Raw genomic sequence first — 288358 nt, 5'->3', positions numbered from 1 at the left:
TCGACAGATGAATGGATGAAGAAGATGTGGCGTATGTATACACTGGAATATTACTCAGCCACTGAAAAGAATGAAATCTTGCCCTTTGCAATGACATGGATGGAACGAGAAGGTATTATGCTAAGCGAAATAAGTCAGTCAGAGAAGGACAAATACCATATGACTTCACTCATACGTAGATTTTAAGAAATGAAACAGATGAACATAGAGGAAGACAAGGAAGAATAAAATAAGATGAAAAGAGAGGAAGGTAAACCATAAGAAACACTTAACTCCAGGGAACAAACTGAGGGCTGCTGGGGGGGAGCTGGCAGGGGGGACGGGGTAACTGGGGGACGGGCATTAAGGAGGGCCGGTGATGTGATGAGCACTGGGTGTTGCATGCAACTGATGAATCATTCAATTCTATCCTTGAAACTAAGAAGAAGGAGAGGAAGAAGGAGGAGGAGGAGGAGAAGAAAGAAGAAAAAAATAGACAGGGCTCCCAGCAAAAGGGCAACAGTTTTGACTTGACGGGAGGCTTTCTCACACTTCCTCTCATCTGGTCCCAGTGGCAACCCAGGGAGGCACTTGTCATCTGCGTGGCACAGATGAGAAAAACAAAGGTCCCAAGAGATTACTGATTACCTCAGGGCCACATAACTGCTTGACAGATTATTAATTAAGCTCTGGTCCTTGAAAGGACCAATCATTCTTTGCTCTCTCTAAGAGTAATTTTTTTTTTTAAGTACCTGAGCTCTAGTTATTTAGTAAACATTTATTGAACATGAACTATACGCAAAATGCTGCTCCCAGGGCTGGGAGATGAATGAAAATGATAAAAGTGGGCCCCTACTTCAAGGAAGGAGTGAGGCCAGTCAGGGAGTAATCCTCTGACGGATACAACTCTGTCGACTTCAACAACACTCCATGGCGCCTGTGAGTCTGACTCAGAGGAACCAGACAGCAGCCCCACCCCGAAGGGTCCCCTTCATTGTCTTACATCATTCTTTCATTTATTTCTTTAGACCCTTTCTTCATTTTACCCTACTGCTTCCACCTCATTTCTCTTCTTTTCATAGCAAAATCCTCATAGCAAAATATACACCTTATTTTTTTATAAGTACTTTTTTAGTAACATGCATATAAATTATACAAGTCAGGTCTCAGCTCACAAGTCCTTTACCCAGATTGCCTGCGGCCAACTATTCTAATATTCCTTCTTCTGAACCCGAAATTCTCTCCACGCTGATAACCATTTTATTTTCTTTAGAGTACTCACCCCCTCTGAAATTACGTAATTGTTCTGTTTGTCAATTACTTGCCTGCCTCCCCTTCTACAAGGACTGGTTTTGTTTCTTGTTGTAAACTTGGGGCCTAGAATGTCAGCTGGAGTGTAGATGATGAAGAGACACTTGTTGAATGAATGAATGAATGAATGAACATATGTCCTCACTTCACACACCCATCGATTACTTTGCCCAGTCTTATCCATATTACTTTATTCAAACTCATCAGAGAATTCCATCACTAATTCTACGTCCAGTCTGTACATTGCTTAAGGCTTACTGATAACATGTGTAAATGATCAAACCTAGGGTAGGACGCATGGCAGGCACAAAACAAAAGCCACCCATTACATGATAATGATTTAGGGGACATGCAGTATTTCTATCCTCCAAAGAATTTAGTGCTATTCTGACCTCTGAAATATAATTAACAAATGGAATTAAATTGCTTATTGATGACAAACTATTATACTCAGTATTGGGGTGAGAGATCTTAACAATGACAAACCTTTATTCTCTGTGTAATGACCCGCGTGGGTTAAAAATCACAGGAAACTTAAATGACACTGTGTTGAATAATTCAGGATGCACTTGCTCAGGAACACAACCTAATAAGAATTGTTATATAACTGTTATAACTAACATGGACGGAACTCTAGTTATGTAAACGTGCTTTCTACCTGGGGTCTTACGTAACTCTCACACCACCCTAGGTCTTCGAGAGGTCACAGAGATAGTAGGTGGAGGAATCTTCCTTCAAACCCAACCCCATCTGCCCAGAGAGCTCATTCTTCCAGTCACTACGGAATGCTAATGTGAAAAGTGCTCATCGTTGTGAATTGATAATTTTGAACATGTTGAATAAACCATACAAGACACGGTGCTGATTTTTCCATTTCAGAGGCAGCAAACTGAACCACTGTGGGCTGCACCAGGGGGAGCATAGAGCAGACTGATGCAGGAAAGCAGCGCCACAGGAGCAGCTCCAGGGGCGTGTTTAGAGGAAGGAGCAAGGAGCTCCTATTATGGAACGAACTCCAGCTGTCTTACTAGAGTAGTAACAGTGCTGATCACTCTCCAGGGCAATGAAAGTCAGTTGCATGCTTTAGAGCTGTGATGCAGGGAAATGAGATACCCCACCACACACACACACAAGCGGTCAAGATCAAATGGGCTGACAAGACCAAGCGTCGGCCAGGATGAGGAGAACTGAAACTCATAAGTGGCTTGTGGAAACATATATGACACGGCCACTTTAGAAAACCATTGGCCAGTTTTTTAAAAAACTGAGACATGCACTTAGCGCATGACCCTAATTCTATTCCTAGATACCTGCCAAGAGAAATGAAAACATGTGTTCACATGAAGACGTGTACACAGGTGTTCACACACGGTGCTGTTTATAACAGTCAAAAACGGGGAACAACCCAAGTGCCCATCAACTGAAAAGGATTAACAAATGTGCTTTATTCATACAATGGATTATTTTTCAGAAAAAAAAAAAAAAAAAAGGAACAAAGTGATGCCCCCTGCTGCATCATGGCCAAACCTCAAAAACATGATGCTGAGTGAAAACCAGATGTAAAAGACTGAATATTGTATGAATCTATTTACATGACATGTCCAGAAAAGGCTATCCCTAGAGCAGAAAGTGGATCAAAGGTCGCCAGAGACTGTGAGTGAGAATTGACTACATACAAGCCCAAGGGAACTTGGAAGTCTTCTAAACCTAGGTTATGCTGATTATTACGTGAATATATTATTAAAAACTCATCAAACTATACACCTAAAATGGTAGATTTCATGGCTTAAGAATTATAGTTTGGTAAATCTATTTTATCTATCTATCTATTATTTTTTCGTTAGCTTTTTTAGACTTCCTTAAAATATCAGTATAATTAACATACAGTGTGTGTTAGTTTCAGGTGTACAACAAGTGATTCAACAATTCTCCACGCTTAGAATGATAAGTGTATTCTTAATCCCCTTCTATTTCCCCCAGCCCCTCACCCTCCTCCCCTATGGCAACCACCTGTTTGTTCTCTATAGTTAATAATCTGTTTTTTGGTTTGTCTCTTATTTTTCTTTTGTTTTTGTTTCTTAAATTCCACATATGAATGAAATCCTATGTTATTTGTCTTCCTCTGACTGATTCATTCCATTTACCATTCTATCCCCTAGATCCCTCTGTATTGTTGCAGAAGACAAGATCTCATTCTTTGTTGTGACTGAGTAATATTCCGTTGTACGGATATGCCATTTCCTCTTTATCCATTCATCTGTTGATGGACGCTTGGGTTGCTTCCTTAATTTGGGCTATTTAAACAACGCTGCAATAAACATACAGGTGCATGTATGCCTTTGAATTACGGTTTTGTATTCTTTGGGTAAATAGTAGTGCGTTTACAGGGTCGTATTGTAATTCTATTTTTAATTTTTAGAGGAAACTCCATACTGTTTTCCACATTGGCTGCAGCAGTTTGCATTCCCACCAACAGTGCAAGAGGGTTCCTTTGCCTCCAAATCTTGGTCAATACTTGTTATTTCTTGTGTTTTTGATTTTAGCCATTCTAACAGGTGTGAGGTGATATCTCATTGTGGTTTTGATTTGCATTTCCTGAAGATGAGCGATGTTGAGCATCTTTTCATATGTCTGTTGGCCATCTGGATGTCTTCTTTGGAAAAACATCCGTTCATGTCTTCTGATCATTTTTAATCAGATTACTTATTTTTTTGGCGTTGAGTTGTATAAGTTCTTTACAGATTTTGGATACTAACCCTTCATCAGATATGTCTTTTGAAAATATCTTCTCCCATTCATTAGGTTGCTTTTTAGTTTTATTATTTTATTGCATTTATTTTATTGATTGATTGACCTTACTATGCAGAAGCTCTTTATTTTGGTGTAGTCCCAATAGTTTATTATGGCTTTTATTTCCCTGGCCTCAGAAGACATATCTAGAAAGACGTTGCTACCACCAATGTCAGAGAAATTACTGCTTGTGCTCTCTTCCAGGATTTTTATCTTTTTAAGTCTCACATTTAACTTAAATCCAGTTTGAGTTTATTTTTGTATATGGTGTAAGAAAGTGGTCCAGTTTCACTCTTTCATGTAGTAGTTGTCCAGATTTCCCTGTGACATTTGTTAATGAACTTCTTCCCATTATATACTCTTGCCTACTTTGTCGAAGATTAATTGACCATATAACCATAAGTTTATTTATGGGATTTCTATTCTGTTCTGTTGATCTACAAGTTGATTTTTGTGCCAGGAACATACTGTTTAGATTACTACAGCTTTGCAGTATACCTTGAAATCTGGGATTGTGATACTTCTAGTATTGCTCTGCTTTTTCAAGAGTGCTTTGGCTTCTCAAGGTCTTTTGTATTTCCATAGAAATTTTAGGATTATTTGTTCTAGTTCTGTGAAAAATGCTTTTGGTTTTTTTAATAAGGACTGCATTAAATCTACTGATTGCTGTAGGTAGTTCAGACATTTTAACAATATTTGTTCTTCCATTCCATGAGCATAGAATATCTTTCCATTTGCTTGTGTCAACTTTGATTTCTTCTATTAATGTTTTATAGTTTTCAGAGTACAGGTCTTTCACCTCTTTAAGTTGATTCCTAAGTATTTTATTATTTTGGGTATAATTGTAAATAGATTGTTTTCTTAATTTCTCTTTCTGCTACTTCATTAATAGTGTATAGAAATGCAAAGGATTTCTGTATATTGATTTTATATCCTATGATCTTACTGAATTCATTTATCAGTTGTAGTAGTTTTTTTGGTGGAATCTTTAGGGTTTTCTAAATATAGTATTATATCATCTGCAAATAGTGAAAGCTTCACTTCTTCCTTACCAATTTGGATGTCCTTTATTTCTTTTTCTTGTTTGATTGCTGTGACTAAGACTTCCAGTAGTATGTCAAATAAAAATGGTAAGAGTGGACATTCTTATACTGTTTCTGATCTTAGGGGAAAATCTCTTGGTTTTTCCCCATTGAATATGATGTTTATTGTGGGTTTTTCATATATGGCCTTTATTATGTTGTAAACCTACTTGGTTGAAGATTTTTTATCATGAGTGGATGTTGTGCTTTGTCAAATTCTTTTTCTACATCTATTGAAATAATCATATGATTTTTATCTTTTCTCTTGCTGATGTAATGTATAATTGATTTGTGAATATAGAACCACCCTTGCATCTCAGAAATAAATCCCACCTGATTGTGGTGAATGATTTTTTTAATTTTTTATTTTTTATAAACATTTATTTTTATCCCCAGGGGTACAGGTCTGTGAATTGCCAGGTTTACACACTTCACAGCACTCACCATAGCACATACCCTCCCCAAAGTCCATAACCCTACCCCCCTTCTTCCAACCCCTCTCCCCCCAGCAACCCTCAGTTTGTTTTGAATGATTTTTTAATGTATTTTTTGTTTGGCTTGCTAATATTCTGTTGAGAATTTTTGCATCTATGCTTGTTAAGGATATTGGCCTGTAGGTCTCTTTTTTCATTGTGGCTTTATCTGGTTTTAGTATCAGAATAATGCTGGCCTCAGAGAATGAATTTGGAAGATTTCTTTTCTTTTCCATTTTTTGGAATAGTTAGAGAAGAATAGGTCTTAACTCTTCTTTAAATGTTTGGTCAAATTCACCCTGAAGCTGTCTGGTCCTGGAGTTTTGTTTGTGGGGAGTGTTTTGGTTACTGATTTAATTTCATTGCTGGTAATTGATCTGTTCAAATTTTCTATTTCTTCCTAATTCAGTTTAGGAATATATTCATTAATTCAGTCTAGGAATATATCCATTTCTTCTAGATTGTCCAATTTGTTGGAATGTAATTTTTTTTACATATAATTTTTTGTATTTCTGTAGTGTCAGTTGTTTCCTCTCTTTCATTTCTAATTTTGCTTATTTGAATTCTCTCTCTCTCTCTCTCTTTTCTTCTTGAACGTGGCTAAATGTTTATCACTTTTGTTAATATTTTTAAAGAACCAGATCCTGGTTTCATCGATCTGTTCTAGTGTGGTTTTTTGTTTGTTTTACTTTTTATTTCATTTCTTTCTGCTCTAATTTTTATTCTTTCCTTCCAGAATGTGTAGATATGGTGGGGGGTGGGGGTTTGGAAGGGCAGCATTTTAAATCCTAGGGATGCTGGTCTAGTAAGTGTTACATTTTATTTTAAGAGCAGAGAGGCTTAGATACCTTTGGAAGCCTTTACCCATTAGGGATGTAATCAACCTCTTCCTTTTTTTAGCTTCTTCCCTGAAGTAACTGAAGCTCCTTCTCATAGTTACATGAGTCCAAAAGGACAATATCTCAGGGAGAGAAATCTCTGCTCATGAACCAGTTATTCTTAGCCATTTCTAGCAATGACTGAGTTTGAACAGAGGCTAGTCTTCCCTGTGTTTTGACGAAGACTAGCTTTCTAAAAGGGTATCCTTCTAATACTTTTTTGTTTAAGGAAAACCCAATATCTGAGTTGCTTTCTCAGGAGCTATGATGGGGTTGATCTTTCATGAACCTTTGAACAAAAGTAGTCTGAACTACAACTTCTGAACTGTTAAGAAGCATTTCCTTAACAACACATTGGAAATAGTTGAAGAAATTCAATGTAAAACAACTTGGCATTGTTTGTAAATAAATAGCTGACCTATCACCAAGAGTTTCAAGAAAAATGGATTATATATAGGACATATTTTCATATTAATATCCCCAATTATGAAAAATAGCACTACATATTAGTTCCTTTATTACTGGCTTATTTCATGCAATCATTGAAGTCATACATACTTTATAATTACTTTATATCCTGGCCAAAAAAAAGGAAAAAAAAACCTTGAATTTATAGCTAGAAGACAGAAAAAGTTTGGTGCTTGTCTCATCATCCAAACTCATTTTTTGAGCAAGGATATGTGTCTTGTTTAGGTGAAAATACCCATTAATTTTTCTGAGATGTCAGAATGCTATGGAACACAATCATAGTAGGCAGTGAATTCCTGTCTTGTCCTTGTCTGGAAGGATCCAGGCTCTTCACCCCTCCTACTAATGAGTAACCAAGATAAAGGGATACCAGTGCAGCTGTATTTTTTAGTTTGTCATATCTAAATTTTGGCTCAAGCCATTTATTAGGAATTCAGCGACGACAATCTTGTGGTCTTACAATTCCTGGATGATCCCTGTAAGGTAAATTTGGAACGATCCCTGCCATCTTCACTCATTGTCTTATCAGGTGACCAGTTTCAAAGTCTCAAGAGGTAATTGTTACTCCTTGACAGTGTCCTTTTTCTAAACAATTGATAAACTACCTTCATACCTAGAGAGAAAAAATATTACAAAATGGAAGTTGTCCTCACCATCCCACTTCTTTTCCCTTCATAAAGCCATGGAAAAGTCACGACTCTTCTTGATTTCTTCAAAAAACACGAGAAGTGTTTTAACCAGTTTAATAAGCAGGTCACCAAGGTGAATAGAATCTGATACCTTAAAAAAAGGTGCATTTAAAAATGTCTTTGAATATGTTGTCTCTCAGGTGACAAGAAAGCCCAATAGACATGAAACCTTAAAATTAACCAATTCAAATTACAAAATGATTATTTTCTTTAAGATTTTTTTTTTTAATATTTATTTGACAGAGAGAGAGAGAGCAAGCACAAGCAGGGGCAGAGGGAGAGGGAGAAGCAGACTTCTCACTGAGCCAGGAGCCTGACGGGGGACTCGATCCCAGGATCCTGAGATCATGACCTGAGCCGAAGGCAGACACTCAACCCACTGAGCCACCCAGGCGCCCCCCAAAATGATTCTTTCCCTTAAATGGAAAGCTTCCAATAGATATTTGCCATTGAAAGTTACTTGAGTGAGGGGCTGGTTCCAAGGAAGCAGAGAAGGTTAGAGCCAAGATGAACAGAAGACAAGACATCTCTGCTCATTGAAGGTCAATTTGAAACAACGATGTGTTGCTTCTGAAACTAGACCCTAAACCATTAAGGGGGAAAACAGATCTGATTAATACAAACTGGTTTTGCTGTCACTATTTTATAAGAGGAGGCACATCCAAAACTTCTTCCTTTTTGTAATAGTATCTGCTACATTGCCTGTTGCCTCTCCCCCAACAACTGTTAATAGCTTGGTCCCAGGAAAAGCAATCCTATATTTCTAGCTTGTGTGGTGGGACCGGTTGCCTAGCATTGCAGTAAATTTTACAAAACAGTTGGCAGAAGGATCAGACTAGCTCGGCTAAATGAATTAAGCAATCACGTAGGACTGCAGGGCCGAGTAGGAGGAATGTCCAAATTATAGCACTTGATATCCCCTCCTCACAGCCCGGCTTCCCCCGGCATATGCTTTGGCTGAGCAGGCGGTAATTTGATATTAAACAAGGTTCTTATTAAGTAGATACAGTGAAATAATGCTGCGTTTTTGTTGCATTAGTGGAGTTAAATGCATTTTATTAGCGCTCATTAGAAGGAGGGGAAACTTGGAGGTAAGGATTCATTAGCCAAAAGTGGCCCCTGGAAGGAAGATGGATTAAACTGGTGAGGCCTGGAGGGAATCCAGGCCACCCAGGCACATTCTCAAAGCGCGTCCTCTCTCCACCAGGACTGAAATGTCTGAGAACAGCTTGGGGAAGAAATGTTAGGTCCAACGGTAGGTCAGCTGAAAATATGTGTTTCTTTCGAAAGCTGTTAATTTGACAAAAGGCAGAAGCCTCAGAAAGAGTGCACAGTTACAGTATAGGCTTCAGATTTAAAAGGAAGTCATTTACTTTAGGGATTTTTGGAGGGGAAATTTTACCAGTTATCCAAATTTGAAGGACATATCACAAACTCTGCTTTAGTTCTATTTTGTTGTTAGGAAAAACTAAACATACTCCATGCACATGCACACGCATGGACACACACTTATGCACACACATGCACACAGCAAGCACACACAGATTGGGTAGAAACATCTGTACATACACTAAACTTTATTTCTTGAGCTTCCCATTAGGAATTCCCATCACATAAGAAGAAAATCTTGACAGGTTAGCCTATCTGAGGCTCACTCAACTCAACCATGCCTGAGGTGTCTGTTCTAAATGATTTCACACATAGGATCTTACACAGTTGGCCCTTGGACAATATGGAATTCAGGGCATTGACCACCTGGGCAGTCAAAAATATGCATATAACTCTTGACTCCCCTCCAGCTTAACTACTAATAGCCCACTGTTGACCAGATGCCTGACCGATAGCATAAATAGTTAATGAACACATATTTTGTATGCTGTATGTATTATACACTGTACTCTTACAATAAAGGAAGCGAAAGAAAAGAAATGGCATTCAGAAAATTGTAAGGAAGAGGAAATACATTTAGAGCACTTTACATGCATTTGTTGAAAAAAAAAAAATCTGTGTTTAAGCAGACCTGCTCAGTCCAAACTTAAATTATTCGGAGGTCAACTGTACTTTCTTCTGTTTTCAGTAATACTGGGTTTAGGGCTGGATCCTAGGGGAGTTCAGTGTGATGTTGGCACACACACACACACACACACACACACACACACACACACATCATTGCTCTGAAGTAAAAGTTTCCCCAAAGTATAATGAATATGATGAAACTGTTCTTGATTAAACTTCACCAAACATAATTTTGAGCTAAAGGACTAAGTAACAGTACATCTTAAATACTCCTGGAACTCCAGAATTGGGGATTTTCTTCCTTCTGTGAGGTCTTTGTGATGCAGATTTATGGAGTGGCCATTTTTTGATGCACATTCAGCTTCTAGCCTCTTATTAACTCTTACTACTTCTCTGCCCCCCAATTTCTGTCTCCTGGGTTCTAGCCTCCCATTTCCCACCATCTGCTGGAGGTTGACCACTGGCTGTTCTGTGAAACTAGTATGTTCCAAACCAAATCCATTATCAGTCCTCCAAAGGTCGTCCTAGTCTTCCATTGTTCCTCAGTCAATGGCGCCCACCATCTCTGCAGTCATTCAGGGTTGCACCTCAGCCTCGTATTTTTTCTTACATTTCACATTCAGTCCGCCTGCTAGTCCTCTAGACTGGACCTCTGCAGCCCACTGACATTTATCCTCTCTTCTCCATTCTAGTTTTACATGTCAGATTTTCATCAGTTGCCATTTAGACTATCATCATGGCCTTGACAATGGAGAAGTCTCCATTTCCACCACTCCTCCATTACACCCCACCTTGTACACAGACGCCAGATTAATCTTCTGGGAGCACAGCTCCAAACAGACAGGTTTTCTTGCCTAAAACCTTCAGTGGGTTTCTGTTGTCTCAACCTGTAAAATGAGCATGCTGTGATCTATCACAGAGTTGCAGAGTTCAAGCATGATAATATGTCAAGTCCTCCACCCAGTGGTTATCACACAGTGAGAGCTCAGTAAGAGTGGCTGTTGTCTGTCCCTTTCAGTTTGGCCAAACTGAACTGTTTACTGCTTGCCATAGATGCAACCATGATTTACTGTTCTTTTCCTGTTCTCATTCAGTTCCCTTGGCCTGGAGTACACTGCCCTCACCTACCCAAATTTAAATTCTATTCATGCTCTGAGACTGAAATGCAGTTAAGCTTTAGTTATCCTTTTGGATGGAAAGGATTCCTCTCTACACTCAACAAGGATAGCACTTTGGTGATAGTTCCTTAATTATTTTTGTCATTTTCTTATCAGTTTGCTAAATGCTGAAATTTAAGGACAGGATTTACATCTAATTGATTTTGATATCTCTTCTCTCATGACTTCTAACTGTACTACAGAACCCCGCCCCCTCCAGGAATCTGTACTTGCCTCTGCTCTCCCCCTGCATGCTATGTCTGTGCAGGCACAGAGCAGTGAAACCTGAAATGAAATAGTTTGTATTTGACAGAGTGGCACTTCATGCTCAGACGCTCATGCTAATGTGCACAAGTCAAGTGTACATTTTCTTCCTTTTCTATCAACTTATCTTAGCAGTTCAATATCAACAGCCAAGTTTCCCTTGTATTATTGTAAAAAGTATATTTTGGTTCCTGCTTTCTTATTCTAGTCCTTGTCCTTGACCTTCTTTTTCTCCTCCTCCTCCTGTTCTTCTTCTCCTTCTCCTTCTCCCCCTCCTCTTCCTCCTTCTTCTTCTCCTCCTCTTCCTCCTCCTCCTTCTTCTTCTTCTTCATACATGAAGAGATAGTTCTAAAAGTCAATGTGTTTTTCACATCCACTTTTGTCCCCATTAAGTCCCTTGAACTTGGGCAGGGACTAGCCATATCCTCTGTGCCTGCTACATATAACTCAGGCACCTCATATAGCCCCTTACTCATGGAGGTGTTCAGACCATGTTTATTGAATAATAAACATAATTTTTTTCAATCACGATCTTTAATCTTATAAATCTTGATCCTGTAAGTTTACTTTTGCTATTTTAGTTTAAGAATACAATGACTGATTTGTACTAATAAAATAGTTATAAAACAGAAGGAGATGACTTGAAAATGGAACATTGGGAATGGTTACATAAACTCTAGGAGAAGCAGAAGTGATGGAAATGGAAGGAACACCAAGAAGCTATATGCCCTGAGTGGTGACTATGGCAGGGGCCCTGCTTCTGATTTTTTTTTTTTTAAGATTTTATTTATTTGACAGACAGAGATCACAAGCAGACAGAGAGGCAGGCAGAGAGAGAGAGGAGGAAGCAGGCTCCCTGAGAAGCAGAGAGCCCGATGCGGGGCTCGATCCCAGAACCCTGGGATCATGACCTGAGCTGAAGGCAGAGGCTTTAACCCACTGAGCCACCCAGGCACCCCCCTGCTTCTGATTTTAATGAACCTCCAAAGTGTCTGCAATAAGTCTGCCTGTTACACAGCCAAGAAAACTAAAGTTTGAGAGTTTAAATCATTTGAGAAGGAAATAAACTCATTTCAATGATAAAGGAATTAACATGTGGCTAATATGATAATGCCAGAAGACTAATACCTTGTGCAGATCACTAGTGCCTTTTGTCAGATGATAGGATTTTGAGCTACTTAGTTTTTAATTATTACTATTATTGCTGCTGTTGTTATTACCATATTATCACTGTTGCTATCATGACTATTGTTATCATGACTGTCAATATTATTGTTGTTGCCTGATTATTTGCTTTGTTATATTTCTAAATTTGTATGAGATTTGTGTTCTCATTTTGAAAAAAGAAAAATAGAGCACTTTTGGATTTGTCATTATGGGTGCTTTTAATTAAAGAAAACGAAAAAGTAAGGAACATTGATGCATTTTTGGTGTCTTCCTGAGTCACTAGAAGCCAGAAGTTTGGTTGAGCTGGGAAAAGGGTCAAAACAGTTCTGGGCCTAAGGCTGACTCTTCTCTAGAACAGCCCAGGGTTGTGCCTGCAGGATGTGTCTTTCTGTGACTTTCTGCACAGTAGTTTCTGGCCAGAGCACTGACAGCTTCCCTGCCCACAGCCCCAGGGCTCTCAGAGCTGGTGCAGAGTTCTGCCCACTCTTTCCAGGCAGCTGACAGGTCAGAAGACATTCCCTCACCTTCCTCAGGGCTCCTTAAGCTCTTCCTCCTGACAAGGCAGCCGTAACCTGCATCCCTTGTGGAGAACAATGTTATACCAGACTGAGGTATAGCAGCCCTGAGAATGATCAGGTTAGACAGCTCAGAGCCTGTTCCAAAATTCAGAGTCAGGTCCCATGATAAGTCAGGGGGAGGGGTAGGGAGGTTGGTGGGAAAGGACCATCAGCTATAATCTTTCAGGGAGGAGTGGAATTTGCTATGTACCTCAAAGAAACCTGGAGACCATAGGGACAAGGCTTAGTGGCTGTAACAAACTGCGACATCTTTCACTACTATTTGTTTCAAATGCACAACTTAGAAGAAAATAAGTTCTACAAGTCCTCAGGGGGAAGTTCCCACACTGAAAAAGAATAAACCAAAGACTGAGTAGTGAAAAACTCTGCGGGTCAACTTATAAAGCCCTCAAGCCTTATCCCTTCCACATAGACACCAATGATGGGTTTTTCCAGAGGACTTGAAAAATAAAGAGCTTAGGACACTAAGAAGATCTTCCTGAAATTTGAGCATTTTGAAGAGCACAGAAATGAAGCCTGGTCAGGTTTCTCACTTGGAGAAAGTTGCATCTTCAAGTCACTTCAAGCACAGGATTCTAAGAAAGATGCTGTAGATGTCTCCCTTTCCCAGGACTGGAGAAAAATTCTATAAAATGGGGCAAACAAACAATCTGAACATAAAATTATTCCACTTAAAATAGCATCAAAAAGAATAAAATACGTAGGGGTAAACTTAACTAAGGAAGTGGAAGACTTGTACAATCCTGAAAACTACAAAATAATGATAAAATAAATCAAAGGCACAAACAAATGAAGACATCTTGTGCTCATGGATTGGAAGACTTAATGTTGTTAAATGTCCACACTACCCAAAGCTACCTAGGGATTCAAAATATAACCCTTTTCAAAATCCCAATGGCATTTGTTAGCAGAAGAAAAGGAAATGATCCTAAAATTCATATGATACCACAAAGGACCTCTTGGAGCTGAAACAGTCTTGAGAAAGAACAAAGCTGGAAATCTCATACTTTCTGACTTCATAGCACATTGCAGAGCTAGAAAAATTAAAACAGTATGGTATTGGTATAAAAACAGACAGGTAGACCAATGGAGCAGAATAGAGAACACAGAAATAAATCCATACATATATGGTCAAGTGATCTTTGATAATGATACCAAGAATACATAATGGAAAAAGGATAGTCTCCAAAAATGCTGCCAGGAAAACTGGATATCCTCAAGCAAAAGGCTGAAATCAGAGCTTATCTTACACCGTACACAGACATCAAAATGGGTTTAAAGACTTCAACGTAAGACCTATAAAACCCCTAAAAGAAAATGTAAGGGAAAAATATTCTTAACATTGGTCTTGGCAATTATTTCTTGAATGTGACGTCAAAAGCACAGAGCAGGAAAAAAGCAAAACAATAGACAAGGGGAACTATATCAAACTAAAGCCTTCTGCACACCAACGGAAAGAATCAACAGTGTAAAAAGACAACCTACAGAGTGGGAAGAAATACTTGTAAACCATACATCTGATATGGGCTCGATACTCGAAATACAACTCAATAGAAAAAAAAAAAAACAAAACAAAAATAAAACAAAAACCAATAACTTGATTTATTATTATTTTTAAAGATTTTACTTATTTATTTGACAGAGAGAGAGAGAGAGAGCACACAAGCAGGAGGAGTGGGAGAGGGAGAAGCAGACCCTTCACTAAGCAGGGAGCTCGATGTGGGACTCAATCCAGGACCCTGGGATCATGACCCAAGCCAAAGGCAGACGCTTAATGACTGAGTCACCCAGGCGCCCCAAATAAGTTGATTTAAACAAATGGGCAAGGGGCACCTTGGTGACTCAGTCGGTTAAGTGTCCAACTCTTGGTTTTGGCTCAGGTCATGATCTCAGGGTCGTGGGATCGAACCTCAACTCAGTCTTCATGCTCAGTGTGGAGTCTGCTTGTCCCTCCCCCTCTGCTCCTCCCCTGGTCATGCTCTCTCTCTCTCTCTCTCCGTCTAAAATAAATAAATAAAATTTTTAAAACAACAAGTGGGCAAAGGACTTGAGTAGACATTTTATCAAACATATACAAATGGCTAATAGGTATATGAAAAATGTTAAACATCACAAATCATCAGGAAATGCAAGTCAAAACACAATGAAATATCATCACCTCATACCTGTTAGGAAAGGCATTAGAAAAACAAAACAAAGCAAAGAAAAACCAAACATTAAAAAAAAACTGAAAATAACAAGTATTCATGAAGATATGGGGAAATTAGAACTCTAATGCAAGATCAGTAGAACTGTAAATGCAACCACTGTGGAAAACAATTTGGAGGTTCCTCAAAAAACTAAAAATAGAACTACCATATAACCCAGCAATTCCACTTCTGGGTATTTACCCCAAAGAATAAAGAGATAGTTGAGCCCATGTTCATTGCAGCATTATTCACAAAAGTGAAGAGGTGGAAACAATCAAATGGATACTTGTGTTGGAATATTATTCAGCCATAAAAAAGAGGGAACCTCAGTCACATGTTACAATGTGGATAAAACGGGAGGACATCATGTTAAGTGAAATAAGCCAGTCACAGAAGGGCATGATTTCACTTACATAAGATTTCTGAAAGAGCAAAATTCATCAAAGCACAAAGTGGAGTGGTGGTTGTGGAGGCAAGGGACAGGGGGAAATGGGGAATATAGTTCAATGGGTACAGAGTTTCGATTGTCATGCAAGATGAAAAAGTTCTATGTATCTACTTTAAGACAATGTGCATATAGTTAACTATACTGGGCACTTAATATTTTTAAGAAGGTAAATTTCATGTTTTAGATTTTTTACTCCCCCTCCCCACCCCCCACCCCCAAAAAAGGCAGAGGACCACCTGCCTGCAGCCATGAGTGTGACATTCAATTTTTCAGGTGTTCAAGAAATGCAACTCTGGCAACATTTCCTATAATTATACCAAATTTGTCTTTTCATTTCCTATCTGCCCAGGAACAGAAGGATGATCTCAGCCAATTCAGAAGTTGTCTTCACTCCTGAAGTAGTAGCCACATAACCGAGCTGTCAAGGAAGAGGAGGTGTGCATAGAGTGTGGAGTACTTATTAGTTATATCGTATATTAGCACTTACTTTAAAATAGATCATTATCAGCATTTCTGTGGGAGAAGTAACAGTGGGATTATGATCTAGCTTTCTTTCAGTCTCTGCCAGCATGTCGCCTTTCCTCTGCCAAAGACAAGTTGCTTGTTTCCTCGACCTCTGAGCAAACCAGCCTGGGACATCTGGCTCCTCCTGCTGTTGGCTGTTGTCTTAGATTTTTGGCTGGAGAGATTTCACATTGTTACATGAAGACTGCTGTGTCTAAAAAAAAAAAAAAAAAAAAAAAAAAAAAACAGATTCCATAATCTGTATGATCTAGGAGGAAGGAGGAAGGTGATTAGGTCATGGGGAACTCTTTTCTGAAGGAGCAGTACTTTTAAGATGTGAACTTACTTCAGACCTTGAAGCTGCATGGTTTATATACTGACATGCTTTACTGGACTCCGATCTACTTCTTCCCCTCGTAGAGCCACCCATGGGGTTTACATGGAATGGACCCCACTTCCAGAACCATAAACTCTGACTGGCCTATGGGGTAAGCGCTGGTTACTCTAATTAGTTCAGGAGCAGGCATGAAACCTAAATTGGTTCATGGCCTAAATGAAGACCAGGCTTTCGGTTTAGTAGTGGAGAAAAGGGAGGTCTTCTATCCTCATGTATATGAACAGGGATGTAGGGAAACCTGGTTTGCTAGAGGCAGACATATGCTAAGCACAAATAAACTTGACCTTCTTTTGTAAATTTCAGAATTTGCTAACTCCATGCAACCAGAGCTATGAAAGAAATGCTGTGACCTTGGTGACGGGAGTGAAGCCCCAAGTCAAACCTCACCTGAAACACTCTTTGCACTGGACCTCTGTTTATAAGAGCCAGTAAATGACCATTAATTCTTAAGTCTGGTTGAGTTAAGTTATCTGTCACCTCCACAAAGAAGCATTAAAGCAGATAGAGAACCTGTGTTGATCCCCTACTTTAATGATCTCTCTTCTTCCCCAAACTCTTGAAGCCCTGGCAGAAAGGCGTTTTTCTTCCAGGAAAATTTGCATCTGATTCAGTTGGATCCCTGGCGGCACTGCTAGCCCTGGGCCACTTTCAATTTTATAGATTGAGGATCTTGGGGTCTTCCCAGTGATCTGGGCTTCTGGGCTGAAAATCCACAGGACAGAGGAACTTCTAGTTCACATTCAGCCCCGGAACTCCAGTGGAGCATGGAACCATCTACTTAGACATGATTTGTATGGAGAGGCCATCAAAAACAATTTCAACGTTCCTCCCCCTCTAGCTTCTTCAAGATGTCAGCAAAAGGTTTCCTGTCTTTCTGGTAGATGCACAGAACTGGTGACTGCTTTAAAGGACTCCAGGGGATTTCATGTTCAATGGGTCCTCTGCCAAGCTGCAAACCGGGATGTGAAGCAAGAGTTGATGGAGGAGAAAAAGGGCAATCGGGGAGTACATTTGACCCTTGAACCACACAGGTGTTAGAGGTGCTGACCCCTGTGCAATTGCAAATCTATATATAACTTTTGATTCCCTCAACACTTGACTAATAATAACCTCCTGCTGAGCAGAAGCATTACTGGTAACAAAAACCGTTGATTAACACGTATTCTGTATGCTATATGTATTGTATATTACATTCTTGCAAAAAAGCAACTTAGAGGACAGAAAACAGTATTAGCATCATGAGAAAAAGAAGATATATCACAGTACTACACTGTATTTATTGAAAACGACACATTCGCTCAGTGGACTTGCACAGATCAGCTAGATCCAGATTAACAATATCCAGCCTGTAACAGGTTGCCATATAATCAATTCAATTAATTAATTAATTAATTAATCTTGCCTCCTTTTGGTTACATCATTCGCTGGTTGGGGATTTCCTAATAATTAAAAACACAATCAGGACACTGTTACACATTAGAAGGGAGTTTAAAGATCATCTAAGTCAGTAGTTCTAATTCTATGTTCTTTTCCTTAGGGGTGAAGCCCTGTCCTGGAGCAGTTGTTCCATGGAAACTCAATGTAGGGAATGGAGCAGAAGTCCATGAGGGAGGGAGAGCAAGGGACCCTGCTGCCACTCACCCAGTCCGACCCATTTCCGTGACATTACCAGACTCCTTTGCTACCCACATATCTCCCCTCGGTCCCTCCTCTTTCAGTACACACCCTCCTCCCTGACAGCTTCTGGTATGTGTATGTCTTTTCCTGAGGGCTTCCCCTGGTTGCTGAAACCTACTCTGTCTAGGGCACAGTGGGCAAGCTGTGTTGGGGACCCCAGACACTTCTGGAAAGCAGCCCTCAACCTATAAATTTCCAGCTAGATCACCCCTCTGAAGGGAGAATTCTGATGCTTACGTACTCCAAGTGTGGCCCATGGTTGTCTGAGGACACCCTCAGGAAACCACTGTCATCATCATTTAAGAGTGTTACTTGCCTTTTTCACTGGATTGACCTTTGCACTCATAGTATAAGAACCACCAATGGTGGGAAATATGCCTTAACATGAATCAGGCGGTGGCACCTGTTAAAACAGTGTTCTTTTTCACCATCTTCTACTGATGAGGGAAGAAAGCCAGTTTCACTTAAAATGTCCTGGGGGCACCTGGGAGGCTCAGTCAGTTAAGTGTCCGACTCTTAGTTTCAGCTCAGGTCACCATCTAAGGGTCATGACTTTGAGCTATGCATCAGGCTCTGTGCTGGAGATTTTCTCCTTGTCCCTCCCCAAACTCATGCTCACTCTCTCTCTCGAAATAACTACATAGACCTTTAAAAAATAAATTAAATGTCCTGGATGAAGCAGTAGAAAAAAAATAATAATAATAACTACATTTTATTAAATACTGACCCTCAAAAGTAAGTCCTTTTAATATCTATATAAAAAAGTGAAAACTACATAAATGGCAATTGTGCTTGGTCCTGAAGTATGGCGGTTACTTCAACAAGAAGGACTGCATTGAAAGAAGGAACTACTCTTTTCAGACTTAGGTACTTGGCAGACATTTTCTGAAAATGAATGAAATAAGCTGTGACTTCAAAGAAAGCACTGACAGTATTTGTTGGCAATAATAAAATCTGAGGTTTCAGGAGAAAATTCAAGTTTTTGAAGGCTTATATCCACCGCTGTGAGCTTGATGACTTCCCAATGCTTAACTGCTTTTCTGATGATACAAATGGAGATTAGAGAGTGTGCGAATTTTTGAAGTTGTATAATGAAATATGTTAGCGTTGAGAATGACTAACTCAGTGAATCACTAATTTTCATATGACCAAAACATGATCAAAATCAAGTATGAGTAAAGGATTTGTTCAAAGTGCAGGATTAAAAAATAGATTTCAATTAAATAGAGTACAAAAAGTTCACAGATGTGATTTCAAATTTCTCATTGAAACCAACTTTAAAGAAATGATCAATTATCTAGATTTCATGTAATGTCAAAAAAGAATGCATGTAATTATCTGAGAATATAGATAATTATAGACATACTTAAAATATTCTTTCCAATGATATATCTTCTTAAGGAGGCAGAAGTACTCCAAAAACATACAGATGGAATGTAGAAGCACATATGAGAATCTGCTTGTTCTCTATTAAACCAGCTATTGAAGAGATTTGTAAAAATTATGTAATATAATCTCATCCTTCCTACATCATGTTTTTGCATTGAAAAATATAATGGCTTTTGATAAAATATTTGCCATTTAATTAACATGTAATGGTTTACTTTTTTAAAAAATTAACAAATAAGTATCTAAGCTTTTTCTCAGTTTTTATTGCTAATATAATAAATACTTTCAGATATAACCCATGTAAGGAATAGTCCCTCGGGGTCCTCAATAATTACTATGTCAGTAATGCTGTCCTGTGGTTAAAATGTTTGAAAACTACTGTTGCTTACTGTTTCTGAGATTCCCAGGGACATTTATCTCAAACTGCTCACGGAGGTAATTTTCCTGATAACACACATTTTCTGGACTTAATTCACTTCCCTGTCTCACTTCTCTATTCCCAGGCCACAGTTCCTGGGATCACCTTCCAAATAAACACCTTATGTGCAAATTCTTATCTTAGGGTCCATTTCTGGGGAAATCAAATGAAAAGTCCCTTCCTTAGAATCCTTGGGGGTTTTTTTGGACATCCTTTCACAGCAAAGGAGTTTTAACTCTTTTACTCCACAAAGGGGACACTGAATATGGGAGATAAAATATATTGTAACAATCAAGGAAACACCAAAGAGTTTATCTGAGTCTACAGTTCCTATCATTTTCATCACCCATTGCCTTCTGAGAGTTCCTCGTCCTACATATCTGCTCATTATTTTCATGCCACGGGTACTGGTTTTCGTATTTGTCTCTGTATTTGAAGTGTCTTTTACCATTGTATCCTTGGGATACAATGTATCATTGTATCCTTCCTTCTGCTTACAACCCTTGTTTTATCATTGATTCTGAGGGCTGAGCACTCTGGTAGCTGGGAGGGGTCAGAGGACACAGAGATGGCTAAAAGATCCCCTCACCTTTCAAAGAGCTAAATGTCTTATATTCATTCTGTCACACAAAATGCCTGTGGTACTAGGTTCTTAGGTGAATTTCATCATTGGATTCTTTGTTTTTCCCTATTGACTGAAACCTGCTTCCAGGTAGATTTTTGAGGATCACTCCAAGGGACTCTGTGGACCAGGGGAACAGAGAAAACCATAGCCAACCTCGGTTTTCTTTGTTTCTTGGGATTTTCTGCATTGCTCCTTGTGGACACCTTACAGCGAATGCGGGCTAATCTCTGGTTCTATGTCAGTGTGTGTCCTTCAGACACTTTGCAAGGGTGGAGCTCGGATTCTCGCCAAGGGCTCTGACTCCAGAGACCAGGCTGCTGTCCTTTCGCTGGGAGAATTAGCCAGAGTCACGAGCCTCGCCCCATCACGTTTATTCTTAGAGTCTGAGCAACAAAACTGATACTTTTGTCAGGTGTTGGAGAAATGTTGCTCTCTATGTCTGAGTAGTTTGACAGCTCAGTTCAAATGGGCAGGTTAGATCTGATTGGAAGATTTTTTATAAAGCCAAATATTTATGCACTGGAATTATTCACTACTAATAAGACAGCACTATAATACTTGTGTCAACTGTACGAAGAGGAAAAATTGCTCTTTAATTAAAAAAAATGTGAACCCTGTCAACTTTCTTTGGAATCAGTATTTTAAAACTGATCTGGGACACAAAATTTTGTGTAGCATTAATGTGTTGGAAACAAATGCAGTCTCTTTTTTTGAGACTCTTCTTGGAAGCCAAAAATTTTATGTGTTCGGGGAAGGTTTATATTATACTCGGGGGTTCACAATGGGCTTCATTGACACGCCAACCCCAGTGGTAGACCTCTTTTTTTTTTTTTTTCCCTTAGGAGTTCAGATTTTATATTGAGGAAATAATGTACAATAATTACAAACTTCTGAGATTCTTGTTTGAAACCTATGGATGGACACTAATTCTAAAGAATCAGAGCATTTTATTTCCAAAAAAATGTCTTAGGACAAGTTTTTTTGTTTTTTTTTTTTTGTTTTGTTGTTTTGTTTTCCTGGTGAAAAAACCAACCAGGTCAGCACAACCCTTTGAGCATCTCCCTGTGACATGCTGTGCTGAGTGTAGTTAGAGCTACTAATGGGAACATTCGTGAATAGACAACATGACCTGAGAACCGAGTTGCCTTGGGAATGGGGACATACCGCAAACACGATGCTAGGATTGAGATTATGTGGTATTCATTGTTTGGTTTAAATGGCAATACTTCAGGTTTGGTTTGGACAAAATCCTCAAAATGACAATTCTGGTTCCAAGTTTAACTGAGGACTTAATTTATTTTAATTATTTCCTAGCACCCTATTTATTTTTTTTCCTTCTGATTGCAGGTTAAATACTCATTCAATCAGTCTTTTTATAGTTTTAGTAACTTTCAGGTGCCAAGCATGAGTGAACTGTGGGAATACTAATCGGTGCATGACAAGGTCCTTGCATCAAAATATTTCCAAATTTACTTATAAATTTAGTGAATGCGGGCTTGTGGGAAAAAATATTAGATTTTAAAAAACCAAACAAAGGAAGCTTTTAAAAATAATCTTGTCTCAAGTACCTTTTATTGCATAATATGTCATCCTGCTAGGACCACTGAGAGGTCACCCATAGAGCTGGACTATTGGTTCTGGCTCATAGAAGTTTAGCTGGGCTTATGGGTCAAAGGCCTCAGTTATTCTCCACGTGGGTCTCTCCAAGGACTATGGTGCTTCCTCACAGCATAGAAGCTAGTTTCTACAAGGCAGGAAATTGACACTGACAGTTAAGATTTGGATCCAGAGGTCCCCAAATATTATTTCTGTAACATTCTGATGGTCAAAGCCAATCACGAATCTGGCTCAGAATTCAAAGGCCTGTGTATACACAAAAGAGAAGAATTGCTAGGAGACACCTTTATAGGCTAGAAGCTACACAACCATTACATTAAGGAGTGGGATGTGTGCTGGACTTCAAACCCTCCACATCTGTAAGGACTCTTACGATTATGTTGGATTCACTAGGATAATTGAGGGATCCACCTGTCTCTGGGTCCCTAGTGTTAATCAGGTCCGTAAAGTCCCTTTTGCTATGACAGGTAACATATCAGCAGGTTCTGGAATTAGTCTGTGGGGATCTTTGGGGAAGCTGGTATTCTAACACTGGCCATTACATTAGTATACTTCCCTTAAAATAGCATCGACCAAATTTATAGATGTGGCTCATATATACAATCTATACAATACCCAGTTTCAGAAAGTATCAATACCTACGATTAACATTGACATGGATGGAACTGGAGGGGATTTTGCTCTGTGAAATAAGTCAAGTGGAGAAAGACAATTATATTGTTTCACTTACATGTGGAGCATAAGGAATAGTGTGGAGGATATAGGGGTGGGGGGAACTGAATGGGAAGAAATCAGAAAGGGAGACAACACATATGACATTTTTGACTCTGGGAAACAAACTGAGGGTTGTGGAAAGGCAGGTGGCAGTGGGGTGGGTTAAGTCTTTATGGTCATTAAAGAGGGCACATGATATGATGAGCACTGGGTGATACACTCAACTAATGAATCTTTGAGCATTATAACAAAAACTAATGATGTACTTAACCTTGCCTAATTGAATTTAAAAAATATTTACTTATTTGAGAGAGATAGGGAGAGAGAAAGCATGAGCAGGAGGTAGAAGGAGAAGCAGACTTCCCACTGAGCAGAGAGCCTGACGTGGGGCTCGATCCCAGGGAACATGACCTGGGTCATGGCAGATACCTGAAGGCAGATACCTAACCAACTGAGCAACCCAGGTGCCCCTAAAGTGTATTATCTTAAATGAAGTTGTGAACCTTAAATATATATGATTTTTGTCAGTTATGCCCAAATAAATCTGGAAAAAAAAATACACAAGATTTATTTTTCCATGATTTTCCATAATGTTTGCCTAAGGCTCTTCCTGTTTCTTGCAATTATACAAATCTATGCATCTCAATTCTATTCTGTTTCAAGGTACAAACGACATCTGATTTCCTCCATGATGCTTCCCTCAAGCATTTTATCCTTCTTGGATCTTTTTCTTACTGAAACCACTTTCATACTCCGTCAGATTTGTCCTGTAATGGCCACTTCCGTTTCCCTGGGTCATTCTCTCTTTCCCCGGATTTGTCAGCCGCTGAAAGACGGGAACGTGTGCCCCACACAGCACTCCATGCTGGCTCTTCTTCCTTCAGGTCTTGACTTAGTGAAAGCTTCTTTATGTTGGCTAATTGAACATTAACAAGTAAATATGTAAACTTTAAAAAAGCTTCTTTATTATATTCGTATTTAAGTCTGTTCTACAACATCAGTCTGTGTATTTTATTTATTATTATTATTATTATTATTATTATTTTGGAGATAGTGTGTGTGTGAAAGTGGGGTTGAGGGGCAGAGGGAGAGAGAGAGAGAGAATCTCAAGCAGGCTCTCAGTGATCTCATGACCCTGAGATTATGTCCTAAGCCCAAATCAAGAGTCAGAGGTTTTACTGACTGAGCCATCCAAGGGCCCTTGAAAGTGCTTTCTAAAATGTCTCTTAATTGTGTCACATTTCCATCCCAAACTTTGAACAATGTGTCCAATTAAAGACAAAACTCTGCTTTGGGTCCAGTACCCACCCTTCCTGTGGCTATAAGTTTGCTCCGGTAACTTGTAACATTGTCAGTGCCCTAAATAACCTTCCGAAGGACACATTTTCTTTTGTACTCAAAAAAGACAGATGCATTTGTACGCTTTCCCCATCCTTTATTTACCTGAATCTTAGTCTTTTAGAACAAGCATCCATCTGATTAAGTATTAAGAATAAATATTTCTGTATGGCCCTCATTAATAAATAAGCCTTTAAAAACCTCACCAAACTCTCCTGTGAAGGACTTTACGTAAAGTCACAGAAAATCCAAAGGATTTTTATAGATTTGATGTTTTGTTTCAGCTTTTATTTAAATTTTTGAGGACAATATCAAGAGATAAGCTCTCACCAGCATTTCAGAAGTGGTTTTGTGCCTTTGTGCCTTGTGCTATTTAATCAATTTTGGTCTTTGTTTGGGAAAATAATGCCAATGATGCTCTGTAAAAATAATAAATGCTAATTATGAAAGCTCAAGAAATGTTGAAAAGTACAAAGATGAAACATCTCGCCACCCCAAAACTACCATCATTAACAATGTTTGAATAGCATTCCAGGTACAGGTGGACAGATGTTACAAAGATAGATGATAGATAGAAAGAAGGAAATATAAATCATTTCATTAAAATGGTATCAAAAATAACTATATTTAAGTCACCTTTATGAGGTATAATTATATATAATACAATTCACCAATTTCAAGTATTTTCAATGCTGTCTTTTCCTGATTTAATCAATAAAAATTTCTTTAATATCACAGAACTCTAGTTATTTCATTTATTTAGGTTTCGGTTCACACTGGAAGGGAGCACACTGTGCTGAAAGGACATAGGGCCAAGAGGCTGAAGTTTTAGTTCTAAAAGCCGAGTGGCTTTGAGCAAGGCGTCAAATTGCATGGACCCTCAGGTCCTCAGTCATAAAATGCGGGCATTGGGCCAGGCGGTCACTGCTGTCCCCATCAGCTTCAGAGTCCACTCTACAGCCAATGAATGCGGGACAGAACAGGTGCGGCAGCAGCGGAAGTTACCCGGCCCCACAGGTAGATGGGGACTGGCCCTCCGGGGGCGGGGTAAGCACCTCCTGGTTTCTATCCAGTATTTCATTAACCAAGTCTTGCTTGGTTCCTTTATCTCTTCAGCAATTCCTTTCCCCATTTGTAAAATGAGGAACTTGGATTAAGTAAATAATACTCGCTATGCCGCTACCAAAATCTGCTTGGTTTTGAATTCGTGTTTTGAAAGATTCTACATATCCTCAGATTACATTTATTGAATAAGAATTACATCACTTTCCCACTTTAAAATAATTCCTGACCAACGTGGATATGTAAATCTTTTATCCTGGCTCTCACATATGTGCTAAGACCTCAATGTTCAGGGCCTTTGGGGACAAGGGCAGAGGCGGGACTGGGCACCTGAAGGTGAGCCTAAGGGGTCCTGGAAAAATGCACTGTTGTTTCTCATACTCCCCCTACAGGTGGTGGGAGGAGCTACGTCTCTGATAAAAATAATGTAAAAAAACGTTTTTTTTTTCAAGAAATTATGTTTTCCAATTGTCGTGTGCACACTGCCAATTATGATCACTTTTGTTTTATTCCAATAATAAAAAGTAAATCCTGCCCGTGTAGGAAAGTGCCAAAATAACCACCACTCAGGTTGGCAACCTACAGAGATGAAGCAGGTGGGTCCTAAGAGAACAAACATGGAGAGTGTTGAAGGGAAAGAAGGTCTGGCCAAAGGGAAATCGCCACATGTCCCATTTGTTCTTGGCCACCAGTTTGTAATTTCTCCATTAAAACCACGTTTTCAGCCACGGACAACTACTGTTCTTCTCCCCCTGGTAACCCTCAGTTTGTTTTGTGAGATTAAGTGTCTCTTATGGTTTGTCTCCCTCCCAATCCCATCTTGTTTCAGTTTTTCCTTCCCCTCCCCCTACACCCCCCACCCTGCCTCTCACATTCCTCATATCAGAGAGATCATATGATAATTGTCTTTCTCTGATTGACATATTTCACTCAGCATAATACCCTCTAGTTCCACCCATGTTATTGCAAATGGCAAGATTTCAGGGATTTTGATGGCTGCATAGTATTCCTCTGTGTGTGTGTGTGTGTGTGTGTGTATAACACATCTTTATCCATTCATCTGCTGATGGACATCTAGGTTCTTTTCATAGTTTGGTTGTTGTAGACATTGCTGCTATAAACATTCGGGTGCACGTGCCCCTTCGGATCACTACATTTGTATCTTTAGGGTAAATGCCCAGTAGTTGGATTGCTGGGTCATAGGGTAGCTCTATTTCCAACTTTTTGAAGAACTTCCATGCTGTTTTCTAGAGTGACTGCACCAGCTTGCATTCCCACCAACAGTGTAGGAGGGTTCCCCTTTCTCCCTATCCTCTCCAACATCTGTTGCTTCCTGACTTGTTCATTTTAGCCATTCTGACTGGTGTGAGGTAGTATCTCATTGTGGTTTTGATTTGGATTTCCCTGGTGCGAGTGATGTGGAGCACTTTGTCCTGTGTCTGTTGGGGAAATGGCATGGTCTCTGGCAGGCAGGTACCCGCAGGTGACAGCGGGCACTTACTCTCTGTTGATGCAGATGTGTGGGTCAGGATGGAGGAAACCACATCACATTCATGTTGTGTCACCAAACACAACGCTCTTGCCTAAATATTTTTTAAAAACTTAGAATTGCCACAGGATGGAATGTCGCACTGATTTATGTCTTACCTGAGGGCTTCTTGAGAGAACGCTGAATGTATTTCAAGTATAATGAAAACACACTGACAGCACCCAAGTGCCCCTCTTGGTTTCTGTTCACTTGGCAGAACAGCTGCAGCAACCTGAGGCTCTTTGACTTTTCTCCCCTGCTCCTACTCTGCTCTTCATTGTTCTGAAAACAATTCCAGATCATGTCAGTCTTTTGCTCCCTGACCATCTGTGGCTCCCGATGACTATTTACAGACTCATGCTCATCCTCCAGAGCTAGGCACTCAAAGCCCTTTATTTGAGGCTCCAATTGCCTATTCAGTCATATTCTCTAGCTCTCCATAAATTGTTGGCCATAGGCAAACTGACATGCTGTGACTGTCACTATGGTCTGCTACCTGCCTGCTGCATACCAGATGAGTTCCATACAGTGCCTTCAATACCTGCACAGACCTTGCAGAGTGTACCTGTCATTTTTGTGGCTGAGGCAACACACCGGAGCGTATAGAAGAGGATTTGAATCAATACCCTTTTTGCTTCTGCTTCACTCCTCAGGACTTTCTCATTGGCCATTGGCTTTTCCGCTTCTGAGCTTTTCCTTCTGCTCCTTGGCCTACATACTCAGTCCTGCTTTGGTCTTCTACTTGTTGAAATCCTGTTGGTTCTGCTCTCTGTACCCAGCCCCAGGCCCTAGAGACAGGAGGTGCTCAGTAACTAATGAATAGTTAGATGAAAATTTCCTACATCTCTGCTAAAACATCTTAAGATCGTAGGAGGCAGAGATGATGTCTTATTCCCCACAGTGCCCCCACACAGTAGAGAGTGGAGAAAGAATTTATTAAATAAACAAAGTCTGCATATCTCCTGGAGCAAAAGGTATACAGGGCCATGTACCTCATGGGGTTTCCAAGACCTCATGTCAGACATGTATGTTTAGGCAGTAGGAACACACGTGAGGCGGGAGAATATGAAAGTACACTGGAACACTTTGCCAGTTGGGTCAACTCCAATTTGGCAAACACAAGCCTACTGCTTTTTCTCTAGGGTTCCTTCTCCAGGCATCACTTATTAATGCTAATTAGTCAAGGGTGTGCTGTGATGCAGAACACTTGTGACCCGTAAGAATTAGAGAGGCTGTCGTTTCTCAGAAGACCCATGGGAGGCAGCAAGAGTAAGCTACAGGGAAGGATGGTGGGGGTGGGAGCAGAGAAACTCCTCTCCAAAGACTTGCACTGAAATAAGCACACGTAAAAATAAATCCACATATAAAACAACTGTACAAATGTTAACAGTATTTGCACAGCTGGGATTCTTTGCCTAAAATACTTAGCACTTACTTTAGCAAGCTCTCTTCTGAACAGGAATGGTCTGACTGATCACAGAAGCTGAACCCTGGTAGAACTCTGACTTTGAACTTCACTTCTGCCCAGATGTGAAGAAAAACACGACTTCCTATAAGCAAGGACCTCACTTGTCACGAACGTACAGCAGGCTCTAGCGAGTGACCTTTAACTCACAGATGAAGACACTGAGGTAGGGCTTAGTTTAGGAAACTGGACTCATAACATTCAGTGTATTTATATCTAGATTAGGACTCTGGATTTAGAACCCTGGAATACACCAACATTGTCTGTTGCCATGGCAGCACAAACACGCCTCTTGACTGAGTGCCCAGTCACTTATCATAGCGGGATTAGTGGTCTTCTAAAAGGATCGACATTCACACTGTTGGTATTTATTTCCTTTAGGTATTTAGAGGGTATGCAACGGTCTTTGGTTTCAAAGACCAATGCCATAGGACATGACTAATCATTCTGACTCACTTTTAGGGACTTTCCCCTTGGAAATACCTCCCAATGGCATGAGGATGGGCTGTGCACCCATTAGTGAAAATACATGCTTCATCTCCAAATGGCCATGAGCAAAGCTATGCTGATGAATATGCTCGCTAAATAAAGAACAATATCGTAAAGGTTTACAGTGATTAAAGCGTCAGCTGATGTCATCTTTCATTCTTTTATTTAATAAATATTTCATGATTGATGGGACTTCTAGTTACTAGACTACACCTGTGGAATTAGATACAGTCCATGTTTCAATAAGCCTGCTATCTAGCAGACACTATTCCTAGCAACAAATGGGATATCTCTTCACTTAACAACTTTTTGGTTAAAACAAAGGAGTCTTCAAAATTACCAAAAAAAATATACTTGGTAAAAAAAATAAAATGAAACAGTCAACACAACAATTATTCCTTCTTGGTCAAATTAAGAGGGCATTCTTTATGCTTACAGTTCCTGGGTGATCATGACCTTGAATTTGTTGGCGTAAGTCACTGACATCTCTTTTCTCCTTTCTGTCTCATTTCTTTGCCCAGGTTGTGAGCCCTGAGGGTCGGGGCCTCTGCCTGACTCATCTCTGTAATGGTTGTGCCCCCTGGTCGTATAGGCAGTGGTGGCTGAAGGAGGGTGTCATTAATTAAGTAAAGGTCAAGTTGACCACAAATTGGGAACACAAAATTCAAATGTGAGTGTATTGGCTTTGATTAGGATTTTGTTCTCTCTCTTTTTTTAAATTATTGGATACTAATAATGACTTTCCTTCTGTGGTGTTTGGTCATATGAATTTTAACCTACTTATAGGTTTGTAAATCTATACACTTATAAACTACCACCACCGCAATAAGGATACAGAATGGTACCATTACCACCCCTCCACAAAATCTTCCATCATTCTGTCCCTTGGTTTTCACAACCTCCCTCCACCAGCCCTGCACGTCCTGTGTCCATTGCTATACTATTGTCTCTTAAGTCTGGCTTCTTTCACTCAGCATAATGTCTAAGACTCAGTCAAGTTCACACGTGTAACAACATGTCAAGTGGTATACCACAGGCAGTTTATCCTTTCACCCTTGGAAGGACATTTAAGCTCTACAGTAAGTCTGACTATGAACATTCGTACACTAGTTTTCATGTAAACATAAGTTCTCAACCATCTAGTGAAAAAAACAAGGAATAGGTTTGCTGGGTCACATGGTAGGGCCATATTTAACTTTATAAGTAGTTGCCAAACCATTCTCCACAGTAGCTGTACCATTTCTCAGTCCCACCAGCAATAAACATAAGTTTAAGTTACTCCACATCCTAGCCAACACTTGATACTGTCAGTACTTTTCTTTTAGACATTCTAATAAATCAGTAGTAGAAACTGATTGAGGTTTAAATTTGTCTTACCCTAATGGCTTCTGGTGTTAAACACCTTTCTCTAGGTGTTTCTTTGCCATCTTAATATCTTCTTTTTAATTTTAAATTATTTTTTAAAAATTTTTAAATTAAAATTTTAATTTTTTAATTTAAATTATTTTTTATTTTTAATTAATTTTAATTAAATAAATAATAAATTAATAATTTTAATTTTAATTAATTTTTAAAAATTTTTAATTTTAATGTCTGTTTAATTTTTTTCTCCATATCTAACTGAGTTGTTTGATTCCCTATTGCTGAGTTTAAAGAGTTCTTTATATATTCTGGTTGTAAGCCTTCTGCTGGAGATGTGATTTGAAAATATCTTCTCCTGGTCAGTGGACTTTCTCTTTTATTCTCTTGACAATGATTTGGCAAAGCTTCACTCTTGATAAAGACCAATTTTGTTTTTATGAATGGTTCTCTTGTGGTTATTTTTTTTTAAGATTTTATTTATTTATTTGACAGAGAGAGATCACAAGTAGGCAGAGAAGCAGGCAGAGAGAGAGGGGGAAGCAGACTCCCAGCTGAGCAGAGAGCCCAATGTGGGGCTCAATCCCAGGACCCTGGGATCATGACCTGAGCAGAAAGCAGAGGTCTTAACCCTCTGAGCCACCCAGGCGCCCCTCTTGGTGTTATTTTTAACACTTTATCTGAACATCAGATCATGAAGATTTTCTCTTATGTTCACTTTTTTTTTTTTTTTCTTAAGTAAGCTCCACACACAACGAGCAGCCCCTTGTGGGGCTCAAACTCACAATCCCAAGATTAAGACCTGAGCTGAGATGGAGAGTTGGCTCTTAACTGACTGAACCACCCAGGAACTCCTCCTACGTTTACCTCCCAAATTTTCATGGGTTTATGAGGAATACATTGACTTCTGATAAACAAAGGAAATGAGTTACTTGATAACGGATTTTCTTCTTACTGCTGTATTTGCTCTTCTTGATTCGAGGGCATTACAAGAACCTTCTGGACACAATCCCATGTATGTAGTTGGCTCTTTCATCACATACAGGACCACAACAATAGCAATTTAGAATTACTATTTAAAAATTTTAAAAAATCCTATAAGCAAATTTTTTCATGTAGGTAAGATTCATTTAGTGACCATGCCTGATCTGAACCAATACGAGGCTATTTTTAGTCTTTATTTATCCTTCTTAATGGGAGCACTATATATTCCATTCCGGAGCTACTCATGAGTTAATTATGGGGTCCTACTGCCATCCCTGATTGAATGCAGTATTTAATGTATGGGCTCTACTGCCATCTGAAAAATTGTGATCCTGAAGCACGTTTAACTCATAAGGATCTCAGACAGAGGATTGTGTACCTGAAATTTAAATGACTCTTGCCACTTGATCATCTTGCAATGGCTACAGGAAAGCCATTCAGGATCCCCTTAATTCTCACCCAAACTTCTCACCTCGGTGAGTGAGGATGGGCAAAGGGGGACATTACTTATACACCTCATTCAACCTAAATGAATATGTTTTCTTTTGCAACAAAGGAAAATGTATCCCTCTTCCTGTTGTTCTTGTGGTCATAAATAAAAATACTGACCAGTCAGACCCTGAACGTCAGAGAAGGCCTCCATTTTCCCATTATGGCCGGTATGTGTGTGCACGGGTGTGAGGTACAAAGAGGAGGGTGTACACGGGTGAGGCTCCAGCACAGACGTCCTGCCCTCCATCTGCCGGGACTGGGACACGGTTGTCCCTCAGGGCCAGCTCTGAGACCTGGCAAGACAGGGCCTGGCACATAGCAAAGGTCCAATAAAAGTTAGGCAAAGGCCATCCCTACCATAGGAACTTGTCGCTTCAGGTGGAGCGGTGCCTGGAATTGCTTCTGGAAGTCAACCCATTCAACGGAGTATGCCTGCTCATGAGGGAGCTTGAGGAGAAATCAGGAAATGGCCACGCTGATGAGCCTGGGAGACACACTGTGTCCTTCTGACACGTCTTTCCTCCTCATTTACCGCTGTGGAGCTTATAACGACTTGATTCCATTCTCTGTCCGATACCAAGGGTACCCTAAGGAAGCTTGGGAACTCCTCCTGCTATAGGCTTTCCAAAGCTTATCTCCCAACAGAAATGGCAGAGAACAAAACTAGGGATCAGCAGCAACAAGAAAGGGAATTTTGCTTCCTGTTTCTTTCAGTGACATATTTTTGTCTTGGCGGAGGTCACTTTGGAGAAAGCAGTTAGAGGTCGGTTCAGGGCCAAGGCCATGGTTAGAAGCTCAAAATGCTCGTTGTTGTGATGTCAGAGGACACTTCTTCATTCTCCCCCAAAGAACACAACAGCTCATTATTCTGACGCAGGAAATCCAGAAGTTTTTAGGTGGAGATTAAATCTTACTCTCGCACACCGAGACTCCTGTTCAGCTTCTTAGTGAAGAGATTTTAGTAGCTTTTTAAAAAATGGTTCGTATGCTACGTTGGTCAGCTTTCTAAATAATTTAGAGAACTTGTGACCTGGAGCTCTCATGGCGTTGATGTAACTGTTCTGGAAATCTCTTGACTTGAACTTGAGACTCACTTTCCTACAGCTGTAGTTTGTCCACTGTCAACAGCCCTCTCTACCCAGAAGTCAGGAGGGGAAGGGGTGCAGGGAGACGTCAAAAAATTTTTTCTTTCCTGGACTGCAGTTCCAGACTTTGGCCACCAGGTGTCTGTCTTCACACAAGCAGTCTTGCTTGTGTCACGGAATCCTATTTGGCTGCCAGAGCAGTTTTTAAAACGAAAGCAAATTTCTAGATGTCGGTACAAGTAGATATAAAGGTGTCCGTGTAAGGTGAACTTTCAGAGTCAAACTAAATAATTTTCCACTCATCATCTAAGTAGGAGGAACCGATTGGACCTTGTGTTTATACTTTAATGTTGTTTGGGAGAACGAATTGGCATAGTAAGTGACCCATGCACTTGGAAAATGGTGAAAAAAAAAAAAAAAATGGGTCCTCTTCCAAAAATCTCATTTGGTGTTTGTAAAATTCAAGGTTTTTAGCATGCAAACAGGTGTATGCTCCCAGGCACAGTTCTTTTCGTAAAAATAGACAAGTTCTATTCTGGGCTAGTTTCTGAACTCTAGAGCTAAATTTGATGGTTCAGTTTTTACCTAAGTTTGTTTTCCAGTTTCAGTCCTTGGCCCTGATAGAGGTGAAAATATCCCTGCCAGGAAGTTCAAGAATGAGATTTAATTTCTTTCTTCCCAGAACTGAGAGTGACATTGTAAGAAGTACCTAATTAGATCACTCCACTAAGGTCTAGAACATACAACTGAGGCACTTGAGTCCATCGTAGGGAGGAAGAGAGGGTCTTGTGGTCTGCAAAGAACAGTCACCAGATTAAGCAGTTTCAAGGATATATCTTTATATCTCCCCATCTCCTTTTATTATTGTTTTTCAGTTATCCAAAAGGTAGTCTCCACCAGTTTGGCAACCCCCATGTTTCATACTTGCTTGCCAAAACATGGAAGTTTCTGAGAGCCCTAGGTGTTATTACTATGCTCTCATTCAGTTACACACAGACACGACTTAAAAAAAAAAAATTAGCTAGTACAGGAGATGTGCTTGATGAGAAACCACTGGAATATTCTGTACAACCATTTTGGTGAGATCTTAGAAGGAAGAGGAGAGTCAGATGTATATCAAAGCACCGGGCTGAACCTGCAAACCTCCCTTTTTGTTGTTGCTGTTGCTACTTTTTGCTTGGTGTCGTTTATTACTTTTAATATCTTTAAGACATTAAAATCAGTCTGTCCAGACACTATACCCATGGAGCTATTTGCAGAGGGAGCAAAACACGCCCTTGGGGTTTTACTTTAACCAGTGTTGATCTGTCATTTCTGCTTCTTCACGTATTTATAGACATATTTATTAAAGCTCGGTTTCCTCCCAAATTTCATGTTCCTTAACAACATTTCTTTTTTTAAAAAATATTTTATTTATTTATTTGACAGAGAGAGAGAGAGAGAGAGATCACAAGTAGGCAGAGAGGCAGGCAGAGAGAGATGGGGAAGCAAGGTCCCTGCTGAGCAGAGAGCCCGATGTGGGGCGCCATCCCAGGACCCTGAGATCATGACCTAGGCCAAAGGCAGAGGCTTAACCCACTGAGCCACCCAGGCACCCCTTAACACCATTTCTTATCTCCTTTATTCATCAATCTGACCCATGTTCTTTTACTACTTACTGTGAACTTCATGCTGTCTGTAAAATAAAAATGACTAAGCCCCAGTCCACTCTCTCACAGAACTACTAAACCAGCAAGTAGAATTCTATAATTTATTTCCTAGATACACTTCTAGATTGTATGGAATAAAGTGTAACTATTTAAGGCTACTAGTATTTGTAGTGTAGAACAAACTTTTGTTTTTCATTCATGTAACATTCTTTTAAATAATAGAGAGAACAGTGTTCTTCAAATACACAGAGGTAGGACACAGTGATCTACGTGTTTACATAAAGTGACCATGGACATGATTTCTCCGATATTATTTCATTAACCCAATGGATGCAAGCAGAGAGGCTAGGGTTGCTATACACATTCTATAAAAAGGAAAATAGAAATTCACTTTGTAAAATCATTTTCACTTGGCTTCAGTTGTCTGGATGTAATTATTTTACTTTTATTATTATATTGAAATCATTACATCTGTTTCCAAAATGTTCGGGAGTAGAAGAATTAACAGGAAGCAAGTTTTGCAACCGAAACCCCTTGCTCTCCAAGCATAGCATCCATGGTGATGAATGAGCACGGGGGAAAAAAATAAAACCTGCACAAAACCAGAAGGAAAACCTCTAAATGCTCAGGTGCCTTGGCAAGCACAAGAGGGTCCATCTCTCCATCTCCTCTGAAAACCACTCTTGAAAATCCCAGAGTACCTGTTTCAGCAATAGTCAAAGGCCAAGTGAACGTTTTTTTCACTTGGTAAAATTGTGGAGAGAAGTTCGTATTTTTTGAGGATGTCAAATCGGGGAGAGTTGCTTCGATCTGAAAAGAAACCAAGCAGAGCCACATTACTTTGTAAAACTGAAAAGAAAGTTCAGTTAAACAGAAAAGGCCCCTGTAAAGTCTGTAGAAGATAAATTCGGGGTCAAAGACGTTCTCCATACTCTTTCATTTACTTGCTGATCTCTGACTCATTTGCCAGCCAGAAACTTTTGCATTCATCTTGTTGTTTTCCACTTAAGGAGGTCATTCATGAATTCATTCACTTAACATTTATTGAATGTCAGGGAGCATTGTGTAATGGTGATGTACATGAACAGAGGTGCGGCTCACCATCCAGAGGCTCCCTGTCTGGAGGAGTAGCAAACGGATCCCTTAACTCACCAAAAGTATCACATTATGGATTTATAATGATATGACCACAGCTCCAGCAGTTTAGGGAGCTGATTCTGACTATCACACACCAGGGAGTATTTGACCTTGGCCTTAGTCACTAGCTTTTGGTCTGCCATAAGCTAAGGAAGGTGTTTTAGGGGAAAATGAACAATAATATGAAAATACAGACAGAATCGAATTATATACTTGGGAGAAAAGTACAGAAGAGTGTGGCTAAAGCCTGCGTGCATGGGAAAAAAGTAGTAAGAGATTATGATTAACAAGGTAAATTAAATATAATGACTTTCCTTGATACCATAGAAGCCTAGAATTTATTGCGTAATAGCAACATTTAGATGATGTTTTACATTTACAAAAACAACAGCAACACTGCATCATGATCTTATCTCTAAGGACTCTTTACGTTGTAAGTAACAGAATACTCAGTGTAAATGGTTCAGGCAGAAAGAGATCTTATTTTTTTTTTTAAGATTTTATTTATTTATTTGACAGAGAGAGATCACAAGTAGGCAGAGAGGCAGGCAGAGAGAGAGAGAGAGGAGGAAGCAGGCTCCCTGCTGAGCAGAGAGCCCAATGTGGGACTCAATCCCAGGACCCTGAGATCATGACCTGAGCCGAAGGCAGCAGCTTAAGCCACTGAGCCACCCAGGCACCCGAGATCTTATTTTTGACTTGCATAAATGAAGAAGCCCATAGAGAGACTTCAGGCACCACTTAAATTTGATGGCCAGGCAACATCACCAGGATCCATGTCTGTTAGTTCCAGGCGGACTCCATTCTTTGGCTCGTGGGAGTAATGTCTTACTCACTCTGTTGCCATGAACTCAGAGACCTGTTATCAAACACCCAGTTGGAAGAGCCAGTCTGCTGGAGGCTTAAATGACAATGTTGGCATTGGGTCCCTGACTTGATCACATGCCAAGTTCTGAAATGAGCACTGTGCCAGACAATGGGAAGCACTCATCGGTTTTTCAACTGAAGACATAGACTTGACCCCAGGAGCCAGGGCTCTGTCAGAAGTCATGAAAGCACAGTGGTCAAAAGTAAAAGGAGCTATGTCGAGCACAAGACAAATGGCCAAAGTGAGTTCTGGAGAGAAGCTTGCTGCTAAGTCTCTCCCTAGCCCCTCACTGTTGTACTCCATCATTTTAGAATAACCTTAAACACTGACCACTAAAGACTTTTGTGAGGGAGCGATACATGCAGGTCAAGTTTCAAGAGGGTGGTTTGTGGCCATAGGAAAGACAGGCAAAAGGCAAGAGACACTGAGGGCAAGATGACAAGTTAAGGAGAGTCCCTCGTCTGAGGTAGGACAAGGGCAGAGGGGCTGACAGGGAGCAGACAGGCAAGGGCATTTCAAAGGTAGGATCAGGTAAGCTTAAGCACATTCAAAGAGAAGACAAGGGAGAGGTCCTTGCTTCTCACCCCAAAAGGTGCATTAAAGATCAGTTTCATCAAGAACTGGATGTCTCTTCAATTCCTTTCATGTAAGCTAGTCTTTCGTTTACCAAGCCATCCAACAAAGAACTACTCAGAGAAAATGTGTCTGACACCCTGCCAGGTAGTCAGAGAAAACTCGACTAACGGGGACCTACTCTTCCATTAGGAAGCCATCATCAAGAGACTCTGGCATAAGAAATGAGGTATGACGATGGCATTGCAAAGGCCGAAACACAGGAAAAAGAACAAAGTCACAGGAAGAAGAAATAATAGAGGCAAAGAAAGGGGCTCCACTGCCTAAGACTGAGGCAACCATCCTTCCACCATAGTTGGGAGTGTTTATGGCTCACAGCTCTCAGCTTTACTGCTAGGAATTGCCCTCAACTGAAGGGAGTGACCTCATTCCAGGCACAGCCCTGGGAGAGATGGAAGTCAACACCGTAACTGCGGTCTACATGCTCAGCCTCCTCATCTCAAGCAAGAAAGCTCTGAGGGGCCATCCAGCCGCAGACCTTCTACTGGGACCAGCTGGGGCCACTGGTGTGTGTCATGTTCAACCCTTCCTTCTGCCTAATCACAGATACTTCATTCCCCTGTTGGTTTTGATCCCAAGAGTTTCCCCCAGTAAACTTCTTGTGTGCATACACCTTCTTCTCCGGTTGCCTGATCAAAGACAGTGGACTGATTATGGTCAGTTGAGATGCCTTCAAGAAGTCTACGTAGGGGGCGCCTGGGTGGCTCAGTGGGTTGGGCCACTGCCTTCGGCTCGGGTCGTGATCTCAGGGTCCTGGGATTGAATCCCGTATTGGGCTCTCTGCTCAGCATGGAGCTTGCTTCCCTCTATCTCTCTCTGCCTGACTCTCTGTCTGCTTGTGATCTCTCTCTGTCAAATAAATAAATACAATCTTTATTTAAAAAAAAAAAAAAAGAAGTCTACGTAGATGCCAAGCAGGCAGGCACCCCTCAGATCTGGAGGTCACGTCGTAGCTAAGGATCCAGACTCACGAGTCAACAGCAATTAGGTGATGGTGAAGCTTCTCTCCTTCCAAAGTCATAGAGATTTTCCTGCATTTGACCTAAAGATTTTAAAATGTTGTCTTTCACAGTGAAATTCTTAACCCATTTGAAATCTGGTTTTTACTCAGTATGAAGCAAGTACCATGTCAATCATTCCCACATCAATAGCCAGTTTTTCATACCAGTGATTATTCACCCACGGGCAATAATACATTTGCCTTATAAACTTTAGCATCAGTTTTTCAAGTCCTATGGAACATGCTGTTGGATCACTGGTAGGAATAGCACTAAATCAATTAAACTTATGGAGAACTGACATGATTATAATATTAGATATTGTTAACCATAAACATAGCCCACATCCCAGTTCTGTTGGATATTTCAAGTCATTCAATAAATTCTTATAAAGGTTTTACTTTATTTTGTTATCTTTATTAATGCTTGCTGTCTTTAATTGGTGCTCTAAATAACATCCCCTCATTGTATTTCCTAACTGTGGCTGGCATATACAGAAAACTTGTTTAACTTTCTCCTACATCTAAAGTCAAGTGTCTGGAGATTGTTCTGGGATTTTTACATTGAATAAAACATCTGAAAATAATAAAATTCTTTTTTTCCAACAGTTAATTCTATTTTTATTTTGATCATTATGTTGGACAGAACTTCTGAAAAATGATGAATGAAACTGGTGATAGTGGGAAGATACTAAGGAATTTTTAAGGACAAAGGATGGATGTTGAACATTATTTCATGCCCTTTCTGTATATATATTCTGTATATATTGAAGCAATTATATAAATTTTTTTGTTTGATTTGTTCATGTGGTGACTCCCATTAATAGATTTTCTAAGATTAAACCAATCTTGTATTCTTGGAATATACTCAACTTAGTCATCATGTATTTCTTTTATGCAATAAAGGATTCTGTTTGCTTAAACTTCTTCCTCAGCGTTTTGCATCTTTGCTTTTGAATGAGTGCTTGTCCGGTTTCCCTGTCAAGATGTCCTTATCTTTTGTTTGTTATGCAGATTATATGAGTCTCATAAACTTCGCTGGGAGTAAGTAGCCCCCTTTTCTATTCTTTGGAAGAGTTGGTGTGGGAAGAGAGTTATCTGTTCCTTAAACATTGGAATCTTTCATCTCTAAAATTAGTTTATGTCTCAGGGTCTTCTAGAATCAGTTTGTGTAATTTGTATTTTTTAGGGAACCTATCAATTTCATGTAGGTTTCAAGATATGTGCACATAAAGTTTTCATAATGCTTTACCTTTAAAAAAAAATCTCTGCTGCATCTGTGGTTATGCCTTTGTTTCATTTCTAATACTGTTTGTATGAGCCTCTCCTTTTTATCCTGAGCAACCTTGCCAAGTCGGTCTTTTCAGAGTCAGCTTTCGTCTGTGTTTATCCATTCTTATATCATTGCTTTCTATTTCAGTAATTCCTGTTCATACCCTCATTATTTCCTTCTTCTAAGTTACTGTGATTTGTTATGCTTATCTTTTTCTAGCTTTATAAGAAAACCATTACTATGGTTTTCTAGCTTTTTTCTAGCTTCGTAAGTTCTGTTTTGAACTGTCTTCTTTTCTAGGATAAACATTTGAGGCTTTACACTTTAATTACTGCTTTAGTTCAATGCACAAACTTTGAAATGTGGTTATTTTCAAATTATTCTATTCCAAGTACTATCTAATTTCCACTAAGAATTTTGTAATTTTGTAAGCTTTTCATACAATTTTTATTTTATTTCCAAACATACAGATTTTTTTTTAAAAAAATGTTTATTTCAGACTAGATTTCAATTTATAGGAAAGTTGCAAGGATTGTACAGAGAATTCAGAGTTTCCATATATCTCACACCCAGTTTCCCCTATTATAACATCTAATGTTTTCATGGTACTTTTGTAAAAACTGATGCACCAACACTGATACAGTAATACTAACTAAAGTCCATACTCTATTCATATTTTCTTAGCTTTTACCAATTATTTTTTCTGTTCCAGGTTCCCATCCAGGATATCATATTATATTTAGTTGTATCTAGAGTTTCTTCTCTAACCACATTCTTAATTAAGATAGAAACAAACAGTTAATAAGTAGTAAAAATAGAGTTTTTAAAACTTTAAAAATTAATCTTTAAAATAATTTTGGACTCCCTGTCTTTGTGACAATTTGTTAGATTTTCTTTGTTTCGATGACTTTGACCATTCTGAAAAATACCAGTACTTTGTAGAACGTTCTTCCATTTGAACTTGTCTCATGCTTTTCTCATGATTAGTCTAGGGTTGTGGGGTTTTGAAAGAAGAAAGTGCAATCTGCATTACATCCTATCAGAGATTTGTGCTGGGGGCATTTCTTAATATTAATGATGTCTGCGTTGATCACCTGCTCAAAGTGGCATTTGTCACTCTCCTCCACCGTGGAGGTACTCTTTTTGCCGCACTGCACACTGTGCCCTTCAGAAGGCGGCCACTCTGTGCAGCCCGCATGTATGGGTTGGGGGGTTAGGCACCTTCTCCCAGGGGGACACTGACATAACCACGTGCTGCTCTTCTGGAGTCAGCTGCCTCTTCCCTCTTATTTTTTGTGTGTCAATAATTAATTTATATCAGTATGGATTTGTAGATGCTTGTTTCTACTTTTGGTGATAATATCAACTATGTCATTCATTGTGTTCAAATTGTTTCATCTTTGACTTTTTATGGATTTTTCAAGATTAATTTTTTAAGGTTTAAAAAGGTTTTACTGTTTATTAACTATTTGTTTCTATCTTAATTAAGATGGTGGTTAGAGAAGAAATCATAGGACACTGATTCTTTGAAATTTATTAGAATTGCTTTATATTCTAGTAGATATTAAGCTTTATAAATATGTTTTATATATATATAGATAGATAGATAGACAGATATGTAGATATATATGTCTACATATCTCCAGAAATAAGTGTAAAATGTCCCCATTACTGTGAGGGTAAATTTTCAAGTTCTTCTTATATATTTGCTATTTTTTATTTATATATTTTGCAATCACATTATTAGGAAACTGCCGGGTTAGATTTATTTTATTTTCTCGATGGGTTAAAACTAAAATTTATGTAATAGCCCTCTTCATCTTTTTTTTTTAATAATTCTCTTTTTTTAAGATTTTATTTATGTATTTGAGAGAGACAGAGCACACACAGGGTCAGTGGCAGAGGGAGAGAGAGAAGCAGTCTCCCCTCTGAGCTGGGAGGCAGACGCTTCATGGACTCAGCCACCCGTGAGCCCCCTCCCTCTTCACCTTTAATGATTTTTTTTTTTTTATTGTAGACTTATCTTTCTGACAGAATTAAGTTGCATATGTTTTCTTCTGATCAGTGCATGCTTAGTCATGCTTTTTTTTTTTCATTAATTTGCTATAATCCTCTCTGTGTCCTTATGGTTTATAGGTGCCTGTTGCAAATACCAGATATCTGGATTTAAAAAGATATGCTATTCAGCTTTACAATCTTTATCTTTGAACAGAAAATTTTAATTTATGTTTCTTGTGAGAATTTCCTATGTAGATGCATTTCTACCTCATTTTAAGCTTTCTGTTCTTTTTTTGTATGTTTTGTTTGCACCCTTTTCTACTTATTTTGAATGCTTGATTTTTTTTTAAAACCCTCTTTTTTTTTTTTTTTTTTTTTTTTAAAGTTTTTATTTATTTATTGGACACAGAGAGAGAGAGACCGCAAGTAGGGAGAGAGGCAGGCAGAGAGAGAGAAGGGGGAAGCAGGCTCCCCGCTGAGCAGAGAGCCTGATGCGGGGCTCGATCCCAGGACCCTGAGATCATGACCTGAGCCGAAGGCAGAGGCTTAACCCCCTGAGCCACCCAGGCGCCCCTAAAACCCTCTTTTTAAGAAGGTATACATTCTGGGTTTTTAGTAGTTACCCTTGAAATTTAATATGTATATACAACTTATCAATACTAACTGATATTTTTATCCTATTCCAGATTAATAGAAGGAACTTTGAAAATCCTAGATTATCCTTTTCTTGTTTTATGTCACTATTGAATAATGTATTCAATGTGCTTTAAACCCAATGCATTAGGCTCAAATACACATTTTTATTTTTTTAAGTACGATTTATTCTTCCTTTTAAAACTTTTTTTTTTTTTTTTTTTGCTTGGTATTGTTTTAAATGATATTTGCTCCCCATATTGCTAGAAATGAAACTCCTGCCCTAGGTTTTTAATTTCCCAGAGCGGTCCTTAAAATATCTACAGCTTGGATTTCACAGTTCCTGTCACATAATTGTGACACGTCTGTGTTAATTCTCTCTTTCTTTGACAAGAGTCTCTTGGCAAGTGTAAAATGTTGCTTTGCAGTAGGACTAACTCAAGTTTTCTGAAGCCTGATTTTCTTTGCTTGATTTAAGACCGTAATTGTTTTTCTCTTGTTCAACATGAAAGTAATATTTCTTTTTACAGAATGAAGCCCCTCTACCAACTATCTCCTTCACCTGAAAGAATGGATTCTAATAATGCATTTGAACAATCTGTCTTGTTATACACCAATCCCATTTAAAGTCTGTGTTTTGTGGTTGAAAAGAATCAAAGCGTAGCCCTCCCCCCACCCCCTGCCTTAGAAAGGCATGGAACATCTGAATATTATCTGTAACAGGCACATCTGGTACCTAAAAGAGCGTGGCGAAGTCAGAATGTACCTGTAACCATTACCAAGATTATGTCTAAGCACAGAGCATGTACAAGCTGATGGAGAAATCTCTCTGGTATGAGACTCCACTTGTGAAATATGGAACTTATTACTGAGTTTCAGTTATTAATGAGTATACCAAAGGGTCCTGTGACTCTGTGGCACAGAGAGGTTTTATTCTTGGCTGAATACAATCTGTCAACATACCCATTCTGAGTCGAATGTCCTCAAAACCCAGACTCTCAGCCAATTTTTTTCTGGTGCCTTGAAGAGCTCGTAACATCTTCCTCTTAACATCTTCATTTTAAATATGACCGTAGCCAGAAGTGACAGAGCTTCTGGAACACTCAAGTGGCAGGGAAGAAGGAAGGCCTGGGACATAGCTGTCACCCTTGCACGTGACCATCGCACTCATACTCGTCTCTGCCCAGGGGAGGATGCCTAGTGGCTTTGATTATAGGATCCGATGCTGGGGACCAAAGCCAAGTTCCACTCACATGTAGGAAGCACACCTTCAGCTGTTTTTATGAGAAATTGAGGGTATTAATATCATAAATCTCCATGATTGCTGAGACAGTCCTGCATGCTGGGGCCCCACTGCTGGTTTGTACTTTACTCAGACCTTGCCCTAACACCAGGCTCCTTTCAAATTATTTTGGCAGGTGTGTAGCTGTTCGGCAGTAATTAGGAAGAAGAATGAGGGAAACAGAGATCAGCCTCTCTCTTCCTTCTTGTTCCGCAGGCTTCTCTGTGCCCCGGGCTACATACCAGCTAGGGAGGGCTGCCCTTGGCATCTGGGCCTGAGGGGATGTGGAAACAGAAATCAGAAAAAGACTTGAGGATAACCATATCTCCCCATCAGAGCTGACCTGAAACTGTCCCCCATACATTCTTCATCATTATAATATTCATTTCCTGAAATAGTCTTGATTGAAAATACTCCATTCGTTGTTCCTAATAGGACATTTATACTTAGGAGATCATGGGTCCCAAATCTGTGTTTGGAAATTGTTTTCAAAATGTCTTCATTCCGCTGTGGTCTCAGCAGATAATGTCTACTGTCATTGTCCTTATTCAAGTTGAAATTAGTGACAAAATCGAGTACCAGTATGCACACACTCTGGCTTTCCTGTACCTGAATGGTCTTCCTTCTGATACTGACTTTCCAAGACATGATTTGGGGTTGTAAGCCTCCACTTACAGAAACCAAGTTGAGTGAAGAAACAAAAGAGATAGGTCCCCATGCTGTCCATAAATTAGTCTTTTTCTCACTGAGAGCCCTCTCCCTCAGCCAAATAAGAGCCAAAAATGGGCTTTGACAAAAATGCACAGTATCTCCCCCAGAGAATTCCTTGTTGTGCCTGGCCGTCCTGGGATTGTGCAAGGCAGGGTACTCTAGCTTCCAAGTATTAGAGGCCAGGAGCACCCCACCCAGTGGTGACAGCCAAAAATGTCCCCAGATTTATCGAATGTCCCTGAGGGAGGCAAAATCACTCCATTTTGAACCACTAATCTAATATGAATGATTATTATATCCTTTTCCTGAAATTTGTTCTTCTGGTAACAGGAGAACCCTTGTCAATGATTCCTTTGAAAATTGACCTCTTTGAATTACTTTACTGCCCTTTTTTTTTTTTTTTGATTAAGTGTGTGTCAACTTATCATTAGTGTGTGAGAGAGATATGATCTTGTTGTTTTCCTCCCAGTATTAGACAAACAAGCTATAATGACTCATTCATTGTGGGCACAAGAAACTTCAGCCTTCAGGTGCTCCGGGAATGTTCATTATAAATCATAATTATCTCAATTGTTTGGAGCTACCATTATAGGGCAGGGAACAATGACTTAGAATTTTTTTAAGTGAGGGAAGTTCCTTTCTAATTATTTGCTTTATTCCTGCAGTAACCACACATACACAGGAACTGTTTCATTCTTTATTGCACGCTTTTATCTTAGCATTCTGAACCTTCACAGGAGTGATAATCCAGGACAAAGAAATCAGCCAGGATTGGAAAAAGTTTTAGGGCTCTGGTAGGTTTGCTTTAAGGCTATCACTCTGACCTTGGACAGTTCAGGGAGCTCTAGGATCCTGGGCAGTCCAACTGTTACAAACTAAAGGAAATTCTCCCCAAATGTCATATAGGGATTAAGTATCTTCAGTCAGGCATACTGTTGTTTCGTCTCTTTCCAGCAGTTCCTTTTTTCTACACCACCAGGAAGTACAGAGGGTTATGAAGGTCCATAAGATTTACAGAATTGTTTTTGCTTGTTTGTTTGTGTGATTGGTTGGGATTTGTGGCGAACAGTAATCTGAGACTTGGTTTTGTCATAACTTGTTGGTGAGGTCAGAAGGAAGCAACTAACCTCCCCACCCCCAGCAATTTGATGGCAACTGAGATCTACTTAAAAGAACATAATTATTGCCTGCAATAAAGTAGCTCAGGCCAACTCACAACTCAAGTAAAACTTTTTCTCTTGGCAACAATCTCAAAAGCATTTGTTCATTCAATTCTTTATTTAACCAGAATGTTCAAACCTGAGCACACACATTGTGCTAGGATATGATAATAAAGAGAAAAAACAGAACAAAACAAAACAACTCCCTGTCTTCATAGAGCTTAAGATCTGGTGGATTAAAGAGGCATGAATTATGCACTTTCCTAAATCACTGCTCCACATCCTGAAAGAGACTTACTTGGTCCTCTATGAGATCTGTACGTGGGACAGCAGGGAAGTCTTTCCTGAGGAACTGATACTTGCACAGAGATATGAAGAGCTATCAAATCTTGAGTTGGTGAAATAGGGAGAGAACAGCCTTTTGAGAAGCAACCCAGCATGCAAAGATCTTTGGTAGGAGAGGGAAAATGTGATACTGAGGAACAGAAAGCAGACCAACGTGACAGATGTGAAGACAGTTAATGGAGAGAGCAATGCAACATTCCCTTGAGAGGTGGGCAAAGGTTAGACCGTTCAGTTTAAAACAAGTTCTGCCCAAATCTTACTAGCAATGAGAAGACCAAAAAGTTTAAAGAGAGAAGTCCATAAAGCCAGTGTTATTTAAGGAAGAATTTGAAAAAAAATTATGTTTGGAAATTACTCTAGCTGAGTTTAAGGAATGAGTGTGAGAGGGGCCAAAGGAGAGGCTGGCAAGTATTTTAGGAGAGCGTCTAACTGGGCCACGCAATAGGATACAGCAGCTTGCATTAGAGAGGCAGTGACAGCAGGGGTGAGGGTGGAGAAAAATGAGAAAAATCCCAAAGATATTTATAGAGTAATATCAATTGGAATATGTGTATGTATTGACAGATGGGTGGGGATGACAGGAGGGAGAGATGATAAGAAAGACCCTGGGGAAATTGAATTCCTAAGGTGAACATTACTTCGAATTTTAGATGTGGCTCAGATAATTAAACTAACTTTACCTGAGTTCAGAGAAACTGCCCATGACACAGCCAGAGGGGAACCCATGTTTGTGCAATGGCAGAGCAACTTATACGTGGCTGACACCATTCTTCCATGCTTTGTAAGAGCATAAATTTGACCCAGGAAATGAGACACTTACAAAAGGACTGGTGGTAAAAACGAGAGGCCTGGTACTTGTATTTTAATGAAATATAAAATGCATCTCCTGCCGTGGACTTCTTGCACTTTTGCTACATTCATATTTTATTTGGCTTGTGACTTACCCTTAACTTCTAGAAAACCAATTAAAATGTGATTCGGGGGGGTGGGGGTCAAGGTATCAGATGCATTGTGTTCCAACCTTTTCAAATCCCAAAGTGAAAAAAAAAAAGTAGAATACCTAGACAGTGAAACCAAAACTATAGGGAAGATATTTAAAAATAAGACCAGATGACAAGTCCCAGAGTCCCCAATCAGGATGAGTAAAAACTACCAGCAGTCACAAGACCTGCATGGCATGGGTGTTTGAATCAAGTGAATGCTTGAAGAGAGGAGAATTCAAAATAGTGTAGTAGGAAGTGTCATGGGCCAATTTTAGATTGACAGCGGAAAGCTAGAGAGATTTTTCCCAACACCATAGTGAATTAATGAAAGGACATTATGGTAAGTACTAAAAAGGCTGGAGTCATAAGTGCACAGTAAATACTCAAAACTGACCCACCAACTCTCCATCACAGGTAGACCTATTCATAAAGAAGAAGCTCCTGGGAGTTTAATAAAAATTTATAAGGATAGGGACAATGTGGATAAAGTAATAGGAGGGCCAGATAATAGTGGTGAAAGGGAAATGAACCAGGAAAGATCAGTAAGCAAACCACTATATTTTTTTTAACTCTGTGAGAAAACAATAGAGAAGTAGGAAAAAGCTTCCCTGAACCATACTTCTTTTTAGAAGCTGGGAAAAATTAATTTCACATGGAAATGAACACAGAAAAGATATGAGGTTAATTCTATACAAAATTATAATCAGAAAAAAAGATAATAAGGAATAACATTCTTAAAGGCAATGAAATTGTGCCAGAAAGATATGTCCAGAACAGAATAAACTATTAACTTCGAATTCAAACAACAAGAGAATCAAATTTTAAAAAAGCAAAACATAACTCAGCCTTAGAAAAACTCACAGATTTATTTATAGAATTCAGTAAAGAATTAGAAATAAAATACAAATTTTTTTCTGAAATGAAAACTAAACTGAGAAAAAACACAAGAGCTGCTGAATAAAACAGATAATGCCTTAAGGAAAAGAGATAATGCATTAGTGAAAAAGATGAAGAAAAGTAAGAAAGATCCAATGCAGGTAGAATAGGAGACATTTAGGGTAGAAACCAAAGCAAGAGAGTAAAATAAATACTAAGTACTGTACTTTAAGAAAATATCCTGGGGGTGCCTGGGTGGCTCAGTGGGTTAAGCCTCTGCCTTTGGCTCAGGTCATAATCCTGGGGTCCTGGGATTGAGCCCCGCATCAGGCTCTCTGCTTAGCAGGGAGCCTGCTTCCCTTCCTCTCTCTCCCTGCCTCTCTGCCTACTTGTGATCCCTCTCTGTCAAATAAATAAATAAAAATCTAAAAAAAAAAAAAAACTGAAATAAGAATAGACTGAAACAACAAAGTAAAAGAGAAAAAGAGTGAATGACCAATATCTAGACAAGTTTTAGAAAAATTACTGAGCCTAAAGATTTTATTTTATTTTGAAAAATATTCCTAACTGCTAGAGATTTGTTGTTTGACAGATCTCATTCTTAGCTACTTCTTCAGCAAGTTACTTGGCTGAGGAAAGCCACCGTACCCAAGGTCCCAGACCCTCTCTGAGACATCCCATATACCTTGGACAACTCTGGGATTAAAAATTCTTGTTTCCTTTCCCCAGCTTGAGACAACTTCCAGGCACAGAACTCCTTGCCGGTTGTGACCACTACAGCCCAGCTTCCCTCTCTACCCTCTTCTTCCAACTGGTGTTAATCCTGAAAACATTCCCTCAGACATTCCCTCAAAACATTCCCTCAAAACATCTTTTGAGCTCACTGTCACAGCTGTGTGGGCATCTTACCCAAACTGAGATAAGCATTTAGGCAAAAAAAGCACGAGCCTTCCAAGGGAAAGAAAATAGTTCATCAACAGGCTATTTGACCACAGTGGAGAAAACAGAGTCACATGTTTCAGATACTGAAGAGAAGAAAATGTGAACAGAAGCATAGATATGTGAACAGAAGATAACAAATTATCATCAATCTGAATGAACTCACGAAATATTGCTCCTGGTAGATCCTCCCTAAAGACCTTAGCAACAAATGAGCCTCAGACAACCAGAAGACTAGAGACACACACACTGGAGAAGAGAATTTAATGTGTAGACACTTGCAGAATAAGATTAAAGGTTAACAGAATGAAGGGTTATAGGCACAGATGATGTAGACAGACTGTAACTCTAAACAAGGGAGAGAGAATCAGTAGTACCTTTGAAAAACCTATTTTTAATTCTTCTTAGCAAGTGTACAGGTGGTAGTAATATTACATTATTCCAAGACTGTTGAATGTGAAATAAGTAAATGAACAGTGGTGAAATATTCTAATCTTGATTTTACCTACGTCCTTGCAAGCCAGGACTTCCAATGTGGAGTAGGGGTCGACAGTTATGACTCATGAGCCTCCTACCTTTATTGGTGTAAATGACTTCTTATTCTATTCAAGCCATACCCATCACTTTACATGTTGTTTATGGCTCCTTTTGTGCCACAAGGGCAGAACTGAGTAATTGCAATGGAGACCATAGGACCTGCAGAATAAAACCATTACCATCTGATCTCTTACTTTAAAGGTGTATGACCTCCTAAAATAGAAGAATGGAGCTGCAGAAATAATACAGAAGCTGTTGGGTAAGAACCAGGTCATCCTGATTTTGAATCAGAGGTATTAGCATATCAGTATGAACTTGTGATGTGTGTTTGTGTGTGTACACACTAGAGAAAAAGAGAATTTATTTCTTGGCTCTGTCTATTTACGAAGTTTAGAAACAACAACCAAACAAATAGAGTGAACATCTTTATTGATCATATTGTAATCTTGAAACACATTGGTCTACTAAAAGAATACAAAGGAACCATACAAAAGTATCTGACTTAATATTGAGAAAGCTATGAAAGGGTTCAGGAATCAATTTAGAGAGGTTCACATTGTCCAAAGAACATTTTGGGCTTCAAGAATGATAATGATTGCAGTGGCTTAACACCTATTAGGTATGTTTAAATCCATAACTTCATGCTGTTATTAAAACACGAACCATTTGCCCAGCCTTATCAGTGTAGAATGTTCTAGTAGGTCACCAAAGAGTAGATGAGGGAGGAGTTTCTTTTATAAAAGTTTCTTATCTAATAAATGTTAAATTAAGAATGACAGGACAGGTAATCCCTCAACATATCAAAGGAACTAGTCATGAAGCATCAATGACGGCTCACCTCCCAAAAGTGAGACAACCACCCATCCAATGCCTTCCATTGTAAACACGCACCATCGCCTACAGTCCGACCAGATGAATAGAACCTGCATGTGATCACGATTGTCTCATCAGATCCACTGTGCAGCAAATACCATGGGTAGAAGAACATGCTAACCTGGGCCTTGTATTGGCAATCGCCAAAAATAGATTGTGAGACAAATATCCAGGTCACGTATGTATGCTTTACTCTGCAGATAAATTGTAAAGAAAAGTATGGTATAAGGAGAAAACTTGTAGGTTTAATGACATGTGTGTGTGGGATTAGGATGGCTTCTGAGGTGGCAGCAAATTTTATTTCTTGACCTGAGTAAGGGTTATAAGGATGTTCATTCATCTTATAACTCATTAACCCTTACACCTGCTTTGTCTGGTTTCCTGTTTCCTTATTTCGTTTTCCAATACAAAGAAAAAAAAAAGGAAATGTAACTTATTTGGATAAGCCCCAGTTTATTCTAAAAAATAAAGTAAAGTACTAAACATATGGTTATGCTTCCTAAATATGCAGCTGTTTCCACTGAGAATTAAGATAGAAAAATAATTCACAAACACAATCGATAGCTTTACTTGTATCCAACTGAATTAAGTGACATAGAATTATGTCTGAAATTTACCTAATCTACGTACATCATCTGTCCTCAAGACTCTCTCGTTGTAATAAAATCACTGCACCCCCAAATGGCTAGTGTGCCTAGATAATCAACAAAGCGAACAATATTCCAAGAACTACCTTCCACATAAGGCTGAGAAAGGGGAAAGGCTGTGGTTGATTCATGGGGCACAGACTTTGAATCAGAAATGTTACTTGATTTCCCAGGTTATGTCAGCAGAAATTTCCCAGAGCAAGGAACAAAAGGACAGCGAATGTTTAGGGGCTGCCTTGGCTGTCCACAAGATGTTTGGTTCATTATTATGATGTTTCCACAGCTGTCTGCTTGTAGAAAGAGAGGCAGGAAATATGTCATCCTTCCCAAAAACAAGCAAGGACCACTAAAGCTCCATTATTGGCCCAAAGCAGGAAATACAACAAAGCCCAACATAATACAGTTCTGCTGAAAGGAACCTAACTGAGGAAAGAGTGGTGGGTTTTTCTTAGGATTGCTAGTGTAAACTGTTCCCAGACCAGTCATGATTAAAAGATATGCTTATTTAATGACCAACAGTTTATGACAAATTGGGAAGGCTATCAAAAGGAGAAGGAAGCCTGTGCATCAAGATGTAATCCTTTTCTAATGCACCAGGAAATATTACCCACTGATGGCAAAGTAACCTAAAACAAAGACTGTTGTTGACATGCCATTTTTGGATGCATGCCAGCACCGTTATTGCCCATGGAGACAGGGAGGCCCCGCGGAGTTGCCCATAAGAGCCATTACATTGGCTTTGTGCTGGCCTGTCCACCAAGCCACTTGGTCATGAGCTAAGGGAAAGCATTTAGCTGCAAAAGAGAGGTTTCTTTTCTAGAGGGAAAAAAAAAAAAAAAAGATTTGGTTAGTAGTATCCTTGTGATATTCATTAGCTGGGTCGTTAGTCAAAATCAGCAGGCCACCTTTCAGAGGAAGTCCTGTATATTCTAAGAGGTATATGGGAACTCTAATGATACTGCTTTAAAGAAAATGTGTGCATTGTCCCTGTGCCAAGTATAAAACATTACTAGATAGCAATGGACAATAACACTGTGGAGTCTCAACTTTTATCTAAAAATAGATCCCTACCGTTTAGCTAGTGGTTTTCTTCAGAGAGATTTAAAATGATTTATTCATTAGTTCCTTCTTTTACCCAAATAAACATTTTGCAAAATCGATAGTTATCCTGTATCTCTCAGTCTGCTCTGGAGCCACTCAGTTGTATCAGCTTCCTTCTATGAGGAGACTTGAAGCCACCCAGGCCTTGAGCCTCTGAGAACCAGGTTTCTTGTTATATTGAACCTTGATCTTACATATAGAACCTAGGTAGTCTATGAGCATTGCACCACAACCCCATTCTTCCTTCCATGGCATGTGCCCATTTTGCCTTACAAAATTGGCCTCTGTGTGCATCCCTAGCTCAGCCTTTTATCCAGGCCAGTCCCAAATAGATCTTTCCTTATTTCCTTTCTTCTTTCTCTCATTCATTCTTTCCCCTTTTCCTTTAAAACAATTATTATTCAAGGTGTGTGTGTGTGTGTGTGTGTGTGTGTGTGTGTGCGCACACGCACGCATCCTGGATGGTGTGGAAGATACAGAAATGAATTTTTATTTATCAATCTCTGCTCTTAAACAGTTTTTAGTCTGGTAGAAGAAGTATGTAGAAAATCAGCAATAATACGGATTTAAGCAAACTCTGTAAAATCAAAGAAGTAGAAGCAAAGAGCTGTGAGAGTGTTTCCCATTTATCCTAATGTCCTGCTTACATTTCATAGCCCTGAGTATGCAAGTCTAACACATGATTACAGGTGTCTTATACATTCTTCATAATTTGTCTTCTTGGACAGACAACAGACTTCTTGGGGTCTGGGCATGCATCTTCATCTTAGGCATTGAAATGTCATTTCTATGACATTGCTAAATGCTCCACACAATATTAGACACAAATTCGATGGCAATAATAATAATAATAGCAAATACCGAGTCTTTGCTACATGTGAGACAAATTATAAGCACTTAACATAATGAACTAACATAATCATTGTCACAAATCCTCACTTCAGAGACAAGGATATATGCACAGAGAGACTAAGTTACTTATACAATATTGAAATTTGAAATTTGTGAGGGCACCCAATGGATAACATTGTTCTTCTCAATCTAGTTGTGGGTTCTGAATTAATTTAGAAATAAGTCAAGAATAAGCTAGACAGAATTGAAACATCACTTTTTTTTTATTAACTCATTAACCCTGAGTATAAAAAGTAGCCTAAAGAAAAAGATAGTGGTACTGAACTCCAGAACTGGAGAAGCTTACCCAAGTCATGGCAGTGCTGGATTGAGGAAGTCCAGTTCACCTGTGTTCTGTAAACAAATCATGCCCAACAGGGTGAAGTGAATGACAGGGTTGAGACTACCTAGGTTATTCTTTTCAAATTTACCAATCTGATATATTTCTACATCTTTCTTGGGGTAAAGTGAATAAAGGGGACAGAGCCAGGCCAGAGTGTTCGTGATTAATCTCCTTCCACACGGAGGAAATAACAGCCTTTGAGAAAACGTGTTCCCCTCCAATATTTTCTAGATTTTGTTCTCTTAATATGTTAGACTTAACCATTAAGAATGGTTTCTCCAAGAGGTGTGACAATTCTATAATGATCAGCGTGTGTGTCCCCAGTTCCACAGGGTATCTTCCTGACTTTACTGGTGGAGAGTTTTGATTTTGTTCTGAGATTATGAAATAGGTCAGAATACTATGCAGACCAATCAACTGTAGTCAACTCCATACCAACACAGCATAACAAAAGTTTGGCAATGAGGTTAATTGAAAACATTAAGATATCCAAACACTAAAATGTTGAATAACACGGTAAATATAAAAAAAAAAAAAAACCAAAGTTGAACCCCAAACTTCTCCCATGATAACCTTCCCAGAGAGACACTAATGTTTTATAACTAGATTATTTTCAAGCTAACATCCAAACACATTCAAGACTGAGAGAATGAAATTCAAACTATAATCTCTCTTCCACATACAAATCCAGGGAGAAATAAGAATTTGGAGATTAGATCTCAACACCTAGAATCCGTAAAAGAAATAAAATATGAGTCAACAGTCATAGGAAGTTTAAGTTCCCCACAACATCTTCAGTCTCAGTCAGAAGGGTTCTGACTCCCTAAGTAGCATAAGGTTCCGGTGACTAAGGTAGCCTGAGCTGTATGTCACCAGAATGACTAACTGCAGCTCAGTCAGGCTCAGGACTGCACAATAGTTTAACTCTGAGTATCTGACATGCCTTACTTTTTTAAGAGTCTCAAGAGTGAACAGAACGTACATGATTATCTAGCACTGATCCGACACCTACCAAATTTGGAAAACAAACTCTCTCCAGCTCTAGAGCAGTATCCTAGGGAAAATTTTATTTTTAGAACCCCAAGCTGTATACTGATTCATGATCCTTCATCCACATATTCAAAATTCAAGAAGCATTTGGTGACACATATTTACCTCAACTGACTGATATGATTTATAATTTTTATATTTCATACCGAATATGAATATTCATGTATTTTGTTACAAAAATATGAACTTTAGATTATGGGGTGGTTCTGAAGACTATTTAAAGTAGTACGTGATATTTAGTATAGTTTGAATAACTCTGAGTTCAGAAACACATCCAGCCCCAAGTGTTTTAGAGAAGGAATTATGGGCCTGTATTGCTGAAGAGTACCACAAAGTGAATGGAATTAAGACAGATGGAGATTTAATTTCTTCTGCCACATCAAGTTGCAAGTCAATCACTGTCAGAACTCAGAGCTAGGAACTTAAAGTCAACTGTAAGAATTTTCATAAGAAAGATTAACTTCGGCACAATGCATTTATCAAACCTGGGGAAGAAATATTAATATGAGTTCTGTCCTTTCTCTCTCTCTCTAAATGGCATTTAAGACATTGCTATCCTCTTGCGAACTAGGAAGTTTATAACAATGGCAATCGCCGTCACCAGTTCTTTTGTGAAGTGCCTTTCTTTTCCACAGCATCAAATCACTCCCAAGAGCTACAGAAGAAAACAGGTCCAACATGGAGGTGTTTTTCTAGCCTCAGCACCACGTTTGCTCATATCTCATTATCCAAAGCAAGCATATGGTCATGTCCAAGTCAGAGTAGAAGAGCATTCCAAGTTACATGGCAAGAGGCATCCTCACAGGGAGGGGAACAAATGTGTGGCTGTTTCCGTAAACTATCATGAATTTCCTCCACATAAAAGCCAACATGGTGGTGGTGGGTAGGAGACAGGTCTTTTTGTTGACATTCTCTGTTACACAGCTGGAAAGTGTTGAAGACAGGATTTAAGCTGATTTTAGATTTACTCTTCACCCCATCTACGAACCTTTCCCTTCCATTGTTTTCTGACTGACTGACTCCCAAGTCCTGTCCAGGAGAAATGGAGTCTATTCGCCAGGACAGACTCTACTAGGATTAAAAGTCCAAGTGCAAGAAGAGGCTGACAGACAGCTGATCTATCTCCCGATGCAGAGTTGGGTGCACGGAAGACAGACATGGGAAGATGTGGATCACTCTCATGCTAGCATATACTATAACTCCTGCTTGCACCTGAGAGAAGATTCTCTCTCTTCATCTCACAGCAGTCTCCAGGTATTTTGACACAAATACCACAGACGTACAAGACTTAAGGGTGAAGCAAAAAGACTGAGGTCGAACATTTGGATCTACTCTCTGCCTTCGCCATGTCACTCCCAGGAAAACCACTTCATGACAGTTTTCAAGTAATTCCTGTGACTTGGGAGCTCAAAATAGAAAATTTCCTGGAATTTAAGGCTAAATAAATAAAATTGAATAAAAAATACATAAAATTTGACTGCTTCCAAATAAAACATATTTTTATTTTTAAAGAAAAAAATTTTCCCTGAGCTATTTTATTGCCTTTTTTTTTCCTTCTTTATCCTGTGACTTTTCTTATCTTAAAATGTAAGATGACTATGAATGCAGAGTTCTTTGAATGAGGTTGATCATCACATTAAAGGCTTTGCTTTGGCTACTGAAAATCAGCTATAATGTGATTCTGTATCAGCTAGTTTTCTTTGTATTTCAAATAATAAGCAGTGTAAGATACAGAATTTAGGAAGAAATCCGGGAGTTTGTAGGGTCATAATATCAAAACAGTGAAGGAGGAGAGCATTCCAGAAGGGAGAGATGAAGGTGAGGCTTTGGAAGTGATATGAGAAGTTATGTGGCTTGATTGTCTTTGCTAGAAAGTGGGATCAGATGGTAAGGCCAAGGATTTAAATCATCTAGCAGCACACTTAGACATGCCTTAATCCTATTGCAGAATGCCCATATTTTAAGGAGGTGAGAAAAAAAGTGCAACAACGTGTACAGGAAATACACACAAAGAGAAAGAAAGCTGTAGGTGCCAAGAGGAGAAATATTGGTGACAGATGTTTTTGGGTTATTGGAGGTGCCCTGCTCCAGACAGCGTCTTCATCATCTCTCTGACATTACCTCTTCCCCCCAGTATGTGACAGGCACCGTAATGGCTTTTACAAGTGTGCTTGACAAAAGGATGCTGTGAAATAGCAGCATCCCGTTCACCTGCACCTTTACAGCAGCCTTGTAAATAACTTTCCTTAATCTAGCTACCCAGCAGGACATAACACTCTTGAAAAAGAAAATCTAGATCACAAGAAAGGTTCTCAGAAGAAATGCTCAGAAGAAGACTAGCAATTATACCTATTGTGGCTGACAGATATCACTACTAGCTGGCCCTGCCAATCAGAGAGACAATATACCAAATATTTTATGTTCTGTGTGTTACATTGACAAGTAGGCCAACTGACACATATGTTTGGGGATAAATAGATGGATAGATGATAGATGTTTCCATTTATGTATCATTGGTTCATTTAAACTGCTGAATTAATAAGCTCTGGGGAGCATCACCAATTCCTGAATCTATGGGGAGTTTGAATGCTCCAAAGAGGTCTTTTTCTAGCTCAGAGGAGCAAGATTGATGTTACAAAATGTCTGGAACAAGATGGAGGAAGGCAATGAGCAAACCAGATGGTACAACTAAGAGGATGAGAAGAGAAAGCAAAACAAATCATGTGTTTTGGGGTGCATTCAGTTCAGTCCGTATCCTGGGTGACCAGCACCTACCAAGTGATTACTCACATCCACTTTCCAGCGGATTTCTGTTTCTCAAATGGAATAATAGGGATTGGATTTATCCTTCCACTTGATAAAAGCCTAACCAAAAAAGTTAATCAATGGCAAAATATATAAAATAACAGCATTCAGTCCTCAGACATTGGCAAAAAAAAGGACAATGATCTCTAAGAAATGCTAAACAGAAGAGGTGAGTCCTATGATGACCTGTGATTACTGGATGGATAGGATTTCCTGGCTGTGGTCCCAGGAGTTGGAAGCCTGGGCAGACCCAGTGGTTACACTAAGGATATTGAACCTGTAAATCCAGGGAGAACAAAGCAACTGGAGTTCACAGGCCAAGTACCATAAAGGAGAGCACTGGGCAGAGAGAGAGTCCCCACAAGTCTTCAGGTGAGTACCGCTCAGTATAAATGTGACAGGAAAATACCTGTGGTGTGTGGACCACTCAGGATTCCAGTGAACCATCCTGGAGATAACACAGGGGTAGGAGTGGATTATGCTCCCTCCAGCCAGAGTAGGAAACCTCACAATCCCTAGGCCATGGGAGATAATACCCAGAATGACTTTCCTCAAGAATAGTATAAAATTGTCCCCGAACTGAAAATTCATCTTTCTTGGCTAACCAGGCTTAAAAGCAAGATCCAAAAGGGTGACACCGCTTGCAAGTTTCTTATCTACATAAGCGAACAGAGGTCGAAAATATCTGTAGTGATACAAAAATATCCAGTACCCAGTAAGACCAAATTTGCGATGAATATATCTGAAAAAAGAAAAAAAATTTACAGGGCATCCTAAGAAGCAGGAAAATATGATCCATAATAAGGAGAAAAATCAGCTACCTGAAACTGATCTGGAAATGGAAAAGAAAATAGAATAGATGGAATTAGTAGACAGAAAATTAAAATAGAAATTACTACATTCCACATGCTCGAATGTTAGGCAAAAACGTGAATAGTTGTGTTTTGTTTTGTTTTGTTTTGTTTTTCCAGAGATGAAAACAACAATATTGGAGATGGAATTCACAACATACAAGACATGGCAGAAGCAATGGGTTAGTGAACATGAAGGTACTCATCAACAGAAATTATCCAACATGAAAAGAGAGGAATGTTAATGAGAAGAGCATCAGTGAGCAAAAAGACAACTTCAAATGGCCTAATAAATTCGAGTCCCTGGCAGAGGAGAGTGTGGGAGGGGAAAGAAACAAATATTTGAAGAAACAACTAACGGTTGAATTTTTTTCAAACTTGATGAAAGCTATATACCCACTGATGCACGAAGTTCAGTGAGCCCCAGGCAAAAGAAACATGGAGAAAACTAAACCAAGGCACATCATAATCAAAATGCTCCAAATCAGTGGTAAAGAACATCTTAAAAACATCCAGAGCAATAAAAACATATATATATATATATGACAGGCACCGTATATATATGTGTGTGTGTGTGTGTGTGTGTGTGTGTGTGTGTGTGTGTATAATATACAGAGGAATAAAGCTAAGGATGGCGTGAGAAACAATGTAAGCAAGAGAAATGTGGAACATCTTTAAAACATGGAAAGAAAAAAATACCTAACAAATTTGAACTCTGTGTCCAACAAAGAGATCTTTTGAAAACTAAAACAAAATAAAGGTTCTTGCAGACATATAAAAACAGAATTCATCACTGGCAGGCTGTTAGTACAAGACATTTTAATAGGATGTCCTTGTGGGGGGCTGGGGGAGATACCAAATGGGTCTATGTGTATCCTCAAAGGATGAAGAGCACTGGGAATGGAAATTATACATTTTTCTTGTGATTTAAGATAAAACTTTTTTTTTTTTTAAGATTTTATTTATTTGTCAGAGAGAGAGCACAATCAGAGGGAACGGAAGGGAAAGGGAGAAGCAGACTCCCCACTGAGCAGAGCCCCACGCAGACTCAATCCCAGGACTTTGTGATCATGACCTGAGCTGAAGGCAGAAGCTTAACCTACCGAGCCACCCAGGCATCCCTAAGAAAAGACTTTAAAGATAATCAACCATTTAAAGGAAATACACTGTAGTATATATAAGATAAAGTATAAAATGTAATATGATAAAATACATTGTAATAAAAATATACTCAATACCAAAGAAGGCCTCAAATAAGAAAACATAATAAACCGATGAGACATGTAGAAAACAATTAGGAAGACAGCAGATTTCAACTCAACTTTAATCACTCTAAATGCAAATTACCTAAATATTTTAATTAAAAGCCAGAGATTGTCAGTTAAAATATGAAAAGCAAGATCCAACACTATGCTGTTTATAAGAAATCTGCTCTAAAGGTAACAAATAGGTTAAAAGAAAGGAAAGTCAAAAGGAAGCTGGAGTCACTAAATTAATAGTTGACAAAGTAGGTTTCAGAGGAAAAACTATTACTACGAATAAAAGGTTCTTTTTTCATTAATAAAGGACAATTCATCAAGAGGATGTAACATTTCCAAATGTTAATACACAGAACCTTAAAATCCATGAGGCAAAATTTGATAAAAATAGCAGAATTGAAAGAATAGATGAATCCACAATTATAGTAGGTATCCCAACAGTCCTCTCTCAATAACTTGTGGCATAAATAGAAAATCCATAAGGATGCAGTAAACTTGTGAAGTTGACCTGACATTCACAGAATGTCTCATCCAGCAAAAACAGAATAAAAATTCTTTTCAAGTGCGCGTGAAACATGTACTAAGATAGGCCATATTTTGTGCCATAATGCAAGTCTTAATAAATTAAAAGGATTTAAATCATACAAAAAATGTTCTGTAACTGCAATGGAATTAAATTATAAATCAGTAACAGAAAGATAGATGGAAACATCTCTAAATATTTGGAAATTACGTAACAGACTTGTAATAACCCATAGGGCAAAGAAGTAATCAAGAGGAGAAATAGAAAACTTGAACTGAATGAAAATGAAAGCGTAACACATTAAAATGCATGGGATGCCAAGGAAGCTGTATTTAGAGAGGGAATTTAGAGCATTTAATACTGTTATTAGAAAAGAAGTGTCATCTTACTAAATTTAAAATATCAACATGTGAAATAAAGAAATACAAATCATTTTTTTCTTTCTGCTGACAATCAAAATTACAGAGCAAGATAAGCCCTTAAGTGATAGCCATTTAGGTTTCAAGGCTTTATTATCAAGAGTGCTTAAATGCCGTACTAGTAGTGAAATCATTAAATTATTTTTGACATAAATGAAATGTTGCCACATTCAGAAGATGATGGGTGGGGAAATTTTAATCCAGTGGAGAGATATTACAAAAGGGAGTAATACAGGATTAGAATTTTATATGTATTATATCACAAATGTAAAATACAGCAACGGTCAGGAGCTAAAGACAAGTGGCAAAAAAGGTACCATCTGTTCCCAAGAGGTTTGTCGGTGTTATCTCATACCCCAAACCGAAGCTTTTTGTATCTTACCAAAATTTAGGCAATGCAAAAGAAATCAGATAAACAACTCAGAAAGAAAACTGTAGTATAATTATGGCCAAAAGCTTCAAACTTAAAACTTGGTATTTACTTGTACACAAGCTGCAGGAAAGTTATATTTTACTTGAAACAATGTGTACCTCCGCTGCCTTGTACTGTATTATAAATTCCCCTAAATAATCAGGCAAACATTGTAACTTTTCAAGGCATCAGATAGCAATTTCACAATTGTGATCAATGTATTATTTCTAATTTATTTTCCCAATAAAATAATTTCCCATGCAGTCAGGAATGTAGGCTAAACAGTTTCAGAAAGAGAAATTCCTTTTGGAACACCTAGAAACTATTATTTTGTATATAATATGCCTTAGAAGGTTTGGGCTTATCACCATAAATATCCTACTTTATATGAAACTGTCCTCATACACAAGTAAAATAAGAGAGAGAAAGGTGTAGTGGAAAGTGGACTGATTATTAAAAGACTCAAGGGTAGTTTCAAGTTTTCACACTAATTAGATGTGTTAATTTATCTCAGGCCAGAAAAATAAAAGCTATTGATTTTGCTGGTTTGTAAAGGTTTCTCAGTTTTAAAACCTATTACTGTAAAGCCTATCTCTGTGTTCTGGAAAATACACTAAAAAAAAACTTCTAGAGATATTGGAAACTTGTTAATGTACTGGTAATCTATTAACAGAAAAAAATGGAATTTAAACTACAACTACAATTGTCTCTAGGCACCTTTACCTCCTATGATTATGCCATAATACAGCTTTTGTTCAGTAAAATACATTTATAGGCCATTTTGAGTGGAGAGTCCTGTAAGAACAAATCTGAATTAAAAATATTTAATTCTCCCCAGCTCAAAAAGGGAAAGAAATTCTCCTCTTTTCCTGAAGCATTTATTTTAGAAAACCTGCAGTTGTGAATTCTTTTCTGCTCCTTTGAAATGTATGTAAAACTTTTCACAAGCTAAATAAGCTTCTGACCGGCTTTACAACCTAACAATGTCTTTCTTAAGGACGTAGGAGTCATCATTTTGAAATGTAAACATCAAGGAAGACAGCACCCTTTGCCCCCTTTCTGTGGAGAGGTAGTAGCATAAGGTCAGGTTGTTCCTGGCTCCAAGTTGCAAATCTACTGCTTTATGAACATAGGATAAATTTATTTTTGCTTTGGATAAGGCAGTTAGCAAATATAGATGGTTGTCCAAATTACCAGGCGAATTTAGGGTGAACTCTGTGACAAATGATGCTATAGTCTTCCTTGAGGACTATTGTTTATCTTGGGAAAACATGTGTAATGTGTCCTAACTGTTCGGCAATAGAAGAGTGTGATTTCTTTTGTCTTTGCCATTTCTTTCATGGATTGCTTGGAGTGCACATCGCATTCTAACGTACTGTGAATTTGATAATAAAACATATTTTGCTCTTGAAAGAAAGAAAGAAAGAGAGAGAGAGAGAGAGAGATAGAAGTGTCTCGCATCAATGATCTCAGCTTTCACCTTGAACATAACCACACAGAAGAGCAGATTAAACCCAAGTTCAGCAGGAAAAGAAGTGAATAAATAAAGATGACAGCAGAAATCAATGAAATTCATTTTCCATGCCACAAAAGACCAGAGATCAAAATCCATGTAATTCTGTGGAATATATTTCTTGACATCTCAACCATTTGTGAAGGGTTTTTTAACCAACATTTTACAAGGGAAATGACTCAAAATGTGGGCCACTTGACTATGGGAATGCAGATACCATGAGCAGAAAAGAGGGAACCAAATGTTCCTGCCAGTTACCAGCCCAACAGACTCTGCTTCTTTTACTTGATGGGGAAGAGCAGAGGATGCGGCGGAGAGAAGTGCAGTCTGGAAAAAGAATGCATTCTCTGCAACCACTATTTGGGTTCAGAGTTTGTGTAACCTGACAGCTAAAATTCTTCCCTGTTCTTCTACGTTCTTTGATCCTATTGCATCGGTCAAAGGAGAACCGTAGACACACTGCTCATTTCAATAGCCCTTAGTGGGTGTGAGTTCTCTTGGCTTTTCATCTTTGTAGATGACTTATCAAATTCTGTTATCCTTTCTTATTCCCCATGCCCCTCTGCCTCCCAGATTAGAACCTCAAAAATGAAAACACACCAAGACAGCAACCATTCCCCCATGTCTTACTCCTAGGAAGAACTCATGAAGGTAAATGACATGAATGTGACCAAATTGCTGGTAACAAGGTTGGAAAACAATCCCGTGTTCAACCTCGTTGGAAAAGAGAAAAGAACAGCCATTTTTTGCTCTAATTCTCTGGAACAAGAATTCAGACAGAACACAGCAGGCACGGCTTGTCTCTGCTCCACAGTATCTGAATATCCAATGAATGACTTGACCAGTGGGAGAGGGCTGAGACAATTGACAGGAGTCATTTGCCTGATGCCTGAGTTCTCATTGTTGTTTGGGTTCCTTGTCTTTTGTGGCCTTTCCATGAGCCAGACTGGGATTCCATACAAGATGATAGTCTTGAGGGGGCTGCGCTTACATGTCAACTGGCTTTCTCAGAGGGGGAATGTGATGGCTGCCGGTCCTGTAGATTTGGGCTGAGAAGTCTTAGTCACTTCTGCTTCATAGAGAATCGTAAGAGGGAAGGAAAGCAGCTCCATCTCTTGAAAGTATACATGGGCAGGAAGGGAAGGAATCAATGATAGCCCCAGAGGGACAGCAATGGCCCAGGGGAAGGAGCGCCTGAGTGGAGTTTTGAAAAGTCACTAGGAGATATCTGAGTCAAAAACAAAAGGTGATTCCAGAAGGCAGAGGAGGCATGGGCCGTGATTACCGTAAAATGAAAGCCCATAGGTGAGAGGTAACATGATATGATTGGCAACCGCAAGAAATTCAGAATGGCTAACAGGTGAGATTCTAATCCTGAGTGAAATACTAGCTCACGCTGCAGAGTTCATAAGAGTCCAACCACCGAGAACGGTGTACACTCTGCGAAGGGCCCTGGCCCTCCCTGAGGATTTGGGGCAGAGGCACAGTCAGATGTGTGTTGTTGGTGAGTTCACTTTGGTGAGCTCTACTCCGCAAGACAGATGACAGTGATCTGGATGAAAAGAAATGATCAGACTCGAGAGAGGTAAAGCACCAGGCTCTGGAAAGAGGAGCACATGTAAGGGGCAGGCTTTTTGTGGGGGGAAATTAAGTTTAGAAGAAGTTAGTTTTCTGATACTCTTTAGAAGTCCAGAGTAAATAGTGTAAATGCATCTTAGAAACAGAGGGAAAGGTCTGGGGTGGTAAAATCACACTTGGAGCTCATCAACAAGCAGTAGTCAAGGCAATGAAAATACAGGAAGTCATCCAGAGAAAGTGCAAAAAGAAATAAGAGAAAAGGACCGAGCAGAGAACCTGGGGAGAGCAGCAACATTAAGGTTTCAATCTGCAAGGCTAGCTGTTTTGGAAGACCTTTGAGAAAACAGACTATTCAGAGCCAAGAAAGTATCTTGTGACCTGATTAATCCATAGTGAAGACCCATTCAGTACATACATGGTCATAAGAACAGAATCAGAAATTTTGCTCCCCAGAGTAAAGATGGCAAAACTTCCTCAAGTGTATACTCAATACTAGGGCCTTTCTGCCTACTAGGGAAGGAATGTGGAAAATGTTTAGACCTCTCTGATTACAAGGGAGGAGTGCCCTGTGATGGGAATCAGGGAGCAGATTTCTTCCCAGGTTGCATCCAGGCAGACAAGCATACAGTCTTAAACTTCTCACTCTTTAGTGGTTGCAAAGCACATTTTGCTCTCCTTTGTGAGCCCGGGACCACTGATAACTCTCACTCTGGTGCTGGGGAGTTCAGACGTTCCAAGATGGTGGCTCCAAAAATCTGGTGTGTGCTTTATACCACTGCAGCCTTTCTCCCATGGAAGGCATTCCTTCAAAATTCATGGACAGAACAAGGGTTCCACTATGGAAAACCTACTTGAGAAGTTCCCATTGTTCTCTTCAAATGTCCAAGCTGTCCCTACAGGGCTCAGACAGCCGCCAGCCAGGATGGGGGACAGGAGCTCACTAGGTGGGGGTGTTTCCCCCCTCACATTTAGTTTATTGGACATAACAAAGGATGGAACCAGCTGGTGTGTGGTGGAGAGTAAGGTGCTCAGAAAGCTCTCTCTCTTGGTCTATTATGCGATTCTGAGAAAGGAAGCCCAGGCAAGATCAATACATCCTCTGTGTAGACGTCAAACTGCTTGTGACGTGGGTTCTTCGGGGCTGTTTTTAGTGAGGATATTCCAGTCTTATGAATTTGACAGGACTTTGGCTTGGTGCCCTGACAGAACGCAATGTAGGCATAATTCGATCTTCCTGTAATTGTCTATTTAACTTGGCAATCCAGACTAATTTTTTCCTGTGAAGTGAGCCCAGGACGTCACCAGGACAGTGATTGGGTTAATTAATGAGGCATAATAATGTGCATAATAAAAGCTTATGATCTGATTCTCTTCCTGCTGTTTTCCTCTCTCCTTCCCATAGAGAACTGCTGGTCTCACCAGAATCTGTGAGTCACGTTTTGTTAGAGGAGTCTCTTCTTCTTGTAAACAACATCAAGGGGAAAATAAGAACTCCAGAACCATCTGTTTGATTGAGTCCTTGACTTCTTTTTTTTTTTCATTTCCCTCCATTGCATGTTAAAGGAAGTAAATAGGGAAAAAATTCTAATTATATTGCTGTTTACTGATTGCAGGATAACTTTTATTGTGTTTGCTTTAAATATATTCTGATCCACACCCAATGCTTTTATCATCTTTCTGCTCTTTCCCGCTCCCTCTTATTTTTCTCTTTTATATGTAGCTAATTATACTTCAGCCTATTCTCAAGGATGTTTAAATTTTCGCAGCACAGTGACTCTAGCTTGCTTTCTTTGGTCTCAACAGTTAGAGACACTCTTTCTTAATGTGAAAAAATGGAGATTCAACAACTTCAATTGTATAAGTTGTTATTAAATAGGAACTATGTATGCAGCAGGTACTGAACTAAACCTGGTCAGAGTAATAACATCAGCCTTGCCCATCGCAGGGATCATTATCAGCATCAAGTGAGATAAAGTGCATTAAAGTTCTCTGTAAATTACCAAGGACCGCCCAAGTCTGAGATTTACTGAGATTTTTATTACAGTAAATCATCTGATAGTTGAGTCAGCTCTTCCATGACCCCTGGGCCGACTGACTACGTTATTGTTCGGGGCTGGCAGGGAAAGAACAGTGCCCTAGGAAAAGCATGGCTTTAATATTTCTGTGCCTATCTTTCCTCAGAGAGAAGAATCCTTGCCTCCGTATCAGGATCACTAGTTGATGCCATTTTGTTGCTGTCATTTCATTATTTCTTCCCATTGAAAATTCCTTGATTTCACAACTCCAATTTTTTTTTTTCTAAAACTTGCCACCATTCTTGATCAAAGTCAAAATTTTGGGTCCAGAGCAACTTTTGCTAAAAAGAGAGCATAAACATTCTGATGCCTGGTACATGGTTCTATGCCCGCATTTGGTTTTGGTCACTGTCAAGAATCTGGAAGTTGCAATCTTACTGGAAAATAAGCGTTGGACAGAGAGGGTGCATTCCATGTGAGTCACAGGTAATGAAGTCATCCTTCGTCTCGACAGCTAGGCACATCAGAAACAACAGTGGCTGTTGGTTGTACTCATCAAAGGAAAGATTTACTCTTCCCTGCTGCTGAATCTCATTGAATCACTTTTGCACAGGTGGATAGTAACATTGTCAGCTCTGCTATCCTTTCTTTAGTCTAACTCCCTCCTTTGGGAAGTGGTGACAAATGTTTGCATCGTTTCCCAACAACCCCTTAAAAAGATTCTCTGGCACCTATTATTTTATTTAAAAGATTTTATTTATTTATTTCACACAGAGGAGATACCACAAGCAGGGGGAATGGCAAGCAGAGGGAGGGGAGAGGGAGAAGCAGGCTCCCCATTGAGCAGGGAGCCTGATGAGGGGCTCCATCCCAGGACCCTGGGATCACGACCTGAGCTGAAGGAAGATGCTTAACTGACTGAGCTACCCAGGCACCCCTGACACCTAGTACTTTAAGGTTAAAGTTAATTGAAAATTACTTTAGGGATTTTATCATTAAGGTATGGTTTCCAGAGAAGAAAAGTGAATTACCATTAAAATTACCTTCCTGATGCTCCAGAATGACAGCCTCATGCTTCTGGTCTAAAATGGGGGATAGAGTTAGAAATGACATGCGGTGTCTATCTAAATGTCTACAATTTTAGACAAGAGCAATCTATATAAACATATGGAAAAACCCAAGATTAAGATAACAGAACTTAAAATTTCAGGAGAAAAAGTGGTCATGGTGTATGACAGAAAGAGCAAGAGAAAGAAATATTTGGAATTAAGAACTATTTTGAGAAATTACAATTTGGAACCCAGAAGGAGTCAGGAATGTATCAACTTACAATTACTCAAAAATTGCAGATGGCATTTGAAGCACGATTTTATTGTCTGCCTTTTCTTTTATGGGATTGGTCTCACAAAATTAAGGGAAAAAAACCATCCTGTTGAAGGAAAGCTCAGTTTACAATTAGTTGTCTAAGTACTGAACACAAGTTATTCAAAACTCAAGCCAGTGATCACTAAATGCCGTATAAATAGCACGCTGGAGTAATTTGGGAATTTCAAGGAAGTAGAATTTGATAGAAGCCTGGGATTTATTTTCTGAGCTAATAAATGTTTCTACTCTTTCAAATTTTGTTATTCCTTAATCAATTGCTACAAACAAAGTCCCAGTCATGCTTCCAGGCAAGGATTCGGTCTTTGCAATAGAGCTGGCTTATTTGTTTGTGACCTTGCTGAGGGTCAGCCCAAAGGCTTCAGGTGCAGCCAACTGGCTCCTGCTCCCCCAAATTGCTCAGATCCTTCTGCATCTCTTGCATCACAGCCACATTCCCTACTCTTGTCTTCTTGGCCCTTTGATGTTCTGGCTTCTCACCCCAAATTCTGCTCCTAGTCCATAGTCAGTGATCATCAGCCCTAGTCTGTCCTCGTACCTACCCCCACCAGATCTTCACCATTAAACTCCTTTGTCTTATGGATTCCCTTTGCTAAGAGGCTTTCCTGCCACTAGCATATTCCCAAAGGATCCAAATAAAGTGAGCTTTCCTCAGCCACACACTTACAGCCAGGACGGATCCTTATGGGATATACATGTGATCCTCCTGCCGCTGGATAATTATTACTTCAGCACCCATTATTTATTAGTTCTGTTTTAACAAGTTAACCACAATACAGATAAGTTGACATCTTGATGTAAAAAATTCTTGCTGCATTGCAGATTATTTCTTTGGGATAGATTTCCAAAGTTAGAATTATCTGGTCAAAATGTACAAATGCAATAAGCCTCCTAATAATACAGTCTTAAAATGCTTTCCAAGAAGATGATACAAATCTACATTCCCACCAAACTGTAGAATGTTCCCAGTAAGGCTGCATTTTATAGCTTTGAAGACTTAGAAAAGAGCTGGAAGATTCTGAAGAGAGTCTCCCTTGGTTTTTAATCTTCTCCAAGCCCAGTCCTGAAACACCACTCAGAGAGGTTTCATCTGGAGATCTTGGATCTAAGCGAGAGAAGAGAGGGCAGCAAAACGCAATGGGGAGAATCAAAGAAAGGGCAGAGTCCATTCCCATAGCTGGTCTGCACATGGAGAAGAGCATGGGCCTCTGAAATTTGGAGGAATAGGTATATCCTAGAAGAAACCAAACAGAAAGTGCGAATAGGTAAGCGATGGTCAACACAACTACTAAAAATAAGTCCTTGGATTATAGCTAGATCCCCTCAAGTCATTTATGTTATCTCAGGAAGCTTTACTTCATTCCATCAATCAGCCTTTGTGGCTTTCCTTCAATAAGTCAGTCTTTCACTAAATGTGCTTCTTCTCTGAGCCCTGGACCAGAGGAGCAGAAATGAAGCAGTAGGATGAGGATGATCTTGGGCCTGGAGGCCTTGAGTCACTGCTAAACATTTTCTTCAATGTGCTAATGCCCTACAGATCCGGCAAGATTTAGAAAGGACTAGAAATATAGAGTTCTCTTCACTGAAACAAACATCTTTACTTATTTTTCCCTTGGCAGCAAAACAAGTATATTTAACAGCTACATAATTTATTATCAATTTTGAGATTAAGGACACCTGTAAACATCTCTTTTGCTTCTTCTTTGAATTAGCCAAGGGCAAATCAAGGACCTTGCCAAACAAGGCAATGGAAAAAAAAAAAAAAAAAAAAAAAAAAAAACCTCTACTGGAAAATAATAAGGTTATGGATGAATCAAATTAAAACCATTCCACTGTCCTCCTAAATGATTTAGAAAATGAAATAAAATAGTTACCGCAGTTTTGAGCCATGACAAGTTCTCAGAAAATTCAGAAGGCAAAATGCCAAAACCTTCATCAGTCACCAGGGGAAGAAGCAGAGAGTGCTGGAGGAAAATTCAGAACCCCTGACCCTAGAGAGAAGCAGAAAATCACGCACAGGGAGGTGAGGAAGAGCATGGCATTTTCTACCCATACCTTGGACTCCAGGAAGAGCCAAATTCTCCAAGAAATAGAGTTCCCAGCTGTTGCTGGCTGCTACATCATCACCCTGGCAATCTCTACCATAAGAGGAGAGCTCTTTCTCAAGATCAGGAACAGTGAAGGAGCCATTTCTGAGGGGGGACTGTAGACCCATTGTCTCCTAGGCGGCTACATGCCTTGAGTTGAACTGGACAAACTGATATTTTAATGTTCACTCTAGTGAAAACATAAAAATAGGTCATGTAAATGTTATTTTTTAATATGACTTTTTAAATGTTCCCATTTCATGGCTAGGCTCTGTGAGGTTAGACCTCAACATTTCTAAAACTTTAATGACGAGTGGTAAGGACAAAAGGGCTATTTAGAAATTTCCAGGAAAATTCATCCTCCTTTGGCTGTGAAGGTAGAAACAGGCCTTCTCTGTAGGGCAGCCTCTTTAGCTGCTTCAGGGAGCCCTCTCAATCAATTAAGTTCTCATTATCCTTGGTATTACCACTGGGCTTCAATAAAGTAATCCAGATGCAAGTTTTCCCTCTGACGATGTGTTCTGTTTAATAATGTGCTGTGGGGGATGGGGTTCTATAGAAAATTCACCCCACAGGCCTAGCTGGAGGTCTGGTATTTCAGTGGAGCACATCTGGGAACCCTCGTCCCCAAAATGGTCTTAAGAAGATCTGAGGAGAGGAGCCGAACTGGAAGTCAGTGTTGAGAGAGAGGTGGAGGGATGAGAAGTTTGAACGCGCCCAGAGAGCTAGCTGTCTCATGGATCAAACAAAACAAGTCAGAGAAAATAGAAGCTATCTCTGACAGCTTGGGATATTTGATGTTGTGGTTTCTGTGGACTTTATCCTTTTTAATTGAATTAGATTTTCATCTGGGGCAATTTGTGGAAAAATGGTAATATCTACCCAAATTCAGATGCTGCCATCTCAGAATGATAGTTGAAGGCCCAAGGAATGTTCAAAGGTAGCACTTGGGAAACCCTCAGGATTTCTTCTGTGTCTAATTGGAATACCATCTAAAACCGTAGCTCCTTTAGAAAGAATTGCTTGAGAAATCAAGAATTGTTTCCATAAGCTCTCATATATTTCAGGCAACATCATTTATTATGAACAGTAACTTTATTCTCTTATTCTAGAATCTATTTATAACTCACCTAATGGCTATTAACCGAAAGAAATACCCAACTTATTTTAAAACTTTGTAGTAAACAGACTTTCCGTTAAATCACACCATTCCGCTCCAAGCTGTCACCTCCATCTCCCTGGGAGAACACAGTTACAATTTCAGAACACCCTGAATCTTCTTTTAAGATTGTGGATTATCTTTTTGCTTTCAATCTTTAATTGCTACACTTCATGAAAACTACTAATATTGCCTGAGAAAATTTGGGCCTTCTTACTAACTTCACTCCCAAAGAAAAATGTTCAGATTGCCTCAGATGCTTCTTCCAAAGCCTGTAGTGCAGATGGTGAATAGTGGCAGATTGGGAATCTGACAGGTCTGCGTTCCAATCTCAGGTCTGTCATTGACCAGGTGACCTTGTCACCTGTCATTGACCAGGAGACCAGTGACCTTGGTGACTTCAGCAACATCTCTGGGCCTCAGTTTCCACATCTCAGAGCAAACAGTACGGATCTCATAGACTTGTTGGGAAGAATGAATGAGAAAGCTGGTGTCACGTACATAGCCAATGCCTGGCACCAATTCAGTCCTACCGCCCCAAAACTTTATTAATTCATTTGGGATCCTCCACTAGGATATTGTCCTGGCCAGTACTTTGAATTCAGTGTTTCAGCCACAAAATGCTGATTCACCATGATCTCCTCAGCTTTCTGGTCTCTGAAGGACATAACCCAGATCTTTTTAATGTTGTTGGTGGGTCTTGCTTTTCTGATTGGCCTCTTGTGCTTGGGCAGTTCATGCCTGACCTCTGTTTCCATCCTGAATTCTTTTTTTGTTTGCTTGTTTTTTAAGTTTTTATTTTATCTATTTGACAGAAAGAGAAAGGTCACAAGTAGGCAGAGAGGCAGACAGAGAGAGATGAAGAAGCAGGTACCCTGCTGGGCAGAAAGCCTGACGTGGGGCTTGATCTCAAGACCCTGAGATCATGTCCTGAGCCAAAGGCAGATGCTTAACTCGCTGAGCCACCCAGGTGCCCCATCCGCCCTGAATTCTATATGGGATCTAGCCAGGGTAGCAAAACAGGAGGACTGGCTCATGGCACAGAAGCAACAGCTGTGGCTTGATGAAAGTCAGAGGAAGGAGGCTGCCTGCTCCCTTTTCCTCTCCTTAGCTTCTTGAGCCTCAGGTTTTCCGCTGAAACACAGATTGCAGCACATACATCTAAGGGTTGTTAATGATAAAATTCATGTGAGAGTATAAAATGCTATGAAGATATAGGTGTTTATTATAACCTACATGCAATACCCTTATTTATGAACCATAGCAGCATTTTGCTGGTTCTGTTGTATAATAATAATGTAATTTTGTAATAATATGTTCCACATTTAGCTTATTATATGTCAGACTCAGAAATCTGTTTGTCACATGTGCCCACAGTCAATTATTCCTCTGTGCTGATGCAGTCCCCTTGATTCTGTCCCCATTCACCACATGTGGACAAATTGGTCTCAACAGTGTAGTGCACAATTATCTCTCCCCAAATTCCCACCACAACTCACAGGGCAAGACTGGCTACACGGCTTCCTACTTGACAGCGTTTGTTTTTCTTCCCCTGGACCACATCTTCTAGTCTTTGTTTATCATTCCAGTTGCCCAGCACAATAATGTTTTAAGTACTCCTTTCAATTTCGGTAAGTCATTTGTTACTTCTACGTTAAGAGGAGTCCCATTCTGACTTCTCATGGTTGGAGTTATTACTCAAACAAGGAGTCCTACTGAGTCAGCCCAATCCCCATGCATCTGGTTTTCCTGCATTTGCCTTCATTCATATCCCTTAACTTGCATGTTTCAATATCTCTTCCGAGGGGCATGGCTGATGTTCCTCTTGAGACTGCACATGGGTCACCTGACACCAAGAAAGATCCATCTCCAAAGACAACTCAACCAGTGAGCTGCTCTCCTCCTATCACACAGGACGGCAAGACTTTGCCAGGAAAAATTGTGAAAGGCTTTGGAATGGACCAAAAAATTAATGGAGTACCTTCTCAGCAGAAAACTAGGTAATGCCGAGCATTCTCCCCCAGGTTATAGGATTCCATTAACTCTACACTTGTCATTGTCTTTGAGCTATTTTTAAAAGCTGTTAGTTTTAGAATACTGATATTAATGCACATTAAATTTATTTGTGGAAATACAAGCGAGTTTTGTCCCGTGGAGGTGAAACTGATATAACTTTTTCCAGTGGCATGAGCCAACTTTTCATGTATCTCATATATTAATTGCAGAGTCCAGATGACCTAAATATGTGTCTGCTCCTCGGATTCTCCCTTGGGTAAGTTTTTAAACACCTCATGTGATTCCTCATTAATTAACAAGTTACATAAAATCTCCGACACTTGTTCGTTTTGTGTTCATATGAAAGTCATGACTTACTTTTTTCCCCCACAAGTAAATTATTATTTAATAACCATATTTAGCCATTGGCCCTACGAGAAATCACAGGACTTCCAGCTCTTCTCCAGAGAGCACACTTTAGACTCATTGAAGTCTCTTTATGTGGCCCTCAAGTTTTGTACTCAGTTGGCTTAACTCTAAAGGAGACGTGAGAAAGCCCCATAGGAGGAACTTCCTTTCCTTCTCTCATCTTAGAACGTTTTTTTTTTTTTTTTTTTTTTTAATTTGAGGATAGTTGCTCCACAATGTTACTTTAGTCTGAGGAGTACAGCATAGTGATTCAACATCTGTGTATGTTCTGCTGTGCTCAGCCCAAGTGTAGCTCCCATCTGTCACCACACAACACTGTCACAACACCATCCACCATATTCCCTGTGCAGTGCCTTTCATTCCTGTGACTTCTTCCTTCCATAACTGGAAGCCTGTACCTCCCACTCCCCTTCTCCCATTCTTCCCCTATCCCCAGCCCAACCCCCAGCAAGCCTCAGATTGTTCTCTATATTCCTAGGTCTGATTCTGCTTTTTGTACTTTAAACAGCCATAAAAAGGATGAGATCTTTCCTTTGCAACAACATGGTTGGACCTAGAAGGTATTATGCTAAGGGAAATAAATCAGACTGAGAATGACAAATACCTCATGAGTTCACTTGTATGTGAAATCTAAAAAAACAAACAAACAAATGAATAAGCGAACAAAGCAGCAGAATTAGTCCTTGCCCTTCCTGAGTCCATCTCCTCTGAGCTGAATTCTCAAGTGGTCATCTTTGAGTTTTCGTTTTTGCCAACCTGATATACCCAGATAAGCACACTTATAGCTTCTCCCAGTCTCTTATCATCAGCATTCATATTATAGATGGATTAATTGATACATCTAGAAAAGCCCAGAGCATTCAGTTTTATGAGAAGGAGTCAGAGACTGGACTAGGGTGAGGAAGAGAATTCCAGTGAGAGGGGCAGTGGAGGGAGGAGGAAACCAAGAGAGGGGTGGTCTGGAGTGCTTGCCCACTTGCACACTTGATCCCAGGGAGCTGGAGATAGACAGGAAGGACTTCTGTTTTCCCACCTGGCTTTCCAGATGGTATGTTAAGATCTGGGTGAGGAGAAACCAAGGATTGGAGCATAATAAGTGCTCAGTAAATACATGTTAACAAATGAATAAGCAAAAGAATGGAAGCAATGAATCAAAGAAAACAGATCATGGGACAACTGGGAAGATCAATATCTTGGAAAATCCAAAGGTTGATGCTAGCCCTGCGATCTGAGCGTTTCTTGACTCTACCACTTCCTGGCTCTGTAACTTGGACAAGTCATTCTTGTGACCATTCATGACTTTGCCCGGAGATGGGTGTCCTGGAGAAGTGGAGTGTCATTAGACACTATGGGATGACGAGTTCCTGACATGGGTGATGGGGGTGAGAGGAGAATCATCAGGGGCTGAGGTGTAAGAAAGAAGTTCAGAGAGCCAGAGTATCATTCATCAGGCATGAGTAAAGGTTCTCAGGAAGGTTCACACAGCTGACCAGCCCGACTGATTGAATTAACAAAGTGATTCTGGTACATGAACAGGGTAGAAGTTGCTCCTGGAGTAAGAAGTTCATTTTGAGATAGGTGCTCACAATTTTCCACCTATTCTTGCACAGTCTTAAAAAAAGATGTTTCTGCCCATACTTGGCTGATGTTTTAACCAGCCTGGATACTTTCACCTGACATCCACCACCTTTTATAATGTTGGCATCAAATTAGTTAAGTTAACAAGTATAATTTCATCACTTCCAACTCTCCTACATGTATGCTATGATTTAATCAAATGGGGCGTCTTCCTGTTCTCAACCCTGACGGGAATTTCCCCCCTCCTATGCTCTTATTCAGGTTGTGCCTTTGCCTAGAAGCCCTCTCACACTTTCTGACCTTTTCAGTTAACCTCTGTATATATAAAACCACTGATTGGAACCTATACATACTCTTCAGCTATAAAACAAACATTTTTTATGAAGTCTGCCATTAGACTGGTTCCCAAAATACACCATTGCTCACCTTTCCATTTCTGGATCTGATGTAACTTATGATGTTTATCTCCATGTATCACTTTTTGCCATTATGTACTTAGGGGTCCTCCTCTCCCAAACACATGCTAAGGTGTTTGGGGACCAGGATTCTCTTACCCCTCTGTTCCTTCAAGTGCTGAGACCATTTTCTCTTGCATAGGAGACTTTCAATAAAACCGTCTTGAATTAATGAATGAATACATGAACAAATGGACATATCCATAGCATTCGCTGTTGTAATTATCTTCACCAGATGTTGAGAAGCAAATTTAGACCATTACTAGAATTTCACAGATTGAAACAAACTTCAAAGTCCCTCTCTGAGGAAATTTATGCTCAAGATCCAGACTCACTTGGTCCTGGGAGTTTAGCCATCTAGAGCTTCTTTAACATTTCCATTTTTCTTTGTTTTACTGCTGCTAGTAAACATGCAAATCTTCAAAGACCTTGCATAGGGTCTTCAACAGATGTGCTGTTGAAAGGAGCATGCTCCCCATTATTGACCTTTACCAGTGAGGCTGCTGTACAGAGAATGTTCCAAATACGTTGCACGCTCTGGTAACACCAGCCCCACATGTTCTGCACTGACGGATGATGGGTTATAAAGTGCTGTAAGGAATTTTGGAGGGGTAATATTAGAATGTGAAGGACAAATTTTGTTTTTCAGACTACATGATGAATTAATGGGCTTATCTATTAAGAAGTTTATTTCTTTTCAATAAGGTTGTTTTAACGAATTTGAGTATTTGAAATAAAGACAACTAGCTCTTTGCAGCTCCCTCTCCAAATAAAGGTTGCTTGCCCAGCTCCTTTTAGGCATAGTTGTACTAGATCTTGGGGAAAGAGTATATGTCCCCTGGACACCCTGGAACTGTCTTACCATGCTAACTCCGGAGGCTAATAAAGCGGAGAAATCCTCCCCTGATTGCTACACATCAGGGATCCTACACCTCCCATTTCATTAGACCCTCTTTTCTCACTGGCCTACAGATGAAATCATCTACACCACAAGAGAGCCATTTGCTGGTATGCTTACTTGGTGTGCTTGGAATTGTGGCCAGAGCCACACTGCCTCATAAGCGGCTAGATTTGACAGAGCTACCACTTTAGGAGAATATAAGACACAAAGAAGTTTGGAAGTACAGGTGACATCAATGGCTGCCAAAGCCCACTTAGAAAGGCCATCGACCTTCTTATGCAGGAGTCTGACCTCCACGGCAGCCCCTCTCAGCTATCCTCTTCCTTCCTTGTTCCAGCCGGGCAAATGTGTTGGCCCTCTGGCTGTTCAGGGAGCCAAGCCATGCAAGAAATACCCAACAAGTGGGCTGCTGCCAGCTGTCTTCCTGATTTAGAAGACTCAGGGGGGGAAACAAAAGCCACCTATAAAGGCCTTTTAATTTTTAACATAAGCTTCGGCTTGAATTGTAAAGTGCATCTCATTGGTCATCTCAGTCTGAAGTGCCTCCCATTCCCTAAATCCATCAGCGTACAAGTGCCACAGCTGCCGAAACTCTGGCACCTGCAGGGCATCCCCGAGAGAGACACGGAGCACGGACAACTTTATAGGCATGGAACCTAATAGCACAAATCTCAAGATTTGCTTTTCAAAGAAGTGCAAGTGAGTGAAGACAAAACAGGGGGGGAAAAAAAAACCCAAAAAACAAAAAATGAAAAAATCTCCAATGTCACTGAACCAGAGACCATTTCAGTGGTGAAAAAGGAGAAGGCTCCTTTTTTACCATTGAAATGGTCTCTGGCTCAGTGACATTGGAGAGAAATCTATCATCCAGTCTCTGATTTAGAAACATAAAGAGAAACAGATTGACCCAGAAAAGAAAAGAGAGAGGACAATCTTTAACGAGTGTCATACCTGGGTTCTAATCAAGGCCTCGTTCCAGCTGAAATGTTTGTTTCTAATGAAGAAGCATTTCTTAATTTAGAGGCTAATCCTCAGAGATTGCTTTGGAGGCCAGAACATTTCTCAGGTTTGGGTGGCATGTCTGCTCACGTTGCTGTCAGTCTCAGAGGGTTATAAGGTCAAGGGAGGGTAAGACTGGATTAGAGCAGAGCTGAACTCTAAACAGCATTCTGCCAGGACATTGCTCCTAGGTCCTCAGTCTCTACTTCGTGGGGCAGTTGTCACTTGGGTTGGCAATGGGATTATGGGTTGATGGAGGAACAGAGCAGGTGCTGAGATCTGGGTTCTGTAGAGACGGGCGTCCCATCATGGCTGACCTCACATAAGAAAGAGGGAACAGGAGGAGTACCCTCCCCTGGGCCAGACACAGCGTCTCAGGCCACCCAACCCACACAGCCATCACTGGCAGCACACAGGATTCTCAGGGTAGTTTCCAGTCACTACTGTGACTAAAAGGTCACTATATTCTTTTCTTTCTACTCGACCCGAATACAAATGGTTGCTTCTCTCACATACAGAGACCCCTGAGGAGAGGTTTTGGTGGTGGGGGGCGGGGGGGAATCAACATTATTCTAAACTTTTTCTCCATTTAAACATTTGTATGTATAAAAAGTCAAGAGACATTGTCGAGTCAAATAAAAAATTTAGCTGAATGTCAGTGACACAAAAGGATAATTCAAAGACTTTTCCATCTTACTCACTAGGCTTTAGACCTGGATGCGAATCTAGGTTTCTCAGCTGGCTAAGTTCCAGCTAGATGTCAAATTAGCACATATTAGCATTTCTAAACTCTTCACTGCATTCTTAGTACCGATCTATATTTATATCTTTAATAAGGGAAAGATGGAGTAAACCACATACCATGGAAATGCATTATTATGTCCTTTTTAGTTGGAGACCACGAAGCATGGTGGAGAAAATCAGTGATAAACCACAAGAAAATGGGGAGGATGGTCTCTGCTCTGCCCCAGCAGCCAGATCACTCCGGGCAAGTCTTTTAAACCCCTTTGGCCTCAGTTTGTTTCATCTATAAAATGGCTGTACTGTCCTATTTACCTCAGAGGTCAAGAAGAGAAGATCTAGTTAAAACCACATTTTACATCCTATGCAGAATTCTATAATGTATGAGTATCGTTCATACTCAGAATCCCTCAGAAGAAAAAATAAATGTTTTGGTGGAATATTGGTTACATGATGGAATCTTGATGATTTTTATGGCAGAAAAATGGACACAGAACCATTCATTGATAAACTCCTCAGACACATTTGTTGACACCCAACCTCTAGGTTATAAGCTTTTAGTGAGGGTATCATCATGATTGGCCTAATACTTTTCTAAGGCAAAATCCCCCTCTCCTGGGAAGTCCTTCTTCCTTCCAATCTTCCCCAGCCCCACAGGGGACCCCTTCCCTGGGCCGGCCATCCCTCAAGAGGCACAGGTGAGGTGCTTCCTCAAACCCCCCTTATACACCCTGTGATGGGCACAGTGATTGGTATTCCTGTGGACTAGCTCATGGCAGCCTAAAGTCAAGTCTAAGAGTCCTTCAAGGACCGTATTTTGTCACTGAAATGCCAACAATAATTTTTCCATTTGACTCCATATAGATCATGATTTCTTAAAACAAAACCTTCCAAATTTCAGAGCAATTTTTGAGCAATACTGATTTTTTCAACAAAACGAATCACATTTATGCTGTAACTACCTCCATCTTCTCTCCATCCCCATATCCCCCTAACCTGAGATTATATTTCTTAAGAATTAATTCCCAAAATTATCTCTCCCTGGGGACCTAGCAGTTTAATAAAAACTTTTAAGGCCAAAATTCTAGAAGGCGGTACAATTAGAAAAGGGAGCCAGCCGCCTGTGTAGGGAAAGCCCTGTCAATGACCCCAAACTTCCTCCAACTGCCGGATCAGGATCTCCGGGCAGCTCAGCTCATGGACTCAATCTTACCACCTTCTTGAGGGGATAGGAAGCTGTCCCTGTTCTCCCGCCCATGAGGAAAAGGGTCACCCAGAACACGGCATTCTGTCTCTGACATGTGGCCATCCTATGAGAAATCTGCTGCTGGTCCAGCCCTGCTCACAGGTGAGGTTCATCAATGGAGCCCCAGTGTGGCCCAACTAATTCCTCTCTTCATCAAATATGCTATAGAGCAGCAGAGGGCAAGATTGAAAGTGCTAGGGGCTCAGCCCTGCCCAGCACCATGGAAGAAAAGGAGAGCCCAGTGTCCAGCTGATGAGGGCTCACTAGTAATGTCCTCACATACAGAAACGACACACGTGCAGAGTGAAGGCAGGCCTCCATCTCCCTCTGCGCTATTGCAGACGGTGTGTGCCTGCACAATCCATCTCCGGGGCATGTGTGAGGGAGGTGGGGCAGGGTGGGTAATGGGAAACATTAAAAAGTACAGCTGAAACAGAGAGTTGCAATTGCAAATGGCCCTTAACCAACACCAGGCCTCATCTGCTGTTAGTGTTTGAAGTCTGTAGACAGAGGCCTATGCCATTCCCCTCCAATTTCTCACGCTGGAGCTCATCAGCAGTGGAATGCAGAGAGACGAAGCCTCTGGCTAGGGTCTGCTGTCAGGAACCAAAACCAGGTCCACGGAGTGGGGCCTTGCTTGCCCGACCCAGCTGTCTTCGAGGGGTGAGAGGTTCACGAGGGGATGGGCAGTGATGCCCAGCCAGGCAAGGGCTGCGACAGGTCTCTCTATCAGATAGAAGAAATGCAAGTCAGACTGTGGAGAGGGAAAACAAGGATCTAGTGCAGCAACTTCTCAGAGATGTCCTCAGAGGTCCAGCCTTCAGAAGGGAAGGCGAGCTCTTTGGGTCCACTAAAAGAAATACGTTAACTTGGCAATTGATGGTACATTCTTGGCTTCCACTGGGGTACTGTCTTGGGAATGTTGGTCACTTTGAACGCTGTCTTCTGTGGGTCAGGTAACATCCCTTTCTTTGCCTTTCTATATTATAGAACATCAGGAGCTCCAAATGCTTAACAATTATAATCTCAGTCACTTAACATTATTTGTAATTAATTAATTAGTTAATTAAGGGCTTGGATCAAGCCCTTGAGCTGTACCAATCCACCAAATCACAGATGTTCCCAATCCTTTCTGCATGAACTCTGAGTATCTCTGGATCTACCTTTTTTTACTCCTTTTTCAAGATTTCTAGTTCCTAGTATAATGACAAGACACATTCTATTTTTTTAATGTGTTAATTATAGATTTATAGATGATTCTTCCATGTCCAGAATCAGGAAAATAAATCACTGAGCAAACTCAACAAAAATGTATGACATATTCCAAATCCCCTAGCCCTTACTTAACCAACTGAATTATCTAATGAAATTGGGGGAGAGACTCTAATTTTCCTTTTTTTTTTTTTTTTAAAGACTTTATATATTTAGAGAGACCATGAGTGACAGGTAAAGGCAGAGGTAGAGGGAGAAGCAGGATCACCCCTGAGCAAGGAGCCCAAGTCAGGGTTGGATCCCAGGATCCTTGGGATCATGACCTGTTCCAAATGTAGATGCTTAACTGACTGAGCCACCCAGGCATCCTGAGTCTCTAATTTTCATCTGTTATTTCACTCATGCAACAAGTATTTATTGAGACCAACTATGTGTCAGCTCTGCTCTAGCTAAAGATGAAAGGCCTGCTTAAAAGCAGATTTATGAGGAATGGTGTGGTTTTTAACAACCAGAACTTCAGCTCATTTGCTATAAGCAGTTCTCGACAAATAATTTGGGAATTTATGTGTTCTTGCCAACTATTCACCTCAAAAAAAAAAAAAAACTGTTCAACAAATAATCTACTTGTTTTTAGTCATTCCATTTATAACATACACTAGGGACTTCTGGCCCAGAAAAAATGGTATAGAATTGTTTCAGTCAGTATAAACTGATAAGGATTTAAAAATAGCCACCCTAAAAAGCCTTCAGTGTAAAATTACAAATTCTTTTGGAACAAATGGGGAAAAAAAAAAAAAACAGAAAATCTCATGAAATAAATAGAAGTTGTTTAAAAAGAACTAAATGGAAACTATAGAACTGAAAAAATAAAATAACAGAAATTTTAAAACTTGCTGGATATGCTTAATAGTACAGTTGAGATATCAAAGGATAGAACTGGTGAACTAGAATACAGATCAGTAGAACTTACCTGATCTGAGCAACAGAAATAAAACAGATTGAAAAAAAAAAATGAACAGTGCCCCAGGTACCTGTGGAAAAATACCATTGGATCACAGAAGGAGCGGGGAAACAGACTTGGGCAGAAAGAGTAATGTGATGGAAGACATGCATCTATTGACTCAAGAATCTGAGCAAACTCAAAATAAGATAGAATCAAAGAAATCTGGACCAAGACACATCATAATTAAACTTCCAAAAATGAAAAACAAGTAAATAGTCTTGGGAGCATTTAAAGAGAAATAACGTATTACTTATAGGGAAAAAATTCAAATGACAACATACTTTTCATCTGAAATAATGGAAGCTATTTTTGAAATGGTGAAGGAAAAGAACTGTCTGTCACAAATTCTCTATCCAAGGAAATTATCCTTTATAAATGAAAAAGGAATAAATGCATTCTCAGGTGGCAGAAATTAAAAGAATTTGTTACTAGCAGACCTCTCCTTAGAGAATGGCTAAAGGAAGTTCTAAAAGAAAGAAGGAAATCTTAGAGCAGCCAGAAGGAAGGAAAAAAAAAATAGAAAAAGCAGAAATATGGATATATACAAGAGTCAATCCTTTTCATCTTGAGTTTTATGAGGCATATTTGATTGATACAAAAATTGTAACACCTGATACTCAAGGCAATGATATTTAAAAGTGGTAAAGGTAAAAAACATGAATGGAAGTAAGGTCCACACTTCAGTCAAAGTAGAAGAATGTTTGGGATGCCTTGCTGGCTTGGTCATTAAGCATCTGACTTCAGCTCAGGTCATGATCCCAGGATCCTGGGATTGAGCCCCACATCGGGCTCCTTACTCGGTGGGAAACCTGCTTCTCCTTCTCCCACCCCATCTACTTCTGTCCCCTTTCTCACTGTGTCTCTCTCTGCCAAATAAATAAATAAAATCTTGGGGGAAAAAAATAGAAAAATGTTGTTTTTCAGTAGGCTGTGAGAAGTCACTTATGTATATTGTAATGCCCATAGCACTAAAAGAACTATAGATGTAGAAACACAAAAATGCTGTAAACAATTAAGATGGAATCCTAGAAAATGTTTAAGTAACCTGTCCTAGAAAATGTTCAAGTAACCAACAGGAAGGTGAGAAAAGAAAAATAGAAGAAAAAGCAACCAGCTCCCATTCTCATTTTCTAACCTCTGGGCTCATTGTGCTCCCCTACAAGGTGCTAAAGCAGGGAAAACAATCACTCCCCATGAGTTTCTGGAAAAAATTTTTTTGTTGTCCATGTAGCTCCAAGTACTTCAAGAACAGCAAAAAGAGTGAAAAGAGTCAACAGATTTCATCCATTGTTTCAGACTAAATGGAATCCAGAGCCAACATCAGTCAGACCAGACCCAATAGATCCTACAGAACTACACCATCCCAAGACTCGGACAGCCAGTAACAGCAAAGTAAACACCAGAGACCTCAGAACTACCTGCTGCATCTCTAGAAGCCTGGTTCTGGAGAAATGGCCAACTGCATAGCAGCAGACTCAGGCCCCAACACTGAACACAGATAATGACAATTAAAATAACATCAATAAGGTGCAAGAAGCCTCTTAAAAATAATAAAATGTGACACTCTGCACGGAAACAGATCATGTTGCCCTAACTCTTGAGATGGATCCCAAAAATTAGAGTGAGAATCACAGAGACAGGCTCAACACCTTCTCTGAAAAGTAGTTCCTGGTCTTCCCATATCCATCTGAGAGAATGTGTGCGCAGCCAACCAAGGCTGGAAGAGTATCCTTCTTAGCACACAAGTCCTCACTGATGACAGAACAATTGAGTGATTTCTTTACTTTGTACTCAGCATCTTTAAATATGAGTAAAATCAGCAGAACACGACAGTGCCCACTCTGCCTTTAGTAGGGTTGAAGGCCAGGCTGCCCAGGGAAAAGGGAAAAAGCAAAGACCTCCAGGGAGGCTGTGGCCATTATCAGTATTGGACTGTGCACGGCTAAGCAGCTCCAATCAATTGAGAGTAACTCATGGCTCCCAAGTCTCCCTGGTTCCCTGATGCTCTGGTGAGTCAATATGAAGGTTAGAGCCAAGAAGATGGTCAAATACTCCTCTTAGCCAAGTTCTGCCTGGAGCTGCTCAGCTTATGCTCTCCATCAAGTGCTCCTCCCTTAAAAATCCCATAATGGAGCTCTCACCCAAAGTCAAGTCCTACCTGAGGCAGAAATAGTCAGAATCTATGTATATATTAGAATGGAGTTCCTCAACATTTATTTAAACAATGTTGTTAAAGTAGGCACCTGACACACAGTTTTAAGTTTATGTCCATAATTATTATTATAAGTGTAAACATTTACAAAATATATAATTCCTACTTTATTGTAAGTATTAATATTCTAAATATATTCTGAGAACCATGAATTTACAAATAAGGGCATCCTCTCTTTTCACTAATAATAACGAGAAAGAATTTGATGTACATTCTCACTGACCTGAATCTCTATCTTGTTTGTATATTCTGCATGATTTCAAGGGTGGTGAAAAGTCCCATATTCATGTCTCATGGACCTCCATGATGTCTTCATGTAAAGGTTTCATTATATTAAGACAATGTTTTATATTTTCATGAACATTTATTAAATTATATAGAGACAATATTTTCATTGTTTTTTTTTATATTTTTAGAAATATTGGATATTCCAACTAGAAGGGAAAGAGGAAGGAAGGAATGGGGAGTCATTTTTTAATGGGTACAATTTCAGTTTCCAATGAGGAAAAAGTTCTGGAACCAGACGGTGGGGATGGTTGCACAACCCTATGACTGTACTTAATGCCACTGAACTATACATCTAAAAATGGTTAAAAGAGTAAGTTTTATATTATGTACCTTTTGCCACAACTTAAAAAGAAAAATCACCACAGTGAACTATATACCCACTAAAATGGCAAAAATGTATGTAACTAAAAATAGCAAATGTTGGAAAAGACATAGAGTAAGTGAATATGTTCATGATGTGTAAGATAGTATAACTGTGTAAAAGAGTTGGACAGTATCTTACAAAGACAAATATACACTTCTCCCTTTATGGCATTTAATGAGGAGAAACAAAAACACGCATTCACACAAAGATTTTAAAAGAATGTTTGTAAGGGTGCCTGGGTGGCTCAGTCTAATAAGAGTCCAACCCTCGGTTTCCACTCAAGTCATGATGTCCTAGTCCTGGGATCAAGCCCTGTGGCAAGACTCCAATGGAGCCTGCTCAAGATTCTCTCTCCCTGTCCCTCTGCCTCTACCCCACTTACCTGCTCTCTCCCTCTCTCTCTCTCAAATAAATAATTCTTTAAAAAAAAAAGACTGTTTATAGCAGTATTATTCATAACTAGTCCCAAATGAGAACCACCCAAATGTCCATCAATTGAGGAAAAGATATACATTCATTCATGGAATGTCACATAGCAAGAAAAAGGTACCAAATCCTGATCCATGCTACAACATGGGGAATCCTAAAATAATTACCCTTAGTGAAGAATCCAGATTTTAAGAACAATATATACACTTTAATTCCATTTATATGTAATTCTAAACAAATAAGCAAACAAATAAAAGTCAGGCAAGAGGTTGCTTGGGGCTGGGAATCAGGGTAGGTATGGAATGGGACAATGGGAAACTTGTTGATAGGATGGACCTGTTCTATAAGTGGATTGTAGTGAAGCTATACAACTGTATAAAACTACAAGTTGAAATTCATTTGACCTCATACTTTAAGATAAAGAAACAAAATATTTTTTTAAAAAAATCATTCATCTTTCTCCTGGACCACAGTAAGCACCCTGGTCTCTAGCATTCCCTGCTTCCATTCCCACAGAGCTGTAGGGAAGCCAGTGACAATGTATGTATGGGCTTGCCCTTTGCTCTCCTCAAACGTTCTAGCCCCTATGGTCTTCTCTAACTGCTGGTAGCATTTCCATGAGTTTTTACTTACAACAAAAGATATTAATAAGAAATATATCCACTTATTTTTGACCTTGAGTTCTCCTGCCGTCCACTCTCTCATCCCACACTCAACTACAACATCTTCAGAAACCCCTAGAACAAGGCCCACCACCCTGCCCACAGCTGAGTCTTGACTCCAGAGCCATCATGTCATTTCTGTCATCAGACAGTGTTCAACTAAGTTATGAACACATCCCTCAGCCACGCTTAACAACAAATGGAAAAGGGACTTTTAATTCCTTTGTATTGAGCTTGTGCTGCAAAGAGTGAGTTAGGGGCTAAGGGAAGAGTCGAAAAGCTGGAGGAAGGAACAAAGGAAAGTTCATAATGCGAAATTATATGAAGCAATATATTATCCACTGTAGCATGAGTCCTAATATTTCTTCAGAGTATAGCCATAATAAACAACACTCCTTGAAGAGCTGCAACACCTGCTACTGATTTTTTTTCTCCCCTCAAATTGGAACTCATGGGTAGAATTCTACAAACAGAAGAGGACTCTGGCTGTTGCTTTTGGACAGCTGGAAAATGTGCTTTCAAGATGTCCATGAGCACTCAGATGGCAGCCTGAACATGGAGATGGAAAGGGGAGGAAGACGAGGACAGCCAGACGAAAACAGACAGAGGGACAGTGAGAGGGTGACCTAGAAAGATGGAGGAATGGAGAGAGCATAAAACTCAGATTCCATCTCTCGTGGCAACCTGTGCTGTTTGTTTAACCTGCTGATCTAACCCCTGCTCCCATATTTAGGATTTAATAAAGCCCCAGTAAGCCTTGTACCCCAAGCACTCTTTGTGCTTAATTGTTAAACTCTATGCAATTGGAAGAAAATATAATCCATATGTTTCCGCTCATTTACACTTAAATCATCTGAATATGGTGTTTTAACCTCAATTTGTCATTCACAGAAACTTTGGAGACTTAAATAAATCTCTGGAGGCCTGTCCAAATCTTTCTTCCACCCCTTTGTGGCTCTGAAGTAAACACATATACTTGTATTCAAGAGTTTGAGGGTAAGTACAGAGAATTGCAGGAACTTTCAAATGACGTTTTCCTCCCTTTGCTAGCTCCCCTCCAACTCGCAGTGAACAGTCTTTGTCAGATCTCTTTGCCAGCTTCTCCTCTGCACTCAAGAACTCTTACAGTTGGATGCCCCAGGGCTCAGTTGTTGCTATTTCATTCTTCCTTAGAGCTGCTGTCTCCCTCAGACATTCCCTTTGGTCTGGTGACTTTAAGCACAATCCATGTTAATATCAAATTTATATCTCCCCTGAGTTTCCATTTGATATTTGATATTTGATATTTCCCTTAGAAGTCATATAAAAAGCTCAAATTTAATTTTCAAAGTGATATTTGTGGTTCTATTTTTAAAGCCTCTTGTGAATCCCTAAGTATTTCAAAATAAAAAGTTTAAAAACTTATGCTGTGAAGAATGAAATTCCTACATGCCTGAAACACATTCTTTCCCCCAATATTATTCATTTCAGTAAAAAGCACACAATTACCCTACTGCATTAAAAAAAAAAAGATTATTCTGGTTTCCTTCCTTTTTCTCACTATCCTCATCCAGCCCTTCAGAAAATTCCACTGGCTCTATTTTGCATGTGTCTACTTCCCTCCCGTACCACTGGCAATATCTTAGTCTATGGCATCATTAACTCTTGTCTAGATGTATTCATTTTCCTACTTATGCTTAACAAATTAGCACAAAGTTAGCAGTTTTAAACAACTCAAGCCTATCATCTCAGTTTCTATTAGTCAGAAGTCCAGGCATGTTGTGGTTGGATTCTCTCCTCAGAATCTCACCAGACTGAAAGTAAGAATCAGTCAGAGTTGGGTTTTCATTGGTACTTTATAGTCCTCTCCCAGGTTTCTTAGGTTATTAGCAGAATTCAGTACCTTCAGCCTATAGGACTGATATCCCCCATTTTCTTGCCAATTATTAGCTGAAGAATGATTTCAGACTGACCTCAGGTCTTAGCAACATAATCCCTTTACAGGCATTTTCATACTTCCAATTTCTGATTTCAGAAAGGGCTCAATTCCTAATAAGGACTCACCTGATTAAGTCAGGCCCACCCGGATGCTGTCTCTGATTATTAAGTAAAAGTTAACTCATTAGTAATGTAATCAGAAGGGTAATATCCCACCATATGCATTTCTAGGAAGGAAATTACACAGGTATGCCCAATAAAGTCTAGAAGTCTTGGGCAGCCACCTTAGAATTCTGCCTACTGCACTGGACTGATATGAAGCTTCCTAGTTGGCCTCTCGACACCCATCTTCCCCTTCTATTATTATCCCTTATACAAGTGCAAACGTGTATTATACACTTTTTTCTTCATCGCTGCTTAACACCTTCTGGTGTTCTCCTATTTCACTTAGAATGAAGTCCAAATACTTGGGAATAAATTTGACCAAGGAGGTGAAAGATTTGACACTAAGAACTATAAGACATTGATGAACAAAATTAAAGAAGACAAAAATAAATGGTGAGGTAGCTCATGTTTGTCGATCACAATAAATATTATTAAAATGTCCTTAATACCCGAAGCCATCCATAGATTCAATGCAATCATTATCAAAATTTCAATGGGGTTTTCCCCAGAAATAGAAAACTATCCTAAAATTTATGTGGAATCACCAAAGATCCCAAATAGCCAAAACAGTCTTAAGAAAGAAGAATAAATCTGGAGGCATCATTTTTCCTGATTTCAAACTACATTACAAAGCTATAGTAACCAAAATAATATGATACTTGCATAAAAACAGAAACATAAACTAATCGAATAGAATCAAGAGCCCAGAAGTAAACCCATGCCTATACAACCAGCTAATATTTGACAAGGGAGCCAAGAATACTCAGTGGGGGAAAAGACAGTCTTTTCAATAAATGGTGCCGGAAAAACCCAATATTCACAGGAAAAGAATGAAATTAGACCCTTATTTTCACCACTCACAAAAAAAATGAATTTGAAATGGATTAAAGACTTAAATGTAAGACCTGAAACTGTAAAGCTCTTAAAAGAAAATATAGGGTGTAGGGAAAGGACCAGGAAAATGTTCTCGTTCTGCGTGTAAGAAGGTAGTTGCCCATTTGCAAGTTTCAGTCATGTGTGTAAAGCAGAAATATAAGGTACCAAACCTGTTAGGAAATAAACCCAAACAAAGAAGTGGGTTTGACTTTAATTCCTGTGTACTTGAGGTTGGCTTTGGATATGGATTTTCTAAAAAGTGATGTTTTATTGTTTATCATCTAATGGCTGTAAACTGTAGTACTAGAATAAAAAAAAAATTGGAAAATCAAAAAAAAAAAAAAAGAAAATATAGGGGAAAAGTCCCTGACATCGGTCTCGGCGATGATTTTTGACAGGACGCCACAAGCACAAGCATCACGAACAAACGGACTGCATCAAAGTAAAAAGCTTCGGCACAGCACAAGGACCAATCAAAAGAAATAGAAAGGAAAACTATGGAATGAGAGAAAATATTTGCAAGGGATTCATACTTAAAATATAAAAAGAGCTCATACAATTCAATAGCAAAAAAAGAGAGAAAGAGAAAGGAAGGAAACAAAAGGAGCAAGCAATCCAATTAAACTATGACCAGAGGACCTGAATAGATATTTTCCCAAAAAAAGATGGACTAATGGCTCACAGGAATATGAAAAAATGCTCAACATCAAAATTATCAGAAGAATACAAGTCAAACCCACAATGAGATGTTGCACCCATGCTGGGTGAATGGAAGGTAATATTGGCAGAAGCATGATCCAAGGAGGTTGGCCCTCTGGCTTCCACACTCTCCAAACAATACAGTTTTGGCCAAGGAGCAGAAGTATAAAAGAGCAACAGAGATTATACAAATAAATGAAGCCCTGAACATTCCCTCTTTCCATCCTCACCTTACTCTCCTGTCTTCTTCATACTTTAGCAAACATTTTTCCTTCTGTCCTGCATCCTTAGATCATTAAACTTTCTCTGGTTTCTTTCCACCCACTTGTACCTTCAACCAATCAGGTCTCCAACATCTGAAGGGCAGACACTGAAAAACTGGACATAATTCACTCCTCTTAGAATTTTGTCTTTGGAAGACTCTGATTATATCATCAATTATAAGGCAACTATTTAATATGTGTATAATAATATATGTGAAATCATACAGAGATTGTAGAAAAGTTTCTGTAATAAAAAGAAAACACATCTTTTTAAAAGGCACTTGTTAAAACCTTTGTTGTTCCTTTGACCCCTGTTTGTCTTCTGGCAGAGGAGGTAAACTAAAGCTACATTTTTTTAATTAATTTTCCCTGTTCATTTTTCTCCCTAAAACTAGGAAGTTAGAGAGAATGAGGCTCACAGAAAATATGGCCGAAGGTTAGTTTTGGATAGGGTACATGAAATCTGCATGTCTCCTTTGGCAAGCCCTTGCTTTGAGTGCGCTGGATGTGGAAGATTTACTCCTTTGTTTCATATGTATATATATGTATATATAAAATCAATGCCTCATGTTCCTTTGAGGAAGTTTTCTGTATGCTGTGTATTTAACAACCCATTCCACTAGTAAATTGTCCAAGGCAGATTTTAAGTCCTCCTGGATTTGTTTTTCTCAGTTAAATAATCATTTTTACCACCAATGCCTCCTGGCAGAGAACCCTCCAAAGCATCCTGCTTAGTTAATAAAAGTGGTACATAAACAATGAATCTTGGGACACTGAAAAAATTAAATTAAATTAAAAAAAGAATTTAGGGAAAGGATGCATAAAAAATACAAATACAAACATAAATACGAATTTTAAAAAAAAAGAAAGAAAGTGTTTTTTTCTTATGCCGGTGCCTTTTTTTTTTTAAAGATTTATTTATTTATTTATTTGACGGAGAGAGATCACAAGCAGGCAGAGAGGAAGGCAGAAAGAGAGAGAGAGGGAGAAGCAGGCTCCCTGATGCAGGGCTCGATTCCAGGACCCTGAGATCATGACCTGAGCCGAAGGCAGAGGCTTAACCTACTGAGGCACCCAGGCTCCCTTGCTGGTGTCTTTTTAAATCAGATTCTCTCCCTACATGCTCTGAAGCTCCCACCTAATCCTGGCCTGATGCCACATTTTACTTTATCACTGAAGCAGAAGACATATCAGGATAAAAGTTCATTTGTTCCAAATCTTTGTATCCCCAGCCCTTTGCATGCTGTCCCACAGAGGCATGAGCACAGAGAGATTCTCAATCATGCTTGTTAAATAATGAGCAATTTCTGCAAAAAAAAAAAAAAAAAAAAAAATGCTGGCTTTCCTCCTTTGGCCCCCCGGGCCAATGCACGGTGCCAATGCAAGGCGCCATGGTACTTTTGAATGCTAGAAATTCCTTAACATTAACGATGAATGGTTGTTAAGAAGAATTAGCCAAGTTAGGCAATACACATTGAGGATTTTACATTTGGAAACTTTCTGTCAATTGCAAACACTCTTGCTAGAAAATAATCGATTTTAGGGGCACCTGGGTGGCTCAGATGGTTGAAAGTCTGCCTTCAGCTCAGGTCATGATCTCCAGGTCCTGGGATGAAGCCCTGCACTGGACTCCCGGCTGAGTGGGAAACCTGCATCTTCTGGGCCCTCTGCCTCTCCCCCTGCTCATGGTCTCTCTCTGTATCTTTCTATCTCAAATGAATAAATAAATCTTTTTTACAAAAAGAAAATAATAGATCTTATAAAGGCCCCACTTGTCTAATTCGATTTGCAGTAGGAGATAAGACGAGAGCAGATTTCGCTCAGTCATCCAATCATCATTCACTAAATTCCCATTCAATTCAAATTCCCGAGTCACGTTAGTTCCTGAGATGGCCCTACAGGTTCCATCCTACCCTTCTGGGTTGGGACAGTTAGGGCAGTGCCGGGACAGAGGAGCCCACAATAATCCCTGCATCCGCATCCGTGTGCACTGGGCTTCTCAGTCAGGCTGCAGAAGGCTGTGCTCTTGTTTCTACATGGACTGGATTCTAAATAAAGCCTTTCGAAGCTGGACTTAACCAAAGTTTGCTCATATCCTGACAAAGGCTAGTTAAAGGTGGGCCCTGCTTTATGAACTCACATAGCTCATGTAGGTGATTCAGAGTAAGGAAGGAAAACCCTTGTGTGGGATTCTACGTTCCCTGTCCCTTCGGAACAGGGCAGGGAATCCGGGAGGGACTCCCAGCAGTCTCCTGCACAGGCTCAATGAGGATTGTCTGTACAGCTCACACGGTTGATAAAAACCCCTAATTATGGTTATTAGAGTGAATGAGCAGATACGGACATGGACAGAGGATATCTGCTAGTAAATCCGATCTTGTTGTTTACAAGATGAGATCACATTCCATCACTCACATTTTCCCGTCCGGCTCTACAATGCATCTTTCACCAGACATTTTTAAGGCACGCAGCATTAGGTTTTTATTTTCAAAACAATATGTTAAAAGTTTCAAAGGACCACAGTAAAATTCTCTATAGGAGACCTCTTGTTTACTAAAGGGATCCAATGGTCCATTGTCAGATTATGTGAGTCCAATTTGGGTCATAACCGAAATGGGATAATAATAGTAGTACATTTGCTATACCTTCCGCTTGACAACTTTAACCCCCAAGCATGTTGGTCTGGTATGCTTTAAATCATCTTTTGTTTTCCAGTTTAGGTATTTTTGTGTTCTTTATCATCCAATTGGTCCTTCTGCTTAACACTATGATTTATATTACCTTATGGGGTTAGAATCAGTGTAATAATTTCCTTATATGTCTGCCCCTCTTCTTCTACTTCTTATTCCTTGAGGGCAGAGAGTGTGCTCTTTACCAATTTGTCTTCAACCCCTAGCAGAGCTCTGGGCAGAAAACTGACTGGAGCTAATTTTTTTAAAAATTTGTAAAGCACTTTTATGCTTGCTGTGTCATTTCTTAACATAACAATACTCATAACAATCCTGTAAAATAGGCATTATTGTCCCCATGTAAGGGTTGAGGAAATTAAGGCTTAGGGAGATTAAATGATTGGGACAAGGGTGTACAGTTAATAAATGCTATAAATTTTACTCTACCTAAGCTCTCCTAAATACCAAAACCTGTATTCTTTTCAGTATGCCACAGTTGCCTATTGAGATGCTGTTTCTCTCCCAACTGAGGAAATGACCATTACCATCATTTTTGCAGGTCAAGAAAAGCAGATGCTGAAACTCTGCCAGGTAATTCAGTTCTCTGACAGCAGTGGGAACTAAGAATAGGAAACTAGCATTACTATTCTGCCTCAGAGCCAATTCGTTTGCATGTAATTAACATCACGTGTCCCTTGATCAAACGAGCCTACAAATAAGATGGACATGGACCAACATACCAGGCGGAATCCTCGCGGTTGGCAGAATTTAGTACCATACTGGACATAGAAGAAGGGCTTATAAGATATGTTACTTCCTTTTTCTTTTTACCTAACATACTTAGAAAAATATTAGTCAGTGCTTATGATGGCATTTCATCCAATGATCTATGCTTTCTCCTCTCCTCATGCCTGCCAGCTCCACTTCCCATTCTTTTCGCCCTGCCCAAGTGGGTATGAGGAACCCCATCCTGAATTCTAAACCTGCTGAAACTAGCTTCTCAAATCCTTCCGTTGGGGTTTAAAAATGGGGTTTACAAAAAGAGCAAGTCTATTCTATCCAGTTTCTCCATGGGGGAGATTCCCAAAGGGGATACTCAGGAATCCTGAAATACTCCGGGCATGGTGAGCTTTTTGTTTCTAACTAAACGACCTGAGTGGCGCCTGGGTGGTTCAGCTGGTTAAACACCTGCCTTCAGCTCAGGTCATGATCCCAGGGTCCTGGGATTGAAGCCCACATTGGGCTTCCCACTTGGCCAGGAGTCTGCTTCTTCCCCCTCCCTCTGCCCCTCTCTCCACTCATGCTCCCTCTCTTTCTGTCTCTCTCACATAAATCAATAAAATCTTAAAAAAAAAAAAAAAAAAAAAAGAGAGAAGCTACCTGAGATTCTTCCAAGTAAGTCTGAGTTCCCTGGGATCCTCCAGAGCCCCAGGACCCATCTGAGTCTAGTCTCAGCTCCACTTCCTCGGGCTTTTGGCAATTTCTGGCACCTGATCCCTACAGCTCAGTGATGTGAGGGCTTATCCGGTTTGACTTACACCATAGTCCAAAGGGCTCAACCCCGGCCACTGCTATGACGGTTGGCAAGAAACAACGAAGCCAGATGATTTCACTAAAATTCCATGCTAACGCAAGAAATGGTCCCACATGCATGTCTCTTTGGCTCCCATTTTGGAAACTAACATTGACTCACCTCTAATTCTAAAGAATCTGCTTAGCTTTAGGATCAGAAAATTGCCAATAAAACTTGAGATGTGGTTTTCAACATATAAAAGCCCTGAGTTATTGGTTAACATTTTACAGTAAGAATGTAATGAAAATTGGCAAAGATTAGCCAGAATCTGGTAATAAAAAAAAGAAAGAGCTAAGGAATAATAAGATGCCCAAACTTAAGAAAGAATAAGAGGTCATCCTGACCGTGATGCTATGTTTGACCAAAGACATCTAGAGAATAGACTTCATTGAAGGAATCACAGAATCCACTAGAAGTTTAAGAATTCAAAAAAAAAAAAAAAACAAAAACAAAAACAGAAAGATTTGAGAATTGACCAAGAATGTGAATAATGGATAAAGATGGAAGAAAGTCAACAGTGTCTGGGAACTTTGCACCAAAACAGCTCAAAGGTAATGTAATTCAGAATCAAATTACAATACTTCGAAAAGGATAAGTATAATTTATCATACCTTGTATACAGGGACTTCTTATCATTCCACCTTGGCTCATCTTGTTAAGTGATGGGCCAGTGCCCTGTACAGCAAAGATATAATGCTCTCACTGGTCTGTTACACAGAAAAGGCTCATTGTGATCACTGCTCCTAAATGGTCCTTAACTCCAGGAACAGAACTGGGAAGAGTTTCACTAAAAAAAGTTAAAGAATACGTGTTGAATACTAAAGGATTTATCAGATTTCTCTTCGAATTTTGTAAACACTCGACAAATGTTAACTGAAGAAATAAAGAATCGAATGAGAAATCCTGAACCCACTAATAAGAGAGAGTTCTTCTCTAGCTGGAGAGGAAGAATTTAACTAGCTATTACTTGAATGCTGATCATCACTAGGCTTCGTACCTAATTTTAGTACTGCCTGGGTTACTTTTTCTTATCTTCACACACAAACATTTGTTCCACATGCCGGACAGCAAATATATTGAATCTACTCAGTACAATATTCACCAAGCACCTCCTTTGTATCAGACACTGTGCTAGTCTCCAGCGATACAAAAAATGTTATCACTATACTCATTACATTTTAGAGAGTAAATCACCATCATAAAGGCAAGCTCTGTAATAACAGTGGGAACACATTGCAAACCAAAAGAGAACCACTGAGTCCCTTACTTTATTCAGTGTTGCATCTCCCATGCCTAGCACAGAAGTTAATACATTTCTCATAAATAAATGAATAGATTAAATGAATAAGTGTTCGATTTAAACAAAACACATGGTTACAGAAATATGCCTAAGACAGTCTTTTTCAGAGAATTCTGGGACTCCCATTGGAGAGGAGATCAATTAGAGGCCTCTCCTGCCATACTAGTTCACAGGCAATATTTCTGTTGTCTCCCAAGACCCCATGGTGCCAAGGTCCTTGAAGCTTTGTCTGATACTTCCCTCTCCAGTGAAGAAATCAAAGCTGAATCTGTCCTGGAGACTTTCCTGCCCTTCAGAACTCTCTTGATGGCACAAGAAGAACAGTCATTTCCCAGAAGCTCTATGCATATGGGCCAGGCCTTGGCAAAAATCATCCAATGGGAACCACCAGAAAAGTAAAGAGTCCAACAGAAATAAGTGTGGAGTTCTGGAGTCTGACTCAGATAAATACACCACTTTCAGCATCTCTTAACTAGGGAATGGAGGGCAGGAGTCAGATCAGTGTAACGAAGTTTAGCATATATCCTGGGAGTAGAGCCAAACTCACCCTCTCTTCGTTTTCTGAAATTGTAAAAGCAATGTCACATCAATACTACGATGCGAGACTATCAGTGAATAAAGTCACTGATTTCTAAGAATCAGTCCTATCCCTGAAACTATATTATGACCCAGGCAACTAAGCTAGCTCAAGGCAACTGTCCTGGACCACTCCCTTCTTGTGCTCAACCTGTTGTCCTTCATGGCCTATTCTTCTATCCATTCCCCATCTTTATACATCTTCTAGCCTCCTTAACTTGGACAGCGACACATTCCTCTCTGGGTCTGTGACCTTCTGCTTCCACCTCCAATTTTATCGCTGCTTATTCCTACAGTTTGGATAAGCTTTCCCTCCTCCATTCTTGCCCAAACTCTGCCTCACCCCAAAGCTAAGAGAAGGGGTCTGGAGCCCCAGGAACCACATAAATGCTTCCATAGCAATCTATTGGTAGAACTCAGAACCACAGGCCCTCAGAAGTAGTCATGGTCTAGCAGAAGCAACACATACATACTCTGAGACAAAAGGCCTGGGTTTAAATGCTGACTGAATAAGTAGCTGTGTGACCTTGGGCAAACTCCATTTCTTTGAGATGCAGTATCTTTGTGTATAAGGTGCAACGATGTAATAATACTTAGTCTAGACCTCTCTAACGCACAAAAGAATAAGACATATGAAAATGCCTGTCACCATTATTCAGTCTTTGGTACTCGGACCAGCTTGAAACGGAGCTTGTGAACACAAAAATCTGGTCTTGGAAGGGAAAAGCAGGGACTAAGATGCTCCTCTGCTGATATTTGGTGAATTAAGGTAAGCAAGCTGGGCAGAAGAACTATACTACATTGAAATATCACTTCTACGGAGCACATTAAAAGGAATTTTATTGGAAAGAATAAGAGAGGAGAAGGGCACCTGGGTGGCTCAGTTGGCTCAGTATTCGACTCCTGATTTTGGCTCAGGTCTTGACCTCAGGCTGGTGAGAATGAGCCCCACCTCAGGCTCTCTGCTCAGTGGAGATTCTGCTTCAGATTCTCTCTCTCCCTTTCCCTCTGCCTCTCCCCCCTACTTGTGTGCATGTACATTCTCTCTCTCTTTCTCAAATAAATACATCTTTTGAAAAAAGAGAACTAGAGAGAAAGGAACAAAACTATGCAAAAGATTTGTATCAACCTCCAAGGAAAGGAACAGTGTTGCAAACCATGATTAGACAATTGCAGACTCATCTTCTGGCTGGAAAAAGGCATCGCCTGCTCCTTGATCTCCTTACACCCATATACAGAGTAGAGACCCCACTACTGAGATACCCAAGGGCAAGAGCTCTGTGATGGTGTGAGAGTGAGCTCTGAGCAACAGGAGCGACCTGTGTACACCAGAGAGCTTAGGTTGCATGGGCTGGGTTCAGGGGGGCCAACTTCCAAACCACCACCTGTGCTCATCACGCCTGTCTGCATCCCGGACTCTCAATCATCCATTTTGAGAAGTCTAGCCTCACCATCAACTTGGGAAAAGCATTAACATGGTGATGTTGCCCCTGATGAAAATACACTGGCAGGTTTGAACGATTTCTTCTAAATTTGCCTCTATTAAATTCACATGTGCGGCAAGGCAGTTGGTGCCCCATATCAGTTACAACATATGGATTTTGGAAAGTGAGAGCATGGCAAAAAAGGGGGGGGTGTAATTGTAAATGTTCTTTATAGGCAGTCCTAAATCATCAAGGAGAATTATTTCCCCATTGGGAACGTGTACATGGGTGCACACACATGCATACACACACACACCTTAAAACATGTAAATTCTCTTTGCTCCCCCATCGCTTTAAAAAAATGCATTCTGGTCTCTCTCTTCAGAAGGAATATATCACAGCAATATTTTTTCCCAACTGCCTACTTGGTTCAAAGTCGCAAAGTAGTAAGTGGGAGCAGTGAGGGAATCTAAGCACAAAATGAAATGTTCTATTTTCCCAAAAGTTATATACCAACTACACTAAAGTTCACATGGTTAAAAAAAACACCCATTAATTCACTCTGTAGTTTTGCTTATGACTTTTCCCCAGACCTTGTCCCCCAGAAAACCATTCTGGGTAACTGGCATTATTTTCATTAAGGCTAGAAACATCTATTTATCTCACAGTAAAGAAGACAGCCTAATTTGATATTTGACAATAAGAATAATTGATTGCCTCTCCCCAAAAGATCAAATGGTTTCCATGTTATCAGAATAAGAATTAAATTCGTTGACGAAACTCCTGACAACGTGGGTAGAATCATATCCATATAGCTGTAAAGTAAGACACACACACACAAAAACTCTAAATTTGATTATGATGAGGAGTAAATTTCTTAGGCCCTCACCCTCAGACTAAAAAGAAAATACATTATCTTCTAGGTCAGAACACCTTCTCAGTATACAGCTCTGTAAATGAAATGCTTTCACATAATCACAAAATATCAGTATTATTAATAATAAAAGCACCTATTATTTTGAATGTTTAGAATTAGGCACAATGCCATGGCTATAATTTTACAAACATTATCTCTCTGAATTGTCACACTTAACCATGAAGGAGAGGCAATTTTCAACATCTTACAAATGAGAGAAATGAGGCTCAGTTAAAACACTCCTGTGCTGCTGCAGCTAGCAAACAGATAAAATATGACTCCACAAATGTCTGACTTCAAAGCCTTTGCTCTTAAATACTACACAGTTCCACCTATAAATACACTCATCAGTGACTTGTGCTTGAGCATATATAACCCATAAACAATAGTCAACACTAGAAAAGTGCGAAGGCCCAAGCTGTAGCTGTGGCTAGGGGAGCGTGAGCCTTTTATCTCCATGGTTACATGGGGGCGGCCAGCCAGCCCCCACCCCCTCACCCCAACCCCCACCCCCGTGCAGGAAAGAGTGTCTCTTACTCCTAAGTTTCTGAGCATGAAGCCCTGGGAAGGGTATTGGTCAGAGGTGCAAAAGGCAATGACTCCAATTGGACAAGAACATTCTGGAACCATACACTTTATGTTGACTTCGTTTTTTTTCTTCCGGGAAGGCATCTCCTGGTTTGGGGTGACTCCTTCTGAGTAATGGGCTCACACTCGGGTATGCTTAGCTCAGATGCCAGAATAACCACTGTCTGCTCCCATGTATTGGCCCCAATGAGTCAGTTACCCAAGGAATAAAAGCTTTGACCTCCCTGACATTCCTCCCAAGAGACTGGATGCTTTGATGTGGACTGAAAATGCAGGCATTTCATAACGGACAAAGGCAAAAGAGTGATGAAAGAATATGGAGGCTAAACACGAACATTTAAATATCCAGAGTCTGTATTTATAACAAAGATGGTATCAGCTCATGGTCTGTGTGTATGCTGCGGGGGTGGGGGAGGTCAGTGCCTTTCCTTAGTAGGACAAGATTTGAATAGTGCTATCATTATTCTGTGACCTGAGGCAACAAGTATTCATCGGAGAAATATTAAGACACAGGCAAGGGAGAGGCTGAAGAAAGAAATGGATATAACCAGTCGGTGCCAACCCCCAATTCCCCAGCTTGTTGATGGAAAAATCAGTCAAATGACTCTCTGTTGACCTCGTATTTGAGAGGGAGGTATTAGGTGGTAGTTATTCCTGAAAAGAGGTCACTATTAAAGACGACGAAAGGCAGCTGCTTGAGTCATTAACTACTGTGGTTTCAAAGCCTTGGTATTAATATAAAGCCTGGTGCTTCTTTCAAATGTAACCCAGCGTTCTAGAAAAGACAAAACAGTCTCTGTAGACATAAGAAGGTCCTGGTTGAAGAGACACGTAATCACAAATAAAGGGGATAGCATTTACCTATTACAACTGTCAGCCAAGAAGCTCATAGACTATGTTTCCAAATCATTTTCCTTGAGCACTTGGAGCAGTTGACAGCGGACATGTCTGATTATTACTCAGTGGCAGAGAGAAACTTGTAGACCATACCTCTAAAATAACTGTCTCTGGACTTCCCTGTGACAAAAGGATGCTTCTGGAGGTGGACACTATATGATACACTAGGGCCTGTGGCATCTATGAGAAGCGATCTTGATTTTGAACATGAAGATAACTTAAAGGAAAATGTGTTCTTTTGCAGAACATGCAGTAATCTTTGAACTCATTTTATATGTTGTACAGCCCCTGAGAGATACTTCCAGGGAAGGAGCCGAATGGGACAGACTTGTTACAGACACACTTTGTTACATACAGTCCCCCAGTTCTCCAGCACTGACCATACCAAGCACCAGCAGATCTTAGCTTTTTCCCCAGATTCCTGATAATCAGTAATATCATAAGGGGAACGTACATCAAGATCAGTAAATAAGAAGGAAAGGAAATTAGTGACTTCTGGGTCTGGAAAGGACACCCATGTGTTCATGAAGAGGAAGAGACCAAGAGAAGGGAGCCGTCAGTCCCTGTAGTTCATTAATGACAGACACAGTGGCCCTGTTTGCTGATGGCTCTGTTGGCTGCTCCCCCAGCCAAAACGGTCTCCAACTTCCCCTCTGTTGGTTGCTTCTGAAGCTTTTCTAGGGAAGAAAATCCATGCAGGGACCCAAGATGCATCCTGCCTGGGTGGCAGGACATTACTGTCTCCACACCCCCTCGGGTCTCAGCCTGTGAACAAACAATTTTCATTTCTCTGTCTACCCCGCCTCAAACCACCAGATCGGATTCTGGCTACAAGTGGAGCAGTTCCTTGTGCCTGGCCTGAGAGCTCCGGGTTCTCCCAGAAGCCTCTCCAGGCCCCCCGGGAGGGACATGGCCGCGGGAGGCAGTGCGGAAGGCACATCTCCCGGGAGCGCCTGTGGACTCAAGGTTTACAACTTGTTTTCTCTGTTTGTTTGGTTTTTTTTTTTTATTGTTGCTGTTTCAAAGTCCTAACTCTTAGGCCACTGGCTCACTGAGGGATCCTTGCTGGGCAGTGCTTGCCAAAACACAGTCCCTGTGGCCAGAAAGGGAGGGGCTGCCCAAAGTGGAATGTTGGAGGTTTTTAACATTTTATCTCTTCCCTCTCTGCTGTCATCTCCATCGAACCACAAAAATGCAGCAGCTTTGATCCTCTGATGCTATCTTTCTCCATCTTTCTCACTCTTTCTCAAAGGAGCCATTAGTTCCCCAGACTGTAAACTGGCTGGTTTCGGGACCTTTCTGCTCCGCACAAACACCCTGAAGCTGAGACCGGGTTCAAAGGATTTCTACACCCAGTCACCACAGCTTGTAAGGCAATGGTGATTCCAGTAAGAACCTGAGCTCCCTAACACAGGTGCACTGAGCTCCCTGCACATGTGCAGGAACACACCTGCACGCGCACACACCACACACGTGCACGCCCATGCACACACACACACACAAACACACACACACCCTAGTTTCCACCAAAGGGCTCTTTGTTGTGCAGGTCAGTGGTCCACCACGGTGACAGTTTCTGCCTCCCTACATGGAGACATTGTGAGACATCCGCATTTCTCTTTCCAGGAAGACAAACACAAAGAAAAAGCATGTTCAGTAGCCCATCCCCACTCAGTCACCTGCTTCCCTAACTAGCCTCAGAGTTGGCCCCCTTTTGTTACCATGCTAGTTCAGGTTCAGTTTCCCCTAGGAAGGATGCCCAACAGGCTCCTTGACTAGCTACCTCGGGTGAAAGGGGTACCTTAGAAATAAGGCTACAGAGGCTCTGGGTCCTCACAGCCTCCTGAATTCTACTAAAGGGGTATTTTCTCTGATGGGGAAAAGAAATGCTTTTTTCTTTTTCTTTCTTTCTTTCTTCTTTATTTTTTAAATATTTGCTACAAGCCGGTCGCTCACAATTCTGATCAAGTATTAAAGAAAACCTCCCCCATCCCAGGAACGTTCATCCTCAAATCTTAGATGTTTGTTCAAATACTTGACATCAACTTCCTCTTGGAATGTACTCTATCTCAAAGAGAAGGAAAAAATAAACCAAACAGTGTGTTGCTTATAAGTTGGTAGGAAAAGGCCTTCACATGATAAGCCTGGACTTCTATTTTAGGGCTTTATTTTTCCAAATAAATCCATATAAACAACGGTTTTGGAACCTAAACTAGTCTCTGAAAAACTACCCTTCATGGGCTGGCTGCAGCCAAGGCTGGGGTTCCCTGGGTGGGATTTTGACAAGACAGACTTTAAATTGAAGTGAAAAGGGGGAAAAAAAAAGCAAAAAACAAAAAGCAAAATAAAATGTTCTCTCTATATATCCTCCTCCTGGAATCTTCCCCTATAGCTGACGGAAGGAACTGGATAAGCAAGAAGAGAGGGTGTCCAAGATCTTTTTGTCTTTATGGTTGCTGCATGGGGGGGGGGGGGGGCGGGGATGATGCTATCTCTCAGGACAAAGGGGTGATGGGAAAGGATGAAATGTGGGTTTCCACGAAGCCATCAGTGGGGCATTCGATCCAAGTATGTTTGTATAATGGAACAGTATTCATGCTCATATATCTCTTTCAGTTCTGCCCTTCCTGGTAAAGAAGCTCATCCTCTCCCTTCCATCCTGAGGGAGGAACTGGGGATTGGGTGGCTTTCTCCTGACTGCACCATGCTGTGCTAGGGAAGGGCTGGGGCAGGGATACGCAAAACACCCCAGTTTTGTCCACCATCTTGAATGTGGTTTTTGTTGTTGTTAAGCGTTTTTTGTTTTTTGGTTTTGGGTTTTTTTTTTTTTTTATTTTGGTTGCTGCAGATTCTTCACTGATTTCTAGAGCCCCCACAAAACTACTGCAGTCTGTTTGTTGCCATTTACTCGGCGTATCCACAAGGAAGCAAGGACCTAGAGCTTCCCAGTCTGCCATCTTGCTGACATCACTCCTACACCCATTTATTTTTTTAACTCTACCGTGTTGCTTCCCACCTGAAGATAGGTCAGACATACACAAAACAGAGGCACCTAAGCTCTTGAGTGATTAAGTAGAAAATCATGAGGCAGTAGAGATCAAGGATAGAGGGATATGATTAGAGAGAACAGTACGTGTAAACCTCATGGAAGAAGAAGGAATTGGTCTCACACACTCACAAGCACACACACATACACACACGTAGAAATGCACAGCACTGGACAGATTTTCATTGCTGAGGGTCTTCCCTAGAGAAAGAAAACCTGGGTCTTCAGATCTTTCTAAAAGAATGCTGCAGCTTGAGTCCAAAGATGAGGAATGCATTTATTTTCAAAATAAAGGGCGGGACCAATTTGCTCGTTGTTCCATTTTGTTGTCCTAGACTGACAACGGGCATGGAGAAGGAAGTGTTAGGGTCCTTAGCACACTGCAGGGGGAAACACACTTTAAGAAAACCTACAGCTCCTGGGCATATTTCTTCAGCAAGAACCAACTGCCTGGAACAAGGCTAAGTTGACATTTGCAGTGTGACATGGGGCTATGGTTTAACAGCCAGTTGGAAAGGCTTGTGTTTTACTTCATATTGTTTTAAATTGTTCCATTTCCCAGATATTTATTCCTAGATCATTTCCCACAAAAGTAGGGGAACTTCATTTGAAAACCTGGATGGCTCAGATCCCTTTGGGCCAAAGGTTTTAGACTAAACTAAATAAAACTGGGAGGGAAACCGTGCTTGCAATGTGTTTGAAGATTCTCAAGAAATCCTCTCTACAAAAACAACAAAGGCGGGACCAGGAAACAAAGTATTAATTTCATGTTCCCCCATTAGCTTACCACCTGTTCTTTCTGATCGTTACTCAGCAAGGAGAGGGGAAAAGGCTAATCTGTAGCACATTTATATCAACAAACTTGCACAAAACTCTCCCTAATTATCCCCTTGAACCTGTGTCCTCTCAATGGAAGGCAGTTTCCCGACCTGGCTGGGAGCCAACTGCAGCAAGCTGGTCTCCATAAGCCCGGCTAACGACAGCCCACTTTCACGCCAGGAGCTCCATAATTGCTCAGAGCAGTTTACAGATCCATTATTTTATGGCCATATTTCAGAAGGAGGGGTCGGAGGTTGGCAGAGTGGGATTCCTGCTAGTGCAATGTATTAGACCAGCTTCACTTTGGAGCCCAGATCATTTCCTGGTAAAAACCTCATAAGCCTCCTCTCTAGTATAGCTGCTTTCCTCACAAAAAAACCTATCAAGCAACCATCGGAATGGGGAGATAGTGTGGGGAATAAAAGGAGCACTGGACAGAGAGTCAGAACCGCTTTTTCAACCACTCACCAACCCTACATCCTGAGCAAGCCCCCAAATCACAGAGCTCAGAAGCCCATTTTCTTCCAGACTTGGACTTTTATTGGATACCATCCTCCTGAGTTAGGGACTTACTGAGTATATAAAAAAAAATAAAAAATAAAAAATAAATTGTGTGTGTGAAGCCCTTTATGTGCCATGGACTGATCTCAATACCCAGACTACCCCTTTAGATAAAACAGATAAAATCCTTGCCCCTCACAAAGCATACAATCTCATAACAGACAATAAATAAACATATACATGACACGATGTCGAGCAAAATTAGTGATGTGAAAAAATAAAGACGAGGAAGGACAAGCTACAGAGAGGTGGGTGCTGTTTTATGCATGACTCTGAGGGAACATCTCTCAAGCTGCTATCTGAAGGACAGAAAAAGAACTAGGAGTAGATAAAGCAGGAGTGTCTGCTGCGCATGTCCTCAGAACAGCCAGAGAATTGGTGTGGTTGGGGCACAGTAATCAAGGTAAGAGAACAAAGGGACACTGCTATAATATGTAGGGTCTTCTAGGACATGTTCAGAACTTTTGATTTACCCTGAGATGGGGTCCCTGAATGACCTGGAAAAGTTAAGAAACCCACAATCGCATCTTAGATGTGAAGTTTGACTCCCATTGCTCTGCATGCACAGATCACAAAGGCAGGAGTGGAAGACAGAGACCAGGAAGGTCTAGTTCTGCTAGGAGTCCCCACAATATGTGATAGGGCTTGGACTATGGCCGTAACCTTGGAGGCAGTTAAAAAGCACGTGAAGCAAAGAAACAATGTCTAAAGCCACCAGAAATCGCTTAATATGCCACTCAGCCTGGCTTTCTCTAACACTTTGTCCTTTGCTTAGATTCAGAAACATTCAAGCACTGTAAAAAGTATGTCATTTGGCTATCTCTTAGAAAATGCATGCTTTGTCTTTTCTTCTTAGCTTTTTTTTTAAAGATATTATTTATTTGAGAGAGAGTGTGTGTGTACACATGAGTGGGGGCACAGGCAGAGGAAGAGAGAGAAGCAGGCTTCCCACTGAGCAGGGAATCCAATGTGAAACTCAATCCCAGGACCCTAAGATCATGACCTGAGATCCCAGGACCCTGAAATCATGACCTGAGCTGATGGCAGATGCTTAACTGGCTGAGCCCACCCAGGCATCCCTCCTCTTAGGTTTAATTCAGTCATTGACTGAATTATCACACTTCCATGGTCCTTCTTCCCTGCGGTGATGGTCAACTGCATCTCTGGTTTCTCCCTAGGTGCTGCTGAGCCACTCAGAGGAGGATGGCCAGTAACACAGTGATTACAAGTCTCAAACCTAGAGTCCAAGAGCCCGAGTTCAAGTCCCAGCTCTGACATTACTGGGCCATCTAGGACAAGTTATTCAATCTCTGTGTCTCAATTTCTTCATCTATAAATTGGAGATTATAATAGTATCTCCTCCTGGGCTTTTCTTGTGAGGATTACAAAAAATCATATAAGTAATAGTCTTAGAAGAGTGTCCAGAACATTGTAAGTCTCTGATATACTACTAGACTAATAAAGTTAATGATTTCCCCCCATAAAGAGGACATCCAATCTTAGTGAGTCACAAAAGAACAAACCCAGTAAATAATGCTTCTGGATATAGCCTTACAGTTTACAGAATATAACACACCAATATCTTGATTTCCCCCGGTACCCATTAGAAATCCATCCTTCACTAATAAATATGGGTTAGCTTTTCTCAAAGTAAGTTTAACATTCTGTAGGTTGTTAGTAAGAGTTTGGGCAAAAGACATTTTTTTGATAAAATAAGTGTGCGACACTGAGAGTTAAACAAGTTTCTTTTCCATAAGATTTCTCAGCATCTCTAATACTATAACATATATTGTAACTACCCAAGGGGCAAGTACATATATGGCTTTTTCTTAATTTGTAGAACACTGAAAACAATTTTTTCCTTATTTTAATAACATCAGACTAATACTGTTGGAACACATTAAGTAAGATGATAATATCAAGTACATCAAACATTTTATTTTCATTCTGTGTCACTCTAAGGATATAATTAATTCCAACAGCCAATTGTGCTTACTCTGTTAGGAAACCAAATGAAACAAACAAAGCAAACATAAATGAGATAATGTATAAAAGCATTTAGTAATTGTAAAGTATACTTACTGTTATTATCCATTCCCTCAAATTTTAATAGATATCTCCTAATTCTATTCCCTGAATAAATATAATGGAAGCTATTTGCATTAACTCTATCCAAATGCTTTATCCCCCATCATATTTTGTCTTCCCCAATAGGCATATCTGGTCTTTTAATTTTGTGTCCTGAGCAACATTTCCCCAAATCCTTCCCATACCTGTGCTAATGAGACTTGTCTTGCTTGAGACTTTCCTCCGTTTTCCTCTCTGTCCTAAAGTAGTGGTGATCACAGTGCCCTCTTGTGATGCCCTCTTGTGATGTCCTGTCCACTCACAATGGTGCCCTTCTCGAGGAGATATTTTGTGGGACCTTTGACTGAAGTCCCTAATGAGCTCATTTCCACAAGAATGACTTAATTTCCTTAGGTCACTTTTAATCCATCTCAACCTGTGTCCAGAGAAGAGATACAGGATGTGTAGGTTCAGGCAATGGTTATCCCAATGGTTGAGGCAAACACTACCACTCTTAGTCATTGTAACTTTGTCGCCCATCTCCTAAAGATATCAACCCTCTGAGAACAACCCACGTAAGAATAAGATGTGATAGTCTCAGCTCTTAAAGCACGCACATTCCCATGGAAAAATAAGCACCTACGAAATTGGTAAGACCCAGTATCAGTGGGTAAAATTCAATGAAATCCAAAATACCAGGATGGGGTATGAGGTCCTCGGAGACAGAGTCCACGCCTTGTTCTCTGGCCTCATTTATGTCATTCCCTTGTTATAGCCTGCTGTGAGAGGCTGCTGAGAGGTGGGAAGAGGGGCCAAAATAAGTGGAAGACCAGATCTTTGTCTCATGGAGTTTGTGCTTGAGTTTCAAGGATTGGTCTAAAAAAGAGATCCCCAAAATTTCAGCTTGCATGGTGGTCTGAAAAACAAATCAAAATTTTGGACTATCAGCTCCATGGTTCCAAAACGCAGCCAGATAAGACAAGCAAAAGTGATATTTATTTTCATATAAAGTCTCTCCTCCTTAGGTCAGTGTGGGTAACGTTGATCACTGCTTCTGTCTCTCAGGAAACAGACTCGGTTTCAAACATGTTATTTGCCTCTGGTGAACCCAAGTCTCAAGTCAAACCAAAAGCAAACCTCTCCTTGTAGCATATTGGTGATAACTTGATAATTTTTCTGGCTGTTGGCTAGTCAAGTTAGATTTCAAGTCAAGTTAACCTAGTTTTAACTGAGCGCTCTCAAGAATAACACTGAGTCAAATGACAGCAAACTGTCTTTTTTTCTAAACCACATCAGACACTCGAATGCCAAAATCATAAGCTTAAATATACCGTTGAGCATAGGAGAGTCTGCAAAATCCATCAAGATCCCGAAAGTCTTCCAAGATATTTTCTCTCCTTCCTGATATGTGTAGCCAATGTTTCTACAAGGAGTTTGCAGTAGTGCAAAGGGTGTCACTTTTCTGTACAGCCCATCTTTTTCCTTCGACTTCATTCCACACTGATTCTGGGGAAATCGTAGTAATTTTACTGGGAAAATGCTTCAGCATTTTAAGGATCCATTTGGGGCTGTATCATAGGAGACACCTCCTTAAGGAATTGGGAGGTGAAATATTATTTTCAGTGATGATGTATTCAACTTTCCTCAAAAGTCAGGTTGCTTAGTGAAAATAAATGCTTCCAACGAACATGTCTTTGGTTCTTGGTATTTCAAAATATTCATCCATGAAAAGATCTCTTTTGCCTCTCCCAAAGATGCTGGGATTATAGTTATTGTAGTAAATCTCCAGGGGTTATATACTATACATAATAAAACTGATAGTTTATTAAGTTCAATAATAAAACTATGTGTAAAACGAAGCCTAACATATTAGGAAGGTAAACCGTGCTGACCCGGACTACACATTTATAGATTTTTAGCATCTGTAGGTCGTTATGTAGGATTTTACTATCTCCAGTTCAATATAGTCTTCTGATTAAAAACCTACTTACTACTTATCTAGTTATTTTTTTACTAGCTTGCAGTCAGCGTGCATCACAAAATGTAATTTAGTCAGACACCTTGTCTTGGAGCAGATGTAATGAATGCTTTGAAAAAAGGAGCAGTTATCCATTAAAAAATAAAGAAAGCTGAGAAGCCAAGGGGAACCATCATCCTCTGAGAACTTTGGCTCTAGGAGAACTCAGTCCCTGGAGTAGAGGATCTGCCCCCTGCAGCATGAACAAGGTTCCACTGGGGCTAAGAAGAGAGATGTGGCTGGTGCCGAGGAATGGCGGAGCTGAAGACGGTGAATGTTGTATTCTGGAATCTGGTTGGATGTGCCCCAGTGTCTCCACACCTGTCCTTCCTGCCGGTGTTCTCTGCCGCACACTCAGGAGAGAAATGAGGGAGACCCTGGGGTCTGGTGGAAAAGGCACTGAACTATGACTAGACCTATGGGTAATAGAGAAATGGGGGTCTATGTCAAGGTAGCCTTCATGGGAAAGAGCAAATAGGCTGGTCGGTTCAAAGGCCTTCTGTAACAGGCCTGCAGATTTTTACATGATGTGGATAAGAAGGAAGGAGATCTCCGTAGGGAAAAGGGGAAGCAGCTGGAGTGAAAAGAGCCTTGTATCCCTTGTTCTATTTTCAGTGCTTTTTTAAAAGAAACATTGAATTGAACAAGACCCCCAAAAGGTAATAATTGCTTATCTCCCCAATTCTGGGAGTGTTGACAGTGGACTAGGTTGGCACAGTAGCAAGATAGTGTTACCAAATCTTTCCATGAATAATGCTGGAATTTTTAGCATTTTGAGACGAGTTGTTTGCAAGTAGCTGTTACATTAATACACTTAAAGAAAAGAACCAGTTTTCATTTATCAGTTGTACCTAAAACATCGTTTTGAGCTTATATACAATTACACGAGTCCTTTGAAAGGTGAGTAAATATTGAGCCAAGTTCTTTCCATCCACTTTAACTGAAGTATTTTAGACGTAGGTGAATAAGTGAGTCATGACTCCTGTAGAGCCTTGAGAGACATTATGTTTCTGCTCTTGCTGAAGGAAAGGGAGAGATTTCATAGATATAGAAATGATTTAAATTCATTTGCATAGTACCTGTATTAGTCAGAGTCCCTCCAGAGAAACAGAATCAATAGTAGAAATATGCATATATTCATATTCATATTCATATTCACATACAAACAGAAAGAGAGGGATAGAGAAAGGGGGTTCTTTGGAGGAAGTGGCTCATACAATTATGGATGCTAAGAAGCCCCATGATCTGCCCTCTGCAAGCTACAGACCGAAGAAGGCCAGTAATGTAATATAATATAATATAATATAATATAATATAATATAACTATACTGTAATATAATAGTCCAAAGGCCTGAGATCCAGGGGAGCAAATAGCATAAATCTCAGTTCACCACAGAAGAAAACCAGTGTCTGAGCTCAAACAGGCAGGCATGAAGACAATGAGGCGAATTCTTCCCTCCTCTGCCTTTTTGTTCTATTCAGGCCTTCAATAGATTGAATGATGCTCATCCACACAGAGAAACAAAATCTAATTTCTGATTCTAATTCAGATTTAGATTTTAATCTAAAGTCTGATCCAAATGCTAATCTTATCCAGAATCCCTCTCGCAGACACACACCTAGGGGAGGTTAAGCTAGACACCCTCTGGCTGGGTAGGTTGACATGTAAAATCCATTACCACGGGCTTTAAATCACTTTTCCATCTATTATCAAACACGCACATCACCCCTTAAAGCTGAATATTCGTCTCATTTTACGGTTCAAAACTGAGCTTCAGGTGAGTTACATATGCATACACAGAGTTATTTTTATCAAATCGTAGCATTTTTAGAAATTATCTACCTCAACGTCCTGCATTTACATGCAGACTAAGCCTCTGCCCCGACCCCAGCCAGAGTTTAAAAGTTTATGGTCCGAGGGTCTGTGCTCCTGCAATGACCCAGTGACTGATTCAGAATGGAGTCCAGACACCTGGACACTTGTCCAGGGACCCTGCCCATGGCCAGCCAACATTGTGATGAGCCAGCGTGGGCTCACGCATGCTCCCGTTGTCCTGGGCAGAGGAGTAGTAGAGGCTTAAGCAGGAGACATCAGACAAGATGGCAGTGGTGAGGGAACCATTCCAAATTTCCTACCTGCCACCTGGTCAGAAACAGCCCTACCCCACAGACACAAAAATTATAGTACCTGGGGCTGGCTATATGGCTGTGCAGGTCCAGTTCCCTGAGAGGGTGACTCTCCGTGGGATCCATACACCAGCAGGAGAAGGGAAGGCAGCAGGCCCGGGCAGAGGGAGAAATCAGACAGCAACGTAGTCACTAGTCATGACATCCCACAACCTACTCCACAGGGGTCCTGCTGGAGCAGGGGTGGCCCTGCTGGGTGGCCCCAGGTTGGGGAGGGACGGGGTTGCAGGCTTTTGTATCCCAACATCGCCTGTCTAGTCATCGGATGTAAGTTCCCCGTGGGCGCAGCAGATCTCCTGAGCTGAGGTCAGTTCACAGGGAGGGCTATGACAGGGTTGTCAGCCAGCTGTTCTCCCATCCCCTGAGGAGCACCCCTGCCTCCTGAAGGCAGAGGGGACGAGGCACCACAAGCTCCAGTACAAGGGGAGACACAAACCCTGAGCAGGAGCCGATGCGGTAGACCCAGTGTATCTTTCATGAGCCTGACTTCAGATGCTGAGAAGCTTTGAAAACTGTCTTTGTTGGGGCACCCAGGTGGCTCTGTGGGTTAAGTGTCCAAATTTTGATTTTGCCTCAGGTCGTGATCTCAGAGTCCTGAGATCGAGCCCTGCATGGGGCTACGTGCTTAGTGGGGAGTCTGCTTCAGATTCTCTCTTTCCTTCTCCCTCTGGCCCTCCCCCACACACTTTCTCTCTAAAATAAATAAATAAACAAACACAAATGTAGTGATCCAAAGGGGCACATGCACCCGAATGTTTATAGCAGCAATGTCCACAATAGCCAAACTATGGAAAGAACCTAGATGTCCATCCACAGATGAATGGATCCAAACACATTTTTTTTTTTTAAAGAAAACTCTCTTTGCTGATTACATGGCATGGTTAACATGGTACCTAGTAAGTACAGAGATATGTTACTTCCACATTGTAAACTTTCGTTAAAATATTATTATTATGGATATTATTATTTTTATTATTATATGCCTTCTTAAAACTGCATGCCAAGTCAAAAGAGGCACATGGAACTCCCTGACAATCTGTTCTCTCAATCCCAGACCCCCAGACCGGTGCGTGAGAGCTCACATGCGTCTGATCATAAGCTAACATGGCAGCACCCCACAGTACCGAGAGTCCCTATTTCCTTTGAATGGAGGTGGGGGGTGTGGTCACTGTGCTTTTATTTTGTGGGAAACTCAGATTAGTGGAGATAAATTAATTCATTCTATGCAGCTCCAGGCAAATACGTGCCAGGAAAAGCACACATGCCCACATTCATTATAAATTCCAAAATCCCCTTTATTACCAGGAAAGCATTTGTTTCTGACTAAAGGTCAGCAAACACTTGGCACAGGAGGCCATGCACTGGGGTTTAAAAACCTGTACAGGACACGTGTTGTTTCTGGCCACCCACCATTCACTCCCCATTCATTCACTCCCCAGACTTTCCTCCCAAAACAAACCTTCCTGCCATTCCTTATCATCCAGTCCACCCCAGAGAGGGTCCCTTACCCCAGCTAAGGGCGAGGCAAGAGCTCCAAGCCAGGCTAGACCATGCCAGCCCCCCTCTTTCTCTCCAGGGGTTTAATCTAGAGATGAATGAGACAAAGGCAGAAAAGACTTTAAGCTGATGCATCCTATTGGTGGTTGCCCAAATAAACATTCCATTAGTTCCTACCATCTCCGTATTTGGTTCCTGACCTTTCCAAAGCCTAGTTCTCATTGATTCTGTGAGAGACCCTGTACCCTTCCAGTGAATTCCTTTTCTTTCTTAAGTCAAATAACGTTAATATGGATGGTATCCACCCAAGACACCAAAGGCCTTAACTGATAAGGACTAGATTTTTTAAAGTAACCCAGTTTTGTTTTGTTTTGTTTTGTTTTTAGATTTGACTTATTTGACAGAGAGAGAAAGAGGGGGGGGGCACGAGCAGGGAGAGTGGCAGAGGGAGTACCAGACTCCCCAGTGAGCAGAGAGCCCGAGGCGGGGCTGGATCCCAAGGCCCTGGGACCATAGCCTGAACCGAACCGAAGGCAGACATTTAACTGACTGAGCCACCCAAGCACCCTAACCAAGTTCTTTTCTAATATCCTAACCTTGGAAAGTAAACTTTCTTTCAATAAAGTTAAAGAACATAAAACCTTACCTTACGCTTGGTTTCTTCATCTGGAAGATTTTCCGAGTAAAGTTGAAAGGAGACCCTGAGAATGCAGGATACCACCATAAAACCCTTGAATGAATGCATGTTTTAACATGTTTTAAATATATTTTACTTTAAACAAGTCAGAATTTTTTTCCTTTACCCATGTATTAAAAAAAAATGGATCAACTGAAATTTCATCAAAAAGGCCAACACTGTCTACCAACAGTGCAACATTTAGTGAATTAATCTGTAAATGTACCTAAGCTGGTCTCTTGGGCTGAAATCCTAAAGTCTAGATTTACCCATCAGAGAGAGCATCTTTTTCTAAACTGTCCTTTGCTTAAATGTTTGCTTGTATCCTACTATGAATTATTTAATATATTAAGAAACACATGATCTCAGACAAGATATGATGTAGAGGAAAGTCCCAACAACAAAATGACATTTCAAACCCCCTAATTTACAATGAAATTAATTTAGTAATCCTTTATCGAACATCTACTGGGTGTAATTTGCTAAACTAACTCTTTTAGGTGGTTTCTAAAGTGAATAAGACAACATCCTACCCTAAAAAGTTTGCAAGATGCTTATGAAAAGTCAGGATTATAAGGAAATATGACAGGTCAGTCAGCATGGGCTTCATGAAAGAAAGAGCATGTGATCTAGGACTTGACAGACAAGTGGGACATCAGCAGATAGAGAAAAAGAATTGGAGTTTCCAGAAATAGGGAATAACATAAAGAATTACATGGTGAGAGGGAAAAAAATCAACTTCTCTGGATTATCTGGTATATTCAAGAAGTAATAATGAATTAAAGTGCAAGAGTTGACATGTACATTTCTGAAGAGGGTCATAAATGACTCAGTGATGCGCTGTGATGCATTTCTTCTTTGAGTAACACAAGGGCCTAGGCTGTCCACAAGATTTCACTAGAACAATTGGTTCCAGTTGCTCTGGAGGTAGAAGTTAGACTAGGGGAAGGAGCCTCTCTGTCTATCGTCACATACAAAAATTGACCTGAGATACAACATAGTCCTACATGTAAAAGGTAAACCTCATAAAGCTTCTAGAACAAGAAAAGAAGGCAATGATTTTTTAGACAAGACACAAAGAGACTGCCCATAAAAACACTGAGCAATTCAACTTTATTGCAATCAAAAACTACTAATCAAAGGCACCATTAAAAATAGCAAAGCAAAGCAGGGCGCCTGGGTGGCTCAGTGGGTTAAAGCCTCTGCCTTGGGCTCTGGTCATGATCCCGGGGTCCTGGGATTGAGCCCCGCATCGGGACTCTGCTCCGCGAGCAGCTTATTTCCTCCTCTCTCTCTGCTTCTTGTGATCTCTGCCAAATAGATAAATAAAATCTTTAAAAAAAAAAATAACAAAGCAAAGGAATGCCTGAGTGGCTCATTTGGTTAAGCATCTGTCTTTGGCTCAGGTCATGATCCCAGGTCCCGCAATCGAGCCCCTCATTGGGCTCCGTCCTCAGCAGGAAGCCTGTTTCTCCCACTCCCACTCCCCCTGTTTGTGTTCCCTCTCTTGCTGTGTCTCCCTGTCAAATAAATAAATAAAATCTTTAAAAAAAATAATAAAGGAAAAACAAAAAGATTTAGAGAAAATATTTGCAATACCTATCTCTAAAACCTGACATTTATCCGGATAATATAAATAATCCCTATGATGAGATAACATAAAGACAAACAGCAATAAAACATGACTTGAAATCCTTGACTGAACACAAAAGAAATTGTATGAATGGCCAATTGGTATGTGAAAAATTACTTTTATTCATTGGGGAAAGACAAATCAAATTCACAAAGAAATGATAGTACAAGGCTATCTGAATGGCTTCAATTAGAAAGACTGACAACATTGAAAGTTGGGAAGGATGTGGAGGAACTGGACCTTTTATCTGGGCTGGTGGGCTGTAGACCATATGACCACTGTGGAAAATAACATGGCAGCCTATATCAAAAACACACTGACCTTGTGACTTGTCAATCGCACCCCTAAATGTTTATTCAATACAAATGAAAACATAGGTTCCTAAAAAGACATATACAAAAATGTTCATAGCATCTGTATACATAATAGCCTCAAACCAGAATAGGTTCCCCAAACTGGGATCCAACAGAGAATGTATAAACAAATTGCCGTATATGCCTTGAAAAGCTACTTGTTAATAAAAAAAGAATGAGCTCCTACAGTAATGAGCAAATCAACAGTAGAGGGAAAAAATACAACGATGGGCACATAGTGGGAAGCAGAGGTGCATTCGGTATCTTGAAATCCTCAAAATAAGCCAGATGGGTGGGTGGCAGAGGCAAGAAAGAGAAGAAAACAAACTGGACAAATAAAATCACAGAATAATATGGTAGAAATTACATCATTGGCACACAGTAAATAGGGTAAATCCATATCATTTCTTAACCCAATACTACATTCATTCGTATGAACTTGGACATGCCACTTAATTTCCCTTTGTAAAACAGAGTTTGAATAAACTGCTCTCGGAGTTTTTTCCAGTCAACTTTGAGCCTAATGCAGGATAAATTCTTACTTAAAAGGGACAAAAAATCTCAACGTAGATAAATAATAACCCTAGTTTACATTGTAATATTCATCCATTTGGGGGGTCAAAATGCCTCTTTTTTTTTTTTTTTTTTTTTTAATAAGTGTAAACTCTGAAGCCCTCGGCTTATTTGAGATTCCACATCTTAGCGTGAAAGATTTGGCTTGAAAGTGCTTTCCACCCAAATGAGAGACCCTCACACTAACACTCCTTTACGAACCAGATAAATAAATCCTCCATTTCCTTCAGTTCATTCAGTTTCTGGATTTGCACACAGCCCTCCTCCCTTACCCTCTTTCCTAGTGTTTGGCTCATTAACAGATTCATTTGATACTTTCCCAGGGAACTTGCCACCTTCCCTGGGTGACTTGGGACAAACAGCTTGTAAGAGTCCTGCCTCCTTTCTGGATGGTACTGGACCGAGTTAGTGAGAAGCGCAGCTCCCTTGAGGACCCTGATCGGCCCCTAATTAGTGGTAACGGAAAGACTGGAAACACTCCCAGATGGTATCAGGAAGTCAAATGAGCCCTTCTAACCGCTTACCTTTCAAGGCATAGGGGGAAGAGAACTGCGTCCCTAGAGGCAATTCAAAGAAGAAAGCACACAAGTGTTTGCTAAGAGCACTATGAATTTTTTTTTGGATGCTTCTTCTTGGTTATTTCTTTATTACAAAGAAAACGCATCCATGTCAGGGAGTCACAGTGCAATGCTACCTGAAGGGATCAGACCTTCCATCCTTTTTATTTGTCTTTCTGGGAAAACATGGATCTGTCTTTCATGCATGTTTCCCTACAGAGAAAGATTTATAATTGGGGTTGCTCAGGGAGTCCCCGGGGGTCGTTATTCTCAGAGAGAACTCCAGAAACACTGCTGATTACCTGTGCAAGTCTCCTCCTCTGGGTGGTCAACAACCCGGCCTCCAGGAGGATTAATCTTCTAAATTCTATTCTAACCCATTTATTTGACATATCCCATTGAGTTAGAAACTAGCACCGCCTAATCAGTATCCTATTGATAGGGAAGGCAGTCAATCCTATTCACTCTGGAAAGAGGCTTGGTGGGGACTCGTTAGGGCCAGGTGGTCCAGAAATCTTTCCTCCCCCCAAAGTAACCTCCTAAGCAGAAAGGCTTAAGTGTCAATATTTTCAACAATAGTGGGATATCTTACACTCAGCTCTGAGTACAATATGTAATGACAATTAACAGGTACTTGGTTGTTGTTTTGTTTTTAGCTTCTTGCAAGCACTATATTCACAGACATCCAAAAGTCAAACTGTATTACAAACTCCATAAAAAAACGTCTGCTTCAGGGCCTCAGACCATTCTGCAGCCAGCAAATTAATTTAAAGAATATAGAGACACCATTGAGGGAGTGGGTGTGTGTTGGTGGGGGAGGGGGAGGCTGCTCCTAAAATACCAGTTTGGGGAGGAAGGGGTTAAAAGGTCGAGGTTCTAAAGTACCTTTATTCACTCAGCCAGGACCACAGGGTCTGGTCAGCTTTCAGATTCCGGTCCAAAAGGGACTCCCGGGTATTTTTCCTTCTTTCTTGTTTTGCCGTCAAGGAGCAATTTCACAAAAGCCAGAGGACATACATAGGGTAATGGCTCAAGCCTGTTATGCGAGGTAGCAAGAAGAAAGTACTGGGCAAGCAGATGGTTTCCAGATCTGAGCCAGGCCAGGCCGTTTGGCTCCGCCCCAAAGCGCACCCCGCACTCCTCAGCCCTTACTGCCTGGTTCCTTGGCCTCACCCTTCCCCAACCCCATGCCTCACCCCCACCCCCGCCCTGTGGGCCAAGCACATTTTGAGGCTAATGAACGATGCCGACTAAACCCAGTTTCTGTCTGAATCATACATCGAGGAGCACCTGAACACACTGAAAAGAGTATTTTTTCTTTCTTTCTTTCTTTCTTTCTTTCTTTCTTTCTTTCTTTCTTTCTTTCTTTCTTTCTTTCTTTCCTTCCTTCCTTCCTTCCTTCCTTCCTTCCTTCCTTCCTTCCTTCCTTCTTTCTTTCTGTAGGCCACATGGGGCTTTTTTTCTCACTGCGTATTACCTCATTGAACAAACAGTATTCCAAATGGGAAGAACGGCCAAACATTCTGCCAAATACACTTTCACTGGAGGAGACATTACTGTCAGAAACAAAACATCGTCTCTTTCCTTGGAAGCCTTTGTCTCCCTTCATCCCGCATTCCACTCTATGACCCGTTCCCCTATTTGTATAGGCCCACAAGGCACTGAAGGTGCAATGACGAATAGATCCCTGTCCAAACGTATTCCTTTCTATTCACATCTTCTTCCTCCCATACACCTCCAAGGGTGTCTTTCTACCCGCTGATTAATTTTGTGATTTTTAGCACTACGGTGCCGTAGAAAGCTGCTTAAACCAATGATGGATTTGTCTACCCTCAAGCTCACACGGGCCATAGTTATCAAGGCAATGAGAAGAAATCGGAACGTGACAGCAATTCTCAAAACCCACCTCGCACGCTTACACGCGTCTGGCTGATTCTGCGTCCGATAGGAGGTATTGCCATCAGACCGTGAAAAACTAGTGGGAAAATTCTTCCCAAGAGGTGAAGATATGTTCGGGCACTGATTCTGTTCTCCAGAAAATAGAACCGACCAACTGCACCTCAAAGAGAATTTATAGTTACCTCAAATCTCTGAGCCCAGTGGTCGTCATGGAAACACAGATAACATATGGGCCAATGCTCAGGAGGAGTAGAGGAACAGGACTTCCCGTCCCTTTGTGACTGTCCTAACACAGTCACGGTTTTGGTTTTCCATATCGTGTAGTTAAGCTCATGAGGTTTCACACACGGAGTTACTTCCAGTAGAAGGCATCACTGCGTCATGGAGATAGTATCATTCACATCCGGACATTACCTCTGCTTCCCTCTTTGGTGCTCAAATTGCTTTCACTTACGATTCCTCGTTTACTTCTGATAACAAGGCCAGAAGGTGGTTATTATACCCATTTCACTGATGAGAGAGGAGGACAGAATGTTCAAGTGATCTGCCTTGTGCATCTTCCCATGCGCACCACTTGGGACTCCAACCTGTGAAATCGTCTTTAAGCTGCACCAGTGATTCCATTAAGGTTTATCAAGCAGGGTAAGTGGCAGACACCCTACGAGGTATTCCCAACAGGGCAGATCTCAAGTCTTTGCAACCCAGAGTGGGCTGGTGACCCCCTCCCGAAGACCTCAGAGTGCTTTTTATGTAACACTTAACAGATTCTACTCAACTATTTTCATGTCATTCTCCCAGGACCTTGTATTTTACTCAAAATCAGGCACCCTGTCTTATTCAACTTTGTCTTCAGCATCTAGCCCAGTGCCTGGAACCCAGGAGGTTAAAAGCTATGCCAAATAAAGGAACACCACGGCTAATAAAATGTAGTCAAATACATATAGTGCAAGGACAGAAGCAACAGCAAGGTATTATGGCAACAGCAAGGGATGAGGGGATTCAGTCTGCCTGGAAACTCCAGAAGGCTCCCCGAGGAAGGTGGCATTTGAGCCAAGACCTCATCTAATAGAGAGGGAAGGGAAAGGCATTCCAGATGTGGGAACTTCACGAACTCATCAGTCTTATCCAGCGTGGCCCTGCACGGCCTGACTCAGAAGCCAGGGCCTGAGGGGGAGTCACAGAAGATCAGCACAGAAAACTACAGTAAAGAGATTATTTTATTCAACAAGTGAAATTTTAATTCACTTAAAGTCATTAAAATAATCTAAACAGATTGACTACTTTGAACAACTTGAACGGTTTTAATTCAAATTGGTGATCATTAATGCATTAGAGTAAAAAAACAAAAACAAAAAACAAAAAACAAAAAACTCTGGTTCCTAAGAATATTGTCTGAAGCCAGTCATTAAATAAGGCCCCGGGCAGAGGGGAAGATCCACAGGCCGAAGGCTGAAGCGGGCGGCCCCGGGCACGGTCGCCCCGCCTCCCCGGCCCGGGGCTCCGCCCCTTCGTGGCCCGGGAGGAGTGCGCTCCGCAGGACCGCCGCACCTGGCGCGCATTCCCGGGCCTGCGGCCCCACCTCGGGGACGGGGACCGACGGGCGTCTGAGCTGCAGCACCTTTAGGGATCCCCGAGGCCCTCTCAATCAATAATCCCCGGGGTTTTTTATGAGGGTTGGATTATGAGGATTTGGAAAGGGGACGATTAAGCAGTACTTCAAAGAGGAGCCGCAGCTGCACCTGCAGCATTTATGAAGATCTATTAATAGAAAGCACACGATCTAGCAGTAATCCCTAATTCATAGAAAATCGATGATTTATGCTTTGGGGCCCAAGAGGCACTGAGGACTTTAGTTCATGGGCTGCCTGGAGGCAGGGGGTGCGCGCTCCACATCTGGACAAGACTGACATGGGTCACGGGAGGTTTGCATGGGACACTTTCGGTCCTTCTAGTACATGGGAAACAAGCTTGCAGAACCATGGTCAGTCCCTGGAGGACCTGATCTCTTTTTTCTTCTTTCCGAGGATGTCAACTGCTTTGGTGCAGATTCTAGATGAACAGCCAGGTTCTGGTGTTAATAGGTACAAGGCCAATTTGCTGGGAACTCAAAGGCAGAGCAGGGGTCTGTTCCTAGCTAAGCTGCTCCCTTCTTCCTCCTCCTCAGCCGGATCTCCCTTTTGTCATCTGGAGAATGGTGACAGTCACACCAGCGATCATCAGAACGGCTTGTGGGTGGCTTGGGAATTCGAGAATCCGTCTGGGTCCTATTTGATCCTAAAGGTTTATGTACGTGAATTTCTCATGAAAAGAGCCATGGAACAGATCCATTAATTAATGCCTTAGTTCACCTCAGAGAGCCAAAAGCCAGCTGCCTTCTGGGGATAGTTTTGCTGAATATAACAAAAAGACAAAAACATGTTTCAGTTCAGAGGGAAGGATTCATATCATATAACACTAAAGAGAAAACTCCGCAAATAGTAAAGATAGTAAAATAATCTTTCGTCAGGAAAGGAACATTCAGTAGAAGACGAGGGGCAGGGACAGACCCAAAGATGTATTTCCCTGATGATCTATTGAACTGTTTATGAATGAACAAGCGTCGGCAGAACATCTCTCTGATGTAAAGACTTCATATTCTTTTTCATTGTTGTTGTTCCTGGCTCACACACAAAAATATTCTCGACCTGTTATTATTTATGTCCACTTCTTTGCTTACATCACCATGCTTATCTTACTTAGTTTCAGCCCCCAGGTAACACCTCTGCCTTGTGAACAGAAATCTGAGACACAAAACCAAAACTTCAAAGCACCGTAATTTAAGAGGTGATTAACCTTGCTGCAAAGAAGTCTCCAGCACCCCAGAGTTCACCACAGGGCTCCTTTCTGTGGACAGACATAAGTCGGTAGAGAGCTCGCATGGAATAGGGAAGACAATGGATGGACGAAAGGAGGACCAGGAGGGCCAGGAGAACCCCCTCCCCGTGGTGAAGAGCAGCCAGCAGCAGACACAGCGACCCCAGGGAAAAAATGCCCTTCATGGAAAAGATGTCAAGATTCAACTGGATCATTTCCCTGTACAGTGAATTTTTTTCTCTATCGTAAATACATTGTCTTGGGTTCTGTGTCTGTTTTTGTTTTAGAAAAGGGGCAAACCTGTAAGTCTAAAGAAGAAAATACATATTGCCATTCATCTCATTGTCTGGAACTAACCACTGCAACTATTTTAGTGGATTTCTTTCTATTATTTCTGTTCTATGCCTCTCTCTTCAGAGATAGACCATATGGATACAGGTACAAGTTTTTTGTTGTTAAGCAAAGCAGAGGTCACACCCTGTGTTATTTTATGTTGTCCTTTTTCATTTGATACCACCTCATAGAGACTCTCTTGCCCTATTAGATATTATTCTAAAACATAAATTTTCATGACTCTAAAACTTTGGTTATAAGTTAATTTACGTAAGCATGTCCCCCTTTTGCTGAAAGTGTTACGGACTTTTCACCATTTTAAATAACACAAGTACAAGCGTCCTTGTTTAGCTCAGGGAAGTAGTAAGATGGAGTGTAGGACAACACACTCCAGAGCCAGTGTGAGTCCCACCACGAGCTGTGTGTCTTTGGGCAAATGACATCAGTTCTCTGCACCTCAGTGTTCTCACCTGTAGAACACTGTAGAACACTATTAGAGCACCCCCACCTCCAACCCAGAAGCTATTCTTGGGTGTTAATGATTGAGTATATGTAATGTCCTTAGAATTGTAAGGTAATACCTGATACATCATAAGAACAATACAATTATTGGTTGTTGTTATTATAATGAAGAAAGCTTGCTCAGTTTTCTCTGATTGTCCAGGACTCATCCCAGCCCTGCACTCAGGTTGGTGTTTTAGAGTACTTGTCCTTTCTCATCCTCCATACTGGGTTCAGCTGTGGGTCCGGTCCTGGAGAGGTGACAGTCATGGGGTTCGCCAGCCTAAACTCCCTCCTTGTCATCTGTTCTGTGTTTAGTGACCTCACAATCCAAAATAGCATCTCTGAAGACACAGTCTTTTCTGTCTGTCTTTCCTCTCCCCACTCTCTGTCTCCCACATCCACACCCTCACTCCTTCAGGCACAGGCCGTTCTCTTCCCATCAGGCACAAACATAAATCCTTAACCCTACGTACATCAAGAGGAAGTGGGGCAACGCGGAATCCACAAGATCTATCTTTGGAGTAATTTCTAACCATAACCTTCGAGGGGTTTTGCTTCTTTTTCTGTGCTTCTTTTGTTCTCAGGACTGTGACTTATGCTTTAGGCCGTATCAATGTGGAGGACATCTTTCCTCCTTTGTTGAAGGGATTTCAGGGAGAAGAGAAAAAATGGACTGTGTGTATCTACAGGAAATGAAGAGTTTTTTCTCTCTCTCTCTCACTCCCTCCCCTTTCTTTCTCCTTCTGAGAGCCACGGTTTGGCAAACACCTCACCTCAGAATTTCTGACATTAATGAGGTAGTGGGGAGTGGAGAGCTGTCTGCTGAGAGACAAACTTCAGGAAGATTGTTCAGAGCATCTTGCTCAGCAGAACTGATAAGCTGAAACCAACCGTAACCCAGTAAACAAACCACATAGGAAAGACCAGAACTATTTTACAGTTTCGCTCCAAGAAATGGAACTCTGGTGTTCTGTGTGCTGGATGAACTGAGTTATGTGGAGAGGACTAGGTCAGAAAGCAAACCAAGGGGATGTTTTCCTGTTTAAAAATCTGCAGGCTGGGGTTAGCTTTTATAATCTTGTGGAATAAAACTTACAGGAAAGGAGATTCCTAAAATAGTACTTGTTGAGATCACTCTTTCCTGATGGCTCGCTCGCTCTCGTCTCTTTCCTTCCTTTGCCTTCCACTGAGTTCCCTACACCTCTCCATCGGCCTGACACTAAATTTCCAGCTGGCCATCATCCAGGCAGATATTTTTACAGGGTAATTCCGCACGCTGCATGTTCTTTTCTGTCTAAATGAATCATCAAGCCTTTTCCAATTTTTTATTTGCTTGCTGATAAGGAAGGCCATGTTCTTTCTCAAAGAGAATGTGCTGATATCTGTGGAGTGGCAGAAAAACTTGTATTCCAGTACAGTTCCTGCCCACTGTCAATGATGCGGTGAGCGCAAGTCACCAACTTTGGACTTACTCATCTGTAAAATGGGAATCCCGCCAGTCTGGCCTACAGCCTATGATTATTATAAGGAAGAAAAGGGATAGTGTTAAAAAAATAAAATGAGGGGCGCCTGGGTGGCTCAGTGGGTTAAAGCCTCTGCCTTCAGCTCAGGTCATGATCCCAGGGTCGTGGGATCGAGCCCCGCATCGGGCTCTCTGCTCAGCGGGGAGCCTGCTTCCCCTCTCTCTCTGCCTGCCTCTCTGTCTACTTGTGATTTCTGTCTCAAATAAATAAATAAAAATCTAAAAAAATAATAAATAAATAAATAAATAAAATGAAAGAGATAATGTTTGTATGAAGTGCTTCATAAATTAAAAGGGGTTCTCTCACATAACATACCAACTGTTCCCAAACCCAGCTAAGTCTTCTGGGGTAAGTCAGTCCTATGGAAGAATTTAAATCACATTTCACTCCGAGCCAGATGACATGCCTGAGTCACTTGCCCAGTCGCAGTCTTAATTGGATGGCTCTGTAGGTTAGGTTTCTTCCTTTTGTTCCTAAAATGTTTGTTTTGTCTCTTTTCACAGAATTCTTTCTTTGCTTCTAATGAAAATTTTAAAGTCATCAGAAACCAGTTAGGTCTATGTTAGCTCTAAATGTCAAATTTGCTGGTCTGTTGACTTCAAAAGACAATATATCTGCATACCTGGGAAGAAAAGCTAGAAGAAACGGTGACTAGCTGTGAGAGATTAATTTTTGGAGAGGCTTATAACTTTCTCTTGCCTGGGGCAGTAATTAGATGCCTAAGCCCATAAAAATTAGCAATAACAGCCCTGGTCACTTGTCAAGGTACTATCAGGGGAGTAAAAAGAGTATGGGGGGGGGCGCCTGGGTGGCTTAGTGGGTTAAAGCCTCTGCCTTTGGCTCAGGTTGCGATCCCAGGGTCCTGGGATCAAGCCCCACATCGGGCTCTCTGCTCTGTGGGGAGCCTGCTTCCTCCTCTCTCTCTCTGCCTGCCTCTCTGCCTACTTGTGATGTCTGTCAAATAAATAAATAAAATCTTAAAAAAACAAACAAACAAACAAACAACCTCTGTGGGGTGATAAGCTGATGAAAACCAGGAGATGCCTGACTACCCAACCTTGAGTATCACTTCTACACCTCTTTCCCACCTGACACCCCCACATCCAACCCTAATAAATTATGAAGTCACTTGATGAATGACTAAAGTTAAATCCAGGATCAGAAGGCTTGCTTGGTGGAGTGGAAGCAATGGATGTGGTTGCGTATGTTTTCCTAGTGCCAACGGCTCTCCAGACTGGACCTCATCATCTTCCCTCCCTTTTAATTTGCAGGGAACGAGAGACACACCAGGACTTAACCTTTAGCCCATCGCTGGAGAATGCCACCTGACTGTGTAGGTGGCACATCCTGGGGAACGTGAACTTTCAGACTGCTACAGTTATTTACCTGAGGAATGGATCTACTACAGAATAAAACCACCAACCAAAGAAAATGTATCTCCTGAAACAGCATAACTGGGATGGACACATCAATAATGTAAAACAAACACAATAAACAATGCCAAGAGACAAAGATATTTGTAAGTTCAATCAAGAGCAAGAGATCCTAAAAAAAAACCAAGTAGATTTGCTAAGTATAAACAAACATAATAGCAGAAGTAAGGAACCCAATAGATGGTATAAATGACAGAAGAGGTAAAGCTGTGAAATTAGACACTGGGTAAGCAGACACTAAGAAAAGATTCCTTTCTTTTATACAAAATACACAAGAAAAGCTAAAAGATATGGAAGGTATAAGTAGAAGTTTCAGTGTGCAGATAATGAAGCTGCCACAATAAAAGAAATGAATACAAAAGGAAGACATTTAAAAAATCATGATTAAACCTTCCAGTTTAACAAGAGATGAGCTTTTCATTAACAACAGATGAAAAAGTTTAGATTTAAAAAGCTTATAGTATGCCTAAATGTGTTATAATGAGACCTAAGAGAAATCAAAGACAAAGAAATTATTTAAAATGCTTCCAAAAGTAAGAAAAAAATAATTTATATGGGAAAAAATCAAATTTCTATCAATTTAGTTGGCAGCAACTCAGAGGCAGGAAGTAGAAGAATTTTTTCAAAGGATAATAACTTAGGATCTTAAATTTCATATTAAAGGGTATTGTCACTTACATATGAGGATGTAACAAAAAATATTCTCAAACATATGGGCTTCAGATTATTTTTCCTTATTTATCCTCACTTCGAGGGAAATTACTTAAGAAAATATACAAATAAAAATAAAAGGATAAGTAGATCAGAAACATCTATAAGATGCTAAGAATTGAAAGTGATCAAATAGTTCTTCTAAGTAGGAAAATTTTTAAAAAGAAGGAGAAAGAGAAAGAAGCATTACACCTGTAAAAAGCAAAACTATTATTTTTGTTGTTGTTGTTGTTTTAATTTTTATTTATTTTCTAATTTCTTTTCAGTGTTCCAGAATTCATTGTTTATGCACCACACCCAGTGCTCCATGAAATACGTGCCCTTCAGACAAATTGATATAATGGAGTAAGGATGGGTGAAACATGCTAACAGACTTGCTTTATTAGAGTTAGATATGGATATTGATGTTCTTAAGGAATCTATGGCAAAAACAAACATGGGAATGGATCTTGAGTTAAAAACAACTACTTTGTTGTTGTTGTTTTTACAAAAGAAAAGAATATGTAACTTTTAGTCAGAAAGAATAAAACTCAATAGATCTAATGGAAACAGGAAATAAGTTTTTAAAGAAATTTAAAGATATAAAAGGAAAGCATAATAAATGGAAAATATGAACTTAGATGGCAGAGATATGTTTTGCCTTAATAATAACCATAAGGAATATGGTTATATTGGTTAAAATCAAGCATGAGCTAACCATGTGTGGCTAAAAGAGACATAGTTTAAACAAAGGGAGACCAAAATAGTGAAAATAAAAGAGCAGAAAAAATGTACTAGCCACAAATAAACCAAAAATGAATGCGATAGTCTTCATATTTGATCAAATAAAATGTAAGACAATAACATTATAAGGCATCCAGACAAATGTGATAGTCAGAAAAAAAAAAAAAACAATAGAGCAGGATGATACAATAATATAAACCTGTGTGTTCCAAATCACATGGTGCAAACATGTCAGTAGTAACAACTATCTGTATTGAAACTAGAGACTTGAGCATGTACCCCTCAGAAACTGATGATTCAAACAGATGAGAATAAGATGAAATAAGAATAAGATAAAAATAAAAAGATACAGAGCAGACCTGAAAAATGCAAATAATAACTTTGAACTACAATTGCTTATAATATACATATATATATTCAAATCACAAAGTACTATATATATAATGTATGTTACATATATAACTCTACTTGCAAAAGGCAGAGACTATATATTTTCATAGCACACATGGGATATTTACAAAAATGTACTGTGTTCTAAAACATAAAAGAATACTCAATATTGTACCAAAGAAAGGAATCATACAAACTGTATTTTTTTTTAATTTTTTATTTTTTATAAACATATATTTTTATCCCCAGGGGTATAGTTCTGTGAATCGCCAAGTTTACACAAACTGTATTTTAAGACCTTTATATGATAAAATAAAGGATAACACTTTTAAAAACCCATATTTCAAGCAAGTATATAACATATTACTGAATAACACTTTCGGGCAAAAAGAAAATCATAAACTATTTCATTCAGAATAAACTAGGTTATGCTGAGATAATGAGAAATTGCCAAATTTCGGTGGCCCAGAACAGCAAAGGTTTGATTTTTCCTCATGTTAGAACATACCCACCATGGGTTGGCAAGAGTCCCTTCTCTAAATGATCCTCATGCAAGAATCCAGATTGAGAGAAATTTAATCTTTGCCTCTCTTCAATTGCTATGGCAGAGTAAAGAAATCATAGTGACATAGAACCTCGTTCTTAATATTTCTGCCCAGAAATGAGGTTAATTCTGCTCACAGTTCACATGCTCAAAGCAAATCACATGGTTATATGTAACTTCAAAAGAATTGGAGAAATGCGGTTCTACCATAAACTCAAAAGGAAGAGATCCAGAAATATGTGATGGAAAGCACTAATAATTGCTATATTATATTATACTAGAACTAATCAACAATAGAAACATAATAAAATGTGTGAAATGCTGATACAGCTTTGAAAGATAAGTTTATAGCTTTACACACAATTATCAAGAAATTTTTTAAAAATTGAAAATGTATTAATTAGACATTCAATCCACATAAATAAAAAAGAATTTAAGAAAGATAAATGCAAATGTTAATTAAAATGAGCCAGTTAAAGAATGGGAAAAAGGCAACAGATTACTAAAAGTAAGGGTTTTTTAAAAAAGAATTAATAAAATAAAACTCTATGAAAGTTAATAGAAAAAAAAAGAGAAAATGTACAAAAAAGGGAGAGAAATGGAACTAGAAAACCAATAGTGTCAAAATAACACTAAAAAGTATTATATATGAATATAATACTTAATATAATTTCTAGAAAAATATGATTTGGCAAAGTTGAGGAAAGAAAAGTGAAGAACACAGTCTTCATATGCATGAAGGAAAACTGAAGACTTCTCCAAAACACCCTGAGACTCAGATATCTCTACAGATGGGCTCTAACAAACTCTTGAATTGAATGACTTATTCTGTATTAATGGAAGATTTTTCCAGAAGTTGGGAATAAAGGCAAAACTTGCGCAGCTCATTTTATGAAGTTAGTCTTGGTTCTAACAACTGAATAAGGAAAATCAGAGAAAAAGTTCTATTTCATAGTCACATTTCAGTTTAAACATAGCTATAAGAAATCTTAAAGTATTGGGGCGCCTAGGTGGTCAGTCAGTTAAGCATCTGATTCTCCATCTCAGCTCAGATCTTGATCTTGGGGTGGTTAGTTTAAGCCCTGCATTGGGCTCCATGCTGGATGTGGAGGCTACTTGAATTGAAAAAAAACAAAACCTTAATTATTAACTAACTAAATCCAAGAGTGTACTTTTTTAATTACCTCAAGACTAAATAAAATTTATCTCACGGAGACAAGAATGGTTTAACAACAACAAGAAAAAGAAAAATCAATGAATGCAATTTGCCATATTAAAGACCAAGGAGAAAATTCATATACTGAGGTCAATTGGTCTGGGAAAAGTATTGAATAAATTTCAACATATATTTATGATTTTAAAAAAAAACCATTTGGAACAGAAAGAAATTACCTTAATGACTCTTAATCTCACAAAACAAACTGAGGCGTGCTGGGGGGAGGGGGGTCGGATAGGGGGTGGGGTTATGGACATTGGGGAGGTATGTGCTATGGTGAGTGCTGTGAAGTGTGTAAACCTGGCGATTCACAGATCTGTACCCCTGGGGATAAAAATACATTATATGTTTATAAAAAATAATAGTAATAAATAAATAAATTTTAAAAAAAGAAATGACTTTAAATGTTAAAAGCTTATGTAGCAGAAATACAGCAAAAATGTTCTTTTATAACAGAAATTTTAGACACAGTGATCAGTAGCAAGAATAGAATGCCAAATATTGCTACTATTATCGAACATCTGTAACTCATTAGCTATCTACTGCTTTCACTGGCAAATTGTGATAAAACTAGAAAGAAGTGAGGGGGGAAGGAGAGAAGGGGAGAAATGTAATAGTCATTACTTGCAGAAGAGTTTACATCATGGGCGAGCCAACTTTGCAGTGGCCCAGGGCTCTGAGCACAAAGGGCGCCACGCCTGGTTTAGTGCTCACTCAAAATTCTTAATAATCTTGTTTTTGACCTTTTGTAAATGAAATCTAATGGGACCGTGAAGCATGCATGGGATCAGAGGGAAAGAGGCAGTTCACTCTTCTTGCCACTCCATTTGCACACATGAAGTCTCGGAAGCATGGAATTCTGGTGGGCCCAGAATGCCCAGGGGTTCAGCAACACTCACCGCACATATAAGGAAAAGTATGTTACACCATGACTGAGTAACAGGGGTTGTGACAGCAGGGACAGGACATGCTTTCAGCTCAAACCAGAACTTACTTCAAATGAAGAAAGAAGGCAGTGGCGTTCTCAGAAACATGAATGGCCAAGGAAACCTATGGATAGGGTTAGGATAGGATACTACAGGATATCCTCTCTTACTAATAATGTTCCTTCCCTGTGCTAACTAACAATTTCTGCTAAAGATAATGACACAGAAGAAAAGGGAAAGATAGGGCCACCTGTAGTCCCTTGTCTGTTGATGAGGGTAAAATGCATCTAAAATAATTCCTTTCAATTAATTCAAAAAATTAAAAATTTAATTTAAAAGCTTAAATTTAAAAATTTAAAGTTAAATTTAAAAATTTAGTTTACTTGGTTTAGAGCAACATTCAAGGACAAAAATAAGATGCCATGACAAGACAAAAGAGACATTGCTGGAATAAAACTTCAAATTTAGTACCTTTAGCAGCCATTTTTTCCCTGCTTTTTAAAGAAGGAGTCTGAATTTGAATTTTCTTTTTTTTTTTAAAGATTTTATTTATTTATTTATTTATTTATTTATTTAAGAAAGCACACATGAGAGAGAGGGAGAGAGAATGCATTAGCAGGGGATAGGGGCAGAGGGAGAGATGGGGGCTTGATCCCAGGACCCTGAGATCATAACCTGAGCCTAAGGCAGATGCTTAACCAACTAAGACACCCAGGCATCCTGAATTTGCATTTCATGGTGGGCTCTGCAAATTATATAGCAGACCTTATTTGCAGATGATAGGATCATTTACATAGAGTTTTTTTAAAAAGGAATAACCAAATTTTTAGAAGTCATAAAAGGATTTGGAATACAAGATCAGTTTTTTCTAATTAATATGCTTTCTTCAAACTATCAATAATCAATTAGAAAATATAAAATATTTCTATTTTATAAAAAAACACAAGGCAATACTCATAAAACCAATAAAATATCCAAGATCTAACTTAACCTAAAGTACACAAGGCCTCTAGAAAAAATGTCAGCACTCTTATAAAGGATTTAAAAGAAAATCTAATCAGATAGTCCACATTCTGGGGTGGATGAAAAAATATTACAAAGGTACCAATTCTCTCTTTAATTCATCTACAAATTTAGCATAGTCCTTATTACAATCCCTGATAGATTTTTTTAAAGGTACTTGAGAAACTTACTCTAAAATTGTATATGAGAAATAAATGCCCATGAATTGCAAAGGCAAATTAGATAAAAGTGAGAACTAGCCAAAGTAATGAAAACAAAAACAAAACAATACAAACTACTAATCAGTGGAACTGAACAGAAAGTCCAGAGTGCGACCCACACAGAACCCAATATGTGAGAAGGATGGCCCCCCTGGAATAGTAAGGGCGGAAGAGGCTCATTTTAGTGGATAACTCGGGGGGAAATGACTCACCTTATGGAGGAACAAAGGCATTAAACCCCTATTTACCACCTTATACAACTGTATACTCTAGAAAGATTTAAACCTTAAATCTGAAAAGCAAAATAGTTGTATTCATAAATGGTACCGGAACACAGCTGGCTTCATGGGTATCTGGTGTACATCAGGGCCAACACTCAGAAGAGCCCAGCACTTGATTGAATGCTCTACTGCTGCCATCTTGAAATTCTTAATTTTACAAAGGGTCCCCCACTTTCATTTTGCAGTGGGCTGGCAATTTATGTGACTTAGAAACAGTGAAGGACTTCTTATAAAAAGCCCAAGTTAGAAGGAAACATTATTTTTGCCGCATAAAGAACAGCATGGATAAAGTAATCAGACATCACCACAGATGGAGAAGTTCTTTGGGAGGTCCCAAACTGGCGACATTTAATACCTAAATGATATAAGATACAACATCGCCAGCTACCTTAATTCTTTCCAAACTTTCAGCTTAGTTTTCATAGAAACAATAATTTTGTCTTATATTATTGTTTGTAACTGGTTTACATTCTGTTTTAATTACCTATTTTCAATAAAAAGTACAGGTGACATAAACAGGCGAGCAGATAAATACAGTCGCCTTTTGGAAAGCTTTGGTCTCCATTGGTCAGAGCAACCCACCTCCTAGAAGTTCAGAGCAGCTCAGGCTTCAGAATTAGATTTGACAGAGAGACTAGAGTGTCAGTTAATCCCATGAGTCAGCTAAGTAGAAGTCATTTAATTAACTGCTTCAATTATAGGTGAAAAAAAAATTCTTAGATTTCTAAAAGCTTGTGCTGGTTCCCAAAATTTCCCTTTGGAGACACTGACTTGTTAATTTTAAGAGTGTGTTGACTTCCAATATGGCTGCATTAGACTCGAAGATCAATGGTCACTGTCAATTGTCAATTGCGTGGCTCTCATAGAGTATAAGAACCCACAGAAACATCTGGTGATGCATTTAAAGTGTTTTCCTGCAAGAATACATGTACTTAAAGCCAAGTATTAATTTATTCACTGAGTATCACTCCTGTCCTATGAGCTATGCTCTGTAGGAATGTGTTTAGGAATGTGTTTAGCAAATTATAATTATGGGGAAAAAAAATGAGAGAAAGAGAGAATTACCTAAAAATAGCTGTCCTTCCTTAGAAGGGAGCATTTTTAGCAATAAAAAAAAAAAAAAAACAGATAATTACTTTGGTTAAAAAGTATGCGCAAGTCTCTTCTGGAAGATGGGCATGAAAGAAGAATGTTTTGTGGAAATACTGGCTAACTCCAGACTTTTTCTCCAATCAGCAAGTTATCTCCTGACAAATGTCATTTGGGGGTCTCTCACACATTATCCTGCTCTACTGCCAATGGGAAAGTTTCTGAAGTTCCAGTGTGTCATTTGATGTTTACAGCGTTGCCTGGTAAATAGCCTTTATCAAACTAACGATGATCTCTTTCTACTCTTATTAGAAATTTTTATCAGAATGTCTGAGAGGTGCAGTCGGTTAAGTGTCTAAATCTTGATTCGGGCTCATGCCAGGATCTCAGGGTCTTGAGATCAAGCCCCAGTCAGGCTCTGCAGTCAGCAGAGAGTCTGTCCTGTCCCCCACTCACCTGTGTGTGCTCTCTCTCTCAACTAAATACATAAATCTTGTAAAAACAATTTTTTTTATTAGGTAGGGTTGTTGGGGTCTCTATTAAGATTGTCATGTAGTTTGGTTTCTTTTAATCTGCAACCGTAAAACATTGCATTAATAGATTTCCTATGTTGAACTGTTCTTGCACGCCATATTACTTTTTTTGCAAGCTGCCAGGTTTTACTTGCATGTGTTTATTCATGATTGTTACATCTGTACCCATGAGTGAGATTCATCTATAGCTTTTTGCTCCTCTCCTCCAGTTTTAGTGTCAGAATTATGCCAGCCTTGAAAAGGGGCTTGGAAAATATTCATATTTTTTAATGCTCCAAAATGGTTTAAATAACGGAGAAATGACATGGTTCTGGGAGCTTAATGAAACATGCCAGGAAAACCACTTTAAGCTTTTCTATAAAGATAGACCAGTCTTTTATAATTACTTCAGCTTCTTTTATGATTATTGTTCTTTTCAGGTTTTACATATCTCCTGAAGTAAGTATTCTTACTTTGTATTTTTCTAGAAAGTCATCGATTTCATCTACATTCTGAATTCAATGATATAAAAGTATTATATTACTTATAATATTATAATATTATTAATATAAGTATTATATTATCTTAATACTATAAGTATATTCCCTACTTTTGAATTCATATTGTGTTTTGTTATTTTTCTTTTGATTTATAAGGTAATTTTTTTAGCTTTAAGTAGCTAAATACTCTTTGTTATGGACTTTTTTTAAAAAAGCTTTTTGTTTAATTTGAGGTTGTGTTATTTGTGTTAATTTCATAGTTTTATGTTTCACCAATTTCTGCTTTATGTTTATTAATGTCTTTTGTTTATTTTTATAGGTTTGTTTTATATTTTTAATCAAATGCATAATTATTTTATTTTCATTCTTTCCTGTTTTCTAAAAAATTCACTTAAAATAATATGCAGTCACTTGAGTACTGTTTTACATTTGCATACTGTCATATTTTAATACAGAATTCCATTCTCATATATTCTAAATGTTCTGTAATTCTATATCAAGTTTTATCACATGTTAGAGAATATGCTCTTCTTTGTATTATAGAACTTGTAACAGGGCCAATTCTTTAAAAAAAAATCTATTTGAGAAAAATGTATTTTCCTGGTTGTGGCTAGTAAGTTATATATATGTATATTTAACCTATGTATTAATTCAATTTTTAAATTTGTAACTTTTAGCTATGACTATTTAACAATTCCTGAAAGGCCAAGTTAAAACAACTCACCATTTTATTTCTGGATTTTTCCTTGTATTCCTAGCAGTTTTTGCTTCATCTATTTCAAAGCTGTTTGGGGGGACTGTTCTTGACTCAGAACCTCTGCTAGAGTGTATGTATGCCTTGTGTACTGAGATTACATGATGCCCTTTACTCTACTAGGAAACAGTTTCCCTCCCACTGCACCCCTCCACCAGTCACATGACTTGCTCATTCCAGAAAGGCCACTTTCTCAGAAAGGCATTCCTGACCATCCTGACAAAGTAAAAAAGTCCCATCACGCTCAATGTCTAGACCCCCATATGTGTATTCATAGCCTTAATCACTACCAACTATATGTATACATCCATAATTTTTTTAATCTTCTGTCAATAGAATGTAAGATGGCTGAACGGTAGAATGTAAGATGGCTGAATGCAGCAAACGTATCTGCCTTGAGAGTGTTAGTTTCCCGGGGCTTTGACAATGGCCAGCACATTGCAGATGCTCAAGAAATACATTCATGTGTTCATTAACAAATCAGTGAGTGGATGTACACATTTCCCATAAGATTTCTGCTTAACTCATATAATGATTTTTATTTTATCTGCTATTAATAGTTTAAAAATTTTGTCCCTATTCAAGATTTTGGTAACATTTTTGTTTCAGGTAAATTTCTTGTGAGCAACCTGTAATCTGGTTTTTACATCTTTACTCACTTCACAACTCCATGTTTTAACATGGAAGAGTAACCCATTCATCTTCTTTCTTTTTTTTTAAGATTTTATGTATTTATTTGACAGCAAGAGAGGGAACACAAGTAGAGAGAGTGGGAGATGGAGAAACATGCTCCCGGCTGAGCAGGGAGTCCAATGTGGGGCTGGATCCCAGGACTCTGGGATCATGACCCAAGCCCAAGGGAGACACTCAACCAACTGAGCTACCCAGGAGCCCAACCTATTCATTCGTCTTTACTGTGATCGCTAATATGTTTGGCCTTACTGCTTTCACTTAAATTATCTGTTTCTATTTATCCCACATTTGCAGTCTTAATTAATAGCTGACATACAGGAATATCTTACAATGCACAGATTCGTATTCCAAGTACTTGTTGGCGGTCATCTCATTTAATGTTCAAAATAACCCAAGGCTTAGGAATATTCTGTAACTTGTCCAAGATTCCACAACTGCTTCTGATAAACCAGGACTTAGACATCAGCGATCTCTTGAGGCTAGGATCTTAACCTCCAGGTTATGCTGCTTCTCTTACCTGAATTTTCTTCACCTTTTTCTGTCTTTCTCACAAATTATTTAGACATCTCATTATCTAATGATAATATGCAAATTCTAATTAACCATATTTCAACATATTTTTTTTAAAATGGATAATTATTTGGCATCTATAAACACATTCCTTCCCAAAAATGCAAGATCAGTAGGCTTCCATTACTTCCATTACATTCAGTTTATACTGAAAGGTTTATTGACATACTTAGAATTTTTTATTCTAGGTTGCCCTATTGTTATAAGCTTTATTTTTCATTATGTTTCTTCAAGTTTTTGGCCAATAATTTCTGTTTCATATTCTGGAAAGTTTCTTCCACTTACTTTCTATATAACTAATATATCCTTCATCCATGCCCATTCTATTACTTGGCTCCTTTCAGTTAATTTTGGGGAGCTCATCACAAGACCATCAATGTTCTAACTTCTTGGGTTTTTTTGTTTGTTTGTTTTGTTTTGTTTTGTTTTGGTCTTCTCTGTCATAGCATTCTGTTCTCAGTTTGAATGAAATAAACTCTTAAATTTTCCTAAAGTTATTTGGTAGAATTTTTTTTTCTGATGAATTCTCCTTTTCTTGTACACTATTTCTATTTTTTTCCCAATGTCTGGTCTTTCTTTATCATATCTTTCTTATATGATATATATTGTCCTGAGGTAATTCTTATAGTCCATTCCAATTTACAACTAAGGTGATTAGCACCGGTGGCTACTATGCGTTTCTTAGCCTTGTGGAAGTCTGTTTCACCAACCTGTACCGGGAAGGATGACTTTAGCTTTTGTGTGCATGGCCAGGCATGCTAATAAGCAGGTTTCCCTTTAGGTGCATGAACATGTAGCAGGAAATCCTCAATTGCCAAAATGAAAAACACTTTCCTTGAGGAGCATAATATTTTATGGAATAATTCACTTTTGAATATAATCGAGTTTACTTTTGTCACCCACTGTAATTTTATTTATTTATTTATTTAGATTTCTAAAGTTAGCCCAGGTCCTGCTTCACTTTTTCTTGAGTCCCCTCAACATGGGTGTACCAGGATCTCCTCAGATGATATATGCTATTAATCATCATGGAAATAACTTTTATCAAGTATTTTCCCTAGAGTATATGTTAAGTGTTCTGCTTGAATCATCTCCCGTTAGTCTCTAGACCATTTTATGAAGTTGGTACTTTTATTACCCATGTTTTGCAGATAATGGGACCAAGGCTAAGGATATTAATGAAGCCCATGATGATTAAATATCTTGTCCAAGGTTACACACCTAGTAAAGGATGGAGTCAGGATGTGGATCCAGACAGGCTAGCTTAAACACAGGTCCACACTCCCTCTCTCTGATATGTTACCACTTTTCTCTAATGTAGTGTGGGATATGGAATCCTCTTTAACCCTTGATGGGGTCAGAGATCTTGAAGGGAAATTCCAGGAAAAAAAAAAAAGTCTGGATGAGACAGAAGGATGGATTTTAGGAAGGTGTGCCTTATGCATTGAGGCATGGAATTCTTATATCTGAGAAGGCAGACTTCTCATAATGGCTTACCCAGGCCACACTTTGGAGATTTAAGGGTCTGTGATAGCTCAGTTTCAGGCTTCTGTTGCTATGATTTATAGCCAGGATTCTGCCCTGCGCCTAGCAGTCATGTGCCATGCCTTTAAGACGCTAGTGCTCAAAAGTTTGCCCCCTGTCATTTCAGCCCCAGTTCAACAGGAAACACAAGCCACCCTTGAGATGACAGACCTATCTCCTAGCCATTGACTGGATGTTCGACTCCTTGCCCCAGCAGAACCTGAGCTTTCTATTTTTAGTTTGGTGTGACTGAAGATATGCTGGGTAAGCCTTGTTTAGGGCCGCCTGCCAGACTCAGCTTACCACGCAAACCAGGCAAAGAGGCAACACAGCAGGCCAATTAGCCAGCAGCTGTCTGTGAACTGAATAAACGAGGTGAGTGGACAGCAAGGGGCTGTCTTTGCCACAGACAGTAAGCAGAACACAAGGATTAACTTTCTTGGTCAGAGCTCTGCCGGGAAGCCTGCCATTTGCTCTGTCTGTATGGTGAGACTCCTTGTTTTCTTCAGAAGAACTAAACCAAACTACCTTTTGGCAGAAGTAAATGGATCTCCTCTTAATGGTTCACAGAGAAAATATCTGTTTTCCAGGTTACCAAAATAAATGTTAACATGAACCTGCTATCACAATTCTGGTTTTGAGAAATGATTTTTATCAAAAGATGTCTTAAAGTTGTATAATATTATGGAACAAAATGCTTTAAAATATGGACTCCACAGTCTGTGCGGGTGGGCTGGTGGTACTTCAGCTGCCTTCTTCCTAGCTCTGTGGTTTTGGACAGGTGGTCTTACCTCTCTGGTCTTAGTTTCCTAGTTGGTAGATGGGAATAACAGTACCCACATAATGGACTTGCTTTGAGAATTAAATCAGGTAATCCATGTAAAGTGTTTTGAATAGTCCTGGCATAGAAAATGAGTTGAATGGATATTGATTACTATTACTGAATATTCTCAGTTTTAGCTCAGCTATTAAAACCAAAGAGTGAGTATTCTCAGTTTTTACAAATGATCAGACAAAAGAAGAGGAAGTACCAGGATTGAGTTCATACATTTTGTGCTGAACTGAAACTGAATTCAATCCTCAGCTGTTCGATTATAAAGTCTTGGAATCTTCTGTGAGATACACTGAAATTTTCTCTTTATAGAACAGCTTTTACTGACTTGTTCTTTTTCTTTTCTTTTTTTTTTTTTTTTAACTGACTTGTTCTTTGGCACTATGCCAACCTCCCGCAGGAAAGGATGTGATGAGACAGACTCATTACGTCAGTGACTGGGGTCCTGGAAGGGGTCGTGTTAGGACCACTGTCTGCCACATCACACATCACACAGTGGTTTCTGCATTCAGGGGAGAAATTCCCTGGAAATCAGTTTTCGATAAAACTGTGCTCCTTCTGAGCAAGAGGTTTGTTTTATTTTTCTTCTGGAGAACTGTGACTAATCAGGATCATTTTTTGTTTTGACTGAAGAAGCTTAGAGTCAAATTCATTACCTTTCTCTAGTACTTCTGTGTACTAATCTTATTCCGAATTTAGGATAATCTTTTTCTTATTTCCCCTTTACTCTTGGTCCCTTGATAATATATTTTATGCCACTGAATTGTGTATATACACTCCTACAATGTCTTTTTGGGATAAAACAAGAATACAAGTATAAAATAATCTAAATATATAACTCACTTCATGTTTCTCTTTTTTCTTGGGATTGGTCTTTGCCAGTTCTGTTGGATCAGATGCCATTATTTTCCCAGGATTGGATAAGTCCTACTGGAACATATGAATGCATTACTCAGAGCTTCATGATATCTAGTATGTAAATAATAGGCAGAGGCTAGGCTGATTTAAGCAACAGAAATTTATGAAGAAAACATTTAATAACCAACCATATGCTGATTTTTTTTCATACACAGCTAATTGGCTCTTAGAGGAATGGAAAATCAGGGATAAGGGACCAGAAGAGGAAGCAATTACATTGACTTATGGACAACCTCCTCAGAAAGCCCTCTGTGTTCATTCAAGTCTCATTCAGGTTCCCCTTCACTGTGCTTTCTGTTATCTTTGTACTTTTTACATTCAATGTAATAAGGATTATTTCTTAACTTTTTATTACTTTTCTGATGCTCAGGATAGTGCTACAAAGGTAGATAGATAGATAGACAGACAGACAGATGGGTAGATAATACTGACCCAATATGTGTTTTTTGAATGAATCAATCAAGGGTGCAGAGGAAGGGCACTCAACAGAGTGGGGTAGGTGGAAGACTTGGAGGATTTCTGGGGAAGTAACATGTATGTTGTATCTATTAAATAAAAACGCGTAAGCCTGACAGAGAAGAGGAAGGAACTTCTAAGCAAAGGAAACAGTTTGTGTGCAAAGTTACAAAAATTTTAGAAAGCAAGACCTGCTTAGGGAATTACAAATATTTCAATTTGTCTCCAGTCTGGATTAAGAGGGAAGAGGAGAGATGAACTTGGAATGTGAATTTTATCTTGAGCCCTATAGAGAGGCACTGATGAATTTTAGGTAGGGGAAGGGGCAGGTTATGAGATGAAGGCAGATGTGTTTTAGAGAGATTACTTTGACTCCAGTGAGGCCGTGGATTGATGGTAGACATTTAGGAGACTATTACATCAATCCAGGAGAAAAATGATGATGCTTTTAATTAATTAGGTAGTGGGAGTGTGATGGAGAGGAGGGGTACACTTGGTGCTGGAAGCAACAAACAGTGATTTTTTTTTTTTACGCTTTTGTTTTTTGGGGTTTTTTTTTGTTTTTTTTTTTTAATTTTTTATTTTTTATAAACATATATTTTTATCCCCAGGGGTACAGGTCCTGATATGAGGAAGTGGTGATGCAAATAGTGATTTTTGATTGCATGGGGAAGATGTGGGAGAGAGAGGGGTCTGTAATGCTTCCCACATTTCTATATTGGTTAACGGGATGGATGTTGATGTCATTTCCCAAACAAAAAGTAAAAGAAGAAGGTAAAAGGAGGGTTATTAAGTCAACTTTGAATATATGTGCTTATTATGCTAGGGGTACAGCCAAATAAAACAGGCCTGTAGATACAAGGATCCAGAGCTCCAAAGACAGATTCGCCTAGACACTGCATAATTTGGGAGGCATGAGTGTATCATTGGTAACTCAAGGCATGAGTAAGATGTGTTTTCTAAGCAGATGAGAAGAGGGTGAAGGATAGAACATTATGAAACATTGAACTTTGGGAGATGAGCAGAAACAGAGGCTCCAGTGAAGAAAGCTAAGAAAGATGGCTAGAGGACAGGGAAAAATTAGTGAGGTCTCAAACCCAGGAAGAAAAAAAAAATCAGGAAATCAGAAGAATCTTGCATTTCCAGCAATTTGACAGACTAGATATCCTGAAGAAATCTCCCTCTTGTTTTAAGTTTAGAGTCCTCTGAGTTTATTTATAGGCTAAGGCCAGTTGACTGGGAATCGTTGAAAATGGAAAAAGAAAGATAATTGAAGAAGAGGATAGGTGAGAAAGGTGACATCCCTCCACTAAAACACGATAGAAGGAGAGCAAAGACTCAAGTAAATAAAATCAGAAGTGAATGAGGAGATGTTACAAATGCAATACAAAAGATTACAGTACACTACAACAATAAATAATTATATACCAATAAATTAGACAACCTGGAAGAAATGGATACATTTCTAGGAATATACTTTTCAATGCTAAAACATGAAGAAATAGGAAACCTGAACAATCTAATTATAGGTAAGATCATTGAATCATTCACCCAAAACCTCCCAACAAACAAAAGTCTAGGACCAGGGGCACCTGGGTGACTCAGTGGGTTAAGCCTCTGCCTTCGGCTTCAGTCATGGTCTCAGGGTCCTGGGATGGAGCCCCGCATCGGGCTCTCTGCTCAGCGGGGAGCCTGCTTTCCCCTCTCTCTCTGCCTGCCTCTCTGCCTACTTGTGATCTCTCTCTCTCTCTCTCTCTGTTAAATAAATAAAATCTTAAAAAAAAAAAAAAAGTCTAAGACCAAACAACTTTATGGTTGAGTTCTAACAAACATTCAAAGAATTAATACTGATCCTCAAGCTCTTCCAAAAAAACAAAAGAGAGAACACTTCCAAACTCATCTTATGATGTTAGCCTTACCTGATACCAAAATGAGATAAGGAGGCCATTTGAAAATAACAGGGTAATATCGCTAGTGAGTATATATATTCAGAAATCTTCAACAAAGTATCAGCAAACCAAATTAAATAATACATTAAAAATATTATACACCATGATCAAGTGGGATTTATTCCAAGGATGCAAGAATGGTTCAACATATTCATATCAGTCTGTGTGATACCTCGTATTAACAAAAGGAAGGATAAAAACCATGATAATCTTAACATATGCAGAAAAGACACTTAACAACATTCATCACCCATTTATGATAAAAACTCTCGGCCAAATTGGTATAGAGGGAATATGCCTCAGCGTAACAAAGACTGTATGTGACAAGCCCGCAGCTAACATCATATTTAATGGGAAAAAGCTGAAAGTTTTTCCTTTAAAATCAGGAACAAGATAAGGATACCCCATCTCAACACTTCTGGTATTGAAGTCCTATCCAGGGCCATTAGAAAAGAAAAAGGAATAGAAGGCATCCATATTGGAAAGAAAGAATTAGAACTGTCACTATTTGCAGATGACCTTATATATATATAAAGGTCATGACCTTTATATTACATGACCTTATATATATATAAAGCCCTGAAGATTCTACCAAAAAAATTTTAAAAACTGTTAAAACTGATTAAAGAATTAAGTTTGCAGGGTACAAATCAATATAAAAAATCTGTTGCATTTTTATATACTAACAATGAACTATCAGGAGAAATTTTTTTAAATCCCATTTGCAATTGCATCAAAAAGAATAAAATTCCTGGAAATAAATTTAACCTAGGAAGAAGAAGACCTATACACAGAATACAACATAAGTAAAAGAAATTAAGGACACAAATAAATGGAAAGACTGCCCATGTTACTTGATTGGAAGAATTAGCATTGTTAATATGTCCATAATACCCAAAGCAATCTACAGATTCAATGCGATCCTTATCAGAATTCGAATCGTATTTTTCACAGAAATAGAGCAAACAATCCTAAAATGTATACCGAAGTGCAAAGTAACCTTGAGGAAAAAGAACAAAGTTGGAGGTATCACACTTTCTGATTTCAAGCTACATTACAAAGCTGTAGTCAATAAACAGTATGGTATTGGTATAAAAACAAACACATATATCACTGCACAGATCAGAGAGCCTAGAAATAAATCCACACATCAATGGCCTATTAACAAATACGCCAAGAATATACAATGAAGAAAGGAGGGTCTCTACAGTAAATGGAGCTGGGAAAACGGGATGGTCACCTGCAAAAGGATGAATCATCCACTATCTTACACCATATGCAAAAAGTAACTTAAAATTAAAGACTTGAACATAAGACTTGAAATCATAAAACTCTTAATAAGAAAACAAGGAAAGCTCCTTGACATAAGTGTCAGGATGATTTTTTTGAATCTGATGCCAAAAGCAAAACAAAAATAAAAAAAGCAAAAATAAACAGGTGGTACCACACCAAACTAAAAAGCTCCTGCTCAGCAAAGCAAACCATCAACAAAATGAAAAGACAACTTACTGATTGGGAGAAAATATTTACAAATTGTATGTCTGATAAGGGGTTAATATCTTAAAGAAAAAAAAAAAAGAACTCATATTACTGAATAGTAAAAAAAAAAAAAAAAAAGGCAAACAATCCTATTTAAAAATGGACAGAAGATCCAAATATAAATTTTCCAAAGAAGATACAAAGATGACCAAGATTCTCAAATCACTTATCATTAGGGAAATGCATATAAAAACCACAATGAGATATCATCTCACACCCACTGGAATGGCTATGATAAAAAAAACAGGAAATAACAAGTGTTAGCAAGGAATCAGAGGACAGGGAACCCTGTGCATTGTGGTAGGAATGTTAATTGGTGTTGCTATTGTGGAAAACATTATGAAGGTTCTTCAAAAAATTACAGAGATAAGGTGCGTAGGTGGCTAAGTCTGTTAAGTATCTGACTCTTGATCTTAGCTCAGGTCTTGATCTCAGGGTTGTGACTTCGGGCCCTGAATTGGGCTCCATGCTGCGTATGAATTTTTTTTTTATTTAAAATTTTAATTTAATTTAAAAAATTAAAAATAGAACTATCATATGTCAGTAATTTTGCTTTTGGATATTAAACTGAAGAAAACAAAAACACTAACTCAAAAAGGTATATTCATTCCTTGTTCATTGTGACATTACTTATAAAAACTAAGATATGGAAAATGTAAGTATCTATCAATGGATGAATGCATAAAGAAAATGGGATTTATCTACTTCTATCTATCTCTGTATATAATACTCAATTGTTAATATTATTATTGAAACATTATTAAGCCATAGCAAAAAATGAAATCTTGCCATTTGCAACAACATGGATAGATCTTAAGGTTATTATGCTAAATAAAACAAGTCAGAGAAAGACAAATACTATATTATCTTACTTATATAGGGAATCTAAAAAAATAACAACAACAAAACAAAATTCGTAGATACAGGGAACAGATTGCTAGCTGCCAGAAGAGTGGTTATGGGGAAGGGAGAAATGGGTAAAGGAAGTCAAAATTGGAAAACATCCAGGTATAAAACAAATAAGTCATGAGGATGTAATGGACAGCCTGGTGACTATAGTTAACAATACTGTATCACAAATTTGAAAGCTGCTAAGAGAGTAGATCTTTAAAAAAAGGATACATGGTAACAATAGGTATAGATAATTACAAATATATATAATTATATGTTAAATATATAGTTTTATATTATGTTATTGTATGTAAATATATATAATCAGTATATTATATTATATATTAATTTTATAAGGATATTAAAATGAGAAAGAGTGAAAGCAGTCAAAGATAAGTATTTAAGAACAGTGAGGAATGTTCAGAACAGCTGTTTAGGAAAGTGAAGATGGAACTAATTCAAGACTTGTAGAATCATGGGGCATGATTCACAGCCTAACTGGGCTTCAAAATGCCAGATTTGCAGGGAAAATGTCATGCATACTAGTATGATTTTTCTCCAGCAGTGCTCAGCAGGATATTAATGGAGGAAATAGAAGTTTGAATTCAGAGTTGGGATTTTGCTCAGTTTGGGGTCAGAAGTACAAGAAGTTGAGTAGGAATAGAAGGGCATTAATGGTGAAACAAAGAGATTTAAGCGGACAGCCTCTGACGTGTGTAGCTGGGAGGGCCAAGCAGAGTGCTCACGTGTTCACAAGGCTTCTTCAGTTTTACAAAAGTGAAGTATTGAAATGGTTCAAGCCACCTTCTTTTTCCACTCTACCTGCCACACTTCTCTTGTCGGGTCACCAGCATTTTTGTGATCAAGCTTAAGGGAAGCTGAGTGAAGTGTTGGGTTTAGCAAAATACGTTTATGTGATTTCCAGACATTTTCAGGTACAGTTCAGTTACTGTTATATAATTAATTCCAAGGTAGGATTCGCTTCCAGAATGTTTCCACTGCTCCTCATCACCTGACACTGTGAGATAGATTCAGAGCCAAGAGTCTCCCTGGGGTATTTGTGGGTCTTAGGGGGCCTGGTACCTAAAGGTTGTAGGGAGTAGCTAATGAGTGTGGACAGTTTGTGGAGCACCGAAGATTAGCCATTGCACAAGAAAACCTGAATAGCCAGGAAATCTTAATGCTCACAAATAAAAGAAGTTTAAAGAAAACTTCCCCAAACTGGACCATAATCTTAAAATTGACATGACATTACCATAACAAGTTGTAAAGCTGGAGGAATATTTTCTAAGTAATCAGTTTAATCCACTCAACTAGGTGTCAGCCGGCAGGGGTAGTCATTCACAGTGATTCAACCTGCTGGCCACTGACTCTTGTCTCTTCCAGCATACTTGGGCCAGCATATTTATGCATTGACATTATTTTAGTATAAACATTTCCCTTGGGGTTCCTGGCTGCCTCAGTTGGTAGAGCATGCAACTCTTGATCTTAGGGTTATAGGTTCGAGCCCCAAGTTGGGTGAAGGTCTACTTAAAAATAAAATCTTGGAGCGCTTGGATGGCTGCATGGGTTAAACCTCCACCTTTAGCTCAGGTTAGGGTCTCAGGGTCCTGGGATCAAGTCCCACATCGGGCTACCTGCTCAACAGGGAGCCTCCTTCCCCCTCTCTCTCTGCCTGCCTCTCTGCCTATTTGTGATCTCTCTCTCTCTCTCTCTGTCAAATAAATAAATAAAATCTTTTTTTTAAGATTTTATTTATTTATTTCACAGACAGAGATCACAAGTAGGCAGAGAAGCAGGCAGAGAGAGAGGGGGAAGCAGGCTCCCCGCCGAGCTGAGATCCCGATGTGGGGCTCCATCCCAGAACCCTGGGATCATGACCTGAGCAGAGGGCAGAGGCTTTAACCCACTGAGTCACCCAGGTGCCCCAATAAATAAAATCTTTTTAAAAATTACTAAAAATAAAATCTTAAAACAAGATAAAATAAATGTTTCCTTTTTATTATAGTTATAGCATTATATTGATTTTTTAAAATTATGCATTGAGATAAATCACATTATTTATGATGATTGATAATGAAAAGGATGGGGATGATGAAAAGGTTCTTATACAATATTTGCTTTAAAAAGAGGCGTTAATTCTGGTCTGGTTGAGAACCAGTTATCCAGGCCAACTAGGCAGGTAGACCTCAGATTCCTTCGTCAGGATTCTGCTCTGTGTCTTTCACCTCTCTAGATACCTTCTTCAGTTCATGACCTCCCTGCTGGCTTTGAGGACGCAAGAGCTGTGTAGCTGGCCACACTTGTCCCTCGTTTCAATAGACATAAATCCATCTCTAACCACTATTCTCTCACTCCTCCTGGCTTTCTGTTCCTCAAAGACATCAATTTGTTCCTGCCCAAGGACTTTTGCACACTCTCCTCCTTAGGTCTTTGTGCAGGTAATATCTTATTTTCAGGCCTCCGCTCAAATATGATCCCTGAAAACCCTTTTGTTCATTCCTTTACGTCTTTAGTGACCTTCCCCTCTATTTGGTCACATTTAGGGTGACCAAAATGTAAACCCTATGACAGCAGGGACCAGGGTTCTTCTTCACTCTGTATTTGCTGCCCTTTAAACAATATCTGGCACCTAGTGAATGTTCAACAAATAGCTGTTGAGTGAATTAATGAACCCATGTGTATTCGTCTGCTTGGAGGCCATAACAAAATACCACAGACTGGGTGGCTGAAACAACAGACATTTATTTTCTCCTAGTTTAGGAAGCTGAAAGTCCAAGGTCAAGGTGTCTGTGCCATTGGTTTCCCTTGAGACCTCCCTGGTTGACGTGCAGATGGCTGCCCTCTGGATGCCTCTTCACATGATCAATCCTCTGTTCACAGGCATCTGTAGAATCTCCATCTGTGTCCTAATTTCGCCTTCTCATCAGGACACCAGTCAGTTTGGATGAAGGCCTCACCCAAACCTTAGTGGCCTCATTCAAACGTCAGCTCTTCAAACTTTGCCTCCAATACCATTACATTTGAGGTGTGAGGGGTTGGGATTTTAACATGTGAACTTGGAGGGTAATTCATCCCATAGCCTCATCGCTGGGAACCGGCTCCATCCCTACACTTAAAGCACTTTCAGGATTGAAGGCAGGAATGACTCCAGTCTCAGGAAGCCTTTGGGAAACAGCCGGGGCCAAGTAGTCATCAAGTCTCCCCAAGTACCTAGAATGAGGACAGGGGATGCCTTTGTTGGTTACAAATGCACCTGAAGCACACAGAAGGGGTTTTCTAGAGATGGTCCTAAAGCACAAAGAGGAACATCACCATCGCTCCTATCCAGCAGTTGTCTCCTGGGCTGGAATCTATAATGTTTGCCCCTGGGTGGCTCTCTGCGTGCTTGTCCATGTCTAAAACAGATGGGGCCAGCTTGCCAGGCCGTAAGAAGTTGTGAGGGGCCACCCACTGCAGAAAGCAGCCAGAAGAGGGGAGGTCTGGTGGGCAGGATACAATCAGCCTGAGCCATCTGCAGCTGTCTGAGGATCGGGTTTCCAGATCACCTGCTCTGGCCCAGGCTGCAGGAACTGAGCTGTCAGACAGAGACTGGTAATTACCCCAGACTCATCTACACCTTCTCTGTCTATGTCCTAATTGAGGTTTAATGGCTTTGGTCACAGGAGCGGTCTTTTCCTGCCTTTCCAGCCATAGATTCTTTCATCTGAGCATCAAGCCAATTAGTTTTAGCATCTGGGGTAATTTAGCATCTGACTGCACAGAATTCCCAGAATGTTGTTGGTGGTGGTGGTGATGTGTGTGAATGTGTGTGTGTGTGTGTGTTTTCAATGTTATTTGGATACAATTTACAAGATGGAGACTGAGGTGGACATGAAGAAGTTCAAGCATATGAGGCACCTATGATTGAAGTCACACATGAATTTTATTGACACTTTCTTTTTTTTAAGATTGGTTGATTGATTGAGGCAAAAAGTGAGAGAGAGAGAGAGCAGGAGAGAGAGAGTTCACAAGCAGGAGGGGCAGTGGCATGGGAGAGAGAATCTTGAGCAGACTCTCCATAGAGCCTAACGCAGGGCTCAATCTCAAGACCCTCTCAGATCACAACCTGAGCTGAAATTAAGAGTCCCTCAACCAACTGTGCCACCCAGGTGCCCCATATTTATACTTTCTATCTTAAATGTTTCTTCTACCCGGTAGGCAATAGATTTACCATATAAGATTGAGAATGAAGACTCATTTGAGTCTCCTGAGACCTTATCCTTTTAGCACGGTTTATGATCTATTTAGGTATAGATTTGGAAACTTGATTACCCACCAAGTGGGCTTTCTTCTTGCAATTACTTAGTTTCATCATTCTAACCCATTTCCTTTCCCTTTCGCCCCTCTCCCCTCTGCTGCCTGGTCACCCACTCCAGCAAAGGCAGTTCCACTAAACAGATTCCTTGAAATTAGATGGTCTGACCAAGGACTAAGCAGCACCAAACTCTAACGAAACAGCCTGGAGACAGAGACTGTTTCTTCTTGGTTTTCTTAACTGCCAACCAAGGACACCTGTAGAAACACTTGGCCTCCTAGAACCTTTGGAAACCATGTGATAAATGGAAATGTGGTCTCAGGGGTTGACAAGCACATGTTAGGGGTTCAGGCCAGTCTTCTGGGCCCCCTTTGTATAGACTGGATTGACTTCACCCCAGAGGCAAGCAATAGCTAGGGAGATGAATTACTGGCAGAGAGATGCCCTATAGCCAGAAACTGATGGGATTTTAGCTCTGCTGTGGACTCTGGAACCTAAACCATGGCTTTACACAAACCCTAAAATAGTCTCACCAAGAGTGAGATGATTATCACCATTAGAACTTGGCTGTGGAGCAGCTGGTTAGCTCAGATTTTCCTTAAAGTGTGAAATAGAAGATTATAACCTTTTAAGAAGGGGGAGGTGAGCATGCTTATTGAGTTATTAGGTGATGTTCTAGTACTGAATGGAAAAAGGAAGTGGTGAGTGGACTTTGGAAAGCCTGTGAATGATCATGTCTTCTGCTGATCTGTATATTTCAACTCTGAGCCCAAGGTGACCTTCTCCTAAGTCATATTATGGGTGGAAAGTAACAGACATACACAGGACATTTTTTTAGACATTCAGACACACCTGAGTGGAAAACTTATGGGGGTCATATATAGTTCATTCTTGAAAAGATTATTCCAATCAATCAACCTATAAGTACTTCTTAAGCTCTTCAAATACAATTGAGGTGTTGCAGAGCATACAAAGGATCACATACACGCCCGCCCTCGACTTGTTTACAACATCGTGGAGGTGAGAGAAAAAGTGCAATTGAAAAAATAGCAAAAAATTACAGAACCAGCCAAGGCCCAATTAAATGTTGGATTAGAGTTTATAGCAAAAGTACTCTTAGAAGCTCAGAAGGAAGAGAGAGGTAAAGATAATCTCTGATATTTATTGAGCACTTACTATGTGTCAAGCACTTTGTAAGTACTCGCTAGGCATCAACTTAATTACCAATTCTCACAACTCTATAAGGGGGTGTTATTTTCATTTCATTTTACAAATGGGGTACTGGTGCTTAAAGAAGTTAAATAACTTGAGTGAGGTACACACTTAATAAGTGACATACTATTTTTCTTCAGTCAAATAATTCAGCCAGACAAAAACAGAAAAAACAATTATGTTTAAAAAAAAAAACAAACAAAAATCCCTGTATATGACCATCACCCAGCTTGAGAAATAGCTGTTGCCAATTGCTCTGTGAACTCCCTTCCCCAATCATATATCTTCCTCTCCCTAGAGCTAACCTCTTTTAACTTCTTTAAACCATATCCCAAAGAAAAAAAAAAAGAACGCTAGCTATCAGAAAGATTTCATGAGGCAGCTCCCTTGAATGGTGATTGGGATTTGGATTTGCAAGGAGAAGGGCTCTGAGTTAGGGAGAACGACCCTCAGGCTGGCTTAGAGGAAGGAGATTGGGTACAAGCCTTGACCAGAGGAGAGGAGACACATTGGTGAATGTTAGGAAAAAGATACCACCAAGACAAAGTCAGATCACAAATGGCCTTGATCAAAGCCTATGTGTGATATAGAAACTATGATAGAGTAAAATGAGAGAGCCATGAATAAAGCTGCACCAGTGATTCACTCTTGTTTAGCATTACATGGAGGGACTAGCCCAGGGCCTGATACATAGAAGATGTTCAACAAATGTTCGTTCAGTGAAAAACCACTCAATAAACTTCTAGAAAGTCGGTGTGCCCTCTGGTTCATCAGAGATGCCAGATGTGTGTAAGAGAGAAAATGGAGAGGTGAGCAGAGCACAAGACAGAAGACTGGCTTTAGCAGACATGAGAAACTGTACTGGATGGTCAGAGAAGTTTGCTTCGAGGCAGAGGCAGTAAACACAGACCACATCACAAGGAATATCAGCACATCCCAAGCACAAATCTGAAAGAGATGAATCTTTGGTTCCATTGATGAGAATGCCTTGACAGCCATTGGTATCACATTGGGGACAGCCATTCTCCTGAAGAACCAAGCCACTTTGCTTCCTAGAAAGACCTAAAGAGGGAATGCAGCCATTCCTCCAAGGGGCTCCCCGTCCAGAGAGTTCCAGTCCGGTTTGGTTGCTTGTACTTTTCCTAATATTATATTCTGTTATCAGATTTTCTAACAGGAGCTTTAGTCAATACCTCCTCTTCATGACTTTCCATTGTTTACGGACTAAAGTCCAAAAGTCCTAGCACGACATGTAGGGAAGCATTTCTTTCTTTCTTTCTTTTCTTTCTTTATTTCTTTTTTAAAAGATCTTATTTACTTATTTGACAAAGACAGTGGGAGAGGGAACACAAACAGGGGTGTGGGAGAGGGAGAAGCAGGCTCCCCACCGAGCAGGGAGCCTGATGCGGGGCTCTATTCCAGACCCTGGGATCATGACCTGAGCCAAAGGCAGATACTTAACAACTGAGCCACCCAGGCACCCCTAGGGAAGCATTTCTATACTTTAGCCAGTGTTTACCTTTCCAGCCTCACTGGCCGTCCCTACCTTTACGCCACACCAGGGACTCTCGCTCTTCCCCAAGTAGACTAGATACTTTCCTACCTTCAGATGTTCCCACATATGATTTTCTCTAGCCCATATGCTCCCCATTTCCTTGACCATCTACAGCAATCCTACATCTTTCCTAAGGTACAAATCCACACCCTCTATGACATCTCCCTCAAAGTTAAATTCATTTCTTCCTCCTCTAGATACATATTTCTATCATAGCATATATTCCATTGTGTGGTAATTATGGTCTATGTATTTTCACAGCTAGACTATAAATTCCTAAGAGCAGAGACCATATCTCTGAAACACCAGTGACTCTCAGAATATAAAACTTTACACACTATTTCTAATTATGTATCTTTATTTAGTTAAGTGCAGTATTGAAGAAGTTTAGATATACATTCAATGTCAGTTTTTACTCACTTGGTCAACCTTCAGTCTAATCCAAGATGGTACCAGCTTTGGAAAAATATCACCATGGTCTGGGACAGGGTGCACCTGTGCATTTGTATCAGAAAGTTAATGTGCACACTACCACTGCCCCCATCAGGCACAAAGAGAGTCGAGACTGTCCTCTCCCTGAGTCATTACAGGATGAGGGACTTATGTTCCAGAGTACTATTCATGATTCAGACATGATTCCGAGTCTCTGGAAGATTCACGAAGTCCTGGAATTTGGTTATGATCAAACAAATGCCAACAAACTACACAGTCCATTTGTTCCCCAAATGCAATATTGAAGTAACAAATTTTTAAAATAATCTGTATATGAAGCCAGACAAATTGTGTTGTGCATCCCCCACCCCAAGAATACATCTCTATATCCATTTCTTGGAGGCTCTAGATATGGCCATAAATTCTTAAATTTTTGTAAGGACAAAGTTTTTCAATTACAAACACATAAGATCTTCATGGAGGCAATTAGATAACAAGCTGTATACAGTAGTCCCCCTTTATATGCAGGGGATACATTCCAAGACCCCTGGTAGATGCCTGAAACCATGGATGGTACTAAACCTTATATATAGTATGTTTTTTCCAAGCGGATATATCTATGATAAGGTTTAATGTATAGATGAAGCACAGTTAAAGAATAACAATAACTAAGAGTAAAATGCAACAATTTTAGCAGTACACTGTAATAAAGATACTTAAGTGTGGCCTTTTTCTCTCACAAAACATTGTTGTATTTACTCACCCTTCTTGCTGTGGTGATGTAAGACGACAAAATGCCTCTGAGGTGAGAAGACGTGATATGAATCATGCAAGCATTGTGACGCAGCCTTAGGCCACTATAGACCTTCTGTCTTCACAAGGAGGATCATCTGCTTCCAGACCACAGCAGACCACAGGTCACTGAAACCATGGAAAGAAAACCTCAGATGAAGGGGTTGTATTGTTTTTTCAGGGTTCTTTAAGGGGCCATATTGTAATGAGAAGTACGAGGTCTATAGAATGCTGATCACTTCCGATTTCCTGATGACCTTAGCAAACATAATAGAAGCCATGAAACTCTCTGTTTGTTCTCTCCGCCTTTGCCCCCAGTTCTGTGCAGCTACCCATCCCCCACCTCCTCTTCACTATCTCAGCAGTAACTGAAACCTTAGAGGCCTCAGGGACTCAGGGACTCAGTGCTGGGACAGAAGATTGCTTACATGGATTAGTGGCTATAAATGACAAAACTTCAGCTTTGCTTTCAGTAACTTCTCACGGGTGACTTCAGAAACCTATCCTGGACTTTTGGTACTGTCATTATTGGAAGATGCCTTTTCAGTTGCAAACAAGAGGCTTATCAAATAACCCTTTCAAATCACCCATTTGTAGGGCTGCATCCAGCTCAGGCTGAAGAACCATGCAGGAAAATAAATTCTCATGTCTCTTGCACCATATACTGGAGAAAATCTATCCTAATAAGACATGAGGTAGCTGATTCCTGCAGTACATTCCTATGTGACAGACAGTTGTTCGTTTTGGCAGCAGTTAATACTTCGGCCCAGAAGCAGATTTCTACATTGCTAATGAGACATATGATGCATTATTGAGGTTCCCAACACTTCACTAAGTCCATGACTTGTGATATAGCTAAATATGGAGCAACCAGTTCAAGATAAATGACTCTATTTGCTATCATAGAAGATATGCATCTTTAGAGGAAGACAAATGGCCAATTAAAAAAAGATGAAGACATCTGGGCCTCTGGTTCCCTTTGGGAGCTTATTGACTTCACAAATAAACATGCCTATCCATTTTCAATTAGCAATAATTTTGAGAGAGATTCATCGGAGTGAGGACTGCACTATGGGCTCAGAATGTTCCCTCTGAATACTGTACTGTCAAAGGTCCTCCTAGACATCAAAGGAAAGACTGTCTGCAGATTTGAAAGTTAATCACCTTATGAGAGAGGAAGAAAGAATGTGAATAAAGCTTCTCCAATCATAATTTCCAAAAGAAGGGACGGAAGTTGTCTTGCTCAACTTGATAAGCCCATTGCTTCTTTGACACGTCTTTATTAATGCCTAACTAGGAGAAGGAAGAAAACAAAAAGGAGATGGAGGAAGTAGAGGAGGAAGCAGAAGGGAAGGAAGAAAAGAAGGAAGGAAGCAAGGAAGGGAGGAGGGGAAAAAATGGGCCCTAAATAAAAATGTTTAATCATATACTTCTTCACATTTTTCTTCTGGAAGCTGTCACTAAATAACATAATAGTCCCTCACTTTTCAGGCTCTATTTTATTTAAAAGAGTTCTAGGAGTTCATCATTTTCATTATATTTCTCAGAAAGAGAATCTTGCCTTTGTGACGTGTGGTAGTAAGGCCTGGTGGGTCCCAGCTCATCCATCACTGGTTGTAGAAGAGTTGAGCCCTTCATTTTTAGGAAGTGATAGTATTTTGAGAGAGGTCTCCAAGCCAGGTGGTGGCAAATTATACTTATTTCTCAATTAGATCATGTTTTTTGAGGGAAGATCAGATCTTCCACTCATCTTTGAACGTGTGACATGCTCACACTGCGTTTTATCTATCGGATAGGACTAACAAAATCCCACTGAATGAGCAGAGATACACTTCTGATTTGATCCACTCCAGAAAGCTATCAAAATGCAATTAAGACTGAGGAAGTCTGCCTTTCTGAGAGGAGAGGGAATATCTAACTCATGACATCATATATTTGCCAATATTTCTTACATTTGAGCTACTGTTCCAAGTGCTTCAGGTATGATAAAGCATTTAATCCTCACGACAACCTATGAGGTGGGCACATTTATCATCATCACCACGATCAGCATCATCAACAACGATCAGTTTTGTAAATGAGGTTGGAGGAAAAAAGCATTGAATTTGTCCAAGACCACATGGTGACTAAGTGCACAACCAGGATTTGGGCATCAACAGCCTCGATCTGAGGGTCGTGCTATTAAATACCACACTTCATTGCCTTCTGATATGACATGTGTGAGGATGGAAATATTGTCAGAACAATGCCAATAGCAACACCAAATCTCTAACCTAGTCCTGATGAGACAGTGGGTGAGTGTGTAAAATTATGGTTCACCCTATGAAATTTCTCTGCCAGAGACTGACACCTGTTGTTGAACTTGCCTGTTCCTTTGCTTGTCTAGTTTTGCTATAGTGCTTAGTCCATACAGAGTGCCGACCACACTCAGTGTTTACTGACTTAGGAAACATGACAATGGGTGATGCTAGTAGAATCCAAGTTTAGAAATGTAGCCAATGTCAGTATCTTCAACATATTGTCTTGTTCTAGTGGATAATTTGAAGAATCAAATTTTCTAATTTATATAATATATGTATATTATTATATACATGTATATTTTATCCATGTATATTTTATACATGTATATTCTAATATGTATCTTATATATGTGTGTGTGTATATATATATAAATATATACTCTTTGCCCAGTAGATGCTGTGTGTTTGCATACATTATGTTTTTCATTCCTCATTTATTAGTTGACAAAGTCAATAAGCAACGCACAAAGATTCACAGTGCATGCTGACATCAGACTCCATGGGTCGCCAATCACCATATGAGTGAGGAGGAGATATGGCCCCTATCAATTGTTTAGTACTCTGTGCCTTTACTAACTCTGTCAGCTCAACCATGTTACCTAATCACAGAGAGACAGGTTTTCTCATGTGACTTGTAAATGGTAAAAGCTAGTCTATCATATTTTTATGAGACTTGCATAAGATAAAATGGAATAACATCCAGCATGTAAAAACCACTTAACGAGTTTTAGTCCTCTTCTTTATAAATAAGATATTTGAAATTTCCGAACTTCTTACTTTGTCCCAAGTGTCTCCCTTCATCTCGCTTTCCAGCTGTTCTACCCAGAAAAACTTACATAGGAGGATGCTCTTTCAGCCTCTGAAAACCTTCATCTCAATTCTTTGCTCCAATGTGAATTCAAAGGCACAAAGATAGGATTTCAGTCAGTGGGCCCTGATTCATTGGTGGGCTATTCCATTCATTTCCAGGGCTACAACCAGCATCTTTAAAAAATAAAGTAGAATACAAAAAATAAATAAATAAACAAATAAATCAACAACAACAACAAAAAACACATAGATTTTGAATTATCAGTTTATTATACATTGATAGGGAACAGATAGAAAGTTTCATTTAGTACAACTCTCATTTCCATTGTTTTTCATCTGTGCACAGCACTTGTCATTGTAATTATTATTTCAACTCATTGATGGTTTCTTGGAGGTAAGTGTCACAAGCAAGGGACTCTTAAGGAACTTCTTGGGTAGTGGATGCTAATTGATCTTACATTAACTTGGTTCAGAAGTTGCCTACATCTTTTTAGCAGTATTAACGGAGTTTCAAATCGAAAATTGATTTATCAAAGAATTGGAATCCAAAGGCACAGGAGGATGGACGTCTGCCTTCCCCTTTACTGATTGCTGGTACGGTTCTTGTCGATAGCTCCTGTCGCTTCACCCTCAGTGTTTGTCAGGAAACTTGAGATGGCTTTGTACTTTAATGGACTTGATAAAGGCACTATGAGAACCCAACACAAATGTCTTTGTAAGTGGTGCTTTAAGACCCACAACTGTTAAGTCTCACAACGAAAAGTCCACGTTTTTCTTAGTCATCCCGCAACCCCACCCCATATTCGTTCTGCCTTCCCAAAGCCCAGCACCGTGCCTGGTACAGTACGAGATGACATTAATACATATTGAATGAATTAAGAGTTAAGTCCAGCTCCAGATGGCAAAGCAAACTGATGATGGCCCCTAATAGTCTGATCCATTTAGCCACCTAAGTGTGTGTCTTACTCATTTTAAGACTGAGGAACTCAGCCACAATTTTCTCTGTCAGAAATGGCCCTAACAGTATAAGAAGTGAAGGGACACCACAAGGAAGTGATCAGTCAAATCTCTGGTGTGGGACATTCCTACAGAACCAAAATCTGAACATCACCAAGTCTATGCCATAAGATTTCAAAAGAAGAAGAAGGAGAGGAATAAAATGAGTTGTAGAATAAGAGAGATTTAAGGATAAAACAACTAGTGCAAAGACTGGACCTTGCTTGGATTCTGAACAAAAACGCAGATGGCAGGAATCTGGGAAAAATTAATACGGACTGGCTATTAGATGATTTTAAGGAATTCTCATTAATTTTGTTAGGTGTGATATTGACACAGTGATTATGGTTAAAGAGGAAACCCCTATCAATCAACCGTACATACAGAACTGTGTACAGGGAAAAAGACTTAACATCTGTACTTGTTTTTAAATCTCCAAGTAAAGAGGATGTGGACATGTGTGAGGAGGATTAGATAAAACAGGACAGGTCAGATGTTGATCACCATGACAGTTAAGGATGGACTCACGGAGCTCTACTTTCGCATTCATTTAAAAATTTCCACAAGTACAAGTTAAAGGCAGTTAGCCCCAGCAGAACAGAAAGACAACATAAAAGTTCAAGACTACGATTTCATGCTCCCTTGTAGAGCCACATACTAGGGGGACCCATGTCGGCATTTACTGGGTTTTGTGCGCTGCCTTTGAACGGTTTCCAAATGTGATAATCTGGTGCTCATTATTTTTTTTTTAAACAGAAGATCATATGCACTGTTAGAAGCATCAAAACTTCATTCTATTCATCTTGAGCAAAATATTCCTCCCAGTACAGCTTTTTCCTTGAAAGAGGAGGAGGGCAGACAGAGGGCTGGGGTGAGAGGTCGGTGAGGAGAAACAACCAGTGAGTTTTCCACTTTCGGGAGAATGGCAAGATCCTTGGGGAGACAGTAAATTGAAATTAAGGCTGTTTCAGGCAGCCTACAGGATGTGCCTGCAAATGTAGACATATCTAAATGGTGAAAAAGTCTGTTTGTGCCCATTCATATGAAGTGAATGCCTTGTAATGTGCTCCAGCCCCTGGGAATGGTGGCTGGATTCAGGAACGGAGGCCGGAAGAATGGGATGGATTTGACATAAGTACTTTTAAGTGCTCTGAAGGCTGGGCTCCTCCCTGCGGTTTAATAGCAAGGTCCACTGGGAGCTACAAGGAAGGAGCCCAGTGAATCCCTACAGCTTTTCGTTTCAAGGATAACAAATCTTAAAACAGGTGTGAGCTCAGAAAGCTCCTTCTCCTTCTCGTTTTTGGCCTGTTGTGGCCAGCCAGCTCTCCGCGTATTACTATCATTCCACAGAACGAAGTTAAGGGAAGGGAGGAGAGGTAAGAGAAGCTGAATAAACAAATCGCTTTGAGTGACGAATATTCATTAAGTCCGCTGGTCATGCGCTATGAAATTTATTAAACTGTGGTTTCCAAGAGAATGTATTCGCAGAGCTAATGAACACAAATAAAAAAGAGGCCTCCAGGAAATGGTTTCCTGGGCCTGGATGAGGCTGCTGAGTAATGTGACAAGAGATTATAACGTTAAAAGCTTCTCTTATGGTCTAGAAGGCTGATTATTGGAAGGGGTTGCCCTCGGTGGGGGAGGGAAGATAGGAGGGAGACTGAAAGTCTGACTTGCCTGAAAAAGGGGCCTAATGCTTTTCATTTATATTCATTAAGGAAGAGGCTTTGTGCCGAAGGCCTCTGAACCTCTGTGCTGCCATCTGGTGGAGAAGGTTCCTGAGAGGCCACGGAACACACAGGACTGCCGCCATCTTTGAGATGTACTGTTTCCTGAGTAATGGCCGTGGAAACCCTTTGTAACTATGGTGCCAGGAGCAAGGATGAACACTCATAAAGTAACCACTGAATGTAATCGGATTTAAATACTGCGTGAGGAGAGCTCAGTTACTCGTCCTGCTCTCCTAATCCATCAGGACTTTAGCAATTAATCCTATCTGGTCCTACCAGCAGTACTAGGCTACACTGTGACCCGTCCTAAGGACAACATCTGCTTCATAACCTAGTCTAGTTTCTCCCCGCAGAAACCTTGGGGTCATCCTTGACTCTCCTCTTTCTCCTACACCTATCATTCAATCCAACAGCAAATACTGTGGCCTCTCTGGTCACCATATCCTGGGACCCACTTCCTTCTCATGTACACTGCTGTCAACCTGATTTGAGCCTTTGGTGTCCCTCTCCCAGGTGACTGTGAATAGCCTCTAACTGAGCTCCTTGCTTCCAGCTTTGCAGTCCACAGCCCGTTCTCCACCAGCAGCCGGATGACCCATTAGAACATGTTAGATCATTTCACTTCTCTGCTCAAAACAGAGTAGGCCCTTCAGCTCACTCAGAGTAAAATTTAAAGTCAGACAATACGTTTCAGGCTTTTACTGGCTCTGACCCAGCTCCCTCTAACTTCATCTCTTACGCTCTCCACTCACTCAGTCGGGTCCAACCACACTGGCCTCCTTGCCCGTCCTCAAAGAGGCCACACACCCCTGACTCAGCGCCCTCCACCAGGAAAGCTCTTTGCCCAGACATTGGCATGGCTCTCCCTTTCCCATTCTCCTGGTCTCCCGCCAAAGGTTACCTTACCAAGGAGGCCTTCCACTACCATCCTACATAAGAGAATACCTCTTTTTCCTCCTTCAGCATTTTTATTCCTTTTTCTTATTCTATTAGCAGCATTTATCACCTCCTGAAATGTTCTATATTTATGTGTTTATGTCCTTATTTTCATCTTCCCCAAATCCCTTACAATAGAATGTTAGTTCCATGGAATATTCCTTGGGGGGAAGGAGATAGAATATTTTTAACACAGTTCAAGATTTTTCTGAAATTTCAGAAGCTGGCAATTCTAACGTGCTTCAAATCCTTACAGACTCCTGGGAACTATAAGCCCCATGGAGGCAGGTGTTTCATCTTACTTAGTCTCCCTCAATTGCCAGTGCCTAGTACTGTGTCTGGTCAATGGTGCACATACAATAAGACTTTGTGGAATTTTTTGGTAGCACTAGGGTTTATTAAGCTATGCCTCAGAAAGTATGAAACACTTCACGAATTTGCGTGTCATCCTTGCTCATGAACCATGCCAACTTTCTCTGTATCCTTCCAATTTTAGTACATGTGCTGCTGAAGTGATACCAAGATTTTTACGTACCAAACTCACTTATTATAATTGTCTAATGCAGGGTTCCTGGGTGGCTCAATGGGTTAAAGCCTCTGCCTTCAGCTCAGGTCATGATCCCAGGGTCCTGGGATGGAGCCCCACATCTGTTCAGCGGGGACCCTGCTTCCCCCTCTCTTTGTCTCGGCCTGCTTCTCTGCCTACTTGTGATCTCTTCAAATAAGTAAATAAAATCTTTTAAAAAATAATTGTCCAGTGCAGTGATGTTTAACCAGATGAGTTGTATGACCAATACCATAATCCAGTTTGAGAATCCTCTCAAAACGCCAACTCATGTCCATTTGTAGCTTAATCTCACAACACCCTCAGCCCCAGGCAACCAATGATCTGCTTCTGGTCTCTTTTAAATTTGCCTTTTCTGGAGATTTCCCAGATACAGCATCATACAAAATGTAGTTATTTACATGTGGCCTCTTTAAGTCAATATAATGTTTTTGAGGTTTATCCACATTATAGTATGAACCAGTATGATTTTCATTTCCTTTTTATGCCAAATAGTACTCCTTTCTATGCATATAACATTTTTAATCCATTTATTACTTGATGGAAGTTTGAATTGTTTCTGTTTCTTGCTATGAACATTCACATACTCATCTTTGTATGAACGTGATTTCCTGCCTCCATTAGGTAGGTTCCTAGCAGTGAAATTGCTGAGTTATATAAGGTTATGTCTTTCTAAGAAACTGCCAGACTGTTTTCCAAAGTGACTGTACCATTTTGTATTGCCATCAGCAATGCAGGACCAATTGTCAGTATTGCCTGTTTTTTAGTTTATAGCCACTGTAGTAGGTAAGCAGAAGTATATTATTATGATTTTAGTTTGCACTTTTCTTACAGCTACTGGTGCTGAACATCTAATTCACAATAATTATTACCAGTTTTAATATCTTCATTGTCAATATCTTCAAATGTCCATTTGAATTTCATGAATTTCACTCATTTTGATATCAGATTGTTTATCTTCTTGATATTGAGTTATACGAGTTCTTTACATATTTTAGATTCTGGTACTTCACTAAAACTATGACTTGCAAATATTTTCTTCCTGTGTGTGGCCTGTCTTTCCATTAGCTTAAAAGTGTCTTTTGTAACACAAACATTTTAAATTGTGATGAAGCTCAATTTATCAGCTTTTTATGGATCATGCTTTTGGGGGTCATATTTAAGAATTCCTTACTTATTCATGAACACAAAAACGTTCTCCAATATTTTCTTGAAGAAATTGTGTAATTTTAGCCCTTACACTTTGGTCTATAATCCACTTTGAGTTAGTTTTTTGCATGGTGTGAGGTAAGCCTCTAAATCCATTTTTTTGTCACAGAAATCCAACTGTCCTAGCACTATTGTTGAAAAGACAATTCTCTCCCCATTGATTGTCTTGGCATCTTTGTTGAAAATTAATTATTTTTTAAAGAAATGGGTTTAAACTCTCAGTTCTGTTTCATGGATCTATTAATTGTATCCTTCCATAATGCCACACTGGCTTTGTCACTATGATGTTACAGCAAGTTTTGAAATCAGGTAGAGTAATGCCTCTAATTTTGTTCTTCTTTTCAAACCTTGTTTTAGCTATCTAGATCCTTTATATTTACATACAAACTTTAGAAAAAATTTTGGAATTTTTTACAAAAATGTCTGCTAGTATTTTGACAGAGATTGCATTGATTTCATATAACAATTTAGGTGAATTGCCACTTAACCATACTGGATTTTTTATGCTATTAAGTATCAAATTACTTTGTTCATTTTATTTTAAACTGTTTATTGCTAACATATAGGAACACTTTTTGGTATACATATAACTGGTAGATTAATTCTAGTATTTTTGTGGATTCCTTGGCATCTTCTACAGTCATATCACAACATCTGCTTGAAAAGATACACATTTTGCAAATACATAGAACAGAGTATTTTGGGTAGAGTGTTCTTAAAACAGAAGTTGAGTTTGTTGAAAGTATAGCACAATTCTTTCATGTTAGATGATTTATTCTGGAACTGTTCTTTCAATTTTTAAGAGTACAGTACTGAGTAGGTACTCTCCAACTATTTAAATTGTCAATTATTTTAATTCTATTTGGCTTTGCCTCATTTATTTTGAGGTTTTGTTGTTAGGTGTGCATATAATTGTTACATATTCTTGATGTATTGACATTTTTACCATTACAAAATGTCCCTCTTTGTCTCTAGTAATAATTCTTACCTGAGACTCAATTCTGTCTGATGTTAAAAATGATCATTTCAAATCTTTCATTTTTACTCTTTACCTGGTATATTATTCCCATCCTTTATTTTCAACCTAGTTCTATCTTTGAATCTAAAATGTATTCTTGTAGTCAGAATAGAGTGGGTTTTTGCTTTTTGTTCCATTCTGATAACCTCTTCCTTTCGATCAGGGCATTCAGACCTTTCCACATTTAATGTAATTATTAATACAATTGGATTTATACCTGCCATTTTGCTGTTTGTTTTCTGTTTCCTATATTTTTGGTCCTCTGTTCCTCCTTTAATCCTTTGTTTAGTATTAAAAAAATATTTTTATTGTGGGGAGCCTGGGTGGCTCAGTTGGTTAAGCATCTGCCTTCAGCCCAGATTATGTTCCCAGTCTCCCCGGATCAAGCCCCACATCAGGCTCCCTGCCAAGTGGGGAGTCTGCTTCTCCCCCTTCCTCTGTCCCTCTTCCTGCCTGTTCTCTCTCTTTTGTGCTCTCTCAAATAAATAAATACATAAAGCTTTTTTAAAAAATATTTTATTGTGTCATTTAAATTTCTCTGATGATTTTTATTCTAATACTATTTTATTAGTGACTATTTTAAAAATTATGGTGTACATTTTAATTTACCTATAATACAGTACATAGATCAACACTAAGTCTGATAAAATATAGAAACTTTAATAAACACATTTTTTTCTCATCTGCACTATAATTGTCATATATACTGCACCTAGATATACTTGAAACCTAAACTACCCTGTGTTGTACTTAAGGCTTCATGAAATCACGACAGCAACTTCAGGCTAGGAGAGACACAGGCCCTCTCTCTATCTACCTGATCACTTTCACAAGGCTTAGCATAGTTATTGTCCATCATTCAAAATCAAATGACACCCCTTCAACTGTGGCAATAAAGCTGAATGTTTTCTTGGTTTGCCTGACTCCGCCAACTTCTCCATGCAGACTGAACTGGGCTCTGGGTAAGGTGAAATGGGTATAGCCCCAAGTAAGAAATGACAGACTCTCACTATTCTTCAAGTTCACCAGTGTTCCAAGCATGAAGGATTTGCTGACTATTGCATGCTTTTGGTTGAGTTACAGAATAGTTGCTTTTATGAGTTTCATCCAGCTTTATAGTTGCTTTGGAGAAAGGAACTGCTGATCTCCCTCACACAACAATGCATGTGAATTTTGTAATTCCACCTAAGCTCTAAGCTGTAGGAAGCTGCTACCACGTTTTTCACTACATATGCACTCCTTAAGTAAGGTAAATGGCTTTTCCTTATTACATCATGTCTCGAGATGGAAAGGACTTAATGCAACCTCGCAATATGACAGATGTTATTGCTTGGAGATAGGGCAGGAAGAATCACAAAATAAACACTATCACCATTGTTCTCTTCTGAAAGGAAGAAATGTCTGACAAGCTTCACTGACTAAGGTTGGGCAGGTCAGGCAAGGAGAGCCATGGGTAACAATCCAGTGTTTCAGAATTTGTTCTCATCAAAGACAAGAAAAAGGAAAGTAAATTTCAATTTCCATAAAATAGAATTTGATTTTTTTAATTTTTATTTTTTATTTTTTATAAACATATATTTCTATCCCCAGGAGTACAGGTCTGTGAATTGCCAGGCGTACACACTTCACAGCACTCACCAAAGCACATACCCTCCCCAATGTCCATAACCCCACCCCCCTTCTCCCAACCCCCTCCCCCCAGCAACCCTCAGTTTGTTTTGTGAGATTAAGAGTCACTTATGGTTTGTCTCCTTCCCAATCCCATCTTGTTTCATTTTTTCTTCTCCTGAATTTGATTATTTTTAAGGGAACTTCTGTACAGGGGAAAACATAGAAATATTTTTCTGAAGTATGTTGAAGAAACTTTTCTAAGGCAGTATTTAAGAAATGAGACTATAATTATGTTTCTGTCATGTTTTATGTTGAGATTTGTCTGAGACTTGGGAATGGGTTAGAGGGCCCTTTAAAAGTCCCTCTAAAGTATCTTCAAATCTTGATTTATGGATCCGTCTACAACATCTATATCCATACTGGTATCTTCTGAGTTAAAGCACAGAAGATTTATCAGTTTTCAACATACAAGAACCTCACATATTCGTCTCTCAAGTGTCAGGACAGTGGACTTTCACAAGGCCTAAAAGCTTGGCACAGACTTTAAATTCTGTTTTCATTTTTATACCTTTCCTATATTGAAAGACAAATAGTAGAGAGGAAAGCTAACTCTGTAAGAGAAGGAACACAGCTGATACCCAGAGTGGGCCACCCAGAATGCACCAGAATTAATGACAACTTGGCCTGACAGCATCCTGACCACAAGAGATGAAGTCACCCCAGGAAGTGTTTTGTAAAAGAAAATAAGATCAACAGAACAAAAAAGAGAAGAAAAAGCATGAAGTCTGAAATATACATTGTCCAACTATTTTCCCCCATTAATTTTGGAAGCCCTTGCATGTTTTCAGGGAAATTTAATCTGCATGTTTCTGAGCCATTTACACTTAACTCACCACAATGTTGTTTTGTAAGAGTCATTTGTTGTCCAAGAAGCCCTCTGAACCTTGTTCATAAAGACTTTTATTAAAGTGATTGTTTTCTTTTTCCTTAAAATGAAATTATGCATTTCCAGATCGAAAGGAACATTTAAGTGAACCCTAAAGTCAAAACTTGGGAGGCCAAGACAGATTGGTTGTGATCAAAGTGTATCCCCATACAGATTTCAAACCCAAGGTGTTTGGGTTTTGGCAGCATCACAGTAAAGGGATCAGTTGAAAAGACATAGACATAGGTTTATTGCTCCTTGGATAGCCAAAGAGAACTCTCTGAGGGCTTTTTTTTTTTTTTTTTTTTTTAAAGCAAGACTTCTAAGGAACTCAGCCAATCTAACAATCATCTCTGCTTTAGAATCTGTCATGGATAAAGCTTGAACTTGAACAGGGAGGTAAGACACTGGAAATACTAGAAAGGTTTCATGATCTAAAGGACTTTGCAGTCCAAGGAACTAACCTGTAAAATGCAGGCAAAAACACCTTCTGCCTCAGAGGACTGCAGCGAGGGCTCAGTGGGTAAGGTGCTAAGCATTACCTAGAACACAGTAGCAGGGCTTCAGTGTACTTCAGCTAAAAAAATATATTTATTATAATGTATCTTTATGAATCTTTGCATTTATGATCAGACCCTAAAACAGGCATCCCAAAACCTTCATTAAAATATAAAGGTCACTCTACACAAATGCTCATTCACACATTAGCTCACCTGCAAGCTCCAAATGTCCCTGGTGAGAATAAATGACTTCTGGGGCTCCAAATGTTTTTGTACTGAATATTTAGGTCATTATTGAAAGCCTAACTAGAAAACCACCATGAGGAAGCCATTCTCGTATGATGGGGATGAGGCTGAATCCGGCTTATGAGCTGACTGATATAATGTGTAACAAATGTCGAAAGATTACATGAATTTGAGGCCAGTTGTACCATATAATCTCTAATACCAATAAAGACTATTTGAAGAGCCCTTTGTTAAATCAACTACAGGATTGTTCTCTTCTTACCATATATGCCATGGTTAATTTTATGTATCCACTTGGCTGGAAAATGACTTAATGATATAATCAAACTCTAATCTAGATGTTGCTGTGAAGGTATTTCGTAGATGGGGTTAACATCTACAGTCAGTTGTCTCTAAGTAAAGAATATTACCCTAGGGGCACCTGGGTAGCTTTGTTGGTTAAGCGTCTGCCTTCAGCTCAGGTCATAATCCCAGGGTACTAGGATCGATCCCTAAGTTGGGCTTCCTGCTCAGAGGGGAGTCTGCTTCTCCCTCTGACCCTCCGCCTACTCGTGTTCTCTCTCTCTCACTCTGTTTCAAAAAAAAAAAAAAAAAAGAATAATGTGGATGAGCCTCACTTAATCAGGAGAGAAGAGCACAAAGTAAGGTTTCCTGGAGATCAAATTCTGCTTTAAGACTTCAGCATTAACTCTTGTCCCAGTTTCTAGCCTTTGGACTTGCCCTATGGATTTCAGACCCGCCAGCGCCCACGTCCTGATACAATACCCATCTATCTTTAAACATGCTGATGATTACTCTGTCAGAGTCAAGACATGACCCAGAAAGTAATAGGCTGTTTTGCCCAATAACTTCTTTCTATTAGTTTCAGAAATAGAATCTAGTGATTCATCAGTGGACAGAACACCCAGTACTCATTACATCAGGTGCCCTCCTTAAAGCCCATCACCTAATTATACCTTCCCCTCACCTACTTCCCCTCCAGCAACCCTCAGTTTGCTTCCTAAGTTCAGTGTCTCTCGTGGTTTGTCTCCTTCTCAATTTTCATTTTATTTTATTTTTTCTTCCTTTCCCCTATGTTCATCTGTTTCATTTCTTAAAATCCAAATATGAGTGAGATCATATGGTATTTCTCTTTCTCTGACTGACTTATTTTGCTTAGCATAACACCCTCTAGTTCCATCCATGTCATTACAAATGACAACATTTCATTCTTTTTGATGGCTAATATTCCATATACACTACATCTTCTTTATAGCAACAATGTCCACAATAGCCAAAATGTGGAAAGAGCGCAGATGCCCAATAACTTCTGAAGCAACCTAAATTATTTCAATTTCTCATCTAGAGAAAGTAGCACCTGTCATTGCTGCCCATCCTCAGTAATTCAAGAGTATAGACATGTGCCTACCCTAACTGTTGTGTAGTATTACCAGCAGCACATGATACAACATTTATTCAGTCAACATATATGTTTTGACTGTCTGCTTTGGGCCAGGTACTCATCTAGGTATAGTAGAATGTGGCCATAAAAGAGGCAAAAAAAAAATCCTTCCCCCCATGAAGCTTACATTCTCATGTGGGTGGCAGAAGACAACTCATAAATAAACAAAGAAGGAAAATCTAAAAGATCTGGTGGTGGTAAGTCCTTTGGTGAAAAAAGAAGTCAAGGGAGGAAACAGGAGATGCTAGAGGTAGGTGTAATTTTAAATGGGTTGGCCAATGGAGACTTCCTTAAAAATATGGCCTTGGGGACACCTGGGTGGCTCAATCAGTTAGGCATCCAACTCTTGATTTTGGCTCAGGTCATCATCTCAAGGTTGTGAGATCAAGCACCATGATAGGCTCTGCACTCAGCACAGAGTCTGCTTGAGATTCTTTCCTTCTCCCTCTCCCTCTAACCCTGCTCCTCCCCCTTATCCCCTGTCCCCCACCCTCTGGCTCGTAAGCTCTTTCTCTAAAATCCAACCATCCATCAATTAATCAATCAAATCTTAAAAAAAAAAAAAAGGAAAACTACTTTTCATGTAACAAAAATAAGAATAGCTAACATTTATCGAGTATCTACCATGTGCCAGACACTCTTTTAAGTACGTTTCGTATATTAATTCACTTAAGGCCCGCAATAGCTCTCATAAGCTAGACACTTTTTTATCCCTGTTACATAGATGGGGAGATGAAGGCTCAGAGACAGTAAGAATTTTCCAAAATTTTTGTAGACTCAGAAATGGCAGTGTTCTGCAAGCTTGTCCTTACCCAAGCTTCCCTCCCTGGCTCAGACTCCAGCCCACCAGAGGAAGGCAGGTTCCAGGTAGAAGGCATCAGGGCTCTGTCTTCCACCTTCAATATCTCTCCTAGCTCAGATCTCCTCTCTGTGCTGCCTTATCCTCAGCTGGAGTGACACAGCTGAGCATTTCCATGGGCCACACCAAAGACAAGGAAGAAAGAGACCGTCTCTCCTGGGTCCCACCTGGGCAGGAGGCAGTCTTGCTTCCTTTCACAGAGCACAGACTCACAGTGGTCATGGGCCAATTCTTAAACCAATTATATATATTGGTTATATATAGCCATTATTAACCATAACTTAAACTATTATATGTATTTTATATATTTATATACTGAGGGGAATGGGATGAACAGGATGAGGTCAAACTAATTTTTTTCAGGGGAGGAAGGGAAGCTGCCAGTTCACATAAAAAGACTTCAGCATTAGGTAATGAGGTAATGAGGACTTGCTTATGTTCCTTTCATCCTCTGAGTCCCAGAAAGAGAAAAGCCAATGTCAAGTCTTCCACAGCTGGAGTGCATGACTCCATCTAACTACCGCCCACCCTGGAGAAACTGAATATTTGATTTATCCCTTTAGTGAATCTCAGACACGAATCCAAGGGTAGGCAGAGAATGGGGTCTCGTAGAAAAGGCCCCAGCTCTGTTTGGGGACACATCCTGCAAATCCGGTTTGCAATCCTCAAGATTTCAATGCTGACCCATGCTACAGTATTCTCTTTACCTGACATCACTGGGAGTGCAGATACCAAGAGGGCTGTTTTTGTCTGTTGGCTTTTGTTTGCTCGTTTCTTTACTTCATGTTTCCAAGTAGTTAAATTTCTTGTCAGATATTTTCCAAAGGTTTTAGTCTCACTAAAGACCATCAAGAGATGTTTGTCTATATGCTAAAAGGGAGAGAAGAGAAAGGCCTCAGGCACATTTCTGAAGCCAAACTTCTGTACAAAAGCAGTAATCATCCAACTGGAAATTATTTTGAAATTTACTTAAGATAATACATGACTATTTCAAAAATAACTAAATTTAGAGATGATGCTTGATAATGTTTGTCTGTTCCATTATAAAGCCCACCAGTTAAAATGCCTAGTCACCCATCCAATTACATTTGATACTAAATACTCATAGGGAGATTTTTCGTTATTAAACAAACTTGGGTTTTAGCCCCGTTCAGCATTTGTCTCCAATCAAACTTACTATCTCCCTTCTCAGTTTGGCATGGGAGTATGAGTATTACAAATATCTATATTGTCCCAGCACCCTATAATGGTATTACAATGACAATTTTATTAGGCCCATAAAAATTTTGCAACTTCCCTGCAGCACACTGTAATTTCACCAAGAGTTGTAAAAGGTCTTAAATTATATTTGCGCAAAATTGAGATGAATGGGTTTGAGCATTAATGCATTTCTCATTGTGTAATAGGGACTTTTTTCTTCCTTCTGTCTTTGCCAAGTACAGAGAAAACGCTATCCCACTCAACTATTTGTCAACTCCCATTAGAAACATTTAATACTAATAAAATTTATGGATTCAGTTTCCAAAGGATACTGCCAGAAGACTTCATGATTACTACATCAGTACTAAAATACAGCCATTGTTCACCTTATAAAAATCTATATGCAGCCTGACAGGTATAAAATGTAGCTTTGTGTGCTGAGTCAGCATCAGAAAGTTTTTTTTTGGTTGAAGTAGAGTTCATGAAATAAAAGTAAATGTGTTCTCAAGTCAGTGAGGAAAGATTGATCTGAGAACATTCCCCCAATAAATATGAAACTGACAGACTAGGATGCTTATGCTCCTTCTCAACAGAAAAAATAATAATAATAATAAAGCTAGATTTAATCAACTCCATAGGTAAGAAATAGTTTCCTTCATTTTAAAGATTTTATGTAAGCGCACTCGTCGATATAAACAAGAGCGTGCGAATTACAAACTTTAAGTGAAGCGCCCACTACCTTTCGAATAGGAAGACTGAGCCGACAGGCCCTTTGGTTTCCATTTCTAGAATGTCATAATGGCTTTGGATATGTCTGCATATGTCGTGCCCGCTGTCCCTTCATGGGGCCTGATTCTTTAAGCCACAGCTAATGTCTCCCTCCTTAACCCCCCACATGTGTCACTTCCTGATTTGTACCATAGTTGTTTGTGCGCAAGCTTTCTCATTCCTACAGCATGTGATCTCCTTATTTTGTGCATTTTTAATCTTCCACTGAGCCACAATGACTTGCAGATGGTAGGTGTTTATCATGTATGTGCTCAATTAACAAATGAATAAAAAAGAAAAAGGAACGAATGAGGTGTCTGTCCCTCAAGGTAACCAATCTGTAACCCCTGTAATTAACCAGTTTGTGAAAGTAGGGAATTTACAGCCGTGAGGTCTCCATAAATTTGCGCGTGTGTTCAGCTAAATGGTGAGGACTCAGAGAAGCCTGAGACAGTGGGCAGGAAGCTACAGTGTGGGGAACCCTTGGACATACATGCTTTCCAAGGGGCAACTGGCCTGGGTACTTTGAAGAGAATACAGTTTCTCATCCTCAGCTTCCATATCTGTTCTTGTAGAAAGGTGTCTGCTTGAGGAAATGTCTGGAATTGGGATTTCCTGTCAGTTCTCCCTTCCGCCGGTTGACAAAAGACAGACATCCTTCTGATACTGCCCATTATGCTGGTGTGTTATCCTACGGTAGAAACTGCCCACCCCGACCCGTCAAACAGACCATTTGAAATACTGGCATGGGTGAAGGCTTCTGTGTCCATCAAAGCCACCTCAGACCAATGAGAGGGCTTCCTGTATTTCTCTATTATACACCTACATTTATAAAAGCAAAATGCAGCATCAGACAGAAAGTATTATCTACCCATTCGAGCTGTTCTGAATTCAGATATGTTTTAGAGTGGAACAGCAAATGGGTAAAGGCTTTTATTTAATGACTTTGTCTTCTCCATCTCCCCAGTCTTTTCAAAAGATGCATAGCTTATGATATCTATGGTGTAAACATATCAATAAATATACACATAAATACAGATTATATATACATATATACTATCTGTATTATATAGATAATATCTATATATGGAAGCCGTATCTTTGTAGACCCAGACAAACTTATGACGAGATTTCATGTCTTACTTACACATCTTAAAATAAGAATACAGAAGGGAAACAGTGATCAAAAGGAAGTGAATGAACACATTGATTTGAATTGAAGTATGAAATTAAACTTTTTTATAGTTAATCTGATTTGGAGTTGTAACTCCAAAGATGGTTTTTACAAATTGATAAAACTACACATGCAGCTCAAAGGTCTTGATAAAAGTACATTTACATTTGTGAGGGGACAAAATAATCTTACCTAAATATATTGTATGAGAAAAAAGAGGTATATTTAAGTTCACATTATGTTTATTCTTCTAACATCTTCTAAATAATATTAGGTTAAATCGGTGCCTCTCAGTGAAAGAGCAACAAGTATCCATTGAGAATGATATTGGGAGGGAGACAAACCATAAGTGACTCTTAATCTCACAAAACAAACTGAGGGTTGCTGGGGGGAGGGGGGTTGGAAGAAGGGGGTGGGATTATGGACATTGGGGAGGGTATGTGCTTTGGTGAGTGCTGTGAAGTGTGTAAACCTGGTGATTCACAGACCTGTACCCCTGGGGATAAAAATATATGTTCATAAAAAATAAAAAATTTAAAAAAAAAAGAAAGAAAGAGCAACAAGTAGAATTAATAGCCTTATTAAAATTCTTTTTTGAGGGGCACGTGGATGGCTTACTCAGTTAAGCATCTATCTGCCTTTGGCTCAGGTCAGGATCCCGGGGTCCTGCAATTGAACCCTGCATCAGGCTCCCTACCCAGGGAGGGCTCTCCGCCTCCCTCTGCTTGTGTTCCCTCTCTCGCTGTGTCTCTCTCTGTCAAATAAATAAATACAATCTTTAAAAAAAGAGAGAGAAAGCACATATTACACTGAACAGTGGGTGTTACATGTAAACAATGAACCATGAAACACTGTATCAAAAACTAATGAACTACTATACGGTGACTAACATAACATAATAAAAAAAAAGAAAATGCAATTCCCATAAAATTTTGTATGACTGTATAAGATAATAATTATGAAGTGTCATATTACAAATAATTATAAAATTGTAATATAATCATTTTTATTGTCTAAGCAGTAATAATAAAGTGATGACTCAATCCAGCAGAAATTGTTTCCAACAATGATCCTTATGGTCACAAAAAATTAAATTAAAAATTAAAATTAAACACTTTGAATGTATAATGTTGTTAAGAAGAATGCTAGGGTGTTTAATAAATTAATTTCAATCATTAAACAATTATTAAAAGGATAAAATTCTGTGAGGGAAATGGATTGAAAACGTAAGTTCAAGGAAAAAACAAGGAACAATGTAAAATTTCCAGCTGTTATAATAGGGATTATTTAGGTATTTTTAAGTAGATGATGGTAGAGTCACATTGCTGTTGCTTATAAAACCCCATGGACATATATGAAAGAGGGATATAATCGTTTATACCAATTGTCAATATTAGCAACATACAAGAAATTTCCTTAGCATTGGTTAACTGTTGCAAAATTTTAGTGTCAATATAAAAATGACCAAAGAGGTATTTATTTCAATATTCTTGTAAAATATGTTAAAATTTTAATGTCCACTCATTTCAAACCAGTCCTTTTACTCTGGAAACATCTCATCTAGTGGGAAAGACATAGACAAAAATCGGCCGATAGTAAACCTGCTCAGCAATCCAACTTTACCCCCTTCTCTTCTCTGGGGGGCTGCAAGTGCCAATCAGACCATGAAGTCCAGTCAGTCTGTTCAATCACACTTCACCCCATCATCTCTGGACCAGTCCTATGCCAGAAGCCACAGATGTAAAAGTTAACAAGACAAGAGTGTTACTCTAGCAGAGTCTTGTAGGCTGGTGAGTGAACTTCCCAGCATGAAAAACACTGAGCAGGGAACAGCCTAGGTTCAGCTATGTAAATGGACTTAAAGGATTTCTATAGTACAGATTTTTTCTGAGCAATGTTGGTAAAATTTGTACCAGGTGTCATGTTCATAACAGCATTATCCACAATAGCCAAAACATGGAAACCATCCCAACATTCACCTGTGAGTGCATGCAAAAACAAAAGGTGGTATATACCTACAGGGGAATAGTACTCAGCCTTACAAAAGGAACAAAATTCTGATACATGCTAAAGACACACTAACAGAAATAAGCCAAACACAAAGGATAACTACTCTATCATCCCACTTATACGAGGCCCTGAGAGTAGTCGAACTCATACAGACAGAAAACAGAGTGGTGGTTGCCAGGGTCTGGGGGTGAGTATGGAAGAGGAATGGGAAGTTCATGCTCAGGGAATAGAGAGTTTCAGGTAAGGAGATGAAGACAGCCTGGAAGTGGTTGGTGGTGACGGCTGGCCAGCAATGTGTACGTGCTTAACACCACTGAGGGATGTACTCAAAATGGTTAAAATGATGAATTTTATATTATGTACTTTACCACAATAAAAAAAATGATAGTATAAATGAGTTGGTCAGCTGTTTCATTATACATTTCCTTCAGAATATATTTCACTAAGCATTCACTACGTGCAGGCCCTGTGCTGCTTGAACATAAAGGCGAAAAAATGATTCCTGTCATTGGAGGCCCCTTATTCTACTCCATTTGAGCATAAATCCAGATTCTACAGACATGGAATGAGAATTTTTAATATGTGAGCAAATAGGTAAATTAAGTCTCTGAACTACGTTAAGCTTGAGTCCGGTTTCTGCAGCCTGATTATTCCTTTCCATAAAATTAAGCAAAACACTAGTAAATGCACACCTCATGGTCAGGTATCTTTACCCACACGCAACATGGTTTAAGTAGAAGTTAAGTCACACAACTGGAATTTCCAAGAATAACACCTGCTTCTTAATCTACATGATCCAATATGATACGTTGTCTTTCATATGGCCAATAATTACACTGAAGCCAATTTCTTAAAAACTCTATGATGAATGTCAAATCAAAAAGAAAACATAAAAAATTCAACCCTGTTTAACTCAAATCAAGTGACTTGGAAAGCTGCCAAGTCTTGCTTTGTTTTATGCTCTGTAGAGACAGCCTTAGTCCCTCAGTCCCTCATCTTTTCAACATTTGTGGGAAGTAGGTCGCTCATGAATACTATTCCCCCCATGTAGATGGAAGGAAAACAGTTCTGTTCTTTGCCCTCTTCAGAGGATAAAATTGAAAACGTGGTAGTGAGAAAATCATATGCAATTCCTTTCTTAAACAAAACAACAGCAACAACAGGGGCATCAAAATTCACTGAGGAAAGTGACTTCAGAGAGAAGCAATTCCATCAAATCACAGACGGGGAAATGGAGGCTGAGGGAACATCACTGGTCAGAAAGGCAGCAACACAAGTAATTTTTTTTAAAGATTCTATTTATTTAATCAATGAGGTAGAAACCAGAGATACAGTGGAACGTATCAATGAAACTAGAAGCTGGTTTTTTGAAAAAATCAATAAGATCAATAAACCATTGGCCACATTAATCCAAAAGAAAAGAGAGAAAGCCCAAATTAACAAAATTATGAATGGAAAGGGAGAGATCACAACTAACATAAAGGAAGTAGAAACCATCATCAGAAGTTATTATCAACAGTTACATGCCAATAACCTAAGCAACCTAAATGAAATGGATGCATTCCTGGAAAACTATAAACTCACAAAATTGAACCTGGAAGAAATTGACAACCTGAATAGACTGATATCTAGTAACGAGATTGAAGCAGTGATCAAAAACCTCCCAAAAAACAAGAGCCCAGGACCTGATGGATTCCCTGGGAATTCTACCAAACTTTCAAAGAAGAAATAACACCTATTCTCCTGAAGCTGTTTCAAAAAATTGAAGCAGAAGGAAAACTTCCAGACTCTTTCTATGAAGCCAGCACTACCCTGATCCCCAAATCAGGCAAAGACCTTAACAAAAAGGAGAATTTCAGACCAATATCACTGACAAAAATGGATGCTAAGATTCTCAACAAGATCCTAGCAAACAGAATCCAACAGCACATTAAAAAGCTTACCCACCATGACTAGATGGGATTCATCCCTGGGGTACAAGGATGGTTCAACATTAGCAAATCAACCAATATGATAGAACAAATCAATAAGAGAAGAGAGAAGAACAAATCAATAAGAGAAGAGAGGAGAACTTGGTCCTCTCAATTGAAGCAGAAAAAGCATTTGACAAAATCCAGCATCCATTCCTGATTAAAACGCTTCAAAGTAATGGGATAGAGGGAACATTCCTGAACTTCATAAAATCTATCTATGAAAGACTCACAGCAAATATCATCCTCAATGGGAAAAAGCTTGTAGCCTTCCTCTTGAGATCAGGAACATGACAAGGATGCCCACTCTCACCAATTTTGTTCAACATAGTATTAGAAGTCCTAACAACAGCAACCAGACAACAAAGAGAAATAAAAGGTATCCAAATTGGCAATGAAGAAATCAAACTCTCTCTCTTCACAGATGACATGATTCTTTATATGAAAAGCCCAAAAGACCCCACCCCCAAACTCCTAGAACTCATACAGAAATTCAGTAACATGGCAGGATACAAAGTCAATGTACAGAAATCAGTGGATCGGAAGAATAAACATTGTCAAAATGTCTATATTGACTAGAGAAATCTATACTTTTAATGCCATTCCGATCAAAATTCCAACGGTATTTTTCAAAACGCTGGAGCAACTAATCCTAAAATTTGTATGGAATCAGAAGAGACCCCGAATTGCTAAGGAAATGTTGAAAAACAAAAATAAACCTGGTGGCATCATGTTACCTGATTTCAAGCTTTACTACAAAGTTGTGATCACCAAGACAGCATGGTACTGGCATAAAAACAGACACATAGACCAGTGGAGCAGAGTAGAGAGCCCAGATATGGACCCTCAACTCTATGGTCAAATAATCTTCAACAAAACAGGAAAAAATATCCAGTGGAAAAAAGACAGTCTCTTCAATAAATCGTGCTGGGAAAACTGGACAGCTATATGTAGAAGAATGAAACTCAACCATTCTCTTACACTATACACAAAGATAAACTCGAAATGGATAAAAGACCTCAACATGAGACAGGAATCCATCAGAATCCCAGAGGAAAACATAAAAAGTAACCTCTTCAATATCAGCCACAGCAACTTCTTTCAAGATCTGTCTCCAGAGTCAAAGGAAACAAAAGCAAAAATGAACTTTTGGGACTTCATCAAGATCAAAAGCTTCTGCACAGCAAAGGAAACAGTCAACAAAACAAAGAGGCAACCCATGGAATAGGAGAAGATATTTGCAAATGACAGTACAGACAAATGTTGATATCCAGGATCTATAAAGAACTCTCAAACTCAACACAGACAAAACAGGCAATCATATCAAAAAATGGGCAGAAGATATGAACAGACACTTCTCCAATGAAGACATACAAATGGCTATCAGACACATGAAAAAATGTTCATCATCACTAGCCATCAGGGAGATTCAAATTAAAACCACATTGAGATACCACCTTATACTAGTTAGAATGGCCAAAATTAGCAAGACAGGAAATAACGTGTGTTGGAAGGGATGTGGAGAAAGGGAAACCCTCTTACACTGTTGGTGGGAATGCAAGTTGGTGCAGCCACTTTGGAGAACAGTGTAGAGATTCCTCAAGAAATTAAAAATAGAGCTTCCCTATGACCCTGCAATTGCACTACTGGGTATTTACCCCAAAGATACAGATGTAGTGAAAAGAAGGACCATTTGTACCCCAATGTTTATAGCAGCAATGGCCACGGTCGCCAAACTGTGGAAAGAACCACAACGGACAAATGGATAAGGAAGATATGGTCCATATACACTATGGAGTATTATGCCTCCTTCAGAAAGGATGAATACCCAACTTTTGTAGCAACATGGACAGGACTGGAAGAGATCATGCTGAGTGAAATAAGTCAAGCAGAGAGAACCAATTATCATATGGTTTCACTTATTTGTGGAGCATAACAAATAACATGGAGGACATGGGGAGATGGAGAGAAGGGAGTTGAGGGAAATTGGAAGGGGAGGTGGACCATGAGAGACTATGGACTCTGAAAAAGAACCTGAGGGTTTTTAAGGGGCAAGGGGTGGCAAGTTGGGGGAACCAGGTGGGGGTATTAGGGAGGGCATGTATTGCATGGAGCACTAGGTGTGGTGCAAAAACAATGAATACTGTTACGCTGAAAAGAAATTTTTAAAAAAAGATTTTATTTATTTATTTGACAGATCACAAGTAGGCAGAGAAGCAGGTGGGGGGGGGAGCAGACTCCCTGCTGAGCAGAGAGCTTCAATGTGGGGCTCGATCCCAGGACCCCGGGACCATGACCTGAGCCGAAGGCAGAGGCTTAACCCACTGAGCCACCCAGGTGCCCACAAGTAATGTTTTTGACTGGCCTCCTGCTGCCCAGTTCTGTGCTTTAATAACTTCATCCTCCTGATTCTAAGGGGTAAAAAGTAGAAAATTCATCCCACCCACTTACTTAGGATTTCAAAGAGCAAAGCAAATAAGTAACTATTGATTTCAATTGGTGGTTGACTGTATTTATGACCTTTAGTATCAATACCGAGTCTGTCAGAGTCTGAATGGGTGCTCCAACACCTTCCAATTTGCCAAAACCCTGCCGAGGAAAATCAAGAATGATAGCAACTGGCCAAGACCATCCCAGCATTTCTGAGGCCTTTCCGAGGGCACGCCTCTTTCTCCTGACAGGAAGGAGCACTGACCATCCGTGTGTCCCAGTTACTGAGGCCACGATAAACCTGTGACATAAATGCCAAGAGGAAAGAGAAAGGCAGGACAGAGAACAGCCCCACAAATCGGCACCCACTAGAGAAAGCCGATCTCCAGAACACATCGGGAAGAGGGGAGGGGGTGCAGAGATTTTGGACATGCCCTCCCAACCGAAATCCCACTTGCAAAATGGAGTGCTGTAAAAATAGACTTCAGGATAATGGGGGCCTTGTAGTTGGGAGAACAGGAAGGTAGAGCTGACCAAATTTAGAAATAATAAAGACTTTCACAGTGAGGTTTTTCTATGTTTTCTGATTATCAATGACTACTCTGATTTTTTTTTCCTTCTCAATATTCTCTACAGTAAATCAGAAACCACATGAACTTTTTTTCTCCTGCTATAATTTACAGAGAAGGAAGAAAAACAAATGATACTGACTCAGATTCCAAAGGACCCAATAGGATCAGATTTCCAGGCAATAGTTGTGAATAGCATTTATCCAGCCATATAATTTTGTTCAGTGTGTTCCTGTGTGTGTGTGTGTGTGTGTGTAAGAGAGAGAGAGCCAGCACCAACAAACAGAGGATGGAAATAGGCAAAGACAATAATAAATTTAGTTATCTGAAGAGAGGCCTTTTTTTATGCACTATCCAAATGTTATAAATCCCACTACACTGACTCAGGGCTGAAGGAGAAGAAAAGGGGAAGAAAGCATGAAAAGGAGAAGGAAGGAGGGAAGGAGAAAGAAGGAAAAAAGAAGGAAAGAAGGGAGAGAAAGAAAAGAAGGAAAAAGACTCGCACTTGGGTGAGAACGGTCACTTGAGAGAAAAACAAAGTGGAAGCCACATGTTGGAGAGTAAATGCGTTTCCACATGTGAATGCCAATATATTATTGACTTACCCTGAGTCATAAATATGACAATTTGCCTCATTTCATAGTGAGGTCAGCTCAGCCCAAATAAGCAGCCATCCTCTGCTTACTTAATGTTCCTAAATATGAGCTTTCCCCAAAGCTCTCCGCGCATATAATATAACACCGAGTGCATGTGCTGTGGGGAGGAGGGATCGGGGAGGTGACAGAAAGCAAGCTGTGAACACAAAGATACTTTTAAGCTGGATACTTGTACATGATATATAGAACAGAAGATCGTCCATCATGGTTATTGAAACTGTGACCAGCGAAGCTATAAACCTGACACGAAAGAAGAGAAAATATGACTTGTTAGGTTGAAAAAGCACCAAAGAGGGAATTATAAAAGGGAAAATTTCATGACAAATTAGTTTGTATTTTTTGTTTTCATTTCTGACACATGGAAGGAAATGCTATATGTTTGCTTAAGGAAGTGCAAATTTCTCCACTTCATCCATTTAAAATCTTCACCCTTAGGCCTTTTGTACTGAAGCATAAAGTTTGGAGACCTTCAAGAGTCATAATGTTTCCCTGAAGAATTTGGCCTCAGAAACATATTACAATTCAGAAGGGCTAAAAAGGAAAAATCATTTTGCAGCAATCTGGCGATATCTGCTTAAGACGGCTCACAAGGAGCATCAATTCCTTCTCACGGTTTCTTTACCATATTTGATGAAATATTAGATGCCGTAAACCTGGAAACAGTGTTGTAAAACAAAAGTGCGTTAACATGAAATAAGTTTCAGTTTGGGGGGAAAAAGTGGCTTGCTCCTAGACTCATCGGTCACACGGTGGGCTGTTAAGTTACAGATGCAGAGGGCCAGTCTGGTGTTCCTGCACATTCCTCTTCTGGAAACTACAGTTTGGAGCTGATTAGTAACAAGGCCTCGGCTCTGGGGACTGAGAGTTAAAATGGAGCGAATTAAAGAAGAAAGCTCATATTCAGGACAAAGTCCTGAAAATCCCCTATGTTATGGGACTCTGCAGTTTCTCTGCGGGGTGTTGGGGGGGTGTGGGTTGTAAAGGGAAGACAAGATGACAATAAGGAAACCCTCCCAAATGCAACATGTTCACAGTCACAATAACTCCGCATTAGTAGTAAAACAGCAACACCTTTCAGCTACCACTTCAATTTAATTTTTAAAGATGTCAATCTCCCTAAAGATCTGCCAAGACTTCAGAATTCTAAAATCCCAATCAAAACCGTAACAAGATGTTTTAACTTCAAAAATAACTCTAAAACTTAGCTGAAAGAAGGAACCAGCAGAAAGAGCTAGGAAAATTCTGAAGATGGAAGATGAATTAGGGGAGAGGGAAGTACTTCCCCGATAGATATTAATACCAAGTATAAAGTGACCGTAATTAAACCAACCTGATTTTAGGGCAGGCGGGAAACTGAGTACATAAACAGTACTAAGAATACATGTAAATTTAGTGTCTATCACACGTGGGATTTCAAATCAGTGCACAAAAGACGATATATGCTTATAATAATGGCAGAACAATCTGCTAGTAATTTTTAAAATAAATGAAGCTGCATCCCAACTCACTCCTGATTCCAATATAAATTTTAAATGAATCAAATATTTAAGTTAAAAAAAATGCAGACATAAAAGCACCAGAAAAAAATATGGCCAAATACTGTTATAATTTTGGGATGAGAGAAACGTTCCAAGCATGACAGAAAATTCAAAACCATAAAACATAATGCAATTTTGCTGCATAAAAATAAGATAAAATATTGTGCAAAAAAAGAAACCAACAAAGTCAAAATACCAACAACTAGGAAATATATAAGCCTATATTTTTTATATTTATATTTGAAAGTTATATTTGTAAAAATATAATAATGTATGTCAGTTAATATATCTAATATACAACGAGCTCACAGGAATCACTAAAGGACAATCACACAATACAAAAATGTATGAAGAATAGGTATAAGAAATTAGCGGAAGAAACACAAAGAGCTAATATAATTAAGGAAAATATTAAACCTCACTATTAAACTCAAATAAAATGTCAGGGAGATATCAATTTTTTTAGCAATCTGATTAGCTATGATTTTCTAAACAATAAAAGTATGAAGAGAATCTACCAGCAATTCCTACATGCCGCTTCTCATCACCTTTACAGCTACCGGAAGTCCAAAAACTTCTCCTTCCAGGTTCCTGCAATAGCCTGGAAAGTGGGAATTTTCACCCTTGTGCTGCTTGTCATAAGAAGCATCATTAAAACATAAATCACAGTTTTAGAGGTATGGAGGCTGCCTGCCCGGGTTCAAATTCTGGTTCAGCTTGAGGAATTCATCTAATCATTTTGTGCTTTAGTTATGGCGTTTGTAAAATCAGGAGGACAGCGATGGCATCTAATTCTGGCCCTGAGTGGGCTCAGTGAATTAATACAGGAAACATGCTCAGAACAACAATCAGCACAGAGCAAACTTTACCAAGTATGAGCAATGAGGAAGGTGCGGCCTGCTGCATTAATGACATTGTCATTAAGGACAATGATGCCACACCCCTCCAAGTAATGTTCCCAGGACATCACATCACACCCAGAATAAAATACAAAATGCTCATCACAGCCAGGGGGCTCTACTTGATTTGGCCCCCATCTCTTTGCAACCTAACCTCCGGGCCTCCTCTGTTCAGCTGCAGGCACACTAGCCAACACCTCCTGCATCCTCCAGTCTTAGTCTCTGTGTTTGCTTTTTTCTGGCCTGGACTGTTCTTTCCCCAGACATGGTCCTCTGCCCTCAGGCCTCTGCTCTAATGTCACCTCTCCGGAAAAGACTTCCTTGACCACTCAACCCAAAGTAATCCCTGCCTCCACCCCAACCATGGTAGATATTCTTGAACATGATAGATTAAAGCATCAATTAACCATACTTTCCAAGGAGGAATTTCACTACATGGGCTATAACTTAAAATGAGCTTTCCTTTTCATCCAGCAATCTCGCTCCTAGGCAATTACACCAAGGAAATACTAGGACAAGTACATGAAGATTAATGCATCTTTTTTTTTTAATCAAAGAGCTGAATATAATAAAGAAAAATTAAAAACTATTGACAATCTTGTCAAAAGGTACATGCATGATCAATTTGCTGTAAAAATAAACCACCTCAAAACTTGGTGACACCAACAATAACCAACTGTTAAGCTAACAAGATGTGGGTTAGCTCTTCGGGCAGGGCTGAGCTAAGTGGTTCTGCAGGTTTAGGCTGACCTCACGCATGGGTCTGTAGTTACCTGTCAACTAGATTTGTTCACATGGCAGTTTGACAGGATTCCAAAGGAACAAATAGAAGTATATAAAGCCTCTTGAGTCCTAGACCAGACCTTGCAAAATGTCGTTTCTATTTTATTCTTTCAGCCAAAGCAAGTCACAAGGCGAGCCCAGATTCAAAAGATGGAACAATCAACCTTACCTCTTCATGGCAAGAGCAACAAAATCACCCAGCAAAGGAGCATGGCTATAGGGAGAGATAGAAAATTGTGCTAATTTTGCAACTTACCAAATAAGGAAATATTTTAATAGATTATGGTAATCATTCCATGAGGCTTTTATAGCTATTAAAAGTGGTGGTGTTGAGCTCTATTCATTCGGAAAAATGTTTATAGCATCTGTATAAATAAAGTATATTACAGAATTTCTGACTTACACCCTACATACAAACACATTTATACACATAAAAGATATGGGGAAGGATGTTTTCCGAAATATTAACATTACTTTGCTCTTTAACAGAATCTGTTCATTCCTCCTCTTTCCTTTCTTTCTTCCTTCCTTCCTTCCTGCATTCCTACATTCCTAGAATTTTTTTTTTCCCTAGGATAAGGTGAGCAGAATCTGCATCTAATGCCTCATTCTACAGGTTACTCTAGACATTTTCTTCTAACAGTAGAAGAGCAAGTGCATTAGCAGACACCTGCAGATATATTCCAATTCTCTACTTACATCAAAACTACTGAAACAAGTTTCACAACCAATGTCAGAATCAAGGAGTGGAAAAAAGGTACCCCCTCCTTGATGGGAGGAGTTGCCAAGTCCCACTACAAAGGGTATGGATAGGAGAAGGATGAAGATTTGGGGCCATTAATGCAATCAATTACCATAGGGATAGAGTGTTGATCTAGTTGGAAAGAGCAGGCTAAAGCAGACTAGAAAATTTTGTTCTGAAGCTGTGTTTGCACAGCAAATACATTTTCTTTTCTTGGAAAAGTTATTTATTTAGGAATTGGTTGGAGACTGTGGGGAATTATGAGGTTAAAACATCCCCAACTACCAGAGTTTGACATCCATGTCTGCCCAGTGTTACTATAAAACTAAAATGAGATAAATTTTAAGGTGCTTTGAAAACCTCCATGCTATGTACAAATGAGTACTCTATGTGAATTTCTAATTGCCAGTAAATGTCTTCTGGGCTTCCTTCCTTTTCCTTTGAGTATTCAGGCAATGCAAAATTCATTTCAATAATCGAGTAAGCCAAACATGATTGGGTAGATAAATCTGTTGCTGCAAAAACAAAGACAACATCACATAGTATCTACCAAAGCCAAACATAAATTACTTTGGGGAAATTTCTCTAATAGAAATTTGGCCAGATTTTTATAATTATTCCTCCTAATGCTTGCATTTTATGCCTATCAAAAAGCTTGATGATATTTAAAAACCACAAATGCCATCAAACCATTGCTTGCATTAACATAAGTCTCTTTGCTTACAAGGATTCTAAAATGAGTCATTCTTTCTTTAAATGCGTCCAGTTCCTGTAGCAGCTGTGAACTGTAGGAGTTGATATTCCTTAATATTGAGGTGAAAGAGTCACCGAGTCCCACCCTTTGGAAACTACTTTGGCTGCAACTCTCATACGGAGTTCAAGGCCTTCGTGATGAGGCCTGAAGCCTTTAATTAATCTATTTGTGTCTACAGCTCCTGTGGTCCCTGAGTACTCAACCACGGCATGGAAACAACCCCTTATATTTACTTAGCTTCTCTCTCTGAGCAGCAGTACACATTTTGAGATATTTTACCCAGAGTCCAACTGCAGAAAAATAAAACTTAGCAAAAAATCTCACCAGGGGGATGCCTGGGTGGCTCAGTTGGTTAAGCAGCTGCCTTCGGCTCAGGTCATGATCCCCGCGTCCTGGGATCGAGTCCCACATCAGGCTCCTTGCTCAACAGGGAGCCTGCTTCTCCCTCTGACTCTGCCTGCCATTCTGTCTGCCTGTGCTCACTCTCCCCGCCCCCCCCCCCGATAAATAAATAAAATCTTCAAAAAAAAAAAAAAATCTCACCAGGAAGATTTCTGCTGCATAATAGGAAATATACAGATTCTTTACAGAGCCCTCCTAAGATGTAATAAGTCTCTCTTTTTCTCCCAAAGAATCCTCTAGCCCTCAACTGCTTGTCTTTTCCATTCATCTTCTATCATTCATTAATTCAACAACTATTTCCTGAGCACTTCCTCTATACTAGACATGGTGATAGGCACTGGCAATAAAAAATCCATGTCATGGTTTAAATGAAAGCCTAGGAAGACTCCTCCAGTCAGTTCCACCCACCTTGTAACTCAACACAATCTATCATATCCCTTCTCCCCACGGCATTTTTCCTTCGACTTTTGCAGAATCTGATGGGTAAAATGCTCCACTCTCCTAGAGCTTGTAGAAGAAGCCCATGTGGGTGCAAATGAGGCAATGGCACACTTGTGTTGTGTCTCACATCTGTCTCTCTGGAGCTGCTTGTGATTATTATAGTTACCTCTTCATTTAAAAAAAAAGAAGAAGAAGAAGAAGAAGAAGAAGAAGAAGAAGAAGAAGAAGAAGAAGAAGAAAGAAAAGAAAAAAGAGAAAAAGAAAAAAAAAATTCATGCATGGACATCAAAAGAAGGTAAGAGAAACTGAACAGATTTGACTGCTTTGGTTTGAGATTATGGGGACTAGCTAGGATACAATGAAGTCAGCCTCTCACCTGGCTTAATTTTTCAGTTATAGCTTTGCCCTGGAGTTTCAGGACTAAGCTCCAGCTAAAAACAAAACATTGCTTAGTTTCCTTACTTGTCAATGTTCTTGGTTCAGATTTTGCCTAGAGACGCACTATCTGAGATGGAGAGCAATTTTGGATGTTGTATAATTCCACCTATAAAAGTTCTAATCTCACGATCAGCTCTAACTATGAAAATGATGGCTTTCCACACACACACCCTTAATAAGCTACCAGCCCCTATACCCAAAATGTCTTTATTTTACCTTTATTTTACCACTACTCTTGAATGAAAACTTAGCATTCTGTACAATTCTAAACAGTAGGAGTCTGTGCTCCTCCTCTTTCTGAAGATGTGATTCCATCTCCTCCTGCCTTCTGTTGGTGTTTGTGAAAAGTCAGATGACCATCCAATTCTTCTACTTTTGTGGACAATCTTTCTTTTTGGTTGCCTCTGACTTAAAGATCTTCCCTAAAGTTCACTTGTGACATTTAAGTGAGAAGTCTTTTAATTCTTTTGCCTGGAAGATTTATGTCTTTTACCAGCTATGGAATATTCTTGCCTTATCTTTTAAAACATTGCCTCTACTGCATGATGTTGACATTTTTCATCTCATCCTTTAAGACTCTTCATCTGTAAATATATATATATATTTTTTCCTTTTCTTTCATTTTTTTAATCCTTCTGGACTGTCTCTGGGTAATTCCTTCACATCTGCCTTTTGGTGTACTCATTCCCTAACCAGCTGTATCTAATCTGCATACCATCTACCTACTATTTTTATGGATTTTTTTAATTTCTAGAAGGTTTATTTGGTTCTTTTTCAGAATCTATTTTGATAATGCTTTATATGTTTATTCTTTTATGTTATGTTAGTCACCATACAGTTTATATTTTTAATCCTTTTTTAAAAATGTCTTTCATCATCTAAGAGATATTTATTTTATTATCTCTTAAAGATAATAAATTGTTATTTGAGTATCTTGGCAGCCTAATCCTTCTAATTTTCTTTATGTGATTTTTGCTTATGGTGGATTCGTGTTTTGTAATTGTGGATAATGAACTGATCTTCAGTGGAGATTATTATGGATATCTTGTATACCCTAGATTAATACCTTGCACGTCCAAAGAGGTATTTTACCTTCTGCTAGTCAATCCGGGTACATTATCTAGGTATCCCTGGCCCACACCAGTAGTACAAATATTGAACTATAATCCCATGTGAGCACGAGTATCTGGTTTTTTCAAAGGAGACATTTTGGGGTTTGCAGTTATTGTTGTCTGCATTTATCCCCTCAGGAGCTTTAAAACCCAGACTCTCAAATCCTGAAGATCAATCTCCTCTCCACAACCAAGGTAACTAGAGCAACAGCTCACGTGATTTCTATCTCTTTGTTAGTTGTTTCCATTATATTTTTTCCCTACAAAATTTCCTTTCCTTCTTGCAAACTTGAGTATACATTTAATACCTTGATTATTATATTTTGATCTATATTTCAAAGTGTTTCTATATGAGATGTTTCATTCCAAACTTAATCCAAAATTAATGCAAAATAGGTCTAGAAACTGAAGTTCTCCCCCATTTTCCCAATACGATGGCCAATTCTAAATATCACCCAAGGAACCCGCATGTATGAATTTTCACACAGAGTATTTACAACTGTGCATTAATGAGTGACTGTTTTTATAGTTAGAGACCGTATTTGTGTCCAATTATGTGTTAGATGCTTAATACACCTACAGACAGAATTGAATAATTGAAATATTTTTACTGATAGGCTTATTGTCTCTTATGGCCATCCTTTGTTTCTTTACATAGAAAATTTTTTTTTCATTAATCTTTTTAATTTTAAATATGTAAACAAGTGACTCCAAGGTAATGTGGTGAATTCTACAAAGCATACATGAAAATTCACTCTAATAATTTGCCAATACGCACTCCTTCAATAGCAAAGGTGTACTAACAAATTCCTGAGCCATATCTTGTTGCTGCAACAAAGACATAGAAATGGGGATCATATTTCCAGTTTTTCATTTTAAAAATAGTCCTTAAATGTATCCTGAAGAGTGAATGATTTTCAAAGCTCACCATAAGACTTAGATTAAGAAATAAGGATTACTCATCTCTCTGGTAAAGCAAAAACACTAAAACAAGTTCTGTATACTTGACAACCTATTGGCTGGGACCAAAATGCACCAATCATTCATCAAATAAAATAAATATTTTAAAATCTGTGTTGTCTTCACAGAATGCAGACTTCTAACTTAGTCACTAGGCAAGCTACTGTTTAATTATTTCCTTGCTCTACATATGTCTAAAAATAGGCCCCTACGTTTCAAGCAGGGTGGCAAGCAGAATGACCGATGTTTCTATTTCCTGGGGCTGTGGCCCAGCCTCTAGTTTGCTGTTTCCTTGCCAACAGGATGCAAGAGAGCATAAATTTACCACCAAACATGAATGCCAGGGAAACAGGGATGCCTTGCAGGCAATGCCTTAGTCCAAGTAGGAAATTTCATTCTTTGAGGGAATACAAAAAGGGTCAAGTGAAAAAGGTCAAAGGGTAGTACGGATATATGCAACTCTCAACTTAAGAGCGTTGAGATTTAATTTGCCCATCTATTCAGATAATTTAACAGAGCCCATCTAGCTCAACTTCTTCCAAGTTGAAAACATGGTATTTTCAAGTATGGGCCATCCAAAGACGGGCCAAGTGCTGGCACTAACTTACCATTGGAGTGAACTGAAGCAGGCCTCTCATATTGGTTTTTCTATCCATAAAATGAAAATACCCATCTCTTAGGACTGTTATTATAGGATTTAATAGATAATGTAAAACAATTAACAGTGCCTAAATTTGTAAGTACTCAAATATTTGCTGTAAGTATTACATCAACAAGCATTTGAATACTTACTGATCTTTTTTGCTAAATACTTTGGTGGATATAAAGATAAATCAGATCAGTTAGGAGCTTAGATTCTAAGACAGAAGACAAGAAAAGCATGAAGTTATAATCCCCACGAAAGCAAGGACTGAATAGGTCTTATTCACCTTATGTTCCAAGCATTCTGGTATGCAGAAGTTGTTCAACAAATATTTGTTATACATAAATATATAAATATAACTGACTCTTTTACTTAATAGAAAATGAAATGAATCTGAAAAGTGAACAGGAGAAAGACAAGAAAAAATGTAAGCAAGAATCAGGAACCTGAAGGCTCCAAAGAAAGAACTTAGATAGTTTCTCATCTATCAAAGGATGATAATAATTTTACTTGCCCTGCCCCTCTCATATAAAGCTCAAATAAGATTATATTTACCTGACAGCAGCAGGTGAAGGAGGAAGGTAAAGAAGGATGGTGAATTACTCCCACAGAAAATTAATGATATCTACCAAGAGTCACTATGGGCTAGAGACTGTTCTAAACATTTCACCATGTTAACTAATTTTACCTCTGCCACAACTCTGTGAGATAGATATCATTACTCTTATCTTCACAGAGAAGAACATGCCCAAGGTCACACAGGTAGTAAGTCAGAGAAGGATTTAGTTCCTGGCAGAATAGCTCCAAAGCCTGCATTATTAAAGCAAAAAGTGCCTTGGCTCCCAACCCTGGCAGCCCTGGCCTCAGACTCTCCTCTGGCTTTCTTTTTGGTCAGAAAACACTGGGTTTGGGTGTTTTGTTTGTTTGTTTGTTTTGTTTTTAAATCAAGACCTTCTGAACTCCATGCCTAGCTTCTGTCTGTCTCTTCCTAGCCACAGTCTTCAGCACTTTCTACCAGAAGCTTAATTTCATTATCTTGACCGCTTCCTGGGAGGAGGAAGAAGGGGAAGAGTGAGTTATAAATATCCCTTCCTAAGTGCTCCCCAAGTGGAACCACCTGCTGGGCCTGTGTGAGGTAGAAGGACACGCAGAACCTCCACTGTGGAGAGAGGTTTGTGTCCCATCATTCAACAGAGGTTTTAAAGATCTCCTGTGGGGCTCACTGCTGCAAAGAGGGGGAAAGTAAACATCCCATAATGAATGGTGTCATTACAGGGTTTTATCATCTACCTGCTTCATGATATGAGTTAAGAGCTCAAAAGCAAGTGGTGGGCAGAGAAAGCCTCCTGAGGAACTAGAGCTCTAGGCTTTCAGGCCCCCCAAACCACCCAGCACTTTCTGAGGTCCTGAACCTCAGGCCCTTCCTAGGACTATCCTGTTTTCTTTCATCCTATCTTTGAGTGTGGGAACACTTTGTAAACTGGAAACAACAACTGTTCCTACGACCAAGTATCCTAGAGGAACGGCGTGGACGGGGGTCCAGCGTCCTATTAAACTGGACGATCAGAGACATGTTCTGCAGGTGTCCGGGAGCAGCCCCAACTACCTTGGAAAAGACAATCGACCCAAGGTCAGAGAGCAAATCGGCGATTGAACCTGGTGTCCCAGCGCCGTGGTCCGTGTTCTCCAACCCACGGCGAAGCGCGGCGCCGCGATGACCCAGCCCGCGCTTCTGAGATGCGACTCACCCGGGACCGACCACGCCGGAGGTCAACTCTGGGGCAGCACTGAGTTCGCAGAAAGCTGTTTGTGCTTTTGCCAAAGAGCCAGGGCGCGCTTCGAACACCCACACACCGTCCCGGGCGCAGTGCGCAGGCGCGCAGACCAACCAGAAGGAATTTTTATTTCTCCAATCCCGGGCCAGAGTCCGACGGGGCCGCCAGAGGAGTCCCTCTGACAGCACCTCCTACACAATGAGACGCCGGAGCTGCAAACCGTGCTCTGCAGGCGCTTTAATTGTGAATCCAGATGCTCTATCCCTTCGGTTCTCGGCACTGACCTTTCGCTTGAAAGTCAATTTGTCAGTCTGCTCCGTGTGTCTGAAGAAATCATCAAAGTCGCCCTGCCGAGGAGCTCCCTATAGGTTTTGCTGAATGTAGCTGCAACATAGCTACGTTACTGTGGGGGTGGGGGGACATGGGGGTGAAGAGGGGGTGGGGAGACAGCTTCCCTCCGCTTAGGACTGCTTGGGTGCATTCTGTTACTCAGGGGAGACTGTATCACCAGGGGGTGGACCCTGAGCACCTTTGGAGAGGGCAGGAGAAAGCAGAGGCAAGAAGCAGCCTCCTCCCACCCCACCCCCACACCCCCAGTCACTTGTCCAGCAGGACCCAGTGAAATGAGGGCATAGGGAGACAGAGGTTGCAGAGCCCGGCACGTCTGATTTTCAAGAATCTGAGGTTTTATTTATTTATTTATTTATTTATTTATTTATTTATTTATTTTTCCAACATAGCCAAAGGCTCAAGTCTGGAAAGAAATGTTCTTTTGCACAGAGGACCAGCAAGATAGGTATTATCAGAGATACTGTGCATGTGAAAACCACTAGAGAGGCAAAAGGGGCTGACCCTAAACTAGGGAATGTTCACTAGAACTATGTTCTAGTTCATAGAGAGAACCAGACAGGGCCAGTCCCAATAGCACCCGTCTGCCAAGCCCAGGTACTGAGAGCTCCTGCCCTATTTCCTGTCCAGCCCCAGAAGCACCCTACCTACAGAACTTGCTTTTCCAGCCACAGCGGCAACCTACCTGCCACCACCCATACCCACCCACACCACCATCACCACCGCAACCAAAGTATAACTCGTTCTCAGTCCTACTGAATTCTGTTGAGCAACTAGTCAATCTAAGAAATGTAAATTGTTGCTAAGTGTATGCACTGGAAAAGCAGCCTCTGTGAGATCAACAGGCAACATTATAGCTAATTCTGTCACTAGCTACCTGTGTGAGCTAGGAGTACATTCCTTAAAAACTTTGATTATTTACCAAAACCTTCTGGAATGCACTTGTTTTGTTTTGTCTTGCTTTAGTTTGCTCAAGTTAGAGAATTGTCCTGAGCAGCCCTCTTAGGCATGTTAATATAGGGAAGGCAACTAAGCATCTATTATCCTGGAATTAGTATTTGATAGGACATTTTGCTGTTTTTGTACCACTTGTTTGTTGTACAGAGTAGTGGAGAAGAGAGAGGAAGAGAAGATGAGCCAATTTACACTAGAGGCCCAGGACATTCTGGGAGGAAAGGAACCAGAAACCCACAGCTTGAACACCAGCATTTTCAGCCTGGAAGATGAGTTTGGGTAGCTGAAGATAATCCCAATAAAGATCTGGTAACAAAGAAGAACTAAAAGGCTTACAAAATAAAATATCCTGGAGGAAAAGGAGAGGCTAGGTTGTCCAGGCATGGCAGTGTGGTTCGCAGACCAAATGTGTCAAGACCATGGAGGGGAGGTGGGAAAATTTGCTTAAAAAGGGAATTCCTTTGCTTCTGGCCAAGACAAAGTAACTGGTACCATACAATTAACAACATCACACAACCTCACACAATTAACAATTAACAACCATAGAACTATGGTTCTATGAACCTCACACATGGTTCTATAGAACGTATATGTTCTATAGAACCTCACACATGGTTCTATAGAATCTATATGGTTCTACAGAACCTCACACAATTAACAGCCATAGAACTAGAAAAATATATGAGCAACTGTTGTCAGCCATTAGATCAGAGGAAAAGAAACACTTGTGATTCCTAAGGAAAACAAGAAGCTACACAACTATACGAGGCATCAGTTCACCATCTTAGTGCCTTGAGCTGTACTGACTTAGTATATATCAGAGTTCAGGATAGTGAAGCACCTGGAATCTAAAGGACAGGTAACCAGGGAGGAAGGAACTGTTCAAAAGCCCAGGTGAGGAAAACTGCAAGTTCTGGGCTGACAACTGGGCTCACCATGCACAGGACAAGACTAGCTGAGGGTATCCAGAGAGTTGCTGCTTGGAGTTTGTGACTAAAATAAATATATTATAGGAATGGGAGGTACTTGGGGATGTTGGAGTTTAGGTACAGCCAGAGTGAAGAACATATCTGAGGTATCAGAAAGGCCAAGCCATAGGAGTCAGGACTATACTCTGGGAGAATTCCTAACCTGTATCTGCCCTAAAATTGCTTAAACAGGGCTCTGACCAAATTTTCAGGGGAGACAGAATTTGGAGATTGTTTCCCTCTACCTGCAAGTCGGGGTGGAGGTGGGAGACACTTCACGATCTCCATAGCTCTCCCGTACTAGAGCAGAAAACAGTCTTTAGGAGTTTACTGTAAACAACTAGTCCTTGAACTTCCTACCAAAACTAAATGCAATACGTTTTAGAACCTCAACAATGTAGCATTCACAGAGTTGAGCACATGATCAGAAATATCAAAATATGCAAAGAAAAAGGAAAACCGGACCCAAATCAAGGGAAAAGAAGCAATAAAAAAAAGAAAAGAAAAGAAATAAAAACTTATCCTGAATCGGCCCAGATATTGGATATACCAAACTTTTAAATGATTATGATAAAATATTATCAAGGAAATGAAGGAAAATATGTTCAAAGTATTGAAGGAAATATGACCTTAATGAATGAAGATATAGGGCATATCAACAAAGAAAAAGAACTAGAAAATGAAGAATCAAATAAAAATTATTAAACTGGAATAATAATTAAAAATTCAATAGATGAACAAAATGGGAAAAAGATAGATTGGAAATGATAGAAGAACAGAGAAAAAAACAATGGAAAAATAAAGCAATATAAGTATCTATGGGATAGTTAAAACTGTCTAATATTCATGTATTTGGAAACAACAGCAGCCAGAAAATAATGGAATATCACCTTTAAGATAACCAAAGAGAAAACCCCACTATGAACACAGAATTGAATCACATCATCAATTAAAACATCCTTCAAAAATGAGACTAAAACAACACAATCTTCAAATAATCAAAAGTTGATAGAACTTAACTTCAAGAAAAGCCAAAGGATTTTCTTCAGGGTGAAGATTAATGATACCATATAGAAATGAGAACCCACAGGAAGAAATAGAGTGCTAGAAATAATAAATAGTGGTTTACTATAAAATCCTTCTTCAATTTTTTTTCAAAAATTGACTATTTAAAGCAAAACTAATAACACCATAAGGTGAGGTTTAAAGCATGTATAGAAGTAAGATATAGTAAGATACAGCTAAAATTTCAAAAGCTGACAGCACCAAATTTTCTGGAGAAGGTAGAGCAAACAGGACCCTCTTATATTGCTGATGGAAGCATAAAATAGTACAACCTCTGAAAAGCTATTAGTCAACTTCTTGAAAGGTTATAGATACATTGACTCTATGACCCAGAAACTACCCTTATAGGAATTTGCTAAAGAGAAATGAAAATGTGTCCAAAAAGAAACAAACAAACAAACAAAAAAAGACATGGCAGGAATGTTCAGAGAAGCTTTATTAATAATGGCAAAAATAAACAGAACAAAACAAAGCAAAAAAATAACCCAGATAACCATTGATGGTAGAATGGATAAATAGCTTGAGATGCAGTTATACAATGGATTATTATTTGGCAATAAAAAGAGTGAACTGCTAAACACTTTCCTAAGATATACAGATGGGCAATAGGTACATTTAAAAAAATGCTCAACATTACTAATTATCAGGGAAATGAAAAATCAAAACCACCATGATATAAGACGCCACACCTTTTGGAAAAGCTATAATCAAACAAGAGATAACAAGTGTTGGTGAGAATGTGGAGAAAAAGGAACCCTTGTGCACTGTTGTTGGGAATGTAAATTGTGCAACCTTTATAGAAAACAGTATGGAGGTATCTCAAAAACTTATGGAGGGACCCCTGAGCAGCACCAAACATCGAACTCTTGGTTTTGGCTTATGTCAAGATCTCAAGGTCCTGTCAGCCTCTGCACTCAGCGCTGAGTCTACTTCAGAGTCTCTCTCCTTCTACCTACCCCACCCACTTATGCTTTCTCTCTCTCTCTCTCTCTCTCAAATAAATCTTTTAAAAAAATTTTACAGAGGAACTACCATAAAATTCAGCAATTCTACCTTTAGGTCTTCTTTGGAAAAAAATGAAAATACAAAGCCAAAAATATATATGTACCCCTATGTTCACTGCAGCATTATTTACAATAGCTAAGACATGGAACCAACCTAAGTGTTGATCAATAATGAATGGATACAGAAGATATGGTGTGTATATATTCCATTTTATATATACAGAATATTATTCAGCCATAAGAAAGAATTAAATCTTGCCATTTTGTGACAACATGAATGGACCTTGAGAACATTATGCTGAGTAAAAATAAGATAGACAAAGAAAAACACCATATGATCTCACTTATATGTGGATTCTAAAAACAATAATAAAACAGAGATCATAGATACAAAGAACACATTGGTGGTTGCTGGGGGTGAGGAGTGTGGGAAGTGGGAGAAGGGGGTCCAAAAGTATACACTTCCAGTTATAAAATAAATAAGTCATGGAATGTAATGCACAGTATGGTGATATAGTCAGTAACACTGTATTACATGTCTGAAAGTTGTTAATATAATAAGTCTTAAAAGTTCTTATCACAAGAAAAAATACTTTATAACTACATATGGTGATAGATGTTGACTAAACTCATCATGATGATTATTTCACAATGTGTACAAATATTGAATCATTATGTTGTGCACCTGAAAATAATAAAATGTCAATTATATTTCAGTTTTTAGAAATGAACTACTGATCTTATATAAGGGACTCTCCAAAGCATTATGCTGAGTAGAAGAAGCCAGCCACATGAGAGCCGGTACCATATGATTCCATTTAAATGAAATTCTAGGACAAATACATAACTAATTTATTTTGATTAAAACTGGAGTAGTGGTTTCCTGGGGGCAAGAATGGACTGGGAAGGGAAATTAGAAAAATTTCTGGGATGATGACAATATATTTTTATCTTAACAGAAGTGTTAGTTACAGGGCCATATGGACAGATTCACCTTAAAATCCATGATTTCACCACATGTAAAATTTACCTCAATTTTAAAAAAAATTGTACTCATCCATGTAAAAAAATACGTAGGTTGGATAACCTGCATTTCATTCTTCAAATGTCTTTCTATCCTGAAGCCAAAGCCTGAATCCTTCCAATGTTCTCAAGGTCTTGTAAGTTCCACTTCCCCACTATGTCTACTTTTGCCCTATTGCTCACTCTGCAGGCACACTGGCCATTTCATAGTTTCTTGAACATGTGAACATGCTCCTGTCACACCCCATTGAACACAGGTTCTTTTTTATCCATTTACCATCTGTATCCCCCAAAATAAGTGTAAGACACTTTATTTGTTCATATACAACTCTCCAGTGAGAAAGGTAATACCCAGTGCATAATAGCTCCTCAAAAAATATTTGTTAAATGAAAAATTTACATGAATGCTTGATCATCTTTTTCTATTCAAAACATTTCGTGTTTCCTTTATTCTCAGTGGGCCCTTTCAGATCAAAACGTCGAAGCAAAATTGTATCACTCAGTGGACCTCTGTCCATCTGAAACTATATATCAATGATTAAGACTCCCAAATCCCCTCTTTTTATTGGAGACGAGTTTAAATGTGTCAGAGTAAGGAACACCAAGGAGATAAAACTTTTAATATCCCAAAGGGCTGTCTGGGAAGAAGAAGTTTGGAATATACTGAAATTAATTGCCAGATCCAGGAAGTAAATTTACAGTATGAAAAGGGAAAGCAAATTAGTATAATTTTAACCTGAGGGAAAAGGACATTACCTTGAATCAAGGTAGTCAGAACTCATCTAATCAATCCCCACAAAGACCTGGAATCAACTTCAAGGGCAATTGCACTTGCTTCATAGTGATTTCCTCCTATTGTCTCCTAAACCAGTCCAGAGGAAAGACCGTGGCATGCTCTCAGAGGGAAAGGTTCTTCTCAACTGAAAAAGGAAGTAGAGACAGATACAACATGGAAAGCTGGAGAGTAGCAAGCCTCTGGTGGAAAGAGGACTCTTACACCAAGACAGTGACTGATCCCAACATGACCACAGAAGCCAACAGTGAGGTCATCCAAGTAGAATGAATGGTACCTTGAGCCATTGTATCATTGAACATATAATAAGAATTAACTCTGGCCATCTTAAGCAGGAAAATAATTTATTGGGAGGATATTGAAAACTCCCAAGCCAATATGAAGGCTGGAGAACCTGACTTAGAAAATGGAGGGAAGAAAGCCAGATATATACCTGGGATGACAGCACTGGACCCAACAGGTGAAAATGTCACAGGCTCTCAGCAGCTGGTATTGCTTTTGTTCTCACCACATCCACACTAGACACTAGCCAGCCCCACCTCGGGACTCTCTCAACTCCCTGCAGGGACAGGCATAAATAGCTTCTTATTTGCCCCTTTGGTCTGTACATCCCCCGCTCAGGTTTCAAAGTCTTGCATGGGACCTTAAGTAGGATTGACCAAATCTAGGTCATACTGGACATACTGGTGTCAGGAACAGAGAGAGTAAATATCTGCCTCTCTTGTTTTTCCTAATGAAAAATGGGGTCCTGTCAGCACACCTATTGGGTACTAGACCAGCAGAGCCCAGAGACAGAATGCAGAAATTTGATAGTGGGTTGTTCAGTGAAATTATGAGTGGTACCCCATGATTCTTCCCTCCAAACTCCTGAGTTTATGTGTTTTAGGACAGGGAGAAAGAATGCCATTTATTTATCATTAGTTCAAAGTAAACGCTTCATCCTGAGGGACAGCATCATAAATTCGCAAGGCATTGTCTACCAGCTGGTAGCTAGCTGCTATCACATCTGAGTCTTCAAGAGATAATTCTCTCTTTCTGTAAGGTCCATTGCTTCTGGATAGTAGGACACATGGCTAGACCAGTGAATTCAATAGTCATCAGCCCATTACTTTATTTCTTTCTCTGTAAAGTGAGTTTCTTGGAGCAATCTATTCACAATTTAAATCTTTACTATAGGTCAGTTTGTTTAAATTATTTCAAAAGTTTATTTGAATGACATTGTCATATATTAGGAGGAGTCATCTTAACTCTTTTAAGGAGATTTGGAAATCAAATATCAAGAAAATCACAATGAATATAAAGTTTAAAAATCTAGAGTAGAGATTCTATTATGGAGTTTAAGAATTTAAGTAAGTTCCTCTGAAGGGAGTACTAGTAGAAGCACAGTGGGGCAGTGAAAACCTAAATATAAAATAACTGTCTGTTTCTGTGGGTAATTTCTTCTCCTACCACAATAGAAGGGTCCAATACCAATAGTTTCTGGCCCTCCTGGGAACAGTGCCATCGTAGTGCTCAGGACTGGTTGCTACTCTGGCCAGTAGAGGACTCAGCTCAGGTACAGCCAGATCACAATGATGAGAAGAAGTCCTTGTCATTAAGGTTCATGTCATTAGGTTCATTCCTGCCACCATAGCTATTTTGTTAACGAGTTCATTGATCAAGTAACACAACTGATGATCACCTTTAATAAAAGTCATTTTCTACTCATGATTATTTTAAAATGTCTTCACAGTGGAAATGCTTTGGTGAGCATGCCGATTAGGTACAAATATTTTCATACTCTGGGCTTATTCTAAGTTTATCCAACTTCTTCCCTAAAGTTCTTCATCTCCAACTCTCCAATATTTTTTCCGTCTAATTCTCTGACTATCTGACCAAATCATCAGCTACTGTCCAAAAACTGCCATAGGCCGTTTCTCTTGGTTCACTAGGTGTGCCAGTCAACATCTACCCCCAAGGGAATTTTTATTCTCCGCTGTGCTTTGGGACCACCCTTGAGTGGAGTTCATGAACCAACAGCAATCTATAGTCAAGAAAATTGGACCACTGCCATTTGCTAGAGAGGAGAATTTGGCCACAGGAAGAACACTGAATCTCTCCAGGATGCTGAAGGGAGTTTGGATCAGGAGAGAACCTGGGTGGGACGTGGACCTGGGAGTCTTACAATTGCATTTGAAGGAACCGTGGAGCAAGGCTTAAGGAGCTATGCCTCATATTCCCTTTGGTTCTACCCTGCCTTCTGGTGTCACTAGAAAACCCCACCAAACTACTCAATGCACTTGGGAGGTGCACTCACCAGTCTTGAGCTCACATCTACACTCCAACACAAACAGAGGCTGCCAAAACACATCCTGCTTCTGTGGTGGGCAGAAATCTGGAGAAATTTGGTGGGGTGGGGGCAGGGAGTGAAGCTTTGGAAATGGGTTTATTTCTGAGAACTTGAATTTCTAAAACTTCCCCCACTAACCACATTTTCTTGGAATTCAAGATCAGAGACAGACTACCCTGGTGGCCTTTTAACCCTAATTAACCCACAAGCCCATTTGGTGTCCCCACCTCTTTTAACTATGTGATAGAGCTTATGAAAAGATGTGGCCTCCAGTCTGTCAAATACTGCACATTCCACAGTTCTTGCTCAGGCCACTTCCTTCCCTATGGAGCTGCTGCCTGCCTTTTCCAAAGCTGATATTAATATCACAGACCATTATAATATAGTTATTTTCATGGAAGGCAGAGAGGAAGTCACGTGGCATTAATTGGTCCCATGGGATCCTGAAAGTCTCCATTTAGCATGTTGTTTTTACTCACATAAGCAGCAATGAAGTGGAAACAGTGAGGAAGTTGCTATGATTGTATTAAATGAGTATTTTTTTCTGGGGCTTGTTTGGTTAATGAGTCATTATTCCGTTTTTAATTGTATGAACATATGTAGTAGCTAGGTCAAAGGTACATGTGCATTTTCTAAATGCACACACACACACATACACACACACACACACACACACACACACACACATCTAGGCCACTGTCTGTTTGCTTTATTTTAACTCTGCTGTGATATCAGCTTATTGAAAGGCTGGAACACAGAGAAATGAACCAAAGTATATGAGTTTTTATAGTTTGGAAGGAAAAGAATTTAAAAAACTCCTGAGCACAAAAAGATCTATTTTATCCTTTTCAAGTTACTGAACCAGGAGGGTTTCATATCAAAATATTGATATCACCGGAATCTATTACTTTGTGTCTGTATCATAAATTTGGCTTTTTAAAAGCCTATCATGCACATCATCCTTTTTGGTCTTTATAATGGGCCTGTGTGGTATGTAGAGCCAGAATTATTATTCCATTTCCCAAACTAGAACTGATGTCCCAGAGGCATAGTGGCTTTTTAAAGGTCATGTAGCTAATAGGCGATGGCCTGAAACCCCAAGAAATAAGTTGGGGCTCTAAGGAAATTTGGGAGTGGCTTAGAGCCTTTGATGGGTTAAATGGTGGGCATGACAGGTATGGGAGCGTGAGCCTGAGCTGTCCTAAGTTCTGGAAGACCTCTTTTTCTCTCCAGGTAACCGCACACTTTAACTTCGTGTTCTTGAGCTATCTCCACTCACTGCGGTGATGAAATTTTATTTCTCAGTTTAAAAAGTCACGTGGAGGTGAACATGAAAACAAGCAGATGATGAAAAGCTCTCTTGAAACATTCTCTGTTTGAAGGCACTGATACTAGAATAATTTGTGGATTCCTTGGACATGGAAAATAATTATTTTGACAAAGATGTGCCAGGAAAACACCTAGTCTATCTCTCTCAATAGGGCAGAGATCATGGATTGGGAATTCTACATTTCCTAAAGATTCTGAAACAAGAAAAATAAGATCCTGTTAAGAAAACTTCTGACTTTTCTCAGTCAAGAAGAGCTTTATGTGATTCACCCTGAAGGTTAGATGTTACTGTGGACAGACTTTCATCTTTCTTTGTGCGATGCTAATGACGTTTTCTTCTCAGAGTCAACAGGTCATCAGTCCTGTAGTAAACAAGTGCACTTCACTTAATTCAGTTAGAACAAGGTACAAAGAAGCTGTTGGGTTTACACAAGATAAGCTAGCCTTATCTAAGAACAATCCACAAATAGATGAAAACTGCTCTCCAGGAGACAGATGTGATGCCTCCTCATGGGACTCGGTCCCCCAGTCTTCACACAAACACTCACATGCTTTCCCACCAGAAGACAGGCCAGAGGAAGCATGGCTCCATGAGAGTCATCGCCATTACCAAAAAGCATGACTAAAAGGGCCTCTCCTACAGGCAATCTTGGGCCACTTCATCTTTACCGAGGAGAGCACTTCACCGTATTGAGGAAGTCCAGAACCTCCAGTGGGACTGCTTGAGATGAAGCTATCCACAAGCCATGGGGAATGCAGCACAGCTCACTAATCCAGCTTATGAATGGACTCAGGCCTTTGATACTCCTCCACCACCTCCTCCCTCCTTCTCATTTAATTGCTCATAAAAGCTCTATGAGGTCAGTTGGAACAGTAAGTGAAAAATGAGCTCATATGGTCTATTTAGCTTCTTTTGAGTCATTCTAGTTAAAGTGCGTTAGGAGGAGAAGGTTGAATCTTTTGGCAGGTTTGAGGTTAGGGAGTCTTCTGTGGATTTTGATGGCCCATAGTCTCCATCTCCAAACCTAAATGAGAGTCACAGAAGCAGAGAATGAGGAGCTATAGAGATGGAGTTGAATTATTTTTCAGTTCCTCAGATTTTACAGACATAGAAACAGATGCCTAGAGAGCTTAAGAGTCTTGGCTGATGTCATGGAACTCATTATAAGTGTTAGAATAAAGGACACAAGTCATTTAATATTTGATAACTAGCATTGATTGTATTGGAGGCATATGTGTTTATTGAATATACATTCAATATATTTTTATGAAGCATATATATTCAATAAAAGTTTCATCTTTGGCTCAGTTTTTAAATAACAGTTGTTTTCCATCATGGAACTGCAAGGACAATTTTTATAAGTCATCTGTTAATAATATTTTGTTCCAGGAGCACACTATCCATCAGGCAATCATAAACCCTGCTCTAGGGTGGCATGCCTTTTGTTTTACAGAAGGGAAAGGAGAGAGATGTATCTGATGGCTATGGTGTTAAAATGCCTTGGAGCCATTAGCCAACCTGCTACTGTTTCTGCAGTGAGATCTTTAAAAACTGCCCGAAGTGAAAATTCTTACATGTAGAAGGTAGGTAGGGCCGGGGCAAGGGGCGTTAGAATAATGCAACCCTTCCATCCCCCCTGTTCTTGTCACTATGCAAACACTCCCCTCTTAAAACCCAAGATCTGATTTTCAGTCTTGCAGAATCTTGAAAACGGAGATATTCTCCGTTGACCCTGGAGAGGTAACAGGGCTTGGCATTAGGAAAGATGAAATTCTAGTTACACTTGGGACAGCTTTCATTTCAATTTATAATCAAACTCTGATTCAAGGTCCTAGACACTCAGCAGAAGACTCAGTTCAAGAGCAGAAAGGCCTCTAGGGAACAGAGTGGGCACAGGAAGTGACTCTAAACCCAGGAGAGGCAAGAAAACTTTAACAAGAGCAAAAAATAACGGCCTCCAGCAAATAAGCCAGGCTCTCCTCAACCCTTGGAAAAATCAAGAAAGGGATATTAACAGGACTGTGGATTGAAGAAGAGCCAAATAAACAATCCATAATGATAGCTTGCCCTATAGATTCACAAAAAGTAACCACTGGAGAAAATGACAGGACCAGTGTAATTCCAGAGGAAACTGAAGTAGCAAACATACCTTTCATTTTCTGTTATGGCATGGAAAAATACGTTCTGGCAACATTGAATGGTCTCAGAAATCTCACTGGCCAGATTCATTATTCTCATTTAAATGTTGATATGTGTGACACACAACATTTTCTGTTAATTCAACCTTTTAACATAACTTTGTGGGAAGAGTGCTTGTCTGGTATTTCAGACATTCCTAAGATTCAAGGGAAGAAGATTCTACAACCCAGCAAATTTCTAAGAAACTAATTACCTAGAAGAATTCACTGAACTGTGCTCACTTGGCCAGGGTGCTGCACTCTTTCAGAGCAGGAGAGAAACTTCTGAATGGCCTTCTGTTACATTTTGGTTTTCCTTCTCCTCACCCCACTTTGCTTTGTGGCAAATTGTGGAAGGTGGATAGGAAAGCCAGCAAGTGTGGAGGAACATCAAATAGAGGGTGAAGGTGCAGGGGAGAGGGCAAATTGCAGGGTGTGGGGCAATGGGTCTGTGAGAGGTGGGTCACAGCCTCTTGGGAAGCCAGGGCTCTTGCGCATTCACTCAGTTTATCACATCCAGGAAAAATGCTCTGAAGAAAGAGCAAGTAACGGTTCCAGTTTCCTTCAGTCTTAATATAGAAGGCCCCCGAAAGTCCAAAACAATTTTAGAAAGAGAGCTGCAGGGTGGGGAGGAAAAAGTATTGTGCACCCCTGAGGAAATGGAGGGGAGGACAAACAATATTGTTTTAATGTGACTGCTACAATCTTTGTGGGCTCTCAGCTCTGACCAACAGCATCCTTCTGACCCTGAGACATTTATTGTTAAATTTTCTAAAGGAAAAAAAAAAAAACTGCTTTGGGCAGAACTCTCTGGGCTTTTCTATTTTACAACAGACTATTTAAGGCGAAACTATGAGTACTTTGACGCATTTATATCATTTAGAGGAATGAATAGACGAAATCACAAGTCTCACTTCCCTGCTCCCAGAGTCTATATATAATTAAAGTGATTGAAGAAAGCTGATCTGACTTGACTTGATAGAAAAGGAATTTTTTTTCTTAATGCTCAGAAAAGCATAATTCTGGAAAAGTCATCAGAAATCTTTTTTTTTTAAAAAAAAAAAAAAAAAAAAAAACCTCAGATAGAGTTTTCCTTCCATTCATAGTTCAAACATCTTTCTTTTTTTTTTAATGTGATTTTTGAGGATGACCCAAATCTCAGGTGAAATGAAGCATTGTCATTACATGTGCACAGTATGTTTATTAACTTTAGATCCAAATGGACCCCCACTCTCTTCTCCTGCTGGATGGGGGCCCAGCCTAGCATGCCTGCCAAGGAATATGGATATGTGTATTTAATAACTACTTTTAAATAGTTACTCTATGATGTTTAACCACCAACAGAGGTAGAAATACTTGTTAGTTATCAATTGTTATCTGACATATTATCCCCCAAACTTAACAGTGTAGTGGAACAAACATTTGCTGTCTCATAATTAGTGCGCGTTAGGAATCTGGGCTTGGTTTAGCTGGGTGTACTGTGGTTCAGGGTCTCTCCCAAAGCTGCAGAGATAGTGTCAGCGGGGACCACAGTCACTTCAACCATTGACAGAGAGGGGATCTGCTTCTAAGCTCACTTTTGAGGATGTTGGCAGGCGCTCACTGGTTGTTGACCAGAGTTGTCAATTCTTTGCCATGTGGGTCTCTCCATAGGAATGCACACAATATGGCGGCATACTTTCCCTAGCATGAGAGGTACAAAAAAGAGAGAGCGTATGACAGGGCACCTGAGACAGAAGCCGTGGTCTCCTTATAACCTAAGCTTCGTGTCATTCCAAGGCTTCTGTCATATTCCATTCCTTAGAAGTAAGTCAGTACATTCAGTCTACACTGAAAGGGAGAAAATTGCACAAAGGCAGAAGGTAGGAATCATTGAGAGACCTCTTAGAGGCTGCCTACCACATGGCATATGACCCAGTCCAGTAGCCTGAAACATCAGAGCTTCAGAGAATTAACATCTAAAACCAGGTAACTTCTATTAACACAGAAAAAAATTCCAGCTGCACTGAATTTAGGGTGATTTATATACAGGTAACTTCTAAGGGCCATAATCTGAATGGTCTGCCAAATATTGGAAACAAAGTATGACAAATTTCCTGTTATCATCACTATCAAATTAAGAGACTAAAGAGAAATAGCGGATTCATTCTGATGCATTGGTCATGCTACATTGGTTATGGTTACACTTCAGTCATTTGGTGAATGCAGCAACTTGACATATGAACTGCCTTTGAGGGAAATTTAGTTTAGAAGCCTCAAAACTTCATCTCAGAACAATTTATCACTGAACCTACACAGTATATATGTAATGAATCCTACCTCAAGTTAGGGGTGTGTGTGTGTGTGTGTGTGTGTGTGTGTGCATAAGAAAAATATAAAAAGGTTAACCATGTTCTGTATACGAGTTTGAAGATCTTTTCACTATATTGAAGCCAAAGGCTCCATATTATGATAAAAGCTTGTTGACCACAATTCAGAAATTGTGGATCTTGGCCATGTCCTTCTGCATTAATGGACACTGTAAAAACCAAATGGAATTTAGAAGTCGCTAAAATACTATTTTTTAAGAAGAAAGAAAAATAAACAACTACAAAGAACTTCCTAGCCTATCAGAATATTTTTTCCTCATCTATGAAGGAAATTTACTCTCTCTGACTTGATTTTCGACTTAGAGTTTGTGACTCAGAATTCAAGTTCTGATTCTCCAGAACATTTTAGGACAAGGCTAGCACAAGTAAAATACAATTTCCTATAACTAAAAGGATATTGCATACACATACAATAAAGTGTAATGGGTTTGGGCTTCATTGTGTTACCTCCGAGAAGCCCAAGTTTACAAGACCATTTAGCCAAAGTGACAATCTGGTTACCTATCCTAAGTACCAACCATTTTCTCTAATCTGCACACGCACATTTTGCTTAACCAGGAGACTTGCTGCCTCTACTTCCATAAGCGTGACACGATTACAACTCTGAGAAGGCTTTTGTTCTCCAGTAGTTGGAATCCTTAAAATTATGTGAAATTGCACAGTTATGAAAATTTGGGGGAATATTAGAGCATTTTGGCTCCTTTCCCCTGATCCAGAAGGTACTGTGTGTTCTTTGGATCCCAGACAACTTTTTGGGCAGTTCCAGATAAGGTATCCAATAACTTCACTCCATGTCCCCGTTTTTCTTGCCCTCATTCCAGAAAAAGTTGGATAGTTGCCTCCCAAATAATTTTATTGTGAGGAAAGTTATTATGAAAACGTACCCCGTTGGTTTTCACTGACCTCCAAAACACACTCCCTAATTAAGTGCAAATGGGAAACTGACTTGGAGCAGGTTGTCTCTGATTTGGGGCTTGGGAGAAGCATTAAAGTTTATGAACTCGATACGCAAGCTCCATCTGCCAAACGAGGAATTTCTTATTTCATTTGGTAACTGCACTGAGATTATATAATGCTTCTCAGAAAGTTCTGAACGCTGAAGATGCGTAAACCATCTGTCTGTGTTGAAAATTCAAAAAATACACTACTCCCACTATGTGTCTCTGGGCATAACTCATTATTTGCCCAGAGAAATTCCATCGTAGAGCTGTTAAAAAAAAAAAAAAAAAAAAGAGTTTCTACATAACCATAAAATTTTACAGCACTAAAGAGGCAATGATTATATTCATGCTCTTGCATCCTTTTATATGAGGCTAAGGTTGTTCAGCTTTAATATTTAAAGAAATCTGAAGACCTGGCAGAGAGAAGTGAGAGAAAGGAAGTAAGAAGGAAGACAAATTGTGTTTCGCCGGAGCCAGCTCCTCTTTCCCTCCCCAGCCAGCAGGGGGCAGTAGTAACAGAGGAAGCGATGCTCGCTTTCCTCTGAAGGGTGAAGGTATGTAAACAAGGACAGAGGGTGGCAGTTGCAGGAGCTTTGTCTGCTCTCCAGTGGCCTCCTGCTGGCAGGGGTAAGTGTCAGGTGTAGTCCTGAACTTCAGTTCCCTCACGTACTAGCTTAAGTTATAACAAATTTTTTTCATGATAATAATAGTAACTAATGCTTTGAGATGGTACCTTGAGCCAGGCACTGCTCGAAGCATGTACACGTGTTATTTTATCCCATCCTTCAGCAAAGTAGGATGCAGTCGGTTCTGATATTTATTTGTGTTTAGCAAAGAAGGAAACCAAGGCTTCCGAGATTCAGTAACTTGCTCAAGGTTACATAGTTACAACTATAACAGCAAACTAGGAAGGAGAAGGAAAGTTCCTCTCTAGCCTGGACATCAATACTCACCCTTAATGGATTTGGGTTTGTTCACCTTTGTTTCTTTCCTCATTTTCTTCATGTTTTCACCTGACAAATCAGATGCAAGTATTTTTAAGTTGTTTTGTTATTACCCAAAGTGTAACTCATGGAATACACAATTGTCAATGAATATGAACATGTCTGTGTTGCCAATAAGAGCAAAACAGGACTGTTTTCCCCAGATTACCAGATTGGCTGACAACAGTGATATCTCTGAGTCATATTTAGGTATTCTGCCACCTCTGCTTCTTTCAATAGCATAGCCACAAATTGGATGTAGGCCATTGGTTGTTCTGACCCTCAGTAGTTGTCTTGGCAAAATGGAATATAGTTAACAGCCGATCGTTTATCATCAAACAGACGAAATTCTCCTCCTAGCTCTGCACTTCCCTCTCTGAGCCTCAGAGCCCTCCTCTGTAAAATGATTGTGCTCAGAATAGAGAACCCATTCAATTGTCACGAGGGTTAAACAAGCCGATGCAGATAAAATATTTAGCCGGGCTCTGTTACTTAGGAAGTACTCCGTGGCCATTATTATTCTGACACAATTGTCAAACGTGGTGGGGAAAAAAGTAGGAGAACTCAAACAAACCTCCAGATGTTTTGCTTCTGGGTGCCAAACGTCCAGATGTTTGAGAAAGTTCAGATAATTCATTGTCATTGCTGTTCACTGGTCTCGTTGGCACAATGTGATCACAGATTATGTTCAAGGGCAAAATGGGGGTTAATGGTCTCCCCATTCATGTGCAGTTATCCTTTGTTATGAACTAAAAATATGAAGGTATAAAGGCTCTCCCTTTCCATGTCTGCCAAAAAGATTATCGACAGTCAAAAGGAAACTTTTTTTTTACAGGCACTTAAATTCCTTTTAAAACATTAAGCTTTAAAAAAGTACTTATTTGTTTCTTCTACATATCTTCTTTTCAGCTTCCAAATGTGTCACAATAGTCTAAATACAATACAATATTATTTTCTTTGTTCTTCTTTACTCCTAAAACAGCTCAGCAGTGAAAATAAAGTTCCAAGATTTACTGGCTTTTCTTAGTTTAGGCTTTGTTGTTGTTGGTACACATACATGCTATTTTAAATAGCCAGCTCCCACCTCAAAAATCCGTAACTTTTATAAACTATAAATTCCTGTAATGATAGAGCTTCTTCAAATTCTGCCTCATTAAATAAAATCTGACACATAAAAATAGAAACTCACAGAGTAGAAAGGAATTATTTGTATGGTGGGAAAATTGGCCAAAGGGAAAAATTATACAAATATTTCTCTAATAATTCTAAAAAATATGGCATAATTTCACACACTGAAGTTTCCTCAAACAATTCTGTGTTTTGGCCCCATTTCTGTTTTCCTCAATCTTATTTACTCCACATAGTTTTATAATTTTCAGAACTTACATTAACTTCACAAATTTTTTCACGTTCAAATGAGACAAATTTATTTCTTTTTAAAATTATGTCTTGCAGTATAAGAAAAATAAAATATAGAATTATACTAAAGTCTATCCCAAATCCTCGATGCTATAAGTAATCAAAGGGAGGTAGGTGTATAGTTTTGAAATGAAGATTTTAAAATATTGTTTCCTGTAAAAATGATGAAGTACCCAGTTCCTATGAGCTTTGTCTTTCTAAAGTTAGAATCCACTCCTGTTTCTGCTTTTTAACTTCTAAGAAGGACTTTTCTAGACAAACCACCCGATAAACCACTGTGTTAATCCCAAAGTCAAGCAATGAACTGAACAGCATCATAGACTAGAAGGCAGCACTGTAGATCCCCAGATAACCATCCTTAGGAGACTGGCATAACCTGGAACCAAAGTGTTCACTTCAAATATCCTTCAAAATCAAGTTGTTGTTGATTTGCTTGATCAAAACCAGACAGAAAGACCTATCCAGTCTAGGTCAGTCTAGAAAACAGGGCAAGGTGGCAAATAAATGCAGTATTAATCATAAAGAACATGCTGAAGGAACGCTCCTAATTCTCCTACACCCCATCTGAGTAGTCTGGAGGACTATCTGTGATCTTGCTGAACCAAGTCATCAACTGAGTGGCAAGCATCTAGCGCATAATAGGTGCTCAATAAAAGTCTGGTGAATTAACAAACTGTGTCCCACCCTGTCATTTTTTTCTCTGAATGGCCACAATAATGTATGTGAAGTACCCAGCCAATCATCTACTGAGTCACGTAGCTGTCTCCAGGCTTTTAGTCTAAGACTTGCATTCTCTCTCACATCTCGATTCTTTCTCTCTGTTGAGAAGACGAGCAGAGAGATACGTGGATCATGGGGAGGGCTTTCCAGCTCACTGTGGTGGTGAGAACCACGCCAGTCCCTCTCTGGCTCCTCTCTGGGAGGCTTCCTCCCAGGCTGATCGAACAATAATTCTCCTGAAGAGTTCAAAAAAAATCGGTGCCATTTCTGAAATGCTGGAATCTAAATCATCCGAAATGACCCACAGAGAAATGACCAAAAAAAGCGATTCTATATTTCAAGACAACCGATACCAAAACCTGAATACTTTTATGATATAAGGAAGAATAATCATAGCCCTTAAGACAGTTTACTACAACGAGAAAGGCCGTACGTATTCTGTAAGACTAATAATCCTAATTTCATTGCAATTAGGCCACCTGTCACAAAAGGAAATTTCCCCAATTACCCAGCAACACTATGTAGGATGATCTTTTAAGTATAGGGCAGGCAGAGAAAACAAACAAAAACAAAAACAACCCTCCCCAACCAACCAAGCTAGCAAACAGGAAGACCCTCTGGTGGATATAATAGCCCCTACCACTTCTTTTGTAGCAAATACGTTCTCAGAGCTTGATAAGTCTTATCTCTGATGTCTGCATAAGCCTTGTTCTAAGATCTTGAGTCACTGTTGAATCATTATTCAACTAGAAAAACAGGAGGAAGAGACACTTACCCTTTGCAAATGGTAAAACACAGCATATGTATCTTCAACTCCTTTGAACTGCCAGGCCACAGGAAGGGGAAAGAGAGGTGGCTGGTTTATGCACATAACCCACCTGCTCTTTAACTGGTATCAGCACCACCTACGCTATCAACCAGGTTTAAACAGGACTGGAGGCAGGAGATTCAGCAAGGAATCTTGGTTCCACAGCCTCAAGCAAATCCTTCAACTTGTCTGGGTCTCCACCCTCCCACACAGGAAAACAAGAGCTGGGTCGTAGGCAGACAGGATTCCCTCTCAAACCCTTGTCTTCTATAACCACGCTCTGTGGCTGGGAGATCCAGTGTGGAGATGCAGATGAAATCGGTGTGATATCCCAAGTCCATTCCTCCTAGGACAATTCACAGGAATACACATCGACTCCATGTTATTCAAAGAAAGTTCAGGCGTCCACCTGTGTCTTTAGCGCTCTTGCTAACAAATACGCAAGCCCCAGGGAGGCAGCAAGTATCTTCCTGGTGCGTTAACTCTTCCTGAAAAAGTTTGAGGGAAACCATTCTTTAATGTGAAGACAAAGAATTTACAGGGTAAAATTTAAAATTCTCACAGACATGCGGAAGCCGAAGGCAGTAAAGCTGTTTGTCGCTAGGGGTGTGGCTTCCTTCTATACCCCTCATATCCTCTATAAAAGGAATTCTTTGGTGATAAGATATGTCAGGGTTGTTGGTGGTAGTATTTGGAGGCTAGGTACACTATTGCTTAGCTTTCTTTTTGAGTCCCTGGCGGTCTTCAAGTGGGAATTTTGTTTTAGGACAGTCGAGAACCCTAGGATAGAACAGCCATCTACCAAGGCCTAGTGCTATTATTAGGGTAGGCCCATAAAAACTGGAAGAGTCCAGGGGCACCTGGATGGCTTAGTTGGTTATGCAGCGACTCTTGGTTTTACCTCAGGTCCTGATCTCAGGGTCAAGAGATAAAGCCCTAAGTTGAATTCCACACTGGGCGTGGAGCCTACTAAAGATTCTCTCTCCCTCTAACCCCCCAATCTCCAACCCCTGCCCCACCTCCATCCCCCACCACCATTCATGTACTCTGCCTCCAGAAAAAAAGTGGAAGAGCCCATCAAGACAGACTTCTTGATTTTGCTAAAGGCGGGTCCTGGGTTTTGCTTGGAAACGCCATTCCCTAAGGCTCTTGTCTAAATCTTGATTGATCCTGAGTTGTTTTTTAAATGAATTTGGTTATCCCTGAGATCCAAAATTGGTATTTTACAAAACCATGGAAACCATCTCCTATAACTGAATCATTAGCTTTACTGATGATTTGCAAGCTCACACAGTCATCCTTTTTCCATTCCCTCCTCACCATGCTAGGCAAGCAGATCCTATAGCACCCAATTGCCACATCAAACTCTCTTAAGATCTCAGGCCTGTTTCCTTGTGTGGTAGGAATGGGAGATGGTTAAAATGCTGCTGAATTGTATAAAAGGGAAAGAAGTTTGTATTCTGCTGGTCACCTCTAGAAACCTCCCAGTGGGAGGAGAGGGAAAGAGGAACGGGTAAAATGGGATAGGGGAGGGGACTGGGCTACAAACAGGCAAGGCTATATAACCTCATCCACCCAAACACACTCATTTCCAAGGCTCCAGTCCTCTAGGGACGTGTGCAAGCTTTGGCCAGTCATTATGGGTCTATAGCCCTTAACCATTTTCCAAATCCACAACTTTTCTTATTACTCATTTGATGGCAATACTTAACCTCATCTAAACTCATCCAGTAGTGAAACCTGATCCAAACTGATGTTAAGCTATTTATAGTCTTTATATTGGTAAGACCTGCTGAGAACACTAATTGATGCCATTATAGAAATACCCACGTATTTGATGACAGGTTGTTGCATCAAACTCCACCGAGGGTTTTAATGCAATATACCATATAGGGAGCCATGCTAGCTTTCTAAGACCTCCCCAATTTTGAATTATAAAATTCATCTGGCCCAGAGGTTTTGTATAAGAGGCAGTGAGTCTTTAGTATCCCAGCCACCACCTGCAGTTGTGCAAAGAGACTAACCTTAATTCCTCACAATACAATTTAATGTTAGGATGCCGTGCGAAGGGCAGGAGACAGAGCCATGAGCTGGAAGAAGTGAGTGCTCGGAAGCCAGTGTCCACCATCAATCTCAGTCTCTCCTTGCAGCCAAAGCAGCCTGGAAAATCAACTTTAGATCCCAGCATATCCACCAACCTTTACCTAACAACCAAGACCTACGATAATCCAGTGAACTTCTTTTTTTTCTTACTTCATCAGTGAAAGAAACGTAGTTCCAAAAACCTTTTTGTGATCAGTCATTCAGCTCCTTGGTCCCTTGATTCTAATAATAAAATAATGATAATTTAGCAGGTACCACCCGACACTGTTCTAAGTGTTATTCGTATATTAGCCATCTCAGCCTCATCGCCATCATATGTAACAGGTTATATAGATTAAGGAATCTAGGCCACATTGAGATTAAGTCACGTGCCCAGTTACCCAGCCTTAGATGTGCCCCCAAGTAGTCTCACGTGCTTACACACTTTGCCTGCTTCCTCTTGGCATAGCCACTCTCAGGTTTTTAATTAACGAAGAATCCAGGTTACCTCTAGCCAATGATGAGCTGGTAAATATCTAATAAATGTCTCTCTCACATAATTTACAAATAATGGTAATATATACAATATGCTGTGTTGTCATTTCTTTATAAACAATCGAATGTCACAGAAAGCTTTCAGTGATTTTTGCTAACCTATTTTATCCATAGCCAACCTCTGGCTTCAACTGACCAACCAGTATCTTCTTACATGAGGGACGGTTAAATTTTCCTTTATGTTATTAACGAGTTAATGAGTAAAAGGAAAGTGAAAAACATACCCTCATTTGTCAGTTCCTTGAGTGACTGCTTTGCTGACCCAGATCACAGTTTTCCAATCCTGGAATGACTGTATCAATCTTTTGTGCCAATTATACTGTAATGGTTAAGATATTATGCACTCTTTAATATGAATTTATTTAATTTTGACTTCATATAAATTATTAACATTTTCTCCATCACTTTCCTAAACTAGACAGTCAACCAATGAATCAGTTCCTCATCTGCATCATTTATCTGTTTCCATGGTTCCTGTAAATACTCAGGCTTCCACCATGATGTCACCAAATGCACAGTCAGAAGGAAATGTGCAACAGCACACCGTTCGATGGTATTTCCACCATGAAGTCACAAGAGATGTAAATCATCTCCAGAGTGTCCTTAATAGCGAAATGTGGTAAAACAATTAGAAAGTAAAGAGTTTTGATTATTTTTTAGTTTGTTTTACATATAATTTATTCTAGGGTAACTTTTACAACTTAAATTTCAATAATGATGGTGTTTAATAACTGGTTCACAGAACTCCTGAAAATTTAACAACAGGTTGTCATGAATTGGTCTGCTCTGGGTCTGGCATAATTCTCCCTCTGATCTCTGGACACTTGGCTGGACCTGCCCCACTGGATATTCCCAGAAGCCACTGGACTCAAAACAGCCTTTATTCCAACTTACTTCCCAAGTGACCACTTCACTCTTTCTTCTGGTACCAAGACCTTCCTCTGCCATTGTTTCTTTCTTTATTCATTATCAAAGCCTCTCTGAGAGGCTGTCCTAATCTTCTCAGCATTTGAAATCTTATCATTTAAAATAAAATTCTTTGAAGGTCAGTAGAGGTTTCCAAATAATCCTCTTGCTAGCATGCCTGGATGTCAGTAAGTTTGGTTCTCTGCTTACATCTATGTCCGGTATGTAAAAATACATAAATGGACTCAACAATCAACTGCTTCATTCAAATGTGTTCATTGCTAGAAGGGCGCCGCTCACTTGGTAAAAAGGGTTACTTGGACTATAGTCCGGGCAAAGCTGCTTTCTTGCAGTAACTTGAAAACTGACATCCTTAGCGAGGCCCCTCTACCACCCACTCTGAGTCATACGATGTCACTAGAGTCAGCTTACTTTCTAATTCAGTGTCCCCTGACACTCTCACCCTTGACTTTGTCACCTCATAAATGTGTCACTTTTAGCACCACCTTCCTTTTTAAGAAAATGTCCTGCCCACCCTGAAGTATCTTAGAAACACTGAACCTAAGCCGAGATAAAGGAGTTAATTTACTTGACCAACTCCTATGAAGGAGCTCCAGTACACCCAGCCCTGTGACAGGCCAGTGAATAAGAACAAGAATTCCCATCTTCAAAGAGTTGACAGACACATCCAGTGCTTCTCAATCCAAGGGGCACATTCAAGCTTTAAAACCTACCAATGCCCAGGCTCCACTCTGAACTAATTAGGTCAAAACCACTTGGGGTGGGACCTAGGCAATATAATTGTTTAAAGCCTCTTACTGTGATTCTAACGTGAAACCAGAATTTGAAGTCACTGGAATCATAGTTAATAGATTTCTTTTACATAAGCACCATTAGCCATTATTGTTTTGGATCTGAAAAGCACAAAGAACACACAAAAAAGTCCTGGCTACTCATTGTGGGCCAACACCCAGTGCCATTAGTAACATTATGGGAGCTTGATAGAAATGCAGAGTTTCAGTGGTCAGTGGAGCAGTCAGAACACAGGCAACATTTAGCAGTAATTAAGTTTGCCATCTTACATAGGCACTGTTCATAGCGCCCTAAAACAATTCCAGGAGTAGCACCCAAGATCACTGATCACAGATCACCCTAACAAATACAATAATAATGAAAAAGTCTGAAACACTATACTACCAGAATGTGACTCAGGGACAGGAAGTGAGCAAATGCTGTTTAAAAAATGGCACCAGTAGACTTGTTCAATGCAGTTGCCACAAACCTTCAATTTGTAAAAATAGCAGAATCTGTAAAGTACAATGAAGCAAGGCATAATAAAATGAAGTACAGGTCAGTGGTTGCCAGAGGCATGAGTTGCTGAAGGGCAAAATGGGAAAATGGAGGCAAAAGGTGCAAATGTGCAGTTAATTATATAGTAAGTCGCAGGGATATAATGGACAGCAGGGTGACTACTTAATAATACTGTATTGCATATTTGAAAGTCGTTAGGAGTGTGAATCTTTAAAGTTCTCATCACAAGAAAAACAGATCTGTAAATCTATGTATAGCAATTGATGGTAACCAGACTTACTGTGATGATCACCTCACTATATATATACACAAATATGGAACGAATCATTGTGCTGTACACTTAAAAAAATCATGGAATGATGTATGTCAATTATTCCTAAATGTAAAAGAAGAGGAAATGCAGAGTCTTGGCCCCCACCTCACTCCTAATAAATGAGAACCTGCCTTTTAACAAGATCCCCAGGAAATTCTAATGCCTGTTAATTTTGGAAACTGCCGAATGGAGGCAGATGTTTTATTCTCGAGAAGTTTCTGGTCCACAGGGGAAAATGTATGTAAATATAGATAATTACCAAGCATTATATAAGGTCTATGATGAGAGGAACATAGGATCTTTCAGGAGGACTTGTCTCCAGGAAAATTGATGCAGTGGGTGGTGCTGAACAAAAGTGTACACCAGAAAGATCAGCCAGCAGCAAACCGTCCTGTGCTGCCCAAAGTTATGTGGGTTCTTCAGAGAGTGTGGAAAAGGTAGGCTACACTCACCCAGACCCTCTGGTAGCCCCCCCGTAAGCCCATAGTCATCCTCTCTTGTTCTGCAAGAGAATACACTTCCAAAATCCTCAAATCTGCCAGGGTCAAGTTTGCTCATAAAATGCCTTGGAAATAAAAAGAAAAAAACTTCAACTAGTTTTTATTTTTTTAAGTAGTAGAAAAATAAAATGGACCTACTACCCCAGTGATTTTTTTCTAAATATTTATTTACGCTACCTGTACTAGACCACTAGCTAGCTGACATAACAATAGCAAGACACCACAGCCAGGATGGGTGGCTTCAACAGCACACATTTATTTTCCCGCAGTTCCAGAGGCTGGAAGACTAAGATCAAGGTGCCAACAGGTTTAGTTTCTGGTGAGAGCTGATTTCTCAACGTGTCCTCACATGGCCTTCCCTCTGGGTGTGTGGAGAAAGGGAGAGATCTTGATCCCTCATTCTCTAAAGACCACAGTCCTATCAGATTCAGATCCCTTAAAGTCTATCCCCACACCTAGTCCCCAGATTTCTGCCTATATAAAATAGAACACGCGGCTGTTCTTTTGGAGTGTGGCATACGTCTTTATTTGGTTCATCCCTTGTTAGATAAATATCCTGAGTTTGAGCCCCGCACTTGGCGTAGAGATTGCATAAGAGGAAGGGAAGGAAGGAAAGAAGGAAAGAGGAGGCGCCTCGGTGGCTCAGTGGGTTAGACCTCTGCCTTCTGCTCAGGTCATGATCTTGGGGTCCTGTCATCGAGCCCCATATCAGGCTCTCTGCTCAGCAGCGAGCCTGCTTCCCCACCCCCACCCTCACCCCCCGCCTACCTCTCTGCCTACTTGTGATCTCTCTCTCTCTCACTCTCTCTGTGTCAAATAAATAAATAAATAAAATATTTTTTTTATTTTTTTTTTATTTTTTATTTATTTATTTATTTTTTTAACTTTTTATTTTTTATAAACATATATTTTTATCCCCAGGGGTACAGGTCTGTGAATCACCAGGTTTACACACTTCACAGCACTCACCAAAGCACATACCCTCCCCAATGTCCATAATCCCACCCCCTTCTCCCAAACCCCCTCCCCCCAGCAACCCTCAGTTTGTTTTGTGAGATTAAGAGTCACTTATGGTTTGTCTCCCTCCCAATCCCATCTTGTTTCATTTATTCTTCTCCTACCCACTTAAGCCTCCATGTTGCATCACCACTTCCTCATATCAGGGAGATCATATTTTTTAAAAAGAAAGAAAGGAAGGAAGGGAGAAAAGGGAGAAAGAGGGAGGAGGGGGGAGGGAAAAAGGAGAAAGAGGAAGAAAGAAAGAAAGAAAGAAAGAGAGAGAGAGAGAGAGAAAGAAAGAAAGAAAGAAAGAAAGAAAGAAAGAAAGAAAGAAAGAAAGAAAGAAAGGAAAAGAAAGAAGAAAGAAAAAAAGGAGAAGGAGGGATGGAGGAGGAAGAAAAAGACAATTCTAGCAATCATGCTCAACTTATCAGCTAATTTTGAAAGATTTGACATCTTTCCACTATTGAGTTTAAACTCCCCATAACTAAAGTATTGAGAATAAACTAAAACCCATGACATTCTGAGTGCATCCAGCTAGAAAACACTTCCAGAACCCCTGCATATTTTATTTCTCACTGAGTTGAAAGCTTAACACACGCTTTCCTGATATCTTCACCAGCTAGTAGTAGTATGCAACCCAAATAAATGCTACACAAACCAATGCGACACAAAAAGAGAATTGTTGTTCCTACCAAAGATGTATTGAGTGACTTAGATCCAGTGAAAAGCGGTTGCCAAAATTTCATCTGAAAAATTGGTCAAATGTTACAATAAGCAAATTGTGAAACTCTAGAAGGATTCTGCTCTCCTATTACCTCATCAATGCTTTAAACTACAAGTGTCAGCTCAAAGGAAACAAAACCAGACATCTGAGATGCTGCCTTTTCAGATAGGATTTATACCAAAAAAGTCAACAAGGAACTCTAGTCAATGACCTTGCTTAAAGAAGGCACTTAAAGCTCAGCTCTACAGAAAAATATCGATGAAAAAATTGTCAATTTATATGTTGAAATTTTCAGTAATGTGTTTTAGGTTTACATTTATCTTTTTTTTTAAGTATTTCATGCCTTAGGACACTTTTATCATCAACTGACCAATTATCAGTCCCAGCTGTGTCAGAGAGGCTTTCTACAATAGTCTCTCCACTTACCCTGGTCTTCTTCAGTGTTCTTCTATAAAAAAATAAAAAAATAAAAATTATTTTTTCAAAAAGATCCTGTATATTTTTGTTAATTTTATTTGCAATTACTTCATAGTTTTGTTGCTAAAAGACATTTTTATCGATCATACTTACTAATTGTTTTCTACTGATTAAAAGAAAGATACTGAGTTTTATACATTGATCTTGTATTTGTCTACAGGTCATTTTGATAGACCGTTTTATCAGGCTTCATATTTTGCTGGTTTATATGAGAGGGTGTGAGTTTTGGGTCTAGTTCCTAGAAAGTTGACTATGAGATGGAGATTTCCAAGCAGACAAATTATCAGGAAGATCTTTCCAGATTAACTTCTATTGAGGAGGGAGGCATAGCAAGATTGAGCAGAGGGAGAAGTTGGGTAGTGATGCTGTCACAACAAAGGCCACAGGGCTTTTCCTCAGGGAACTCCAGAGCTGGGATGGCCCTGCACAGTTGCAGAGTTGAAGCAATAGGACCAAGCATTGATATCCTCATCTTATCCAGTCTGAATATGAACCATATCCAGGGACTTTGAGGAAGGCAGCTCTCTTCAACCAAGACCCACCACCACGAGGGGAAATTCATCCCTCAATACTCTTAGAAACATGGGAGAATGAGTGCTACAGTCATGGACTGGGGAGAGCTTGGTAGCATACCCCAGCACCCACTATAGTATGAAATAAAAATTTTGTTCTTTTTTTTCTTAAATATTTACATCTCATTTAATTTTTTTGAAAGGTTTCACTGTTTTATTTTTTTATTTTTTTTAATTTATTTTTTATTTTCAGCATAACAGTATTCATTATTTTTGCACCACACCCAGTGCTCCATGCAATCCGTGCCCTCTATAATACTCAACACCTGGTGCCCCGACCTCCCACCCCCCGCCCCTTCAAATTTAATTTTTATGGCATTCTAGTATGTGGCTAAGCCTTCCAGTAAGTAAGGGCAGACATTCTCATCTTTCTCCTGGGCTTTAATTGAACTGTTACATGATATTTGCTGTAAGTTTCTAGCAGACACTCTTTTTGAATTAAGGAAGGTGTCTCTTGTTCCAAAAAGTTAAGATAGAATTTTTTATCATTAATAGGGATTAGAATTATCAAATGCTTTTGTAACATCTCATGGAATGAATGGGTGGTATTCTCCTTCTAATATGTTATTGTAGTAAATTATGCTGATACTGTTAAAAAATATCAAACAGTCCCTGCAATCTAAGATAAACCTTACATGTTATTCTATTAAAACACTGCTAGATTCTTTTTCCCTAATAAATTCATTTAGGGTTTTCATACCTGCACTAAATTTAACTGAGATTGATCTGTAGTTTTTTTTCCCCTCTTTACTGTCTTTGGATTATGGTCTTATTGGTCTCATTAAGATAATTGAATAACTTTCCATCTTTTCTATACTCTGGAATAACTTGCATGATGAGAATTAACTGGCCTTTAGATTTTTAGTAAAACATATGCTTATCTTTGCTTCGTATTTGAAAATAAGCAGGTGAGGAGCTCTTCATGGTTTCAATTCCTTTTAAAGTCATGATCACAGGTTTTTAAATTCTCCTTGGGAAAATTTTATCATGTGTATTTTCCTAAACGTTGACTGATGCATCTAGGTATTAAATGGATCAGTGTAATTTGTTTTATTTTTTTGGAAACTCAATGCTTTTTTTTTTTAAATTCTTTTGTATGTAAAGTTATATGTTTTTTCTTTTATTAGTTGACATGGTTTATAACTTCTCCTTTTCTTATCATAGTTGCCATAGGATTTGGGTGTAGAGATCCAGCTTCTGGGATATTAACCAATTCTATTTTGACTCTTTGACTTCTGCTCTTAACTTTACTGCGTCCTTCTTTTCCATCAGTTTGGGTTTGTGCTTATTTTGTTGTTTGTATTTTTCTAATTTTGCAAGTTAAAATCCTGGTTCACCTACTATTATTTCCCTTGTAAATGCATTTCAGCATATAAAATTACTCCTAAGAATCATTTGGCTTCATTTCTATAGATACTCGAAACACCATTTGTTTCTTTTGCTTCTATATATTTTATAATTTACATACTTTTCCTCTTTGTTAATGAACTTATTAATTTTTTATAATAATTACAGATAAATGGTGTTGGTGCTATGGGAGAAACAGGTTCTCTATCTCCTGTGTTTACTTCTGAATTTACCAAATTATACTTTTTTGTAATTTTTGAGAATTTTGTGACCTAGGACACATTTAATTTATATAAATGATCCATATAGGTTGAAAATATAGTCTATCTTGGATGCAGAAGTGGGTATTACATACACACACACACACACACACACACACACACATCTACACGTACTTATGTACTTATGCATATATATGTCTACATAAATGCACATGTGTGACTGAATACATATACACACACTCACATAGGTCACAGCAAGAGAACCCTTGCCCAGAACAATGATAATAATGTGCCATGATCTGAAGATTAGGATTAATTCCTCCCCTTGCCACTAAGTTCAGAAAAAAATATTAAAAACAAAAAAAAAAAAAAAAGAGAACCATCATCTGAGGGTATCCTCGCTCCTTATTCTTGTTGATACTCCGCCACTTACTGTCCCCGGTGGGGGGGGGGGGCACACTTTCTGAGCTCACCACCACTGTTGCCCAAAGAGAGGTTTTGCTCAAGTGTCTCAGACCAAAGTGTCTCTTTTTTCTTGTATTTCTTTTCAGTGTTCCAGAATTCATTGTTTATGCACCACACCCAGTACTCCATGTAATATGTGCCCTCCTTAATACCCACCACCAGACTCACCCAACCCCCTAGGGCCCTCCCCTCCAAAACCCTCAGGAAGTACCTCAGAGTCCACAGTCTCTCATGGCTCTTCTCCCTCTCCAATTTCCCCAGACCATTGTTCTTCTGACAGGGTGAACATTCTTGCCAGGTTTCCTCCCTTCCACCAGCTTGGAAGCAGATTGCTTCTCGACCACTAGGAGGAATACCTTTCCTGCTATTAAAAGCCCAGATGACTGGAACACAGAAGCCTAGAGAGACAGGCAAGAGTTGGACAGTAGGTAAGGATGCTGTGGATTCTAGCTCCATGGGCCTGCCTGCAGAATGTCTGCATCATTGCTGTCTCCAACCCCACAGGGTTTTTGCACATGCTCTCCTTCTGCCCAGAACACTCTACTACCCTTCTCCACCTGGTTACCTCTACTCGTCTTATTCTTCAGGTCAACTGTCAATTGGTAGCGAGAGCCATCTTCCTTAACTCCTAGACTATGTTTACTATCATTCTGTTTTCATAAACGTAAGTCCTCCTTCAAAGAAGTTATACCACTTCTGGTTCTACAATTTCTTTTTGTGGTGGTTTGGAATTTATCTCACTAGGCTGAAGGCAGAGACTGTATGTATATATGTTCCTTACTGTTGTGTGTGGAAGCCTAGCTGAGGGCCCCCTGTGCTTAGTTAACACTCAATAAAGTCTATTGGCCATTGAATGAATGAATTTATTTCCTGCTGGGCTGCTCAATTAGTTTAAGTTCATTCCGAGCAGAGGAGTAGAAAGCTAGTGTCATTAAAGCAGATTCTTGCCATCATGTGGCATTCTTGTGGGGCCATGCACGTGTGCAGACCAAATTTGCTGCCAGTTGTGAAAGCTGCTCCTTTCTCAATGCTTTCTTTTCCCTTCCTTAACCTCTTCACCTTGCTTTTTCCTCCTCTCCTGCACAAGCCTACGAAGACATGCTGTGATTAGTTTTGTTAATAACCCTTCAGGATACAGGGATGGAATTATAATCTACCGAGTAACTCTCTTTCCAGGAGATGGACTGCATATTAATAATACTTTCTAAACACATCATTTGATGATTGCATATCACTTCTTTAATGTTCCTGCTAAGAGAATTATAAATTAAATCCCTCTTTGTTAAAAAAAAAAAATCACTATTTCACTAAGCCTGCTGTTAAACTGAGATTCATGTTCTATATCTAACATATAAATTACCTAATAATTCCTCCCACCACCCGGCTCAGGAATTTAGAAATCCTGTATCAGGGTTTCCTCTTTTAATGTCATGAATCTCTGCCTCCTTAGGACACATACCAGAATGGCATTCTAGAGTTGTTTAGTACAGCTAATTCCACTCCCAAGTCTCAACTCTGATAAAAATCACAGGTATTACACACCAGGATCCTTTCCTCCCCATTTTTCCTTTATAGTCTCTCTCTCTCTCTCTCTCTCTCTCTCTCTCTGTTTATTTCTTAAGAACACACACAACATATTATATATTTGTATATCTTTAGTTCTTTCCTTTCTAAAAACAGTCAAATACCCAAACTTTTTAAAGTACTTGAATCTATCATTTCTACGTAAACCAGATCCTAAAATAAAAAACAATAATAAAGAGAGAAAGAAACCCTTCCCATTCTTGGTGTTAAGAAATGTGGAGGCACTTCCTAGACTCGATTTCAAAGCCTAAAGCCAAGGCTCTCAGGGATTTAGGCTCAGAATTCTACTACTCGGTGTGAGAAAAAAGCCAATGCAATTTCACATGAAATATTAAAATATCAATCCCACCAAAATACATATTGTCATGTAGTGATCCATGCACATTTTTAAGATTATCTTTTATTTATCTTATCTAAACCAAGAAAGCTTGCTTTGAAAGCTGTTACTGAATCACTTGGTAAAAGGAGGAAGCCCCTGGGCATTTGGCCAAGGGTGACTAGGCTCCCACTTCGGGAACACTTGAGGCCCTTGGTGGCTGTACAGAAGGGGCTTTCCTCTCAGCTGAGCTGACGGGTCCTTCCACGTGATTTCAACAAGTGTAAATAATTTTAAATAACATCTGGCCCTTGGAATAAAGTTCTGCTTTCTGTTCAAAAATAAAAATCATTTTTCTAACACGGTCAACTGTTCTATTGATTGCTATGTAACAAACCACCAGCAAAATGATGTGGCTTGAAACAAAAATTTAATATTATCTCTCAGAGGTTCTGTGGTTTGACTGGGGCTCATGCATGGCTTTCCCTTGGGATCATCGTTGGGGTTGGTAGAATCACATATCATCAGCTGGAGTTGCAGCCTGAAAGCTCGGCTGAGCTGGACACACAAAATGACGCCCTCAGAGGGCTGGCACTTGATACTGGTTGTTAAATGGAAGCTTGGCTAAGGACCATATTGGACCCATATTGGACCTTTGGGCTTTCTCACAAGAAGAGGACATCCAAGCCACCAAGCCATTCAGATGAAAGCTGCAAGACTTTCACGGGAGTTGGTATCAGCATTTGCAGGACAGTAGTTGTGTTGCATTCTACTGAGTCATGAAGAACAGTTGTGACTGATGGAGAGAGGAACGGATTCTCCCTCTAGGTGGGGAGCGGCAGAGCCCAGAAGAACATCTGAGACAAGAGATCTTTAGCAGCTGTCTTTGAAAAAGAAAACCTGCTTCACCAATCTGTTCAGCACGTCTGAAACTTAACGAGGTAGAACTTCTTCCATAAAACAACACAGACTAACTGATGAGAGGCACCAGTGTGACCACTACATCGTACCAAGGATGTACCGAGGAGGTGTAAGGTTGTGACGTAAGTTGTGTTCCCCAAAAAACTCATATGTTGATATCCTAATCCTCAATGTCTCAGAATGTGACTTTATTTGGAGGTGAGGATATGAGCAAGATAAAATTATCCCATTAGTTTAGGCCTGAATCCAGTATGATGGTATCCTTATGAAAAGGAAAATGCAGCCATAGAGACAGACACACACAGAAGGAGAACACTGTGAGAAAAAGATGGTGACATTTGGGGTGATACATCAATAAGCCAGAGAATACCAAAGACTGCTAGCTCACCACCAGAAGCAGAGGAGGAATTGAGCAGCTTCTCCCTCACAGCCTCAGTGGAACCAATAGTGGGGGCATCCAATCTCAGACCTGTAACCTCCAGAGCTATGAGACAATAAACTTCTATTGCTTAAGCAACTTGGTGTCTAGAACTTTGTTACTGCAGGGCCAAGAACTAATTCAGGCAACAACATTAGGTCAACAGATCTGACCTTTCCCCAGGAAGTACACACATTCACGAGTACTGACCTTCTTCTCTGCAACCACTACTCAAACTTAAAATGAAGCACACTATTCAAAGAGGTTTTCTCCTTGGGTGCCTGGGTGGCTCAGTCATTAAGCATCTGCCTTTGGCTCAGGTCATGATCCCAGGGTCCTGGGATCAAGTCCCACATCAGAGTCCCTGATCAGTGGGAGACCTGCTTCTCCCTCTCCCACTTCTCCTAGTGGTATTCCCTCTCTCACTGTCTCTCTCTGTCAAATAAATAAAAATAAAATAAAATAAAATAAAATAAAAAGCTTTTCTCCTGAGACTCACAAAAGATGTAGAAGTTGTACAGCTACACTTGTCCTCAATCCTGAATTACGTGGTTCTGTTTTAGATTTCTTTCTTTTTTTCTCTTCTTTCTTCTCTTCTTTCTTTCTTTCTTTCTTTCTTTCTTTCTTTCTTTCTTTCTTTCTTTCTTTCTTTCTTTCTTTCTTCTTCTTTTCTTTCTTTCTCTCTCCCTTTGTCTTTTCCTGTTTCTCTATTTCTTCTTCCCAGACAATCTTAGGAGAAATTTTTTTTAGGATTCAGGCTGATGTCATTCATAGGGCCGTTGGTGTTCCTAATTGCATTTCACAGGATGACTGCAAACCACAGTTGGGCAACCTGCAGAGAATCAAAGGACTTGGCTTGGATTTCGTACGCCAAGGTGCGTGGAATCAACATTAAACTCTGGCAAAGAAGATCAGAGCCTCCCAAGAATGTACATTTAGTACCTGGCAGTTTCCTGAGGGTGAGTCTTTTGGATCTTGTGTTAAAGTTGAGATTCCTCCCAGATGTTAAGGGGGCAGCTTTCTCCCAGGACCTAGCATCATTTCAGCTGGAGATTATTAAAAGTTGTTGGCGTGTGTGTTGACAAGACTTTGCAGGTGCACTGATTAGCACCTGCAGGCCATTGCATAGACAGCTTAAGGGAAGACCTCAGTGAAATGCCTTCCAAACCCTTCCTCCTAAAGGGAGAAAGCTTGGCTTGGCATAGCTTCCCCAGAGAAACGCCTTCTTCTCCTCAGCCCTACTTGACAATCATGTCAAGGCACAGTGGCTGGCTCCTGATAAAGCAACCCTTGTGAATACCTCCTTCTATACTATGTGATGACTGAACTGTTGGAAAACTATACATTAAGGTGACCCAAGTAACCAGGAGCACTTGTGAATGATTCCTATAAATATTCATTGAACCCAACAGGACCTAAACTGAATATTCCAAGTGGCAATGGCAATGAGTCAAGAGACTCCTCTCCCACAGAAAGATCATTTTTCTCCAAAGAACTGGCTGAAGGACTCTAGCATGAATCAGATCATCATAGACTATCAAAGAATCTTAGAGATGCTCTTATCCAACCTCCCCATTTTTCAAATAAGGACATACAGAACCCAGGAATTAGGTAACCCAAGATTACAAGCCAGTTGGTGACAGAGTCCCAAGGGCTAAGAACTTCCATACATCAGGAGATCTCCCCCAGATAAACTTGGTTAAAATTCTAGAATGTGCACAGCATCTGCCACAGTCCAGAGTCCTGTCAGGAGATTCAGGCAGTGAATGAACATGTTCTGAGAAGCTGCTACCTACCAGCTGCTTAATTTAGGGGTGGCCATGCTGTAACAGCTTAGACAGTGGCTTGCTGTGGCCTTGACAATGTGGACTTTGAGTTAGAACACCCTCTCCCACTTAGCTGTCTAAGACTATGAGCAGGGACCAGGAGAACAGCCTTGTTAGAAGGATGTATTATCATCAGACTTTCATTGTAGTTCATTAGTTCATTTGAGGAGCATCACTCATGGGATAGCCCATGTGTGGAGAAGATAGACGTTGTGGCCTTTATTGTACTTCATGAATGGAGAAAATGGCGCCCTCATTTGCCGGCATCAAAGCAACCAGAAAAACTGTGCAGTGTGTGATTTTGTTATTTTAGTCCTTTGGGAAATCCTTGGCACCCTTGTTACTTCCAGAAGCCTTTCTTCACCCTAAGCATGATACTTCCTTCTCCTTGGCCAAGGTTCTTCTTGATAATCAAAACCAATAGGGGGTTAAGAAAACATTATCGGTCCAGACCAGTGAACCTTCAGCTTGAGGGGAATTTGCAACTGTAGGGCTTGATAAAATGGTCACCAGGCCCCAACTCCAGAGTTTTTGCTTCAGGGGTCCTGCAGTCGAGGCCAAGAATTTGAATTTCTAATGTTTCCAGGTAATGTTAATGCTGTTGGTCCAGGAGCTACTCTTTGAGAACTGCTGGTGTAAGTGATAAATTCAGAAATCGCAGGACAAATTACACTTTTATATGCATTTCTCTGCTTCCCAGTGCATGTATTACCTGAAGATGGTACACATTTGCCATACCTCCCTTTTTGCTCTGCCCCCAATTTTTTACAATTGTCTTTTAAAGAGGAAAAGGAGAAAGAAAGACAGAGAGGCACTTGGAGTCCTTGAAACCCACACCTGAAACGGGAAGGTGAAACACCAGTTTGCTTTGCATCCTGGAAGTGCATATGGCTCACCCCTATGTAGTTCAACCCAGATGACAAAATATATGACAATATGTGCTGGGGACAGATTTACTCCAAGCAGTTCCACGATCCCATATGAAGGTTTAGTAGAAAAGAGGCTAGAAGGAGAAGCAGAGTAGACTTGATTCTGCAGGACAGACTTCCTCCACAACCAGCTGAATATCAGTGGAGCCTTGGGCAGGAGACCGAGAACCCACTTTTTGTGTCTGGAAGGAAGTCAGTAACAAACAGGTTGTCTTTGCCTTTCAACCTCGGCAGTGGTAGAGTCATCCCTGCCCACCTGCAGTGCATTGTGGCTGTTCTAGGCCATCTCCATCTTCCTGATGTTTGCCATTTGGAATCCCACTCCGTGGCAGTGCACTGGCCAAAATCAGACTTACAGGCAGCACGGCCCAAATGGAGCTATAAATAAAATAACAAATATATTTCAAAAGGACCTAATCCTTCTTCTGCTGGTATCCTGATAGAGTAATGTGAGCTCCGTCTGGGCCAGGGACCTGTGCCGTCTGTCTTTCTGTGCTGCCCTGGCTGAGCAGCCCCGTGCATATTAAAATCCAGCAGGTGCACTGCCTACCTTGTTTTTCTTCCTTAGCTCCTGAGGAAATCATAAACCAAATATATTACTAGAAGATGGTTTCTGGGGTGCCCTGTGAGCAAATGGAGAGGAAAACTGGATCAACAACCGGCCAACAGGGACAGTAAATCAACAGACGAAAGGAGGAGTTTGAATAGACTCTCATGGGCCTCCAGGGCTCAGCCAAGGACAAGTCCCCTGTCAGTCAGGGCCTGAGCACTAATGTCAAAGCCAGCTGGTGCCGGGAGCCTGCTGGCCCTGAGGAAATGATTGAGCCGTCTGTCAGCTGCTTGCGAGCCACCAGAGGCCAATGTGATGCCGAGCGAGGGTGGCGTTTCTCAGGCCTCAGCTGCCCTGCCCCCTGAGTGCCCGGTCTGCACCCCCATCTATCCCATGTGCTCGGTGCCTGTTGATCTCAACTCCTCAAAACTTAGCCAGGAAAGGGAGGGATAATCATTCCAACATCAGAGAATGTGACGGCCCAAGATTGATTTGTTCAGGTCACACATACTCTTTCCAGGCAGATGAAAACCATTTTCTTTCCAGGTTGTAGGGGAACTCAGCTCAGGGGGTTCCTGGAATTGAGGGAAAGTGGGAAGACAACCAGAAGAGGGCTTTCCAGAAAACCTTCTCGCTAGATCTTGGTGTGGTATTTGACTGTATCCAAGCTGTTGGCATCCTGGAAACAAGTTTCACAATTTTCCTATCTGCAGATCTTCTCCTCCAAATGAGGAGTGATGAGAGCAGACAACATCCAAGTCAACCTGATCATTTCTTTTACTCTTTCCTTTCTTTTCTTTTTCCAGTGTGGGTATGAGGCTCAAAAAGGTGTGTTCTGGGTTGAAACTAAGTTTGTTTGTAACTTGGGCCCATCTTCAAAACACTCAGTATTCTTCCCAATGTTTTTTGTTTGACTTACACGTTTTATTTTTTTAAATAATGATTTTACAACAAAAGGATTGCAACTTCAGCTTTGTGTTGACAGAGTTAATTTAAAAATGAAGGAAATGGTGAAATATGAGGAGTTTTAGCACATCAGGAACCCTAAAGACTGTTAGACCCATTGCTGTCTAGTGCCGTCTAGTGCTGTCTAATGCAACACACATTGGTCACACTGCTGCAGTAGAAGACACATATATATGTGTATACATATATATATCCTGCCTCTCACACATACACACATACCCCACTTATCACACACATACATACCACAACACATACACACATTATACACACACAAAGCACCATACTATACACACACACATGACACACAGATACACAGGTGTACACATGTACACACACCACATACCATATCTCACACATATGTGCACTCCACACACACATGCACACACACCACCACACCACACACGTCATACCACACACACACACACACACACACAGAAGATGTAATTCTTTAAGCCTGCTCCGGAAGCATTAAACAAGGTCTTTATTCCAGTTACAGTACTGTTGGGGATCAGGAGCTCACAATATCAGGGGACCATGTAAACATCACTTTTAACAGCCCAGTCTTTGGCTTATATCCATTTTGAGAAAATTTTTCAATAAATTAGAGCAAATTTCTCATAAGCCTGAAGGAACTAAGCCCAACTGTCCAGGTCTCCATTCTTCCATCATGTGTGGGTGTTTAGGGGAACTTGGTTATAAGTAGCTGTCAGCAATAAGTCTAAAACTAAGAAAAGAAGGAAGTCTTGATTTATGACACAACATGTGGAGTCTCATTTCAGAAAAGTAGAGTGCAGGCCTACCACATACACATATGCATGTGCCCACAAACACACACACTCACATACATAGTCATACCTACACACAATCATGTGCCACTCCCACATCCACCCATAAACACACACAGATGCATCCCACATATGTCCATATACACATATATACACATACACACACACATACTCAAAGAATATACTCTGATATAGACGTTCAAAACCTATCTAGAGTCAGTTAATACTCAAAAAATAATGAACTATTCAATGATAGAAATGCAGAACTTAGCCATAGTCTTTCTTCAGGATTCTTTTTTTTTTTTTCTTCAGGATTCTAAGTGAGATTTCAAAAGGACTGTGTTATAAGACTGTCTCATCCATGCAAGAGACTCTTCTGTGTATAACTACTAAAACAATATCATTTGAAGTAAAAAAATAAAACAGTAGCTATCATTTATATAAGCACTTACTGTGTACCAGAAAGCACTGAACTAAACTAAGTCTGTTCTTGGTTGTGTGGAGGTTTTTTTTAATATAAGAACAGGCAGGGGCACCTGGGTGGCTCAGTGGGTTAAGCCTCTGCCTTCAGCTCAGGTCATGATCTCAGGGTCCTGGGATCGAGTCCCACATCGGGATCTCTGCTTGGCAGGGATCTTGCTTCCTCCTCTCTCTCTCTCTGCCTATTTGTGATCTCTGTCAAATAAATAAATAAAATCTTAAAAAAAAAAAGTAAGAACAGATATTGGACAATTATTTTCCAGGGTTTGCTGAGATGACTACCCTGTAGAAAAGATAAAGGAGATGTTACTCTATTATCTGATTCCTTGAGGCTCAAAGACACTATGTTGAGAACTGACCAAAACCAGAAAAGAAGCTGCAAGGATAAGAAGTAATGTAATTTCTACCTTTTTTTTTTTTTTTTCAGGTTTTGGTTATGTTGTGAGATCCTGAAATCGTAAATTTCTTTTCTGTCATTTTTTTTTATGGTTTCCTATTTTCTATAGATCTTTTCAAGCTTTTTGTTTAGTATTTCAAATTTGTAGGCATAGTTGCTTTATAATCTAGGTCTGATAAATACAAAATCTGATATCTGTGCTGACCAATTTCAGCTGCTACTTGGTCAGCTACTTTGAATGCATATTGATCATTGCCCTTGAAAACAAACTTGAGGGGCACCTGGATGACTCCGTCATTAAGTGTCTGCCTTCAGCTTGGGTCATGATCCCAAGGACCTGGGATCAAGTCCCACATCAGGCTCCCTGCTCAGTGGAGAACCTGTTTCTCCTTCTCCTTCTGTCTGCTGCTCTACCTGTTTGTGCTCTCTCTCTCTGTCAAATAAATGAATAAAATATTTTAAAAAAAGAAAAAAGAAAGGGAGGAAGGAAGGAAGGAAAAAGAAAGAAAGAAAAGAAAACCATCTGCAACCTGGGATGAATAGTTGCCTCTTTTGTTTTGTAGTGCAGATGCTTTGTTTTCGCTTCTTTGTTTTTGCTTCTGCAGAATCGCAAGATACTTCTACACAGGAACCATCTCAAACTGAGGGTTCAAGTTCTAGGACTCACCCAGGTTATATACGTCAGGGTAAAATTCTGTACCAGTCTATAGCCATTTCTGGGATAGGTTTTTATGTATTCCTTCCTTCCTTTCTCTTCTGACATGCTTACTACTGATGAAGTCTTTTTTACTCCCTAACATTAGAGGAAAAGAATGGGTTTAGGTCTGATTTAGCCTTAAGTATATGGTTCTTTGGGTCCCCAGTTAATTAGTGTGGTCTTCCCATAAAATTCCTAATACTCCATGGAGCTAGTTACCCCAGATCCAGATGTGCTGCATGTGCAAATACTTTAAGGTCATAAGAAGCCTGAATGTTCCAATATTCTACCTACATTTCTGGATACTAGCTTTCATTCATAAATTGACCTGGAATTTCCCCATTTTTTTTAGCTTTTTGAAAATTTTGATTTTTAAATAGAAATTATATCCAGTTTTTATTATTTTTAACAAGAAGATTGATCTGAATATCCTAGGCTACAGTGACCAGAAATAGTTTATAAGAGGGCATTTTCCATTTGGAAGTTACATTGGAAATCTATATTTAATGAATCTAAACTGTGATATTATAGATCTCATCAGCGAGCTTTGTGGTGTACTGTACATAAGTTCACACTGGTGTCATAACTGAGAACTTTGACTATACTAATTATAAATTATTTATAGATAAATGGATTAGGAAAACCCGAAACACAAACCACAAAAAGAGCCTTGCATTTACTATATTTCTCACATTATATATCACCCACCAAACAATAACTAAGTTTCTTGACTGAAACCCTCCATATCATTTTCCAAGATGGGAGATTTTTGAAAGCATAGTATGAACACTTTGCAAAATGCCCTGCTTTAGGCTGACTTATCTATTCAAAGTTTTCCCTGGATTTATCTTATACTTTCTCATATAATCATATGGTCCACTTAGACTCCGTTGACTAGCAATTCACTGAAAAAGCAGACACTATAATTTTACCTTACAAGGAAAAACTGATGGAGTTCTCTGGTTTCTTCAAAAATAAACTAATTTTGATTATTTGTATTTTTCCCCATTTCTAATGTCAAAAACAATAGCCCCTGAATAAAGAAAATGCTAAAGCATAAAAACAAGCCAAACGCATTTAAATTATAGTATTACTTTTTAAAAATAAGACTAGACTAGACTGCAATTTTATAACTGAACCACATTTTAATTCTATCTTGCACAAGGTCATTGCACATATGATTTGAGTTCTCCTTAGAGCTTTCTCATCTCTTCCTAGGAGGCTGAAGAATTTATAGAGACAAAATAGGCAAGAACATTTCTTAGAGAATATGCAATGCAGTTCATCCAGAATGACATCTTGGAGGTCGTTTTGTCCTCCCTGGTCTCATATAAGTCATTCAGATGCAGTAAAATATTTGTAAAATTCATAACCAAAGTGTTCTGTTATAGAAAAAATTAAGTACTTCCAGCCAAAATCCTAATGAGATCAGTCCCAGCTTCACATTCCCCATGAATAATGGAAATGCTCCTCTTGAGAAAGTACGAGATTTTAATTTTATTAGTCCTGATATTAGAAAAATCCCCTTATGTACTTGTCCTCACTTTAAGGCACCTTTGTGATTATCATCAGATAATTCAGGACTAGGCATTTGAAAATACAGTGCTTTTCACATAGTAACACACTCAGCTCTCTAATCCGCCCCAGGCCTATCTTCTAAATATGGCAGTCAGCAAAAGATAGATCCCGTCAATATGTCATATTAGAAAAAAAAGGAACTGGTTTTCATTTGATTTACCTGCTACCACTGAGCATTTCCAGAAAGCCATGCTTTTACAGAGCACATTAGGATCATAAATGTGTTAATGCATAAAACATCCCATTATTCTTGCTATCTCTTCCAGAGAAGGAAACAGTGATAGAGAGAGATTAATGGACGGACCAAAAGCCGTCCAGGAAATTAGTAGCAGGTCTGGGATTAAACTTCGGAGTTCCTGCCACCCACTGTTAAGTAGAAGTCAATAGTACATGCAGCCTCCCCAGATTCCATTTATGGCCTTAGTGAAAATGTGGGAGGGGAGGGCACTACTTATTAGCCCTGGCAACTAGTTATGCAAATCATTAGCAAAAATACAATTGAGGAAACAACCAGAGAGTCTGTTTTTATTCCAAATTACTTAGAAGCTTCCTGCTGTCTCGAAGATGTCATCCTAACAAAGGAATCTGAGGGCAAAATACGGAGAAATGCTGGGGCTATTTGACCTGCAAACCCCCAAACTATATTATTTTCATATCCTGCAGTACATGCTATGAATTGTTTCACAGAGGAGGAAATACCCTGAGAGTCACATTAAAGTCATAAACAGAATGTAGGATGGGGAGATAGGAGCCCGCAATTACTTGAACAACTTCTTCATTGACTTTTTTATAATGTGGAGACTGATGGCTCACAAAGGGCTTCAGGTCCATGGGCCAAGTGACTTACATGAGGAGCTGTTTATGCAATAGTGAAGAGTTGGAATACATGACTAGGTCTGCCACTTTCCAACTGGGTGAACTTGGACATGTTATTTACCTTTCCATGATCTCATTCTGACCATCTTCATCTGGAATCCAAATTACATAAGCCTATATACTATAGGGCCATTGTGAAAATAAAATGAGATGGAAAAGTTACAGTTGTTTATGAAATTAAAAGTCTTAAGTTCATTAAAGGAATTAGAATGGTTGAATATAAGAGTGTCTGGAAGAATATATATATGTATATAAAATAAAATATAAAATATAAATATAAAATAGATATAGTGTCTGGAACTATATATATATAGAACTTTAATATAAAATATATATACAATATAAATATAAAATAAAATAAATATATAATATAATATAAATATATATAATATAAAATAAAATTAAAACAAAATATAAATATTAAATATTTTATATATATATTTTTTGATGAACTGAATGTTTTATTTTTAGTTGCTTGGTTTCAGAAGAGCAGTGTGTTTGGTGGCAGGAACACAAGCTTTAGAGCCAGAAAGACTGAGTTCACATCGTGATTCCCCTACTTTCTAGTTAGGAGCCCTTTGATTACTGACTTAGTCTTTCTGAGAATCAATTTCTTCACTTGTAATATAAGAACACCAATACCTACCCTAAAAGGTGTTTGAAGAAAAAGTGATAATTGTATGTGTACATATGGTTTGGACCATCATATTTAGTAGATACTTAAAATATGTTAACTATGATTATTATCAAAATGAGTTATGTTGAAATGTAGTCACTCTGCACATACCAACATGTCAGTGTAAATAGGACCATAGTCCAACCAGCTCAGAATTCTACATTCTGTTACACATTCTGGTTTTAATAGTCTGATTTACTAGTCATTGGCCCACTAATACTAGATAAAGGAGTATAAAAACCCCCCAGAGTGTGTTGGGAGGTTTACTCAGGGGTACATTTGAGAAAACAGTATTGTAGGAACAAGGTGTGGGGGCATAATGAGTGCATGCTACCTTGGACCCTCTTGGAAGTAAGGTTATGATATTGTACTCTCCAATCTAAAGATGATTTTCTTTAATTTTCCAAATATACTATAAATATCTTCTATAGACTGTACCAAGTGCAGAGAAAGGTTTTTTAAAGAAGTATCATAAATATTAAGTATAAAGCATGATTCCCACCTTCCAGAAACTCATAATCGAGTTGGTCACACAAGATTAACACTCATGAAATGGCTAAATAACAGCCTTCTGCTGGCCTTGGCCAAAATGAGACCAATCAAACCATTGGGTCACTCTTCTTCAGGCCAGCTGCAGAGCTCAGACAGTCATTATTATCCATTCTTGTGGTGCATATCAATGTCTCTCCTAGTCCAGGGACCTAACTCCAGCTCCCTGGGGAAGTCAGCAAAATCCGTATATTCTCACCACACCACCAGAGGGTTGTACAAAAGATTTCCACTTTAGATCAATGATCATCCAAATAAAAAGATTCTGGAACGTGTAAACACCATTCCCATTCAGGTTAAAAGCACACAAACACAACATGAGCACACTCACACACACACACACTTCCAGCTGCTTCCTTCAACATGACTCAGCACCCACTGGAACACTGGGGCTCAGGCCCTCTTGCCAACGTGCGTTCTCCCCCTCCACCATAACCAAGCACATCTTCCTACTTCAATGGATCCCATTGGATCAAATTGGCCTTTGAAAATCACTTACTCCCTTATATTTTCATTATATTTCAGTTATTTTCTGTATCAGTAGCTGGAGCTTTACTGAAACTTCAGAGTTACAGCTGGGTCCTCCCCACCACATCTGTTTGCTGAAATTCTTTAGATTTCCCTCAGTAGCTTTTCTTGGTATTGAATTACTTACCCTTATCAAACACCAAAATGGGGCATGGGGGTGGAGTTGAAAGGACCAGAGCATTTGGGGAAGTATAATCATTTGCTAAGCCTTACATTTTAAAGTGATTAGCCAAGGTTTGAGAAATTTCTCAGAGTGACTGTAGTGTGGAACCAAATAAAAAACCACAGAGATATTTGTAGTTTAAATGTTCTTTAAGTAACTGCATTATTACCACAGCACCTCGGAGGCTTCCCCTTTCTGCAGATTGCACATTGTCACCACTTCCTAAATAGCTGGCCTTATTAAAACACTACAGGCTTTTATAAAAATATCTCGTGCTTTGAATAATTTAATGACCCTGTTGAAAGGGGAAAACCTAGTCTTGTCCTACAAAATCCTATCTTTGGATTCGCCAACTGAAGGAAAGAAATCCATTTAAAACATGGAGATGGATTAGGTGCTCTGTGCCCAAGACCATGCTTGACGGAGAGATGGGTTGAAAAGAACTTACAAAGAAGATGGTAGAGATCACGAACACCCTCTGAATGATAACAATGAGAGTTTCAGGGATTGGGTTACTCAAAAGGTCACTGAGCGCCAACCTCCTTCCCAAGCTTTTGTTCACTACTATTCCTTTTACTTATTAGCTTTACCCTCAATTGTTCTTATGAAACTGAGTCATCATGATCTATAGTGGGATAATGTTTTCAACTGTCTCAGTTGTGTTCTTGTTCTTGTGTAATTGTGTCCCTGCTGTGTGTTTTCCAGCACTGGCTGTTGGAAGGTGAAGGTCCATTGATAGACAAAGAAATGTTTGTGCTTTTCCTGACAACTTCATGCCCAAGTTAAGGATTCTATAATGTAGGTTGGTTTCATAGGAGAAAGTGTGCCCTTAGAACAGGAATTAAGGGCAGGGAAATATTTCCCATCTTCATAGGGGAGTATTTTGCAGTAGGCTTTTTTTTTTTTCTTTTTCCTTTCTGCTAATTCTTGGCCTCAGCAGACAAGGAGAAATAAGTCTCAGGTAAGTTAAAAACAACTTTAAGCACTTCTCCCAGGGGCAAATGCTGCATAATAGGAGACCCAAGCAGAATGCTTTTGCCTGAGTCCTGGCCTTGGTATTGGTTCCATAACATGCTAGTTAAAATTCTTATCGTCGCCCGATGACAATCAGTCCCTGGGAATTCTGGAATGGTTGCAAACCCGCCATTTCCTGCAATTCATCAAAACTTAGTCTCCAAATGCTTTTGACTTTCTTCAGAAATATCATCATATATCACAGTCACGGGAGTCCCCTGTGCTCCTCTTCCCCACCACGGCTGGGTCACCTTTCAGAGCACTTATTTTTGCTGGAGGAAAATGTAGGCTGGAGTGACCTCTGATGAGACATGTCTAATCTAAGAGAGATGGTTGTTCATGATCGAAATTGCAGATAAATTGAATGAGTTTATCTCCCAGAAGAGCCAGAGTAGGACAAAACAAAACAAAACAACCAAAGACTTCAGTGAGCTTTCAGTCTGCAGGTTAAGAGAGGGAAAAGAAACAAACAAACAAGAAATCAAGACTGAAGGGAAACGGGATAAAGATGAAAGGCAAGCAAAGCATACTTGGGGCAATGTGACAAAAGGAACATGAGACCAGGGAAATACATCTGTGGGGTTCCTATTCCAACTTGCTCATAACTTCTCTCTGCTCTCAACTTCCTCAGCCCCGTGGCCTTCCCTCACTAATATTCTGTGATTCAAATCAAGAGATTACTGTAAAATCTGCCCAGAAGGCTCCATCATCTCTTTCCTCTAATCAAGGGAAGGAAAGAAGACAAAAGCAGATGCTACCTTGCCTGGCTGGGCTCTTCCCATTGACATGGCCATTGTTTCCATCCCATCTGCCATGGTCCCTTATTTGTGCTGGGGACACTTGAGAACCTCCTGGGGCTTCACTGAATAAACAAAGAGCAATTCAAATCCCCACCTCTCCAAAAAGGCTTAGAGCCCCCTCCCTCTAAATCCCAGCTGAGAACAACCTATAGCCCTTTTATCCTTTTATCCTTCCTTTTCACCTTTCTCAGACACCTGTTCCGTTTCACTCCCTCAGGTGGGTACAGGGCCAGAGGTCAGGTTTGGGACCTGTTGGAGAGGCATTCCAGATTTCATTGATAAGGGTCAGCCTGACTGGTCTCTTCTCTGGTCCAGATCAGAGACTGTATTGCCTTTACTTCATGAGCCCTCTCTTCAGCCTGCAGAATCTTAGCAGACTCATCAGAAGGCTTGGAGGTCACTGTCCAGTGAGAGGGAGCAAGTCAGAGGAGATGATGATCTCTATACAAGGGGAGCATGGTAGGCAGAATGTCAGCTGCAAAGAGCAAAAACCAGTAAGAAATATGTAAATTGTACTTCTGTTTGTTTGTAACCCCAAGACTATTTAAAGTCATTTGAGTCACTCAATTGGAAAGGTCCTCAGAGACCATCTAGGCATCCTCTTAGGTAAGAATTCTGCTATAGCTTCTTATTTAAATGTTCTTATGCAAATTCATAACATTTTCAAATATGCTCAAGTTTAATGCTTCTAATCCACACTTGGGAGACAAGTTGAGTGATTATTTAGTGTCCTTACTGATAATGTAATTAATAATAAACTAATATTTCTGGTTCAGAATAAAGTAGAGCCAGAATCTCAACAGTCATGGTTTTCTGCTAACATAAACTATAGGGACTATAAGACCCCAGAAATAAATGATATTTTTTTGTATGAAAATATGAGAGTTATATGAAAATTAGATCCTTTTAGCTGCTTCTGCTTTATCTTCTAATTGTCTGGGCTTTTGAAACTTGCCTTACTTCCGACTTCTTAAGTAACCTTTCATTTTATACTTCTACAAATTAATCAGTGTTCTCAATAATAATTTTACAGCAGAGTTCAAAATCCCCATGTCTTGAAGGAGAGCTTTTATATTTTAAATTTATTTTTTATAGAAAATAGCTTTTCCCTGCTTGACCTTTTTCAGGTTCACATGTAATGCTACCCCAACCATGAGTCACATATCTAATCTGCTCTGCCTGGCCCCCCAGGATGCCCCTCATTCTGTGTGGAAAATCCCTGGCCTACACAAGACCTTTGCTGTTGTAATTTACTGGCTGATAAATTAGAAAGCCAAAGCTCTCACTTGTGTAGTCCCTGACTAGGAAAGGGGAAGTTTTACTTGATTAAACCAGTTCTTAAAAAAGGAATGCTATCTAATCTGTATTGCAGTGGAGCCCTAAACCCAGCTGGGGGACCCATCCACCACAAGGCTTGTTTCAGGAAATCACATCACAGGTGATAGCAACACTTTGGTTGGGATTTGGTTGCTATCATTTTAATAAGGCAAGTTGTGAAGAAAAAAGAAATGAGTTTTGTAGCTCAGAATAAATTGTCTAGAAAGATATTGATCCACCTAAGAACTTTAATTGAATGTCGCCGTGGGACTCACCACTAGTTGTTGGGGATACAGAGATGAATAAACCATGAACCCTAGGGAGTTCACAGTTGAGGGGATCCACCCTCTCCGGGAAGGGAGCACACAACCTGAACTTATCCAAACAGCAACCAGTCCTTAAGCAAGGCTAGTTCTCATCGCCTCTCTAATGAATGGAAACGAAGAGTCTTCAGATTGAGTCCAGTTAACAAGAGAGCAAAAACTTTTCAACCAATAAAACTTTATCACCATCCTTTTCTCAGAATATCCTTGTGTATTAAAACTGAAGCACATTTATTTTTCTAGTTACACAAAATATATTTCTCTTTCACCCGTGACTGGGTGAGACTTTTTTGCAAGGATGAACCACAAAGGTTGAAACCTAGATATTTTAATTCCCTTCTCTATTTTTGCTGAACCCTGAGGAGGTATGGCTGGGTATTGGTCTTGTGGCTGCTTTTCCATGTCCTTATTTGGAAATTAAACAAATGGCTCCTTCCACATATTTACCAAGTACTCTCTACCTTCTACCAGAAGGTAACGTCCTGAGATTTCCAAATTCAGAGCTGAGAGACTAAGGTTCTAGTTCCAGCACTGCTGCTGACTAGCTTTGTGACCTTTTAATGAGCCACTTCATCTCTCTGTGACTCAGCTACTTTATCCATAGAATAATGAGTTATTTCATATAGTCTTTTTACTTCTTTTACATCCTATGAGGCTAATATTTGTAAATTTTAAAGCAATGATATCTTTGGAGCAAAGTACAAATGTCCCAGTCTCTATGGTAAAATATCAAGTGTTGGCAGACCGGGATAGGGGACTTTTAATCTCCATTTGTATTATAAATAGATAAATAATTAGAATTATTGTCTTTGTCTAACTTATCAAAATTACCATCAGTTTTTTTTAAATAAATACTCTTAATGACCAGAGAGTCCTAATCCTAGTCTGTTTCTTTCTGTCCTTCCTCTTTCCATAAGCCCCTCTGTTAACAATTTTCTTTTTTGTTGTTTTTATTTGTTTCAAGTTTTTTTTTTAAGATTTTTATTTATTTGTCAGAGAGAGAGCGAGTGAGAGCGAGCACAGGCAGACAGAGTGGCCGGCAGAGTCAGAGGGAGAAGCAGGCTCCCCGCAGAGCAAGGAGCCCGATGCGGGACTCGATCCCAGGACGCTGGGATCATGACCTGAGCCGAAGGCAGCTGCTTAACCAACTGAGCCACCCAGGCATCCCTATTTGTTTCAAGTTTTAATTTAAATTCTAGTTTCTTAACATATAGTGTAAAATTGGTTTCAGGAATAGAGTTTAGTGATTCATCACTTACCTACAGCACCTAATCCTCATCACAACTGCCCACCTTAATACCCATCACCCAGTAAGCCCACCCACCCACACTCACTTCCCCTCCAAAAACCCTCAGTTTGTTCTCTATAGTTAAGAGTCTCTCATGGTTTGTCTCCCTTTTTCCATTCTTCCTTTTTTTTTTTTTTCCTTTCTTCCCCTATGTACATCTGTTCTGTTTCTTAAATTCCACATGTCAGTGAGAGCATATGGTATTTGTTTTCTCTGACTGACTTGTTTCACTTAGCATAATACCCTCCAGTTCCACCTGTGTTGTTTCAAATGGCAAAATTTCACTCTTTTGGATGGCTGAGTAATAGTCCATTGTACACATAGACCATATCTTTTTTCTCCTGCTGACAACTTTCTGACTCTGTGCTACATTTCAGGCTTCAGCTCGAAAGCTCCCCACCATGCCCCTACACCCATGTCCCTCGCACCCTTACCAAAAAATCTTCTATCCCCCCTACCAGGAAAACAAAATCTCCCTTCTTTGCATTCTTCACCCATTTTGCTACTTTCTATCATGTCATTTAACTCTTTCTATGGTGTTTTATAGTAGGAATGAATAATTTTTAATGTTTTTGGGCTTCTGGAAGAAAAAGCTTGAAAAACTGGGATTTTGCTGACGTACTAGACATCAAGAAAATGTGTAGGACTTAATATGATTGGTGGCATTATTCAAGGATGTGATAGTTCAAAGCCAAAAACAAGTTCACAATATACATCTTGTTTGACTCTCAGTCGCTTAGGGCCCTGTACCAGGAAGTGACTCAGCCCTTAAGGTGAACCAAATGCCCATCAGACATTCCAGTGTGACATTTAGAAATCTGATTTTATATCTCCAGAAAAGCTACCTTTGGCCCCATTTCTCTCTTTTTTATTTTATTTTATTTTATTTTTTAGAAAGGCAGACTGTCGCATGCAGTGCCTCATTTGGATGTTTCTGGAGTCTTGGAAGCTTAACTACCCTATACTCTCCTACAAATGGACCTTGAGAGCTTGTTTGGAGGTTCTAGCGGGGAAGTGCAGCTACTGGTATACCCTTGACCAAAGAACTGTCCTCTCCTCTATTGGGGAAAGTCATCCTCTTTGACTGAGCATGCATCTTCAGGAAGGATGCACATGGAACAGTGAAGAAGGAAGGGGACACCCGCAAGCAAGCCAGATCAGCCAAATCAACCTGGCAATCAATGGGGTGACAGATGTCACAGACAGATGGCCCTCACATCCTTTTTTTTTTTTTTTAAGTAGGGTCCATGCCCAGCATAGAGCCCTGCATAAGCCTTAAACTCAGGACCCTGATATCAATACCAGAGCTGAGATCAAGAGTTGAACATGCAACCAACTGAGACACCCAGTTGCCGCCCCCCATTTTTCTTCTTACTTCTTTCTTTCTTCCATCTCTCCTTCTCTCCCTCTATCCTTCCTTTCTTTCTTCCTTTCTCTTCCATTTTTTAAAGATTTAATTTATTTATTTAGAGAGCTAACACATGCGATCATGGAGAGGGGCAGAGGAAGAGAGAGAAAATCTCAAGCAGACTCCACACTAAGTGCAAAGCCTGATTTGGGCTTGATCTCGTGACCCTGAGATTGTGACTGAAGCTGAAATAGAAGAGTCAGATGCTTAGCCAACTGAGCCACCCTGGTGCCCCTCTCTGCCTTTCTATCACATTAAATTAATGCAAACATGTTGCTTCGTTTGGATTCTGCCCCATGTGAAAAGGAAGTAAAAAAATCCTGTGAGTAGCTGAAGATTGGGATCCCATTGATTTCACCAAATAGTTTAAAGATTTATGGATTCTAATGGCCCATCTTCCAAGTCTTCATCATGGAGTCTGCCACATGACAGCAAAAACGACAAATAAGCTCATGGCAAAGAAGCCAGGAACAGTTGGACTTTCTGCATTTTCAATTATTTAGGCCAAAATGAATCACTTGCTTTCTTTTCTTTTTTCTTTTGGAAACAGTTCTACTTCCCATTTCCTCACTGGACACATAATTTTGATTTATAAACCCCACAGTCTTGAGCAAAGGGAAGTTTTAAACAAAGCTGATGCCCCTGCCTTGAGTTGTTTTTCTCCTTTCCTTGTAGTATTTTCAGAAAATGCTTTGACTGGCCTTCTTGAAGATGCAAATCCTGCTTGTGCCTAGCAAACCTCATGAGTCTGACTCCCCAAGGCCTCTGAGTTCTTCTCATTCAGGGTTCCATCTTATAAATTCCACTGAACTTGCTTCAACAGCAATGCACTTTCAACTGGGATAAATCTGTCTTCCAATATTATGTCTTGTAAATCTCACTTTGCAGGGGTATTTACAATCCAGCTACTGCAAGCTTACTTTATTGACTGGGAATGAATAAATCAGTTTTCCATTCCTCTCTATTCTCCATTGCTGATATTTTGATTTGGGGGCTGTTCAGAAATCTCTGATCAAAGCACATGATTATAAAAACATCCCTTGACCTGAAAATTATTTAAGAAACAGACTGTAGAACTTACATCTCTCATTACTATATTCTCAAAATGCATCTCCTTGTGTTGAAATGGAAGGACGGATAGTAAATGCGCATTGCCTCAGTAGCCCAAAGACAACACCTCTATCCTCCCATACCCAGATGTTACAGTGGATATGGGTTACAAACAATATTTATGGAGTGCTTATTATGCTGTCATATATTAACTCAATTAATGTTTACAATAATCCTTCAAGGTTGGTACCCTATTTGCCCTCATTTTATAGATAGGGAACTGAGGCACAGGTTAAATAATTTGCCAAAGGTCACACGGTCAGTAGATGGAAGAGTCTGACCATAAATCTGGGTATCGGGCTCCAGCTTGACTGCTCTTAACCACTATACCAAGCTGTCTTTGTAGTTTTGACTATGCAATCTCAATTCTATGTCTCTGAACATTATACTTTACAATTACTGAATGCTTTGCAGCCTTTGGACCATTATCTTATTTTTTCCTTATAACCTAGGTGGAAATACCATCTCCATTTTACAGACAAGCAAACTAAGGCTAAGAGAAACTTAGTGACTTTCCCAAAAACTAAATAGTAAAGTGGTTTCCGAGCTCCAGTTTTCTTACTTCTGATATGGTGTTCATCCTTGGGTTTCCACTTCCTCATCTATTGGAAGAGTGGCAGGGAATCCTCCAGTTCTCAAAGGCTTTGACTCTCTGTATTAACTATTCTTCCACTTACTTATTGAACACCTTCTCCAGACTATAAACCCCACAAGAACAGGGCCAGGACTTAAGTCATTTCCTCCTGTGGCCCTCACGTCCAGTGCAAAGTGGGCGCTCAGTAAGTGTTTGTTGTAAATATAAGTGTGGCAGACACAGTGCTAAGTGCTGGGCAGGCAAAGATGAATGAGGCCTGGCCCTTTAATCACAGGTGAAGCACTCGAGGGGCCCCTCGGAGTTACGTGGGCCCTGCAAGCCCCATAGTCATTACGTGGACAATGGCTCCCACTGTGTTAAAGTCCACCAGAAGATAATTGACCGTGACTTGAGTTATGTGTCCCACGCTGAATGGCGTCAGGGTCGATTACTTTATTTTAGAGGCCACAGCAAAGAAGATCATTTGCAATGTGGGGCTCACCTCATTAAAACAACATTTAGGGATTTTATTTTAATCTACGTGACGGGTTTGCAGTGCTATGCAGCTATCAAAGTAAAATAACCTGGGCTCAAGACACACCTCCCCATTCGCAACACAACTCCATGAATACCAGAGAATGTAGCTGTGATTGATAGAAACTCCACATCTCATCTGTTTAACTCCATCCCAAGACATATTTGACTAACATTTCATCTCCAACCTGACAAACCTAAGGCAAGTTTGCAGGGGTTTTCTTCCCTATCATCTCCAAAAGATGAAAGAATGATTTTCATGGTGCTGGCATTCAGGTTTGAAGCTCAGCTTACCTGGGGTTGCCAGATAAAATACAAGATGCTCAGCTAAATTGGAATTTCAGATGAACAAAAAAATAATCTTTTCATATAAAATAGGTACCAAACATATTTGGGATGTACTGATACTTTTAAAAAGTATTTTTTGCTTCTCTGAAATTCAGATTTATAAGGCAGCCTGTATATATATTCACCAAATATGAAAACCCTAAGCTTATTGCAAAAATCAAGCAAATATATGATTGACCTTGCCTATATGAAGTTGGGTAAAATATAGACGCTGTGGAAGAATGGGAAATTAGGCCATGGGTTAGGTCTGTGTTTTTGAGGACATGCACATACTGTCTCAGGCACTGTCTCCATTATTCCTGGGTGCCCCGTGGTGGAGGATCATTTTGGGTATTCAAGAGTGTTAGTTAAGAAGTCAGCTCTGGGGGGCACCTGGGTGGCTCAGTGGGTTAAGCTGCTGCCATCGGCTCAGGTCATGATCTCGGGGTCCTGGGATCGAGTCCCGCATTGGGCTCTCTGCTCAGCAGGGAGCCTACTTCCCTCTCTCTCTCTGCCTGCCTCTCTGTCTACTTGTGATCTCAGTCTGTCAAATAAACAAATAAAATCTTTAAAAAAAAAAAAAGTCAGCTCTGGGAATGTCTGGGTGGCACAGTCAATTAAGCAAGCAACTTGGTTTTGGCTCAGGTCATGATCTCAGTGTCGTGAGATCGAACCCCGAGCTGGTGCTCTCCGCTCAGCGCAGAGTCTGCTTGAGATTCTCTCTCCCTCTCCCTCTGCCTCTCCTACTCATGCATGTGCATTCTCTCTCTCTCTCTCTCTCTCTCTCCCAAATAAATAAATAAATCTTAAAAAAAAAAAAAAAGTCAGCTCTGGAGTCAGACTCCTGGGATGAAAAGCCAGCATACATCTGTTTCTAGCTCTATAACCAAGGGTATGTTGCTTCCATTTTTCCTCAATTTCATCCTGTGTACAACAGACATAAGAATTGTGTCTGTCTCAATTGGATTTTGTGAGGTTTAAATGATTTACTATCATGGCAGCAATAAGCACTCAATAAATGTTTATCACCACCACCATCAAGGTCATTCTGAGTTGGTCTTCAGCTAGCAGTTCAATTAGCTTCCACTGTTCCTTTGGATGTCTCTCTGTTTCCTTATTTAAAGCATCTCCTTCGTAAAGAATGCTGATTCTACCTGTGGCTAGTCACAGAAGTTTGCTCTACAGCTTCTCGCAGAAGATGGTGATGATGGCTGGAGCTTCATGGCACTAAAACCACCAGGTGAAAAATGAGAATCTCAGCTGAAAAATTCAGTGGAGATAGCTGTTCAGAACACTTTCAGTCTTCCCAGGTAGGTTTCCGTGAAGGTTTAGCATTTGGTGAAATAGGTTTCTGAGGCCAGTCTAAGCCCATTAAGTCACTCAAGCATCCATCCGTACATCACTAAGGACAGCTAATATATGGCCAGCATGTTTGTCCGTGCCTTTAAACTCACACCTTCTGTTCAAATAAGTGGAGTCCAGTAGTAATTCCCACCAGAAGGCTGCAAAAGTGTGGGAAGGAATATCACTTTAAGGGATTCCATTTATAAAAAGCCATTGTAGCATGTTGTTAATTTTAGGCACACAGTGGACTGCTGAAAAGCAAGGAGCTCTTGTGGGAATCAGGGGAAAAAAATCTCCAGAGATGGCTTCACTGGGTGATTGAGGGCCCATGCCTGGTGCTTTTCAACAGGCAAGACTAACTGGATATGTGAGCTACACTACTTCAGCCCCCAAGTCAACATGGTAGCTCCAACTTTTCCAGAAGTCTTTAGTGGACTTCATACGTCACTTGTAAGATGCCAGAAGTCTTTTAGCCAAAAATACCATATTTACACATCATGGACTATTTTTAACTACTTTGTGTGATTTATTTTGTACTCTCAACCTCTTAAAGACTTTGAAGTAAAGTCTGAGCCCAACATTATTTTACTATATTCAGATTATACAACTCTGATACCCTGTGAAAGATATTTTGATTCACTTTCAAAGTCATTTTAAAATAACTTTATAATCACTCTTTTGGAACTGTCTCACCATTGTATATGGACTTGACTAATATTTCTACTTTAGACAACCATTATTTGAAGAATTTCATAATTACAAGAATCTGTGAAGATGTTATTAATAAATAAGCAGGCACAATAACATAAAAGATGTTTGTAGTCTTCGCAGATAAGAATCACTAAGAAATCATTTATATGTTGTATCGTTAACTCTGCTAGAAATTACGAAGTGAGAAGTGGTTTTTAATTTCCCCATTTTATTTCGGTATGTGCTAAATATGCTTTGCATAACCCCAAGTAGATTTTCTAACCTCTTCTTCTAACACGGTAGTTTTTTAAAGTGCTCCTTAATGCTGTCGGAAACTTGATATGTCTATGACAGAGAAGCAAAATATTTTTAAGTATTAAGAGCCACTAGACTAGATTACAAGACAGATCTCGGTGCCTGCAAATATCTTGAACTAGCTTTGCCATTTTGAGAAATTGCCTGCGAGGAGTTACCTTGTTTTCTTCCGCTGTGATCTGGTTTTGCTTTTGTTTTCGAGGAAGAGCTGAGCTGTTCTTCATGACAGCATTATAAGCCTGTTGTCCCCACTTGCCCTCACCCTCACTATTTCGAAAACTAATTGCCCCACTGACAATTCGTGGGTTGCACTTCTGTTTAGCTTCCTATTACAAAGTTTAGCTGTTTAAGACAATCTCAAAGATAGCCATGGACAGCTAGACAACTCTCTCAAATAGCCTTGATAGGAAGTGCAGGCTGATTTCCACGGGGTAAATATTCCCAGCAAAGCCAATTTCAAGTTCCCAATGGCTTCACAACTAGCTCAAAAAATTCCTAGAGATTCAATGATAGTTCTCTTGGGTCCATACAAACTGATGCTAGTGCATCAGCAGAAGCTTTTGTCAACAACTTTTCTACAGGCAATCTGTAAAATAGTGAATCATTTCTTTATGTTGGACTTAGTTGACATTTGGCCCTTAATCGTGGCACAGACTATTTTTTTAGTTTCTTTAACGTGAAAGAGTGCCCTCTCTGTATGAGATGCTATATGAGTTCTACAGAAAATGCAAAGACCCAAACATGATTCCTAATTTCCAGAAACTCACAGTCCCCCAGAAATGACAGATCATACACAAGAAACTGGAATACAAATCTGACCATGAGAAGTGCTACAATAAACACATGAACTTAAACAGGAAAGGAAGAAATGCCATGTAAACACAGCAGGGGGAAATGCCACTAGTGCTAATAGTTTTAGATCGGCTCCAAGCTGGCCAGTGAACTTTCTAAAAAATGGAAGTAGAATATGAGTGCATACTTCAAGTCAGAATAATAAGGAGAAAGGGTGGTTTACAAGCAGGCAGAAAACTGTTAACGAGGTCTTCAAGAGATGAGTGGGTGATTCTGCCCCAAACTCGTTAACAATCACAGTGGGCCAAACATTCCTTTTTCAACTTCCAAAATCAAAGTCATGTTTCTTTCTCTGTTCCGGCTGCTGAACATGAAATGTCATGTGACTAGATCAGAATGGTATTAAGTTTCACAATCTCCAAATGTTGCAAGGTATTCCTACCCCAGCCTCCCAAAATGCCATCTGTAATCAACCAGTACTGAGCAGTAGTAATTATTAAACACTTATAACATGGCAGCCACTGTAAAGTGCTCCATATGTGTTATGTTATACATTTAAATGTGTGAGGTCCTCCTCTTTCTGTGGCTCCTCTCTCCCTAAGGCACTACTCTCTAAGAAATCTCCAGGTGATATCCCCCTATAGTCATCAGTAAAAGGCTTAGTGCCCCCTGCAAAGGTTATAAGCTGCAGATGCCTCACAGGAATATGAAGAGCAAGGGCTTGTGGGATGTTAGTGGTGGAGAGCCAAGAGAGCAAAGATGTCCAGGGAAGAAGCCAGAGTACATTCTGGAGATGACATTAAGGGCAGATGACAGCATTAAACCTAGAAGTGAGGGGGAAATCTGGTGTAGGACCAGAGAAGAAATGGGGTGACCGGTAAAGGAAAGAAAAATACAATAAAAGGAAACCATGCCCACTGCCTGAAGAGTTTTCTTTGGCCAAAGCTGATAAATCCAAGATGGAAGCAACAGATAAGACACGTGTCAAAATCTCTACCCAACCAAAGCGCCTGATAAGAAGATAAATGATGTAGCCATGAAAACAAAATGGGAAAATTAAAGAGCAAAATGGGGGCAGGAGGAGATAGGAAAAGTCAAGTGGGAGGCTACTAAAATGATCCATGAAAATTTCAAATAAACAGAAGCAAATCAGAAGACAAATGACAATGGAGAAGCTGCAGTAAGAGCAGCAGATGTTTTCCCTCAAGGACCAAAGCAGATAGGAGAGCCTAAAAGAGGTGGCACAGGGAACATCCCAGAACATCTGTCTTCCTCAGCCTGACAGACACCAAGAGCAGCAGCAAGGTCTCTACCCACCTCACCCTCCTCACCCTGAGAAGAAAAGCTAGATATCTAGGCCAGTAGGAAAGAACCAAGTTCTCACCGGCCACTTCTTTCTGCAAAGGAAGAGAAAGGAGTATCAGTAGGACTTCTTCTACATGTTTTAGTTCACACGAGCCTTGAAATGGATGCTATTTAGATCCATTATACAGTTGAAATTACAACCCAAATGGGGTTAAGCAATTTGCCTCTAAGGTATTTCCACCTGGGTTTCGAACCTGTATCTAATGAAGCCAAAGCCCATCATGTTTCTAAATAGCACACTGCTTCCTAGTCTAACACCTGATAATATTCAAAGCTATTTTTTTGTTTCTTGGTTTATGTTTACCCGCTTAAGAGCTTTGTGAGATCCAGGACAGGTATCATAATCCCTTTTTGAATATCAGAAAATCTGGAATCAATCTCATGGGGAAGCGAGGAGAGGACCACCACCAGGGTCTTCTCATTCCTACACCTAACTCTTCCTGGGATAAGACATCTCCCCTATCACAAGAAAACTCAGTGTATGGCCATATCCAGAGAACCCACAAAAACAGAGTTAAACTGTATGTTTCTTACCCAAATTGAAATTTCAAAAAATAACACCACATTCTCTGTGGTATGCTAGTGAGAGTCTGGGCTCCTGTACCAACACCATAGAGATGCCACTGATGTCAGACATTAGAAGACAAATGCTTTTTTACTTTGAAAATAATCTTTTTTATGATCAGAGATAATTTTTAGAAATGATCTTCTTTCTAAATAAATAATAACCACTTTTCTACCATACAAAAATCAAACTGCTATATGATTGTATATTTTACCCATGAAATACACTTTTTCCTTTCTAACCCCACTGCTGTTTAGACAGGTTTAGACTCTCCTCACCTCCCAGCTAGACCCTCAACTGAACTCCTGAGATCTCATGCTTCTATCTATTGTCAGCCTATCTATTATCCATAGAGCTCAAGTGACAACCTCTTAAAATGCAAATGTTATAAAATCACTTCCCTATTGAACATTCTCCAAATAAACCCCTCCTCTAGCTTTTATGGAAAGCTAAATTCCTTAGTTAGATGTGTGGATGTGTGAGGCTCTTTAAGACCTCTTTGTCCTGATCTTTTATTTTTTTTAAAGATTTTGTTTATTTATTTGACAGACAGAGATCACAAGTAGGCAGAGAGGCAGGCAGAGAGAGGAGGAAGCAGACTCCCCACAGGGCAGAGAGCCTGATGGGGGTCTTGATCCCAGGACCCTGGGATCATGACCTGAGCCGTAGGCAGAGGCTTTAACCCACTGAGCCACCCAGGCACCCCTTTGTCCTGATCTCTTATTTGTTTATACACCTTTGCTCAGCCACACAGAAATACTGTTTCTTACTTCACTGAATTGACATACATGGTCTTTTGCATGGACTGCCCCTCTCACTGCCTTTACCTGACCAGTTCACACGTATCTTCCCATACTAAAGGAGGGCACTGCTTCCACCAGAAATACTTAGAAGATCTGTATGTTAGATTTTGAACCCCAGCCTCTGTGTTCCTAGAGCACCCTGGGTGGACAGCTAGCATAATTGTTACATTGTTCTGATTTTCAATCACAAGATCCCATGTCTGTCCCTCACAACTAGACCATGTGCTCCTTTAGAACTAACTGTCCTCATTCTGTTGTTAAAACAACTTCTCCAACAAGTTGACCACATTCATCAGAATTTTTTCAAATTTTCCCCATAGAAAGAAATTTTCCCCCAAAATTCCACTCAAATATATCTCTCTTATAGAGAAAAGAATGAAACAATAAATAAATATCTGATTACTTATTTAAAAGAAGTATCTGATGTTAGCTTTATTTTTAAAAATAAATAGGTAAATTAGTTAGTTCCTAATTAAAGGTCAGCTGGGAGAATCAGCAGTGCCAAAGCATTTTCATCAATTATACCAGTAACATTCCAGAGGAAGCTACAATATTATATCATGCAAAACATTCTGTCCCAGATTTCTTTCTCAGTGTCCAACAGGATGGCCACAACAGAGCAGGCACTGAATAAGTATCTGAATGAAGAGAAGGTGTATCCAAGACCCCAGTCCAATACAATCCTAATACAATCAAAATTCCAACACAATCAAATTTTAGGAAAATCCCAATACAATCAAAACATGAAAGTTTCATGACTCTTTTTATAATGAAAATCTTCTGGTGTTTGTGAAATATCTGATTTTTAAAAATAAAGTAAAACACCTGATTTGTGATATGTAAATTACATGCTAATTTTGAGTTATACACCTATTCTATAAAGCAAAGTTGTTTGTTCCACCTTCTAATATACCCCTTTGTATTTGCTGGTGCTAATTTATAAAAGCAACCAGGACTCAAAACTCCTCTTCCAGTGTATTTCCACCTAGTTTTTCATGAGACATGTAATTGTGTGAAAACTTACATAGGATTTTAGACTCCCCCACATTAGACAAAGGAACTACAACAGAAGAAAATGACTGGGCCCTTTAGCATGGCTAAATTTCATAGTTTTGTGAAGAGGGGAGACTGTTTTCAAAACTATGTTATGGGATTTGGCCTATCAGTATATGAATAGGGTAATCATATAACAAATTATCAAAATTGGGGCTGTGCCCTGAAAACCAGGACACATGATCATTGTACATGAAACAATAGAAGTTTACAAATTTTGAGGTAGACTTCTTATAATGTCTTAACAATTATTAAAAACTAGAGGTTATCATTTTTTTTTAAGATTCTATTTATTTATTTGACAGAGAGAGATCACAAGTAGGCAGAGAGGCAGGCAGAGAGAGAGAGGAGGAAGCAGGTTCCCTGCTGAGCAGAGAGCCCGATGCGGGACTTGATCCCAGGACCCTGAGATCATGACCCGAGCTGAAGGCAGCGGCTTAACCCACTGAGCCACCCAGGCGCCCCAAGAGGTTATCATTTTTAATGTGGTTATTTGCTAAAAGCAAGTTTATGAATAAGTCCTTAGCTCAAATTTGGAGCTTTAGCTAATGTAGGCCACCTCCATCACTATAATAAAGACTGAAATGGCTCTATGAACATCTTAATGAAAATTAAGATCAGGAAGCCCATCTTAATGACTAATAACCCATCAGTTACTCATCAATCATATTATAATAATTCTTCCAATAGGAGATTTCTCATGGCTATGAGAATAATGCCCCCACCAACAATGTCCATGTCTTAATCTAAAAACCTGTGAATATATAACCTAACATGACAAAAAGGACATTGTAAATGTAATTAAATTAAGGAACTTGGGACGGGGAGATTATCCTGGGTTGTCTAGCTGGGCCTCATGTAACCACAGAGATCCTATCTAGTAAGAGAGAAGCAAGAGTCAGAATCAGGTACAGATATGTGCCAATGCAAACAGAGGTCATACAGATGGAACATACTGGCTACTGGCTTTGAACTTGGAAGAAGGAGCCAAGAGCAAGAGAATGCAGGCAGCCAAGGAATACAGGTAGCTTCTAAAAGTTCAAAAAGATGAAGAAGCTAATTTTCCCCTAGAGCCTCCACAAGAACCCAGCCCTGTTAAAACCTTGACTTTAGCCCTGAGACACTGACTTTTTTTTTATTTCTTTTCAGTGTAACAGTATTCATTCTTTTTGCCTCACACCTAGTGCTCCATGCAATACATGCCCTTCCTAATACCCCCACCTGGTTCCCCCAACTTCCCACCCCCTGCCCCTTCAAAACCCTCAGGTTGTTTTTCAGAGTCCATAGTCTCTCATGGTTCACCTCCCCTTCCAATTTCCCTCAACTCCCTTCTCCTCTCCATCTCCCCATGTCCTCCATGTTATTTGTTATGCTCCACAAATAAGTGAAACCATATGATAATTGACTCTCTCTGCTTGACTTATTTCACTCAGCATCATCTCTTCCAGTCCCGTCCATGTTGCTACAAAAGTTGGGTATTCATCCTTTCTGATGGAGGCATAATACTCCATAGTGTATATGGACCACATCTTCCTTATCCATTCATCCGTTGAAGGGCATCTTGGTTCTTTCCACAGTTTGGCGACCATGGCCGTTGCTGCTATAAACATTGGGGTACAGATGGTCCTTCTTTTCACTACATCTGTATCTTTGGGGTAAATACCCAGTAGTGCAAATACAGGGTCATAGGGAAGCTCTATTTTTAATTTCTTGAGGAATCTCCACACTATTCTCCAAAGTGGCAGCACCAACTTGCATTCCCACCAACAATGTAAAAGGGTTCCCCTTTCTCCACATCCTCTCCAACACATGTTTTTTCCTGTCTTGTTAATTTTGGCCATTCTAACTGGTGTAAGGTGGTATCTCAATGTGGTTTTAATTTGAATCTCCCTGATGGCTAGTGATGATGAACACTGTTTCATGTGTCTGGTAGCCATTTGTATGTCTTCATTGGAGAAGTGTCTGTTCATATCTTCTGCCCATTTTTTGATATGATTATCTGTTTTGTGTGTGTTGAGTTTGAGGAGTTCTTTATATATCCTGGATATCAACCTTTTGTCTGTACTGTCATTTGCAAATATCTTCTCCCATTCCGTGGGTTGCCTCTTTGTTTTGTTGACTGTTTCCTTTGCTGTGCAGAAGTTTTTGATCTTGGTGAAGTCCCAAAAGTTCATTTTTGCTTTTGTTTCCTTTGCCTTTGGAGACATATCTTGAAAGAAGTTGCTGTGGCTGATATCGAAGAGGTTACTGCCTATGTTCTCCTGTAGGATTTTGATGGATTCCTGTCTCACATTGAGGTCTTTTATCCATTTTGAGTTTAACTTTGTGTACAGTGTAAGAGAATGGTCAAGTTTCATTCTTCTACATACAGATGTGTGACACTGAATTTTGACTTCTGACCTTCAAAATTAAAAAATAACACATTTTTATTGTCTTAAGTGACTAGATTTCTGGTAATTTGTTACAGCAGCAATGAGAAACTAATACATTGATAACTTGTAACACATTAGAAAGCACACTTAGTGCTACTACACAAAATATCAGCAAAATGTAGTCTTTGCTTTCAGTGTTCTTGATAATTTATTTCATTTGGTGATTAATATGGGTCTATCATCAAGCCTCAAGAGATACACTACATAGCTAGAAATCAACAGACAGAAACAACTAAAATGCGCAGAAAGAAGAACAATTCTTACTTCAGTATAGAATTTAAATTCTTAGATCCAAAGTCTGGATAGGTGAGGGCTTAAAAAAAAGGTTATGATCAATGAATTCAAAACATACTTAGCCAAAATAATGCTACAACCACAGGAAACCCTCTATATTGACCCATCGGGCTGTCAAGGACCAGAATCTCACTTTGGTGCAAAGGCCATAAAATGTTTTGCTCACCCAGAGTGTAAATATAGAGTGTACACCCAGAGTGCAAATATAGATCATACCATGGTTTTTGTGTTCAAAAACTCTCAATAACTCTAAAACACAAACTCTTTCCCCAACTATTTTTCCATAGTCTTTTGTCTATATTTCAGTTTTGGTAGTTAAGATAATAGAATATCTCATTCATCATTGTCTCTCCCTTAGCTAACACAGTACCTGGTACATAGTAGATATAGTATGTTAATAATGGCACTTTTGTGTATTAAGTAACAGATACTAAAGTCAAACTTGATTAAGCAGAAAGTAGAACTGGGATTATGGACCTGGGAAGACTTCAGGCCTGTCTTCTGGGACCTACACCATGTAGTCAAGACTATCTTACTCTACCACCTGCTGCATCTTTCTTTGGTATGTTGGTTTCTTTCCATAGACAGGTACTATGCTGCAGAATAAATGGCTATCTGTAACCCTAGATTCATATCCTCCTAGTTATAAAGAGCACTTCTCTTTGTTAACTCAGTGTAGTGATCTGGCCCTGCTTGAGTCACAGTCTTGTCCTTGATTCGCCACCATGATTGGCCCAGTCTGGATTATTGCCCAAAGCTTGTCTGGGTCCAGGATGGGGCAAAGCTGTAACAAACACTGCTACTGACTGCTAGAACCAGGTAAATTTGGTCAGAGGAGTTTCCCAAAAAAGTAATAGAAGTACAGAGAAGACAAACATAGCAAATATTGGTTAAGCTCTGTAAATTTTTAAATCTCAATTCAGTGCTTTAAGAGAGTGAGCCCACCTATGTACAGAAACTATATAGGGTGACCATGATAGAGACTGAATATCAATGTATGTTTGGGCTTGACAATCGCAAAAAAGGTTTGCTTGGGACGTTACCGATAAGAGGAGATTTCCTCATGGAAAAATGCCTGTTGAGAACACTCCAGCAACAACCTTTGTTAGCCACCCCACAGTGAGCTCATTCTTTCTTCAAGACAGTTAATAGAACCTAGCTCTGACTTGAAACATCATGACTAAAATTCCTCAGGTTGATTCCCTGGTTTCCAACAAATCTCCTTTCCTGAGTTAAAGATTCTGTGCATGGATAGGTGACTAAGATTTGACTAAGCGATTCCAGTCTAAGCCAAATGCCTCTGAATATTTAATTCCAGCTGTCAGGGAAGAAGAGCATTTATAATGCAGAAGTGCTAGGGTTCAGAGGCTGAATCTGGCAGCGTGCTCAGCCACCTCTGAATAGACCTTCCAGATGAGTGTGCATGGTCACAGAGTTCACAGAGGTGTTAAATACAAAAGCATTCTGGAAATTTGGGGGAAAAAATTCTTTTGGAACACGGGTTTGAAAATTACACTTATCTGAAAACTGAGGGAAGCCTAAAGAAAGAGACACTAGAGCCCCCGTCTTGTGACAGATACAACAATGTCGTCAGTTTCTGCAAGGTCTAAATCCTGGGAGCAATGCCTTTGTCTAGAATCAGCTTGCCTTCTGATCAGTAGGGTCTCCTGATGGCTTCCTGTGACCACCAAAGGAATAAAAGACACTCAAACAAGGACGAATGACTACGTTTCTCAACTCTCTGTCCTGCCCAGCAGCAATCAAAAGTTTATACGGTCAGAGAATTTAGAGGCAATACATATTTTCATAATGGATTCTCAGAAGTCAGAATTTTTTTTATTTTATTTATTTATTTATTTATTATTTAATTTTATTTATTTATTGGAGAGAAAGAGTGAGAGAGCATAAGAGGGGAGGTCAAAGGGAGAAGCAAACTCCCCATGGAGCTGGGAGCCTGATGTGGGACTCCATCCCAGGACTCCAGGATCATGACCCGAGCTGAAGGCAGATGCTTAGCCAACTGAGCCACCCAGTCAGACATTTTCTAAAAATGACTTGCTCAAGATGATAGATCTGGTCATCTGAAAAGGAATTTTTCAGACATAGCTCCCCAAGCAATCTTTAAATGCCTTTAATCCTTCCATGAAGACTGACAGAGAGGATGAGGAATAAAGACTCTCACTGAAAAATTCACTCGACTTCTTCATTTTGTCTGTTTGTTTCCAACCAAGTAAAACATGGATCACTGCCTTCATTCAGTGACATCACAAACCATCATGTCAAGAGCTCAGCTTTGCTGTGTGGTGGATGCGATTTCAAACCCCATTTCTGACACACACTAGCTCTGTCACCTTGGACCAGTTACACCAACTTTAGAAACCTCCGTTGCTTCATTTATAAAGCAGGAGTAATAAACCTACTTCACATGATTGTCATGACTATTAAACTAAATAATATACATGAAGTACTTAGCACAGTATGTAGCATAGAATGTAGCAACCAACATAGATTATCCTTTATTATTTTCTTTAAACAAACACTGATGAGAGTTCCCCACAAAAAGCGTGAAGAGAATTTCAGTTAGTTCAACAGCTTGTTCATTTGGTGAAAATTTGTGCTTGCAATTGTGATTTTATCTTACATGCATATGTGATAGTCACATCATCTGCTGTTAAGACAGCTCTTCAATCACACCGTGGAAATACATGAATATATTTATATTTATATATTTATAATATATATATAAAAAACAAAATGAATATGTGTTATTGGACACTGTTCCATAGAAAGTGTGGAGTCTCATCAGGGTTTCCATAATTTCCAGGTGCTCTGCCTCTGTAAGAACTGGAATACAAGCAAGTCAGGAAACTAAATGGTTAACCACTCTGCTTCTAGAGCAGGTAGTGACTTAGTAGAAAAAGCCCATTGTGAAACATGTGAAGCATTTTTAGGAGGCCATTTTTAGGAGGTCCAAAATCCTTTTCCTATGAAAGAACCCAGAAAGGAGAGGACATTAGAACTCATCCCCACTGATGGTTATTCTAAGCACTGAAAAACACTTGTCAGTAGCCATCAGGATCGGGGAATGAAGTGTGCGTTTCCTTCGATAACTAACCCAGATCTTATGTGGAATAAGATCGGCAGGTAGGCAAGAAGGAAGGAAACTAGGGGAAGATATGGAAGATGGAAGGAGCTTTAACAGTAGGACAAATATTTGCTTTTTGACTGTTGGCAATAGAGTTATGGGACCTCATTCATACCTTCTCAGCTGATCTCCACTATGGCAGCCTGTGTCTGTGCAAGAGTTTTTTTCCCTAATTTTGTGAACCATATGGGAGATAAGGTTGAGTCTCATGGGCACGATGTTTTATCTTAATTGGTTAAATATGAGGTAAATATTACCTCTATCACTGGTGCTCTCCATCATTGTCCTATCATGTCTCCATGGAGATGTGGTCTTCTGATCCTTTGTAACATGGGAAAGCCACCTGCTCCCATACCAGGTGCCCCACTCTCATGTCTCTTCTTGACTTACTGCTACCAAAGATTCCCTTTTCCTTACTCTAAGACCCATGCCAGTTCATCAACAGTCCAGGACAAATCGTGGGTCAATCTAAGTCCTGGTCTTTTGTGAATAGATTAATGGAGTTCAGGGGGAAAAAGAGAGAGGGCAACCCCCCAGCCATACCTTCATCCCCTTACTTACAACTTCTCACCCACCACTCCTATCTTGAGGCATATCAATCATACTTTGAAAGACAATAAAGCTACAATAGTCTAGACAGTATGGTATGCCATAAAGATAGATATATACATCAATGACACAAAAATAAACCTTTAAATTATGGTCAATTAATTTTTTTATAAAGGGGCCAAGGCAACTTAATGAGGTAAGAATAAATTATTCAATAACCAGTACTAGAATAATTGAATATCCATATGTAAGAAAAAGAACTTAATCCCTTACTTCAAACCATACAAAAAAATAAACTCAAATAGATCATAGTCTTAGATATAAGAGCTCAAATTACAAAACTTCTAGACAAAAACATAAGAGAAAATCTCTGTGAACTTACGTTTGGCAAAACGTAAGAGAAAATCTCTGTGAACTTACGTTGGCAAAACTATCATAGTTCTTAGCTATGATATCAAAACTGTGAGCCATAAAAGAAAAAAAATGATAATTTAAATAAATAATTTTGACTTCAGCAAAATTTTAGAGTTTCATTCTTCAAAAGAACCATTACAAAAATGACAAAAATCATGGAATGAAAGAGAACATTTACAAATCATATATCTCATAAAGGACTTTTCCAGACCATATATATATATATATAAAATTTTCAATTTAGTAATTATACTAATTATAAAATGGTCAAATATTTGAATAGATATTTTATCAAAGAATATACATGTAACGAGCTAGTGGTACATGTAAAGCAGCTCAAGATCATTAATCAGGAGGTCATTGTAAATAAAATAAGATATCTCCTTATGCTCACTAGAATAACTGTATCAACAAAGGAATGATAATACCAAATGTGACAATCATGTGTAGAAATAGAGTATGTGACTATTTCCTAAAAATTTAAATACATACTTATCATATGAATCAATGATTCCTCTCCTAGATATCTACTCAAGAGAAATGAAAACATATGTCCACACAAAATTTTCTATGAGAATATTTGTAATAACCAAAGCTGGAAACAACCCAAACATTCCGCAAGTAGTGAATAGATGAGCAAAATGTAGTATATGCATAGGTCGTGGGTTCAATAGTTTCCCCCCCAAACTCATGTCCATCCTGAACCAGTGAATATGACCTTATTTGGAAGTACAGTCTCTGCAAACGATCAGGTAAAAAGAGGTCACCCTTGAGTAGGGTAGGTCCTAATGCCATGATGGATATCCTTATAAAAAGATGAATTTGGAGGCAAACACAGAGGGAAGATGGTCATGGAAATGGATTGATGTTACGCCACAAACAAAGGAATGCCTAGGATTGCTGGCACCCATCTGCAGCCAGGAAGGAAAGGAAAGATCCTTCCTTTAAGCCTTCAGAGAGAGAGCACCTTACTTCAGAGAGAGAGAGCCTTACCAACATGTTGATTTCAGACTTCTACCCTCCAGAATATGAAATAATACATTTTGTTGTTTAAACTACATATGTTTTGTTACATCAGCCCTAGGAAATGAATATAACCTATAGCAAGACTATTCAGCAATAAGAAGGAATGAATGAGTGATACAAATAATGATGTAAGTGAGACTGAGAAACATTACGGTAAGTGAAAAAAGCCAGACATAAAGAAGGCTACATATTGTATATATATTGCATGACGTTTCTACAAAAGATAAAACCTGAGAGATAAAAAGCAAATCAGAGGTTGCCTGGGAGGGGATTGACTGCAGGCACACAGGAACTTTCTGGGGTGATGTAGTTGGTTCTGAATTGCAAATGTAGTGAAAGTTACAAAACGGTAAAAATGTATTAGAAATTATCAAATTGAATATTTTCAGTGGGTCAGCTTTATATTATATAAGTTATACTTCAGTAAAATTGTGAAAAGTGGTCTAGGGAATATTTGATCTTTCTGTACTTTCTTTAACAACTAGTATAATACAGAATTTACTATACATTGATATTTAGGTAAAATTTACTATTCATTGAAACCTGAGGGGTTTTTGTGGGGGGAGCTTGTTTGTTTATTGCTGTCAGTCTTGGATAATTGTTTGAGATCATGTCAAGTTATTATTTATTTGGTCTATGCAAGTTTCCACTTGTGACAATTTTAGCATTTTATATGCTATATATTTCTAAGAACCTATTCAACTCCTCTAAGATCTTCAGTGTCTGTTTCAAATCTCCCTTGTATCTATGGTTATATCACTTTTTCTGTATGTATCTTGTTTATTTGCTTCTTTTTTTTTCATTAATCTTATCAGAGGTCTACCTTGTTAATCTTTTCAAAGAATCAGCATTAGGTTTTGTTAATCTTCACTATTGTTCTGCTCTTGATTTTCTTGATTTCTGCTTTTATCCTTATCATTTCCGTCCTTGTTTTGGGGGGTTTTGTCCCTGCTATTTCTCCAAAATCATGAGCTGAAAATTTAGCTCATTTACTTTTAATCTTTGTTGTTTCATGTTATTTTTAAAGCTATAAATTTTTCTGCGTCTCTGCATTCACAAATTTTGACATACAATGTCTTCATTTTTAATACATAGGTTGGTTTGGAGTATTTATCTTCCAAATGCATGAGATGTGCTTTTGCTATTGTTTTGGTAATTAATGTTTCATTTTATTACATGTAAAATTCAGAGAACTTATGGTCAGAGAACTCGGGTAATGAAATTGATTTATAGTCAATTTTTGTAAATGTCCCATGTGTGCTTATAAGTCATGTGTATTCTCTGTTGGATGTAGAAATTCATACATCTCTATTTCTATATCTTACCATGAGTTTATTTATTGTATTGTCTTGTTCAGGTCTTTGATCCCCCAGCTGCTGTGTGTGTGTGTGTGCATGTGTGTATGTGTGCTTACATGCACACAGGTGCTTAATCTAGGAGCTTTTGAGAGGTGTGTAAAAATTTCTAGCCACACCTGATGATTTACCCATTTCTTCCTGAAATTCTGCTAGTTGGTGCTTGATATTATTTACAGCTGTGTTATTAGAGCCATAATGGATCAAAATACCTATATCTTTCTGTCCTATTGCTCTGTTTACAACCTCTGATATCCTCCTTGGTCCTTTTTAACCTGTCAGTTGTTAAGATGCCTGTTCCAGATTTCTTTAAATTCTTCTTTTCCAGATGCATTTTTTATTTTATTTTTTACCTTTTTGTGCCTTTTATCTTACTGCTGTATCTTTTAAAAATCCAATCAAAGAGTGTCAATAATGTATTTACACTTTTACATTTAATACAATTATTGGGTTTGGTTTTGTTTACTTATATTTGTTCTTTCATTTTGTTTTTCCCATGTCCTGCATTTTTAGCCTTTCTTCTTCCTGCTTTCTCCTGAATAGATCAAGTTTATTTTCTTTCTGGCTTAAAAGTTATACATTCTATTTTTGTTTCTATGTGATAGATTGTCACCTAAATACATAATTATCTATCCTTATTTATTTCTTAAACTTGCAATATCTAGAAGTGATATTGAAAACATACAGCAGCTGATAATTTCCCTGATACCAAGCAATCAGAATAACTATTGGCTAGTTTCCTTATGGGTGTGTGCTGGAAGAGTATCAATAGTATAGCCTGCATTGTGTGCCCCCCAAATCCTATGTCGTTGTCCCAATGCCTAGTAGCTCAGAATGTGGTTGTATTTGGAGATAGGGTCTGGTAAAAGGTAGTTAAGGTAAAATGAGGTCGCTGCAGTGGGCTCTAATCCAATCTGACTGGTGTCGCTATTAAAGGACATTAGGACACACATAATTGCACACAGAGGGAAAACCATGTGAGGACACAGGGAGAGGCTGGCCATCTATACGCCAAGGAGAGAGGCCTCAGAAGAAACCAAACCTTCTGAGACCTGGGTCTAAGACTTTCAGCCTCCAGAACTATGAGGAAATGAATTTCTGTTGCCATCAACTGCCCGCGCTGTAGTGCTTTGTGATGGCAACCCTAGGAAATGAATAAAATTAGCCTATCAAGATCTGTATCTTCTCCCTAAATAGAAAAGCCGTCTGGCAAGCTCACAAGGTCCCTCGGGGTCCTGCTATCTACACCCCACATCCCATTGCTACCGTCTAGGATTCCCACAATATTTTATCTTTCTTGCTTTCAACATATCTTGCACAATCTCCAGAATGTATTTCTCTCCTGAAATGAATGCTTTTCCAAAAAAATATTCTTAGCGTGTGCTTTCATAAACAAACTCTCTGAGGTCTTACATGTGCGGGGATATTTTTCTTGCCCCTCACCTTTGAGTGGTAATTTTGCTAGACATAAAACCCTATCATAGAAGTTATTTTCCTCTCAATATTTTCAAAATATTTTTAAATTTAAATTTAAGTAATGTTTAAATATTTTAATAATTTTGTTAAATGAAAAATATTACTTCATTGTCTTTTTGCACCCAGTATTGCCATCAAAAAGTCTGATGTCAATCCGATTCTTACTTAATTTTAGATAAGCTTTACTTTCTCTCAGGAAGCTTTACAATGTTTTCTTTGTACTTACCGTTCCTAGATATTATCATAATATATGTTGGTGTGAGTTTTCTTCTTATGCTATGTCTGGCAATCCATTAGCCCTTTCAAAATGAGTTCTTCCTTCTTCTTTATGTATGAGTAATTTATCATCATTATTTCTTTAGATTATTTCCTACCATATATCTTCTCTGTTCTCCTGGGTGTCTTTTACTAGATCATGGCACTTAGATTTGATCTGCCATACCTATTAGCTTTTTTTATATGTCTATGTGTTTGTTTTCTATTTTTTGTGCATTCCTGCCAACTTCTAGAAGAATTTCTCAATTTACTCTTCCAGCTCATTAATTCATTTTGTAGTTATATTACCATCCTACATATGCCATATATTTTTCTTCATTTAAATTCATACTTTATATTTATTTCCTCCTTGATTTATTATTATTTTGTTTTACATAATTAATATGTTTATTCCCTCATAGGCTAAAGTATCTTCCTCACATTTACTGTGAATTCTTAGTCTACCTCTTCCAATATTTCCGTATGAGAGGATCTATGTTGTCTTCAGAAGTCTTGTTATTTTGGCCTGGGAACTCATTCTTTCATGAGGAGACCTGCTACTCTGCCTGGTTTAAATGAGTTGAAGAGAGAATGAGTCTCAATGTAGAAAGAAAGCTCAGGTGCCACTGTGAATTGCTCTGAATTGTAACCAACTTACCAGACAACTCTACTGGTATGGGCTCTACCTTAAGCCTCACAGGCAAGATGCTTTAGAAGAGAGGTAATCTCCCTAAATAATAATCCACGAAGCCTGTGGGCTTACACTGGGTGAGGAAGGCCAGCTGGTCAGTTAGCATCCACCCTCATGAACTACTCCCCCAGCAATGTTTTCTGCTCTCAAGCTACTATCCAGAGTCACCTCTGCAATGGACAGGAAAGACAGAAGGAGAGAGAACAGATCTGAAGGTCTTCACTAACCACCTCAGGACACCTTCCTCCTCTGTCTGCAACTGACGTGCACCAGTACAAATGGTCTTCTGTTTCCTCGGGGAGTTCTCAAAACTTGTTTGTTGGTTGCTTTTATTCTCTTATTTTACTATTTTCTAGCATTCATGTTTCTCTCATGTTTAATTATATTTTTCCTCCGGAATTAATTCGGAAGACAGAACCAGCTTGGCGGGAACCAGAAACCTTCCTACAGAGGTTAGACACAGACTTACCATCATTTATAAATGCAAGAGAAATTATTTCCCTATAATAAGATTGATAAAATAGTAAGTTGAATGATGATTCTACTCCACTCCCTCCCCGACACATGCACAAAGATCCCAAATGTCATCACAACTATCATCTCTTTCCTTCTATTTAAAAATTAGTCCCTAAAAAGTTCATGTCAGCCCTTGTCATTCTATTCACTGCCTCCTTGTCAGGAGTCCACTGGCCACATTCCTGACAGGATTTTGACAGGTTCTAAGATGTCAGACATGTTTATGAGCATTAAGATCCAATCAGTCACTGACATCAAGTTGTCCACCTTGTTTCTGATACAACAATAATTTTCCTCTCAGATCCGTTTCAAACTGTCATTTCCTCAGGGCTCAGTCTCAAGCTCCCACAGTATTGTCCATAGTCACTTAACCTCAAATGGTTCCTACCCCATTAACTGAATCCCTTCATAGGTACACTTTTTCTAACTGAGTTTAAGGATTTTGTGTAGAGGAAATGGCATTAAACCTCAGGATCAAGTTCTAAACTGTGTTGTTCCAGAAACTAGACGTGTGACCATGTAGCCGAATCGCTTCATCACCGTCAGCTTTTGAACTTATAAAATAGGGTTAAAGTTGAAAAATGTTGATATAAATCATTACAAATGTTCCAGATTCGAAAGTTCTACGATTTGGTTTCAGGTTATCCAGACTCAATGTAAGCCCACAGCAGGTATTTCTCTGGACCGAGACAATGTTGCTTTCCATAGACTCCTTCAAGCTTGGTTTTATTTCTTTGAGAGAGAGAGAGAGAGAGAGAGCACAAGTAAGCAGAGTGGCAGGCAGAGGGAGAGGGAGAAGCAGACTCCCAGCTCAGCAGAGAGCCCGACGTGGGGCTCGATTCCAGGACCCCGGGATCATGACCTGAGCCAAAGGCAGACGCTTAACCAACTGAGCCACCCAGGTCCCCCTATTTTGAAACTTCTTAAAGAAGGTGTGTGTTCAGAGTCAATGGGGGCAAAAGATGACAGTGGTTTCTATTTTAGTAAAGGTGGTTGCCTGATTCAAGTATGACTGAGCCAAACTACCACAGAGTTCCAATGCCAGGCTCTTAGCATAAAGCAACTATTATTGCAAGTAATATATTTTTTCAGAAGCGTAATGCTTGTAGCTTCTGGAAGCTGTGTAGAGAATTTCCTAAGCTCTCACAAGTCCCTGGATCTGTGAGAAAACTGGTCCAGTACTTCCATCAAAGTTAAACAGGAAAATCTCAGCCAAGTAGTCCCAAAGCACACTCAGCTTCTCTTGGGAGTCCTTCTCTCTAATGGTTCTTCAGACCAACTCCTTGAATTCCAACACCAATGATATTTTGTTCTGTTTCATTTTGTTTTTTTTTTTAAGATTTTATTTGTTTTTGCAAGGGACTGGATAGGGGAAGGAGAGAGAGCTCGCACACAAGTAGGGAGAGCAGCAGGCAGAGAGAGAAGCAGGCTCCCTGCTCAGCAGGAAGCCCGACATGGGACTCGATCCCAGGGCCCCAGGATCATGACCTGAGCTAAAGGCAGACACTGAACCAACTGAGCGCCCCAGGTACCCACCAATGATGTTTTTAAATCCATGCTTCAGAGTCACAATTTTTGTGTTATACTCTCTGAATACAAGCTTAACAAAAATCAGTAACTTTCTTGTGACTTCAATAGATTAAATGTGCACACTGTCTATATTACTTGGATTCCCGTTCGCTCCATAACATAACTTGTAAATTCCAGAATTTCCTTATCTTTGCTTCAGCATATCCTCCCCAAATATGACTATATATAATTATATCATATTATATGCACGCTTTTTAGTGTAGGTCTCCAAAGTGCCAGATAGTATCTATTTTTGGCTTGGTGAGTCATAAGGTCTTTGTTACAACTATTCAACTCTGCTCTTGCAACCTATGATAGAACCATAGGCAATACGTCAATGAATGACTGTGGTTGTGCTCTGATAAAACTTTATTTAGAAAACATTCAGTCCCTGGGCTATAGTTTGCTGATCCTCTGTCTAGGCAGCCTTTTCATAAAACAACTCGGTTAAGTACTTTTGTACCTACTCTAAAAATGGGTTGGTTTTAATTTAGCGAAGTATTAAATTCTCTCTAAATAGAGAGAATATTTTGTATTTTTATTCCAACACAAACAAGCAAGCAGAGATGTATTCTGGATTTATAATAATAAATTTAGAATTTAGAAAACAATCATTATTTTCTTGTTATGATTGAACTTGATGTACTGGTTTTGCTAAAATAAATTAATTTCTATCATTTATATAAGGCTTTAAATAAAATTTTGACATGCTTTATTGAATCTAATAATCAAAAGAACACTATGCCCTTGGGGGGCTCAGTCAGTTGAGCTTCTAACTCTTGATTTTTGGCTTGGTCACTGTCTCAGGGTCATGAGACCAAGCCCCATGTTGGGCTCTGTGTTCAGCAGGAAGTCTGCTTGAGATTCTCTCTCCCTCTCCCCGAACCCCTCTCTTCACCCACATGAACACTCTTTCTCTAAAATAAATAAATAAATAAATAAATAAATAAATAATTTTTTTAAAGAACACTATGAAATAACTGTTATATTTTTTTCACCTTCCTTTGTAGCCAAGAAAACTCAGTTTTGTGATTTACCTAGAAAGTCTTAGAGCCAGTATTTGAACCCAGGCCTGACCCCAAAACCATACAGACCACACCATTCTAAAACTACAGGAGAGCATAAATTGCCATCTTCCTGTGAATAATAAGCCTAAAGCCATGTTCCCTGATCTCTGAATCCACCACGTGAGAATGCCATTCAGTAAACATGTCTCCATTTAATATACAAATCAACAGACAAAACTGTAGATCAACATAAGATGTAAATCAGCATATGCTTTTGTGTATAACAATATTCGCTACACAAAAACACACCCCTGATTTTCATCTGATAAGGTAATAACAAAAACAAAATAAGATTAATCATAATAATCTGTTTTAGCAAACCTTTCCTGGTTTCTAGGGATGACCTATTCTGTTTCCTAAATATTAAAATAATCCTATCCTTATAATTTTAGAATTTTTATCCAGGAGTGCCTGGGGGACTCAGTCGTTGGGTGTTTGCCTTCAGCTCAGGTCGTGACCTCAGCGTCCTGAGATTGGACCCCCGCATCAGGCTCCCTGTTCGGCAGGAAGCCTCCATCTCCATCTCCCTCTCCCACTCCCCCTGCTTGTGTTCCCTCTCTCGCTGTGTCTCTCTCTGTCAAATAAATATTGTTTTTAAAAGAGAATTTTTATCCAGATGTGTGCTGTCCATAGTTTCTGTATTATAAGTCTCTGTGTCATAACTTCAGGCACTTTTCCATGTCCTCAGAATAAGTTGATAATCATTGAAATGATTCTGCTATCACATCTTCTAGTTTCTTGAGAGGTGTCTAGGCTTGAGACAGGAATGCATTCTGAGCTGCTTAAATGACCTTTTAGTGGTTCCCCCAAACTTGTGTCAATTTAATCATAAGCAAGTCAGTGCCCAATTTTATCATTTGAAGACTGTTCTTGAAGGAAATAAAAAAAAAATGAAAGAGAAAAATTCAAATGGTTCTGTTTTCTCTCATCTGGTAACTATTGGGTCATCACCCCCAGACAGACATGCCATTCTTTTATTGTTCTTCTTACTGTAAAGATAACTGTTTTACATTTCTTTTCTATGGTTTCAGATTTTTTAAAAAAATCTCAACTCATTCTCCACCCTTGTCTCTCAAATGTCATTTTTATCGGCTGTGCAATTTCTATTTATTCACCCAAAGATGTGTACTTCTGTCCCTGCCTTTCCAAAATATGCTTTATAAATATAAGGATAAATGAGAAAATGTTGTGGTTTTTTCTCACTAATCACAATGCTTTCCATTTTTTAAAAAAGTCAAATAAAACTGTTTTTTTAGGTCGCTGCTTATGTAAGCCGATAACATAAGGGTAGTGCATGTCAGCACAAAAAGGCTTATAAGACCCTTTGTCCCTCAAAAGCTGCAATCATACATGAGTCTCAACTTCTGAGAGTCTCGCTGTCTTACTTGGGTCATCCCAAAAGCAGATCTGAGACATGGAATTTGGTGCAAGAAGCTTATTTGAGGTGATGGCCATGGGGTGACCTCAGGAAGCACTGAGAGCCAGTGGAGAAGTGAGACAGAAAAGGGAGCGTTAGTAAGTGCTTTACTGCTCTGGGCGGCTGGGGCTCAGTCCACCCTCTCACCCCACCCCCAATTCTCTGTGAATCTGTGTAGAACTCAGCCCAGAACTGTCTCACAAAGAGGAAGGAAGCGAGGGTATTTATCCCCCTACTCTGGTCCCTCATTAACTGGGCGTTGCTCCTGAAATGTTGACTTTCCAACACAACTGCCCGCCCAAAGGTCATAGCTCACCCTCACGCACAGAGGGCCGGGAAGCGGACCAAGTGTGAGAGAACCAGCTGCACCTGACTTTCCACATAAGAAAAAGCCATATAGTAGGACACAAACGGTGCTTGCAATGCTCAGATCTCTCCTTTTTAATGAGGATAAAAATGTTTGCCTCAATCACCTCATGAAATGACTGAAAAGATTCATCACAAGTAATTTATATGCTAATTTATAGTTCACAAAGTACTTGCATAGGCATTTTGTAATACATCCTTCACAGATTCTTGCAAGAATGTTATACATATATGTAATGATGCCTCCATCTAACACATGAAAATCCGAGGCTCAGAAAGGATAAATGGTTTGCCTCACATTACGAACTAGCAACTAGCAAATACAGGATTTGAACCAGGAACACAATGATCAATTCCAGGCTCTTTCCACCATTGTACGTGTGAATCTTCTTTCTCAAGTGCAATGAACTTTAAGAATGTAAGGCATGGTTATTCCTCAAGAAGGGCCATGCCAACAAATCAAATAAACCCATAAGTTAAAATTCTTCCTATTTATCAACTAGATAGATGATCAAGAGATGACTAATTGATAGAGAGCTAGATAGATAGAAGAAAGCATTTTTTAAAAAGTCAATTGGTAAAATAAATTTAAAAATAGAGGACAGGGATTAAAGAGTACGCTTATGATGAAAAAAAATAAAATGGTGAAGTTTGGTGAAAAAAAAATAAATAAAGGGCAAAGAATGCTTCTCTATCATTTTCCCTTCTAATATATACAAAAGCAGAAACAGCTCTTTTCATCTTGAACTTCTTGAGAGGCCTATGGCTATGAGCCCTCAGTCATTTCTGGAAGGGGTCTGTGCAGGGATGATCTTGTACCACGCTGTGCAAAGGATTTTCCTGAAAGATAGCAGTGCAGTTTGCCCTGGGTCCAGAAAACCAGGAGACCTTTTTGGATGGGGCTGGAGGCAGAGACAGAGAGGTTGAAAGGCGATCATATCCACTGTGGTAACCACTACCATGATGGAGGAGCATGAAAGGCTGGAGGAGTGCACAGGAGGAGTACATGTGCCAACTTTGCTGTGGTGTATCAAGGAAGGCTTCCCGGAAGAGAGGACATCTATGTGGGGTCCTGAAGAAGCAACAGAAATGAGTGATGTTGGGACTTCATAGTGAAGAGGGAGAGAGGATTTTCAAGTCTAGAAACAGCAACAGGTAAAAGGTCCAGAACTAGGAAAGAGCATGGCTCCTTAGGGGAATTGCAAATAAAGAGTTGACTATAATTTGGGTAGTGGGAAAGGAAGGCATGAGGGAGGTCTAGTTATCTCATGGGGTACCTTATACATGGTTAAGTATTTAGTTGCCCTGGTTTCAAAGAGCATACTTTTAAACAGGAAAAAAAAAAATCAGTTGGCAAAGTAAGTGAAGGGCACAATTATGAGTGCTTTCTGACCCTGGTGTGGCCAAGTGGGGTAAAGTGTATCCATGTGATCCGTTGCTCAGGGAGCCACTTAATTGCCTCAAGGAGGGAGCAGAACAGAAATTAAGCCCACCAAGGCACATCCAGGGACAACGTCAACAATGAAAGAAGGCTTTACAAGCAGATGGGGAGCTTCCCATTTGCTTATACTCAATGTGTGCATTACCTTACTCAGAGGAGCCTGTAAAGGAAAATTAAATTAGTCCACCGCCTCCTTGGTCACCTGAGAGCTGAATGTAGGAAAAGGCTGACCTATGTTGGCTTCTGGTCAAGGTACTTTATTCACCAGAAGAGGGTCATAATGATGCCTCTTATAAAGCAAAGACCCAGGAGAAAGGTAGAAAGCACAAACCTGGTATATTTACTAAGCAAAATGTTTTCATTAACTTTGTTTATATTACTGGCTTGTTCTAAAATTATTCCTGTTCTAGCAAGCAAGCAGTCACTTTGGGGTTTTTCTCCAAATAGTACTGGCCCCTTTACTTTTCACTCTGTACATTTATTTCCTTTCATTTATTGGATTTCTTAAACATGCCCGTTGCCCACAGACCTCTGGGCACGAGTTCAAAACTAAATGCTACAATTACATGAAATGCTAAGGCCAAAGAATATAATTTCATAGAAGAGAAGGGTGAGTGGGTAGGAGTAGAAGGAGTTTATCAGGGAAGCCAATGCCAAACCAGAAAGGTCCATCTTGTATCACACCCTGGAGGCATTAGGCACAGGAGTTGTTTGCTGGACTCAGTAAAATTAGCAAAAACTCTTAAAAGTCTGAGGCTGGGCTTAATTTTAGATGCCAGCAGTTTAAAAGGAATATAAAGCTGGCCAAAAAATCATCCTCTCCACAAGCCTGTGGTTATATATCTATGTTCAGGAAAGCTAAAAATGAGTCTTGGAGAGAAAGCCACTGAACTCACCACACGCAGATAGGACTGATGGGGACAAAATGGACAAGGAATGGTTACAATAACAGCATTTATCGAATGCTTACTACACACCAAGAACTACATTCTAACAGATAACGGATGTGTAGGTATTAGTATATTCACCTAATCCATACAAAAACATTTTGAAGGATATTTAATCAATGACAGATTTGAGGCACAGAGAGTTCAAGTAACTTGTCCAAAGTCACACAGCACATAGGAGGGGGAGCCAGGAATAAACACAGTCTGATGTCAGAGATAGCTGGACTGACTCATTACAGGGACCAAGGATGACATACATATCCAAGTCAAGGACTTAACCATTCAGATGACACATTTATAACACTTCTGTGACAAAGTCACCTGAAAACAGTGTGTCAAAATGGATACAACAGTAGAGGGAACTTTTTCTCCAGCCTACTTTTTCTTTCTTCCTTGTGGGTAGAGAGCAAAACAGCACTTCTCACAGAACTTTCCTCCTTTTATTCTTTCTTTTTTTTTTCTCCTCTTTTTTGGTCCACATGGTCTTTTTACATATTAAGGGCCAGAGAAGTGGCTGAGCAAGTAGGAAAAATCCTAAAATAGGAATGAGAGAAGGAAAAAAATGTTAAAGTTATTCTATTCCTACCTGGGACCCTAGTGCTGGTCTTGATTCCTTTGGACCAAATAGCTACATACAATGTAGATATTGATGTTTTAAATGAGCCATGGTTAACTTAGTTCAAGCAGACACGTTATTGTTATAAATGAAATGGCCCCAGACTAGCAATTTCTGTCCCCAAAATAGCAGTCAACTGGCCATGAGAAGCTTGGACATCTCCTTTTATGTTTCTGAACCAAGTTTTACATGGAATATAGTGAAGATAAGGTAAAGAGATATAACTTTGTTCTGTACCCTAGGGATGTGGAGTATCATTTCACCAAGGGTTTTAAGTGATTCGAACTTCTAAAAATAAAGTAACATGGAAACTTCCAGTTTTAGCTCTAACATGTAAAGAGCTTAGAAATCATTCCTCCCATCTTTACAACAAGAAAAAAGATGAAGACATTGAAAACCAAGAACTTTTCTTGGACCCAGCAGAGAATTGAGGCTGCAAGGCAAGCCACCTCCCAAAATCAAACACTCCCCAAACTCAGGAGTGACAGTTGAACACAAAGAATCACAACCAAGATCTGCTTAATTGGAACAAAAGCCACCAGAACCATAAACTGGTAGGAACCCACAGGTGGTAATTTTAAAAATTTGCTGGAGGCCAGTGTGGACTTCCATGACAGTGAGAAAATCTCAGGAACTGAATTCTCAGAGAACAACCCTCCTGCTCATGAGCTTTACCTGTAAGAAGCCTGTCAAGGTCCCATGGTGAAAAGCTAGGGAATATGTGCTCTGGCTATGGCTGGGGGAGGTACAGAGACCATTGTGAAATAGCCCAGAACATTCTACATAACAAAGTCCTCCTTCTCAGAGGGAAAAATAATTTACCAGAGCATTATCCCACCTAAGCAGAAGTAGAAGGCTTTTACCTACCTCCACCTCTTCTAGCCCTTTTGCTTCACCTAGGAGGATATAAAGGGTGCTAAGAAACCCTAGTGGAGGAAACAACTCAAGGTCACAGGCTCAGAAAGAAATTTTAGATTTAATCATAAGATTAGAGAATGCTTCCCTTTCCCTACACCTTACTGGCACATCTGTCTGTAGATATTAACAGACTCTAAAATTTATACAGAAAGGCAAAGAATCAGAAAAACCAGGAAAAGGCTGAAAAAGAAAAAACATTATAAAGCCACAATAATTGGGACAGTGTAGTATTAACGAAATAATAGATACAAGGATTGATGGAACAGGACAGAGCCCAGAAATATATCCACACAAATATAGCCAACTGAAATTCAATGGTAGAAGAATGATCTTTTCAATTGAAGGACTATCCATATGCCAAAAAAAATTAATCTAGAAAGAGATCCTACACTTTTCACAGAAATTAACTCAAAATGGATCAAAAACCTAAACGTAAAATCTAAATTGTAAAAATTCCTAGCAGATAATGAGAAAACAAGCCACAGACTTGGATAAAATATATATGATACAAACATGGCATAACTTTAGACTTTCATCTAAAACATACACATATACAAAATCTCTCAAAACTAAAAAAATAAGGGCGCCTGGGTGGCTCCAGTGGGATCTGCCTTTGGCTCAGATCATGATCTCAGGGTCCTGAGGTCAAGTCCCGCAGCAGGCTCCCAGGGAGCCTGCTTTCCTCTCTCTCTCTGCCTGCCTCTCTGTCTACTTGTGATCTCTCTCTCTATCTGTCAAATAAATAAATAGAATATTTTTTAAAAATGAACTAAAAAAATAAGAACACAAAAAACCCAATTTAAAAAATGGCAAAAGCACTAATATATCACCAAGGAAGATGTACAGAATGCAAAAAAGCATACCAAAAATATGCTCAATATCATTTGTCATCAAAGAATTGCAAATTAAAACAACAACAAGATATCACTATGCATACTAAGATGGCTAAAATCTTAAAAACTGACATCATCAAATGCTGGCAAGATGTAGAGCAGCAGGGACTCTCAATCATTGCTAGGAGGATCCAGCCACTTTGAAAGAAAGTCTGGCAGTTTCTTCTTTTTGTTTGTTTTTTAATATTTTATTTATTTATTTGACATATAAATAATATTTATATCTTAAATAAATAAAATATTTTATTTATTTATTTATTTATTTATTTGATCACAAGTAGGCAGAGAAGCAGGCAGAGAGAGAGGAGGAAGCAGACTCCCTGCTGAGCAGAGAGCCCGATGTGGGGCTCGATCCCAGGACCCTGAGATCATGACCTGGGCCAAAGGCAGAGGCTTTAATCCACTGAGCCCCCCAGATACCCCCATCTGGCAGTTTCTTACAAAACTAAACATAGTCATCACGTGATCCAGCAGTCAAGTTCCAAGGTGTTTACCAATTGATTTGCAAAATTACCTTCACATGGAAACCCACATGTGAATGTTATAGCAGTTTTATTCATAATCTCCCCAAATTAGAAGGAACCAAGATGTCTTCGAATAGATAAATGGATGAACAGTAGTAAATCCATAAAATGGAATGTTATTCTATGATAAAAATAAATGCGCTATCGAGCTCTGAAAAGACATGGACAAACCTTAAATGCATGTGGCTAAGTGGATGAAGCCAATGTGAAAAGGCTACGTGGTTTAGGATTCTAAGTATAGGATATTTTGGATGAGCAAGATTATATAGAGTAAAAATTGCAGTGATCACCAGGGTGTTGGGGTGAGATGGGGAGGCTTGAAGAGGTGAAACCCAGGGCCTTTTTCATGGCAATGGAACTATTTTGTGCAATGCTGTGATGGTGGATACTTGACATCATTTGCCAAAACCCATACCACTTTATAGCACCAAGAGAAAACCTTAATGTAGGTGAATTTTAAAAAAATCATTAAGGAGATCAGAGACTCCCAGATAGCATAGCAGACCATGGTAAGAGAATCAAATTTTATTACGAATGTATGACACAAACTCACTGTAGGGAAAGGAGGCAATGATGCTGACCTAAATAATTTTGGAAATGATATGAGTGCTCAAGACTAGAGACAAAAGGAACTGTACATAATCACTGAACTCTACTAAATTAAGTTGTTTTCCATAAAGGTATGAATCAACAAATCTGATACTCTTATCCATGTATTCTGGAACTGAACAATTAGGAAAATGGATGGTGGATGGTGGGAGAACCAGGTACCTCACTGCTGAGGTGAGATTTTACAGATAAGTAGGGGGAGGGGCTAGAATAATCCATGTGGTAATGATTAGCAGTAGAAACATCAGTATGATCTCATGGTTAGCTTAATATAGATACAGATAGTTACAAAGATAAATATTTATGGGTATATGTCTATGCAGGGGTTAGTATTCACACACGTGTATTTCCTGACTCTGTTAGCTGAGAAAGCCTAGAGAGAAAGACACTCTGATAGCAAGGAGCACATCCAGCACTCAAGCTTGCTTTCTAACACCATTCTGCAATAAAAGGAACTAGTGTCCCATAAAGAAATGCTTGATTCTGGAACTGGAGTAGGAAACATATAGTATGATCCTAAAGCATTTTGTAGTGCCCAAGGCAAAGAAGTGCATAAACAAATTTTGAGAGATGTATACCCAAGGAACGCAGGGGTCAATTGAAAGAGCTTCTGATGGCCAACCCTGGAATAATTTCAGCATCAGAATAGCAAAGCATCATGAACTAAGACATCCATGAGTTCATATTGATATAAATGATTGAGTAGATAAGTAAATGAAGAAGAGACAAATCTCCCATGAAGAATTCCAAACAATTTATGTACATACTCCATCCTCAAGGAGGGAGAGCATAAACTCCTACTCCTCAACTGTGGGCTGGGCATGGTGACTTCCTTCCAAAGATTCATTATGGAAACCGAGGGGATAAAAGCATAATTTTACAATGGAGAAACCTGACAAACATCACCTCATCCAGATAATCAAAGTCAATATCAACACTGATAAACCCCTAATCATGAGGAAAAACATTAGACAAATTCAAATAAAGGGACATTCTACAGCAAAACCTGACAAATACTCCTCAAAACTGTTGAGGTCATCAAAACCAAGGAAATCTAAAAAACTGTCAGAACCAAGAGGAGCCTAAGAAGACATGACAATACAGAGTAGTCTTCCAAATGAGATTCAAGAACAGAAAAAGGACAACCATTAAATACAAAGAAAATCTGAATAAGTTATGTGTTTTAGTTAATAACAATCAATATTCACTTATTCATTGTAACAAATACACTATAGTGATATAAGCTTCAATAATAAAGGAAATGGGGGATAGGGTGTCTGGTAGGTCACCATACTATTTTTATAATTCTTCTATAAATCTCAAGGCGTTCCAAAACATAGTCTGTTTTTTAAAAAGACAGCAACATGGGGGAGTTGAATGAGTGACCGACTCTTGATTTCAGCTCATGTCGTGATCTCAGGATTGGGGGCCATGAGAGTGAGCTTTGGGTGGGACTCCACACTGACTGTGGAGCCTGCTTAAAATTCTCTCCCTCTCCCTTCTGCCCCTCTCCCCGAACACACACACTCTTTCTTATTCTATAAATAAGTAAGTAAATAAATAAGTATTTTAAAAATTAGAAGACTTCACTCTTTTAAAAGATAAATTAAAAGACGGCAACATGAATAAACAAATAATATAATACATGGGTTTTGTCCTAGGATGTACTGAAATTGTTTGGGAATCAAATTCTGCAGATAAAGTAATCACCTAATCTGGTTTACCTTCAGACTCAGTCTAAAGCTGTACTTTTAAAAAAACAAAATGAAACGAGATGTGATCCAGAGGGAGACAAATTATAAGAGACTCTTAATCTCACAAAACAAACTTAGGGTTGCGGGAATGGGGGGGGAGCGGTAGGAGGGTAGGGAGGGCGTGGTTGGGTGAAGGACATTGGGGAGGGTATGCGCTATGGTGAGTGCTGTGAAGTGTGTAAACCTGGCAATTCACAGACCTGAACCCCTGGGGCTAATAATATATTATATGTTCATAAAACAATTAAAAAACTTTAAAAAAATTTAAAACACACACACACACAACTAAATGTAAGGAGACTGAATATGGATTGTCCTGATTATCCATAGCCACGGAATTCACCAGGAAATGGCTTGGTTTCCTTTGCTTTAAATTGTCTCCTGAGTATGAGGTGATACGGCCTAACCACCCCCAAGAGCCACTCCCAGTGAGCTAACAGGACAGAAGGAACTCTGGCTTGAACTGGTCACCATTCACACTCCTGCCAACCAACACAGACACTCACCCACAGGATGGCTGTCTTGGACCCTGAAAGCAACATTTCCCTCTGAAAGGGAAAATGAATTTAACAGGACCCTCCCCAGTGCCACGGACTTCATTAGCCTCAGACTCTAATGAGCTCTCGGAGCCAGACACCCCATTACCACCACTTTGACAGATTGTCCAGGACAACTCAGGATTTACAATGGCAAGAGTCAGGTTCACCTCTTTCTCACCCCACCCACCCCATCCACCCCCTCTCCTTTCAAGCTGGTGTTCCATCCCAGGGACGCCCCTCCTGAATAACAGACATAAGACAGTTTCTGAGCCACGCTAGACCGTGGAGAAAATGATGACACAGACTCGCTGCCACATGCAGAGTCTGAGACACCATTGTTTGGTAAACGGGTGTGAGGTACCCAAAGGCAAAGTGATCTGAGATTTCCTGCGCTAACCATGTGGACTCATTTTTTCCAGTTACTTTCTACTGAGGCCAAAAAACATTACCAGAGTTCCCTCAGGGTCTCTAATTGCCCTGGCGGCTTTGGTAATTGCTCTGGACTCTTTCCCCTAAAGAGTAAACAATGATGTGTCCTTTTAGTTTTCCCACATCCCTTAGTCCCAGCCCTCCTCTCAATCAGTGGCTACAGAAGGAGACAAAAACCCTGATCATTTGCATAATAGCCTATTCTTTTCCACATTGTGTCATGTGTTTGAGGTGTTGTTTTAATAACCTAATTTTTCTCCAATTATATACCCTTTACTCAAGAGAGCAAGGAATTCACATTGGTTTAGGGTCATAGAGGAATATAAAAGACCTAGTTAAAATGTCTCGGGCCACTGACTATATATAAGATAGATGATAGATAGATAGATAGATAGATAGATAGATAGATATAGATACTTAAAAACCTTAAAACCTCTCCTCCTGCCTTTAAACCTAGCTGACCCTTGTTAACTAACTACCATCTACTCTCAGAAATGTCACTTCCTCCCTCTGCATTGTCCTTAAATGCCTTCCCTTTCTGATGGACAACTCCTAGATGGGGGGGGGGGTCGGGGGTGAGGGGGTGAGGGAGCCAGGGCGTGGGGAGGTTCCTCAGCACAGCCTCACTGTCCTCCTCTGCTGGATTCGTTGACAAGGGTTAACAGTAACCCAGGTAAAAAGAACAGTTAACTTCCTCCCTGGCCAAAGACACTTGGCACTGTTAAACTCTTTTCCAGCTAGATCAAGCACCAGACATAGAGACAAAAGTAGAATGAATTTGGGCATCCAAAGAAGCTGGAAGAGAAGGGAGAAAGGAGTTCTGGCAAGAAGAACAGGACACACTCAAGTAGAAATGTCATTTCCCAGAGTGCCTGAGTGGCTCAGCCAGTTGAACACCTGACTCCTGATCTCAGCTCATGTCTGATCTCAAGGTCTTGAGTTCAAGCCCCGCATTAGGATCCACCCTGGGTGTGGAGCCTACTTAGAAAAAAAGAAGTCATATCCTCTACAGACACTCTGCCTCCTCCCTGGAGGGTGTTTGAAGCACCTCTGGGGAGTGACAACATGCACAGAGAGCAGTGAACCTTGAGTGATGCTGGAGACTGACCACGATTTTAGTGCCCACTCAGCCATTTATTGGTGGTGTTATTCAAGAGAAATAATTAACTTTTCTAGACCTAAGCTTTCCCACCTTCAAAATGATAAGAAAAATAATCTTCTCAGACTAGTGGAGAAGATTAAAAACTGTAATATGAGTAAAGTGCCAGATAAATGGTTAAATGCTTAATATATGTTAACTGTTACTTTTTCCTCATATTTTATGAGATATAATCAATATATAATATTATGTACGTTTAAGGTAACTGTTAAACTTTTTTAGAAAAGGATATAGGTGGTTCCGGTGTCCTTGATTGATTGGTTATTGGTTGGTTGATTGATTAATTGACTGACTTTATCACCAAAAAAAAAATTAATGGTCTCAAATGTAGAACGTCTAGTTAAAAATCTAACATTTTTCTTGTCAAGTTTTTTTCTTCTATAGTTTTGTACTAGTCTGCTGAAGCTGTCATAACAGAAGACCACAGTCTTCTGTGGTGCTTTTTTTAATTTTTTTTTTAATTTTTTCGGAGAGAGGAGAGGGTGAGCACACAGGGAGAGGGAAACGTCTCCCCATTGAGTATAAAGCCCAGCATGGGGCTGGATCCCAGGGCCCTGATATTATTACCTGAGTCTAAGGCAAATGCTTAACTGAGCCACCCAGGCACCAGACCAGGTAGTTTAAACATTTATTTCTACAGTTCTGGAGACTAGAAATCTATGATCAAAGTGCCAGCAAATTTGGTTTCTAGCCTGGCCTACAGACGTTGACTGCCTTTACACCGTGTCCTCACGTGGCTTTTTGCTCAGTGTGCATATACAGAGAGAAGGGGAGGGAGAGAGGGTGAGGTCTCTGGTGTCTTTTTCTTTTTAAAAAAAAAATATTTTATTCATTTATTTATTTATTTGAGAGAGAGTGAGCACACAAGCAGGGGGAGGGGCAAAGGGAGAGAGAGAAGCAGACTTCCCACCAAGCAGGGACCCCAGTGTGAGGCTTGATCCCAGGACCCCAAGATCATGACCTGAGCTGAAGGCAGATGCTTAACTGACTAAGCCACCAAGATGCCCCTCTGGTGTCTCTTCTTATAAGGACGTTAATTCTGGCAGAATACAGCTCCACCTTTTGTTAATCTTAATTACTTATTTAGAAGACCCATCTTCAAATAAAGCCTCCCTGGGAGCTAAGTCTTCAACATGCATTTTCAGGAGACACAAATATTCAATCCCTCACTGGTTTTCTGTAATTTCTTGCTTTCAGAAGAAAAAGAAATCCTATTTGAATGATGGCATATATGTCCCTTGGCAATGCAAGAGTTACTACATTTGTCCGCACAATAAGTTATGAAATAGGAGAAATTAAATGCTTTTGACTCTCATTATCAGACTTTCGAAATACCTACTCTTGTGGACTGACAGCAGCAACAGCTCCAATTTACTCGCCCTTCCTGTGTCCACGCCCTCTGGCACCGGCCTCCCACTCTGACTCTGGGCTCAGCCACGGGACTTCCTTTGGCCCATGGACCATTAGCACACTTGATGGGATCCATTAGCAGAGTCATAAAAAAGCTTTGAAGCTTACATGGAAGCTTACCTGTTTGCTGCTTTAAAACCCAGCTGCCACAGGAACAAGTCCAGGCCATCCTGCCAGTTAGAGGACAACCAGAGGAGAGCTGAGGGCACCTGGGCTAATAGTCAGGCAAGTTCAGCTCTTCTAACAGTTGCTGCAGAAGCATGAATGAACCCCAGCTGGGACCAGCCGACTCTGGCACGGATAAATAGTGCTACCCAAATAGCCCCGCTTAAATTGCTGATCCACAGAATCATGAGCTAATTTTTTTATTGTTTTAAGACACCACGTTTTGAGTTAATTTGTTACACAGCAATAGTGAACTGATACATCTGCAAAGTACTCAGGGCTGTGCTGTACTTTTTTTGCAAAATACAGAAGAAATGTCAAATACAATTTTAGGTGAGAAGAAGAGGTATAGATAAATGGTATATATCCTGCAGCTATTAATAAGGAAGAACATCTCCCTTTTAGTTGGATGAAATACAAGAGTTTTAATATCAAGATGTGAGGAAATAATACATACACCGAAAACGAGTCTCTTTATGTAATTCCAGCATTTTGCATCTCATTTAGCATGAAAAGCAATGAGTTTCATGAGAATGGATAACACAGGAAAGAAGATAGTAGGAATATTTATTTTGCAGCCAAGAAAATTCTCTCTCTCTGGTTCAATTCATGCTTTGGGAAACAAGTCAGATCACTTTTTCTTTTATCCAAATTAGTTTGCCCATTCCTTGAAATTACATATGATGACATAATCCAAGTCCAACTTGGCAAAATAAAGAATTTTCAGCTCAAGTCTGGTTTCTCTTCAATTTTCATTTCCCCTGGGTCCCATTCATATTTCTTACAGACACTTTCCCTTGTGACCCAATCTAATTTGATTCCCTACCACATCTCCTCTACCAAGAGCATCTAAAGCTATTTTGCAGAGATCCTATAAATAATGGCTTGACAATTTTAAAAGATAATATTCAGAAAAGAAGCTTGGAAAGGGAGATGGAAAAAGAAAAGGCTCTTTTCAAGACAGTGTCTACAATTGTACCTGTTTATTACCAGCCAATCTGAGTGATCTCTTTTCCCACGTGACTTGACAAAACTGACCTGCTATTTTGGCTTTATATACAAACAGCCACAATCAGGTAAAAGAGGAAGGAAAAACTGACCAGTCAGAATGAAATTCTGGGGATGAAGGAGGCCTCTGGAGAAAGCTGATAATTGATGAAAAAGCAAAATGACAAAACTAAGCATTATCACCTGCCATTTTATACTAGGGTTCCTCTGCCATTTTATAAAGTTAGAGAAGGAACTGGTGCTCATCCTTGCAGTGAGGTCTGACATCTGAGAAATGGTCATTCTTTGACATTTAGATAAAGAATTTCTAAACTTCTTCCTCTGGAGAAAGGAGAGTTGGGCTCTCTCCCACAGGCCTTGCTGCCTATCAAGCTCTCTTCATCCTAGCCTTTAACTAATAACACATTGGAGTGGTTTGTGAAGGCTGCCATAACAAAGTGCCACACTTGAACAACAGAAATTTATTTCCTTATAGTTCTGGAGGCTACAGGTCTAAGATCAAGGTCTCAACAGGGTTGGTTTCCTCTGAGGGTCTCTCATCTTGGCTTACAGATGGTCTTCTTCTCTTTGTGTCTTTACGTGGACTTCCATCTGTGTATGCCTTTGTCCTAACAATCCCTTCTTATAAGGATACCAGTCATACTCAGTAAGGGCCCACTCCCGTGATCTCATTTTACCTCTTTAAAGACCCTATCTCTGAACACAGTCACGTTCTGAATATTTGAAGTTGGGACTTCAGTATATTAATTAAGGGGACATAATTTAGTCCTCAATACACCTTTACCTCAGAAGTCCTTTAACTCGAGATCCTACTTATCTTTTCCCTTACTTCCTCAATATTAATCAATATTATCAGTTCCATAACTATACAGGGAGATGAAAACACTTCCAGGTTACACAACACATATCAATTGGTTTCAAGGTACATCTCAATTTTAGAAACGTGAAATGCAAGAGAAAAAGTTATCTCAGAAGAACTATGGTAACGGATGACTCGGAAAACTAAGAAATTCCTGCAATATACAACGAAATGAAGCTCTAATGGTTGGAATTAAATTGAAAATCATTATGATCCATGAGAATGGGATGGGAAGATTGCAACCCATGTGGATACCCATTTAGACCAGTTAGCTACACCTTCTAAGCCTTCTTAATAGCACTGAAGAGATTTTCAGTGTAGGTTGGACCTGGAGAGTGAGGAAGGAAGCAAAAGAACAAGGGTCTGCTTATACTTACACAGAGTTCCTCCTACAGAGACCACTGTAGGAGCACCTGGGTGGCTCGGCTCAGTCATTTAAGCGTCTGCTTTTGGTTGAGGTCATGATTCCAGGGTCCTGAGATCAAACCCTGAGTCAGGCTCTTCCTCAGTGGGGAGTCTGCTTCTCAGTCTCCCTCTGCCTGCTGCTCTCCTTGCTTGTGCTTTCTCATCAACTCTCTCTCTCTCTCTCTGTCAAATAAATAAATAAAATCTTAATAAAAAAAAAAGAAGAAGAAGAAGAAGAAGAAGAAAAGAAAGAGAGGCACCTTGGTGGCTCAGTCGGTTAAGCCCCTGCCTTCAGCTCAGGTCATGATCTCGGGATCCAGGGATTGAGCCCCACATTGAGCTCTTTGCTCAGCAGGGAGCCTGCTTCCCCCTCTCTCTCTGTCTGTCTCTCTGCCTACTTGTGATCTCTCTCTCTCTCTCTGTCAAATAAATAAAATCTTAAAAACAAAGAAAGAAAGAAATAGAACATGTACATTGACTGCTCTATTAGACACAGGCTTTTTTTTTTTTTTTTTAGCAGAGTTTTCTTTTTAGATTCCTACGGTGTTCTAGTTCCTCCTCATAGTAATTACATAAATACCCAGTAGACAGCCAATAAATATTGAGTGACTGATTTGATATCCACTTCAGAGATATTAACCCAGGAGTTATGTTAATGCTGAGTAGCCTCCATCCTTATTTCTGAGGATGAGAATGTGTAGGTGTGTTCCTCCTTGATCCACTGTTACCCACTTCTCATGGAGAGGCAGAGTTCCTTGCAAGGACAACCACCTCCCAAGAGGACGTGGGAAGCCAAAACACCAGTCTTTTTCAAGTACTTCTCCTTCTATTTCAATTCTTCACCCTCAAGTAAATAACTTCAGTGTTAAAATAGGATATTAAACGTTGAATAAATAGAAACTGAACTCAAAATGCTTATCTTGACTGATTTCTCTCAAGATGGACAGCCTCCACCTTGCCTATCTTTCTAGAAGCTTCAGCTTAACCACCAAATCCTGCCACCAGCTCCACCTTCCCGCTTGCTTCCTTCAGGAACATGCAAAGGACTGAAGGCAGGTAAATATCAAAATCGACATCTTCTTTCCCACTCTGAGCATTTCCTCATTTCTGCAGTTTCTAAAATAACCCTCTTTGGAAATAATCTGAAAAGGGTGTCATTCTCATTTTGATGTTTCTAACCACAGAAGCCATGCTGGGGCTGCCCTGTAATTGTTTTTCTCTGGTGAACTGATCAAAAGTCCCCTGGCTAATTATATCATCTGGGAAGCAGGGAGAGGCCGTGGAGGAAAGTGAGTGCCATTCATACTGATTTAGCTTCAGCGAGGAGGTCGCCCCTGTGTCAACAGGCTAATTCTTTGGATGTTGACCAAAAAGCAACAAGAGGGAGAACCAGCACAAGCCAGACAAACAGGCTGCTATTCCTGGATCCATAAAAATATACCTTTGGAAGTGGCGTAGGGAGGAAAAAGTACTTTATAATTCCCACCGCGGCATTTGTCAGTCTCCTGTCTTCTCGAGTAAACAGTGCTCAGTTGGAGCCGAAAGATGCATGCGATTTTCCACATAAATGTCTTTTTTTGTCTGTTATTAAGGTTATCGATCCATGGGGACTGTTGCCTGGTCACGTGCTCATCCAAGTTTAAGACAGAGGCATAAATTGTACCCATTTAATCCCTTCGTTTTTAAAAGAAGAGGGGTGAGGACAGTCACGAGGCATTTAAGTGCTGGGAAACTTCTTAGCCTGAGTAGTCTTTCTCAAGAGTCAGCTTTCTCCACCAATGCCTCTATTCATGTGGGATATAATGTTATTTCATTTTCCTCTGGTCGTCTTACATCCCTGGAGAGAGCTTGACTCATGATATAATTATATGCTCAGTCAGTTCCCACTGAGAGTCTCTCCAGACTGCCACCAGCCTGCCCCCCGCTGATCATCCACTCCACTGCCAAAGAGGACAGCACTTGGCCAGAAACAGAGTGACACTTTCTGTAGAACGGCTAAGGATTAGGTTCTCGGAGAGCAGTTCTCGATGACTATCCTCTTTCCTCCAAGAGAAACGGCGAGCCCTGGAGGGGAGTGACTCACTGCAGAGCCAGCCCGACCTGTGGCTTCTGAGGCCGGTCAGGACAGCCTGTTCGGTCCTCCTTGCTGGTTCATAAAATGGGTCCTGGAGGACAGATTTTCAAATGTTTGGGAATTGAGCCTTATTTCATAGAAAATATGAATACTGACATTCAAGTCACAGCGTGACCTGGAGAAAGGCTGTCTTGGGGATGACCGTGACAGCCCTGTCCTACGCAATGGTTGGTCACTGCCCTTACACCTGTCCTGGATAGAGGTTAATCAGGGCCATGCAATCCCAGCTGGAGAGGGGACACAGGGAAGCATCATCACAGAGAGCTGTTTGACTTCACATGACTAAATGGTCTTATACTTTTTGCAATTACTTCCAGAGCTGGAAGCATCTTAACCAATGCATTTGAGAGTCACAGCAGAATTTTCTCTCCTGGGGCTTAATGTCTTCCTCTTCTCTGATGCTTGGCACAAATTCAGACTGGTTCCATCCATTCCAGTTTTTCTGGGTTCCAAGGCTTTAGTCAAATCTTGGGCCTTTCCTGCCCCCCAATCCAACTTGTATTCTCATTTTTTTAATCTCCGCACCCAGCTCTTCCTTCACTGTTTTTACCATTATTTTAATTATATATTTACTTGCGCAGTTATTTGTTTCAAGTCTGTCTTCTTCCACGAGGTTGCAAATTCCATTAACAGACACCTATCTATTTGTTAATGTTTAGTAGTAGTGACTACTAAACCCAGGGTTTCACATAGAACCTGACACCAAGTTAGCTTTAATATACCTTGGTTATGATTAACATCATTATCACCATCATTATTAGCTGAATGGATCAGTTTTTTAGCATCGACTTAACTAAATTTTTCACGCTTTCGAAAACAGTCACCACAATCTGGTCACTGATTTTTTCCTAATTTTTCTCTTAGACTTATTTCTACATGTATCATAAAGGAGCCTGGATCCTTTCTAAAGGAAAAACCATAAGGACAAGAAGGCCATCTATTTTTCTGTCATTTGAATGTTGTGTTCTCCTCGTAACCATATGGTCATGGGGGCCAACCCAAACTGCTCTTTTCCCAGAAGGTCTCATAGACTTATTATATTCATAGTTCAGTTGCATTAACAGCACCCAAAAACTGTGTCAAATAGAAGTGTTTTCCACCCAGTTATCCCCTTTACCCCAGCGATCCTGCTGAATTGTTTGGAAAACATTCCACTGGATGACCCTGCGTTTCATTCCAATGGTATCCCCAAGCACAGCTCTTAAGACAAATTGGAAGTCATTTTACCAGCCTGTTTCTGAGTAGTTGCGGTAAAAAGCTCTGTCCTTGGGGTCAGGATACCTGGGTCCTCATCTCAGGTCTGCCACTTATCAACTGTATATGTTTTTAAACAAGGATTTCCCTTCTCTAAGACTCCGATACTGTAACTGTATAGTGAGGATACTATTCATAGTGTCGTTGTGATCATTTAAATACTAATAATAATTCTAATAACAATACTAATCATGCTTCAGAAATCCTTCCTAGAACCCTTCTAAGTATTTATAGGATCTGTTCAACCAAGGTTCCCAGGGAAATTCATAAGCTTATTGAAATGTGATTTTTAAAAATTATTATCAATACCATCAAATATTTTTTGAACTGCCACTCCTGTCAAAGCAATCGGAATGCAATTAAGAAAAAGGTCTCGTCCTTAAAAAGCTTTTGGTTTAGTCAAGGACACACATCAGAAAGATGATGTGGCACATGGCCATAGAAAGAAATGTGCACTGAGCATCAAAAGAATGGCCTGAAAACAAATACCTCCAACATCACAGATGGCAGTTCTTCTGAAGGATGGGGCTAAGGGAGACATTTTCTGGGAAGAGATCACATCACTTTGGTCACAGTTAAACTTTCCTGTGAAACAAGCCACTCCAAAATTTAGCAGCTTAAGAAAAATGATTTTATGAAATTATTTTTTATGACCCTGTGGGTTGGTCAGGGATGTCCTTCTGCTAATCTCAAGGCTCAGTCCCAACACTTTATCATCTGGAGGGTCTGCTGTGCTAGCACTTGCTAAGGGCTATTGACTGGAGGGGTCTTGGTTCTTACCTATATGACCTCAAGCCTCCCCTAGGCCATTCTGCTGTCCTTGCATGGAGATCTCAGACAGCATCCCAAGAGGGTGGAAGTGGGAGTTACGAGGTCTAGTCCAGATTTAAGGGTGTGGAGAAGAGCAGCAGTCACATTGCAAAAAGGCATGAACACTGAGATAAGAATTGGTGACCATCAAAAATTCTATCACAGCTTAGTTTTGTAATTATCTGTATATAAGTCTGCCTTGTCACCATACTGACAATCTCTTCAGCGCAGGTAAGATGTCTTATTAACTGTTTGCAGTGACTAATAAAGTCTAGGGCAAAGCAAGATCTCAGTAAGGATTAGCAAATAAATAAAGAAAAAAAACAAATTATAAGCAGGTGTAATATTATGTGTATGCATACTAATAGTATGATAACAAAAGGTGTTTTGCTGACTTCTATGTCTGGCATGAGAAAATAACAGACTAGATTAATCTTCCCAACTTAAACAATCGGGTAACAGGAATGATAGGTGAAATAGTCATTTTCAGACAACAGGCAGGACAGGATACTGATCCCTGGAAATGGGAAGCAAGCACTGTGAGAGCTACAGGTGCTCCGTATTATGGAGAGATTTCAGGGTGCACTGCAGGGTGCACTGCAGGAAGGGAAAAGTCAAATGGAGCCTAGTGCGTGCCCTGAGTTGAGAAGACAGAAGATTCTTTCCTCTTAGAGGAGTCCAAAGTGGCTAAAATTCACAGAGAAGAATCCTAAAGAAAGATAAGAAAAGATTGCCTAGAACATGGGAGCCCTGAGTATCTTTGAGTCTTTGACGGAAGACTGATCAGCAAAACTTTATGAAGAAACTATCAAGGCCAGGGGGAAAAGGTAGAAAAAGCAAGCAGAACTCACACAAGACCAGAGCTCATGCAAGACTAGATAGCGGTCCCACCAAGCAGAGTGGAAAGACTCTGTTCCCCTAAAGTTCATATGCTGAAGCCCTAACCCTAGTATAGTTTGTGTCAGCCTTAACCCTAGTATAGTGTGTGACTGCATTTGATCCAAGGCCTTAAAGAGGAGACTAAGTTAAACTGAGTCCTGTAGGATGGACCCTCGTTCAATATGGCTTCTATCCTTATAAGAAGAGGAAATATGGACACAATTTAAAACACCATGGATGTGCATACTTGGAGGGAAGACCATGTAAGGACCCAGCAACAAGGTAGCCCTCTGCAAGCTATAGAGAGAAAACTCAGAAAACCAACCCTGCTGACACCTTGGTCATGGCCTCTGGATCTGTAAGACAATAAATACTTGCTTTTTTTTTTTTTTTTAACTGATTCAGCCTGTGGTCTTTTATTATGGCAGCCTTAGCAATTAAAGGCAGACCTCATCACATATGAGGCACTGGACTTAGAAAAAGAGTACTGACTCAGACTTAGAGTCTATGGATCCATCTGACAAAGCTTCAAAGCAAGCCACAAATTATTTTCAAATAACTTACATATATCCCAGTACAAAACTAAAACAATATTTACAGGGATATAAAATAAAAAGAGAAGGAGAGAGAAGAAATCTCGCAGCAATGTAAAACTCACAAATCTGACAACCCATGAAAAAATTACCAAGCATGTGAAGAAACAGGAAGTGAGTTCATAAGGAAGAATAAAATCAATCAATAGAAACACCACCAGAGAGGAAGAACACAGATAATGGAATCACTAGATAGAAGCAGTTATTTATAAATAAACCCCATGTGTTTCAGATGATAGAGAAAAGCAGGAGCATGATAGGATAGATGGAAGATATTTATGAAGATCATGGAAGGATAGTTATAGGAGATATTTTAAGAGATCCAAATCAAAGTTCTTTAAAAAAAAAATACAATGTCGAGATGAAAAATATACCAGATGGGATTGCCAACATTTTGTACGCTGCAGAAGAAATTGAAAAATTATCAGGGGACTGTAGGACATGAAGCAACCTCATACATATGTAATCAGAGTCCCAGGGGAAAGAGAAAAAGAAAAAAACTAAAGAAAACTATTTGAAGAAATAATGATGACAACTTTTCAAAATATGATGAAATTATAAACACCCAGACCCAACGAATTCACAAAATCTTAAGGAGAAAAATAAAGCCAATTACACCAGCACATGCCATAATCAAATTATTTAGTGAGTAATAAAGAGAAAAATCTTTGTAAAACCAGAGAAAAGAAATGACATATTACCTCCAGAGGACAAAGATAAGAATTTCAGGCTCCTTGTAAGAAACAGTGTAAGCCAAAAGACAGTGAAGCAACAGCTTTAAAGTCCTGGGGAGTAGAGCTGGGAGGGGCTCTATCAACCTAAAATTCTACACTCAGACAAAATGCCTTTCAAAAATAAACATAAAGATTTTCTTAGACATACAAAATCTATAAGGATGCATCACCCGAATACTGTATTACAGGAAATGGGAAGCAGAATCCCTCAGGCAGAAATAAGACAGTAGCTAGAAATTTGGATGAATATAAAGGAATACAAAGTGAAAGAAATGCAAAATATGTTTACATATAAATAACTGTTTATAATTATCTTAAATCTATTTTTTAATGGCAATTTAAAGCAAAAATCATTTTTAAATGTAATGTTGGGCTTACAGCATATGGAGAAGTAAAATGTATGATAATAAAATTTTAAGGTAGGAAAGGAAGAAATGGAACTATAGTTTTATAAAGTTCCTATACTTGATGTAAAATGGTATAATAATACCAGTAACAAGCTAAAGATAGACATGACAAGCCATAAATCAATCACTAAAAATATTTAAAAAGTGGTGTAACTAAAAAAAAGAAAAAAACAGGAAAAAAGAAAAAGGAGGGATATCTGGGTGGCTAGGTTGGTTAAGCATCTGACTTCAGCTCAGGTCATAATCTTAGGATCCTGGGATCGACCCCCTGGATGAGGGCTGAGGGGTCCACTCAACAAGGAGTCTGCTTGTCCCTCTTCCTCTGCCTCTCCCTCAACTCGTGCTTGCTCTCTCTCTCTCTCGCTCTCAAATATATAAAACTCTTTTAAAAAATGTTTTAAAAAGATAAAATGGAATCATAAAAAAATGCGACTAATCCAAAATAAGAAAGAAAAGAGGAGAAAAATATACAACTAATTCAAAATAAAACAGAAAAGAGGAGAAGCAGATGGGGCAAACAGCAAATAAACAGCAATCATATCAATGATCTTATTAAAATGTAAATGAACTAAACATAACAAGGAAAGGCAGAAGTTACCAGATTGGAAAACAAACACGAAACTGAAAAGAAAGAAAACTACTCGCTAACTACAAGAAATGAAATTTAAATATAAAGACACAAATAGTTTGAAAGTAAAAGAATAGAAAAAGATATGTCATTCTAGTATTAATCAAAGAAAATGAAAGTGACTATCTCAATATCAGACAAAGCAGTTTGCTGCAAGTAATATTACAAGAAAAAAAGGAGTACATATCAATCCTAAATGTTTATGCAGCTAGTAATAGATTCATAAATATATGAAGCAAAAACTTAGAGAAGTGAAAGGAAAAATAAGTAAATCCACAAATATAGTCAGATATTTCAACACCTTTTTCAATAAATGATGGAACAAATACATGCCCCAAAATAAAAATTACTAAGGAGTTAGAAGACAAACATTATTTGTTACTTTACTTTGCTGAATTGGCATTTAGAGAACACTCTACCTAGCAACAGCAAAATACCCTTTCCAAGTGCACCCAAAATCTTTACCAAGATCAACCATATTCTAAGCCATAAGACAAGTCTCAACAAATTTAAAAATACGTAAATCATACAAGGAAAGGTCTCTGACCATAACAAAATTAAATTAAACTGAGGTAACAGAAGGCCTTTGCAAACTCTCCCCAGATTCAGAAACTAAATAATACACTTTTAAGTAACCCATGGGTCAAAGAAGGAATTAACAGAAAATTAGCTTGTATTTCCTGTGGGATGAAAATGTACACAAGACATATCAAAATTTGTAGCAGTACAGCTAGAATAATAAAATGTATAGTGCTAAGTGCTTGTATTAGAAAGAGAAGTCTCAAATCAACTCTCCTAATATCCACTTTCAGGGACAAGGAAAAGAACAGCTAATGCAAATTAATAACAATAATAATAAAAGAGCAGAAATCAATGAGACAGAAAATAGAAAAATAAAAATTTATTGAGCCAAAAGTATATTCTTTGAGAAGATAAACAAATTTGATAAACATCCAGGAAAAAAGGTGAGGTGATATAAGCCGATATCAGAAATCAGACAGGAGACATCACTATAGATCCTGTAACATAATAAGAGAATATTCACTGGCAAGTACTAGAAAACTAGAAAATAATTTTAAGGTGTAAATTCTTCCTAAACTCATGACTAGATATAACAGAATCACAATCAAAATCCCAATAAGCTATTATGTACAAATTGATAAGCTGATTCTGAAATTCACACGGAAATTCAAAGGGTGTAGAAATACTCTGGTTGCTCTTCAGGTCATATAAATCACCTTTTAACTAAAAAGTTTTGAAACAAAAAGAATAAAATTGGAATATTTACACCACCTTATTTTAAGACTATCTATAGTAATCAAGACAGTATGGTATTTTTATCAACAGACAGATCAAAACAAGAGTTCAAAATATGTAGAAATGGTCTATTGTCATATACTTATAAAAGCTAACTCAAAACGTGTCAGAGAACTAAGTATCGAAGTCCCAACATCAGTATCTACCACACAGAGTCGTGATAAGGATTAAAATTTAGCAGAGTGTCCAGGACATGGGAAAACTCAGTAAGTGGTATTTGTCAATATGGAATTCTGTAGAATAAATCATTAAGAAATGAAATATTTTACTTCCAGTATAATCGGAAGTGATGCTAGGGACAATGATAGCTATCTGTCTTTATGTGGCTAAAGACCTAAAATAGAACAAAAATCCTATTATACGGAGAGACTTAGAAATAGCCTTATATATAGGTCATAAACCTCCCCCCCAAAAAACTTATCACATGTTCTCAGGTTTATACGAACATAGCATATAATTTTCTTCAAGGCATTATAAGTCAATTGGAAATTAACTGATTATTCAACAGTGACATCGGAAAAAAATACCAATTAGGGAGGGGAAAAAATCAACATGAAAACTGAATTCAAATCAGCACACTAAAATAAGTTCTGAATGTTTATATGTGAAAACACCAAAATTCAATGAAGAAGAGAATCTTAAATTTAAAGACAGTGGGAAAGCTTGCAAAGAAAAATAAATAAAATTCACAAAACATTTAAATTTTTATTAAAAAATAAGTGAAATTTTACCCAAAAAAGAGGAAATTTTTCTAGATAAAAGCTCATGATATAAACAAATAACTATGTGGGGAAAGTACTTCAGCAAACACTTATCCTATATATATTAAGTATGAAATAAGCTTAAGTAAAGTTTTTTTAATTTTATTTTATTTTTAAGTAATCTCTGCACCCATTGTGGGGCTCAAACTCAACCCCAACATCAAAAGTCACATGCTGTACTGACTGAGCCAGCCAAGCATGACTTAAGTAAATACTTTTAAAACTAAGAATATTGTAGATAAATGAACCAAAATATGCATACATATTTACACATGAGGAAAAAATGTCTAGCCTCATGCTCAAGCACAAAGGTGCGTGTACATATGTCATACAAAGATACACAATTTTTCTTGTGGGAACGGGAATTTTTTTATGTTCAAAGCATTTTCTAAGGTGATAACAATGGCTATGTAGGTACAGTCAGGATTCTCTACTGGTGTTAGAAATTCAATTCAATCCAACTTAACAAAAAAGAAAACACAGAGGAGGAAAAGACAAGGAGTCAGAAGGGAAAGAAAAGAAGTTGATGTGTTGGCTCATCTAAGTGAAAAATAGAGGAGTAGTATTCGTGGGGTTGGAGTCACAGGTGGACCTGCCTACTAGTCAGAATTCAGCTCTCCCTTCACCATCCCTCAGTCTGTGTCCATGTGGTGGACAAGTTCCCAGGCGGGTAGTCTTTTCATGTTAGATAATATGACCAACAGCACTTCCAGTGTACCTCGTTCTCTTCATAGCTCACAATTCTGAATGAAAAAAGAGAAACTCTCCTAATTATTAAAAAAAACAAAAACAAAAAACCTATGGTACCCCAGCCTGGGTACCATACTGACCCAGCATGAACTTCTGTGTTACTGTTTCTCTATGTGGAAGCCAGGGAGGAAGTACTCTACCTGATTGTCCATGAAGGCAATGTACAATGGCAACCCCAGGTGAATCACAAAGTGGAAGGGAAAGCAAATTCTCAAAAGGAAGGGATACTAGAAGAATAACTTAGAACACACTCTTCCGTATAGCAGAAGAGTGAATTGATCCAAATTCCTGGAAAGCAACTTGAAAATCTGTATCAAGAACTCTAAAATGTTTCTGTCCTTTAATCTAGCACAGGGCTGAATCTCCTTGAAAACAGGGATTTTATATATCTATTATATTACATATTTACATATATTATTATTTATATATATTTATTATATATATATATGTTTTTGAATTATAGAACCAAGAAGAAGATTAATATAAAAGAAGAAAGCAATAAATGGTGAATAAAGGAACAAGTAGATAATTCCTCTTCTTGGATTCTATCTTAAGGAATTCAACCCAAACCAATACATGGATTTTTAACACAAAAACATTTATTGTAGCCAAAATGACAAAAAACAGGCACATTAGGTTAACTAGAATAAGAATATTAGTTGCCATTAAAAATAATGCTTACAAATAATTTTACTAACATGAAAAATGCTCATTACACATGTTAAATGAAAAATACAAGATAAAAATATATGCCTATTTATATGAATATGTAACATTTATTCATACATTAGAGGAAAATACGCAAAAATATTTATAATAATCATTTCTCCATGTATGGCTTTCTTTAATATTCATGCTTCTTATTCCTATATTTTCAATTATCAAAAGCAAGTATATGCTTTCTTTAAAAACCAGAACAACAACAAACAAACTCATTAAGAAATAGTTGACAAAACACTGCTCTTTAACACATCGTGATTTGAGGGTCATTATACAGAGAGATGGGTGTCCAGGTAGGGCACTATTTTCAGAATAGCCTCCAGGGACAAAGGGGTTCAAGGCAATGGATTAAACTAGAAGAAATATTACTGAAGGCTGCATTTCGAGAAGTGCTCTTTGGGGGAGAATCCAAACTTTAGAAGAATCGAAACTATCATGAAATAAACAATAAATTAAGTCAAATATAAAAGCCAAGGATTGCAAACAAAGAAGATAGACTCTAGCAGGCTCTGTAGTAGAAGAAGTTGTCACTTCTTAAAGATGCCACCCTCAGTTAAAGGGGCAATGCCCCCAAAAGCAAACCCAACTGAATGTTCCACATTGCTAAAGTTTGAAAAGATAAACAGGAAGGCTGACATCAGTGGTGATGGTGTGCATTTCTTGTCTAAAGGAATGAAGAGATTTATTCTCTCATGACTCAAAAGAAAAACAAAGATGTACTTGCTGACTTTTTGTGTGTCTTTGCCCTACACCTTGTACTGCTTTTCTTTCAGAATGGAGCATACTAGGGATTAGATCCAGAAGAGAAAGGACTCTAACAGGTCATAGAAGACAGAGAGCACAGGTGGCAGAACTGATTCCAAGATTCAGGTGACAAACTTCAACTCAGAGCTGATGAAATGGAACCTGTCCAGCCTCACTGCACCTCCACCACTGCACCTCCACACACAGACCACAGTATGATTTTGGTGGAGAGAGCACAGGCTTTTGCATGAGCTAGTTCTCTAACCAGAACCTTCTACACTCTCCTCTACACCTGGTTAATTCCTGCCCAAACTACACACTCAGCTCTATGGTCACATCCCAAAACTTCCTGAGCAGGCTAGATGCACAGTGAGTGCTGTGCCATGGGCTTGACCTTCACAGAACTTGTCTAATTTGAAATTTATATGTCTTTAGGATGATTTGATTAACGTCAGTCTTCTCTGTAGATTAAAATTCCATGGATTCCTGATGCCTAGTACAGTGCCTAGAATACAGAAAACTTAAAACAACAACAAAAGAATTTTCAGTGAATGAATGAAGGCAGAGGAGAACCACTAAGCTTTCCCCGCAGTGCAAGAATGTGTTTCCTTCTTGTCAGGGCCCCAAAGCAGAGATGGCGGCAGATGGTCATCCTCGAGTTGCTGGCAGGCAGCAGTTGACAAAGCACTCCAACAGAAAGGAAGGGATCGAACGGTCTGGGCATCGTAGACTCCAGAGGAAAATAACCAAGTCACAAAAAGCACATCCATATAGCAATGTAGCCTTCTGCAGAAGTATAGTACACATGACCCAAGATCTCTGCAGCAAAGCCTCTCATTCCTATAATCACATGAGTCTTGCCCTAGTGGAAGATGGAAATGCAGATTTACCATTGAGTGAATTCGCCTGTCCTCTTAACATTCTTAGTCCTCTTCCCTCTTCCATCCAACATCCTCATACCTTTTTCTGTTCTTTCACAAAACCCTCAGTTCTAGGGCATCTCATTCTGTCAAATGGAGGAAGAGAATGTCTCAGGACCCTTACACTGTACAGCAAGTTGCTCCAAGGTCAAAGCCCCAAAGTCCCCTGAGGTAGCAGATTCAGAATACTTGCCAATTAGCTTGACATCTCCTTCTCCCACCGCAACCAAATCCCTGGCACACAGCTGTTTGTGTAGGCTTCAAAAGGGACTGTTCCTGAACTCTTATCCTTTTCCATTGGGTTCTTGAAAGAGAAGGAAAGGGGAAAGAAAAAGAAGAAGGAAGACAAGAAGAAACTGGTGAAATCACCAAACCAAATCATGTTTTGCCTTCATAACCTCTAAGTGAGTCGCTAAGGGCAGGAAATGATGATGGTGATGGTGATGACGATGATGATATGATGAGTTAGGGGAGAATGAGGGG

Source organism: Mustela nivalis, assembly GCF_964662115.1.
Source record: "Mustela nivalis genome assembly, chromosome: 16".
Taxonomy (NCBI): Eukaryota; Metazoa; Chordata; class Mammalia; order Carnivora; family Mustelidae; genus Mustela; species Mustela nivalis.
This window is presented reverse-complemented; position numbering follows the sequence as displayed.